This window comes from Hyperoodon ampullatus (assembly GCF_949752795.1).
Source record: "Hyperoodon ampullatus genome assembly, chromosome: 5".
Classification (NCBI taxonomy): Eukaryota; Metazoa; Chordata; class Mammalia; order Artiodactyla; family Ziphiidae; genus Hyperoodon; species Hyperoodon ampullatus.
In genome coordinates this window covers 88,330,767-88,619,124 of record NC_136918.1, presented here as the reverse complement: position 1 = coordinate 88,619,124, position 288,358 = coordinate 88,330,767, and the positions used below count along the sequence as shown (strand labels likewise).

Genomic DNA, 288,358 nt, shown 5'->3' with positions numbered 1-288,358 from the left:
TCCATTGTATATATGTGCCACATCTTCTTTATCCATTCATCTGATGATGGACACTTAGGTTGTTTCCATCTCCAGGCTATTGTAAATAGAGCTGCAGTGAACACTTTGGTACATGACTCTTTTTGAATTATGGTTTTCTCAGGGTATATGCCCAGTGGTGGGATTGCTGGGTCATATGGTAGTTCTATTTGTAGTTTTTTAAGGAACCTCCATACTGTTCTCCATACTGGCTGTACCAATTCACATTCCCACCAGCAGTGCAAGAGTGTTCCCTTTTCTCCACACCCTCTCCAGCATTTATAGTTTCTAGATTTTTTGATGATGGCCATTCTGACTGCTGTGAGATGATATCTCATTGTAGATTTGATTTGCATTTCTCTAATGATTAATGACGTTGAGCATTCTTTCATGTGTTTGTTGGCAGTCTGTATATCTTCTTTGGAGAAATGTCTGTTTAGGTCTTCTGCCCATTTTTGGATTGGGTTGTTTGTTTTTTTGTTATTGAGCTGCATGAGCTGCTTATAAATTTTGGAGATTAATCCTTTGTCAGTTGCTTCATTTGCAAATATTTTCTCCCATTCTGAGGGTTGTCTTTTGGTCTTGTTTATGGTTTCCTTTACTGTGCAAAAGCTTTGAAGTTTCATTAGGTCCCATTTGTTTATTTTTGTTTTTATTTCCATTTCTCTAGGAGGTGGGTCAAAAAGGATCTTGCTGTGATTTATGTCATAGAGTGTTCTGCCTATGTTTTCCTCTAAGAGTTTGATAGTGTCTCACCTTACATTTAGGTCTTTAATCCATTTTGAGCTTATTTTTGTTTATGGTGTTAGGGAGTGATCTAATCTCATACTTTTACATGTCCCTATCCAGTTTTCCCAGCACCACTTATTGAAGAGGCTGTCCTTTCTCCACTGTACATTCCTGCCTCCTATATCAAAGATAAGTTGACCATGTGTGTGTGGGTTTATCTCTGGGCTTTCTATCCTGTTCCATTGATCTTTCTGTTTTTGTGCCAGTACCACACTGCCTTGATTACTGTAGCTTTGTAGTATAGTCTGAAGTCAGGGAGCCTGATTCCTCCAGCTCCGTTTTTCGTTCTCAAGATTGCTTTGGCTATTCGGGGTCTTTAGTGTTTCCATGCAAATTGTGAAGTTTTTTGTTCTAGTTCTGTGAAAAATGCCAGTGGTAGTTTGATAGGGATTGCATTGAATCTGTAGATTGCTTTGGGTAGTAGAGTCATTTTCACAATGTTGATTCTTCCAATCCAAGAACATGGTATATCTCTCCATCTATTTGTATCATCTTTAATTTCTTTCATCAGTGTCTCATCATTTTCTGCATACAGGTCTTTTGTCTCCTTAGGTAGGTTTATTCCTAGGTATTTTATTCTTTTTGTTGCAGTGGTAAATGGGAATGTTTTCTTGATTTCACTTTCAGACTTTTCATCATTAGTGTATAGGAATGCCAGAGATTTCTGTGCATTAATTTTGTATCCTGCTTCTTTACCAAATTCATTGATTAGCTCCAGTAGTTTTCTGGTAGCATCTTTAGGATTCTCTATGTATAGTGTCATGTCATCTGCAAACAGTGACAGCTTTACTTCTTCTTTTCTGATTTTGATTCCTTTTATTTCCTTTTCTTCTCTGATTGCTGTGGCTAAAACTTCCAAAACTATGTTGAAAAATAGTGGTGAGAGTGGGCAACCTTGTCTTGTTCCTGATCTAGGTGGAAATTCTTTCAGTTTTTCACCATTGAGGACAATGTTGGCTGTGGGTTTGTCATATATGGCCTTTATTATGTTGAGGAGAGTTCCCTCTATGCCTACTTTCTGCAGGGTTTTTATCATAAATGGGTGTTGAATTTTGTCGAAAGCTTTCTCTGCATCTATTGAGATGATCATATGGTTTTTCTCCTTCAATTTGTTAATATGGTGTATCACGTTGATTGATTTGCATATATTGAAGAATCCTTGCATCCCTGGAATAAACCCCACTTGATCATGGTGTATGATCCTTTTAATGTGCTGTTGGATTCTGTTTGCTAGTATTTTGTTGAGGATTTTTGCATCTATGTTCATCAGTGATATTGGCCTGTAGTTTTCTTTCTTTGTGACATCCTTGCCTGGTTTTGGTATCTGGGTGATGGTGGCCTCGTAGAATGAGTTTGGGAGTGTTCCTCCCTCTGCTATATTTTAGAAGAGTTTGAGAAGGAGAGGTGTCAAGTCTTTTTTAAATGTTTGATAGAATTCGCCTGTGAAGCCATCTGGTCCCGGGCTTTTGTTTGTTGGAAGGTTTTTAATCACAGTTTCAATTTCAGTGCTTGTGATTGGTCTGTTCATATTTTCTATTTCTTCCTGATTCAGTCTTGGCAGGTTGTGCATTTCTAAGAATTTGTCCATTTCTTCCAGGTTGTCCATTTTATTGGTATAGAGTTGCTTGTAGTAATCTCTTATGATCTTTTGTATTTCTGCAGTGTCAGCTGTTACTTCTCCTTTTTCATTTCTCCTTCTATTGATTTGAGTCTTCTCCCTTTTTTTCTTGATGAGTCTGGCTAATGGTTTATCAATTTTGTTTATCTTCTCAAAGAACCAGCTTTTAGTTTTATTGATCTTTGCTAACATTTCCTTCATTTCTTTTTCATTTATTTCTGATCTGATTTTATGATTTCTTTCCTTCTGCTAACTTTGGGGTTTCTTTGTTTTTCTTTCTCTAATTGTTTTAGGTGCAAGGTTAGGTTGTTTATTCGAGATGTTTCCTGTTTCTTAGAGTAGGGTTGTATTGCTATAAAATTCCCTCTTAGAACTGCTTTTGCTGCATCTCATAGGTTTGGGGTCGTCGTGTCTCCATTGTCATTTTTTCTTGGTATTTTTTGATTTCCCCTTTGATTTCTTCAGTGATCACTTCGTTATTAAGTACTGTATTGTTTAGCCTCCATGTGTTTGTATTTTTTACAGATCTTTTCCTGTAATTGATATCTAGTCTCATAGCGTTGTGTTCGGAAAAGATACTTGATACAATTTCAGTTTTCTAAATTTACCAAGGCTTGATTTGTGACCCAAGATATGCTCTATCCTGGAGAGTGTTCCATGAGCACCTGAGAAAAATGTGTATTCTGTTGTTTTTGGATGGAATGTCCTATAGATATCAATTAAGTCCATCTTGTTTAATGTATCATTTAAAGCTTGTGTTTCCTTATTCATTTTCATTTTGGATGATCTGTCCATTGGTGAAACTGGGGTGTTAAAATCCCCTACTATGAGAGTGTTACTGTCGATTTCCCCTTTTATGGCTGTTAGTATTTGCCTTATGTATTGAGGTGCTCCTATGTTGGGTGCATAATTATTTACAACTGTTATATCTTCTTGCATCGATCCTTTTATCATGATGTAGTGTCCTTCTTTGTCTCTTCTAATACTCTTTATTTTAAAGTCTATTTTGTCTGATATGAGAATTGCTACTCCAGCTTTCTTTTGGTTTCCATTTGCATGGAATATCTTTTTCCATCCCCTCACTTTCAGTCTGTATGTGTCTCTAGGTCTGAAGTGGGTCTCTTGTAGACAGCATATATATGGGTCTTGTTTTTGTATCCATTCAGCCAATCTGTGTCTTTTGGTGGGAGTGTTTAGTCTATTTACATTTAAGGTAATTTTCGACTTGTATGTTCCTATTCCCATTTTCTTAATTGCTTTGGGATCGTTATTGTAGGTCTTTTCCTTCTGTTGTGTTTCTTGCCTAGAGAAGTTCCTTTAGCATTTGTTGTAAAGCTGGTTTGGTGGTGCTGAACTCTCTCAGCTTTTGCTTGTCTGTAAAGGTTTTAATTTCTCCATCAAATCTGAATGAGATCCTTGCTGGCTAGAGTAATCTTGGTTGCAGGTTTTTCTCCTTCATCACTTTAAATATGTCCTGCCAGTCCCTTCTGGCTTGCAGAGTTTCTGCTGAAAGATCAGCTGTTAACCTGATGGGGATTCCCTTGTGTGTTATTTGTTGTTTTTCCCTTGTTGCTATTAATGTTTTCTTTGTATTTAATTTTTGACAGTTTGATTAATATGTGTCTTGGCTTATTTCTCCTTGGATTTATCCTGTATGGGACTCTCTGTGCTTCCTGGACTTGATTAACTATTTCCTTTCCCATATTAGGGAAGTTTTCAACTATAATCTCTTCAAATATTTTCTCAGTCCCTTTCTTTTTTTCTTCTTCTTCTGGAACCCCTATAATTCGAATGTTGGTGCATTTAATGTTGTCCCAGCGGTCTCTGAGACTGTCCTCAGTTCTTTTCATTCTTTTTTCTTTATTCTGCTCTGCAGTAGTTATTTCCACTATTTTATCTTCTACGTCACTTATCTGTTCTTCTGCCTCAGTTATTCTGCTATTGATCCCTTCTAGAGTATTTTTAGTTTCATTTATTGTGTTGTTCATCATTGCTTGTTTCATCTTTAGTTCTTCTAGGTCCTTGTTAAATATTTCTTGCATTTTCTCTATTCTATTTCCAAGATTTTGGATCATCTTTACTATCATTATTCTGAATTCTTTTTCAGGTAGACTGCCTATTTCCTCTTCATTTGTTAGGTCTGTTGGGTTTTTACCTTGCCTCTTCTTCTGCTGTGTGTTTTTCTGTCTTCTCATTTTGCTTATGTTACTGTGTTTGGGGTCTCCTTTTTGCAGGCTGCAGGTTCATAGTTCCCGTTGTTTTTGGTGTCTGTCCCCAGTGGCTAAGGTTGGTTCAGTGGGTTGCATAGGCTTCCTGGTGGAGGGGACTAGTGCTTTTGCTCTGGTGGATGAGGCTGGATCTTGTCTTTCTGGTGGGCAGGTCCACGTCTGGTGTTGTGTTTTGGGGTGTCTGTGGCCTTATTATGATTTTAGGCAGCCTCTCTGCTAATGGATGGGGTTGTGTTCCTGTCTTGCTAGTTGTTTAGCATAGGGTGTCCAGCACTGTAGCTTGCTCGTCATTGAGTGAAGCTCTGTGCTGGTGTTGAGATGGACATCTCTGGGAGATTTTTGCCATTTGATATTATGTGGAGCTGAGAGGTCTCTTGTGGACCAGTGTCCTGAAGTTGGCTCTCCCACCTCAGAGGCACAGCACTGACTCCTGGCTGCAGCACCAAGGGCCTTTCATCCACACAGCTCAGAATAAAAGGGAGAAAAAGTAGAAAGACAAAAAAAGAAAGAAAGAAAGAGAGAGAGAGAGAGAGAGAGAAAGTAAAGAAAGAAAGAAAGGAGGGAGGGAGGAAGGCGGGAAGGAAAGAAAGGAAGAATGAAAGAAAGAAGATAAAATAAAATAAATAAGATAAAGTTATTAAAAGAAAAAATAATTATTAAGAAAAAAAATTTTTAAGAAAAAAAAACGTACGGATAGAACCCTAGGACAAATGGTGGAAGCAAAGCTATACAGACAAAATCTCACACAGAATCATACACATACACACTCACAAAAAGAGGAAAAGGGGAAAAAATCATAAATCTTGCTCTCAAAGTCCACCTCCTCAATTTGGGATGATTCGTTGTCTATTCATGTATTCCACAGATGCAGAGTACATCAAGTTGATTGTGGAGCTGAATCCGCTGCTTCTGAGGCTGCTGGGAGATATTTCCCTTTCTCTTCTTTGTTCTCACAGCTCCCGGGGCTCAGCTTTGGATTTGGCCCCGCCTCTGCGTGTAGGTCTCCGGAGGGCGTCTGTTCTTTGCTCAGACAGGACGGGGTTAAAGGAGCAGCTGCTCCGGGGACTCTGGCTCACTCAGGCCGGTGGGAGGGAGATGCACGGAGTGCGGGGCGAGCCTGCTGCGGCGTGACGTTGCACCAGCTGAGGTGCGTCTCCCGGGGAAGTTGTCCCTGGATCCCGGGGCCCCGGAAGTGGCAGGCTGCACAGGCTACCTGGAAGAGGGGTGTGGATAGTGACCTGTGCTCGCACACAGGCTTCTTGGTGGCAGCAGCAGTAGCCGTAGCGTCTCATGTCTGTCTCTGGGGTCCGCGCTTTTAGCTGCGGCTCACGCCCGTCTCTGGAGCTCGTTTAAGCAGCGCTCTTAGTCCCCTCTCCTCGCGCACCAGGAAACAAAGAGGGAAGAAAAAGTCTCTTGCCTCTTCGGCAGGTCCAGACTTTTTCCCGGACTCCCTCCCGACCAGCCGTGGCGCACTAACCCCCTGCAGGCTGTGTTCACGCCGCCAACCCCAGTCCTCTCCCTGCGCTCCGCTCCGAGGGAAGCCCGAGCCTCAGCTCCCAGCCCCGCCCACCCCGGCGGCCGAGCACACAAGCCTCTCGGGCTGGTGAGTGCCGGTCGGCACCAATCCTCTGTGCGGGAATCTCTCCGCTTTGCCCTCCACACCCCTGTTGCTGTGCTCTCCTCCGCGGCTCCGAAGCTTTCCCCCTCCGCCACCCACCGTCTCCGTCCACGAAGGGGCTTCTAGTGTGTGGAAACCTTTCCTCCTTCACAGCTCTCTCCCACTGGTGCAGGTCCCGTCCCTATGCTTTTGTCTCTGTTTATTCTTTTTTCTTTTGCCCTACGCAGGTACGTGGCGAGTTTTTTGCCTTTTGGGAGGTCTGAGGTCTTCTGCCAGCGTTCAGTAGGTGTTCTGTAGGAGTTTTTCCACGTGTAGATGTATTTCTGGTGTATCTGTGGGGAGGAAGGTGGTCTCCACGTCTTACTCTTCCGCCATCTTTGGTCACCTTCAGATACGATGTTTTAATTGCATACAGTTTGGCTGCTGCCATGACACTCACCTTCCCATTGATTTGATAAGCTATCTTTAAACTTTCTGTAGGATTAGTGCTTAGAATGTCAGCAAATCTAACCCATTACCTGTCTGGATACATTCAACTTCCTACCGGCATAAGTGCAGTGTTCTTTTAAAACCAAGTAGGGGCTTTCCATGGTTATACATAGTTTCTGACCAGAAACTGGAATACCCATTGGCTCCATTCTTTCCCAGTAATTGCATTCTAAAGCAACTGCAAACTTCTTCTAATTATGTGTTCTCCTGATTCCCAGACCTTGACATGTTTTACTTATACTTTCTGACTCCTTTTAGTTCTGAGTTGTAGTTTCTGTGTTTCCTCTGTATTTCTTCCTATATCACCATCCATAGCATTAAAAGGATCATTCGTTTTTGACATTTGTCAACACCTTGACCAACTAATTATAACCTCATACCAAGAGTTACAACTAAAGGCTACCATTTATTGAGGGCTTATTATATGCCAAGCTGTATACCAGGGAATTACAAATTTAAATTAGTAGAAATATAATAGTAATTTAAATTATTATTTGATATTTTTTAATAAGTATTAAATATTATTTACTATAAATTATTATTGTTATTATTAATTATAAATTATTCATGTAATCTACATAGTAACCTGGTGATGTACATACTCTTATGATTCCCATTTTACAGATGAGAAAGCAGAAACTAAAAAGATTGAGGTGACAAGTTACATCACAATCACTGTGATCTCGAGAATCTGTCTAAATTTAAGGAGCTATGTGACTAGGAGTCAGTTGACTGTTATCCACAACAAAAACAGCAGGCGTTCAGGTAAGAGAGAATTTTTTTGTTTGTTTGTTTTGCGATACGCAGGCCTCTTACTGTTGTGGCCTCTCCCGTTGCAGAACACAGGGTCCAGAAGCGCAGGCTCATCGGCCATGGCTCACGGGCCTAGCTGCTCCGTGGCATGTGGGATCTTCCCAGACTGGGGCACGAACCCGTGTCCCCTGCATCGGCAGGTGGACTCTCAACCACTGTGCCACCAGGGAAGCCCAAGAGAGAATATTTTGACCTTGGTTTTGGAAAGCTTTTTGGAGGTGGCAGAATTAATCTGAGTTCACAGTTCAAATTGAGTGGTGGATAAGACATAGTCCTCATTAAATTTTTGCAGATTTATTCATATAAATCCTGCACATTTCTTTTAAATCTTATTTTTATTATTATATACTTTTGAGTTATTGTGAATGATACCATTTTTTCATTATATTTTCTTCTAACTGGTAATTTCTAGTATATAGAAAATATATTGATTTGGGGATATTTATTTTATAATCTGCAACCTTGGCGAGCTCTCTTATTCTACTTTTGCATCTGATTTTCTTAGGTTGTCTGAGTAGGCAACAATCATATTCTCCTCAAATTAAGATATATTTGGTTCCTCTTTGCCAAAGTAGATATCTCTTAAATTCCACTACAGCATTAAATAATTTTTTTAAATTCATTTATTTATTAATTTATTTATTTTTGGCTGCATTGGGTCTTCTTTGCTGCCTGTGGGCTTCCTCTGGTTGTGGCAAGCAGGGACTACTCTTCATTGTGGTGCATGGGCTTCTCATTGTGGTGGCTTCTCTTGTTGCGGAGCATGGGCTCTAGGAGCACAGGCTTCAGTAGTTGTGGCATGCAGGCTCAGTAGCTGTGGCTTGTGGGCTCTAGAGTGCAGGCTCAGTAGTTGTGGTGCATGGGTTTAGTTGCTCCACGGCATGTGGGATCTTCCCGGACCAAGGACTGAACCTGTGTCCCCTGCATTGGCAGGCGTATTCTTAACTGCTGTGCCACCAGGGAAGCCCCTAAATAATATTGGTAATAGCTAGCATCCTCATCTTACTCTGGATTTTAATAGAAATATTTTATAACTCTACTATTAAATATAATATTGACTATTGTTTTAAGGGGAAAGTCCTTCATCAAGTGAGGGAAGCATCCACCTGGTCGTAGGTAACTGAAGGTTTTAACCAGTAACAGATGTTGATTTAATCCTGTTTTTTTTTTTTTTTTTGGCATTGGTTGGGTAAGATGTAGATAAGAAAGAGTTGTTTGACTTAAAAGTAGAAGAATGGCATACACAAAGTAGTGCTGCAGTATAAATGCACATGCATACCTAAGTGGACAAATTTGGTTGAAGAGGTGAATTTATGTTGATGAAAGATACGAAGAGATCAGAGATGCAGACCTGAGTAGAAACTTTGAATTCTAGGCTGAGGAACTTGGGCTTTACTCTGTAGAATACATTGTGAGAAGACGGTGAAGAATTTTGAAGAGAGAGATGATGTGAACAGCAATGTTTTTTGTTTTTTCTTTTGGGAAGTTCGAGCTCCCATCTTTGTTCAGAATCCACTGGCTAGGAACTTGTGTGAAGGCCATTATAAACATTAAGATATAAGATAATGGGGGCCTGACCAGGCAGCTACCCCATTCCCGGCTGCTGGGGAAGTCTGACCAGGAAACAAGTCAGTTAATTCTATGGGCATGGGGGGTTATCTACCTGGTCTACAGTACCATGCAGAAATAGAAGGATGGTATCTGCTATACGGAAATGCCAATTTGAGCCATAATAATATGTAAAAAGAGGATTATAGGAGTAGTTTTAAATCTAAAAAGAGGTCAGAGAACCAAAGAAAATAAAATCAAGGTGTAACAAGTCAGAAATAGAAAAATGAAAGGTGGTAACAAGTGTGAAATCAAATTTTCTTAAACTGATTGAACAAAACTGGGATGATCTTGAACAGAATTAAATACAATTTAACTGTGGCTTAGGAGAAAGGTACAGGCTGGAGATACAGGTCTGCAAAGAGTCCAAATAACAGCAATAACTCACATATTGAGAGTTAATGCACTTTCCAAGGGCCAGGGCCAGCTAAATGAACAATAAGCTTGAGGATGTTTTTCTCAAGAAGGTGGAGATCTGAACATTTTTGAAGATAGAGAGCCAAGAAAGAAAAATTTTGAGCAAACCAGACTTAAGGAATTATTGATAGAGAAAAATCTAGGGTTTGGAAATGGAGAGAGGAATATAGGACCAGGAGGCAGATGCAGAAGTTAATCTAGGAAAGAGGATGAGTCTGTAGAGTACATAGGAATGTACCCAAAGTATGTACATAGATATTTTCTGGGAGAGAAAAAGGAAAGTGGCCTCAAGCTTCTCAGTGAAATAAGAGATGGGGTTATCTGCTAAGAAGATGGAACTAGACATAAGGATAGAAGAAAAGCATGGCAACAACTACAGTGTGGAATTTTTCAGAGAATTAATTAGGGGAAAACAGAATTTCTGAACATTAATTAGGAGCAACTGTCTGAATCTATCAAGGGCTGTTGGGCTAGCAGATGAAGTTCACTCATCTGTGTGACCCTCTCTAGCTGTTTTGTGGGGCATGGGGTGATCAAGGGTTGAGGACTAGCATGGAGAATGAATGGGAAAGAAGTCCAGGGAGGCAGAGAGATCAGGGGTTCATAGTGACTCCACCATCAAAGGGCTGACCAAAGCATCAAGCCTGGGAAGAAATTCAACAACAGTGTAATAGATTATTAGAGATTACATTTATTCAGCATTTTTTATGGCAAAGTAATAGGAGAGAAACCAACATAATGGCTAGAATCTTTAACTGGGTAGTCCCAATTTAGACACACATCAAAAAGGCTGGCCCTTGAGGTACCTAATCTCAGCAGTAGGAGTTTAGTTAACCATGGTTTGTCTTTGAGTTGGCTCTCTCATGGCATTGCTATGTATATCTTTTTATCCCTGCCCAGTAAAGTGAAAGTGAAATTGAGCTAGAAATCAGTAAGTCTAGATTTTTATCCTTACTTCTACCACAGAGCTGTGTGATTTGGACAGATTGTATCACCTTTGTGGATCTCAATTCCCTCATCTGTTATAAAAAAAGGGGATGGGGAGAGAGGGAAAGGGAGAGAGACAGAGAGACAGACAAGACATTAAAGTCGATGTGTTTAAAAGGTGTCTTCCCAGTTCTAACAATCTAACCATAAACCCATGAGCATTTTCTATGGTTTAAGATCCTTTTTGAACAAGATCCTTTTCTTCCTCTTTAATTCTTCTCCATGAAAATTGTCCAGCTTGTCTCCAATCATTTTCTTCTTTATTTAAAAAACTCTTCCTCTTCCTTCTTCCCTCCTCCTCCTTCTTCTTGAGCTTCTGTTTCAACAGCACTAAAAAAGATTAAGACTGTGGTTTCTCTAATTGAAATTATTTATACAACCTATTTCCATTTTTACTTCCATGGTTCCCTCTTCTTACTGGGGTATCACTTCACTATTTTAAAAAGATAGAGGAATAATTTTTATTACCATTATCATTATTACAACATTGATGCTGCTACAATACCTTGTATATGAAAATTATTCTTACCTCTAATATCTCATTTAGTTGGTTTCCTACTAGGGAGATTAGCAGAACTCTGCAGGGACCCCCAAGTTAAGCTTTTACTTCAACAGTCACCCAGTGAATGTTGCCATTCTTCAATTAAGAGGAAAAGAAAGTGAACTGATTCCAAGTTCCAATTAAGAGCAAAAGGAATACAATGCTTATGCTGCAGATGTTTATTAATTAAGGAACCAGGGATTGATTGGTCACCTTATTGTAATGCCTCAGGCAAAATATGTTATCTTCAGTGTTATTTCAAGTTAATGGGTGACTATAGGTATATTCCTAAATGTACCTAAATGTAGAGTCTCAACGCATGTACGAAGACATAGGCACAGAATTAAGTTCACTTACGAAGTTGTAAGACCTAACCCAGTCAAAGCAAGATCAAGGACTTAAGTGTGTCTCTTTAATTTTGTTTCAACTTATTTATTTATATCTTATATCTTCCTTCCACCACACCCCCCCCAAAAAAAACCTCAAAGCAACCTAACAAAGGTAATAAAATATAACATGATAAGGTAGGTCTAGATGTTCATATGCTCATACTGCAATTATGTTACCAATGATTATCTGAGTGATGGGATAACCTTTAATTTTCTTTAAAAAATGTTGTCTTTCTGTATTCTCTAAATTTCTCAACAATGAACACGAAGCAACACTATAATATAAATAATACATATAAAGGTTAAAATCAAAGAGCAATAACTTAAAATGTAGTCAAAAGTGAAATTATTTGGGATGCGTACTTTGACGTTGTGTATACTTGTTAGATGCCAGCCACAAATTTAACTGTGTTTTCTGGTATCCAGTGCAAAAAGGGAAACAACCAATTCCATAATCCAGAAGGTACATTAGGTTAAAAACCCATCCCTTTCTCAAGAGAGGCACACGTAATCCTGTTGTTGATACATAAGAAACATCCTATGCCTGAATTATACTGTGTAATGTGAGAAACAATAATTCCAACAGCATTCTTCTGGAAAACACAGTGATGAGTTTCATGGAGTGGTCTGTATATCCCTCAATTCAGACTAGTGACAGTTTACCAAAGAATAATTTGGTATAAAGCAGTTGTTTAGGAGGTTGGCGTGATGTCCATAATGTGTTAGATCAGATGACCTGATTCATTTCAGACTACTAGATTTTAGAGCACTAGAGGAATGGATATACTGCATATCCTTCAAGCAATCCTACCTAAATATAGTTTCTTTCATTCGAACTTTGAATAAATAAGCAATAATGAATTTGTTATTGTCCTTCCTGGCAAGCCTTAAGAAAATGATAATCTGATGAGATTAGTTAATACAGAGACATGTTTTCTTTAATAAAATAAGGTAGTGGAAGGATGAATACCTTTCTGTAAAAATTTAAGGATCTTAACAAGAACAGGTGCATGAATAGATGGCCACCCCATCTCTCTCAGATGTTGTCAGAAAGAATACCTGTGGAGAGAACCAATGGTCTGCTTACAAAAGGATCTCCCTGAAATGGGAATGTAGCTTTTTTTGAATGTGCAAAGTTAAAAACTAAGTTTAAATATGTTATTTTTTTTAAGTTCAAACTTGATACTACCTTCATCCAGCTTCCCATAATGGTAACGTATTAGATAAATATTGTACATTTGTCAAAACTAAGAAATTAATCTTGTTAAAATACTGTTACCTAAACGACAGACTTTATTTGTATTTCACCAGTTTTTTTCTGCTAACGTCCTTTTTCTATAGAAAGATTTGCTCCAGGATAACACATGCATTTAATCAGCATGTCACCTTAGTCACCTCTAGTCTGTGATAGTTTCTCAGTCTTTCTTCATTTTTTACGTATAGAGAATTTTGAAGAGCGCTGGTCAGATATGTTGTAGAATGTCCCTCAGGTTGGGTATGTCTGGTGTTTTCTCACGATTAGACTGGGGTTATGTGTTTGGGGGAAACATACAAGGAGGTGAAATGAACTTTTCATTGCCTCATATCATATTGGGTACATTATTATCAACATGATTTATCAGCAGTAAAGTTAACCTTGATTCCTTGGTTAACGTGGTATCTGGCTTGTCTTTCCACTTTAAAGTTACTCCTTTTTCCTTTTTATATTCTATTCTTTGGGAGTGAGTCTCTCCTGGAGGGGGCAGTATCTAGAATTCTTTTTTTTTTTTTTTTTTTTTTTGCGGTACGCGGGCCTTTCACTGTTGTGGCCTCTCCCGTTGCGGAGCACAGGCTCCGGACACACAGGTTCAGCGGCCATGGCTCACGGGCCTAGCCGCTCCGCGGCATGTGGGATCTTCCCGGACCAGGGCACGAACCCGTGTCCCCTGCATCGGCAGGTGGACTCTCAACCACTGCGCCACCAGGGAAACCCTAGAATTCTTATGTAAGGAAGATTTGTCCCTTTTCTCCCATTTGTTTCTTACCCAGTTATTTACTTACATTAACATGGACACATGGATATATATGCAATACGTTGGTTTTTAATACAGGGCTATAGTTCATTATTTTGTTGCTCATATAGTTCTAGTTTTGGCCATTAGGAGCTCTGTCAGTTTGTTCCTGTGTCCTTTTGACAGGAATCCTTTTTTCCTGTTTCTTTTTCTTTCATTTTTAAAGCAGTTTCTTTCTCGCACTGCAAGATGCTCCAGGCTCATCTTTTTCTCTGCCCAGCCTAGGAATTAGCCACATCTCCAAGGAACCCTGTTAACTAACTAATTTTTTATTCATGCACTCAGAATTTTAAAATGCAGTTTACTTTTACTTAAGTGTCTGAGGTTGATGCAAATTTGCAGATGGTCAATCTTATGCATATGGAACTTCCCTTGCTCTTTTAACTTTATAGTGTCAGAAATTGTACATGCAATTGAAAAACTTACCAGTTATCCGAAAGCTTATTGTTGTGGTTTAAGCCAGATGAATGCCATCTATACAAGAACTGAAATGGTGAATGTTATACTTGTTCAGTCAGATCTTGGGTGACCAGGAATGATTTAGTTAAATTCTTCTCTAAGAAATAGTGCAATGGCAGTTTAAAATTTTCTTTCTTTATTTTATTTATTTATGGCTGTGTTGGGTCTTCGTTTCTGTACGAGGGCTTTCTCTAGTTGCGGCAAGTGGGGGGGCCACTCCTCATCGTGGTGCGCAGGCCTCTCACTATCGTGACCTCTCTTGTTGTGGAGCACAGGCTCCAGACGCGCAGGCTCAGTAATTGTGGCTCACGGGGCTAGTTGCTCCGCGGCATGTGGGATCTTCCCAGATCAGGGCTCGAACCCGTGTCCCCTGCATTGGCAGGCAGACTCCCAACCACTGTGCTACCAGGGAAGCCCAGCAATGGCAGTTTATACTTTTGAACCTAGTGGAGGAGATTAGTGTAAATTTCTTAGCTTGCACTTTCTAAATATTTCCTAGTTTATCCGTCCTGAAATATGTTACCAATGTTGTTGAGCTCTGGACAGCTGGTCAGAGTTAAATGCAAGTGATTTCCCTCCATGAACCATATGTTCTGGGAATCACTCTGCTGATAGATTTATAACCCTTTGCAGTGATCAGGAGGAAAGTAGGTGTGTCCCTAAAATATACTACACACAATCTAGGCACAACCAGGGCAAGCAACGATTTATTGCCTCTTCTCTGGTCTTACAAATATAAAAAGGACAGAAGGTAGATTGTCAATGTGGAAAAAGAGAGATTATAGTGTTTTTTTCCAGGAGACCACATTTTTCCTAAAATATTCTTTTGTTTAATCCATATCTTCCCTCAAAATATTATTGCAACCTTCCTAGATAAGTTGAATTTGCTTCTCTAACTCCCACATCAAAATATCTCACAGGGCAACATCCTAATATTGAAAACTTAAGAATAAAAATCTTTTTCTTAATAACCTTGTAGTCTCCATGATGAAGTGGTTATTTGATATATTTAGTGCTCCAATATGTTATCTTTAATGATAAGTTTCTTTGGTAATGGTCAAAAATCAGTAGTTTCATTGTCATGTTATCTTAATTTTAATGGCCTGTATACTACTAGGAGACATAAACTAGACGTTTACAACAGTAAAATTATGTTGGGGAAGGAACTAATTCATGCTTATATTTGAACATGGGGAACTAGTCTGGGCTTAAGAAAACTAATTCATCGAAATATTTGTTTCAGCAATTCTGCTTTTGCATTATTAAAAGAAATTTCTGATAATTTCATTTCCTGTGTAGTCTAAATGGGCCACACTGGTCAAGTTTGCATTCTGTCTCATCATTAACGATGTCTATAGCTCCATGGAAACAAGCAAAACACAGAAAACAAGGAAACGTAGGATGCAATAATAATGATAACTATATCACCAGGTTTTATACTATCACAGAATACCTTCTTATGCTCCATCTCTCTTTTTTCTTTTTAACATCTTTCTTGGAGTATAATTGCTTTACAAGTTGTGTTAGTTTCTGCTGTATAACAAAGTGAATCAGCTATACGTATACATATATCCCCATATCCCTCCCTCTTGCGTCTCCCTCCCACCCTCCCTATCCCACCCCTCTAGGTGGTCACAAAGCACCAAGCTGATTCCCTGTGCTATGCGGTTATTTCCCACTAGCTATCTGTTTTACATTTGGTAGTGTATATATGTCCATGCCACTCCCTCACTTTGTCCCAGCTTACCCTTCCCCCTCCCTGTGTCCTCAAGTCCATTCCTATCTCTATGTCTTTATTGCTGTCCTGCCCCTAGGTTCTTCAGAACCTTTTTTTTTTTTTTTTACCTTCCATATATATTTTTTAGCATACGGTATTTGTTTTTCTCTTTCTGACTTAACTTCACTCTGTATGACAGACTCTAGGTCCATCCACCTCACTACAAATAACTCAATTTTGTTTCTTTTTATGGTTGAGAGATATTCCATTGTATATATAAGCCACATCTTCTTTATCCTATCATCTGTCGATGGACACTTAGGTTGCTTCCATGTCCTGTCTATTGTAAGTAGAGCTGCAATGAACATTGTGGTACATGACTGTTTTTGAATTATGGTTTTCTCAGGGTATATGCCCAGAAGTGGAATTGCTGGGTCATATGGTAGTTCTTTTTTTAGTTTTTTAAGGAACCTGCATACTGTTCCCCATAGTGGCTGTATCAATTTACATTCCCACCAACAGTACAAGAGGGTTCCCTTTTCTCAACACCCTCTCCAGCATTTATTGTTTCTAGATTTTTTGATGATGGCCATTCTGACTGGTGTGAGGTGATACCTCATTGCAGTTTTGATTTGCATTTCTCTAATGATTAGTGATGTTGGGCATTCTTCCATGTGTTTGTTGGCAATCTGTATATCTTCTTTGGAGAAATGTTTGTTTAGGTCTTCTGCCCATTTTTGGATTGGGTTGTTTGGTTTTTGATATTGAGCTGCGTGTGCTGCTTGTAAATATTGGAGGTTAATCCTTTGTCAGCTGCTTCATTTGCAAATATTTTCTCCCATTCTGAGGGTTGTCTTTTCATCTTGTTTATGGTTTCCTTTGCAGTGCAAAAGCTTTGAAGTTTCATTAGGTCCCATTTGTTTATTTTTATTTTTTTTCCATTACTCTAGGAGGTGGGTCAAAAAGGATCTTGCTGTGATTTATGTCATACAGTGTTCTTCCTATGTTTTCCTCTAAGAGTTTTATACTGTCTGGCCTTACATTTAGGTCTTTAATCCACTTTGAGTTTATTTTTGTGTATGGTGTTAGGGAGTGTTCTAATTTCATTCTTTTACATGTAGCTGCCCAGTTTTCCCAGTACCACTTACTGAAGAGGCTGTCTTTTCTCCACTGTATATTCTTGCCTCATTTATCAAAGATACGGTGATCATATGTGCGTGGGTTTATCTCTGGGCTTTGTATCCTATTCCATTGATCTATATTTCTGTTTTTGTGCCAGTACCATGTTGTCTTGATTACTGTAGCTTTGCAGTATAGTGTGAAGTCCAGGAGCCTGATTTTCCCAGCTGCGTTTTTCTTTCTCAAAATTGCTTTGGCCATTTGGGGGTCTTTCACATTTCCATACATATTGTGAAATTTTTTGTTCTAGTTCTGTGAAAAATGCCATTGGTAGTTTGATAGGGATTGCATTGAATCTGTAGATTGCTTTGGATAGTAGAGTCATTTTCACAATGTTGATTCTTCCAATGCAAGAACATGGTATATCTCTCCATCTATTTGTATCATCTTTAATTTCTTACATCAGTGTCTTATAGTTTTCTGCATACAGGTCTTTTGTCTCCTTAGGCAGGTTTATTCCTAGGTATTTTATTCTTTTTGTTGCCATAGTAAATGGGACTGTTTCCTTAATTTCTCTTTCAGATTTTTCATCATAAGTGTATAGGAATGCAAGAGATTTCTGTGTATTAATTTTGTATCCTGCTACTTTACCAAATTCATTGATTAGCTCTAGTAGTTTTCTGGTGGCATCTTTAGGATTCTCTACATATAGTATCATGTCATCTGCAAACAGTGACAGCATTACTTCTTCTTTTCCAATTTGGATTCCTTTTATTTCCTTTTCTTCTCTGATTGCTATGGCTCAAACTTCCAAAACTATGTTGAATAATAGTGGTGAGAGTGGGCAACCTTGTCTTGTTCCTGATCTTAGTGGAAATGGTTTCAGCTTTTCACCATTGAGAACGATGCTGGCTCTGGGTTCGTCATATATGGCCTTTATTATGTCGAGGTAATTTCCCTCTATGCCTAATTTCTGGAGGGATTTTATCATAAATAGGTGTTGAATTTTTTCTGCATCTATTGAGATGATCATATGGTTTTTGTTCAATTTGTTAATATGGTGTATCACATTGATTGATTTGCATATATTGAAGATTCCTTGCATACCTGGGATAAACCTCACTTTGTCATGGTGTATGATCCTTTTAATGTGCTGTTGGATTCTGTTTGCTAGTATTTTGTTCAGAATTTTTGCATCTATGTTCATTAGTGATATTGGCCTGTAGTTTTCTTTCTTTGTAACATCTTTGTCTGGTTTTGGTATCAGGGCGATGGTGCCCTTGTAGCATGAGTTTGGAAGTGTTTCTCCCTCTGCTATATTTTGGAAGAGTTTGAGAAGGATAGGTGTTAGCTCTTCTCTAAATGTTTGATAGAATTCACCTGTGAAGCTAAGCTATCTGGTCCTGGAGTGTTGTTTGTTGGAAGATTTTTTTTTTTTTTTTTTTTTGTGATACGCAGGCCTCTCACCACTGTGGCCTCTCCCGCTGCGGAGCTCAGGCTCTGGACGCGCAGGCCCAGCGACCATGGCTCATGGGCCCAGCCATTCTGCGGCATGTGAGATCTTCCCGGACCGAGGCATGAACCCATGTCCCCTGCATCGGCAGGCGGACTCTCAACCACTGCACCACCAGGGAAGCCCCTGTTGGGAGATTTTTAATCACAGTTTCAATTTCAGTGCTTATGACTGGTCTGTTTATATTTTGTATTTCTTCCTGGTTCAGTCTCGGAAGGTTGTGCATTTCTAAGAATTTGTCCATTTCTTCCAGGTTGTCCATTTTATTGGCATATAGTTGCTTGTAGTAATCTCTCATGATCCTCTGTATTTCTGCAGTGTCAGCTGTTACTTCTCCTAATTTCTAATTTCTAATTCTGTTGATTTGAATCTTTTCCCTTTTTTTCTTGGTGAGTCTGGCTAATGATTTATCAATTTTATCTTCTCAAAGAACCGGCTTTTAGTTTTATTGATCTTTGCTATAGTTTCTTTCATTTCTTTTTCATTTATTTCTGATCTGATCTGTATGATTTCTTTCCTTCTGCTAACATTGGGTTTTTTTTCTTCTTTCTCTAATTGCTTTAGGTGTAAGTTTAGGTTGTTTATTTGGGATTTTTCTTGTTTCTTGAAGTAGGATTGTATTGTTCTAAACTTCCCTCATAGAGCTGCTTTTGCTGCATCCCATAGGTTTTGGACATTGTGTTTTCATTGTCATTTGTTTCTATGTATTTTTTGATTTCCTCTTTAATTTCTTCAGTGAACTCTTGGTTATTTAGTAGTGTATTGTTTAGCCTCCATGTGCTTGTATTTTTTACAGTTTTTTTCCTGTAACTGATACCTAGTCTCATAGCGTTGTGGTTGGAAAGGATACTTGATATAATTTCAGTTTTCTTAAATTTACCAAGGCTTGATTTGTGACACAAGATATGATCTATCCTGGAGAATGTTCCATGAGCACTTGTGAAGAGAGTGTATTCTGTTGTTTTGGATGGAATACCCTATAAATATCAATTAACTCCGTCTTGTTTAATGTGTCATTTAAAGCTTCTGTTTCCTTATTTATTTTCATTTTGGATGATCTGTCCATTGGTGAAAGTGGGGTGTTGAAGTCCCCTACTATGATTATGTTACTGTTCATTTCCCCTTTTATGGCTGTTAGCCTTTGCCTTATGTATTGAGGTGCTCCTAGTTGCATTCATAAATATTTACAATTGTTATATCTTCTTCCTGGTTAGATCCCTTGATCATTATTTAGTGTCCTTCTTTGTCTCTTCTAATAGTCTTTATTTAAAGTCTATTTTCTGTGATATGAGAATTGTTACTCAGCTTTCTTTTGATTTCCATTTGCATGGAATATTTTCTTCCATCCCCTCACATTCAGTCTGTATGTGTTCCTAGGTCTGAAATGGGTTTCTTGTAGACAGCATATATACGTGTATTGTTTCTGTATCCATTCAGCTAGTCTTTGTCATTTGGTTTGAGCATGTAATCCATTTACATTTAAGGTAATTATTGATATGTATGTTCCTATTACCATTTTCTAAATTGTTTTGGGTTCGTTATTGTAGGTCTTTTCCTTCTCTTGTGTTTCCTGCCTAGAGAAGTTCCTTTAGCATTGTTGTAAAGCTGGTTTGGTCGTGCTGAATTCTCTTAGCTTTTGTTTGTCTGTAAAGGTTTTAATTTCTCTGTTGAATCTGAATGAGATCCTTGTTGGGTAGAGTAATCTTGGTTGTAGGTTTTTCCCTTTCATCACTTTAAATATATCCTGGCTCCATCTCTTTTGATAACTCCTAATCACTTTTGCCTGGACAATGACTTGGGCAGAGCTTCTTGGGTGTCATTTCAAACATCTAACTGCTTTCATTGAGAGCAGGACCAGAGCACCATGTAAGGATGAATCTCCAGGTCTTCTTTACACATCCAAGCAGCCTGAGGATTTCCAGGGAATACAGCACTCCCTTGATCCAGATCTCTATAAAGTGTGTTTAGTCAGAGAAACCAGCAAATAAAGTGTGCATGAATACAGTGGGGGATTACTAGGATGGCAGCACCTGCACTGAAGAACTGAAAAATAAGATGACCCAAACATAAGGATACAAAAAGTCATAGTTGCTGTTATTGTTTCCAGTTTTATCAGTTAGGAGAATAGCCCAAGGAGAGAGACTTTAGCTAGAACAAGAAAAGTGCTGTGGTGACAGAGATCTCAGGAAGTAGCCTAAGCTCCCCCATCCCAACAGTATCAACTTCCCAAAGTTACACCTAGTATGACGGAAGTATCAGTTTTCAAAGTGAGAAGGAGCCTTAGATATTTCCCCCATTTAAAAATTTTTAAACAAGTTTGAGAGTTACGTAAGCTTGTCCAACCTCATTCAGGCAGATGGTCTCGCCTACATTTAAAGACTCCCCAGAAAGATACAGAACCCTTTCCTCTGTAACCCCTTCCAGAGTTTGTCTTTGTAATTATCACAATATTTCCCCTAGTGTGTAGCTGGAATCACTCAGGCTGCCATTTATGCCCTTTCCCTTCAGACATAGGATAAAACAAAATACATACATTCTTGTTTGTGCATTGTTCTATTTTACTGGGAAATTCTTCAATTTAAGGAGATGTGATTTGGGAGAATTTATTTTTAGAACTGACCAAAAATATATCTTCTGATTTATACCCCATTAACTCTACTTTTTCATGAAAGTTCTTTTTCTACTACTTCGCTGAAGCTGAAGCATTGCTTTTCACAAACAGACTGTTCTCCTAAAATAATATCTTTGTCGTTAAATACTAAATGTTAGTAACTATTTTCACAGACTTTTGATTGTCAAAACTATATGAAAAGTATCAAAAAATACCTAATTTTTAGGCACTTCCCTGGTGGCGCAGTGGTTAAGAATCCGCCTGCCAACGCAGGGGACATGGGTTTGATCCCTGGCCCAGGAAGATTCCGTATGCCGCGGAGCAACTAAGCCCGTGCACCACAACTACTGAGCCTGTGCTCTAGAGCCCGTGAACCACAACTACTGAAGCCCACCCGCCTAGAGCCTGTGCTCCACAGCAAGAGAAGCCACCACAATGAGAAGCACATACACCACAATGAAGAGTAGTTCCCACTCACCACAACTAGAGAAAGTCCACACACAGCATGAAGACCCAACTCAGCCAAAAATAAATAAATAAAAAATAAAATAAATTTATTAAAAAAAAAATCTAATTTCTAAAATATCTCATAAGTTTGCTGATTATCCTTCTGCAGCTTGACAACATTAACTTTATAGAACAATGGAAATTAAGACCCTACAGGGGGAAGTCACCATTGGAAAGTTCTCCTTGAAACCACATCAGCACAGGGAATGCTTGGCAAAAGTTTATCTGTGGATAACAGTAGAACACAATTGTTATGCAAAGCTGTGGTTACCTAAGTTAAATTCCCCTTTTCAGGAACGTGTAAGCTAATGGATGCAGGTATTGGTTTATACTTAGACCATATGTTTTCTGAATGGAAATAAAGAGATTTTTTTTTCGCTGTGGAGATAATCTGCCAAGTTATAAAATATGTTTTTTAAAAATATGTATTTGTTAAGCATTAACACATGCAGTACAGAGGACCTGCCGATTGACCCTACACACAGTAGGCATCCAATGAAGGTGTGCTGCTCAAGTTGACTTGTAGTAAGGGGAATCAAACAGCTTCCAGTTACCAAATTATCGAGGTATCCAAAAGTGGCCACTTAACCCCTTGGGTGCCTTTTTTATCCAAATTCACAGCTCTTGAGAACAAAATCTTGTTGGCTAAAAGAATGATTTTGGAGCCTTGTGGGTATTCTGTCTTTGTCATTTTCCTTCTATAGTAAAAGCTCATTATCTGGCATTATGCAGCTCATGCTAATCTGGTGCTCAAGATTATGTGCTGAGCCTTTTTGACAACTTGGATAATGAGTGGAGCTTCCCTAGGTGTGGCCATGGTTTATACTGCTGGAGGCGAAGTCCTTGCGTGACATCCAGTTCAATCTTCCTTTTTCTCAGATAGGAAATTCAGGCAGATTGAGGTACTTGCTCAGGACACCTAGCTTGTTAATGGCAGAGCTTCAAAGAAAGCCCAGGTATCCTGATTATCACCTTAGTGCTATCTGACCACAGTTCACAAAACTACCCCTTGAGCCCCTAAATGGGAGGTGGGGGAACTACTACTTCAAAGTCATGATGGCACCATGTAACACTCAATGTGTTGTAACCCCAAACACTGAAGGGGGTGTGGAGTAGGACCTGGGTCTCACAATGAATGCGTGCAAAACACTAGGGAGGGCTGCCCAGGAGATCCCATGGACGTGGGGGTGAGAGAAAAATAGGAAAACCCCTGGGGTTGTAGGGAACATTTGACCTAATTTTTTTGTTTGTTTGTTTGTTTTGGTCTCATCCTTTTGTATTAAAAGTCAACCAATCCTCAAGTAAGGCCTTCAAGGTTTAAATTTCAGTGCGTTAAATAACAACAGCAACAAAAACCTATCACTTATGCGTCAGAAACTATGTTAAATACTTTAATTGCCTTATTCAATTTAATCACCACAAAATTTCTGTGCAGAAGGTATGATCTATGCTGTCATCCTCAGACTGCACCTCCATCCTTCCATCCTGGAATTTGCCTTTCCAGAACTTCATCTCTAGATTCTGCCTGTTTTTCCAGCAACTGGACTGGGTTTGGCTCTTCAGTCTGGCTACATTCACTATGGATAGTCAGACTGAGGACCAATCTCTCCAATTCTGTATCCCACTCAAGCTCCAGAAACCCTTCACAGTCTGGCCTCTAGACCGGATGGAAGGTTGCAGGTACATCTTGGAGATCATAGCTGCCAGCCCTTGGAACTAGAGCATCCATTGTGAAGCTCCTTCTCCCTGAAAACTGAGAAAACCCATTTACTCCCTGGCCCCTTCTTATCTTTCATATGAGTGTGATTTAATGTTGAGTTTTTTTTTTTTTAAACCAAGAAATTCCATGTCAATTCAGGGTTAGTGATGTGATGTTATAGTACACGTTCATTAGCCTAACACTGTCATCCTGGATTTGAGTTCCCTTTGAGTCCCAAACTAGCTCTTCAACCACAGTTCAAATGCTCCATGCTAATTTACTCCTCTGTGGCTTTGCACCTGCTGTTTTCTCCATTTAGGACACTTTTCTTTGGTCATCTACCTGGAAATGATGCACTCATCTTTCAAGGTGCAGCTCAAACACCCACTCTGTTAAGACTTCCCTGATCCTTTCCTTCCTTTCCCACTACCGGGAGGTTGTATTTATTGAGGAAGAAAAGAAATTGTGAAGACATAGAGGTCTAAAGTTGTCAGGAATCTTAGAGATCAATTAAAGTTCTAATTTTACAGGGTAAATGATCCAAGAAATACAGGAGGGCTAAAATGACCTATGAATGAAGACTTTTTGGTGCAGAACAGAAATTATGATTCAGATTTCCTTACTTCTAATCTGAAGCTGTCTTCATCACACTAGGTTGGGGCTATATTAAATTGTGAATTTAACATTCTATTCAAAGCAGATACATTTGGTTGGCTGCCTCAACACCCTTCTGTGATTGCAGTGCACAGAGCAGTATCAACTCTTAAAAATGAGGTTGAGGTGAACATTTCACTTTGCGTTTCTGAACTGAGGTACATTAATGGAGCAGCCTGAATGTTAGATTAATGTCATCAGAAAGGGGCAGCTCAGGAATATGTGCAACTTTGAAGAATCAGGGAAAAGAAACAAGGACCAATGAGGACAGGAATCACTGAATAAGAAAGACAATGACAAATTGATCTTTTGAATGCACACCTAAATAAAGGATTTCCTGCATACCAGTTCTTCCAAGGTTGCCAGGTTAAATGTCTACCTGTTGGTAGAAAAATATCCACTAGACAGTAAAGTGACCAGTAATGCTTGAGAAAATGAAAAGCTATTAAAAAGGAATAATAGTATCAAACAGGCAGTGAGAGGTTCAGAGAACCTCATCAACAGAAGGAAAGCAAGCCACTTGCTAAAAATAACACATTCTTGTATCCAGAGGGGGGGAAAAATTGAGAACAAATTCTTTAATAATTGAATTTATGGTAATGGAATGTAAGTGCATCAGCCCACCAGGACAAAGCACTCAACAAATAGAAGAGTAGGACAAAACTAGCTTTGCCCTTCAGAAATACAGTTTTAAACTTTAGGTAGCAGGAATTGAGAGATTTCTTGATGAAAATGCCTCAAGTCCTGCTATTCCATTAGCCTTTATGGTTGGGAATTGGAGGATTCACAAAAAGCACCCCGAGATCAAAGCAGAAGGTGAATGCCCTGAGTCTGATAGAGTGTCAGACACATGAGGAGAAGCAAAGGCAAGGTTTCTGTAAATGCCAAGTGCCTGTTCCCCTGGGTAAATGGGAGGACAGCTGTTGCATTGCTCCCTGACGGGGTTAATCTTGCCACGTTTTTTTTTGCAGTTGTTTCATTTTATGATACCACAGGATAAAAATAGTAATGTCTGTTAGGGCTTCATAGTTTTTTGAATGCTTCAAATTACATGATTTTTAATAGCCTATGCTCACAATCATCCTGTGAGTTAATGCATTTTTATTGTCTGAGCTGTTTGGTGGCAACTCACAGTCCCTTCCACTTTGTCCCCAGCAGTTACCCACTTCCAAGTGATCCAAGTTATCCTGAGCCTATTCTCTCCCACAACCCCTGTTAAGGCCTGACTTGGTCTCCAACCCTTGTCTCTGCCTCCCCATTTTCTCGCCTGTCTCTGTCTTTGAACTTTTTAAAATGCTCATGGGTGCACAGCCAGACTCTAGTCCCTCCAAACGTTGAAATCACTCATTCAGTAGCTTTTCACCACCAGCCCCTCCCCCAACCACCAGCCCCCACCCAGGTAATTCTCTCCTTAACTTATCAAGTTGGTGGGAAATAAACCCTAGTACATCCCTAATTGCCCAGTATTCTAGCTGTGCCCATTTTTAGGCAATGGAATTGAAGTTGAGAGAAGTTACATTAGCCAAGACCATATACCTCACAAATGCCTGAGTTACAACCCAAATTCAAGCTACCTCGAATCATCAATAGATTATACATTAACCGTCCATATTTTACTCCCCCATCACATATCACTCAATAGCAAATGCTATTTAAATGTAAATTAACAGTTCTCTAAGGATTTTAAGACTGGAGCTGCCTCCTACTTGTTAACTGTGCAGGTTTAGAGGCAGTGCCATGGGCTCGGTTGCTTTGGCTTGGTGTAAGTAATATAAAGATCCACATAGAATTATACAGTAAAACTATAACTACAGTTAGGGATGTGTGTGTGCTCATATGTGTGCATATACATGTAACTTGGAGGGGAAGTTGGGAAGGAATAATCAGTGATGAAGTTAAGAAATTGATCAAAGATCTTGTCATGGAGGGTCTGTATTCCATGTTAAATTTTGCCTTCAAGGAATTTAGATTTTGCCTTGAAGATTTGAATGAGCCTCACAATGATTTTAGGCAAGAGAGTAATAGAATCACATTTATATTGTTCATATTACATTTTATGGCTTCACCCTTCTGTGTACCACATATATACTCCCAGCAGACTTAACAGACATGGACAAAAAGAGGTCAAAGTCCTAAGGGACTTCTCAAACCATAAGCAAAGCCAAAGGATCATCTTTCATCAAGCAAATTAATTCCAGCATCTATGTTTATATCTTCTTGATAATTTGTAAATTTCATACAAGACAAAGATTAAATTAAATTATATGCAGAAAAGGTATTTTAAATCAGATATCAGCTCCAGGATTATTGAACCATTTTCCAACTCATTTTAGAATATAATTCAAGAAAACATATTCTGTGTTGTACACCATTTAATTTCCATTAATAACAGTACCCTTTTGGAGATGTCCTTGGCTGACCTAGTATTGTCTCCCAAAAGCAGAAGATAAATAACAAGTTGATTGTTCATCAAGTGGCATTGCTTTTGTCTAGAAACATATCCCATTGCTGTCAGAGGCTTAAATAGAATGTTAAAAGTCCTGAGTTGCAGTTTTCTCACAAGAATATATAATAAATCATCCTCAAAGCCTGACTGTATAAACAAATAGTTTCTGTTCTAGAAAGGGCTTGCTCTGAGGCCCAGAGAATCAAAGCAACTTTCAGAGAAAATAAAATAATATTGTCAGCCTTTATAAATTATCCCTTAGATTGTAATAATAAAATAGCAATGCTTAGACCCAGATAGTGGCATTCGCTGTGGTCTATACTTCTACCTACAAGTACCAGGGGTGTTCCGTAAGGCAAATAATCAGCATCGCAGGCAACCAATCCCTGAGAAGTACAAGATGAGTAATTCCTAGTAGCTATCCAGGCTTACAAGCATAGACAATTGGCCCTAGCACAGAGGGACTGCAAAAGACCTCGTTAATAATGAATAAAGCAGGAAGCCACCATCGGATATATTTCAAGAGCTGTAACTTCATAAGAAACTTAAAACAGAGTTTGATCATTGTGCTAGAAACTGAACCAGAGATCTAAGTCAGAACAACTAATGCCAGGAGATGGAGGATTTAGAGGACTTAACACTGAAAACACTTGTCTCTCATTTACTGCAGCTCCCATGTTACTGTGCAGTTTGAATAGTATCGTGATGAAGATCTGCGCACATCTTGTGCGTGTCCCAGACAAGCTGTTAATGGGGTAACCCTTAAAACTGATATATTTTTTTAAAAAATTCATGGTTCACACAACACTGTAAAGCAACTATACTCCAATAAAAATTAATTTAAAAAAATCATGGTTCAACATTTATTTGTAGGAATGACTCAGGTGTATAAAGGAAAAGAGGGCTCCATTGGCAGCCCCAATTCTATACTCCACTTGGCAAGACAGAAGGCTAGTATTAACTTGCTTGATCCTCCTTAGAACGCAGTTTAGGTACCATCTGTTGATACATATCCCTTGAGGGTTTACTCCTTCACTCTAAGTGGCTTATCAACATATTCATTCCAAACCCATACAAACCCGATCACCATCTCTTCCCACCCAGTAGTTCTGGTAAATAAACTTTTCTCCCTCCTTTCACATTTTATGTGACATTTTAACACTCCAATCAACTGCCTAGTTGACCTGGATTTGGTCACATTTGGATGCCGTCCATCTGAAGAGCAACCACACACAGTCAATGCAGTTTATTGCTTTGTAACATATGTATAAGTTTATCAAGCTTATTCAAATACATTTCTTCATGTACATACCCTTCTGAGCAAAAGAGAGAGAGTAAATGGCACGCCCAAAGTCATACAGATCGTAAACGGCAGTGCAAGAAACTCAAATTCATGTCCTCTGACTCTAAATTTCATACTCTCTCCATTAAATCATGCTTCTAGATTGGGCCTTAGAGCAATTCTCTGTGCCTAGTAGTCATTGCAAAAGAAAAAATATAATAGCCCTTGACTTAGGTAGTTATGGTATAAGTGAAGAAGGACTTACAATCTAGGTCAATATATATGGCATCTTTGACGATATTACAGAATGTGTATGATGGTATAAAACAGACTTTTTGATATTGTCATCATGTCTCTGAGAAGCAAAGATACTGAGAGGTAAAGTAAATAATCCCTGAAGTAAACTGTATAGTTTATGGTCTCTGTTAACCCCTGTGTGTCTATTGACAATAGTGGAAATTTTATAATTAACTTACTATTTACTGATATGAGCAAGCTGAAAGTTTTACCATATATGTTGTGAACAATTTGGTAGAATGAACTAAAGGAAACTTTTTTGTTTTTAACATCTTTATTGGAGTATAATTCCTTTACAATGCTGTGTTAGTTTCTGCTTTATAACAAAGTGAATCAGTTATACATATGCATAAGTTCCCATATCTCTTCCCACTTGCGTCTCCCTCCCTCCCACCCTCCCTATCCCACCCCTCTAGGTGGTCACAAAGCACCGAGTTGATCTCCCTGTGCTATGTGGCTGCTTCCCACTAGATATCTATTTTACGTTTGGTAGTGTATATATGTCCATGCCACTCTCTCACTTTGTCACAGCTTACCCTTCACACTCCCCATATCCTCAAGCCCATTCTCTAGTAGGTCTGTGTCTTTATTCCCGACATACCCCTAGGTTCTTCATGGCCTTTTTTTTTTTTCTTAGATTCCATATATATGTGTTAGCATTCGGTATTTGTTTTTCTCTTCTGACTTACTTCACTCTATATGACAGACTCTAGGTCCATCCACCTCACTACACATGTCTCAATTTCGTTTTTTTTATGGCTCAGTAATATTCCATTGTATATATGTGCCACATCTTCCTTATTTTATTTTATTTTTTTACATCTTTATTGGAGTATAATTGCTTTACAATGGTGTGTTAGTTTCTGCTTTATAACAAAGTGAATCAGTTATACATATACATATGTTCCCATATCTCTTCCCTCTTGCATCTCCCTCACTCCCTCCCACCCTCCCTATCCCACCCCTCTAGGTGGTCACAAACCACCGAGCTGATCTCCCTGTGCTATGTGGCTGCTTCCCACTAGCTATCTATTTTATGTTTGGTACTGTATATATGTCCATGCCACTCTCTCGCTTTGTCACAGCTTACCCTTCCCCCTCCCCATATCTTCAAGTCCATTCTCTAGTAGGTCTGTGTCTTTATTCCTGTCTTACACCTAGGTTCTTCATGACATTTTTTTCCCTTAAATTCCATATATATGTGTTAGCATATGGTACTTGTATTTCTCTTTCTGATTTACTTCACTCTGTATGACAGACTCTGGGTCCATCCACCTCATTAAAAATAGCTCAATTTCATTTCTTTTTATGGCTGAGTAATATTCCATTGTATATATGTGCCACATCTTCTTTATCCATTCATCCGATGATGGACACTTAGGTTGTTTCCATCTCTGGGCTATTGTAAATAGAGCTGCAGTGAACACTTTGGTACATGACTCTTTTTGAATTATGGTTTTCTCAGGGTATATGCCCAGTAGTGGGATTGCTGGGTCATATGGTAGTTCTATTTGTAGTTTTTTAAGGAACCTCCATACTGTTCTCCATAGTGGCTGTACCAATTCACATTCCCACCAGCAGTGCAAGAGTGTTCCCTTTTCTCCACACCCTCTCCAGCATTTATTGTTTCTAGATTTTTTGATGATGGCCATTCTAACTGATGTAAGATGATATCTCATTGCAGTTTTGATTTGCATTTCTCTAATGATTAATGATGTTGAGCATTCTTTCATGTGTTTGTTGGCAATCTGTATATCTTCTTTGGAGAAATGTCTATTTAGGTCTTCTGCCCATTTTTGGATTGGGTTGTTTGTTTCTTTAATATTGAGCTACATGATCTGCTTGTAAATCTTGGAGATTAATCTTTTGTCAGTTGCTTCATTTGCAAATATCTTCTCCCATTCTGAGGGTTGTCTTTTCGTCTTGTTTATAGTTTCCTTTGCAGTGCAAAAGCTTTTAAGTTTCATTAGGTCCCATTTGTGTATATTTGTTTTTATTTCCATTACTCTAGGAGGTGGGTCAAAAAGGATCTTGCTGTGATTATGTCATAGAGTGTTCTGCCTATGTTTTCCTCTAAGAGTTTGATAGTGTCTCACCTTACATTTAGGTCTTTAATCCATTCTGAGTTTATTTTTGTGTATGGTGTTAGGGAGTGTTCTAATTTCATACTTTTACATGTACCTGTCCAATTTTCCCAGCACCACTTATTGAAGAGGCTGTCTTTTCTCCACTGTATATTCTTGCCTCCTTTATCAAAGATAAGGTGACTATATGTGCGTGGGTTTATCTCTGGGCTTTCTATCCTGTTCCATTGATCTATATTTCTGTTTTTGTGACAGTACCATACTGTCTTAATTACTGTAGCTCTGTAGTATAGTCTGAAGTCAGGGAGCCTGATTCCTACAGCTCCATTTTTCTTTCTCAAGATTGCTTAGGCTGTTTGGGGTCTTTTGTGTTTCCATACAAATTGTGAAGTTTTTTGCTCTAGTTCTGTGAAAAATGCCGGCAGTAATTTGATAGGGATTGCATTGAATCTGTAGATTGCTTTGGGTAGTAGAGTCATTTTCACAATGTTGATTCTTCCTATCGAAGAACATGGTATATCTCTCCATTTATTTGTATCATCTTTAATTTCTTTCATCAGTGTCTTATAATTTTCTGCATACAGGTCTTTTGTCTCCTTAGGTAGGTTTATTCCTAGATATTTTATTCTTTTTGTTGCGATGGTAAATGGGAGTGTTTTCTTAATTTCACTTTCAGATTTTTCATCATTAGTATATAGGAATGCCAGAGATTTCTGTGCATTAATTTTGTATCCTGCTACTTTACCAAATTCATTGATTAGCTCTAGTAGTTTTCTGGTAGCATCTTTAGGATTCTCTATGTAGAGTATCATGTCATCTGCAAAGAGTGACAGCTTTACTTCTTCTTTTCCAATTTGGATTCCTTTTATTTCCTTTTCTTCTCTGATTGCTGTGGCTAAAACTTCCAAAACTATGTTGAAAAATAGTGGTGAGTGTGCGCAACGTTGTCTTGTTCCTGATCTTAGTGGAAATGGTTTCAGTTTTTCACCATTGCGGATGCTGTAGGCTGTGGGTTTGTCATATATGGCCTTTATTATGTTGAGGAAAGTTCCCTCTATGCCTCCCTTCTGCAGGGTTTTTATCATAAATTGGTGTTGAATTTTGTCAAAAGTTTTCTCTGCATCTATTGAGATGATCATATGGTTTTTCTCCTTCAATTTGTTAACATGGTGTATCATGTTGATTGATTTGCATATATTGAAGAATGCTTGCATTCCTGGAATAAACCCCACTTGATCATGGTGTATGATCCTTTTAATGTGCTATTGGACTCTGTTTGCTAGTATTTTGTTGAGGATTTTTGCATCTATGTTCATCAGTGATATTGGCCTGTAGTTTTCTTTCTTTGTGACATCGTTGTCTGGTTTTGGTATCAGGGTGATGGTGGCTTCGTAGAATGAGTTTGGCAGTGTTCCTCCATCTCCTATATTTTGGAAGAGTTTGAGAAGGATAGGTGTTAGCTCTTCTCTAAATGTTTGATAGAATTTGCCTGTGAAGCCATCTGGTCCTGGGCTTTTGTTTGTTCGAAGATTGTTAATCATAGTTTCAATTTCAGTGCTTGTGATTGGCCTGTTCATATTTTCTATTTCTTCCTGATTCAGTCCTGTGCATTTCTAAGAATTTGTCCATTTCTTCCAGGTTGTCCATTTTATTGGCATAGAGTTGCTTGTAGTAATGTCTCATGATCCTTTGTATTTCTGCAGTGTCAGTTGTTACTTCTCCTTTTTCATTTCTAATTCTATTGATTTGAGTCTTCTCCCTTTTTTTCTTGATGAGTCTGGCTAATGGTTTATCAATTTTGTTTATCTTCTCAAAGCACCAGCTTTTAGTTTTATTGATCTTTGCTATCGTTTCCTTCATTTCTTTTTGATTTATTTCTGATATGATTTCTTTCCTTCAGCTAACTTTGGGGTTTTTTTGTTCTTGTTTCTCTAATTGCTTTAGGTGCAAGGCTAGGTTGTTTATTTGAGATGTTTCCTGTTTCTCAAGGTAGGATTGTATTGCTATAAACTTCCCTCTTAGAACTGCTTTTGCTGCATCTCATAGGTTTTGGGTCATTGTGTTTCCATTGTCATTTGTTTCTAGGTATTTTTTGATTTCCCCTTTGATTTCTTCAGTGATCACTTCGTTACTAAGTAGTGTATTGTTTAGCCTCCATGTGTTTGTATTTTTTACAGACCTTTTCCTGTAATTGATACATAGTCTCATAGCATTGTGGTCAGAAAAGATACTTGACACGATTTCAATTTTCTTAAATTTACCAAGGCTTGCTTTGTGACCCAAGATATGATCTATCCTGGAGAATGTTCCATGAACACTTAAGAAAACTGTGTATTCTGTTGTTTTTGGATGGAATGTCCTATAAATATCAATTAGGTGCATCTTATTTAATGTATCATTTAAAGCTTGTGTTTCCTTATTTATTTTCATTTTGGATGATCTGTCCACTGGTGAAAGTGGGGTGTTAAAGTCCCCTACTATGATTGTGTTACTGTCAATTTCTCCTTTTATGGCTGTTAGTATTTGCCTTATGTATTGAGGTGCTCCTATGTTGGGTGCATAATTTACAATTCTTATATCTTCTTGATCCCTTGATCATTATGTAATGTCCTTCTTTGTCTCTTGTAATAGTCTATATTTTAAAGTCTATTTTGTCTGATATGAGAATTGTTACTCCAGCTTTCTTTTGATTTCCATTTGCCTGGAATATCTTTTTCCATCCCCACACTTTCAGATTGTATGTGTCTCTAGGTCTGAAGTGGGTCTCTTATAGACAGCATATATATGGGTGTTGTGTTTGTATCCATTCAACCAGTCTGTGTCTTTTGATGGGAGCATTTAATCCATTTACATTTAAAGTAATTATCGATATGTATGTTCCTATTCCCATTTTCTTAATTGTTTTTGGTTTGTTATTGTAGGTCTTTTCCTTCTCTTGTGTTTCTTCCCTAGAGAAGTTCGTATAGCATTTGTTGTAAAGCTGGTTTGGTGATGCTGAACTCTCTTAGCTTTTGCTTCTCTGTAAAGGTTTTAATTTCTCCATCAAATCTGAATGAGATCCTTGCTGGGTTAGAGTAATCTTGTTTGTAGGTTTTTCTCCTTCATCACTTTAAATATGTCCTGCCACTCCTTTCTGGCTTGCAGGGTTTCTGCTGAAAGGTCAGTTGTTAACCTTATGGGGATTCCCTTGTGTGTTATTTGTTGTTTTTCCCTTGCTGCTTTTAATATGTTTTCTTTGTATTTAATTTTTGACAGTTTGATTAATATGTGTCTTGGCGTGTTTCTCCTTGGATTTATCCTGTATGGGACTCTCTGTGCTTCCTGGACTTGATTAACTATTTCCTTTCCCATATTAGGGAAGTTTTCAACTATAATCTCTTCAAATATTTTCTCAGTCCCTTTCTTTTTCTCTTCTTCTTCTGGGACCCCTATAATTCGAATGTTGGTGCATTTAATGTCGTCCCAGAGGTCTCTGTGACTGTTCTCAGTTCTTTTCATTCTTTTTTCTTTATACTGCTCTGCAGTATTTATTTCCACTATTTTATCTTCCAGGTCACTTATCCGTTCTTCTGCCTCAGTTATTCTGCTATTGATCCCATCTAGAGTATTTTTAGTTTCATTTATTGTGTTTTCATCATTGCTTGTTTCCTCTTTAGTTCTTCTAGGTCCTTGTTAAATGTTTCTTGCATTTTGTCTATTCTATTTCCAAGATTTTGGATCATCTTTACTATCATTATTCTGAATTCTTTTTCAGGTAAACTGCCTATTTCCTCTTCATTTGTTAGGTCTGGTGGGTTTTTACCTTGCCTCTTCTTCTGCTGTGTGTTTTTCTGTCTTCTCATTTTGCTTATCTTACTGTATTTGGGGTCTTCTTTTTCAGGCTGCAGGTTCGTAGTTCCCGTTGTTTTTGGTGTGTCTCCCCAGTGGCTAAGGTTGGTACAGGGGGTTGTGTAGGCTTCCTGGTGGAGGGGACTAGTGCCTGTGTTCTGGTGGATGAGGCTGGATCTTGTCTTTCTGGTGGGCAGGTCCACGTCTGGTGTTGTGTTTTGGGGTGTCTGTGGCCTTATTATGATTTTAGGCAGCCTCTCTCCTAATGGATGGGGCTGTGTTCCTGTCTTGCTAGTTGTTTAGCATAGGGTGTCCAGCACTGTAGCTTGCTGGTCGTTGAGTGAAGCTGGGTCTTGGTGTTGAGATGGAGATCTGTGGGAGATTTTCGCCATTTGATATTATTTGGAGATTGGAGGTCTCTTGTGGACCAGTGTCCTGAAGTTGGCTCTCCCATCTCAGAGGCACAGCACTGACTCCTGGCTGCAGCACCAAGAGCCTTTCATCCACACAGCTCAGAATAAAAGGGAGAAGAAGACAGAAAGAAAGAGCGAGAGAGAGGGAGGGAGGGAGAGAAGAAAGAAAGAAAGAAAGAAAGAAAGAGAGGATAAAAGAAAAGAAAATAAAGTATGGTGAAATAAAATAAAGTTATTAAAATAAAAAAATAATTATTAAAAAAAAAAAGGACGGATAGAACCCTAGGAAAAATGGTGAAAGCAAAGCTATACAGACAAAATCTCACCCAGAAGCATACACATGCACACTCACAAAAAGAGGAAAAGGGTAAAAAATAATATATCTTCCTCCTAAAATCCACCTCCTCAATTTGGGATGATTCGTTGTCTATTCATGTATTCCACAGATGCAGGGTACATCAAGTTGATTGTGGAGATTTAATCCGCTGCACCTGAGGCTTCTGGGAGAGATTTCCCTTTGTCTTCTTTGTTCGCACAGCTCCCGGGGCTCACCTTTGGATTTGGCCCCGCCTCTGCATGTAGGTCGCCGGAGGGCATCTGTTCTTCCCTCAGACAGTACGGGGTTAAAGAAGCCGCTGATTCAGGGGCTCTGGCTCACTCAGGCCGGAGGGAGGGATGGGCATGGAGTGCAGGGCGAGTCTGTGGCAGCAGAGGCCGGCGTGACGTTGCAGCAGACTGAAGCATGCTGTGTGTTCTCCCAGGGAAGTTGTCCCTGGATCATGGGACCCTGGCAGTGGCGGGCTGCACAGGCTCCCGGCAGGGGAGGTGTGGATAGTGACCTGTGCTTGCACACAGGCTTCTTGGTGGTGGCCGCAGCAGCCTTAGCGTCTCATGCTCGTCTCTAGGTTCCACGCAGTTAGCCGCGGCTTGCGCCCGTCTCTGGAGCTCCTTTAAGCAGCGCTCTTAATCCCCTCTCCTCGCGCATCAGGAAACAAAGAGGGAAGAAAAAGTCTCTTGCCTCTTTGGCAGGTCTAGACTTTTTCCCGGACTCCCTCCCAACTAGCCGTGTTGCACTAACCCCCTGCAGGCTGTGTTCACGCCGCCAACCCCAGTCCTCTCCCTGCGCTCCGACCGAAGCCCAAGCCTCAGCTCCCGGACCCCGCCCGCCCTGGTGGGTGAGCAGACAAACCTCTCGGGCTGGTGAGTGCTGGTCGGCACCGATCCTCTGTACGGGAATCTCTCCGCTTTGCCCTCCGCACCCCTGTTGCTGCGCTCTCCTCCATGGCTCTGAAGCTTCCAGCATGTGCCACCCACAGTCTCCGCCCGCGAAGGGGCTTCCTAGTGTGTGGAAACCTTTCCTCCTTCACGGCTCCCTCCCCCTGGTGCAGGTCCCGTCCCTATTCTTTTGTCTCTGTTTTTTCTTTTGCCCTACCCAGGTACATGGGGATTTTCTTGCCTTTTGGGAGGTCTGAGATCTTCTGCCAGTGTTCAGTGGGTGTTCTATAGAAGCAGTTCCACTTATAGATGTATTTCTGATGTATCTGTGAAAGTCCCACGTATAAGAGTAACAAATTGAATATGGCCAGGAAACTTTATTTGCAGTTAACAAGAGCACAATTTCCACGTCTTTTAAAATTCCCATTTATTTACAAGTCACATTTTCAACTAGAGTAAGATTTGTAGAAGTTAACAAAAATCTGAAGTATAGATATATTTTTTACATGTGAGTTTTATCACTTTTATGTAATCATTGTATCCAGAACTAGGATAATGTAAAGTTCATAATTAGCATATTAAAGTAAAAACCAAGGACAGCTTCACTTTGATTTTACTCAGTTCTAAATCAAAACATGTTTATTGGGCACTTATTCAATAAAGAGCCCTGAATATGATATATGAGTCCCTGCTCTCAAGGCACTTAAGGTGTGGCTTCATTGTGCAAATATGGAAGTTATATATTATAGTAACAGGCTTGAAATGTTTATGACAGCTCTCCCAACTTCTCATTAAAATATCCATGAAAATACAAAAAAAAAGTTTAAAAAAAAGTTTAAAAAAATCTGGCAACATCACTGTAAACCTAAGATAAGACCATATGCCAAATCCAGGTGGAATTTCAACTAATTGCATCAGCTACGGGGATAAATTCAAGAAGTACATTCTTGAACTGCACAACACATGCTCTAATCTTTGAACCAGAACAGACCAGATGGACCTAGTAAGGTTAGAAAAGGCTGATTCACCTTCTCTGTAAGTGCTTCATTCTGAAACAGTGAAGATGAACTGACTAGAAAAATAAGTGGCCATTCTCCAATTCTAGAGAAATTAATTCTGTAGCCAGATAGAGCCAAGGTCTTAACCCCTTCCCATTTATTATTTATTATTTCAAAATGGTAATTCCCACAACAAAGCAGAGAAGAAAGTACATAGGGATAAGAGACTTGATAACCATAGGATGTTTTAAACGTCTGGACAGAGATAAGAAGAATGTTAGAAGTGCAGGCTGAAGGCTCTGGTCTTTTATGGATTCTACTGTTTGATATTAAAAATTGCATTACACCTTCTTGTTTACTGAAAGAATATAACAGAGCAAAAAAATTCCAGAAAACTTGCACTAAATCCCTACCTTCTAAAATGATAAATTGAGTAAGAACAAAACTTGAGATTTGACTTAAGAGAAACAAATTCCCAGACCTTCAGAAGATGGTGATGGAGTCCTAGAACTTACCATCTATCCTTTCTGATAGCAATCCTAAAACTTACTTTATATATTCCTTGACAGCAAAGGATTAAAAATGACCATCATTAGGTCCATTAAAATGCAGCAACAAAGGGCATTGTTGCAAAGGTTCACAAGGAAAAAAATCTTAATATGATTTTCTGTAATACACCTATGAAAATTTTAGAAGCCTCTACTTTGAATCCTGAAAATATGGTGAAAGGAGAGTACTTCCAGTTTTTAAATGACAATAAAAGATAGGTTTCTCCTTTCCATCCTTAGATATCACACAAAACTCAGAGAAAATGGGTAACAGAGCACTATCTCCATTATCAACAGCTATAACTTACTAAATGGGAGACTGTCAAAACTTACTAAAATTTCTGAGAAACGATGACTAATTATAGTAAAGATCTAATGGCTTTATGGAAGGAATCTAGAACATATGCTCATATCTGTAAATGTCCGACAAAGTTTTCAGAGCATAGATATTCAAAGTAGTTGACACCCCTAACCAATGAGCTCTGGTTTGGGATGATGAGAATGGGAATATTGTCTGGTAGCAAACACTTTTCTTGACTTTTTTTGTCACAGTATTTCAAGCAACAAGGAAATCAAGGTTAAGTAAGAAATCACACAGAGAAGCCATATTTGTTGGAAGATATCTGTTGGTAAGGCAGGGGATGAAAGCCTTTGCATATGGTAAGCCATCCTGGTAGGTTGATCCCAGCGGGTTCAACCTATCAAGAAAGTAGAGGCAACCCCTCCCACCCATGCATGTGTGTGTGCACACACACGCACACACTTCTGTGTCATAAGGTGAATTTCTACAAGCTTGAAACATGGTCTTTAAACCATAGGAAGCTTCAAAGTGAGTAGCAGGTCCAAGAATTCCTAATATGAATTACATGAATAGTAGTCAAAAGAACTAACACAGCATCATTATAAAGATATTACAAATAAACAGAGGAAAGGAATACAGAAGAACTTATAGATAAAATTTACTTATTTAAAAAAATTTGATGAAGCAAACAACAATTGTGTGCAAATGTACTCCCATAAAATAAAAATTAAAAGTCATAACCTTCATTGTCTCTTAATTATCTTTAAAGAATTTCTCTAAATTCTGTGGGAAAACGTCACAAGGCAACAGAAGGAGATAAAATTTGAGCTTTCACCAGGCAAAAAGTAAACAAAAAATATTTAAAACGTTAACAGAAGTAAAGGACACATTAGAAGCAGAATATTAGAAATTGCTGAAAACACAGTAAAAGGGGTAAATGATAGGCTTCAGGAAAAGAAACACAATGAAATAAAAATAAGTAAAATGAAACTTACTAGGTTATCTTTATGGAAAACAGACAAGGGAAATCCAACATAAGTACAATTTGTATCTCTTTCTGTGCCACCCCAACCTCATAAAAGAGATCTGAAATAATAAGACAGAAAGTATTTAAAGATATTTAGAATATTGCCCCTTCCAAACCCAACCTTTAATCTATAGACTGTAAGGGCACATCATACCATGGGAAAAATGTCTACACAACCATCCAAACTAAGAAATATGGGTACAGGTATATGGGAACTCGCCATACCATCGTCTCAGTTTTTCTGTAAATCTAAAACTATTCTAAAAAATGAAGTTCATTAAAAAATTTAAAAGGCAAAAAAAAGAAAAACCTAAGAAATATGTTCTGGTAAAATTATCAACTTTAAGGATAAGAAAGTAGGACTTTGACCATTGAAAACTAGTCATCTGTTACGGGAAAATATAAGATTTGTTTTAGATGTTTCTGCAGCAACTTTAAAATCTAAATGCTATAAAATCCTCAAGGGAAGAAACTGCGATCCAAGGATTTTATACTTAGCTAATCTGTCATTAAGCTATAAGGGTAACAGACAAATAGTTTTAAACATGCCAAGTTTAAGATCCTTTGAGCCTGTCTTGAAGACACTTGAAGCCACAAGGAAAATTTAAGCCAATCAAGGTATAAATGCATAATCTTACAGAAAAAGATCTACCTGTGAGCATTTGATTCATTTAGCTATAAACCTGAAACTAATGCAAATATGGAGATAATGATTACAGCACAATATATAGAGCTTTAAGCCCAGACAGTGTAGAAATGAAGAATCTAATCAATAAATTAGAAAAAGAATTACAAAAAAATAATAATAGCCCTAAGTAAATGAGTAGGAATTAATGTGTTAGAAATCAGTAATTGGCTGAATAAATCTAAGAGCTGATTACTTGATAGTAGTGAAAACAACAATAATAAAGTAGATAAATTGGTAGACAGTTTTTTAAATGGAGATAGCACAAATTTACAAAATAATTATAATAACTGTAAGGAAGATTTTATCAACTTTAAGGGACTATATTTTAAGACCTGGGTGAAATGGGTAATTTTCTAGGAAATCATAAATACCAACATTGACCTAAAAAAGAAAAAACTTGGACAGATCAATTACCAAAGGGAAAACAGAGAAAAATGTCAAAGAGGTAACCTTAAAAAAATGAACCAGTCCCTAGATGGTTTCACAAGGGAGTACTACTAAAGCTCTAAGAAAAGGATAACTTCAGTGCTGTTTAATATGTTCACTAAGATAGAATAAAAAGGAAATCTACTAAATTCTTTTTACAAAGTGAGTATGATATTGATACCTAAACCCCAGGCAGCAAAATGAAAACAAAAACGTTATTTACAAAGGAAAAGAACCAGATGAACCTTAAACTGCTTTGACACTGAACACCAGACAACCACAGAACAGTAGAAAACCTGTGACCCAAGAATTTGAGTCAGAAAATGTGGTCATTTAGGTGTGAAGGCAAGAGAAAAACAATCTTTTAGATATGCAGTGGCTCAGAAAATATACTACTTATCTACTGTGCCTGTGAAATCTATTTCAAGATATTTTAACTAACACAGGTAAATGAAATAAAGAATTAAGGAATGGAGGAAATAATGGTATAAGAAGATTATCATTAACACTGAAACCGGTTATAAGATTTAACTTCTTTATATGAGATATATGTGTTCACTTAAATGTATATCTATATATGTATATAGATGATAGATACTGTGTTTAGAAAGTCCGATGCCAAATGGAAGTATGTGTGTGTATACATAAAGTTTAATGCCAAATGTTCATCTGTGGATCTATTTAATAAGTATGGTAATAAATAAAAATTTAAATAAAGAAATGCTTTCTACCCACTGAAAATGAAAAAAAATTCTGTAAAACCTCTGGATTGAACTAAACCAAGGATACATTTATAAGCTTTAGGGTTTCTGTAGGTCAGTTGCAATTTTCTAATCCAAATCTCTCCACACAATGGCAAAAAAATACAGATCTACATGGACAGTAAATAAAACCACCCACCACTCATTCTTACAGCAAAACTAGAAGATAGCGTGTAGTGCATCAAATTACATGTATATATGGGGAGTTAATAACCCCAAATATTCTAAAGCCAGCTCTAGAGTCATGCCATATTAGAGAGTACATAGAAAAACAAAATATAAATGAGAAACCAGCATAAGCAGAACACAAATAAAATCACCCTCATGAAAGAAGTCCCCATCCTGAGTTGTGAAAACCGTTAGAACTGTTTCACTGCCATCTAGGTCTAAGGCTAGATGGATCAGAGTGCAAGCTACTGGAAGATCAAAAGGAAATGATTTTGGCAGTCTTGCTAAGATACAATTTCTAGGGGAGAGGAAGCAACTTGCAAAGGAGAGGCCTTTGTTGGAGGCTTGGAGATAAATGGAAAGAAGGAAGCTGCAATACAAATTAAGATTAGAAACAAGAGAATTCCCAAATTTTCTAATGTGTTTTCTAACACATCTAACATCAGCCCATCCTCTACCCCAAAAATGTGCTACTAATTTAAAATATTTTGAATCACTATACCAAAAGAAGAAAGCCCTCTTGAAGCAAGAAACTTAGTAAACACCCCCAACCACTTTACCCCTTCACATTATGACTGATTAGAAAAAATTAGACATTTCAATGAACAAAAATGTCTGGTAGTATCCATACAAAACTGCTACAGGGAAATATAATGAGAAGAAAAACTGATGAAAAATTTACCCAAAGAACTAACTACAAAGTGGAGGAGACTGTGAAACAGTTCCTCACCCTGAATTAAATATCTTTAAACACTTTACAAACAGGACTTTTTTTTTTTTTTTTTTAATGCTGCACCGTGCAGCTTATGGGATCTTAGTTCCCTGACCAGGGATTGAACCCCAGGCCCCAGAAGTGAGAGCATGGGGTCCTAACCACTGGACGGCCAGGGAATTCCTTTTTTTTTTGGTCAGAAAAAAATTTTAATCAGAAAAGCAGAATTAAATGAACAAATAAAGTAAGATATGATGAACAATAAATAAAACGTAGGAGAGAAATTGAAGAAAAAGGCAATATCATCTTATATAGGAAGAATAATTTCCAAGTCCTCAATAAAAAAAAAATGGATTTCCCTGAAAACATAAGGAGAATTGAGAAAATAAGTAGAAAATTTCAAGAAAACAAAAAGATAAAAAATATCATAGAGAAAATAATATAGAAGGTATGTAAGAAGATTAGACATATATAATTCAGACTTCTGAAAAAGAAAAACAGAACAATGGACAACAGAACTAACATTTAAATTATAATCCAAGAAAGTTTTCTATAAATGAAAGGAAATTTGGATCTATGATTAAGGAGGGCCCTTGTGTACACGGGGAAAATGACCCAGAATGGTCAACTCTAAGATATAGTCTTATAAACCTATTAGACATTAAATATATAGAAGCAACCTTCTGGGTATCTATGCAAAAAGGCCAAGTCACTTTTTACAAAGGAAGTAAGATCATAAAGCAAGAAAACAGTGGAAGAATAATTTTAAAAACTCAAAAAAATGAAAATGTGAGCCAACGATTTTTATATATAGGCAAGCTGTCTTTTATCTATCAATCCTATGGAAAACAGTTTGATATAGACAAAAACTCAGTAAATACTCTATTCATAAACTCTTCCTTAGAAAGTTTTGAGATATAATTAAAGGAGTGATTAGAGGAAAATGCATACCTCTACACACTTGCGATGCTTAGGTAAATAAAAATTAAAAACTGAAAATAAATGAATGAAATCCCCAACTTAGAAAGGCAGGGGGAAAAAACTGAAGAAAAAGAAAATAAAGATATAGAAGTAGAAATCAATAAAATAGGAAGCTGAAAAATGGTAAAATTAATTAAAAATCAAAATGCTAGTTCTTTGGGAAAAATTAACAACAACAACAAAAAATATACAAACCAACTAGCTAATCTAACCCAGTAAAAAGAAGAGAAAGCACAGTTACATAAAATAAAAAATTATTTGGGGGAAATAACTTTTGAAACAGTAAATTTTAAGTCATGACAGACTGTTTGTACATCTCTATGCAAACATATTTGAAAAATGAAATGAAATAGCTTCCTACAAAAATACAGTTTGACAAAATTGACCTCAATACAGATAAAAGGATTAATAAGATAACTTTTCAACAGAAAAACCAGTGACCTATGAAAAAACTACCCCACAAGAAGCACCAGGTCCACATATTTTCTCAAGGATGTTTTAGCATCCTTGCTCCTGAGCATGGAAAAATCAAGGAAAATTCCAATTTTCTTAAAAGGAGCAAGTATGAAATTGATGTCTAAATCACATAAAATATAAAAAGGAAACTTTAAAAACAGTCTCATTTTTTAATATGGATGCCAAAATTCTATGTAAAACATCAGTAAACAGATTCCAATGATATATTAGTAAAATATAGTATTTTAATAGCCAAAGAGAAATATTAAATGATTATTTCTCTAGACACTAAAAAGGCCTTGACAAAATTCAACCCCCATCCTGATTTTAAAATATACACTCAATAAAATAAGAATTGATTCTTCTTTAACACTAAATATATATAACTCACCTCTAAAGCCTTATTTTTATTTAATAGGGAAACTTTAGATGTAGTCCCAATAGGGTCAGGAATAAGCTAAAGATGCCCACTGTCTCTTCCATTGTTTAACAACATACTATATGATTTAGCCAATACAATTAGGCAAAAGAAAATGATTCAACACATGAAAACTGGAAAAAGAAGTAAAACTACATCTTTCTTGAGAGACTATGATAAAATACTTATAAAACTCAAAGGAATCAATGATAAAACTAACACAAATAATAAGAACATAGGAAGATACAAAATTAATATCTGCAAAATAGCCTTCAGTTGTATAAGTAATAACAAAAGATATAATCATATAATGCAAGAGCAAACCCATTTTATATTGACAAAAAGTAAAATTCTTAAGAATAAGCTTTAAAAGAAGTAAGCATATTGGTTTCAGTCCTGACATGATAGCGTAAGTCTGCTATGGTCTCCCTTTACAGCTGATTACAACTGAAAATCCTGGAAAAAATAGAAAAATTAATTACCTATGGCCTCTAAAATTAAACAAAAGCAAGCAGATTGTGGAGGAAAATCAAAACTTAAAGAAGGTACCACACAAGTGAGTTTGCCAACTTGCTTTTTGATGGGCTTTGCACTGAGTACAGAGCCCCCATTCAAAGTGCAAGGTGATAAAGCACTGAAATACCAGTAGTAACCCTATCTTTCTGGCTAGAGGAATCAGGAAAAGGAGATCCAGGGGCAGGAGCACAAGAAGGGAAAAGTCTCATATCAGAAAGGGATCTCTAATTATTCATATAAATCTGCAGACCTTAAGCTCAACCCTGAGTTAATGGATGTGTGAGACAGACCCAAAGCAGCATAACAAAGTCTTAGAGAACTCAACTGAGATGTGTACCACAACCAGGGAAAAGTGATAGTACTTGGGGTCTGAACTTACATGGGTTGCTGCATTCTTAAACAAATCATTAACATTCACCAGAGGATTACAGCAGGTCTCATGGTCCAAACAACATAACATTCCACAATTTACCAAATACAATCAGAAATTGTCCAGAAAATGTGAACAATTCTCAAGAGAAAAGACAATCAGCAAATGCCAACCACAAAATAACTTGGAGTTTAAAATATGAGAAAAAGATTTTAAAGCAGCTCTTATAACTGTATTCCATGAAGTAATGGAAAACACCCTTGAAAGCATAGAAAGAAGCTCATTGAACCCCAAATGGGGTAAAACAACAACAAAAGGAAAATTATCATTCCTAGACATAGCATAATCAAACTGCTGAAAAAAAACAAATATAGACAAAGACATGTAGGAAATTATGAAAGCAGCTACAAAATGATGCATTACATTGACTTTTACTTCTTACATATGCAAAAATAACTAAAAATGAATTATAGGACTAAACATTAAAATTAAAATTATAAAACTTTAAAGAAAACAAAGGAGAAATTCTTTGCAATTTTGGTGTAGGAAAGACACTTCTTAAATAAAACGCAAAACCATAAAAAGTAATTTGGACATCTTCAAAATTAAAATCCTCTGCTCTTTGAAAATCATAATTAAGGGGGAAATAAAGGCAGGCCATAATATGGGAGGGTATATTCAGAATTCGTAAGTCAGACAAAGGACTTGTATCCAAAATACATTTAAAAAAACCTCTTACAACTTAATAACAGAAAGACAAACAATCCCTATCTTCTTAGCTCTCCAAAAAACTGGGCAAAAAGTATGAATGAACACCACAAATATACCAAAAGCAGATAAGCACATGAAAAGATAATCACTAATCATTATTAAAATACAAATTAAAACTACAAGATTTCACCACACGCTCATTAGAATGACTAAAATTAAAAAAAACTAACCACACCAAGAATTGACAAGAACGTGAAAAAAGTAGGACTCTCATACACTGCTGGTGACACTTTAAAACAGTAAAACCACTTTGGGAAACTTTGGCAATTTAGGAAAAAGTTAAATACACACCTACCAAAAAACCTAGCCATTCCACTCCTAAGTATTGACTTAAGAAAAAAAAAATGTATTCACACAAAATCTTCTATCCTTATGTTTATAGCAACTTTATTTGTAATAGTCAATAACTGAAAACAACCCAAATGTTGATCAACAGATGAGTGGGTAAATCGTGGTTTATCTAAACAATGGAATGCTACCCAGTAATAAAAATGAACAAACTATAGATACATGCAACATCATGGATGAATATCAAAATTATGTGAAAGAAAGGCAATATTGCTAAAATGTACATACTCCCCAAAGCCACCTATGGATTAATTGCAATCCTTATGAAAATTCCAATGCCATTTTTACAGAAATAGAAAAAAAATCCCAAAATTCATTCAGAACCATGAATAGCCAAATCAGCCTTGAGAAAAAAACAACAAAATTGGAGACATCACACTTCCTGATTTCAAAATATATTTCAAAGCTACAGTAATCAAAATGGTATGGTACTGGCATGAAGATAGATATATAAACCAACAGAATAGAATAGAGAGCCAGAAATCAACCCACACATACACGGCAAATTGATCTTCAGCAAGCGTGTCAAAAATACACAATGGGCCTAGATAGCCTCATCCACCAGAGGGCAGAGAGCAGAAGCAAGAAGAACTACAATCCTGCAGCCTGTGGGAAAAAAAAAAACACATTCACAAAAAGATAGACAAAATGAAAAGGCAAACGGGTATGTATTAGAGGAAGGAACAAGATATAACCCCAAAAAAGCAACTAAATGAAGTGGAGATAGGCAACCTTCCCAAAAAAGAATTCAGAATAATGACAGTGAAGATGATCCAGGACCTCAGAAAAAGAATGGAGGCAAATATCGAGAAAATGCAAGAAATGTTTAACAAAGACTTAGAAGAATTAAAGAACAAACAAACAGAGATGAACAATACAATAACTGAAATGAAAACTACACTAGAAGGAATCAATAGCAGAATAACTGAGGCAGAAGAACGGATAAGTGACCTGGGAGACAGAATGGTGGAATTCACTGCTGCAGAACAGAATAACGAAAAAAGAATGAAAAAAAATAAAGGCAGCCTAAGAGACCTCTGGGACAACATTAAACGCAACAACATTTGCATTATAGGGGTCCCAGAAGGAGAAGAGAGAGAGAAAAGAGAGAGATTATAATCGAAAACTTCCCTAACATGGGAAAGAAAATAGCCATCCAAGTCCAGGAAGTGCAGAGACTCCCATACAGGATAAACACAAGGAGAAACACACTGAGACACAGTAATCAAATTGGCAAAAGTTAAAGACAAGGAAAAATTATTGAAAGCAGCAAGGGAAAAATGACAAATAACATACAAGGGAACTCCCATAAGGTTAACAGCTGATTTCTCAGCAGAAACTCTACAAGCCAGAAGGGAGTGGCATGATATACTTAAAGTGATGAAAGGGAAGAAGCTACAACCAAGATTACTCTACCCAGCAAGGATCTCATTCAGATTCGATGGAGAAATCAAAAGCTTTACAGACAAGCAAAAGCTAAGAGAATTCAGCACCACAAAACCAGCTCTACAACAAATGCTAAAGGAACTTCTCTGAGTGGGAAACACAAGAGAAGAAAAGGACCTACAAAAACAAACCCAAAACAATTAAGAAAATGGTCATAGGAACATACATATTGATAATTACCTTAAACATGACTGGATTAAATGTTCCAACCAAAAGACACAGGCTCGCTGAATGGACACAAAAACAAGACCCATATATATGCTGTCTACAAGAGACCCACTTCAGACCTAGGGACACAAACAGACTGAAAGTGAGGGGATGGAAAAAGATATTCCATGCAAATGGAAAACAGAAGAAAGCTGGAGTAGCAATACTCATATCAGATAAAATAGACTTTAAAATAAAAAATGTTACAAGAGTCAAGGAAGGACACTACATAATGATGAAGGGATCAATCCAAGAAGAAGATATAACAATTATAAATATATATGCACACAACATAGGAGCACCTCAATACATAAGGCAACTGCTAACAGCTATAAAAGAGGAAAACGACAGTAACACAATAATAGTGGGGGACTTTAACATCTCACTTACACCAATGGTCAGATCATCCAAAATGAAAATAAATAAGGAAACAGAAGCGTTAAATGACACAATAGACCAGATAGATATACTTGATATTTATAGGACATTCCATCCAAAAACAACAGATTACACTCTCTTCTCAAGTGCACACGGAACATTCTCCAGGATAGAACACATCTTGCGTCACAAATCAAGCCTCAGTAAATTTAAGAAAATTGAAATCATATCAAGCATCTTTTCTGACCACAATGCTATGAGATTAGAAATGAATTACAAGGGAAAAAATGTAAGAAACAAAAACACATGGAAGCTAAATAATATGGTACTAAATAACCAAGAGATCACTGAAGAAATCAATAAGGAAATCAAAAAATACATAAAGAGGGGCTTCCCTGGTGGCGCAGTGGTTGAGAGTCCGCCTGCCGATGCAGGGGACACGGGTTCGTGCCCCGGTCCGGGAGGATCCCGCATGCCGTGGAGCGGCTGGGCCTGTGAGCCATGGCCGCTGAGCCTCCGCGTCCAGAGCCTGTGCTCCGCAACGGGAGAGGCCACAGCAGTGAGAGGCCCACGTACTGCGAAAAAAAAAATACATAGACAAATGACAATGAAAACACGACGACCCAAAACCTATGGGATGCTGCAAAAGCAGTTCTGAGAGAGAAGTTTATAGCTATACAAGCCTACCTCGAGAAGCAAGAAAAATCTCAAATAAACAATCTAACCTTACACCTAAAGGAACTAGAGAAAGAAGAACAAACAAAACCCAAAGTTAGCAGAAGGAAAGAAATCATAAAGATCAGAGCAGAAATAAATGAAATAGAAACAAAGAAAACAAGAGCAAAGATCAATAAAACTAAAAGCTGGTTCTTTGAGAAGATCAACAAAATTGATAAACCATTAGCCAGACTCATCAAGAAAAAGAGGGAGAGGACTCAAATCAATAAAATTAGAAATGGAAAAGGAGACATTACAACAGACACCACAGAAATACAAAGCATCCTAAGAGACTACTGCAAGGAACTCTATGCCAATAAAATGGACAACCTGGAAGAAATGGACAAATTCTTAGAAAGGTATAACTTTCCAAGACTGAACCTGGAAGAAATAGAAAATATAAACAGACCAATCAAAAGGAATGAAATTGAAACTGTGATTAAAAATTTTCCAACAAACAAAAGCCCAGGACCAGATGGCTTCACAGGTGAATTCTATCAAACATTTAGAGAAGAGCTAACACCCATCCTTCTCAAACTCTTCCAAAAAATTGTGGAGGAAGGAACACTCCCAAACTCATTCTACGAGGCCACCATCACCCTGATACCAAAACCAGACAAAGTTACTACAAAAAAAGAAAATTACAGACGAATATCACTGATGAATATAAATGCAAAAATCTTCAACAAAATACTAGCAAACAGAATCCAACAACACATTAAAAGGATCACACACCATGATCAAGTGGGATTTATCCCAGGGATGCAAGAATTCTTCAATATACGCAAATCAATCAATGTGATACACCATATTAACAAATTGAAGAATAAAAACCATATGATAATCTCAATAGATGCAGAAAAATCTTTTGACAGAATTCAACACCGATTTACAATAAAAACTCTCCAGAAAGTGGGCATAAAGGGAACCTACCTCAACAAAATAAAGGCCATATATGACAAGCCCACACAAACATCATTTCAATGGTGAAAAACTGAGAGCATTTCCTCTAAGATCAGGAAGAAGACAAGGATGTCCACTCTCACCACTCTTATTCAACATAGTTTTGGAAGTCCTAGCCACTGCAATCAGAGAAGAAAAAGAAATAAAAGGAATACAAATTGGAAAAGAAGAAGTGAAACTATCAGTGTTTGCAGATGACATGATACTATACATAGAGAATCCTAAAGATGCCACCAGAAAACTACTAGAGCTAATCAATGAATTTGGTAAAGTTGCAGGATACAAAATTAATTCACAGAAATCTCTTGCATTCCTATACACTAATGATGAAAAATCTGAAAGAGAAATTTACCATTGCAACAAAAAGAATAAAATATCTAGGAATAAACCTACCTAGGGAGACAAAAGACCTGTATGCAGAAAACTATAAGTCACTGATGAAAGAAATTAAAGATGATACAAACAGGTGGAGAGATATACCATGTTCTTGGACGGGAAGAATCAATATTGTGAAAATGACTATACTACCCAAAGCAATCTAAAGATTCAATGCAATCCCTATCAGATTATCAATGGCATCTTTTACGGAACTAGAACAAAAAATCTTAAAATTTGTATGGAGACACGAAAGTCCCCGAATAGCCAAAGCAGTTGTGAGGGAAAAAAACGGAGCTGGAGGAATCAGACTCCCTAACTTCAGACTATACTTGAAAGCTACAGTAATCAAGACAATATGGTACTGGCACAAAAACAGAAACATAGGTCAATGGAACAAGATAGAAAGCACAGAGATAAACCCACACACCTATTGTCAACTAATCTATGACAAAGGAGGCAAGGATATACAATGGAGAAAAGACAGTGTCTTCAGTAAGTGGTGCTGGGAAAACTGGACAGCTACATGTAAAAGAATAAAATTACAACACTCCCTAACACCATACGCAAAAATAAACTCAAAATGGATTAGAGACCTCAATGTAAGGCCAGACACTATAAAACTCTTAGAGGGGGCTTCCCTTGTGGCACAGTGGTTGAGAGTCCACCTGCTGATGCAGGGGACACAGGTTCGTGCCCCAGTATGGGAAGATCCCACATGCTGCAGAGCAGTAGGGCCCATGAGCCATGGCCACTGAGCCTGCTCATCCAGAGCCTGTGCTCCGCAATGGGAGAGGCCACAACAGTGAGAGGCCCGCATACCGCAAAAAAAAACAAAAAAAAAAACCAAAAAAACTCTTAGAGGAAAACATAGGAAGAACACTCTTTGACATAAATCATGGCAAGATCTTTTTTGATCCACCTCCTAGTGTAATGGAAATAAAAACAAAAATAAACAAATGGGACCTAATGAAACTTAAAAGCTTTTGCACCACAAAGGAAACCATAAACAAGACAAAAAGACAACCCTCAGAATGGGAGAAAATATTTGCAAATGAAGCAATGGCAAAGGATTAATCTCCAAAATTTATAAATAGGTCATGCAGCTCAATATTAAAGAAACAAACAACCCAATCCAAAAATGGGCAGAATATCTAAATAGACATTTCTCCATAGAAGACATACAAATGACCAAGAAGCACATGAAAAGCTGCTCAAGATCACTAATTATTAGAGAAATGCAAATCAAAACTACAGTGAGGTTTCACCTCACCCCAGTTAGAATGGGCATCATCAGAAGATCTACAAACAACAATTGCTGGAGAGGGTGTGGAGAAAAGGGAACCCTCTTGCACTGTTGGTGGGAATGTAAATGGATACAGCCACTATGGAGAGCAGTATGGAGGTTCCTTAAAAAACTAAAAATAGCATTACCATATGATCCAGCAATCCCACTACTGGGCATATACCCAGAGAAAACCATAATTCAAAAAGACATGTGAAAAAAAAAAAAGACACATGCACCCCAATGTTCATTGCAGCACTGTTTACAATAGCCAGGTCATGGAAGCAACCTAAATGCCCATCAACAGACGAATGGATAAAGAAGATGTGGTACATTTATACAATGGAATATTACTTAGCCATAAAAGGAATGGTCTTGGGTCATTTGTTGAGACATGGGTGGGTCTAGAGACTGTCATACCGAGTGAAATAAGTCAGAAAGAGAAAAACAAATATCATATATTAATGCATATATGTTGAACCTAGAAAAATGGTACAGATGAACCAGTTTGCAGGGCACAAATTGAGACACAGAAGTAGAGAACAAACGTATGGGCAGGAAGGGGGGAAAACGGTGGGGGGTGGGGGTGGTGGTGTGATGAATTGGAAGATTGGGATTGACATGTATACACTGATGTGTATAAAACTGATGACTAATAAGAATCTGCTGTATAAAAAAAAAAGAATACACAATGGGGAAAGGATCAGCTCTTCAACAAATGATGGTGGCAAAACTGCATATCCACATGTAAAAGAAAGAAATTGAGCTCTTGTCTTATATCACACAAAAAAATCAACTCAATGTGGATTAAGAACCTAAAGGATAGACCTGAATCTGCACCTAGAAGAAAACATAGGGGAAAATCTTCTTGATGGTGGTCTTGGCAATGATTTCATGGATATGACACCAAAAGCATAGGCAACAAAAGCAAAAGAAGTAAGTGGGAATACATCAAATTTAAAACCTTCTGCACAGCCAAAAAAACAATCAAGAGAGTGAAAAGGAAATGAACATAATGGGAAAAAATATTTGCAAACCATGTGTAATAAGGAGTTATTCTCCAATATATATAAGGAACTTCTACATCTTGAGAGCAAAAAACCTCATAACCTGATTTAAAAATGGGCTAAAGACTTGAATAGACATTTTCCCAAGGAGACATACAAATGGCCAATTGACATATGAAAAAAAAATCAGTGTCACTAATCATCAGGAAAATGCAAATCAAAACCAGAATGAGATGTCACCTCTTACTTATTAGAATAGCTATCATGAAAAAGACAAGAGGTACTGAGCGTTGTCAAGGATGTGAAGAGAATCCTTGTGCACCATTTGTGGACATATAAAATGGTGCAGCTGTTATGGAAAATAGCATGGAGCTTCCTCAAAAAATTAAAATTAGAAGTAGCATATGATCCAGAATCCCACTTTGCATATTTATCCACAATATAAAATCAGGATCTCAAAGAGATATTAGTAGTCCCATGTTCATTGCAGCACTATTCATAATAGCCAGTATGTGGAAATAACCTAAATGCCCATGGACAGATGAATGGATAAAGTGAAGATTTTTATATACAATGATATATTATTCAGCCTTTAAAAAGAAGGAAAATGTGACAACATGCAATAATCTTGAGAACATTATGCTACATGAAATAAGCCAGTCACAGAAAAGACAACTACTGCATGTTTCTACTTATTTAAAGTATCTAAAATGGTGAAATTCACAGAATTAAAGAATAGAATAGTGGTTGCTAAGGGCTGGGGGGAGAGGGTAAGAGGGAAGCTACTAATCTACAAGCATAACACTTCAAATAAGCAAGATGAACACGTTCTAGAGATCTGCCATAAATCATTGTACCTATAGTTAACTATCTGTTCAGTTAATAATCTCTTAAGGACTTCCCTGGTGGCACAGTGGTTAAGAATCCGCCTGCCAATGCAGGGGACATGGGTTCGATCCCTGGTCCGGGAAGATCCCACATGCCACAGAGCAACTAAGCCCGTGCACCACAACTACTGGGCCTGCACTCTAGAGCCCGCGTGCCACAACTACTGAAGCCTGCACTCCTAGAGCCCATGCTCCGCAACAAGAGAAGCCACCACAGTAAGCCCGCGCACCGCAACGAAGAGTAACCCCTGCTCACTGCAACTAGAGAAAGCCCACATGCAGCAATGAAGATCCAGTGCAGCCAAAAATAAAATAAATACATAAATAAATTTATTTTTCCAGAGTTAAAAAATACTTTTAAAAATTCCCTAATTGTTTGACTATCAATATTAGTAATGCCCATCTCTCCCAGTGACATTGGCAGGATTAAATTAGATAGATGTAAAAATGATTCCCACTACATCAACTTACGTAAAGGTGGGATAGAGAAAAGATTTGCAAGAGACTTCAAAGTATTCTTTGTTTTTCAGATTTTTTTTTTCCTTTCAGATTCAGATCTTACACATCTTTAGGTTAAGAGAGGAAGGACCAGTGAGCTGCTTCTACTAAAATTGCTGCTCATGTCTGTCATTAGGGTCAGAAAGGAGGCTATGGCCTGGTATGATAGCATAGGACCTCCAACTTAGATCAGAAAGGAGAGAATGAGAGAATATAATGATATGTAACCAAGCTATAATAGAAAACTAAAATGAGCTCATCTTTCTCTCCCTGTGTTCCTACTAGTAGTCACAGTTTATTTGGGGTTTACTTTGAGCTTCCTGTTAAGGACATTACATTCTGTTTAGAGACTTCTCTATCTTTACCCAGGCTTTGATTTCAATGCAGAAAAATCAAACTTTGAGTTTCTTGAAGGGAATCATGTTTCATTCATTTTTTTCTCTCCAGCACTTAAGAGTGATTAGCATATAGGAGACCCCATAAATGCTTAATATTTGGATAAATAAACAAGAAAAAATATTGTGAAAAATTATGCAGAGAAATCTTTGATTTTTATTTTTCACTAAGGAAAAATTTACACCTAAAATCTAAGTCTTTATTTAAACACACCTGAAGATGAGATGGAATAAATTAAGGATAGATGAGAAATAAAGGATGGTAACTTTCATTTGCAGGAAATGACATCACTCTGGAGAAGTTTTATTTTTCCTGTTCTTTATTCTTTACTTTAAATGATTGTTTCAACAAGTTATGCTGCAGAGTCCCTGATGATATAGTCAGTTACAGACTTGAGCTGTGCTAAATAAAGGAACAATTATAAATTTCATAGTGAAGGTCTCTCTGACATACCATTCTTTTTGTGGGGAGGTAGATGAGAGAGGAAGGTGGGGGAAATATCATGGTTATTTTTTCCTCATTGGCTCCTTTTTCCTCTTGCCCAGTGTGTTTTACTACCATCCATCAGAGTTATGTCAACAACAGGCTTTACCTAAAATAGCTGAAAAGTACCATAGTCTATCACTTACCCCCATCAGCAAGTCAATGTGAAACTTACTGTCTTCTACTAGGTCAAAAGGAATTGCTAATATTTTTAGAGAACATGATGGATTACAGTTAGGATTCTTACAAAATACAAAAATAAAATATCAACATTATTTTCATTTTTTAATTCAATGGAAGAAGAAAGGGAAAAGCATAGATGAAATTTCTCTCTCAACCTTATTTGCCATTTATTTTGAAAGGGAGGGAAGAGAGCAATGGGGATAAAGTCCAAGCCATCATTTAAAAATGTGGCCACAGGCAATTGTTATTGATGTGTCATTGCATCATGCTACTTGATAAAATTTAAATTCATTTTCCTTTTCCTGCATCTGATTTAAGGTTGTCTGCCCAAAACTCCTCCAGGGATGCTCTCCTCTTTGTGTCTTCATTTTTCAAGGAGTGTGAAGTTGACACAAAACTCTCATGAAATTTGGCCTTGAAATCATAGAGGAAAGAAAATTAGTGCTTTGTGGACTCAGTGCCCTCTCATATAGGGCACCACTGTGAAACCGTTGTTCTTCCTAGCTGACTCCTTAACTAACCAGAACCACTGGTACCCCAATCTTGTGCTACATTCAAGATTTGGCTTTTAGTTCATCACTTCAAGTGCACCTAGTTAGTTTCTAGGGCTTTAGTGCCCACTTCCCTAGTACAAAAGTTCATAAACTGGTGTCTATGGAACACTAAAAGGGCCAGCAGGAGGACAGAGGAGAGTACCAAGGAATTGTAAAATCTGCCTTCCACCCAAAATTCATCCATGAAACTTCTGCCTTTATTTGTTTTATATGTTAAGGTTAATCCATATACTATATGGATTAGTATAAGGAAACCACTTGTTTAAAAAGTTGGAAAACCATTGCTCAACCCAATTTAGAATAGCAGAATCATAGAAATTTAGAGCTAAAAGGGATTTAAGTGACAGTATAATCCAATTCTGTGATTACATGAATGAGAAAATTAAGTTGGGGAGAAGTGAAGAGACATATCCGAGGGCTCATGGTTATTTGCAGACACAGATCTATTGATTTGTCATCCAATATTCTTTTTGTTCTATCATGTCAGTGATAGTTGAAGAATGAAAAGTGAGGAAACATCCTTCCAATGGCTAACTAAACTCCATGATGTTGTTAGCTACTTTGAAGATACTATGGAGTATTAAAACTAATTAGTCCCCATTCATTTATCCTTCCATCCTTCCTCCCATCCATCCATTAATCTTTAGCCAAGCAAATGTAGGTTAACACTAGAAGCCTGATTCTGATTCCTGATTTTATATATATATATATATATATATATATATATATATATATATATATATTTTTTTTTTTTTTTTTTTTTTTTTTTTTTTTGTGGTACGCAGGCCTCTCACTTTTGTGGCCTCTCCCATTGCAGAGCACAGGCTCCGGATGCGCAGGCTCACAGGCCCAGCCGCTCCGCAGCATGTGGGATCTTCCCGGACCGGGGCACGAACCTGTGTCCCCTGCATCGGCAGGAGGACTCTCAACCACTGCGCCACCAGGGAAGCCCTGATGCCACTTTTTGTCATGAGTAATCTGTGTGTCTTCAAGCCACTCGTTCTCTCTCTTGATGTGTGTTACTGTCTAGAAGACCATAAGACAAGGGAATTACAGTGATGTTAAAAACCTGCTTTTCACTGGCTCTTATTGCTATCTGCTATTGTTGTATCTCCAACTCTCACACCAATCCCTCAGCTCTTAAGTGGTATCTCACATGTGCTTCAAATAATTCTTTTAGTCACAAAAAGGCACCTGCCCTTTTCTTGGTCTTCTGTTCCAGACTCATTCAGGGACAAGTGAGTGAGTCTGCCAAGGCATCCAGTGGGTGTGGACCCATATGAAGGTGCCCTGTATCAGCTGGCAGAGCCCACAGCGATTCTCTCTCTCACAGGGCACTCTCTATCATGGGTATTACCATCATCTCCACAGGGCCTGGTGCTGCCACTGGGCATGACCTCTGCCTCTCCCAGGTACTGCTGCTTTCCAAGAGTGCTGTCAGGTGCTGCTGCCACAGTGTGCTACTAGTCTCAACATACTCCAGCCACTTGGGCTCCCATCACCTGCACTGGGGTGCTCTTGCATATAAATTCTGTCCAAAGGTATATGGGGCTCTATGGAAAACCATAAATATTTCTTGTTTCCACCTGTGTTCCTCTCGTTAGTGTGAGATCAAAAAGGGGTTGTTTGGCTTTCAAACTCTGTGAGTTTTTCTGAAATGGCTCTGATGAAGTGAAATTAACATATAGACATTCACAGCTTTTTTCCTTCCTTTCTTCCCCCCCTACTTAGCTTTTTTGCCTCCCTCCTCTCTGAAGAGGTAAAGGACAAAATCTAAGTGGATTGTTTGAGAAAAGCAAAGAACCACATCCCCAGGTTGAGGAGGAGGAGCATATGGTGGAGGGATATGCCATGTCTGATGCATATTAGAATGCTCTGTACAGAGGAGAGAGGAGGCTGATGGACCAGGATGGACAAGACTGTGTGGATGGGAGAATTCTGTTAGGATGCAAGAATGAGAGACTTCCAGGTATCTGAGGATGCTCAAGAATGTGGAAAAGACAGGAGGTTTTCACTAGAATAGCTATGAACTAAGTTTCTTTGTTCACCTAATGCTTGAAAGACAAAGAAGTAAAGCCTTAACTTTCAACCTAGACTAGGTGCAGTTTTATATACACTGTGTAGTTACACCCGTATTTATATACCACACACCACTGTATCCCCACTCTATTTGTCTCCCCTCTATAGATTGGGACATGGGTTCATAAGGACTAGGTCAGGAGACAAATGTGAAGGAAAGACACCAAGATGTATACAGAATTCCGGCTGCCCCTTGAGGTTGAATCTTCACTGCAAAGCCAAGCTTGACTATCTCTCTTCTCCCCTAAGATGAATTCTCACCAAGGCTACTCTTAGTCTCATAAACTTCTGGTAGATCCACTGCTGAGTTGGCCAGAGTTGTCTTTCTAGCCTTTCCTGAGCCACAGCCAAAAAGGAATAGAGTTTAGGCTCAGTTGGGACCCCCACTATCCTTATTTTCAGTAAAAAGCAGAATTGTGTCTCGGACCCTGGCAAGTAACTCTTGCTCATGCACTTGAGTTCTTTGGGTGCCAGTGTAAGATGACACTTTCATTGTTTCCTCATTCCTACATTCCAGTTTTATAAATCCCAAAATTAATTTGGAGCAGCTGAAGACGAATCTGCTTCAGAAGACTACGTACTTCCCGAAGTATACCAGTTGATTTAAGGGCTGATTTATTGGAGACTTGTGGGTTCACCAGCCTTTGACTTCATTTTGCTTCCCAGATCAGCATCTGTGTTTGTTTAACAGCCACTGGTTGACTCACTCTGAGAATCATGGATGCCATGTGGAAGGCCCAGGGGCCACATAGCTCATCTCCTGAAGTGACACTGCGGGTGTTTCTATCACTCGTCAAGTTAGGATTTGTCACGTGGAAATTGCGCTCAAGCATTGAGTCTACCAGTTCTCAGGAAAAATAAATCTCAGAATTCACAATGCCATGAAGTTTTCTCCAAGCATGTCAATATCCTTTTTTCCTAAAGCCAAAGCAGAGATGATTTCATTTCCTGATAGCAAGGAAGTTATATTTAATTCATGTTCTCACTGCATTCCTATCCTGTACCAGGCCCAGCACTAAGTACAGAGATCATGGAAGGATACACACAGTCTCCGTTCTCAACTCAAGGATGACACTGCCTACTAAGGGAGCAGATGGGTACCCCCCACAGGACAGAGTGTAATGCTAAGTAGAGGTTCACTCAAGATGAGTGGGCTATTAAGTTTGACTGTGGAGGGAAGAGCAGCTTACGGTAGAGCAGGGCAAGTTGAGGACACTTAGCTGTCATCTTTCATGTCACCTCATCTGTGCCAGGAGAGGCACTTGGCTTAGAAGCCCTCACACCTATCCTTTGTGCAAGTCCCTCCCATCTCCTGCCAATGCCCCTCCCCTGAGTTAGTGTGGTGGTTGCATATCAAAGTATTTGAGACACTTTTGAAAGGCAGAGATGCCCAAACCTCACCACGGACTGTCTGAAAGAAGATCTCCAAGGGAGGAGCCTGGGGATCTCTATTTCTTAAAGCTTTCTGTCCAGAGGATTCCCTAGTGGTGCAGCCAGCCAACCTAGCACAAGTCTTCAGACTGCTCTCTGAATACCATTGCTCTGAAAGTTTTCTCCAAAATCCCCTCAGTGGTGCTGGATGAGTATTCTCTGAAGTGTACCACATGACAAAATCTACCTTTAAAGATTTGACTGTGGGCCCAAGTTGAAGATGAGATGCCCAGGGGAAAGAAGGTATATGCTAAACTTGGAAGTCCCCCGTCTATTTTGATCCCATCCATCATGCCTAGACTCTCATATGCTACTGTGGGGTAGAGCTATTTAGGACATAGCCAATCAGACCACTGTGGGCCATGGGGATAAGTGTATGAGGCCAGCTCTATGTTAGATTCAAGGTTAGCTCTCATCTTTCCATAAATTCCAGAAGTATTTATTCGTTGGCCAGATCAAGTGCTCCTTTTTCTGTTGTGATTTAAGTACATGACAGGTTAGGCCACTTGCTCAGAGCAAAGACTGAAAACTTGCAAGCATCCCTGTACCTTCAGGTTCCATGGGCATCCTGACCAAATGCACTTCTTATGTCCATCGGATGCGGTAGTATCAACATGGTAACAGGGAAGACTCTGGACTTGGGACAAAAGACCTGGCTTCAAGTCTTGACTGGGCTACCATGTACTTGTGTGTCTCACTTAACCCTTCTGTGTCAATTTCCTTGTCTACAAGAAGAGGGAATTGATGATCATCTCAATAGATGCAGAAAAAGCTTTCGACAAAATTCAACATGAATTTATGATAAAAACCCTCCAGAAAGTAGGCATAGAGGGAACTTACCTCAACATAATAAGGGCCATATATGACAAACCCACAGCCAACGTCATTCTCAATGTTGAAAAACTGAAACCATTTCCACTAAGATCAGGAAAAAGACAAGGTTGTCCACTCTCAACACTATTATTCAACATAGTTTTGGAAGTTTTAGCCACAGCAATCAGAGAAGAAAAAGAAAAGGAATTCAAATCAGAAAAAAAGTAAAGCTGTCACTGTTCGCAGATGACGTGACACTATATATAGAGAATCCTAAAGATGCTACCAGAAAACTACTAGAGCTACTCAACTAATTTGGTAAAGTAGCAGGATACAAAATTAATGCACAGAAATCTCTTGCATTCCTATACACTAATGATGAAAAAATCTGAAAGAGAAATTAAGGGAACACTCCCATTTACCACTGCAACAAAAAGAATAAAATACCTAGGAATAAACCTACCTAAGGAGACAAAAGACCTGTATGTAGAAAACTATAAGACACTGATGAAAGAAATTAAAGATGATACAAAGAGATGGAGAGATATACCATGTTCTTGGATTGGAAGCATCAACATTGTGAAAATGACCATAATACCCAAAGCAAACTACAGATTCAGTGCAATCCCTATCAAACTACCAATGGCATTTTTCACAGAACTAGAACAAAAAATTTCACAATTTGTATGGAAACACAAAAGACCCTGAATGGCCAAAGCAATCTTGAGAAAGAAAAGCGGAGCTGGGGGAATCAGGCTCCCAGACTTCAGACCATACTACAAAGCTACAGTAATCAAGAGAGTATGGTACTGGCACAAAAACAGAAATATAGATTAATGGAATAGGATACAAAGGCCAGAGATAAACCCACGCACATATGGTCACTGTATCTTTGATAAAGGAGGCAAGGATATACAATGGAGAAAAGACAGCCTCTTCAATAAGTGGTGCTGGGAAAACTGGACAGCTACATGTAAAAGAATGAAATTAGAACACTCCCTAACACCATACACAAAAATAAGCTCAAAATGGATTAAAGACCTTAAGTAAGGCCAGACACTATCAAACTCCTAGAGGAAAACGTAGGAAGAACACTCCATGACATAAATCACAGCAAGATCCTTTTTGACCCACCTCCTAGAGAAATGGAAATAAAAACAAAAATAAACAAATGGGACCTAATGAAACTTCAAAGCTTTTGCACTGCAAAGGAAACCATAAACAAGAGGAAAAGACAACCGTCAGAATGGGAGAAAATATTTGCAAATGAAGCAACTGACAAAGGATTAACCTCCAAAATTTACAAGCAGCTCATGCAACTCAATATCAAAAACACAAACAACCCAATCCAAAAATGGGCAGAAGACTTAAACAGACATTTCTCCAAAGAAGATATACAGACTGCCAACAAACACATGAAAGAATGCTCAACATCACTAATCATTAGAGAAATGCAAATCAAAACTACAATGAGGTATCACCTCATACTGGTGAGAATGGCCATCATCCAAAAATATAGAAACAATAAATGCTGGAGAGGGTGTTGAGAAAAGGGAACCCTCTTGCACTGTTGGTGGGAATGTAAGTTGATACAGCCAGTATGGAGAACAGTATGGAGGTTCCTTAAAAAACTAAAAATAGAGCTACCATATGACCCAGCAATCCCTCTACTGGGCATATACCCTGGGCAAACCATAATTCAAAATGAATCATGTACCACAATGTTCATTGAAGCACTATGTACAATAGCCAGGACATGGAAGCAACCTAAGTGTCCATCATCGGATGAATGGATAAAGAAGATGTGGCACATATATACAATGGAATATTACTCAGCCATAAAAAGAAACGAAATTGAGTTATTTGCTGTGAGGTGGATGGACCTAGAGTCTGTCATACAAGTAAGTCGGAAAGAGAAAAACAAATACCGTATTCTAACACATATATATGGAATCTAAAAAAATGGTTCTGAAGAACCTAGGGGCAGGACAGGAATAAAGATGCAGATGTAGAGAATGGACTTGAGGACACGGGGAGGGGGAAGGGTAAGCTGGGACGAAGTGAGAGAGTGGCATGGACATATATACACTACCAAATGGACAATAGCTAGCTAGTGACAAGCAACCACATAGCAGAGGGAGATCAGCTCGGTGCTTTGTAACCACCCAGAGGGGTGGGATAGGGAGAGTGGGAGGGAGACTCAAGAGGGAGGCGATGTGGGGATATATGTATACGTATAGCTGATTCACTTTGTTATTAAGCAGAAACTAACACACCATTGTAAAGCAATTATACTCCAATAAAGATGTTAAAATAAAAGGGGGGCGATTGGCTTAGAAAATTGCCAAGATCCGACCCCTTTTCACTGGGATAGTGTATGATTGATAGGGCATTGAAAATTGTTATAAAGTAATTTACATAAATTTTTGTCTGTGCCAGTGCTCTTAGTAATTAGAAGTGCGACTTACAGAAACAATTTTTCAAAAGCTATATTTTATTAATTAAAATGGGAAGGAAGAAAATAGCCTAACACTTATTCAAGGTCTGACATGCATCAGGTATTGTCTGGAGTGTTTCTTCTTTTGTGATTTCAATCTAATCCCTGTAAAAGCCCAGGAAAATTCCTATTCCAGTCAGAAGACCCTGGAACATTCTCATTCCAGATAAGAAAGCAGACTTAGAGGTGAAATAGCTTGCCTAAGTTTAAAGCGCTAGTAAATGACACAAGTAGGGTTCAAGTTCAGGTTTTGTGATTCTAAACACAGTGCTGTTGATAGCTGAAATTCTGTTATAATCCTGCAAATGCAAGAGCCCCTTCCCTGTAAATTAACCGGCCGGTCCACTTTAGTGGATAATGATTGAGAATAACAGCATGTGTGAGCAGGGCTGCTATGTGCCCTTCATTTCATGCTTTTCTTCAGGGTCCTCCATACGGCTTAAGTTAGCCACTCAGTCTGACTGAACTACCAAATGAATGTCTCTCTCCTTTCTGCTCTCAGTAACTCTTCTTTCTTTGAGAGGAAAGATAAAAATAAAGCACAGTTAAGTATTAAAGCAAAATCAATGCTGTATTGTTGTTGTTTTTTTCTTTGCGGTACGCGGGCCTCTCACTGCTGTGGCCTCTCCCGTTGCGGAGCACAGGCTCCGGACACGCAGGCCCAGCGGCCATGGCTCATGGGCCCAGCCACTCCACAATGCTGTGTTTTTAATCAAGTAAATGCCAGCAAAAAATCCCAAGTTTAAAACCCCAAGGCAAACATATCTGAGCCCATTGTAGTGGCAGAGGAAGAAATTAATACTATATAAGCTAATGAAAAATTTCAGGTATTTGCCAGGACATTGGATTGTAGGAGTACAGCGAGTCACCACTTTACATTTTCTGCCTTTCTGTGTGCTTAAAATACCGATCTTGAGGCTGTATGAATTTTAACCACGATTCTCTCCCAGTTTATGAAATGTTCTTTTAAAAATGCAGCATCATTATAAAGCATCATTATCAATTAATATTTATAAAAGATGAGCAGGCAGCTTGAAATGACTCTGAGGTCACACAGTAGGGCGTGTAGGTGGTCAAATCCCCATTCACACTTGGCACCTGGAAAACATTAAACCCTTAAGCAATGAGGCCTGTGAACCACTTAGCCATTCTTTTGAGTCACAGAAATGCCTCATAGGGAATCTACTCAGGCAGAGCAGGCAGCTGGGCAGGCGTGCCAGATGTGCCATTCGCCGCATCGCGGCCGAGTGTTCTCCTGTGGTGTGGAAGACGCACCAGAAGTGCTTTCCAGGCTTAGCTGTCTCCTTCGCCCCCAACATTCTGTCCTTTACTTAGTGTTCAATTTTCCCTCATCTCCTACCACTATCACCATCATCGTTTCCATTTCTTCTAGCTCAAAAAGAGTTGTTTTAATATTAATATCTAGATTGGTCTATTCCAGAAGCTAATAGTCCTTGCCAATTTTGATCTCAGATAAACATATCTATCTATCCGTCTGTCTATCTATCCATCCATCTAGATTGTAAGCAGAGTTCTTTCAGTCTGGGGCTGTGAGATTTTCCAGGTATTTTACTTCCTATTTTGTTCTCTAGATTTCTCTGGTTTGGTTTCAATATAGGCTCAGGTATGGCCACTAGATAAAGTAGATACAGTTATCACAGGCTTGTGAGAGTAATTGCTTTAATGAGGGGTCTGATGAGCTTCTGTTGGTCCCCCAGGAAGCATGTCAGAAGGGACTGTGTTTATAATTGACTCTAATCCGCTCTAATCTTCCACCTTAACCTCCCCAAGAATTAAGTGATTGATTTTTGGTCTCTTGAAAAGGAAATAAAGACCTCCTGGGATGAAACTTGGCAGCTGCCCAAAGACAAAGAGACAGTCCAGGGCTGGCACCATTTGTATTTGGATGTGAAGAGCTAACTGGACCTAATCAGGCAGTTTCCTCCCCCGTCCCCATAGAATCCCAGTTTTTGGTTCCTAATTGAGCACTAGCATGATCCTGGGTCAGAGCTTAAACAGAATTTCATAACCATTTCTTTACCTCAATGCCAGATATCCATAAGGCAAACATGGCAGAAATGGTGTCGGCAAAGGTTATTCTTTAGCGCTCTGCTTACTCTAAGAATCACCCCTCCCTCCCTGGCCCCCAAGTGCAAGGCCCGTGGTTCCCAGTTTGCTGCTCTTAGGCTGCAGGCACTACCCTTTTTTTCCTCACCCCATCAGGAAGGCCACAACATGGGTAGTTTCCCTCTAACAGAGTCCTTTTCCCCATATATTCTGGCGTCAGCTGCTACAACAATGAGCTGTTGGGATAAGGAGAAGCTAAATTTTAGATTGGATATTATTCACACAAGTTCTTGTTTTTTTAAAAAAATCTACTAGTGAACATGGGGCCACAGTTATAAACCAATGTGAGTGGAGAACGATATATAAGCTTTGAGGGAAAGCGGACCTTCTTCTCTCTTACCTTGCGTCTTCCCTCCAGCCCTGTTCTCCCCACTCTGCAGCCATTTTTTGAGTTTCCATTTCTCCCTGTATAGACCACAGTCTGTCAGAGTCTCTTCCCTTTGTACCTCCACTCTCAACCTCCTGACATCACCACCTTGCTGGACTGCAACTTGCTGTCATGCTGACACCAAGGATTATTGATTCTAGTCCAAAGTCAACCTGTCATCTTCTGCCACGTCCTCACGTCTGCTCAGGCATCCTTTTCCTCATTTCTTTGCCTTCCTGTCACCATCCTCCCAGTCCACAGTCCAAAACCCCATGTTCCCCTTTCCTCAGGGCTCCTCCCTCACTAATTTTCAGCAAATAACGCAACTTCTCTTCCGTTTATATGTAAAGTTGAGGGCTCAGATCTGAATTTCTTCAACGTCCTTACTCTCCACATCCCAATTTTGCTATAATATTTCTTATCCTCCCTGTCAAAGCAGAAGCATTTCCCCCCGCCCCTTTATTCTTTGCTGTCTGATCACTCCATCTGTGCTCTGGATCTCGGCCCTCTTAATCTTCTTCCAGACATTTTCCTGTAAATTTTCTACTCTTTCTTGAATTATTAGTCTCTTCTTCTTCATCTGCTTCCTCTCAGCCTAAAACAAATGCTATATTACCAAAAATCCTGTCGTACACATACTTAATTGCTTCCCCTCCTGCTACCAAACTTTTTTTTTCTTTTTCCCTCAAAAAAATCCTCTATTCAGTCAGCTTCCCAAATTCAAATTTGGCCTCTGTGCGCACTATTCTTCTGCCACTGCCTATCTGAGCTTTCTAGTGAGAAACAGAGCAGGGAGGAAGGATAGACAGAGAAGCAAAGAAGAAAGAAAACAGAATTTCAGGAAGACTAATATTATGGAGTGGAAGGTTGAGTGGCCTTCAAAGAAGAAGGAGAAAGGCCTGCCACAGAAGTGTGTGGCAGCGGGGGATGGGAGCAGAAGGGCACTGCCTCGGACTTGCCCACAGAAGCCAGAACACATTTCACGGGGGGCCCCACCCTCTGAGCAAGGAGAGTCAAGAGAGGAGAGAACCAGTGTTCCATTCCAGCCAGGTGAACCCTCAACACAGTCAGTTCGTGGGTGAGTTGCTGGGACAGAGCAGTGGAGTTCCCCGTGCAGCAGGTCTGGGGCCGACCTTGGCCTCTTGCCACACACTGCTGAGCGGAGGGATGAGTCAGCTGCTGATGCTCAGTCCTAGATGGAGCTGCTAGAGGATGAGGGCATCTCCTGCTTAGGTGACCTGGTGCTCCCTCACCTCCCACCCACTAATCCACCCATGCCGCTAGCCCCAGGTACTTCAGGTTAAACAAAGCATTTACTATTTTCCAGGTTGTGTTCTGTCTTAAGCGTGTTCACTCTTTTCTCCATGCCTGTGTCAGATGATGTCTTTTTTATTTAAATTAATGAAAAATGTTCTTCGTCTTTAACCTAACCAGCAAACTTCAGGACCTGTCATCAAACTTACGTGTACAAGAAGGAAAGCCGACCAAGGTTTGAGTATAATTCAAAGAGAAGAGAGTGTTTTCTTGTTTTGTCCCACTGAGACCTTGAGCCAGACAGATCCAGTTTATGTCAGAAAATATTAAAGAACCAACTCTACAGCATGTGGATTTGGGGGCATATGCCATATTTGATATGGGAAAGAGAGGAATATCCCATGACTGGGTATAAGAGAAATGTCAAAGGCAAGTGTACTCAGCAGCAACCTAAAAGGAAATGAGAGAGAAAACCAGTGCTGAAAGAACCGTGAGTCTTTCTCAGCCAAAAGAAAAAAAAAATCTCCTTGCTTAGATAGGCAATACTGAACCTGAGTAAGAATATTCATCTTTGTGTTCCTGCTTTCTTTTACGGTGTCATTATTCTAGGCAAGGATTATTCCTGTCTGGTTTCCACTGAGCCCCCAGAGTCACTGACACATAAACACTAACTTGCTTAGGGAACTCCACCAGCAGCAGAGCCCAGGGAAATTGTGTCATCCATTTGAGATGTCTCACATTCCAGACACACTGTTATCCCAGGCCATTGCTGGCTCCCTTGAAAGCAATAAGCAGACAATATAGGAAGCTGTTAGGAAATCCAATATCTAAACCCAATATGAGATTGTGGCCCCAATCTAATAAGAATAGATTCATTTTGCTTTATTCCTGTTTTGTCACCTGCTTTGTGGGGAAAGTGAAACATGATAAATCAGAACATTATGGTCAACTCGGAGTACATATTGACTCATCATTCCCTAACATTTTTTGCCAGACATTTTGAACCATGTAAATTCATGGCTGAGTTTCTTAGCGATCTCCTCCTTTCTATCACAGTATGATAACCTTCCTCTGCTAAGGAAGCTAAAAGACTTCCTCAGGGTTAGCTTAAAAGACTTGATTGCTGGATGATCTGGGACTAATTTAAATTCACAGACGAATTTAATAGAAATGTGCACATTCATCTGATATAGACTAAGTTGCCTCTGACCAACAACACTCCAGAAAGCAGCTGGGGCAGGTGCGTTGGCTAACTTGCCTATGATTTCCATGGAATACACAGTGTTATTAAAACTTAAATTTGGTTTAGAAAAATCACTAAGGAGGCAAAAGGATAGAGCAACTGAGATCTCAGACTCTTCCAATTTAGTAGTTTTTTTTAAAGTAGATTGATTTATTAATTCAATTTTAAGTATCTTTCATAGTGGCTCTATCCCCTAATCAGTACAATCTGTGTATTGGGTGGCTGTTTACTTTGGGCTTTGATGTAAGCCCTAGCAAAGTCTTCCCGTTAATCCAATCACTACAACAGACTATGATTAGTTTACTGTAGCATTGATTTTTAAGGATCACAGAAAAAGCCTCCTTAGGTCATGGTGGGGGGGGGAGGGCAGGGAAGGAGTATTAAGGGATTATAGGCTGCATCTGCCAGAACACAGATATTCATCCATATAATTTATTGTAATTATTTATGATTTACATGGTCTATCATCTTCTGTATGTTTCATGTTTCATGAAAATCTTATATTTTATAACTTAATGGCAGGCCATGCAGACTACTGTGTTGGATCTCTAAAAGTCATTTAGTGATGACCATTAAACTTGTCTTGACTCAATAAACTTCTTAGAAGGCAGCTTTCATTTTTAGCAGTTTACTAATGAGGAAACGCCAGCCTGGAAAAGTTAAATGACCCATCTGTCCAACCTCACTGAGTTGGAGAAGAGCTATGTCTAGAAACCATCTTCCTTCTCTTGACTCCCGTCCTTTGTGTCTTATTTTTATTAGTATTACCGTGTAGCTACCCTATGGGCCAGGCTCTGTACCAAGTGCTTTCACATATGCGATCTCACTGAATTCTCACAGCAACCCTGGAGGATGGGTATTGTCATTAGCCTCATTTTATATGTAAGAAACCCAAGGCTCAAAGAACTTAAGTGACTTGGCCAAGGGCATTTAACGAATAGCTAGTGAATCCCAGACGTCAAACTAAAGTTTGTTTCAATCCAAACCCTCAGTTCCTAACCATACCCCATACGTAACATTGCTTAGAAGATGGCATTTCAGGGCTCTCTCATGCTTTTCTCATTTCCCCAGGGTCTGTCTCATGATTTGCTAAATTGCCCATGCTTGGAGCTCAAACCCTTGTCTGAAAATCATTCCCTTTGACCACCTTTTGCTCCATACATCACTGTCTGTTAGGGACTCAAAACATAGCTGGGAGCTTTAGTAATGATGGATGACACTAAACTAAGCACCAATCACTTTCCTCCAGGTCTTTTGAATCTTGCAGTTGATACAAGTAGAGAAAAATAAGTTAAAATTGTTTTCATCAAGGAAAGAATAAGTGCAAACTAACATTTTGACAAAAGGTTATTGTTGTCATTAGAAAAACAAAATTTAAAAAGTACTGTGCATTTTGTGTTGATAATAACTAATTTTGCAGGGGGTTTACTTTGGTGCTAGGTGCTTTACATGTCATCACTTCGCACCCACCCTATTTTACAGACACAGCAGCTCAGAGAGGTTAAACATCTTGTTTAAGGTCACAGCGGGGAAATGGCAGAGCCAAGAACTGAAGCAGATCTAACTGTAGAGCCCACATTCTACACTCAACTACTCCAAATTGATAAAGGTATTTCTCCTTATATCTATGTACAGGTTTAGGTGTGATAATCCTTGTGATTAGAAGCATGAGGTAAGATGCTGGATACACAAAGATGAAAAGCATGAAAAAAAGTTTTTAAATAGAAATAATATTTTTCAGAAATCAAACTGAAGGCCAAATGGATGATTAGCAGTATTATGAGCAAGAGAAATTATCTTTAAAGATTAGAGAATATAGAGAAGATTTTGATTTATGATGTATTTAGTGGTATGAATGATGCCCCCCAATCCTGAAAAATACGTGCAAGTCTTAATCCCCAGTATCTGTAAATGTGACCTAATTTGAAAAAAGGTCTTTGCAGATGTAATTAAGTTAAAGATCTTGAAATGAGATCATCCTGGATTAACAGAGTGGGCCCTAAATTCAATGACTAATGTCCTTATTAGAAACAGACGAGGAGAGGACATGTTGGAGTGATGCTGACAGACCCCAGGAGCTCAAGAGCCAAGGAACAGATTGTTCCCTAGAGCCTTTGGAGGGAGAGCGGCCCCGCTGACACCTTGCTTTTGGACTTCTTGTTTCCGGAATTGTTACATTGGGTTGGCCAAAAAGTCCGTTTGGATCTTTCCGTGAGACGATACAGAAAAACCCAAACAAACTTTTTGGCCAACCCAATAGAATAAATTTCTATTATTTTAAGCTACCAGGTTTCTGGTAATTTGTTACAGCAACCCCAGAAAACCAATACAACATGTTATAGCATTTAATCTCTACATAAAAAACTATATTTTTTAAAACCCATAGTCTCCAGTATACAATGGATTTAGTGCAAACCATGACAACACGTCAGGATCCAGGACTGCATGGACACTCACCATTTACCTTCAGATGGTGGTACAGAATGTCTCGATAGATATTCATGGAAAAGGAGTCAGTTCACAGTTTGTGGCTGGGTCCTGCTGCCCACTTTAAAACCAATCAATTTCTGGTTTGCTTATTTCTCAGGTATTCATTTCCGCTCCTAATAGGTCATGGGAGTATTTTCCTGGCCCCTGAGATTTCATGCCCCATATTATAAAGGTAAAGAATTTGTTGGATAATCCAAGGATTTTCCTAAATAAGGGTTTCAGGTTGATGTCTGTGCTCACTCTTAACTTGTCAGGGGAACTTGGTCCTACCTAGAATGTTGAGACCTAATGAAAAAAAGAAGTCTTTTAAATGGTAACTTGTTCTCCCCAGGGAATGCTCTAGACATACAAGGAGGTGACAGAAATGGTGGAACTGAAGGGTACTGATCCTTCACCAGTCTTTGAAAGCAAGAACTAAATGCTATTCTACCATGGTTAGAGTCTCAAAAGAATGCCTTAGTCGCGCTATACACAGAACATGACGACACACTCTCCTGATTTCAACTGTTTTCTTCCATGAAGTCTGGAATCCTCTTGCAGGCATTGCCAATAGGGGGAGCTCCTTCCCATGACAGAACATACCTCATTGCACAAGACTAAAGTAAGTGGCATCTTTTTTTTTTTTTTTTACATCTTTATTGGAGTATAATTGCTTTACAATGGTGTGTTAGTTTCTGCTTTATAACAAAGTGAATCAGTTATACATATACATATGTTCCCATATCTCTTCCCTTTTGTGTCTCCCTCCCTCGCACCCTCCCTATCCCACCCCTCCAGGGGGTCACAAAGCACCGAGCTGATCTCCCTGTGCTATGCGGCTGCTTCCCACTAGCTATCTATTTTACGTTTGGTAGTGTATATATGTCCATGCCACTCTCTCACTTTGTCACAGCCTACCCTTCCCCCTCCCCATATCCTCAAGTCCATTCTCTAGTAGGTCTTTATTCCTGTCTTACCCCTAGGTTCTTCATGACATTTTTTTCTTAAATTCCATATATATGTGTTAGCATGCGGTATTTGTCTTTCTCTTTCTGACTTACTTCACTCTGTATGACAGACTCTAGGTCTATCCACCTCATTACAAATAGCTCAATTTCGTTTCTTTTTATGGCTGAGTAATATTCCATTGTATATATGTGCCACATCTTCTTTATCCATGCATCTGTCGATGGACACTTAGGTTGTTTCCATCTGGCATCTTCTTAAACCCTTCTCAAAGGAGGAAAAGCTCCTCACCTGGCTTTCATACATCATGCTGCTGAACATTCTCTAACTGGTAGTTTCTGAGGTGCCTCCTCGCCAGTAGGCTGGGCACTCAACAGCAAGTCCTGTTCTGGTCCAGGTGGACCAGCAAAGGAAGCCTGCAGCCTTTCCTGTTACAATAACTGAGGACCATACAGCTGCTGTGCTGGATGTTGTCAGTTTGTCCCTCTGCATCCATCATGTTCATCGTCCTGGTAAGCTAAGCTGTGTGGACTGTATAAATGAGCTCCCTTGACCTCTGGGTCAGCCAGTGGGCTCACGTAAGTACCTTGATCTCATGCTCCTTCTCTCTATTTGACAAAATAAAAATGATATATTTGTCAAAACTACTTGAAAAAATAGAGGGAGGAAAAAGAGTGAGGTCAAGTTATTTACATCCCCAGGCCCCTTACCTGAGAGGTTGCCATGGCTTGGCTGAACTTCCACACTGAAGGACACAATTCCTGTTGGGAGGGCCTCCCCCTACAGCCATTCTCTCTGGTGATCCTCTTCCGTTTCCCCTCAGTCCTAAGAAAGGAAATGGCTTCTTGGTGTTGCTAGTTCTGAGAACTGTGCCATCCCTTGTTGTTTCCCCCATACCCTACCACACCTTTATAAATAAACTGTATATTAAGCTCTACTCAGTTATCACTTTTGAGGGTGCTTTCTGTTTTCTGCTGGGAAAATGTTGGCTAACCAACTCTGGAGTAATTCAGCTCCCAGGGAGCAATTACTTCAGTAAATACTAAGCCACCAGTGACAGCAAAAGTCACATGGTGGCTTTTCTGATATCTGAAAAATATTATGTGCCTGTATGTAAGAGACCTAGATTTTACCAAGTTCATTTCCCCGTAGTTACAGCATTATACCACTTAACTCTGACTATCAGAGAAAATCATTTTGTCATTGGTAGATATAAGTTGCTCACACTTATTTCTATCTTAAGTACTGCTATTGAATTCCATGGCTCATGTAACTCGGATTTATGTATTTTCTACAGTTGATTTGAGCATTTGGCAAGTCAGCCGTGAAATGTCTTTAAATTTGTATTCACTTTGTCAAGGTATATATTGTCTGCTCTTTTACGAACTGCTAATTTCCTTAGTCTAATATACTTCATAGGGGACCTAAAGGTTGTGATTTGTGGTATATCCAGTGGGGATCCTTGAACTGCTGATTCTTACAGTGGTCACTCCTCTCTGTGATAATCTGAAAAGACATCAGGGGAGATAAAGAGTTCTCTATCTCTGCTCTGTAGATCAACCCTAGTGCCTGACATACATAGAGTTGGAGCCCAATATTTGTTGAGAAGTCCATCAGGGTGAAGGATATCTTATTTTTAGGATGACTTGACTAGTTTTTTTCAATTCTGTGTATGTTGTGAGATGAATATGGGAAGTGGTATTTCTTAGTCAAGAGAGTTTCACCCAAAAACAGTATTTTTATATATAGTATCCATGGGGGCTGGAGATAGAACAGTGAGCAAGGAGACAGCCTTTGTACGCGTTCCTCCAAAAGCACAGCTGAGATCAGGGCCTTCTTACAGTTACTTGAGGATACTATTCTCTGGAACAGGAATTGGGGACTGAAAATAATAAAGTAAAGAAGGAGGGAAAGCCAATCCAAGGGTGCATTATCAAGCAGCTAACACTGCGGACGAATGTGGCAGGGGTCCTCTGGGTGCCCTCTGAGGAGTTGGGTAGAACACCTGAGAATCATCCACCTGAACGCCAGAAGAAGAGGGGTTTATGCACCAGCCACTGCTCCCCATTGGTCAAGTGTCACCCCGTGGGGCATTAATTCCCTTGTACTTCCAACGTTGTGCATGTGTCATAGTGGATGACATACTGTGTCCCAGCCCCGGAGATGCCCAACTCAGAAAGTAAGAGGTGTTCAGGGCAGCTGGGGAGAGGTGCCTTCAGGCTGTAGATGTGAGCTGCCGGTTGCCGCCACAGCAGCTGGAGGGCAAAGGTGGATAGAGAGGACGTTTGCCAAGGTACAGAGTCCCTGTCCTCACAGAGCTTGCATTCTAACGGAAAGTGACAGTATACCTACGAGAAAATAAGAAACTTAACCTACAGTGATAAGCATGACGAAGGAAATGCAGCTATTGATGTGACAGAGACCCATGGTGGGAGGAAGGCGCTTGGCGGGGGAAGATTTAGTCACGGAGGTCGGGAAAGGCCTCACAGAGGAAAGGGCATTTGAACAACCCCAGAATGAAAGAATCGTCATGTAACAAGCCTGTGGAAGAGCGTTCCAAGCAGAGAAAACGGTAAATGCAAACATTCTGGAGTTTAATGACCATGAAGAGCCTGAGAGACAGAAAGGGAAGAGGGGGCAGGACTGTGGTGAGAGAGGGAGTGTTGAGCGGGGTGGGGGGGGATAGGCGAGCTGCGGTGAGGTGCTGGGTTCCTCTCAAGCATGCGTATGACCTAGACGCATATGAATAAAGGAGCTTGGACATTTACAGAACTGGCATTTGAGGTTTGCACCTCTCACAAGTAACTCTCAGGGGTCTCTTGAGCAGTTTTCTGTCATAGAGGCACGCGTCTGAGTTACGTGTGCTGTGAGGTTGGCATGGGTGGGGATGAATTGCTTTGCTGGGGAGTGAATCTGGTTGACAACCCAGCATCCACATTTCAGCCTGGTTTTGTTGTCTTTTACTCATGGCCACGTACATAGCAACATCTGTGATACGATTAATCTTTGTTTCTGTGGGGGAAAAAAAGGTAGCCCAAGGTAAAGCCAAACCCTGGAGTTCAATATTTATGGTATAAATAACTGTGACTTCAAGTTCATCATTTCCCTTTCCTGGCCACCGGATTCCTCATATGTAAAATAAGGCGGTTGGTTCTTCTGAGGTTTCTTTGTTCTGTGACTGTGGTTAGAGTGTGAAATTGATACAAATACTCCTAATTTCAAGTAGATTCCAACTTTCTCAAAAGCAATGAAGCATGATTCTGTTTTAGGGGAAAGAAAGCTTTTCTAACATTCTCAAAAGTGACAAAACATGATTTTGTTTTAGGAAAAAAAAAGGTTTGAGGATCTTCAGCTTCCTTCAGAGGACTCTCCACACACAGTGTTTTCCACATACATTTGTTTGCATCAGCGTTCCTACCTAGAGATGTGCCTTCCTAGCCAGGTGCTGGGTCATTAGAGCAGCTTCCCCATTCAGCACTGGTTGAGTGTATTGGGGATAAAGGAGAAACTGAAAAGAGAAAGAGAATTGCTTGGAGATGTAAATAGGAGACCTGTAGTTGTTCCCTGAGCAAAACCAGAGGGGAAAATAAATGATAAATGGCTAAAGAACAGTGAAAGTAGGTTAAAACTGATGCTGAATTATATAACACCAGAGTGAGGTTAATTCAATAACTTCCATTTAAAAATACATGCCTGGTCTCACCTAAAGAAGTAGTCAGAATTCCTCCAGGAAATTAACTTGAAAAGCAAGCAAGCAAACAAATACACAAACAGAAACTTTTAAAACAAATATATATGTATGTGTTTATATATATGTGTGTGACTATATATATATATATATACACACACACACACACACGTATACAAATATATACATATAAATCACTCACTATTGTTTCCTCTGTGACATACAGATGCAGGTTAGTAGAGAAAAATGTCATGGGAATTAAAAAAAAAACTATGTTTTCTAGATTGTTGCTTCCTTGTCAAGATGTTGAAGTTTAATCATGTTGAAATAAGACAGTATAACAAGTAGTACAAGATTCTTTATAACAAAACGTTTGCCCTTGGTCAAGGCAATTTCACCTCTTGAGCCTCAGTTTTTTTCATCTGTAAGATGAAGGGTTCTGTCTATACTGGATGATCCTACAGTTACTTCTAGCTCCAACATTTTATAGATCTTGGCAGAAAATATACAAGCTTTGCACGCGTTCATGCCTCTGTTTTTGACTCTTCCACAAAAGAGGCAAATCTTTCGAAAGTTAGACTTCTTCTCTAGAAGAGGGAGTAGATTTTTTATTTAGAACTATCCTCTATATTCTTATGTTCCATGCTGGGGTCTGAGGTTCAGAACAATGTCCCTGGTCTCTAAGAATCTCAATCACCAAATAAAATGAAATAATGTACATTACAAAGTTTTTATTGAGCCAGAAATGAGAAGGAATACCTTTTAAAAAGATGTTCAGGGGCTTCCCTGGTGGCGCAGTGCTTGAGAGTCCGCCTGCCGATGCAGGGAACACGGTTTCGTGCCCCGGTGCGGGAGGATCCCACATGTGGACCCGTGACCCATGGCCGCTGAGCCTGCGCGTCCGGAGCCTGTGCTCCGCAACAGGAGAGGCCACAACAGTGAGAGGCCCGCGTACCGCAAAAAAAGAAAAATGTTCAGCAATGAGGACTATCTTTCTATCCCACCATTTCCTCTCCCCATTACAATTGTTCCTCCTCCAAGAAAATAATTTGGTTTAGCTCTCGGTTACCCTGGAAATGCTGTTAATCATAATCTCCTATTTCCCGTTAGCATTACTTAATTAAGGTTGTATTAAGCAGCATCACTACAAGAAAGAGAGAAAGGAAGAGAAGGAAGGAGGGAGGGAGGAAAAACACCAGCATGGTCCCTCTCTCTCTTTCCCTTCCTCGCTTACTCTCAAATTTAGAACTCCATTTAAAGACAAATTATTGGGGAAAAGGAAGAGGGGGATTACTGACAAAGGTCAGATCCAGCCTTTGGCTGACTTTCCCTAGCCTATTGTTTTCACCAAGTGTAGCAACACAGTATCTCTACGTGAATCTATAGTTGTAAAAATATAATGTGGTTAAGAATATGTTTGTAGCAGTCTACAGAAAAACCAGGGTGTGTGATTTTTGCTCCACACTATCTTTTTTTTAAGCTCTAAAATCAGTTGAACACTTCTCGGTTTTTCAAGGTGTTTTTAAATTTCTCCATTGAATGTGAAGGCACATTTGAAGTAAATTTCATTGCTTTGAAACCAGGTAGAATGTAGAATTTAAAATATTTCTTCTAATGCTCACTATGCTAACTTAACCCTAGAGATGTTAATGGTTTTTCAAGTGTTTTTCTGCAAAAGTCACCATTATTGAGTTATTATTGAGTCATTAGCTTCCTAGGGCTTTGGCAAAACAGGATTGATCTCTCTCTCTCTCTTTCTCTTTCTCTCTCTCTCTCTCCCTCCCTCTCCTTATTTCAACTTGCCACTGAAAAGAAAAATTCAAAGATTACTTACTATAATTATTCAATTGGATTTTGTAATTCTATTTCTCAAAGTAAAAAATATTCTAAAATTTCTCTTACTTAAAAAATATTTTTCTGGACATCTGTAGAATAATATATTATGCAACTATTTTAAAGGAAGAAGTTTATCTTTGTTTTATAACTTGTATATGGGTCTACCATATATTATGAAGTGAAAAAAAGCACAGGTTAGAGTACATGCATTAAAAATAGTAAAAATCCAGTTTCTTCATATAACATTTATGTAAATGTCTAGAAAGATATAAGACAAAATATAAGTACTTTGGTTGTCTTTAGGTGGTTACGATTCCAACTGATTTTTATTTTCTTTGTTATCCTTTTAAAGTATTTTCTTGTAATGAGCAGATATTGATGCTGTCATTACAAAAATGTATTACATTAAAATCAGTCCTTACTGGATGGATTGAGCATGGTGGAAATGATGGTGATAAAACAAATTGCTGTGTGGAAAGTCTCATGAAGTTCTTTCTCTTCCATTAGATGATAATTCCTAAAATTCATAAAATTTGAGTGAAAACCAAAAGGAGGACCTTCATTCTCATGGAGGCAGGGCCTCTACCTGTACCTAATAGGTCATCCCTCACTTCTAGTTCAAAGTCCAGTGATCCCTGACGATTGCTCCTGGGGTAGGGAAGAGAGCAGGAATCCATTCTTCCATCAGGAATCCAGCTCTATGATGGTTTTTCTTTCCTCCTAATTCTGATGCATGAAAATTCAGAGGAGATTTTGATTCCATGTCCAACTGGACACCAAGCCTTACCTCCTCTTTCTTTGTAATGTCCATGCCCCCATCATACTTTACCATGGCAATTGCCAGTAGGAAAGCTCCCATCCTCAGGTGCCTAAACAAATACAGAATTCCTAACAGGCCTCCTGACTCTTTTTTTCTCCCTTTTTTTTCAGTACGCGGGCCTCTCACTGTTGTGGCCTCTCTTGTTGCGGAGCACAGGCTCCAGACGCGCAGGCTCAGCGGCCATGGCTCACGCACGGGCCCAGCCGCTCCGCAGCATGTGGGATCTTCCCGGACGGGGGCACGAACTCGTGTCCCCTGCATCGGCAGGCGGACCCTCAACCACTGCGCCACCAGGGAAGCCCTTTTTCTCCTTTCTTTTATTCAATCTTCACATGTCCACCTACTAATTCACCTAATTCATCCTACTAAAATGTTACTTTTAAATATGTTACTCTTTTGTTGAAAATCCTATAACTCTCTCTGACATGAAGAAAAAAAATCTATAGCCTAGAATTCGAAGCCCTCCAGAATCTAAGCTCATCCCTAGCATGACTTTGCCCCAAGCCCCCCAATAAAGCCTCTGCTTCATGATAACAGCTGACTCACTGAATTGGCCTTGAACTTCAGTACTCCCAAGGGGTGGCTCTGCCTGGAATGACTTACCTCATGGTTTCCACCAGACTCACTTCTACAATATAAAGCCAAGTTAAAATTCCACGCTTGAGATGTTCCTAGCCCACCTGATCCCTAGGAGATCATCCCCTTTTCTAAAGACCTGTGCTACCTACTCATTTACTTCTGTGCTTTATGTTACCTGACTCTTTGGTGCACATGGATATTTTCTCCCCAGCAAAATGATAAGTACCTTAAGGGCTTATTTCCTCATTTGTATTTAAAATCACTTAGAACTATGCCTCTTCAGTAATCCCTTAAGAGTTGGCACTAAATACATATTTTTTGATTAACTGAAACATCAAGCAGCATGTTTTCTAAACATTTTGGGAAAGAAACATGTACAACAGTATAACACTCCACGTTCTTATTTTTTTATATAAGCAGTTAAACAGTAAAATCCAAGACAAATCAATAATATTTGAGTTAACCTCTCTGAAAACCACAAAAATAAGATTACCTTTTGCCCAACTTCCTATTTCTGAAAATGTCCTTACTCTCATTGAGGGTAAGTGTTTAGATGGAGCATTAAAAAGTTTGTCCAAAACACACAATTATGTCTTGCCTGTAGCAGAAATATTGTGTGTCCCTGCTTCACTTTGTCAATAATTGAATTTGCCTCTGAAGTTCAAGATTTCTTTCTGTGTGTGAAACTGACTGCTTCTGTTTTCTCTTTATATGCAGTAGACTCTAAGGCAGAAGAAACACTATGCAGTTGGGATTTGGTGAGCAGTGAGGATAATAGAAGAGATTGACATGACTTCCATAGAAGAGTTATTTTTAAGTATAGAGAATGCCTATCCTCATGCTGAAAGGGCCTTTAGAAAATATTCCCAGGATTGAAAAGCAGTGAGGGCAATTCCCATCACTGGGCTAGCAGTACCAGTCTGTGGGGTGTTGCTGCCACCTGCTGCATGCAAACAGCCATGGAGGGGCTGGCGCTGGGCTCTTAGCTGCAGGATGCCAGGTGAGCACAATTAATATTCTGTGGGCATCTGAATTTTTTCTTCTGTTAGAGCCTGGGTGAATCTCAAAGGAAAATCAGTCCAATCTGATGACTCCAGGCCACAGAAGTGTAAAAACAACACCCAGGACGGGCAACTTTGCCCAGTAGCCACTAAATGGGGCCCTGGGCATCCCAACCCCAGGCATGGATTCCATTAAAAGTTACTCTGTAGCTCTGGAAAACAAGTGAGGATTTCCCTTTTTCTGAATCTGAGGGATTTATTTGAAGAGTTGCTTCACCTTCAGGCAATAAGAGATAAGAGACCTCTAGATGATTCAAGGGAGAGGATATTTTCTTAGAGAATTCAATAAATTTAGATTCTTATTGGTTTCTACTTAGGTAGATTCCTCTTAATATGACAAGTGGAGTAAAGTAACTGAAATCCCCCCAGGCTTGTAATGTCTCCCAGTTTAATAGGGCACCAACCTACAGATCAGGGTCTTCTTACTGTATCTTCTGGCCTGTTTTTGCCTCTATACTCCATCACCGTGATTTACTAGAATTTCTAGGAGGAAAGGGGCAGAGATGAAGGCATCGAGAGCAGTGATGTTTCTTCCTGCCTTTCAATCAAAGACTTTGAACTCCCCAGCCCTCCCTGAAAATATCCCTGTCAGCCCCAACTGACCCAACACCTCCAGGGACCTGAGACCTACTGGGGAGGTGGTAGTGGGGGATAGGAATAAAAGTTTGGGAGCCCTGGAGTAGGAAATCAGTAACTCCATTTTCTGACCTTTGCAGAAAACATCATTAGCTGAGTAGTAATGAGAATGACAATTGTCATGGCAAATATTTGTAGTGGTGGTGTAGAGGGTAGCCTGGACGTCCAGGAAGACAGTAGCCCTATTTCACCATATGCAAATGTCTTCTCCCAGGTAATTCTAATCCCCTGAATGTCAAGAGTGATGCTTTATATTTTAGCATCATCCATATTCCCCCCCAAGTCCTTGCATAGGACAGATCAGTACACACATGATGTCATGATACATGATGACATGATACATGATGATGACCTGGTTAGAATTATCTCTCCCTGACCTCAAAAGAGTAACCATCTCAGGAATACAACTCAGTCTTCTCATTTGTCTTTAGCCTTGCTGGTAGCAATGAGATTAGGGTCACAGAATATTTCATCAATTGTTCATAAGATGGTATATATTAATTCATTTTTATTCTTTGTTCATTAAACTTATGCTGTAGTTCCAGCCTAATGTTTCTTTTCTTAGTGTTGGCCGGTAAAGACGGCCTATTTTACCCCAAGGTAGAAAACCAATACAGTCGTATCTGACAGGGAACAGTCATCATGTCCTTCTGCGAATAACCAGGGATTTTTACCAAGGAGTCACTTCCCTGAAATCCAGTCCTCAGTAAATGGAAGTAAGTGGGTGGATGTAACAGGGCCTAGTAACCAGCTGAGGTGGGAGATTCTCTCTGCCTTTGGATTCTGATTGTTTCTGTCTTATTCTACATGATTTTTTCTGAGGCAAAGACATGATTTTCTGTCATCATCAAAACAGACCTCCCGCCAGCAGGGTGGGAGAATTCCCTACTTGACTACCTGCCTATCCCGGACACACGGTGGAAAAGGAGCCCTCGCTTCCTCACCTCCAGAGAATGTGGGTTTCCTTGAAAGAAGGGAGATGTTAAAATTTCATTTCATCGCTGGAGCTACCCTCTGTTACTTCTCAGATTTTATTAAAATTAAACGTGTTAATTCTTTGTTCTTTGACCCTGAAGCAATTCTGGAAAGAAAACATATTTTAGAATTGAACAGAAAAACTGTTATGAGAGACACTGAGCTCACATTTGTTAAATGACTTTGTGCTCTTGAAAAGAAATGTATAAAAAGTAGATTATGAACTGCTCTGCATGATTTCCTTTGTTTGGATTTTAGAAGCAGCTTGACTGACACAGAGATCCTGAAGGAGAGAATCTTTGGATACTAAAAATGCTTTTAACGAAGGTGATACACAAGATTTCAGAGAACAATTTCCACATTGTTCTGTTGAAGGTTATACTTAGCTCTGAACCACATTACTTTCGTGTCTACGTTTCATTTCCTGGGGTCTTCCAAGTGATAAACAGACACAGGCATGTGGTAGATGTGGTGTTTTTTCAGCACGAACAGGGTGGCTGGAGTTTGCTTAGTTAAAGGCATCTATTGACTTCTGTGATCATTATGGAAATGCTGGTGTGAGGCCTTCAGGAGACTATGGGGAAAAAATGGACATACTGTGCTGTCTATTCCATCATCCAGATACATTTTGTCAGGGGTAAGGCTTCTGGTTGTCCTTTCTTGTCAGATTGGCTGCTTTGGGGGGAATGGGGGCTCTGTTTATTTAAAATGCCTTGTGACTACTGCCGAAATTGATCACCAAAGGCAGACTGTTAAGGTTTTCAGTTATGTATTTAAGTGGCAGCTCTCAGAGAAATGTTAAGAGTCTAGAAAGGATTACAAATGAGCACTAAAAATAAGAAGGGAATGGGTGGTTTGTGCCACTGCTCTGAGACATTTTCAGCCATTTTCTTTCTAAGAGGGTCTCTTGGGGAAACTGGGAAACTGTGCTTCTTGCAAATGAAATGCTCTCCAAATGGTAGTCAGAATAACTCCGGAATACTAGAAAAATCACAAGCCATCAAGACTCAGAGCTCCTGGCTCAACTTTTTCTCTTTCTCAAATACTTTCTCTTTTGGATATAGCAAGAGTTTCTCCTCCAGATACTAAGATCTTTGGGAGTTAAACATATGTTGAATTTTTTTTTTTTTTTGCTGTACGCGGGCCTCTCACTGTTGTGGCCTCTCCCGTTGCGGAGCACAGGCTCCGGACGCGCAGGCTCAGTGGCCATGGCTCACGGGCCCAGCCACTCCACGGCATGCGGGATCTTCCCGGACCGGGGCATGAACCCATGTCCCCTGCATCGGCAGGCGGAGTCTCAACCACTGCCCCCCCAGGGAATCCCCATATGTTGAATTTTAATGAGGCATGTGTAGGTAGGACCTGGGAGACAAAGTAGGGTCCTTATGACAGCGGAGACTAGTGCCTAAAGGGCATATTTAAAAGTAGCAGGAGGAGAGATTTGTTCTGCATTCCGTAGCACGGGGGTATTAGAGTGAGCCTGAGTGTCTTAAGAATTAACTCTGCTTTTCAGATATAGTTATGAAGATTTTAAAGGAGAATTTCTAAATCAAGGGAGACTTTGGAATATAATGCTGTAGATAGGATCAGATATATATTACCAGGCAAAGGTGAACTCACAGGGAACTACATTAAACTGTACTAACCTCTGCCTACCCAAACTTTTGCATTCATAAAAGTGTAGTAACTCCCATTTGTCCAGTACCTTTGGAGCCTGGTTTTTTCTCAGTTGCTTGTCATCTTTCTATCTTTTTCCTTTGTGAGCTTCAGTGGTACTTGTCACAATAATATATCATTCCTGTAACAGTATTCCATGTTAATTCTAAAACTGAGACCTACACTATTGAAGGCATGTCAAAGGCTCAGTGCTTAACATATTGTAAGTGTCCTGTACCATTTGGTCAGAGAGCTGATGGGAGGGAATCTTCTTTTATGTCTTTCAGTGTTGATTATAGATGATGCTGACCAGTGGGTTATCTTTAGTGGAAACCTCTACCGCTGTTTTTTCCCCATCCTTTCCTCAGGCACCCTAACTACCTGGAAATGATGGCCCTTTTGATCCTCTGATATTGAATGTCAAATTTCTTACTCTTCTCAACCAATTTGGAAGGCAGTTTGGAGGTCATGAAGGTTATAGAAGGAGCACAGACTCTAGACAACCAAATTAATGTTATTTTACTGAGGTGTGACTTTAAGCAAATCACTTAATCTCTGTGTGCCTCAGTTTCCTCTTTGATAAACAGTGTTAACAAACATCACCCTTTGGACTTCCCTGGTGGCACAGTGGTTAAGAATCCGCCTGCCAACGCAGGGGACACAGGTTCGATCCCTTTTCTGGGAAGATCCCACATATTGCAGAGCAGCTAAGCCATGCGCCACAACTACTGAACCTGCGCTCTAGAGCCCGTGAGCCACAACTACTGAGCCCGTGTGCCACAACTACTGAAGCCCACGTGCCTATAGAGCCCATACTCCACAACAAGAGAAGCCACCACAATGAGAATCCCGCACACCTCAACGAAGAGTAGCCCATGCTCACTGCAACTAGAGAAAGCCCGCACGCAGCAACAAAGACCCGACACAGCCAAAAATAAATAAATCAATTAATTAATTTAAAAAACAAACAAAAAAATCACCCTTTGGTGTGTGCAGAGGATTAAACAAGATGACCTATGTAAAATCCTCTTGTAAACATGTATTTTTAAAAACATACGCATATTAGTTATTTTTCAGTTTCAGAAAATAATATTTGTGTGTTATTATATGTTATGTGCTTTTGATTCATAAACATAAAAAAGCCAATTATATTCATTGTAAGAGTAGTTGTCATAATAAACTTGCTAGTGGGCTCCAGTCTTTAAATAGGCTTAATTTTATTCACAGGTAGTCAGAGAACTTACATTATTTTTTGGACAGACCAATAGACAAAGTGATAGACATTCAAAAGTCAATAATTTCCTCTATTGTCTTTAAGCAAATGCCTCCTTATTTGTATTGAGTCTTATGTTTCTCTATCTAGATCAGGAACAAGCTCTCTCCAACCCCTAAGTCAGCCAGGGAGGAAAGTTCCAGCTGCTCCCTCACTTCACCAGAGTAACCAAGGTTTCTCATTGAGTCACTCTGTGTGAATCATACAAACTGATGGCTCATGTCCTTCCATTTCAGGAGTATTGGAAGAAACATTCAATGCAGAAGAAGACATTTATGCATTACCTGGTTCTGATGTCAACCTGACCTGCCAAACACAGAAGAAAGGCTTCTTGGTGCAGATGCAGTGGTCCAAGGTCACTGATAAGTTGGACCTGATTCCCCTTTATCATCCCCAACATGGCTTTTACTGTGCCAGTGGGAGCCCCTGTGAGTCGCTGGTGGCTTTCAGAGAAACTCCCAGGAATGTGTCAAAGTGGACTCTGCAATTAAGGAACATGTCCTCCTTGCTCACTGGGAAGTGGAAGTATGAGTGTAGCTTCACTCTGTACCCAGAGGGCATTCAGACGAAAATCTACAACCTACAGATTCAGATAAATGGTAAGCATGACTGGGAGGGGGAAGGAAGCACATGCACTCATTCACCTCTCATTTGTTCAATAAGTATGTGTTCTGAGTCAGCCATGTGCCAGAATACATGTAAAATTGCACCAGTGATAAGTGGTAAAGACTACAGCGGTTTTGTGAGAGCATATAATAGAAGTCAGAAAAATTGACTCTGAGAAAGCAACACCTGAGCTGAGGTCTGAAGATTAGTAGATATTAACACCATTTGGGAGGTGGAAGGTTTGTGAGTGATCCAGAGACAGGGAACAGCTGATATGAAGGGCTGTGTCGTGTTTGAGGACATAGGAAAATGCCAGTGGGACTTTGGTACAGAATTAAGGGATGAGGTGGGAGATACGGTAAGGACCAGATCATGCTGAACTTTGTCAGCCATCTTTGAGGCTTGGATTTTTATCTGAGTGCCTTGGGAAGACATCAAAGTATTTTCAACCAAAGGATGGCATGACATTTAGAGCCTGATTGAATTTGTGTTATAAAAAGCTGGTGCTGGCTTCAGTATGAGACTGAAGTGAAGGGGGATGAGAAGGAGAAGGTGGAGACAAGTTAAGGGACCAGTAGCCCAGAGGAGACAGAGTGATAGTTTGGGTAGATGTAGAAAGAAGATGACGAATTTGAGCTTTGAGCGTTAAACAGGTAGGACTTGGTAATAGAGTGGATCTAGAACAATGGCAGTATGAGTGAGGGAGAGAGTTTTTTCATACATGTGTCTGGCAAGCACACCTGAATGGTGGTGCCATTCACTGAGATGGGAGGCAAAGGAATCAGAGCAGTTTGGGTGGGGGGCACTTATCAAAGTGGCTTTGGATATATTTAGTATAAGGCAGGGAAAGGTACCAAGGAGGCTGCTGAACGTGTAGCATTCACTCATTCTTGCTTTAGAAGGCTGTGTTTGGAGGCAGGGATCCTAGGTTAAAGTTCTAGTACCTTTCTGGCTAGAAAAGAATTTCACCTGGCATGTACATTCTCTGAGCCCATCTGGAAAATGATGACAGTCATGCCTACCCTAAATTAGTCGGTCCTAAAATAAATGATCTCCGTTTAAACTAATGGAAAAGATGAAAACGAAAGCCAAATGGAAAGTGCACTGGAAATGGAATGTTTTTAACTCAGGGGCAAAGTGACCTGGTGGTATATGAAAAAAGCACAGCAAAAACTAACTCATGAACGCTATGCTAAAGAAGGCATAGAGCTGCCCAGGACAAACAACAGGCATGGATTTATTACTTCCTCTCCACTTCTCAAGAGATAAGACCATGCATGGTGTTGGGCAGTCCAGCTATAGAGCAGGACCTCTTCTACCTCTACCTTAACAATGCCCCATTCCCATTGCTGTTTTCCAGGAAAAAATACTTCATTTGGGGATAGGTTGGGATGGTGGGGTTGAGTGAAGAGAACTGAGAAGACCTGTATAGAACAGTGTTTACCTACATATATTTTGGCGTCAGGTGGCCTGGATTTGAATGTTGGCTCTGTCATTCACTATATATTTCATCTTCACCGGGTTATTCTAAGTCCCTAAGTTTTTGTTTCCTGATATAACAAATATGGATAATTATAGGAACTCCTTCACAGGTACCATTATTTTGATGATTAGATGAGATAATCTGTGTAAAGCACTTAGCACAGTTCCTGCCCAAGAGTAAGAGTCTGGAAAATGGTACTTTTCATTATGAATAGTAAAAATAATAATGAGTGAACTCTCTATCTCAGGTCTCATTAAAAATGAATCTTCCTCCCTCTCTTTTTGTGTCTGTCTGATATGGAGCCCAACAAAACATGTGCCACATGTTAGCACAAGTACACACTGACCTTGGCTTTAGACAAAGATTTTGGGTCTTCTTCCTAAAACTGTAAACTATGCGACTGCATGTGTGAGGACCTAGTGTTTATTCCATGGAGAATTGACAACATGGATTAATGTGCCGTATAGGAAATAGGAGGTGGGAATGGCTCAACATAAAGACAGCAGTGGAGAAGAGGTACAGTGTCATTCAGAAAGGAGAGGGGTGTTGCCTTTGAGGGAAAGTGTATTTCTTAAAATAAAGGGCCAAGCTTGTAGCTACTAAAAACTGCAAATCACTGGGAAGGCAGAAGCCAAGTATACATGCTTTGTGGTTGTCAATTTCCCAGTCTTCTGACTGTAACTTTGCTCTTGATCTGCCGGACCAGAAGGAAAAAACAATGGCCTCGATGTTAGAGAAATGGTTCTGGTATTGTGTATTTGGGTACAAAGGGAGCAAAAGAGAAAAGAGAAAAAGAGAAAGGGAAAGAACTCTTTCACCACAGAGTGATCGAAAATGTAAGCCTGGTATAAAGCTAAGGCGCAGATACTTAGATGGGGAGTTGTCACTCAAAAGCCCTGTCAAATTCCCCCTCATGACATCTTTTTCCCCCTTATTCTTTTGATCTTCACTCCTCCTCTCTCTCTTGCCATTTCCCTCTCACAACCCTGGGAGATCTTCAGGTTTACAGGCTGGTTGGGTAAGCAAAGCACACGAGTGCAAATATGTGCAATACACGAACAAATGCAAATTGAAGTGGTGTATGAGAATCTAAATATGAAAATGCTGAGGGACCAGAGGTGGTTGGGACCTCTTTCTGTTTCCTTTCTGTTGTCTGCAGAGTCATTCTCCTCCCTGCCTGCTCACAAAACAGTGTGTCTAAATCCTGTCCCCATGTTCCTGGAGTGCCTAGCTGAGAAGGGACTCTTGTCTTCACTATACCTTGTTCCTTTGTGTGAGCTAGTGCTCTGAGGCTGTGGATGAGGGTAGAAATGTAACACACTGTTTGGCATTTGCTTCTTTTTTCATTTTCACTTGACAGGGTTTCCTTTTAGGTTAGTTTTAGGGTTATTCCAAGAAACGCAGTTCTCTGAGTCAAGCCTTGGTTTATTGTCATCCAGGTTTCCATCATTTGACGCTACTGGATCCCACAGTTCTTCAGACTGTAAGACTTTAATGTGTCTGAAATGTGTAGTTGTTAGGATTAGTTATAAAAAGTACAATGTGGCTTTGATTTCCCAGATTACAACAAAAGCCTTGGGGGCGGTTAATGTCGTTGTTAGAAGCAGTAGTAGGAAAAGAAGGAGGAAAGGTAGTAGAAGGAGGAGAAGGTGTGGTAATAGAAGTAGTATAGACTATAATAACAGAGTAATAGGGCTTCCCTGGTGCTGCAGTGGTTGGGAGTCTGCCTGTCGATGCAGGGGACACGGGTTCGTGCCCCGGTCTGGGAAGATCCCCCATGCCGCGGAGCGGCTGGGCCCGTGAGCCATGGTGGCTGAGCCTGCGCATCCGGAGCCTGTGCTCTGTAACGGGAGAGGCCACAACAGTGAGAGGCCCATGTACCGCAAAAAAAACAAAAAAAACAAAAAACAGAGTAATAGTACTGGTAATAGAATGGAATAATCTGGATAATATAATCTTGATAATCTCAGTCTAACTACATGCTACTTCCCTGTCTAAAGGCATAGTGTGTTCTTTGACCTTTTTTCCCAGTTTTATTGAGATATAATTGACATATAACATGGTATTCATTTTAGGTATACAACATGATGATTTGATATATGTATATATTGTAAAATGATCACCACAGTAAGTTCCATTAACATCCATCACTTCACACAGTTAAAATTTTTTCTTATGATGAGAACCCTTAGTATGTGCTCTCTTAGCAACTTTTAAACACATTTTTAACTTTAGTTACCATGCTGTACATTACATCCCCAGAATTTATTTATTTTATAACTGGAAGCTTGTACCTTTTGGCCACTTTTCACTCATTTTGCCTACTCCCCACCACCTGCCTCTGACCAGTCTGTTCCCTTTTAATCTGAAGGCTGTCTTACATTTCTTATTTTTCTTTTCCAATGCATTTGTTGAGCAAATTTAATTATTTGTCCTGTAGAATTACCCACAGCCTGGGTTTTGCTTTTCCCATCTCATGGTATCTCCATGTTCCTCTTTCACCTTTTAGTTAGGTATACAGATTTGATCACATTTATTTTTATTTTCTGGCAAGAGCATTTCATAGATGATATTGTGTAGTTACATCAGAGCTACATAATGTCTGATTGTGTGATGTTAACAGCCACTGATAGGTATATTGCCTAGATCCATTCATTCATTATGGGCTGCCAAAGAGTGATGTTCTAATTCTATCATTCCTTCATTTATCAGCTGAAGTGTTCTTATAAAGAGAAATTCCTCCAAAGAACCAATTATTTACTACATGTACAATTTGTATAAGAAAAGCAGAATAGACACTTGGTTCTTTAACTTTATTTACCAGATTTAAAAATGAGTTGGTTCACTAGCATTCTTAGGTCACAAATAAGTATTTGTGTTAAGTATCAAGAATTTATATGAATTTAAACATATTAATGAGTTTTAATTCATTATAGTTATTATCCTTATTAGGCTGAAAATGTCCCACATATAAAATCTATTAACCATTTATAGTATAAATTGCAAATATTTTCTCAGTTTGTCCTCTGTCCATACTTTCTTATGCTACTGTTTCCAATGCAGCATAATTCTTACTTTTATGACAAAAATCTATCACTTTTTTCCTTATTGGTTCTAATTTTGAGTCATAGTTAAGAAAAGTTTTCCCCATTCCGAGATTATACAGAAATTCACTCATGTTATTTCTCACACTTGCATGTTTTTTTTAAATTAGCATTTAAATTTGTGATGTTAGGTTTCTAGTGTTAAAAATTGTAACTAAATATATTTTTTTATGATGTCTAATACTTTTTTTCTGTATTTCCTACTTTTTTTCCTTCCTGTGGTTCAGTTTAGAAATTTTCTATTGACCTATTTTCCAATTCACGAATCTTATTTTTCTTGGTATCCAGTAAGTTTTCAATCTCATCAAATTCATTCTTAATTTCTGATGTTACATTTTTAAGTTATTGGTTTTTTTAGATTTTTAATTCTTTGATGAAATTGTTCATCTTTTCATGTAGTTCCTTCATCTTTTTCTCTATCCTTGAATATGTTAAGAAGAGTTAATGTCCTTGTTGGTTAACTCCAATGTTTCTATTTTTTCTATATATGCAGTTTATTATACATATTACATATATAAAGAATATATATTGTGTTATTACTGTCAATAATAACAAAAGGAAGGGATGTGCTGGAGTAAGTTGTGAAAAAAAAAAGAAAAAGTAGACAAAAAACAGACACATGGGGCTCCCCTGGTGGCGCAGTGGTTGAGAGTCCGCCTGCTGATGCAGGGGACACGGGTTCATGCCCCGGTCCGGGAAGATCCCACATGCCGCAGAGCGGCTGGGCCCGTGAGCCATGGCCGCTGAGCCTGTGCGTCCGGAGCCTGTGCTCCGCAACGGGAGAGGCCACAACAGTGAGAGGCCCGCGTACCACAAAAAAAAAGAAAAAAACCAAAAAAACAGACACATGAATGATCTCCTATAATGTACCCAACAGAACAGTGCCACAATTAATGGTTTAAAGAATTTCATGTTCTTAAAGAAACTGAGACGAAAAAAGAAAAAAATGTATGTATTTTATATTGACCCATATATTTACCATTTCCTATATGCTCTTCTTTCCATTCCATGGAATGAAGTTACTATTTGGTGTCATTTCCTTTCAGCCTGAAGGACTTATTTTAGAATTTCATATAAGACGAATCTACTTGCCATGAATTCTGGTTTTTCTTTTTTTCATTTTTATTTTTGAATGATATTTTCAATGACTGTAGAATTTTTAGTGGACTGTTTTTTCTTTCAGTATTTTGAATATGTCTTCTGATCTCCATTGTTTCTAGTGAGATGAGAGCCATTAATTCTACTATTGGTCCCTGCATGTGATAAGTTTGGGGCTTTTTCCTTACTGATTTCAATCACTGCTTTCCTAATTTTCTCTTTGTTTTGGCTTTCAGCAGTTTGATTATGACATGCCTAGTTGGGTGTTTCTTTGTATTTATCTTATTAAGGTTTTAAAGTTCTTGAATGTGTAAATTTGGGGAAATTTTTAAAAAATCAAATATGAAGTTTTTGGTCTTTGTTTCTTCAAATATTTGTTCTGTCCCCCTCTGTTTCATCTCTCCTTCTATGACTCTAATTACATATATGTTAGGACACTTGATATTGTCCTATATGGCTCTGAAACTCTTCGTTTTCCTTCAATCCTTTCTCTCTGCTATTCAGATTAGATAATTTATATTAATCATCATTCAGATATACTGATTTTTTTCTTCTGCCATCTCAAATTGGCTGTTGAGAATTCCCAGTGAATTTTTTATTTTTATTATTGACTTTTCAACTCTAGAATAACCAACTGGTTCATTTTATCCTCACTAAAATTCCCTATGTATTGAGTCATTGCCATCATATTTTGCTTAATCCTTTGAACATACTTTTAATAGCTGCTTTGAAGTCTGTTAAATCCAATGTAGGATATGCTCAGAGTCAGTTTCAATGAACTGCTTTTTTCTTGAGTATGGATCACACTTTCCTGTTTCCTTCATATGTCCTCATTTTTTATTGAAAGCTAAACATAAAAAACAAACAAACAAACAAAAACCATAATGCAACAACTCTAGATTCTGTGGGTTTTTCAAAATTTTAGTAACTTACCCATATTTAAATTGCAAAATCTGTCTCCTTTGCAGTGTGTGGCCATTGAAATGCTTAGCTTTTTATTATAATTCTTATGTCTTTAGTTTGACTTCCAAGGAGTTACCCCTACATTGGCAAAGCCCCTTTGTTGGTCCACAAATGAATTTGGCAAAAATTGTGCTCAAATACCTCAAGCCCAATAGGCTTCCACCCTCTACACATAGATGTCTGCGGAGGCGAGGTTAGGGAGTGCATTCAAAGTTGCGACAGTAGTACCTCCCTTGGCTTTCACTTTTCACTGGGCTCTCTCAGGTCCCCCCCACTCATGTGTATATTTTCCCAGTCAGCCTGAGACATGTAGAGAATTTATGTCAGCTATTATATGACTCTCTGACTTCTAGAATCTCCATGTTAACTGTCTATCTGGTCTGCCCCTCATCCCAAATGAGACTGCAAACCCAGGCTAACCAAGCGTCAGTTTTTCTCTGTTTCCTACCAAGTTTGTCCCTGTTAACTGACAAAGTGAAGGATTTTCATGCTCAGACCTAATTTAAGTCTTCCCCTTTTGGAAGAAAAGCTGCTGGGTTTCGTAGCCAGCTCTAAGACGGTGAAACTACCTTTCTCACCGACCTAGTCGGGAAAGGGGATAGAAGAATCCCTAAGCAAGAAGGCTAAAGATTCCTACTGTTCTTATTGAAACTCTAGTGGTTTTTCAGGAAGAATTGCTTCCCAATTAAATGTTTGTCTTTGGTCAGTTTCCAGGGCCCTGAAAATTGTGATTTTTTTTTAACACATTTGCTCAGTTTTATATATATCTTTTTTTCACTGACGTCTTCATGCCCGCAAAACCAGGAGTCAGCCCCTCAATCCCCTCCTCATCCCCGTTTTTGATACTTATACTGTATCTTTATTTAAAAATACATATTCATTACTACTCTCTTATAACAATTATTTATTCTTAGTGCTAAAGGTAAATATATATTCAACACTTACCCCTAGCCTTTATGTGAATGTCTCTCCAGTTTGAAGTATATTCTATTGGAGAATCCTCAGGAAATGTTCATGGGGCAATATTCCCTGAGTTCTTGCATGACTCTAACATGTTTTTTATAGTCTTCATATTAAAGACTGAATGTAATATCCTTAACTCATATTTTCTTTCCTTGAGTATATTCGATATGTACTATATTATTTCCTGACATAAAGAATTGCTGTCCAAAAGTTAATAACAATTTGATTTTCTTTCCCCAGAACTGACTTTGTTTAATACTTTTATAAGAAAATGCTTTATGTCCACTCTGAGACTATTTTCCTACTTTTGCAGTATAATCTTTTAATATGTATTTTCTAGTCATTTTATTTTAAGAAATTGTACTTGAATTATAATTTTCAGTATTTTTTCTATTGTTTATTTCCTTGAGTATCTTCTATTAAACATACTTTTTATCTTCTTTGCCTGTCTCTTTCTTTGAATCCCTTTTACCTCTTTTTTCTTTTAAAATTCATTATTTATTAACTTATTTCATTTTAAAATTTCCCTCATTCTATTTTTTAAATTTCTTTTAATGCATTAGCTTTTGTGTTAATATGTTCTCGGTTTTGTTCTAGTTTACTCTTAATTTCTGAAATGATTTTCAAGACTTATTATTTCCAACCCTTTCCTGAATTCTCTCACTTATCTTTTATAAACTTTCTTCTCTCCAATTGACTCATTTACGTCTTTCTAAAATTTTTCATAGCTTATATCATTTTCTTTATTTCTTTTAGCTCAGTTTGAATAAGTAGGCTATAGTTTTTATTTATTTTGAAGTCATATCTTTCTAATATGCTGTTATTGTTGTAGGAATGTTACTTTGTTCTCTCTTTTTTTTTCTTATGGTATCTTTACATGTGATTCTACCCCATTTCTTTTCTATTGCTCGATCTAAGTTTGTTTAAGTTAAATGGATTTTGATTTTTATCATGGAAGAGTGGGCCAGGCTATCTTTTCTAGAGTCTTCAGTTTCTCTAGCGCTCTTTCTTCTGTTATGTTCAAGGTAAATTATATGCCACTGTACTTTGTGAGATGTACTTCCTTTCCTCCTATCCCTCACTTTATCTAAATTGCCTCTTTGCTTTCTCCTGTTGGGCCTGTCCTGTTTAATTTGGATTCTACTCCCAGGGGTTTCTTCTCAGTATGGGATATGTCTGAAAAGTCCCCTCTGCTCTAACACTGACAAGCCTTTTCTTCTTTCCCTAGAAGGCTCTGGTAATTTGGTGCCTACATACTTCTTTCTGCATTTCTGCTGCTATTCTCAGATTAGTCTGCCTTTTTCCCCAGTGATTGCCTGTTGGTTTTTTTCTGGGGCAGGGGGAGAGTTCTCTAGTTCTAAGGGCCATCAGGAGCCCAGTTGATTTTCCTGTTTCTTTTTGCACAGTTGCTGATATCACAGTGGTCTAGTGGTTTGTCTCCACCTATTAATGGTGATATATTGTTATTTAGTGTTCCCGTAGAAGATATTGCTGTAGATATTGTGTTCAGTTTTGCTACTGTAGTTAGTCTGTTTTTATTAGGAATTTCAGGAATATTCAAAGAGTTATGCCACTTGTATTTCCAACTTCCCAGAATCTGGACAAACTTTACAAAAATTTAATACTTTTGTATTTGGGTAATGCACATTAAAATAGAGTTAATGTACCAAATGGATTTCATAAACTACACAAATATGTGCCTAGGTCAGTCTCTGTTTAAAATAAACTGATAGGGACTTCCCTCGTGGTGCATTGGTTAAGGATCCCCCTGCCAATGGAGGGGACATGGGTTCGAGCCCTGGTCCTGGAAGATCCCACATGCCGCAGAGCAGCTAAGCCCGTGCACCACAACTACTGAGCCTGCGCTCTAGAGCCCGTGAGCCACAACTACTAAGCCCGCATGCCACAGCTGTGCACCTCAACGAAGGGTAGCCCCCACTCGCCACAACTAGAGAAAAGCCCGCATGCAGCAATGAAGACCCAAAGCAGCCAAAAAAGTAAATAAAATAAAATAAAATTTCTCTCATTAAAAAAAATTTAAAAATAAAATAAACTATATAAGTCGAACAATTACAATAATCTCAAAAATAAAATTAATAATATTAATGGTGGTATGCAAACATGGCAAAAAAAGTTTCGTGGTGATATACAAGTAACTCCATTTGGAAGTACTGTTATAGTTAAATGCCTTTAACCATAAAAGACAAGGGTTTTGTTGTTTTGTTTTGTCTTCTAAATTATGGGGTTGGAGTAATATTTTGAAGCAGCAATAGAAAGCAAAGAAGGCACTGATCCCTTGAGGAAATAAGGGTATAAGAAAACAAACAACCACTGTCTAAGAATGATGCAGGGAAGATGGGCCCCAATGGGGAGGCCTGGCTTCAATTAAGGAAGGGGGGGAGGAGAGAGTTATCAGTGAAGAGGACAGCTGATACTGATGAGAGCTTGAAATACAACGAAGTTCTAAAGGCTAGGTATAACTTTCAAAATATCCAATTTAAAAAAAAATGTGCTGTTGATAATAATGAGGATGTTCATACCCCATGATCCATTAGTTATACTTCAGAGAATTTATCTTAAGTAGCTGAATGATCAAAAGAAACTGCTAGTTTAAGGATGATCCTTACTATAAAGATTGTAATAGTTTAAATAAGGTAAAAACCCAAACTGAAAAAGCATATGCTTCAATAATTGAAAATTACTGAACAAATGATGATGTGTATATATGACATAAAGCATCTAAAAATTTCAACCACAAATAACTTAAGAATCATGCAAAACATTTTAAGTAAAAATATAGGTGACACTTTTTGGTTAATAAAATTGCAAAGTATAAAAAAAATACATGCATACAAATAAGATTTGTATAGATATAGAAAAAAAGAAATAAGATTTTCAGGATATTAGGATGATAGAATTGTTTTCATTTATACATTTTTTTAATTTTTTAAAATTTATTTTTGACTGCATTGGGTCTTCATTGCAGTGGCGTGGGCTTTCTCTAGTTGGGGCGAGCGGGGGCTAGTCTTTGCTGTGGTGCGCAGGCTTCTCATTACGGTGGCTTCCCTTGTTGCTGAGCATGGGCTCTAGAGTGCAGGCTCAGTACTTGTGGCTCACAGGCTCTAGAGCTCAGGCTGAGTAGTTGTGGCGCATGGGCTTAGTTGCTCTGCAGCATGTGGGATCTTCCCGGCTCAGGGCTGGAACCCGTGTTCCCTGCATTGGCAGGCAGATTCTTAACCACTGCACCACCAGGGAAGTCCTATAAGTTATTTTTGACATTATTATAGTTTACTTACATATGTGTGTATATATGTATATATATATATGTATATATGTATATCACCTTCCTGAAAAGAGAGACTACAAAACTATTCATGTAATACCACTTTAAAAATGAAAATAATTTATTATTGGTGCTTCCTTGGAGTTCCTTATGTGTTTTTCTGTGTCATTTCTTCTTCGGAGAAATATTTATAAGCTCTAAAATGACAGTTAGGTATGAAAACAGTAAAACAATCAACATATGTCAGGAGTTTGGTAGGAGGAAGGTATGAACAGGCAGAGCACAGAGGATTTTTAGGTCAGTGAAACTATTCTATATGATACTACAATAGTGGATACATGCCAGACATTTGTCAAAATTCATGGAATGTACAGCACCAAGAATGGACCCTAATGTAAATAAACTATGGCCTTTGGGTGATGATGTGTTTGATGTCGGTTCATTGATTGTAACGAAGGCAACACTGTGGTTAGGGGTGTTAGTGATGGGGGAGGCTGTGCATGGGTGGGGCAGGGGATATATGGAAACTCTCTACTCCCCACTCAATTTTGCTATGAACCTAAAAGTTCTCTACAAGTAATTGTCTATTAAAATTTTTAAAAAGACAATTAGAGGCTAGATTATAACGTTTTATGTTCTACCTGATCCAGGAAATGTGATCTGAAGCCTAAAGCACCAATTTGGGGTTAAAGCAGAGGAACATAACAAACTGTGAGCTGGATTCTGTTAGGGTAGTTTCCCTGTAGTTTTTCAGTGAGAAACAACTCTGTGCTTCTCAGTGACTCTTTTGCCATTTATACGAGGACTGTAGGTGGGGTCCCCTTCATAGGTGTATCCTGAGGATAGATGAATCTCTATACTAAAACTGTTCTCATTTCTTGGATTAAAAGCACTTTACAAACCAATCACAGATCCATATCTTTTCTACCTTATGTTTTGTTACAGTTACACAGGATGAATGGAGATGCAACCATACAATAGAAATAGAGATAAATCAGACTCTGGAAATACCGTGCTTTCAAAATATCTCCTTAGAAATTTCATCTGAGCTCACCTTCGCGTGGTTGGTGGTAAGTGTTGCCCTTTTCAGTGAATAACTGCAATGATCTTTAAATATTAATGAAGTAAAAATGAATAACAAGTAACAATAGGGAAGGACACATGCTGGATGAGAGGCAGGCATTATGTGGAAGGTTGGGGAGTACCCAGGGGAGGGAAGGAAGGACACTAGGATTCCTTCCAACTCAGCAAGCCTCTGGGTCTGTGAATGCAGGAGCTTAGAAATTAGTTCCTCAAGGTTAGTTTATATTTCAAGCTATATACTAAACTGTGATTACAGAGAGAAAAAAGTGTGATGGTGCCCCCAAGAGGAGCCACATCCCCCAGAAGCTCCTACTCACACATACTTGTTTACACACATGTGCAGAGGTGTGGACTCCCTTTTCCCAGAACCCCTACTACTCCATTCTGGAAAATACACAACATTGCTTAGATTGGGAAGCACAAACTCTAATGCTTATCAAATATAGGGAGAAAATGTGCATGAGAGAAGCAGGAGCTGAATAAGAAACAGTCACTGCCCAGCTCTGTTATTGCCACAGGCCCGTAGTTGCCATGTTTTCTGACTTAAAAGAATAAAACAAAACAAAACAGAAATCTGGATTTTTATGAGAAATTTTCCAAGGCAAGCCAGCCAAATGACAGCCAGCTCTTAACCAATATATACAGTAGACCTCTAGTACTACTGTTAAATCAGTTGATAACACAAGTCTTACACAATTATAAAGATAACCATAAACACACTTTCGAGAATCACGTAATAGGGTGTTTATTGAGGTGATCCAGAATATGACTATATTAATTTTTCATATCATCATCAAAATGAAAACACAAGAGTTAAAAATTCTTGCAGAACTAATAGAAGTCCGTGAATATAGCAGCTGATACCACCTGCAAAATACTGTACTCGCATGGTTGATCATTCATGTTACAAGTGAATAGATTTTTGTGGGCTGTCTTGGAAACTAGAACCTTCATATAAAAAGATTTCTCTGAGGATGTGCCAAATCCAAAATAATTGACTTGCAAGTAGGCCTTAAAATACAACCTACTGATAATTTTTTACTGTCTAGATATTTTTGGATAGTCAGTAGGATCAAAAGATATTATAAAATAACTTTCTCAAATTGTCCTAAAATCCACAATGTCTCCTTGTCATCTGTCAAAAACCACATTTTTTCCCCCTTTTAGGGTTTGGTTTCCAAAATGTAAGACTTCCTGCCTGACATTATACCCATCATTTGTATAAGTCAATTGTTCTTAACAAATGTGATACAGTGTGGCTCTTAGAAAAAAAATTTTAAAGTGGAGATTATGTCAGGAAGTCAGAAACCTGCTGAACTAAACATTACTGTAATGAAAATGCAGTATCTATACCTTGTTTACATTATTAATATATACCACCAATGGGCGAAACGTTTCTACCCTAATTATCACAAATTCACTATCAATGGGAATAGTAAAATCTAATAGTAATAAATAAGACTAAAGTTTACAGAATATTGAGCAGAGTTCCCTGTGCTCAATATTCTGTAATAACCTAAGTGGGAAAAGAATTTGAAAAAGAACAGATACATGTATATATATAACTGAATCACTTTGCTGTACACCTGAAACCAACAAAACACTGTTAATCAACAATACTCCAGCATAAAATAAAATTTTTTTAAAGAATAATAATAAAAAAATAAAATAAAATAAAAGTTTAAAAAGACTAAAGTTTAATAAGCTTTACTCTACAGATTTTTGCTGGCTAGTCAGTTGATCTGTAGTGGACTTATCTTATCTGAAGGGTGTCTAATCTGTTTTTCCAAGCAATTGTTAAAGCTTTCAGTCAGCTTATGTCTTTTCTGTGACGCTGAGCTTCTCCAGGGCAAAAAGCTGCACCACTCATTTCAAAAACCCCTAGCATCTAATATACTGCCTAGAACATAGGCACTCAGTAAATATCTAATACATAATTGAATTGTTTCATTTCTCTTTGTCCCCTTCCCTCACAGTCCTATTCGTTGGCCTCATATTAAATGGATGATCACTAAACCTCATGCTGGCTGTCTGATTGGTTAATGAGCAGCTCATTAAGTATCAATGACTAGATAACTGATAAGACATCCTCTATCTAACAGTTTTCTTCAAAGAAACTAACATCTGTGAATCCTGCCAACACATTTAGGATAAATAAGGGATGGAGAGATTGCACCTAAGGTCACACAGTGAGAGAATGAGTCCTTAACTTCTACTGGAACTTCAAGCCATGCTCTCAGTTTAAAGAATGCATCATAACTGAGACAAATTGAGGAATCTTTTTGAAAGAAACTTCTTTTCACAGGGAACATCATATTGGCAAATGTGCTGATCAAATTCCAACTGTGCATTCCCTTTTAAAATGTCAAAATCTATTTGCTCCTCTAATTTACATCCGTACTCCATACTGCTGGCACTGTGGGATTCAGCAAGCCTGAGATGAAATCATCTAATCTCTCATTATTAAGGAATAAACTACAGTTCTTTATGTCATGACTGTTGTAGGTCTGCCGAGAACATAAATATCCCCTCAATCCATTTTTTAGTGCTTTAGTTTCCTATTAAACTGGCAGTAGTAATCATAATGATAACTAATTGTTCTTAAGAGACATGATATAATGTGGCTTTTAGAAAAAAGTTAAAAAGTAGAGATGGTGAAGATGAGCACAGGAGGGTAGAAACCTGCTTTATTGAACTCAGTAACTCCGGGGAGCTGCAAAGTACTCCCACTTCAAGTGCTGCATTAAACCCTGGAAACAATTTGACAAACTAAAATTAGTTTAATCTAAGTCACTGGAAAGCAAAAGCCATGTCTTGTATGTGGAATTTTATAAAATCTAATTAATTCAGTTATGACCTTCATGAGAAAGGTTATTATTGGGATTCTCAGTTATCATAAAAATATTATTTGCTGTGTGTCTCTGATCCCATGCTAAGGCTGTGTTAATTGTGTTCATGGAGCAGATCCTTTGCATTTTGGAATGTTACATTCCAGGATCATGACTACACTGAAGTAGAAAGGCATCTGGTGCAAATTGTGTATCCAACATTTATCTAGAAAGAGAGGTAACTAAGTAAACACAAAGGGCTAACCCTCGGTGTCAGCTGAGGCTCCGTGTGCATGGTTGGATGATATAGAAAAAGTCATAGAATGTGTGTATTTAGATGGAATGCAGTTGGTAGAGAAAGGACAAATGATATTTTTCCTAGTTTATGTCCTGGGGCACAAGCATGCAGTCAACAGGGAAATTCTGCGGGCTTACTCTGGGAGCTTCTAAATACAGTCTAATCTGTGTTCATTCCATACTATCATCCTGATTTCCCCAGTATAAATTTCAGTTCAATCTAACAAACATATGTGAATCTGTTTTAAGTGCTAGGTCCTGCAGGGATACAAAACTATATTGAACATGTTTCCAACCATGAAATACAACTTTAATAAAAATGTAAAAACTAGCAACATAGAGGGAAAATAATTTGATTCTGACTAAATGTACCTGGAAAAGCCTCTTAGGTTATGTCTGAGCTGGATAATTAAAGCCAGCAAACAACAGACATGTACTACACCAAGACCCTGGGACCTGTGAGCACATAGTGGTAGTGGGAGTGGGGGAGGTGATGAGGGAATGTTTGTTCCCAAACTTGGTGGATAAAGAGAAATCCATGACTTTTTTCTTTAAAATCATGAAAAGAAAATGAGAAGCATACCAGATTCACACAATTCAATATTAGTGATAAAGGTATATAACTAAAACCTAGATGCTTATGCTTCTTTAAATTTTTATCTATAAATGTCTCTTTTCAATATTCTCTTCTTTATTATTTGTAATGTTTTATATGTAAACAAAAATCGAAATGGTACCATCAACAATATTGGTTTTCCATGCCTATGGGAAGCCTAGCTATTCAGAAAAGAAAGCTGTCACCTTCTACCTGATGGCAACTGACCCTAACTGTCTTCACCATAATCAAAAATGAAGTGTTAACAAATACCGTATGCTAACACATATATATGGAATCTAAAAAAAAAAAATGGTTATGAAGAACCTAGGGGCAAGGACGGGAATAAAGATGCAGACGTAGAGAATGGACTTGAGGATACGGGGAGGGGGAAGGATAAGCTGGGATGAAGTGAGAGAGTGGCATGGACATATATACACTACCAAATGTAAAACAGATAGCTAGTGGGAAGCAGCTGCATAGCACAAGGAGATCAGCTCGGTGCTTTGTGACCACCTAGAGGGGTGGGATAGGGAGGGTGGGAGGGAGACGCAAGAGGGAGGGGATATGGGGATATATGTATATGTATAGCTGATTCACTTTGTTATAAAGCAGAAACTAACACAGCATTGTAAAGCAATTATACTCCAATAAAGATGTTAAAAAAAATAATGAAGTGTTAGCCAACCTACAAAGTGTCGACCACCAATTGTGATGATTGGAAAAATATTGTTGTGGACTTCTATAAAATGGACATGGGGAGCTTTGCAAGGAGCCTACTTGACAGCACTGAGTGGATGGAGAATAAATGGAGCAAAGTGAAGATAGGAAGCAGTTAGGAGATAAAGAAGTAGCAATCGACGCAGTTAACAGAGTTTATTGAATGGGCTCTGTACACTCAGCACCTACTTGTCCTGTGGCCACCACTGCCAGCTCTGACATGGAGCTCAGGGCAACCCAGAGATGAGGTCACCTCACTAAATCAAATGTGCCATGGTCTCTTTTCTGCATTGAAAATTCTGATTCTAGTACTAAAATAGGAACCCCTCTGCAAATTATTTTAGGGTTTGTCAGGTCATTAAGAGACATTCAGGAGGAGTTTTCCATGATTCAACATGAACTCTCCCAGCCCTCATCATGCTAATTATTCTATCCAACTTCTGATGTTATTATGCGTTTATTTTTCTTCTGTGGGTCCTGATTTTCTATTTGTTTTTCTTGTGAATTTTTCTTCTCCTCAAACAGACTCTCAGCAGAAAAGTCAAGGACTGTCCATTCTACTACTTTTGTGAAGCAGTATGTAGCAAAGGCATTAAATAGCATGGCTTTTCAAGGGAAATTGTTTTCAAATCCTGGCTCTACATATTTTTATTTCCCTGGCTCTACATTTAATAGCTGTGTGACCTAGGAGCTAGGATTAGGGTGAAGTGAGTAGGGTCCTCACCTTGGGTGCAAAATTTAAGGAAGTGCCCCAAGAAATCAGTAATCAAGATATATATCTTAATAAAATATTTTTAAAAATAAAAATTTAGGGAAAATCCATGATGGACAAAATGTCGAATTTTAAAATAAAGGCACAATGTTTTTTGTTTGTTTTGAGATCCTGTTGTGCTGTTCAAAGAACAGGATTTTCCAATCAGCCTGTGGTTCCTTGGTCTTCATGGCATCATGCCCCCCACGGGTGCGGGTTTGGAGGTTAACAAGGGCAGGAGAAAAGATTGAGCAATGCATGGCTTCATGGAGTCATTTTTCAAAATGTTAAATTGTAGAGAGTTTATTAATTTTTTCCACTGAGGCAAAATATGGGGGAATATTCTGATAAGTGCATTTAGGGATACACATTTTTCCTTTTGTCTCAGAATCCTATACAACCTTGGATACGTTGCCCAGCCTGAGTTTTAGCTCTATCATCCACAAAAGGGGATAATTGTAGTTATATAATATAATTATAATTATATTATAATTATATAATTATAGCTTTATCATTATAATTATAGCTTTATAATTATATTGTTATAGTGCCGGCTCCATGGTGTTGTTGTGAGGTGCTAAATAACTTAGCACAGTACCTATGCTCAATGCATATTAAAAACTAATCTTTAAAGAGTTCATTTTAGGACTCTCCATAATTCTTCAGTTTAGTGGAGCAGAGAGTAAATACTCATGAATTCACAGCAGGCTGACTCAGTTGAGGCTGGAGGACAGTGATTTAGTATTAATTGAACATCTATTGAGTGTTAGGACTCGTGTAGGTGTATCATATACATTAGCTAGTTCAGTCTACATTCCTCATTCAGTTTTGTAAGGGTCTACCAAGTTGGAAATCCCATGAAGTTTTAGAAATATTTATTAATATTTTTTAAATTATCAAAAGAAGAAAAGAAAAACAGGCAAGAATAAAGGTTCTGTGCAAGATCCCCTACCAGTCTGTTTCCGGAAGAACAGGTGCCCTAAGGTCATTCCTAACAGGTAGGAGTTGAGGTGTATTCTCTGACCCCTATCACCAAAGGTAGATCAATATATCATAAAAGGCTCCTTTCAATCAGCAAATTGTCCACACCTCTAAAATCTCCAATTTATACAAAGACCTCTGGCTTCCTGGAATTTCTTACACATTTTTCAGTCGAGATAGTCCACAAAAAAATTTTTATTTGTTTTGTGATGGCTTGGTTTTATTAAGATGTGCTGTCTCAGAGGCTTCTTTGTCCCTTTTTTGATGCTGTGACTTAAGTACCTTCTTTGTTTGACCTATGAGCAAGTTAGCTAACCTTGGTTTATTCCAGATTGTTGTAAGGAGTAAATAAGGTAAGACTTGAAAGAACTTGGCACAGTGCCCCAAACACAGTAGGTGCTAAATAAATTTAAGCTATGACTAATAAGAATATAAAAATGTAGTCGTGGTCATCGTATAATGTTAGTATTGTCTCTCCCTCTCCCAGCCCTAGACATTTCATTGTTTCCCTGCATTTTGTCACCTCTCTTCCCATTTGCTCCACGAAGGCAGGTGCTCACATGCAGATTCTCGCCCCTTTATATCTGGAGACTCTGGAATCTCTCAGGCTGTCCTGATGTTGTAGATTACAGGGCACACTTTGCAACCGAATCCATCTTTCCCAACGAAGGAACAAATCCCTCCTCTACAACAGTCAAGCACCCAGAAAATCGAAAAACACTCTACATAATTTTTTTTTTTTTTTTTTTTGCTGTACGCGGGCCTCTCACTGTTGTGGCCTCTCCCGCCGCGGAGCACAGGCTCCAGATGCGCAGGCCCAGCGGCCATGGCTCACAGGCCCAGCCGCTCCGCGGCATGTGGGATCTTCCCGGACCGGGGCACGAACCCACGTCCCCTGCATCGGCAGGCGGACTCTCAACCACTGCGCCACCAGGGCAGCCCCTGCATAATTTTTTAAATATCTTTTCTCCATCAGTTAAACTACCTTGGCCAGTTACCCCCAGCTATGCAGTAAAGGAGAAAGCAGTTTTCTCACCGATCTCCAACTTCAGCCTCTGACTGCCCTTCCACGACAGAGTGACAGATGGAAGTGTTCCAAATGGCGAGTCATTTACTAAAAGATCAAGCATTCTGAAGCCCTAGATTCTCACCAAAACAGTCCCTGTGCATAAAACAAAAGCTGTAAAACGTAGCTTGTGCTGAAGAACCTGCAGGGGGAGCCTGCCTCCTTAATTACTGGCCTCCAGATCAGCAGACGCTGAGGGAAATGCCTTCCTGTTTCTTCTGCTGTCAGGGCTCCTTTTTGGGCCCCTGTCTCCAGAACATAAGTTCTCTCCCTTTAATTTTCTGTATCCTTCCTCGTTAGGAAGGCAGTGGCACAGACTCCTAAGTCCTACTTTATGTGGGTATGAAGTTATGTTCTTTGCTTCAGGAGTAAGTCTGTGATTCTCTGCAGGCAGTACTACCTGTCTATCTGTAGGTAAAGCTGATCCCAATCCTCACCATGTTCACCTAAACAATTGTCTTGCGTAAGAGTTTCTACTAAGTATATTCTGGAAATACCTATATAAACTCTCTAAGAAGTCTGCCTTCCTGTTTTCCACTTCTTCCTCTGCTCCCAGCTCATACTTGAATTTTCTCCCTCACCTGGCTTCCCTTTCTTCTACCCTGAATCTGTCTCGTTTTTTAAACTAGAGATTCCAAGTCACAGACCTTTGTTTTCATTCTTTCATGACTTCTTCCCCATCCGATGCATTCGTGTTCACCCTCCTCCTTTTCAGTTCCTTCCATTTTCCCCGACCCCTACGCATAATGATTCATCCGTTGTTTGGAGTTAGACCAGTGGTTCTCAGCCCCCGGTCCTCTGAGGACCTTTTAAAAAATGTGCCTTGGGATGAGACTGATCCCAGAACAACTCCATTAGAACCTCCAGAGAAGAAGCTTGTGCATCAGAACGTGTTCAGAGCAACTCAGTTGAAAATATTGAGCTATACTGAAGTAGCATAAGGACATAGCCCTTCCTCTCTGCTTATGCCCCTTAAGAGTCCCCTCCTCACTAGGCTCTTAGTCAGCACATTTACTGACCCTGCCCAACACTGTGACATCTCCGGGACCTTGTCCATGAGATTCAGGCTAAGGCAAGAATAATGAAGGCTTTTTTTCATAGACCCACAATAAGGATATGGACTAGAGGAATCAAGTACTCCAGTTAAACTCTTATCTCCAAATTCAGATGAACATTTACAGCCTATTCCTTATGTGTCCTTTTTGAAGGTCACAATCACAGAAATAAGAGCAGAAGGACAGCAACTAGGCTGAGGTAAGGAGGTAAGGAGATACCAAGGACACAAAATTTAAGGAGGCACTCTCAGGTGCCCACCCTGCACTTAAAAGATCCTGGGAGTGACTGCTTCCTTAAATTTTGCATCCTAGGAGACTTTCTTTACCTCATTCTAGTCCTGGCTCCAAAGGGAGCTAAAATGAGACCTTTTCTAAAGGAATGCTGGAATGCTGGGAAGCGAGGATGACTTTAATCATCCAGTTCAGTGAAGATTTAATACGTAAAACTGATAGAGCCTCCTGAGCACATCTTAGCAGTAAGATTTCAGAGCTTGAAATGAGAATTATGATCTGACATTAGCTCCCAGGGCTGTACCCCACCCCCAATATGCAACTTATGGAAGGTTATGAAAGGCAAGTTTTAGTCAGAAGAGCAGCAAGTTTCTATCTGTGTTAAGAGAGACTGACACTAATTTATAACTGAAAGTCAAGTGTAACGATACTTTCTCTAGTAACCTACTCAGTATCTCTTAATTTCAATTCTTCATTCATCATCTCTATTGTTACAAGATACAAATGAATTACTGCCTGTGGAACACCTAGTCCAGAGCTGGCACAACTGAGTGCTCAAAGCTGGTAACCATTTTGTCTCATCAGGAGGATAATGGAACTCAGGAAACACTTCTCACCCAATATCACCCAATTTCACCCCATCAGCAATTCCACGTTATTTAAAGACAGAGTCAAGCCAGGTACAGACTACAGCCTCTACCTCTCTCCAGTCCAAATCCAGGATGATGGCCGGAAGTTCTCTTGCCAGGTTGTAGTCAGGTCTGGCAAAATCTTCAGGTGCTCCACCACGGTCAGGGTTTTTGGTAAGAGTTTCTGTTCTCTGGACTCCCTGCCGTCCTCCTGTCACTGTCTCCTGCTTTCTCTCCACTAAAGAGGAAGCACCCTGTTAGCGGGAGAGCAGCCACACAAGGGTCACTATTCTGGAGTTCTGCTTGCCTTGATACTTGTCATTCGTGTTAGGGCTGGGGACGAGGGTAGGAAGCTAAAGAGTGATGGTTCAGGTGCCATAGATCGGTCAGTTTCCTGGGGACCACTACCTTATGTGCAATTTTAATGTTTCCTGAGAACACTGGAAGTCTCTTTAATTATAACTGGGTCTAATTGCTTAGTTGTCTAATTGCCTTAGTTGCTTTCTGGAGCAGAGTGGAATAAGGCCAGTGTGAGAAAAGGAAGATGATAAACACAGCTCCAAAGAAACTCTGCAGGAGTCCTCTCACCCCTACCAAGGCCAGCTGGGGTGAGGGACTGTCCAGCTTCTCCAGCAAAAGAACCTGCTGGGATGGCCCTCTGACCCTGCATTCGCAGGAGAGTGGAGCTTAGGTGAAATATCCACTGTGGCCTCAAACGAATTGCAGAGACTCTGCAGGGTGTGAATTTAAGGGAAATGTGAAAATTCTATTTTGCTCAGTGATGCAAGGAAACATCAATAAACAGAAACCCTTGGCTTTGGATATTTTTCATTTTTGTGACCAAGAACTGTGTTTTTTCATTTTTCATTTTAAATGAAAGGCAAAAAGGAAAACAGTGATGTGGATGAGCAATTAATTGTTTTTGAAATGCAGTAAACAAAGAGAAAATAATTCACAAAACCGAAGAGCATGGGCTGGTAGATTTTTTCTCAGTTGTCTGAATGATAGGACAAGTGAAAAATCTTTGTTTTTACTTAGAATCTTATTGATAATTATTAGAGGTCACACAATTCAGTATTTTGAAGGAAATGCAAACCCTTTAGTTCATAAAGGTGGGAAGAGCTACAGCCAAAATGTATTTAGTTTGAAGTCGCTTGCTTATAGCTTCTCCTGTATCTCTTTCTCCAGCTCTCACTCTCTTCCTCCTGCCCTCCCTCCCTTTCTCCTTCCTTCCCTCCCTCTTTCTCCATCTCTCCTCGGGGATGGGCTAGGAAATAATCAATTGCCCTTGATGATCAGGTTCCTTATGGAGCCTAGACAATGCCCTGTGATGAGTTGGAAAGGCTGTTCATCTCTTTTATTGACATCACCATTCACTCACTTACGGGGTATGACTGTCTTAGCACAAACATGAAGCTGACTCATCTGGCCTGACTATTGGCAAATCGATGGAGGCAGCCATCCGGGGTGTGAAAAAAAATAATTCTGCATTAGGCAAACTGTATCCCATTTGACCAAGAGTTTTTGTACCATAACTCCATCTAATTGCCTTGTCAACATTTAAACCATGTCATGTATCTCTTTGCTGCATTAAAATACCTTCATCTTGGTCTGGAATGCTTTTTACTCTTTTACATCTCATCTTTATCACCCTGTCTCTACATCTCTCTGTCTCTATATTTCTGTTTTCTTCTTCTTTGAACTCCTTTCAGTGGATGCTTAAAAATATGAAACTCTGCCTATTTGTTCATAGACTTAGATTTTTCTGCTTCTTGGTTTTCTCCTTTAGCAAATGGGCCAGCTGTGTTGTGTTTGGACAGTCTTTAATCTATTTGGGAGTGTCACCCGAGTGTATATCATAGTGATCCTGGCAGAGGTATACACATATCATATTCAGGACCCACTCTGCGTGCCTGGCTGATTCCCCAAATAGAATAAACCAAAAACAAAAACATGAAAACCTTGAAATAAATACTCAAATGTATCACTGAACCATTCTATAAGCCCTAAGTCCAGTTTATTTCTTCTTCCAGAACACCTTCATTCTCTGGCAGACCAGGGATCAGAAGCTTCCCCTCTGCTGCTTCCTGCATCCCTCTCACTAGCCTCCTTTGACTTTCCTTTCCTCAGTGGGGAGTCACCTGCCATCACAAGTTTGTTCTCCTGCACTCTTAAGCTCTATACGTGATTGTCCTGAGCCCCCCAAAGAATCTGTCTCTCTCAATCACCTCTGCAACTTTTAGTAATTGTTCTTTCTTTCAGGTCCTTCACTCTACTGGCATTTGTTGCTAATAGGAAATCAGAAATAGGCCCCCTCCCATAACTATTTTAGGTTGTATCTTGGTTTGGGTTCCCCTGAAAGAAAACTTTGAGACAAGAATTCGAATAAAATTAATTTATTTGACAGGTAGTCCTAGGAAACATAGGAGTGGGAAAAATGTCAAGGAAGGGAGGATGATAATAAAATGTACGTGATCAAGCCAGTTAGCACTATGGGCTTAGAGCTCATTCCCACTGGGAAACCCTGGGAGAATACACATCAGAATTACACCAAACAAAGGCGAGGAAGCTGGGGTATTATCCACCAACTCCCCACCTGTTGTCACCATTAACCCTCTGGGACTTCCAGTCTGCTCTACTTGTGGACTGAGTGTGTTTCCATAACCTCAGTAAATCTTCAGGAGAGGGTCGTATATATGCCCAGCAAGAGGCCTTCAGTAAGCAGAGGCTGAGTGGATGTAGCAGACACTGATGGCATCTGTGACAAGGGTCTTAATATTTTTTCCACTGGTTCATAGCGGGCTTTGTCTGCTATACTCAAGAACTTACTTGAGGGATTTCCCTGATGGCTCAGTGTTTAAGAATCCACCTGCCAATGCAGGGGACACGGGTTCGATCCCCGGTCTGGGAAGATCCCACATGCCGCGGAGCAACTAAGCCCGTGCGCCACAACTACTGAGCCTGTGCCCTAGAGCCCGCGAGCCACAGCGACTGAGCCCATGTGCCACAACTACTGAGCCCACGTGCCACAACTACTGAAGCCCACGTGCCACAACTACTGAAGCCTGCGTGCCTAGAGCCTGTGCTCTGCAACAAGAGAAGTCACTGCAATGAGAAGCCCGTGCACCGCAACGAAGAGTAGCTCCCACTCGCGGCAACTGGAGAAAGCCAGCACACAGCAATGAAGACCCAACGCAGCCAAAAAAATGAATAAATAAAATAAAAAAAAAAAAAAAAAAAAAAAGAACTTACTTGAAGTCACTTCAGTTCAACATGATGTCCTCAATGTCTGTTTTATGCTGGGCACTGTTAAGTGCTAGAGATGGAGAGATGAATAAAGCATTCTGGCTCCAAGGCACTTACAATTTAGCGGGACAACAAAATCACTGAAATAGCCCCTGATCTCTTCTAGTACCGAACAACTAAATAAGAGCCAGGTGTTCTTCCTGCCCCTTCAGGGACCTATAACTTGTGCTTTATTTCTAGGCCTTTGGACACATAGAACATTCCTCTTCCGTCTGCCTGCCTCTCCTCTCCCCCACATTCCTCCCTTAACCTGACTCACCCTGAAGCAGCTTTCAGATATCAGATGCAGCCTCTTCCAAAAGCCTCCTCTTATTCCCCAAGGTTGAGTTAGAAGCTTCTCTTAAAAGCTTTCTTCAAATCCCACATGTCCTTAATAGCAATACTTATATCCGTTCTATCAATTCTAATTTCTAGTTTATGTATCTGTATTTTCCATGAAAATGTAAATTTCTCGAAGATGATGAATATGATTTCTTCACCTTTGTTTCCTAGGCATCTAGTATACTGCTGGCACACAGTGGGAGTTTAATAAATATCTGATGAGTTATGAATTTTTTACACACACACACACACACACACACACACACTAGTGACCAGGTAGGGTATCATTCAGGGCCACTAACTAACTGTGTTTTATTTGCCTTTAAGCTAAGCCAGAAATCCCCACGATTGTGGAAAATAATTCCATGGGTGTCTTCGGAGAGGTGAGTCACGTTAAAGCTTTTGAAAATCTACAGCATAATATGCCAGGGTGTGTCAGTTTGCATCATTGCTCAGAATGTTTCTCAGAGGACCTTATTCCAATTAATTTCTGGTGGGAATGAAGGAAAGCTGAGTTGACTCTAGAACCCAAATGGGAATCCTTATTTTCTGACTTAGGGCTCTCAGAACATGTGATCTTGTGATCCTTAGCCCTTAAATTTCCTGGAAAAATTGTCTCAATTGTTTAAATTTCTGTTTAATAAATATTGAAGTAGATAGTGAAGGAGAAGTAGGGGTGTGAATCCTGTTGTAAGAACGAGGTTTTTGCTCATCCTTTGACGTTTAATTTGTTCTAATTCATTTCCTATACCAGCTTTCCTAGTGTTTTTATTTTTAAGTGACAAGAGGAAATGCACCCTTCTGAACTCATTCAGAACCCTGGCTATTTCTTAGGCAGTACAAGGAAGGGCAGGAGAAAAAGGAAATTAGAATGGGGCCCTCTGACTTCAAATTCTTGTAGGTAGTTCCCAGCCTCTAGTCTCTGGGATCTGGGCTTATTTCCCAGCTCTTCCTCTTGCTGGCTGTGACCTTGAACTAATTACTTCACACCTTTGTAGTCAGTTTTCCCATCTATATGAAGGGGGTAAGGAGAGTATCAGCATGTTGTTGTTTTTAGGAATTAAATGAAATAATGCATGAAAAATTCTTGGTATATTGTTTGGTGTATATTAAGTGCTCAATAAGCATTTCGTTGTTATTACTACTAATGTGTGTTGATCAGCTGTCTTGTGGCATTATGACTGCATTGAAACTTTTCAAAATCCCAAGTTAAATAAATATGCTCCTAATTCTCAAACATTTCCTGTTACATGGGATGAGAGAAAATTATATTCCAGTTTCTTCTAGCCCCAAGAACATTAAATAACTTATGATTTCTTGTCATGTTTTCACTGAATATCAGTCATGTAATTTGACAGCTGCATACAAATCATAGCTCAGACTCTGTGGTATGGTTTTAGATGAGTATATTATCCAAGTCTTTTGATTTTATGAATTAGTCTCTTAGATTAATTGTTATTATAGTCCCAAGTACATAGGAAAGGTTTCCATTTTTTTGTTCTGCCACAATTAATTTTCAAGTTTATTAGTGGACTGCATTTCAATAGTTTAAGTAAAATAAATAATCTAATGATATAATGTTTGGTAGGTGTTTTGTTTCTTATCAGGATTTTTTTGGAGGTTCTTGGGCCAATGTTTATAGGTAACATGGACTCAATCCAGATATAGAACCACAAGGTTGGATCCAAGAATTCCAGTTTAAAAAGAAAAGGACTTTGTCTTATGTGTCATCAGATTTTCTCTTCTGTACCCATGCTTCCCTGGGCACTGACTAGAAAAACCAGAGAACTTTCCTTCCTGGGGAATTAGTTGGAATTAGTTGGTGTGGAATCACCAACTCCACATAAGCAGCTACAGGACACAGCTTGTCTGTGGGTCTTTTAAGACATTGACAAACATTGGTAATTCCTCACTCTGATATTCTTATAATCCCAATTATATTTTTCATAACTTATTAACTCTTCAAAGCCCTTTCACATGCTTTTATCATGTGATGCTCCCAATAAGCCTCTGAAATAGGTAGAACATCTTGTTATTTCACAGATGAGAAATTGGGGCCTGGAGAGTCTAAACCATTGGCTGAGCCACTAATGAAGGGCAAAGGTGGGATGAGAATTTAGCATGCCTGTACCCAGGCAGGATGGCATAACGGAAGGAGATCATGCTTTAGGGGCAGATAGAACTCAGGTCAAATCCTAATTCAACCACCTACTAGCAACATAGCCTCATCTAGTAGTTAAGCTCTATGAGTCCCAACTAACTCATCTCCAAAACTGGGATCATAATCAATATTACACAGGGTTCTTAGGTGCATTAGATTTATGCACAGTAATGGAGTACATAGCACAGAGTGGATGTCTCAGAAATGTTTCTTCCCTTCCCACTATTTATCACTCACTCACTCTCTTTTCACTTATTCCTTCCTCTGCATGAATATTCATAAATCAGCTATGTGATTGATTCTCAGAGACAGTGGGAGTTAATGAAAAAACACAACAAGATAGGTTGTGGAATCTGATAAACCTGGGTCTGAATTCTCCTCCTTCACTATTAACTCTGGGCCTTGGACCAGATTAGATTAGATTAGATTAGATTAGATTCCTCATCAATGAACAGGGACAATGATCCCAACCTCACAATGGTGACATAAGGACCAAATGAGAGACCTGTATGCAAATTACCTACTATCTGGCAACCATTAGTGCTCAGTAATGGTAATTTCCTACCCTCTTCCCTTCATCTCTTAAAAATTAACCAAGTCAACATGCATGTATTGATGCTTACTAGGTGCTACATGTTCACTGCACCAGCAGCCCTAAGTGTTAGAACAATAGGGGTTTGGTCAGCTGTGAACTGTGTCTTCCAGTGTTACTAGTTAAAATTACAAAGCTTATGGTTAATTTAGCTTTCCTGTAGAATAGAAAAAAACCCAGATTATTCTATCAATGATGTCTTTCAGGCTTAGACATACTAGGGGTGTCCACGGAGAGTGTCACCCCTATGGATGTCGTGTTCTTGCGTGTTTCCAAGGGCTTGGCTTTGCCAGGGCTCCAGCATGGCACACAGCCTCACCTCCACAGCTCCATGGAAAGAAAGAGTCTTTAACGTAAACTTCAGGGCCCCCCATGTAGCAGCTTTTTGCTCTAGAGCAAGAGATGCTGGGCCGAAGAATCCCTTGGCCACAGCCCCTGGCCCTCTATACCCCTTACTCTGATGATGCAGCAAAAGAAAGCACAGGAGAGATACACGGAAACTCTAGTTTACTCAACAGGGCAGTCTTTCCACGAGCCACATGTGTCTCTTTTTCCTGCCTGTGCTTTTACTAGATCATCTCCATGGGTCCTATCCTTGTCACTCTCTATTATGTTTTACAAAATTTAGGAAAGAAACTAAAAAAACAAAACAAACAAACAAAAAACAAAACTACCTCACATGAAATGTAGGAAACAAAAGCAGTTGGGATTAAAATGCCTAAAAAGGAAGAGAGGTTAAAATAATAAGACCCATGGAAAAAAGACGCTGTAATCTAAAAGCAAAACATCAGAGTTTAGCAGGACATTTCCAGTAGCTATTTACAGAATTTGATTGTTTCTGTTTATTTAATTTTGGTTTTGCAAAGCCTGAGTTTTTGTACATTCCTTGACCTTCTTAAGCTCCATTTCCTGTGTGTGTGTGCGTGTGTGTGTTGTGTGTGTGTGTTTAAGATTAGATATTGCAAGCTTTTTTTTCCCCTCATAGCATCTTTTGTAGCACATTAAGACTCTGAGTCCAAATCTCCAGCCGTGTGACTCCCAGCCGCCATCATCATTTGCAGCGGTGAGCCCCTGAGCCCCTGAGCTTTCACCACAGATGGAAAGGGTCCTAAAAGGGGCACCATGCCCCTGGGGGGAAACCATAAGGGAAGTGAAAGCTTTAATATCAGGCAGGTTTCTAGAAAAAAGGGGATTACAGGACTGCAATGCAGCCTGGGTTTTTCACAAGCCTGGTGTTTGGACTTGTGTCTTTTCACAAACAGCTCACAGGGAAGACAGATCTGACTGTTAGAGCTGCTGACATGTCTAAGAACAGCAGTAAAAAGGAGCCACATAGGTGGGGACCAAATAAGACAAGACACGATTATTATACCAGGATCTTGTGTGCTTTGTCTCCTCTTGTCTTCCCCCGCTCTCACCATGCCCTCTTCCCCACTCCCAATGCAGTTTTTTTTTTTTTTTTTTTTTTTTTTTTTTGCGGTACACGGGCCTCTCACTGTTTTGGCCTCTCCCGCTGTGGAGCACAGGCTCTGGACGCACAGGCTCAGCGGCCATGGCTCACGGTCCTAGCCGCTCTGCGGCATGTGGGATCTTCCCAGACCGGGGCACGAACCTGTGTCCCCTGCATCGGCAGGCGGACTCTCAACCACTGTGCCACAAGGGAAGCCCCCAGTGCAGTTTTAAAAATAAATAAACAATAGGTTCTACAGGAATCATCCGAAACAAGTCAGCTCCAGCACAAAGGCCAGAGTAGTTTCTAGTTTGATTTTATTCTACTCCTGAGTTAATATTTTAAGCATATCCTCAGCAGCCCAGGGCATTTTCCTCTCCATATGGACTGCTGGATCCCTTTTCTCAAAGCATCTCTAAATATTTAAAGAAGAACAGCCCTTAGAAAATCGGAGAACAAGGCATTGGCATGCAGTTAGTATCTAAAAGAGGAATATAATCTGAAACCTACTGCTCAAATGAATGAGTGGTCTGTGTGGTATGCGGGGACAAAACAAAATCTACGTATTAAAATTGACCTCAGAAGCTAAGAACATGTTCTCTGTCCTTCACTCTCTCAGACAGTCAAGGTCTCCTACCTTTCCATGGTGAATCTTCTCTAGGGAACTGTCTCTCTTATCTTCACATTTCTTCTCTATCCCTGTTTCTTTTTCGGTTTTCTGCCTCTGTTTTTTATTTCTCCTAATATACCCCAATCTCTCCACCTTTTTCTTCTTCTTTTTCTTTTTGAGGTTCTTTCATCTCTTCCTCACATACTCCTCCTTTAACAGAGCTTAAAATGAAATCAAATTATGCTTTAATATATATCCTCTATTCTTAATGTTTAATTCAAGTGAGTGGAAAAGTCTTTACTTATCTCTGTGCTAATTATACATTAATTACTTATGTGTTAGATTGTGAGAGAGACTTACAGGATTCAGACAGGCTGTATTGATGAAACAGCTTTAATATAAGTGCGGCAATAATGGGAGAAAGATATGTATCAGAAGGCTCTGGAGATCTCAGGCTCAGGTTTCTTTGTCCTTCCACTGCTGGGTTGCACAGAACAAGCTTTGTATCCAGTTCTCAAATCAACACCAGCATGTGTGCAAACACCTCTCTCCCAGGAAGCCTAATCTCTGTTCATGGTGGGCTCTCAAGAGTGAGCTGGTCACATAGACATATTCCAGCCACCCAACCAGCCTCAACCATCAAAACCTTCAGTTCCACCAAAACCAAGTGCTAGGCATAAATCCCATTATTTTCACTCATCAGTGCTGACACGCTGGTACATTCTGCCCCCAAATAACCCACAGACCCATGGTGGCAAGCTGACATTTCTCTTTAGTTAGTATATTTTAAACGAATCTTAATTTTTTTTTTTTCCAGTACGCGGGCCTCTCACTGTTGTGGCCTCTCCCGTTGCGGAGCACAGGCTCCGGACGCGCAGGCCCAGCGACCATGGCCCACGGGCCCAGCCACCCCGCGGCACGTGGGACTCACCCGGACCGCGGCACGAACCCGCGACCCCCGCGTCGGGAGGTGGACTGTCAACCACTGCGCCACCAGGGAAGCCCCAATCCAATGCGTTCTGGAAGCAGGAGGAGAAGTCTCAGGGTTCAGGCTGTTCAGGAGCCCCAGGGCTGGGGCCTCACTGGGTCTCCCTCAGCGTGGGTAGAAGCGAGCATAGACAGATGCTGATGTCGGAGACTCACGTTTCCTCAGAACGGATGCAACGGGCTGTCCGGAGGCTACAAAGTCTGCCAGGGTCTGTGAAATAAAGTTCTCAATGTGAGGTTAGCTTGTCCCTAGGGAGGTCCCTCTGGGGCTGGGATTCTAGTCCACACAGCAGGCTTAGCTGTTTTCAGCAGGAGGAACTGGCATGCCCGAAGGAGAGAGAGGTGGAGCGAATCTCCACAGACCTGGTTGTTCCTGGTTGTCCTCGGCAAGCAGCTCACCATCCTCCACCTACGCAGGCACCATTGCCTGCAAAGCCAACAGCTGATGAGAACTTCGTGACAGCAACTTACTCCAGATGTTTGGCTTATTTTAAGAGGTACCTCATTTTAAGAATAAATAAACAAAGGGAAAATTATAGTACATGTTAAAAACAGCCTGACTTCTCTGTCCTTTCTTGGGTCATTTCTTAAGTGATTGAGAGCCTATTCATTAAGCTTTGCAACCCTGAACAGTTAGGAAGCACCTCCCAGCCACAAGTGGGTACTTACAGGCAAGCAAGGCTCTGAACTGGTCTCTGATGGCTCTGGTGCAGGGTGAGCACTCCTGCTGCCTTAGAAGGCTGTTAGCTGACTCCTATCCCTGGGAGGAGGGCACCTCCAGTTCCTGTTCCCTCCCACTTCCAGGGAAGCCTGCTTTCCAAGTGGGTGTGTCCCTGCCTGTAGGGTTTTTCTGTAACAAATGCAAAACTTTTCTCCGCCCCCCTCCACCACTGAAGAAAGTTGTCCCTGGAAAATATCATGTAGTAAAACAGTAAGTCGAGCACCTACAAGTCTTAGTTCTGTTTCCAGAAGACTAGATCATCTGGCCTGTCAAGCAAAGAAGGAGATTTAAGAGGGGGAATGGGCATATGGGCAGAGAAACCACATGCCTCAAGAATATCTGTGGTTTCAAATATTTTGTCCAATTTTCAGACCATGAGTCTCCATTTTTGGTTGGAAACTATTGATGTTGTAAATACAGTCAGTAGAAAAGCCAGAGAACTTGCAGAAAGGGGAAGATTAAGTGAAAGGACTTCCCCCCCAATTTAGAGAAATATAGCAAATTTGGGGTTGCTTTTTATTATATTATGTAACTAGAATTGGAAAAGCTGAGATATGTTGGCTTCTACTCTCAATTGGAATGAAATAAAGGGATAATCAACCTAAGCAAAAAATATGTATTTCAGATAGATAGATAGAGAGATAGAGAGATAGAGAGATAGATAGATAGATAGATAGATAGATAGATTTAGGAAGGAAAACCTACCAAGAGGAGACAGGCACATTTTAAAGAAGGTGTCCATGGAATAAAAAAATTTTGAGTTATAGAAGAAAATATAGAAATGGTAGAGTAGAAAACATGTAGAGACTGAAAGTCAAATTTCAAGTGAAAAACAAATGTGTGGGGCATGGAGAGAGACCCCAAATAGAAATGAAGAGTTGGTAAACAAATAGGGAAACTTTTTTTTTCCTTTTTTTAGGTTTTCTCTTTCTAGACTAAACAGCTATTTTCAAACTGATTCTGTGAAAAGTCCTTTGGAAAAGGTTCTGTCCAAACTTCAGCAAACTGAATATGGGATAATTTACAAATGGTCACCATCTCAGTATTTCATCTGTGGAAATAAGGGAATGATCAGTCTTACAGCCAGATTTGGATTCATTTTTCCTGACTCATCAGTTTTATCCTGTTCCAACCTCTCCTTCCAGGACAACATCCCCAGCTCACTCCCAAGCCCATGAACCATTCCATCTGCCCATCTTTGTGAATCCCCCACTACTTTTCACCTGTAGGATCCAGGCCCAACTCTTGCCGGTCCACAAAATATAACTGCCCTCTAAGTTATTCCCAGATTTCATCCCTCTCTGTACTCCCACAGAACCCTCCAAATACTTTTTGACACTTACTGCAGAATTCTTTGTGCTACTGCTTACTTATCCCATATGTACTTAGAATAATGTGCTGGAGAAACCAATAATTTACTTGTTTGATGAATGCAACAGACACACCGAGTGAGTGAATGATTTTGACTTCTCAGCAGAGTAAGGTGTGTGTGTGTGCGCGCGCATGCGTGCGTGTGCACACGCATGTGTGCTTATATGTATGTGTACGTAAACTCTTGTTCATATTTACTTCATTTTTTTTCCCAAATTTAGCATGTTTTTCTTCTTAATTGTTTGGAAATACAGCTCTTCTTTCTCAGCAAAAACATATGTGCTTGACATTTCATAATATGTTCGACTTCAATTTGAACTAGTTTAGTATGAAGCTTTTCAATTTTGGAGACTAAAGGAGTTTCGGGACAAGAACCAAATCCCTAAACAAAATCTTGGAACACTGTCTGGAGCTGGTATAGAATATATGAAATCTGAATCATTCCATGAAATCTGAATTCAGAGAATCTACAAGAGTTAAATCTTTTTGATATTTTTATTAAGTTGACAGGAAATTTCTTCAGTGAGCCAGTTGCCTTTATGAAATAATGGAACCCCTACTTGTTCCTGATATGACCGTATCCTCATCTTTTGGTGGGTTGAATGAGCATGGAGAAAATGAATCATGAGAGGGGTTAAAGGTATGGGCATTAATACAAACCTTTACAACTTTTAAAAAACATTTTTTTCCTGTAACTCTTACATGGACGACCTGGAGATAAATATCAATCTTTGGCACTTTATTGGATTAAATAAACTGAATTCTCTTTCCTTTACTTATTAAGAATACATTTCAGGGGACCTGGTTTTACTTTTAGGACAGAAAAAGACATAATTTCATGGGGCTGCATTCCTGTCACGTGCCTGCATCCCATTGGCAAGTGCTGAATGGGTAGGAAAGCTGGGGCTGCAGTGTTTGCTACTACCATTTTGGATACAACAGATGACCTCCTCTGAAAGTCTCATGATTTCCTTAGGGTTTTTGCCATGATGTGATGTTCTGAGGCAACTGCTCCTCAGTGGGATCTCACCAGAAAGATGGGACTTAGTATCCTTAGGTTTGGTTTCTCAGTTCTGCTCAAGACCAGACTCTTTGGGCATCACCATCCTGTGGGGAAATGGGCACACCAAGCATTAAATATAGTTAATTGTTCTTTACTAGTTAACTAGCATATTCATCAATATTCATGTTCATCAATGAAAAATATTTGAGAACTAAGAACTAGGGCTGGTCATATGTAAAACACACATATCTCTGGATGAGAAAACAACTAAAAATGGGATTATAATTTTGCAGCGTCTCAGATAAAATAATGAAGATCCAATAAGTCTTATCAGATATTTTCACCAGGCTCTTGAAAAAACCACCATCTTACAAAGAACAAACACAGTGTTGAAAATAAAACATAACTAACCCTCTTCTAAGCTCCCGGGTTTTGTAACGTAAGCTACCTCTTCTTCTACTTCTTTCCTATTTCAATACAACGTGTTTTACCAGGAAATGTCTTGGACTGGGATTAAGGTAACTCTTCCAATTGTACCATCAACTACATTCTACTCCTTTTGACCATTCTGTGATTCTGTGCCTTGATTTCCCCATCTGTCAAATGGCAATAATAAGGTGGGTCCTATCTAGCCTATAGGATTGTTTGGATGATAAAAACTTAATTAGGAAAACTCTTTACAAGTCAAAAGTGAGATGTTTATATTAAATGGTTCCTGTAATTGTTGCTACAAATAGTACTTTACATTATTTGGGGAACAAAAGCCACAAAAGTCTGGCTTTCTTTTAGCTTTCAGTCTAACAGAATATTCTTCTCTGGCTGCTGCCTGTTATAGCTTCTTCTTTCTATTCTTTGGTTTCCATTTATACAGTTTTATTCTGTCTATGTAGGGATGTAATTTTCCTTTTCCAGAACCCAGAATCCAGACTTGCAACATTAGTATAGTCCTAGATTCTTCTTAACTTGACCTGAAATTCTAACCATTAATTTATAACATCTCTATAGGAGATTGCCTGTTTATAGTTCACTCTTTAAACCTCTTAAAGGTAAACACTGCCTTGTTAAAAGTGGAGAAAATGGGCTTCCCTGGTGGCGCAGTTGTTGAGAGTCTGCTTGCCGATGCAGGGGACGTGGGTTTGTGCCCCGGTCCAGGAAGGTCCCACATGCCGGGAGCAGCTGGGTCCGTGAGCCATGGCTGCTGGGCCTGCGCGTCCAGAGCCTGTGCTCCACAACGGGAGAGGCCACAGCAGTGAGAGGCCCACGTACCGCAAAAAAAAAAAAAAAAAAAAGTGGAGAAAATAACTTTGTGCCAATTCACCTTGTTTGAGGCTTGATGGAGATATAAGGGGTACCAATTCAGTTTCTTCTGAATTGGCAAATAATTCTTTCTGTATTCTGCCTTTAACCCCTTCCAGAGAATATTTACCTGCTCACTGCGGAATGTATTTCCCACAGCAAATCTTACATGGTTTATAGAGAGAAGCTTCCCTCAGGTGAAAGAGAAGGTAAGGAAATCAGTCAATGGAAGTGGGTTTGGCAAAGAAAGAAAACAAAGAACAACAGAAGTTGCCGCTGCCCAAGCTGATCTTGGCGTTTAAGAGCAATTCTCATTCCAAGAAAAACATCGCCTTGCCTACCAGATGCCATTTTCTGATACCTCATCTAGTTCCTCCAAGGGGTTGGGAGGTAACATTTCCCAGAATATAAGAAATATATTTGACTTGGTCCATTCGTATATAAACACTAATGTTGTATTTAACTGTCAGTAAATGCAAATCTTTTATATGAGTGCAAACAAGTTTAATTCAACATACATGAATTAATCATTTCAGTTAGTTCAGTGAACTTAGCATCACTACTTTAAACCAATAAACAAATAATTTCTACTTTTTCTTGCAAGGATCTGGGTGGGTTGGGGGTGAGGAAGTTTGGAGGAAGTGTACATAAAGGACTTGGCTCCATGGCAAGGAACATGTTTACCAAAAGGATTAAAAGTTCCTGGAGCAGGACACACGTCAAGACAAGCTCAGGTGAGAACATACAAAGCGATATTCTCATAGGTGGTAAACATGGCAGCCTCTGCCAGAACAATCCCAGCTGTCTCCTACCTGGGACAGCAGCCCTTCTCCTTTCTCCTGAGTCATTTTTCCTCAGAGCTCAGTAAATTTTCAACAGTCACTGAGTCACATAGCTCTTGCTGCATTATGATCTTTAATTGATAAAATTTTAAGTCTACGTTGATGAATGATTGTATTGATCCACTTGATTCATTTTGAGACTATTACTGGTTTTGTTATTAGATCACTTTAAAAACAATTCACCCACAATCAGGACAGGATGCAATCCTGCAAATATCTTTTAAGGGTCATTATAGATATGTTCTGTTAAATAAGCTGTGATTTGATGTGCCCATTACCCTTCCAACCTTGAGGCCAGGAGGCATGGCCAGAATTTTACCAGCACACAACTGCATTTAGTTATTATTTTGGCAAGTGATAACTTCAGAACTGGCATTTAGAACCCTCAGTGTCAAGAAGCTATGAGACAAAGTTCTGGCCTACAGGGATGGAGAGTTTTTCATTCATTTCCTGCTACCATGTATGCTATTTGGAGGTGGTACTAACAGTGGCAGTTAATATTTCTAAAGAAGACTTGCAGGACCCAGAATGACAGTGTTATAAGTCTACAGCTTAATTCAGGAAAAGGATATAATCTAACAACAATATTCTTAAAGTAAGGATATGCTTCCCATGTACACATTTACAGCACTCAAAGTGGGGAGCCCAAAATGGACTCTCAGCTGAGGTTGTTTTACATTTTCCTGGTCACTTAGGCATATTCCTGCTACTACTCACACTCCACAGAAGAGTCCTCCCAGGTTCTCACCTAGGCCAGGGGCAAATCATCAATCTCACTGTTATCAATAAGCAATGCTGCTGAGCTGGGAAAACTTGTCCCTAGACCCACTAGACCCATGGTTACAAATAAAGCAGCACTTTTAATCAATATATTTCATACCTTGACCATGGATCGATGCCATGCAGGAGCTTGAACAAAAGAGTTCAGGTTAATTCCAGGCCTTCCAGACAAATGCTCACTGCAAAGAAGCTGTGGTTTGACCACTTTAGATTCTATATCACCATAAACCACACTGCCTCTAGCCATACCTTGGCATCATTGTATGGCTCATATGGAAAACATTGGCGACTAACCTTGTTCTTATCTGCCTTGTAGAAATACACATACTAATGAAAAGAGAAAAGACAAAGGAGGATTTTGGGAACTGAAGTCTGTTTTGACAAGTGTGTATGATAATAAACCAGCCCAATCAAACAACCTAACCATCTGGTGTATGGCTCTGTCTCCGGTCCCTGGAAACAAAGTGTGGAATAGCTCATCCAAAAAGATCACGTTTTCCTTGGGTGAGTTGTCTATTTAATGAGATCAGCAAGGGGTGGCCAAGACTGCCGTAAGTTCAGAACATTTCTAACTGAAATGAATAGAATACTGATTATTTCCATGACATTTTAATCTCTGAAAACTCTCTCTACACAATTCAAAATTATTAGATTTCAAAGTAATGGACATTTTTTGGCTAAAGGAACTCTACTGAAAAGAATTTCTTCAAATAAAAAATAGCTGATTCCTATTTCTAAGAATTTCTGGTGAATACAGCAATTTTTTAATTCAAATTCCATTAATAATAACTCTAAACTAGCATTTTTGTTAATCTACAATATAATGAACATTAACACTAATATACTGATGATCAAGAGAGTTTTTAAATCCCTGAAATTACTTCAGAGTCTATAAAAAACATTCATTTATGTATAGGATATATAATTCTAATACTTAGGAATGGATAAACCATGTATGAGATATAATGATTTTATTTTCTTTTTATTGAAGTATAGTTGATTTACAGTGTTATGCCAACCTCTGCTGTTATAACAATTTTAGTCTCCCTAGATTTGAAGCACAAAATCTGACACGGAGGATTTTTATGACTTGAAAATTTATATGTGGGATCATTCTACTATTACAACATTAGATTAACCAGAATATTCATTACTCTGAACCAGATCAAAAAATAAAGATTTACTACGTAAAAGATGTGAACAAATATCTCAACAAATACAGCAACAACAGATTGTCTATAAAATATAGAAGTGCATAATGACAACTGTCAAATATGCATATGTAACAGTAAAGTAATACCTATAAAACTTAAACAGATTTGCAAGTCATGATCATGACTCTGCAGAACCATTAACATCTTTTACCACCTTCCTATTTTCAGAGATATTGTAGTCTATAACATACTTATAAAAACCAGAATAATTTATGAGGGAAAGAGTTTCCCTTTGTTTCAAGGCTACAGTCTGCATATTGGGTCCTTCCCAGCCCTGTTACCAATGCTGTTAGTTGGTTCCCGCGAGCTTTGGATGGAGTATGTTGTTGTGTAAACCCATCCCTGTTATGCAGAAACAGGTGCCATTCAGACATGAGGACAGTAGCATCATCCCTGCAAGCCTGCAACCACGCCCGTTCACATCATTCTGTGAATTTTGAGTTCATCATTCAGAAATGGTCATGAAACATCCATACTCAACTTAGCCTAATTCCCTCAGAAATAAGTGCACCTCCTTTCCAGAAGACTGTCCAAGGTTAGGGCTGCAGTCTTGGAACAGTGTAAAGGTAACTGGTTCTCACATAGATTTACCAGTAGCTGTGGCAGAATCTAAGGACATGAGCTAAAAAGTTAACCTCAAATTCCTAAGGAGAATCCTATTCCCATCATAGAGCCACGTTTGAAAAAACAATATTTTACGGTGTTAAGACTGGTTCTTGGTTTTTTTGTTGTTATTTTTTAAAGACTTTATTTTTTAGAGCAGTTTTAGATTCACGGCAAAATTAAGAGGAAGGTACAGAGATTTCTCATATACCGTCTCCCCACACATGCATCCTCTCCCTCATTATCAACATAACTCACCAGAATGGTGCATTTGTCACCACTGATGAAGCTATATTGGCACATAGCAATCACCCAAAGTCCTTAGTTTACTTTAGGGTTTCCTCTTGGTGTTGTACATTCTACAGATTTAGGCAAATGATGTACTCATCATTATGGTTAGGTTAGGTCATTCAGCCCTAAAATTTCACTGTCCTAAAACTGACTTCTTTCACTTAGTAATATGCATTTAAAGGTTCCTCCATGTCTTTCCATGGCTTGATAGATTTATTTTTTAGCACTGAATAATATTCCACTGAATGCATATACCACAGTTTATGTATCCATTCATCTACAGAAGGACATCTTGTTTGCTTCCAAGTTTTGACAATTAAAAATAAAGCTTCTGGGCTTCCCTGGTGGTGCAGTGGTTGCGAGTCCGCCTGCCAATGCAGGGGACAAGGGTTCGTGCCCCGGTCTGGGAAGATCCCACATGCCGCGGAGCGGCTGGGCCCATGAGCCATGGCCGCTGAGCCTGCGCATCTGGAGCCTGTGCTCCGCAACGGGAGAGGCCACAGCAGTGAGAAGCCCGCGTACCGCAAAAAATAAATAAATAAATAAATAAAGCTTCTATAAACATTCATATGCAGGTTTTTGTGGAGCATGCATTTTCAACTCCTTTGAGTAAATACGAAGGAGCACAATTGCTAGATTGTAGGGTAAGAGTATGTTTAGATTTATAAGAAACCAAGAAACTGTTTTCCAAAGTGGCTGTACCATTTTGAATTCCCACCAGCAATGAATAAGACTTCCTGTTCCTCCACATCCTTGCCAGCATTTTGTACTGTCAATATTCTGGATTTCAGCCATTCTAATAGGTGTAGCAGTATTTCATTGTTGTTTCAATTTGTGTTCTCTGATGGCATATGATGTGGAGCATGTTTTTATATGCTTATTTGCCAACTGTATATTTTCTTTGGTGAGATATCTGTCTCTGGCCCATTTTTATTTTTTTTAAACTTTTTAAAAATTTTATTTATTTTTGGCTGTGCTGGGTCTTTGTTGCTGTGCGCAGGCTTTCTCTAAGTTGTGGTGTGCGGGGGCTACTCTTCGTTGCAGCGTGCGGGCTTCTCATTGCGGTGGCTTCTCTTGTTGCAGAGCACGGGCTCTAGGTGTGCGGGCTTCAGTAATTGTGGCACACGGGCTCAGTAACTGTGGCTCCTCGGGGCTCTAGAGCGCAGGCTCAGTAGTTGTGGTGCATGGGCTCAGTTGCTCTGCGGCGTGTGGGATCTTCCCAGACCAGGGCTCAAACCCGTGTCCCCTGCATTGGCAGGTGGATTCTTAACCACTGCGCCACGAGGTAAGTCCATCTGGCCCATTTTTAAATTAGGTTGTTTGTTTCCTTATTGTTAAGTTTTAAGAGTTCTGGGTATATTTTGATAACAGTTCTTTATCAGATATATCTTTTGCAAACATTTTCTTCCAGGCTTTCCTTCTCATTCTCTTGAACTGTGTTTGGTTTTAAGATCAGAAAGTAGTGAATATTTTTTTTTTTTTTTTTTGCGGTACACGGGCCTCTCACTGTTGTGGCCTCTCCCGTTGCGGAGCACAAGCTCCAGACGCGCAGGCTCAGCGGCCATCGCTCACGGGCCTAGCTGCTCTGCGGCATGTGGGATCTTCCCAGACCGGGGCACGAACCCGTGTCCCCTGCATCGGCAGGCAGACTCTCAACCACTGCACCACCAGGGAAGCCCAGTAGTGAATATTTTTTAAGGTAAGAAGGAAGAGCACTGATTCTGATACTCAAAGCACACCATAATTTCAATTTTACAGGACAGCCCTGATCTAGTATAATTTTAGGCAATTTTAAATTGTCAAATGAGTCTTTATCCTTTACAATCAAATATTAAAGACAGTAAATCTCAAACAGTTCAGTTTCCCAAAATTATAGCTTATATTCTGACATTTATCTTTTGAATGATTTAGAAGATACAGTTGAGGCTCTGCAAAGCGATATCACTGCCATGTCCTATTTTCCTATTTGTTGTAAGTTCTTAAACATTTACTTCCAAACATGCTTTCTGCCTGCAGTAGTACTGCTGGATGCTTTATAAACTCTGGAGTAAAGTTCTGATGCCTTGTGTAAGAGTCATTGCCTTGTGGGACAGATATTGACATGAAAATGCAGGAGAAAAATCTGTCTCGTAGTGCTAAAGTAGAGAAATTCTAAGACTATTACAGAACAAAAAGGAGATTTAGGGAGAGAAGGGGAGGACTTTTTGCTCTCTTTTTTTCCCAGAAAAGAGTAACAATGTTGGAAGGCTGCAAGGTAACAGCCCTCTGAGGTGCTTCTTTCCCTACCTTACCCCCCTGTCTCTCAGGACATTCAAGTGCTCAGTGATTCTTATTCTAGAAAACTCAGAAAGGGGAAGGGGTCAAGGTGAAGGTGGCTCGTCAGGCAGCTATTCGAGTACCAGGGCCTGAAGAATTGTCATGATTCAATAGTAACTTTAAAAAAAGCCCTTTCTAAAAATATTCTATCATGCCGACCTAGTCTGTCAGAATGTCTTATATTGTACCATGGAGGAGTCAATGTTTTGGCATATACACAGAGTTGTTTTGTTTTTTAGGGAGTAGAGGGAATAGTTTTTTTTTTCAGTTCAAGAGTTGAGTGCAGGGGCTTTCTGGTAGCGCAGTGGTTAAGAATCCACCTGCTAATGCAGGGGACATGGGTTCGAGCCCTGGTCCGGGAAGATCCCACATGCCACGGAGCAACTAAGCCCATGCGCCACAACTACTGAGCCTGCGCTCTGGAGCCCACGCACCTAGAGCCCGTGCTCCACAACAAGAGAAGCCACCGCAATGAGAAGCCTGCACACCACAAAGAAGAGTAGCCCCCGCTCGCCACAACTAGAGAAAGCCCGTGCGCAGCAACAAAGACCCAACGCAGCCAAAAATAAAATAAATTTATAAAAAGAAAAAAAAGAGTTGAGTGCAGATACCTCCTGGGGTGGGTAATATTCTGCCTGTCTTATTGATTAAATAGATTTTCAACTGGTTTTATGATTTCCCTCATACCATGACTGATCCCGGGAATAGTTGTGGCTCAGTAGCTCAGTAGTTGTGGCTCATGGGCTCCAGAGCACAGGCTCAGTAGTTGTGGCGCATGGGCTTAGCTGCTCCACGACATGTGGGATCTTCCCGGCTCAGGGCTCTAACCCACGTCCCCTGCATTGGCAGGCGGATTCATAACCACTGCGCCACCAGGGAAGTCCTGAGGGTGTGATTTTAAAGAGATGTAAAAGATAATAGTCAGCATCAGGAAATGAAGATAGGAGTGTAATGCGGGATTAAATTGTGATCAGATTTGTGTGTCATGCTGAAGAGTTCAAACTTGTCCCAGATGGCATAAGGGGAAGAGAATAGTCATTCTGCTGACCTATTCACATACTCTCCATATAACTACCCCCCAACCTCCTCAGAGATTAATAGCAAGGGATCATTTATGATAGCAAGTCACAGCCAGCTGTGAGTACTACCTATAGCCAACAGCAATAACAAACTACCAATGAGAATAAAACATAGATGCATTTAGATCACAAAAACAAATTCCTTCCAATGTGCTATGTGCTATCAAGTGACATAACTTAAATTGTATATACTTATTCCTTAAAGTAAATTAAAGAATAGGAACAATAGTATAATTTCTAATTAAATGTCCAAATAATTGATACAGCTCATCAGATGTGTTATACTGTACCCAGTGCCATGATATCTAGAAAAATCACAAAATCCCCTAGCCTGGAAATCATTTAACTATATTTAATCCACATATTCCTAAAGTCAATAGGTCCTTCTTACATTTGTAAATTGTTTTAAAATACTAATAGGATTATTTTACAGTACAATAACGGAGACTTATTAAGGAAATGACATGAATGTATAATGTGATAAGTAAAACAACGTATTCCAGCCTCTCTTTCATCCGAGACACCCCCCACACACACAGAGAGAAAAGCTATAGCCAAATAAAAGTTTTATGAAAAAAATGGAAATTTTAGAAAGAGCACAATAATACCATCAGTCTTAGGTTTATTGATGTTGTGTCCCATTAGAGAGCTGTATCATTGTTTCTACTCTTAGTAATAAAAAAAATTTGTGGGTTTATGGATATGTAAACTGTATGGTTACTTTTCAAATACCTCAAAACATTAGCTGCAGTAATTACTTTACCAGGTTTTGGTTAAATGTCTCTTTCTCCAGGAAGCTTTCCCTGACCTCTCAATGCTGGTTGGTGCCCCTCTTTTGCATTCTCGTGGCACCCTGCACTTCTGCTGTCATAGCACTAAACACAGTGCCTGGCTACCTATCTATTTTCTAGGCTGTATGCTCTTTAAAGAAAGCTCCATGTCTTTGTCATCCACCATTAAATTCCACTGCCTTGCCCATAGCAGGGCAATAATGATGGTTTTTAATCAATAATAATTTGTTAGATGAATAAGTAAAGGTTTGGGGGGAACTAAGTTAATACTTTATCTTCCTATCACAATATTTTGTTCATTACCCATGTCTATTTAATCCTTCCAGGCTCAGTGAACCCTCCAGCAGATTCTCTGCTTGATGCTACAGAGTCTACCCGTGGCACCCAGCCTTCTCCAGCCAACAGCATATCTCCTACAGGTAAGGATGTTTTCATACTGTTTTACTTCCCATGAGCAATTAATCCTTTAACTAAGTAGGTTGATAAAGAAAAGCTTTTCAGAAAATTTGTATGATTCATGCCCTGTTCTTGCCTATGGCGTTTCAGGTAAATATGTTAAGTACTATTCTCATGGATTAAATAAATTAGCACAGTTTCCAAAGTCCTTCACTTGAAGACCTGGCAAAATCAGGGTCAATAAATCTTCAATGAGAAATTTAAGTTCTGTATTTATTACTAAATAAGTTAATAAATTGACAGTCCTCCTCCACATCTATGTTCTCAGTAGGGTGTTTAAGAAATTGGTTGTAAATGGGGATCCTGTGGGCCAGAGGTGGGTAGATAGTTTTAAATTTAAATTTGTTCTGGTTCATATTAATTTTGACAAAGTTGACTGGTGTGGACTTGAATTCAGCCTCCTAGTGGCATTATTAATAATGGAGTTCAGGCTGGGTCAGTGTTACTGTGGCAAAGGGATAGCAGTGACTTTCAGAAGTTGGTATTGATGCAAACAAATCATAAATTTCCATATCTATGGCCTTTTTGTTTAACAAAGAACCAAGGTGACTTTCTCTAACACAGAAAAGGATGTTCTACATAGAGTAGAAGTATGCTTTTTATTTCTTATTTAATTAAACTATCAATTTTAGCTCAAAGTGAGAACTGAAAATGGAATAAGACAAAGCAGTCAGTAGGAATGAACAATTCCTTTAGCCTGTAACCTTTAGCATATAGCCTGAAGTCACTGTCACAGGTTGATATTTCTCAGAAAATGAAGCATGTGGCAGGATGAGAAATGCCTGCAAATCACCCAATAGAAGTTTTACATCCATCTGATTGTTTCCTAGTTCTTAAAGCTTTGTAATTTTCTTTTTTTATGCTTCTTTTTCTTCCACTTTTAACTCATCATTCAGCAATAAACCATAGTAAATTATGATAGTCTTCATTCAACAAATATTAGCATATTCAACATTAATACCTTAAGTCTCTTTAGTACTCTATGTATTAGCTATCCATTGCTGTATAACAAATTACCCAAACAAAAGTTAACTACTTATAGCACATATATTGTCTCACGTGGTTTCACATGAGACAGGAGCAGCTTAGCTGAGTGGTTGGCTCAGGTTCTTTCATGAGGTGGTAGTCAAGCTGTTGGTTGGAGCTCCTAACATCTGAAGGCTTGACTGGAGCTGAGGGCTCTGCTTCCAAGCTTGAACACGTTGGCAGGAAGTCTCAGCTCCTCACCACATGGGCCTCTCTACAGGGCTGCTCACAATATGGCAGCTGTCTTCCCCCAGACCAAATAATTCAAGGAATAGAGTCACCAAGACAAAACCACCTTCCCTCTTTATGACCCAGTCTGCAAAATTGCACACCATTACTTTTGCTATATTCTATCTGTTAAAAGCAAGTCACTAAGTCCAGCTTATACTCAAGAGGCAGAGAATTGGGCTCCACTTCTTGAAGGAAAAAGTGTCAAAGAATTTGTGGGCAAATTAAAACAACCACATCCTATCACTTAGAAGACGTTTGCACCTAAAATTCAATGTGGTTTGATATTCTTTATTATGAGAGGTAGACAGAGTAAGCATTACCATTTCCATTTTCCAGATGGGGACACTGAGATGCTGAGAGCTTAAATAACCACATGACTAATAAGTGGCAAAGTAGTATTCACACCAAAGTCTTCTGACTATAAATCTAGTTCTCAATACATTAGATGCCATGTTTTCTCCAAATGGTCTAAACACTTCATGAGGACAGGGACCATATTTATTTCGCTTCCTCACGCATGCCTAGCACAGAGTAGGCATGCAAACATATTAGTTGAATAAATGAATGAAAAATAATAACTGAGAATAATGTTCCTTCACTATGTAGATATCATTTAATAGACTCCATGGTGTCAAAAAAAGATGATAATTTGTTTCTGCCTTGAAAAAGTTTGCCTTATACTTGGAGAAAGATGACATGCACATATGAAAATAAATCCAAATAGTAAGGTGAAAGGTGCAGTGTTTTATAGAATTAAAATGCTCAGGGAGAGATATGGACCAAGAATTCTTAAGCTTTGAGTATGGAAAGGTGCCTATGAGTTCATGGAGTCAGGAAGTGTTACAAGGAGAGATGAAATAAGCTGACCCTTGAAGGATGTATTGTATTTATTTGACTATTAAGAGCTTGAAAAAACATTTTAAACAAAGAGAACAAAATGAGCAGTTATGCATTGGTGAAGATATTCATGGGGATTTGAGAAAATTTTAGTAAGTAAATTTGGGTCAGAGGAGTGGGATTGTGTAGCAGAGAAGCAGGGATGAAGATTGGAAACTGCAGAATAAAGAGAGCCTTCAGACCCAGTCTAAGGATTCTAAATGTTATACCTTAAGAGATGGGAGGAACCTCATTAAACATTTTTTTAGAAGGGAAGTGACATAATTCATTCACCACATGTTTATTGAGCACTTTCTATGTACCAGGTGCTCTTCTAGGTGCTAGAAATACAACAGTGAACAAAAGAGAAAAAAGAATCATGCTGTCATGGCATATCCATTCTGCTAATTGAAAGCACAAATGAATTTCTTCTAGCTCAGTTTTCTGTGGGGTTAGTTGACATATACTAAATTGTTCCATCATTTCAAACATGATTTTTATTTCTGTGAAGAAATTCAAGAAAAAGGAAAGGATATTTGTTATCCTCAAAAGAGTCTACAATCTAATATAGCACTAGTATTAGAGAGGTTGAAAGAGCACAGTCAAATAAATATATTTGTTTAAAAGCAGAAAAAATGCTACCTGATCTGCTATCATACTAAGGTGATACAGTTTGGAAATTTCTGGAGAATCAAAAGACCTCCTTAAAAATAAGGCCCCATTACACTGGACCTCAGGACTGTTTTAGATCAATGGTTCTCACCAGGGTGATTTTGCCTCCGCCCCCTTCCCAGGGACATGTGCAGTGTCTGGGGACATTTTTGGTTGCCAAAATGGGGGAAGGGATAGTGCTCCTAGCATCTGTTATGCGGAGACTGAGGATGCTACAACATAAGACAGGACAAAGAATTATCAGGTCCAAAATGTCAATAGTGCTGAGGTTGAGAAACCCTGTTTTAGTTCCAGGCTCAGGTATAATAAGACTAGCTATTTCTCACTTTACAAAATCTGGACCTCTGTCAAGATAGTAACAAGATAATGTTTGGAATAATTTTCAGTCTGATTTTTATATGTCAAAAAACATGTTAAATCAATGGCTGCTTATATCTAAGTGAAACTTATTTGCTTAGAATAATACTGAATTACAACTGAAAAATCTAAATCTCATCTTGGCAATCTGGAGGGTAATTGTGAAATCACATGATGACTGGCTGCCTCAGAAGCTGGTAGGGTTCGCCCTTGTGTTCTTTTAAGAAAGGAAATGGGGGGCTTCCCTGGTGGCGCAGTGGTTGAGAGTCCTCCTGCTGATGCAGGGGACACGGGTTCATGCCCTGGTCCAGGAGGATCCCACATGCCGCGCAGAGGCTGGGCCCGTGGCCATGGCCGCTGAGCCTGTGCGTCCGGAGCCTGTGCTCCGCAACGGGAGAGGCCACAACAGTGAGAGGCCCGCGTAACAAAAAAAAAAAGAAAAAGAAAAGAAAAAAAAAGAAATGAAATGGGGTGGAACATGTCATGGAAACCAACTTCAAAAGGCTATGGTTTTGTTCTAAATTCTAAGATGTAGTGAACTATATAATTCAGTCATAATTATTAAGCTACAGATCTTGCTGCAAACATCCAATTTGTATTCTTTTTTTTTTCCTCAATGAAAGGATATTCTTGAAACAAACGTAGAAAGTAATGGAAACAATGGAACCTTATAACTCACAGCCAACTTCAAGAGTTACCCAGGGAAGCCCAGCTGAATTCAACCTGAACTAACTGATGTTTTCTGAGTGCCAGCTGCATTCGCAGCACTGTCCTAGGAAAAGACAGGAGGCTGACAAGCTAAGTGGTGAGATGAGACAAGCCTGCATGGAGCCATAGAGACCCCAGGCAAATCTAGGATGAGACAGTACTGGCGTAACTCCAACCTTCCATTGCCCTGAGCAGAGCCCTATGCCTTCTAACGCACTGGCCATGAATTGCCTCTAGACTATGTAGCCTCAGAGAGCAGAACCTCAGAAACCTCAGAGAGCATAGCCTCAGAAACGCCAGCCCCGACTGTAGCAGTCATCCAAGACCTTTCATTCAACAAACACTGAGTGCTGACAACGAGCCAGGAATTTTTGAGGCGCTGGGATACAGTAATGAATGAGACTGGCAGGCCCCCTGCTGCACAGAGTTTACAATCTAGCCAGACCCGCTTGCCTAGCCTCCCATTTCACTGGCTACCATGCCACAGACCTTTTGGCTTTGCCTCCTATTTTTGTGTACAACTCTTGGACCTGATGGCATTTACTTTTGCTATTAAGCCCTCTCTAAAAACTTAGATAATCCTTACAGTCTGGATCTTTCTACTCCTGGAAGCTTTGAGTGAAATACCATATCCAGTCTGATTCTAACCATTGGCCAGCTCTCCAGGTGAGCACACCTGATCCTTGGTGAGTGGGGGGAATCAGAGAGGAAGGGTACAGACTGAAGGAAGTAGTTCCACAGGGGATGCAATGAAACTACTAATTTATGAGAAAGCCTGTCAGAAATGGGTGGGAGATCAACCTGGAATTAGATGAGATTAGTCCAGCACAAATACAGGGGAAGCAGATTAGATCAGTTGTAGATCTGGATATTCTAAAGTGAAGAGGGGGGGTCCCAGAGAGACTCTGCAAGGCAACGAGAAGCCTATGTGATTTGTTTGTGATAGCAACTTCTGACACCTTCTCTGGTCATGCCATACCTGTCTTCAAGGGTCAGGACACCTCTGTTGCTGTCTGATCATTTCTGTCTTTATCATATGTATCCAAGCACCAAAAATTAAGAAAAGTAAATGAGTTCTGGGGACATGGAGAGTAGAATCAGGAAAGTTGTGCAGGGAGTCTGGAAAGAAATATAGACTCAAATAGAAGAAAGATGAGAGACAGATCTTCACATAATGGTCTTGAGCAAAGACATAAAATAAAATGCATGCAGGACCTAGGAAGACAAGCAGGATGAGTGCTGACAGTGCTTGTTGGGAAGGTGGCTGCAAGTTGCTTAGGTGAGGTGGAACCAGGTGGAGGTGAGCTTAGGTTAATAGGCTATGGATTCGATCTGCGATCTGAACATCAACAAACACCCACTATGGCTTTTTGAGTATATAAAAAATGTAAGTAAAACAGAAGACCAAATGATGACGACCAGATGATATAGATTTAAAGTGATAATGGTCTGAACTAGAATGGGCATATGTAGAAATTGAGAGTTCTGTGTGTGACAGAAGCCTCAGCAGGGTTGTCTGCCTAAATGTGGGGGAATAAATAAAATATTTTTATAAAACTATCACACAAGGGCTTTCCAGGTTTTTTTTCTAGTTATTACCTGAAAATTTTTCCCAACTGCCATGATTGTATTATAGTACTAAGCAATAATGTTAACAATGTTTGTTAATATTTGAGTGCCTCTGATGTGCCTGGCACTATTCTAAACTAGTAAATGTATTATCTCATTTAACCCTCCCCAAGACACAATGGTATAAGTACTGTCATTATCCCCATTTTACAGATGAAGATACTGAAGCACAAAGAGGTTAATTAACTTGCCCAAAGTTGTGCAGAAAGTGAAACAACCTAAACAGTCAGCTGCATAGCCCAAGTCTTACTGCCTCTGAGAGTACATGATGGGTGCTCAATAAATGTCATTAGACATTGAATAAATCCCTTCTAGTGTGAAGCTGGTATTGCTGCTATGCAAAGGTCAGTATGACAGCTATGCCTATATTAATCTTTCCTTCTCTGGACCAGTGCTTTCTGAGAAATGCTGCCTCCAGAAGTGGGGCTGACATTTCCTCAGTTGGAAACTAATTGGAGAAGAAGACCCTCCTCCATTCGTTACCCCTTTTCCTCTCAAAATCATTATACTGTAATTCTTATTGCTCAGAGATATGTACAGAATCCATACAAAACTCCAGTGCTCTCCCTGGAATCCTAGGGAATTCTGGACATTACATCTTTCTCACCACCATTCACCTGGGACACACTTTACAGGTTGTTAAAGAATTTCTCAATTTTTTCCACTCCTGTCACCCATAAGTCAAGGGTAGCCTCCTTGATGACTGATTTACCTTGGGTATGTGTTTATTCAGTTTTCCCCCTTTTGGGTGAGGTACGTCTGGGGAAAAGCTATGAGACGTCCTATTCAGTTCATTTCCTAATTATTGAGTGTCTGTGAACACACCACATGATGTGTGATGAGCTCTGTCCTGCCTACTGTCATCTTCCCCCAAAGGAGTCTTGCAAATCCTTTCTGGACCAGTAATCCGGCAATACACATTGCCTTTAGTCCTTCAGTGAGCACATGTTCCCCAAACTATCTGCCTCCCATGGGAAAACAGTTGTATGTAGAAATTAAGATTTCACACCACACATCTCCTTTATGTTGACCTGAGGATCAATATCCACCTTATCCTGACATTGGGGGTTGATGAGGCTGACTTGGATGTGTTTAGATGTATTTGCTGACCTATATTCTTTTAAGTGCAATTTTCCAGTCTATGCCATTGTGGGTTTAAAGCCTGTTTGTGCTGCAGGTGAATTACTGGAGTACAATTACACATTTGTCAAGGAGACTGGGTAGTTATATCGATAAATGCTATGTCAGTAGAATGGAGGGCCCAGTGAAAATATTACTATTTGAGAAAATAAGTTAAATTTTCAAGTTTAATTTTACATAAGAATAGGCAAAGTCTTAGACAATTGAGCTTGATGAACTTGATCATTATGACAGCAGCAGCCTGAACTTACAAATAAATTTTACCTCTGTTTTTAGTTGAATAAATAAACTGAACTGGGTAGATTAGAAAAAAATAATTTTCTTTTGCCCCATCATTCTCTGTCCAAATGAGCTCTGTTGAATTTCTGCCTAGCCTCTGAAAGAAATTTTAGGTAATTTTTTTCCTTGGCTTTTTTGGTGATTTTTATATAATAAACATTATGTGGTCCCTTTCAGCCACAAGAACAGATTTGTGTCAATAATTTAAAAAGCTTGTCAATGTAATGTCAAAATTTCAAAAGTTAATTCAGTTCAGAACTTCTCTCCCTCCTTCCCACCAAGTATGGGTCTACCTCAGCTGTGGAAGCCTGGGATGTGAGGTTGTGTCTTTTATGTCTTGGTTGCGGGGGCAGGGTGGGGTGGTAAGAGACAGACATGGGAGATGTCTTTGAGATTTCCTGGCTCCATCCTGTTCTCCACTCCTCTTTGTTGGCTTGACTCTCTCTTTGGAGATCATGAAATGGGGAAAAAAGAGGAGGGATAGGTAAGGAAAGACCTTCCTTGTCAGGCTGACTGTAATCTGACTTAGGTGCCCTAAGGCTGGGGAAAATAAAAATTGCCATCTTGACCTCATGGGGCACTTCAGCAGATTTCAGAAATCTGTGACTGACCTGTCCCCTTGATGGGCCATGCTTCTCTTTCTGTCTCCTGCGTTCCTCCCCTCCCTGCCTGTTAGCTTCTGGGGGTTTGTCAGCTTGGGAGCTTTTTTGTTCCTCTTAGTATTTTTTCCTGGGGGAGATTTCTTTTTGTGTCATTCTGTTTTGTCTGGGAAAACATGTACCTTGGCCTCCTGTTTAGGGAAGTACTCTTTTTCCCCAGTATGGCCATATCTCTCTTCTCTATGCCCATTTAGCACTGCGACTTAAGCATAGGCTCCCAATGTAGCCTCTTTAGCCTGAGTAGGGCACTAGCCCCCTTTGTCCCAAACTCCAGTACACACAGGTCAAGAGCTCTGAGTGATCTCTTGAACCCACACTTCACTTGGACTAAGCTAAGGGAACATATTCTTCTTTTCCTCGTCCATGAAAAGGGACTTGACTCATAGCACCCCAACTCTCTCCAAAGAAATCCTCACCAGGGCTGCTTTCATCCCCTTACATAGCCTTGAGGTGGATGATGGACCAGAACTGATGAACCCATTCTACTCTATCTTCACATGTCCTTCCATGTCCTAGGAAAAGACAGGAGGCCAAGGTACATGTTTAGGTGTACCTAAGAGTTTAGGTGGTCTAAAACTCTACTTTAGAAGTGAGGATGACTTGCCCTGTAATATCATTCTTAGCCTTTGGGACCTCACCTAAAATGGAGGTACAAAGAGTCCCATTTGAAAATTCTGCTCTGCATTATCCATTAAAATTAAAAGAAATTCAGTGACACCAGCAACAACAAAAAAGAAATTAAGAAAACAACCTCATTCACAATAGCATCAAAAAAGAGTAAAATACTGAGGGATAAATCTGAGCAAGAAAGTGAAATATCTGTACACTGAAAAATATAAAACATTGATGAAAGAAATTATAAGACATGCAAACATGTGAAAAGACATCTGATGTTCATGGATTGGAATAATTAATATTATTAAATTGTCCACACTACTCAAAGCAATATACAGATTCAATTCAGTCAGTCCCTATCAAAATTCCAATGGCATTTTTCACAGAAATAGAAAAAAAACAACCCTAAAATTCATATTCACAAAAGACACCAGATAGCCAAAGCAATGTTGAGAAAGAAGAACAGAGTTGGAGGTATCACACTTCCTGATTTCTCACTATACTACAAAGATGTAGTAATCAAAATAGTATGGTACATGCATAAACAGACATGTAGGCCAACGGAACAGAATAGAGAACCCAGAAATAAACCCAAGCAAATATGGTCAACTAATTTTTAACAAAGGCACCAAGAATACACACTGAGAAAGGGTAGTCTCTTCAATAAATGGTGCTTAGGAAACTCGATATCCACATGCAAAAGAATGAAATTGAACCCTTTTCTTATACCATACACAAAAATCACCTCAAAATAGATTAAAATTTTAAATATAAGACCTGAAACTGTAAAACTCCTAGAAGAAAACATAGAGAGAAAGCTCCTTGACATCAGTTGGCCTCAGCAATGACTTTTTTGATATGACACCAAAAGTTCAGGCAACAAAAGCAAAAATAAACAAGTGTACTACATCAAACTAAAAAAAATTTCTGCACAGCGAAGGAAACAATCAACAAAACAATCTATGGATTGGGAGAAAATATTTGCAAATCATATATCTGATAAGGGGTTAATATCCAAAATATATAAGGAATTTATTCAATTCAATAGCAAAACAAGAAACCACCTGCTAAAAAATGGACAAAAGACCTGAACAGACATTTTTCCAAAGAAGACATACAAATGGCCAAAAGGTATATGTAAAGGTGCTCAACATCACTAATCATTAGGGAAATGCAAATCAAAACCACAATGAAATATCACCTCACACCTGTTAGAATGGCTGTCATCCAAAAAATTAAAGATAAGTGTTGGCAAGGATATGGTGAAAAGAGAACCCTTGTACACTGTTGATGGGAGTGTAAATTGATGTAGCCTTTAATAGAAAACAGTATGAAAAACATGGAAAATGGTTTTCAAAGTTCCTCAAAAATTTAAATGTAGAACTATGATTTGATCCAGCAACCTCTCTTTTTGGTATATACAGAAAGGAAATGAAAGCCACCTCTAAGGGATATCTGTGCTCCCATATTCACTGCACTATTCACAGTAGCCAAGATATGGAAACAGCCTAAGTCCCCATTGATAAAAAATATATATTTATGTATGTGTGTGTGTGTATATATATATATATGTATGTATGTATATATATACATATATGTATATACATATATATATATGTTATTTGACCTTAAAAAAGGAGATCCTATGATATACAACAGCATGGATGAACGTGGCGGACATTATGCTAAGTGAAATAAGGCAGACACAGGAAAAGAACTACATGATCTCACTTATACATGAAATCTAAAAAGAGTCAAATACATGGAAGCAAAGAGTAGAATGGTAGTTACCAGGGCTGGGGTAACTACCCCAGTGTACAAAGTGTACACTACCCCAGTGTACAAAGTGTACAAAGTGTAACTACCCCAGTGCACAAAGTGTACAAAGTTGGAGTTAAGTAGGATTAGTAAGTCTAGAGATCAAATGTAGAGCATGATGACTATAGTTAGTAATACTGTATTGAATATTGGGAATTTGCTAAGAGTAGATTTCACATGCTTTCATCACACACACACACAAAAGTAACCATGTGAAAAGAGACAACATGTTAACGGGCTGAGTATAGTAATCACTTCACTATGTATATGTATATCAAATCATCATGTGTACACATATACAATTTTATTTAAAAAGTTTGTAAGTAAAATAAAATAAATTCATTGAAAATGAAGCAAACATGATGAGGTGATGGTTTACCCACTGAAATGGTCCACAGAAAGCTGTAGTTCTTGGCAATGGTGTGATGGATTGACAAGTAATAAACAGAGTTCTAAAAACATGGCCAAGGTGAGGATGCTTGAAGAAAATGGGGAAAGACAAGAGAAGGAAGAAAAGGAAGAGTGTTAGCATGGGTACTGCCTTCCTTAATGGGTTATTAAAAGCAACAGAGGACACTCGGCATGTAAAATACCAGGTAGTAATAGTACCTGGTTCATAGTGTCAAAATGTTACGTTTTATTATTAGTTCCGTTAAATCCCTTTGGGAACATGGTAGGAACCCAAGGTAGGAAATGAAGTGGTTGAGAAATTAACCAGTCTGTCTTTATAAATTGTTTGGTGTGTGTGTGTGTGTGTGTGTGTGTGTGTGTGTGTGTGTGTTTTAATAAAAACAAAAAAATACTAGAATTATGTGTCTACTTCTACTTGAGATGGATTCAGATGTAAATGAAACCCCCCATGATCGTGGTCTTATGAGTGGAGGAGGAAAGTGGGCAGTGAGAAAAAGCAGATATCTATAAAGTTGGCCTGAAAGGTCACATGTTACATCCAATTTATTATATTCCCACTACTCTACTCTCCCCCTCGCTCACTGGGCTCCACTCAAATCGGCCTCTTCGCTGTTCCTCCAACATGACCTGGGTGCTCCCACTTCAGGGCCTTTTCACTCATTCCCTCTTCCTGGAAATTCTTCCCCCCAAAATCCACATGGCTCACACCTCATTTTCTCCCAGTCTTTGTTCAAATGTCACCTTCTCAATGTGGGGCTTTCCATGACCAACTCATTTTAAACTGTAACACCCTCTATCTCACTTCCTGTCCTCTTTCCCTGTTTTATTTTTCTCCTTAGTGTCTTTTAACATCTTGTATAATTTACTCGTCTGGCTTTTCCCCACAAGAAAGTAAATCCCATGAGGGCAGGATTTTTTGGTCTGATTGGTCTACTGATGTCTCTCCATTGCCTAGAACAGTGATAACACATGGTTCTCAGTAAGTATTGATAACTCCATAAACATTTGGGAGTGGGGTAAGGATATTTTCTAAAGTACAGAGAAGAAAGTGATTAACAAGGGAAGGGTTTTAGAAAGAGCAGAAGAAGGCTCCCTAAAGAAAAAGGCACAAGACTGGGTAGTCTCATGACAGGAAACTAAGAGGTGATGATGGGAGAGAGGAGAGAGGAGAAAAGCAGAGGATATAAAGGCCTTCTGTTTTGAGTGGTTGTGTGTTAGGGACCATGACTAAGCTCTTCCATGGCTAAACCTTGGTTCTCAAAGATTTCCCCCAATTAATCTGCCTTGGGCTCTCTAACATTTCCTTCCATGCTATTAACAAGGCTAACTATACTTTTTTTTTAATTAAAAAAAATTTTTATTTTATTGAAGTATAGTTGTTTTACAATGTTGTGTTAATTTCTACTATACAGCAAAGTGATTCAGTTATACATAAATATACATTCTTTTTCGTATTCTTTTTCCATTATGGTGTATCACAGGATATTGAATGCAAATAAACTTATCTACAAAACAGAAACAGACTCACAGGCATAGAGAATAGACTTGTGGGTGCCAATGGGGAGAGGGACTGGGGGAGGGGTGGATTGGGAGTTTGGGACTAGCAGATGCAAACTATTGGGTATAATGGATAGACAACAAGGTCCTACTATATAGCACAATGAACTATATTCAATAGCCTGTGATAAACCATAAAGCCTAATTACACTTTAAGGCTACCAGAGTGGATTGAATGTAATCTTTGGTGTCAGACAGGCTTGGGTTCAATTCTTATCTCTGCCACCTACTAGCTCTGTTATCCAGGGCAAGTTATTTCACTTCTCTAATACTGTTTTCTTATATTAAAAAAAACAGAAGTAATATTTTCCAGTTCACATGGTTATTAAGAGTATGAAATGTAAAAATGCATAAAGAGCAACTCTAAAACTAAGGCTCACACAGTCCAGTCCAAGAAGTAGGCCGGGATCAAAAGAAGGGTCCAGTGATCAAAATTAATCTTGAAATAAATCAATACTTTTACTTGTATTTTTTAATTCCTTGAAGGAGGAAGCAATGACCAAATCAATATTTCTTTTTTGTTGTTGTCATTACCATTTTATCCTTTATTCTCCACTTACATCACAACTGCTCACCTGTCTTTTTTATTTAGCACATAGTAGTCGATGTTAAATAATTAAATTGTTTGGAAAATATTTCAATATTTTCCCCAAATTAATCCATATGGGGCCTCTAGCATTTCCCTGCCTTTCCTTCTTTGGCAGTGAGAGGGATGGTCACTGGGAAGATGGCAAGAGTCCAGGTTAAGGGATTGGGTTTTGCTTCCTAATGTCATAAGGAGCCAACCAGAATTAGCTCTTATAGAACACGTCTCTGTTGCCTCCATCCAACTCAGAACTGTCTTCTGAGTTGATTGGAGCTGTCTTCTGACTTCATTGAATTTCTAGTGATAACATAAAGGAGTAATTTTTAACGTTAGTGAAAAAGCATTTTAAGTTTTGGGGTTTTTTTTGTTTTTTGGGTTTTTTTAATGTTGAGCCTTCTTTTAATTTATTTATTTTTATTTTTGGCTGTGTTGGGTCTTCATTTCTGTGCAAGGGCTTTCTCTAGTTGTGGCAAGCAGGGGCCACTCTTCATCGTGGTGTGCGGGCCTCTCACTGTCGCGGCCTCTCTTGTTGCGGAGCACAGGCTCCAGACGTGCAGGCTCAGTAGTTGTGGCTCACAGGGCCAGCTGCTCCGCGGCACGTGGGATCTTCCCAGACCAGGGCTCGAACCCGTGTCCCCTGCATTAGCAGGCAGATTCTCAACCACTGCGCCACCAGGGAAGCCCCATTTTAAGTTTTAATAGAAATGGGCTTCAAAAGGTTTCAAATCTCATCTAACCTCATGGCAGTTTATGAATTAACATAGCAAGCCATTTTGTACTAAGCAGTGTTTTCCTCTAAACCCCTTCTTCTTTCCTGGAAACCAAGGATCATTATTTTGTACCTCTGGACATGTACAAGGTTAAATAACAATAAACATTCAAACTGAAGAAGAAATAAACAACCAGCAAACAAAGCAAACAACTGTCTATCACTGGGTTTGGCGTATTACTTGCCTACGTGGTATTTCATAATATAAAACCAACTATTGAAGTCTGAAGAGGTTTTGCCATATTGTGAGTGTAAACATAACCTTAAAACAGAAAAGACAAAAAGCAAGTATGGCTTATTCGCATACTGAAATATGTAATACAAATCTTTTAAAGACTTGACTGAAAGGAATATGAAGGCAAGTCTTTTAAAATGCTGTACTTGATGTCAAGAGATTGACAGATACATATGTCCTCTTATAGTTACAGAATCTCTAGGTCAGGCTTTAGGAAGGGATTGCTTTCAGAAACAGAAGTAAAACAAAAGAAAACAGCTCAGAGAAACAAGCAGCGTTGGCTGCCACCAGCGTGCCACAGTTTTCTCTACCATAGTACTTATCTTCTACTGCAATTCTCTTTATACTATTTGTGAGGGAAAGAAAACAAACTACAGTAACAACAAATTCCAACATTTCATTTTGTTCATTTATACTTGATATAATACAAATTTATTTATCCTAAAAGAAAGAACCAATAAAAGGACAAGCAAGTAGCTGAGTACTCTGTTCTGTAACCCATGCTGTGGCAGCTCTATCACATTTAAGTTGTGACTTCCAAGTCACTCTATGTCATAATACCTGGATAGCACATGAGGAAAGATCATGGAGGATCGTATGTGGGATATTTTATAGGACAAGCCTTGAAGTGACAACCATCACTCCCACTCACAGTCCATTGCCTGGGACTTGGTACACGGCCACCACACCTAACTGCACAGGAGGCTAGGAAGTGTAGTTTCTCTGTGCCGGAAAGAAGAGGACTGGGTTTGGTGGCCAACCAGTAATACTGGTACATAGCGGGAATTCGATAAGTATTTGTTGAATAAATGAAGCTGTGCATATCTTGTCTTTAAAACACTTTTTTCTGCCCATCCTGCTGCTGGCTGCCCATCTTCGTTCCTCATACAGCATCACGTGAGGCAGCCTATAACACATCTCCCCGTATCTAACTGTATTCATGGAGCTGGTATGTAGTATGTCTTTGGTGTTCATTGCTAGGCTATATTCTAAAATGATTGTTGTTGGTCATCTCTTATGTGAGCTTCTTATGAACCACAATGCCATTTATTTATTTATCTTATATATACTTCTTTCAGAGATTTGATTACCCATGTTTTCTATTTAAGGCATGCGCTTTCCCAGAATTGAGGTACCTGGGAAGTTGCCAGGCTATTCACTACTAACTAAAGCTTGAGGGTGAATGAGCATATTGGCTGCCATACTGTAAGGATATTGTTGAGAATATTGTACACATTTTACAGTATCTTTTTTATAAAGACTGGGGAGAAAAATTTTTTAATCATAATAAAAAGAATAGCTGTGTTTCTCTTAAAAATTGACTGTATTTATCTTATAATACTCATCAATGGCATAACATACACTTTTATATATATATATTTATAGATATTTGATTTTTTAAAAATTTTATTTATTTTTGGCTGTGTTGAGTCTGTTGCTGTGTGCAGGTTTTTTCTAGTTGTGGCAAGCAAGGGCTACTCTTCGTTGCAGTGCACAGGCTTCTCATTGCGGAGGCTTCTCTTTTTGCAGAGCACGGGTTCTAGGCATGCAGGCTTCAGTAGTTGCAGCACGTGGGCTCAGTAGTTGTGGCTCATGGGCTCTAGAGCACAGGCTCAGTAGTTGTGGCGCACAGGCTTAGTTGCTCTGCGGCATGTGGGATCTTCCCAAACCAGGGATCAAACCCGTGTCCCCTGCATTGGCAGGCAGATTCTAAACCACTGCTCCACCAGGGAAGTCCAATGGCATAACATATACTTTTTATTTCTTTTTTTTTTTTTTTTTTTTTTTTTTTTTTTTTTTTGTGGTACGCGGGCCTCTCACTGTTGTGGCCTCTCCCGTTGCGGAGCACAGGCTCCGGATGCGCAGGCTCAGCGGCCATGGCTCACGGGCCCAGCCGCTCCGCGGCATATGGGATCCTCCCAGACCGGGGCACGAACCCGTATCCCCTGCATCGGCAGGCGGACTCTCAACCACTGCGCCACCAGGGAGGCCCTTACTTTTTATTTCTTAACATTGTTACTAAACAGTTCTGACCAAATGTGCAGTCCATATCTACTAAGAGAACACTACATCAAGGAATGCATTTTATGTAATATCCCCAGTCAGGTTTCAACAAAACTCAACATTCTTTTTCTAACTTTATTTTTCCTTGCCCTTGGTTTCTCTTTCTATCCACTTCTTTTATCTTCTTGCACTTGCATATTTATGTAAGCCACCATGAACATGTTTTGGAACAAAGGAGAAATACATATAAATAAAAAATCTATTAAAGATTTGTCTTCCCTAGAGACATAAACATGTTTCAGTGTGCTGTGGTAGGGTATTTTTCTTCTTCAATCTACCTTGCTTTATATCCAGAGATATTTTCATATGAATATGAATTAGTCTTTCATTTTGGGGGAAGAGAGGGAGGAGAATGGGAAATATGATGGCTTATAAAGATGGAGATGATTTTGAAAGCTAAGAATTGAAGTAAATATGAAACCATATTTAGTATGTGAAAATATTATATGTGAAGATTCACTACAAGATAAGTTCCATGAGGGTGAGGACCTTGTCTTCATTGTTCATTGCATGTCGAATAGTCTTGCACACAGGAGACGCTAAAACAATATATTTTGAAAGTGTGAATATTGGGTGTGTAACCACAAGCATAGAACTTTTGAACTCAGTTTCCTAATTTATAAAATGAAGCCATTAGAGTATGTATTCACTAAGATTCTTTCCAACCCTTAACACTCCATGCTCTACGTACCACCCTTGTTAAGCATAGTGGCATATTTAAACATGTGAAAGTAAATATTTATGACAATTTGGGAATTTTTTTTCAAAGTAGGTTATCCAGCTCCATCTTCAACAGCCCTTGTAGATGTGACTACGTCGACTCCAAATGTCACCCCTCCAAGTGCTCAAAGTGAGTATAGCAAGGCTTTCCTCATGTGACTCAAAAGAGACAACACAACACTACAGCTATGATAATATTGAGGTTTGGGCAAAATGCTATCTTTTTTTCATTTGATGTTGATATTTTGGTTTTGAGTTACTCTGTGGCAAGTTATAATCTGGTGACTATACTAAAATGCCAATCACTGTAATCTTAAAAATATGGGTTGGTGATTTGTTATTATATTGTAATTTTCATTTGTCATGGGATTTTTAAGGTAATACTAATCTTGACAATACTCCCAGTGATCTGAGTTGGTGACAAGAACAGAAAAAGAAAGAAAATCAATGACAAGTTGGCATTAAACATAAACTACAGACTTTTGCTTATTATGCCAGCTAGTGTTCCCGTGTAGCAAAGCATATTTTCAATTTCAGATTTCCCCAAAGTCATATAGTTTAAAAATTCAGCACATCAAAGTAAAATTAAATTACAGCCTTATAAGAAAGTGGAATTCTGAAAATTTTGTCTTTCAGCCAGCAATTACGACCTGACTACCCGAAGCTTCAACTACTCCTGGACCTCCAGTGGGAAAGACGCCAAATACTGTAAGTGTAACTGTGAGTGCCTTGGAGTACTCTGGGCCTCATTCATTTACCCAATACATATATTGAACAGCTACTGTGTGCTTTGTTTATAATCATATTAACAAATATTTACAAGGCATTGACAATGTTTAAAGCATTGTTGTAGTTGCTAGGGATATATCTGTAAACAAAACAGACCTAAGTTCCAAAATCTGGTGGAAGAGAGACAGAAAAATAGTGATAAGTGATACAGAAAAAATAAAGCAGAGAAGGGAGACAGTGAGAATCAAGGGTGAAGGGGCACTGCCCTTCTAAATAGAGTGGTCTTGAAAGGCCGTACTGAGGAAGGCAACATCTGAGTAACGTAGAGATAAAAAAGCAAACTATCAGTAGATCTGGGGAAAGAGGGAACTAGCTAGAATATGAGTATCACTAAAAAAAAAAAAAAAAAAAAAGGAAAAGAGAGAGCCAAGTGTGAGACACAGAAATGGTTTGTTACTTGTCATCTGACCAAGTAGCAGCAGGGTCTGCTGATGCTGCTTTAGCAGGTATTGACAGGATTTGAAAAGGAAGTATACTGCCTCTTAGTGGTACAAGACAAAGATCAGCATTGTGGGAAGCATCAAAGGATGTGGCTAAAGTGAAGAGAAACCTGGATGCCACAGGTGCAGGACTTCTGAATTTAACTCCCGGGCCCTTTGCCACAGAGTAAATGTGTATGTCCCTTTTAAAAAACATTTAAGTTGTACATTGAAAACGTCTAAAAGTCTTTTATACCCACTGGCTCAGTCAGTCATCTCACTGCTGGGAACTTGTCCTTAGGAAATAAATCAAAGAGAGAAAAGGAACCTGTGTAATATCGCTCTTTGAGCATAATTTATTTATTTTATCTCTTTTATGGACCTCAGGTTCACAGATTTAGATTAATCACAATCTTTAATTCATGACACAGTTTCATTCTTAGTCTGGGCATGACGCTCTATAATTTAATGTAACGCATTTCTCTCAACAAATACGTTGGTAATATAATAGACACCCATGAACTCAGTACCCAAATACAGGAATGAAAAGGCAGTATCAGAAGAGAGAGCACACAAAGAAATCCATAAGGCAGTGTAACCTAGATGTATGTCAAAGATGGCATGCAGAGTACTGTAAAAAGAAGAGACTGTTCAGCAAGTGGACCCAGGAACATTGATTTTTTTTAAGAAAAACATGCTAAAATGCACTCCCACCATGCACAGTACACAAAAATAAACTCCATGTAGTTTAAGATATTTGTGTCAAAAAGCTAAATATTAGAACATGTAATAAAATTAGGGTGAACTTCTTCCTGGCTTTGGGGTAAGAAAGGGCTTAAAGAAGAGACATAAGACACTAACCATAAAAACAATTGAAAAATTAGAATACAATAATATTAAGAAAATTTTTTTCATCAAAAGAGTCCTTAAAGACAGTTTTTAAAAAGGCAGACTATAATCTGGGAGAAGATATTTGCCACACATATTTGAAAAAAGATCAAGAATATATAGTTAGCAAAGGTTCAAAACTTTATACCAAGAATATATAAAGAATGCCTACAAACCAAGTTTTAAAAAGACAAAAAGCAGTAGGAAATGAACAAATAGGCACATCACAAAAGATGAAACACAAGTAGCTAGAAAACATCTAGAGATTCTCAGCCTCTCTAACAATCAGGACATGCCAGTGAAGACTAAATTCAGGAAGTCATTTTACACATAATCAACTTGCAAAAATTAACAAGTCTGGAATTGCCAAGTGTTATATAGGATGTAGATCAGTACAATTTGTTATATGTTGCTGGTGAGGGTATTCATTGGTACCATCTCTTTCCACCACTTAGGCGTTATGTTTTATAGCTGAAGAGTTTCATAGCAGACAATTCAACACTTCTACTCCTAGATAAATACCCCCCACAAAAACAAATTATTACGTGTGTCCAGGAGATATGTACACAAATGTTGGGGGAAAAACACTACTCATAATAACAAAAAAACTGTAAATTATCTAAGTGGTCATAGTTAGGAGGGTGGATAAATAAACTGTAATATAGTCATATCATAAAATACTATGGAGCAATGAAAAATGAGTGAATGGCAGCCACGTATGACAGCATGAATGAATCTTAATAACACTGTATTGAGTCAAAAAAGTAAATGCCAAGTGACAATATATGGAATGATATTTTAAAGTAAATTTTATTTTTTAAAATTTTAAAAATTTTTTAAATTTTTATTGAAATACAGTTGATTTATAATGTGTTAGCTTCAGGTGTACAGCAAAGTGATTCAGTTATACGTATATATAAATATATATTCTATTTTTACATTCATGTTTTTATGAGATATTGAGTATAGTTCCCTGTGCTATTCAGTAGGTTCTTGTTGGTTATCTATTTTATATATGGTAGTGTGTATATTTTAATCCCAAACACTTAATTTATCCCTCCCCTCTCCTCCCCTTTGGTAACCATAAGGTTGTTTTCTACATCTGTAAGTCTATTTCTGTTTTGTAAATAAGTTCACTAATAAGTATCATTTTTTTAATTTCACATATAAGCTATATCATATGATGTTTGTCTTTCTCTGATGTTTGGCTGGCTTACTTCACTTAGTATGATAATCTCTAGGATTAAAAGCAAGTACAACCAAATACTATATGGCTTAGACATAATAAGTGATAAAAATTTAAAATACACGTAAGTGAATAATAGACAACATTCAGAACAGCGTTTGCTTTTGAATGGGCATACAAGGGATGGGATGGGGAGTAAATATTTATAGTGTTATTTATAATAATTCCAAAATCTGTGTGTATGAGTTGGGGGTAGGATGAGATAATAACTCAATGGATATTATGAAGCCAAAAAATCAATAGCCAAAATGTACTAAGCTACATAGAAAAGGGTAGAAGCTGGAAAATTTTTAACAATCAGATATTAATTGATAATAAAAAGCATTAGACTGGGGATGAAAGCTCATACTTAATAGATTAACATTTATCCGATGTTAAACATAAATTGCTGTTAACATAAAATTGAGTTGTTTATAATAAACTATGCTGAAACTCTACGTACACTAGTTGTCACCCTTTACTCTTGATACTATAATACAAGAAAGTTCCATGAGAGTGTTTTTTTGTTTGTTTACCTGTATCCACAGTGCCTTAGATAGTGCATGGTATTGAGTTGGTGCTCAACAAATATTGTTTAATCAATAAATGAATTAATACTTCTTGGTTACAGGGAAAGTAGATCATGTAACAATGGGGATAAAAATTTATTGGACAATGTTATAGGAAAAAGCTGGACTCCAACTTAAATTTATGCTATGATTGCATATAAATTATCCCATATTTTAATTAGCATCAGATGTTTTCCTTTGTTTATTTGAATTATTTGGTTGTCTATTGAAATTATACTAGAATGTAAGATACACAAGAACAGGGACCTAAACCCTTTTCTGTTGTTCACTGTAGTATTCTAACATCTGTAATAGTGGCAGGCAACAGTAGGTGCTCAGCAAATATTTGTCGAATGATTGAAAAGGTATGTGTACATTTGGGCAAGGAAGAAAACACACACACACACAGTGAAAAGAAATGATCTGTTTAATTGAAAGTTTTGAGCTTTTTATTTATTTGTTTTACTTAAATTGTTATTACAATAGCATGTGTGCCCAGAATAAAATCCTTTTTATCCCGTGCATCACATCAATATGAAGCATAGAGGCCACCCAAGGTACTTTTTGCCCCAGAAACTAGAAAATTGAAAGGGTCTTACTTGAAAGTGCTTCCTAATTTACACAAGTATATTCTTGGTCTTTTCAGTAGATTTCCTAATGAAATGAACTCTTGTAATCCTTCACATTTTCTGTCCTTCCCCACTTGAAAACTTCATCTATCCTCAGACATCTCTTTATCATTCTTACCATAAAAATAGCCTTAGAAATTGTGAAATCTAGGAAGGGACTCTAAAACCCAACAAACAATTTTTTTTTCCTGGCAGTGAAAACCCACATTTTTATTTATGCAAGAAGATCTTGTTAACCATTTGCCATTTTTCATCCATAAGCTTAGAGAAAAAATTCCCCACAGTGAGTTGCTCTATTTACGATCATTCACAAAAACACATTAGGATCCAACAAGTTAATATTGATTGCTCAGTCCCAAACTGTTTTTGAAACATGTTTCTACTCATTGGATTGGACTGCAATATGACATCCAATATTAGATGATGCATTTGGCAAGATTCGTATCAGGCATTGGTAATGGGATTTTTTCTTCCAATATGTTTATTTCAATAGATTTATGAAATGTTCAGAGGGAAAAAAAGAATGATAATGGATGGATTTCTAGTGAAATAAACCCACTAGCAGTGTTTCTAGGGCCCTTGCTATTTATGAACACGTTCTATGGAATATTTGCTTATACATGCATTTTGTATAGCTCATATATATTTGGATGTCACAAGAAAGTTCTGAGTACATTGCATTTACCATAAATTTATTAGTGTATGTTTTAATATATTCTTTTGTTGTTATTTTGTTATTTATTAACTTGAAGAGGTCTTGGCTGCGATTCAAGAGTGTTGGAATCTAATCCTAGTTCAGCTTCCATATTTCCTACAGTGTAGAACAGTAATGCATATTTTACTGTAACCATCTATGAAATGGGGATACCAAATCTGAACTTCTAAATACCCAAAATGTATGAGCTTAATAACATCCTGGGACACATTTTCATCCTGACACAGGTGATCAGGCCATGGAGCAGAAAATTGAAGCTTAATTACTTTTTTCTCTCTGGTTTTTCCTGCCATCCATCTGGCCCAGTGGAGCCTAAAGCCACATTGAAATCAGTTTGTCTGTCTAAGTTAGGCAAGCAGAAAAATGATATGAGTCAATTTATCCCATTACCAAAATCATCAAGTTCACTGTCACCACATGTGCGTGCACACACACACACACACACACACAGGCCTCAGAGTACCTCTTATCAATCTCACATGAGGTCTTTATTCTGTTCTTTGATCTTGCATCCCATATTCTTCAAAATTTACATATTCTTCTTAAATCGTACAAGTGCATTTCTTATCCTGTCCCTGGTCCTGGCTGTTTCTCCTCAAGTTCCTGGTAGTTTTGCCTAATAATTTCATAACAACCCCTTCTACTTTCCATAGGCAGAGGGTGATGGAGAAGACAGAGTTGAGGAGTTGAGGGTCAATGGCAGGGACACAGCAATGCCAGGACCTATAATGATGCTGGGCCCTGTGTCAGGCTGCACCATAATCTCTTCAGTCCCTCCGTTCCCTGTTGGCCAGGATGCTGATTCTCTAAACTCACCATTCTTATTTTCAAATTCTAAAATCTTATATGTCTCAGATCACATCTATTTCCATTTTCCTTTTATCTAAAACACTGTTCTGCTCCCATTCTGTCACCTAATTCCTCATTAGGTCAGCCTCAAATTAAAGATTTATTCCTCTGAGTTAAAATTCTATCCTCTGTTAAAATACCAATTTCTGGGGGCTCCATGTTCTTCACAGTTAGTACACAAGCCCCACAGTTCCAAAGCTCATAAATGTCATCTTTGTTAGGAAGAGCATAAGGGGGTCCAATTTATGGACTAAGTGATCATGGCAAGAGTGGACACAGTAGCTGGTGCCAGTATTTGCATCCTGATGGAAGAGGTGATGCTGACCCAGTATATATTCCCCTTGAAGAAAAAGTTGAGGCAGAAGACCAAGATCAGTGAGATCTCTGTGTCCAAGCCCTGCATCTATGATTATTGCTTGCCACCCTATGCCTTTGTTCTAGGACAAAATTAAGGGCAGAAATCAGAGTGTCTTAAGGAAGATTGATTACTCAATATAAAGTCTGTACATGTAAAAATCATGCCAGAATTTTAGAAAAGTTCAGTTTGCCTCAAGAACCCTATAAGAGTACCAGAAATTCTCTGTGATGTTGTCAAAAGAGGAGCTGCCAAACCAGATAATCATGGACTTTTATATGACAGTAAGGATTTTCCTACAAAGGGAAAGATGCCTAACATGTCATAATATTATTGAGAACTGTAAGCTGGTTACAAATGAATGTCAAAAAATGTTATTGAAATTCAAGGAAAAAGACAATGCTATCAAAGTTGATCTTGTTTTTACCATAGAAGTACCCTTTTAGGGTAGAATGGTATGCTAAGTTCACAGAGTCTCCTTGTCGAATAACCTTTATCAAAAGCTAAATTTAAAGGAATTGTGATGTTATGCTAAAGGAGGGATATAAGAATTTATTTGAGAAACTCTAACCACACCATATCCCTATGTTCATATTTTCAACCAATAATGGTGATGTACTTAAGGACGTTATCCATCAATCTGGTGTTTATCATCCAAATGTCAAAGTAGTGTTCATTCATGGAGTTTGATGAAAATGTGTTCTCAAAGGAGAATTAACCTATATATTTAACAAACATGATGATACCTTGAAGAACACAGAATATTTCAATCAATTAAAGGACAATAATAATTTAACTCTGCTGAGAGATTCCCAAGGAGACTTAAGAATGGCAGATGGAGTAGCCAGTGTTTCACACATCCTAAAAATTGGATATCTAAATGATGCAGTGGGTGAGCTTTTAGAAAAAGTATTGTTTTAGTGAAAGATAAATCACTGGAGATAGCCAGCTCTATCTTACTGAGGATTCTATAAACTGGTATTCTTCAGAAAGACCTCTCTCCTATGGGAGCAGTTAATACAAGCACTGCCCATCTCTTAATCTTGCTGAAACGCTCTTAATTGTAATATATTATTGCTCTTGAAGTTTTTCCTTTACATTACTAATATATTTTCAGATATGTTAAGTCTATCAGCTGGAAGCTTCTTTTTCTTCACCTCTCTCAACACATTTTCCTCTTTATTTTTTTTAATTTTAAGATTTTGAAAAATCTTAACACCAAAATCAGAAAAATAACTCCCTAGTTTTCCAAAGTGGATTTTGTAATTCAGTTTTATCACACATATTTTGAGATCTTTTTATACTTGAAAAGTTTACAGAAGGCCAACAAGAAATTTTATGAAATGGTCAAATCATTTACATGATTTTAAGTTAAGTATTGCCATTTTTGCAATTTGGATGGATCACGCTGATGGTATTACCATCTCCTGAAATTGTATTATGTTTGGTTTTCTTGTTTGGAGAAAATCAAAATTGACCAGAAAAGACTGGCACTCTGTATTTAATGAAAAAACAGTTGGTATCCACATGTAACTGATCATTACAAGTGTTCTATATTGACTCGCTGATAATAAACATAAAATAGAAAATCTTTTTTTAAATACCCTTTTCTCTCAAGGTGATAGCACTTGTTAAACCATTCATATCTTAGCATAAATTAATTTATCTAATTTATCATATCCTTTCTTGCAAACAGACTTTGAAGAGATAAGAAATAAAGGCATCAGGCCCTAAAAGTAGGAAGTAAAGGAGACACCATATTGGGCAAAAAATCCGTAAGGTTATCCAGCACGAACTGCCTTCTTCATAATTTTACCTAAATCCAGGCCTGGCTCCAATTTCTTTTTAGTTGCTTTTGCTCTTTGTCAATCAAACTCCTGGCTTAATGGCTTAAACATTAAAAATTGGCATTAAAAAAGTACCCAGTCCATTGTCATCTATAGACCTTGGCATTCTGTCTAGAACAAAAAGGATCAAGATCACATGTACAGGTTCATAGAACTATATTGAAGATAAGAACATCTCCCTGACCTAGACAAACTCAAAATAGCTATATACAAAATCACCCTAACCTGGGGGGGTGACCCCAAGTGGAGCAGCTATTGCAGACTGTCCTGTGAGCAATCCCCAGAAAGCAGTGACTTTCAGTTCTTCCAAAAGGCCTGGTAACATACCTTTGTCTGCAGCTGTAACTGCCACTGGCATCTAGAGAGAAAACAAGAAAGGGTCAGGCTAAGGAGGGTTTTAATGTTTGTTTTATTTTATTTTGATTTTGCTTATTGTTTTGGTCTTGACACAAAAGAAAGCATTCAGCTGGGAAAATCATGTATACTAATGTTTTAAATAAATGAGCATAATGTTTTTCTACTGACTATAACCATATACTATTGTAGTTATTTTACTTTACATTACATTATAGGCATGTTATCAGGTACAGATATGTGGAGTCTGCCAAGAAGTGGAACTTTCTTGCCAGAGTTGGAGAGCTAAACAAAATGAGTTGATATATCTATTTCAAAGGCCATATGTGCTGCTGGAATTTGCTGCCATCCACTCAAGGGGAAGGTTTGCCTCTGAATGTGTCAAAAGGACTCACCTAGCAGCTAACCAGTCCTGTAACCACAGGGGTCTGTTTATTCGCTGTTGACACTTCAGTTTTCATGGTCAAACAATAATGTCAGCTTACACTTCAGACTATACTACAAAGCTACAGTAATCAAGACAGTATGGTACTGGCACAAAAACAGAAATATAGATCAATGGAACAGGAGAGAAAGCCCAGAGATAAACCCACGCACATATGGTCACCTTACCTTTGATAAAGGAGGCAAGAATATACAGTGGAGAAAAGACAGCCTCTTCAATAAGTGGTGCTGGGAAAACTGGACAGCTACATGTAAAAGAATGAAATTAGAACACTCCCTAACACCATACACAAAAATAAACTCAAAATGGATTAAGGACCTAAATGTAAGGCCAGACACTATTAAACTCTTAGAGGAAAACATAGGCAGAACACTCTATGACATAAATCACAGCAAGATCCTTTTTGACCCACCTCCTAGAGTAATGGAAATAAAACCAAAAATAAACAAATGGGACCTAATGAAACTTAAAAGCTTTTGTACAGCAAAGGAAACCATAAACAAGACAAAAAGACAGCCCTCAGAATGGGAGAAAATATTTGCAAATAAAGCAACTGACAAAGGATTAATCTCCAAAATATATAAGCAGCTCATGCAGCTCAATAACAAAAAAACAACCCAATCCAAAAATGGGCAGAAGACCTAAATAGACATTTCCCCAAAGAAGATATACAGATTGCCAACAAACACATGAAAGAATGCTCAACATCATTAATCATTAGAGAAATGCAAATCAAAACTACAATGTGATATCATCTCACACCAGTCAGAATGGCCATCATCAAAAAATCTACAAACAGTAAATGCTGGAGAGGGTGTGAACCCTCATGCACTGTTGGTGGGAATGTAAATTGATACAGCCACTATGGAGAACAGTATGGAGGTTCCTTAGAAAACTAAAAATAGAACTACCATATGACCCAGCAATCCCACTACTGGGCATATACCCTGAGAAAACCATAATTCAAAGAGTCATGTACCACAATATTCATTGCAGCTCTATTTACAATAGCCAGGACATGGAAGCAACCTAAGGGTCCATCAACAGATGAATGGATAAAGAAGATGTAGCACATATATACAATGGAATATTACTCTGCCATAAAAAGAAACAAAATTGAGTTATTTGTAGTGAGGTGGATGGACCCAGAGTCTGTCATACAGAGTGAAGTAAGTCAGAAACAGAAAAACAAATACCGTATGCTAACACATATATATGGAATCTAAAAAAAAAGTGATTCTGAAGAACCTAGGGGCAAGACAGGAATAAAGATGCAGACGTAGAGAATGGACCTGAGGACATGGAGAGGGGGAAGGGTAAGCTGGGACAAAGTGAGAGAGTGGCATGGACATATATACACTACCAAATGTACAATAGATAGCTAGTGGGAAGCAGCCGCATAGCACAGGGAGAACACCTCGGTGCTTTGTGACCACCTAGAGGGGTGGGATAGGGAGGGTGGGAGGGAGGGAGATGCAAGAGAGAAGAGATATGGGAACATGTGTATATGTATAACTGATTCACTTTGTTATAAAGCAGAAACTAACACACCATTGTAAAACAATTATACTCCAATAAAGATGTTAAAAAAAAAAGTCCTACTGGTATCTTTTCTTTACTGAAGGCCACTGTAACACACCTGGGCTTTCATTCTTTTAGCTCATCTGTGGGATAGACATGACAACAGTCACAACACACTCTGTGGGGCTGGAAAAAACCTCTCCTAGTGTTTTCTTCCATTTCTTCTTCCTGCTTTAAATGGCTGTGATCAAAACCTTCCCTATTAGAAACATCTGGACCACAAGGATTCCCTCAACTCCCACTTTATTTTGGGACATTCTAATGTGTGCTGAAATTTTAGGTTCAATTAAAGGTCAAGAAGAGACAATAAAATAGTCTTATACAGATTAACTTTTCCATTATCTTCTTCCTTTAGCAGCTTCATGGATGCCCAGTGAAACGTACATTTCATCCCCCTCAAGGGCAGGTTCGACACTTCATGGTGAGCACTTAGGGAAAATTTAGTGTCAGGGAAGGTTGTGGTGTGCTTTATTTGATCAGAGGTGGAAAAATGAGAACGAAGCCAATCTCAGGCATTTAAAAGTGCATCTTGATGAAAACGACAGTGATGATAAAAATGACAATGGATGGGGGCTTCCCTGGTGGCGCAGTGGTTGAGAGTCCGCCTGCCGATGCAGGGGACACGGGTTCATGCCCCGGTCCGGGAAGATCCCACGTGCCGTGGAGCGGCTGGGCCCGTGAGCCATGGCTACTGAGCCTGCGCGTCTGGAGCCTGTGCTTCGCAACGGGAGAGGCCACAACAGTGAGAGGCCCGCGTACCGCAAAAAAAATAAATAAATAAATAAAAAATTGACAATGGATGGAACCAAAATTCTTCCCAGTCACTCAAAAAAGATAGTCAGAGACCAAGTCTTAGATTTGTCTCTATTTTATTTCAAAATGAAATCTACATAATAGCATTTGGGGGCCAAATAAATCCATTAAAGTGCATTTTAAGTTTTAATTTTCCATTGGAAAATGGAATGATTTGTTGACATGGATTTGTCTACTCAGATGTTGCAAAGGAATTTTTATTGATCTTATCAAACATATTAGAGTGGGAAGAATCAGTATTTTGATTCATTGGACCTCTGATAACCTGGGCTACTATGGATAAGCCTCATCTTTCCATGACACCAACTTCAGACATTTTCCCATAACCACTTCTCATGGAGATTCTTTAGCAGATATTATTTTGTTTTATGTGCTGTATTGTTTCTCTCTTTTTTTTTAAAACCAATAGGAAGTTTCACTCTTTGGTAACTGTTAGACAGATCCTAGGATACCAGTCCTGCGTAAATTGGTCCTTAGTAAAATTTGCAGATAATATTTTAGGAGCATTTAGGCCATTCAAATTGAGCCCTTGCTAATAGCAAGTGAAGTCCAATCACAATTTTACACTTCTTGACCAGGTGGAGATGGTCATTAGGATCAGTTCCGATATCCCCTTTATATCGCTAGGTGACACCTTCACCAGCATAGCCAGAGCATTTTCAGAAGTTCCCATAACTGCCAATGGATCTACTAAAAATAATCATATCCATATCATTGGTGAGTCATTTACCATTTTTTTTAATTTTATGTTTTATTCACTCAATAAGTATTTACTGTGTACCTACCATTTGTCAGGTACTGTGCCAGTTGTTGGGAAAACACTTGCCTCCTGAAGATTATAATCTATTATAGAGGATATTTAGTAAATAAATAATCATACAATTAAGTTTATTTGTGACACATCTTATGGTATAGTACAAGGTGTTGCCAGAGTCTAACAGAAAGCTCTGATTTTATTATTTATTTATTTATTTATTTATTTATTTATTGCAGTATGTGGGCCTCTCACTGCTGTGGCCTCTCCCGTTGCGGAGCACAGGCTCCGGACGCGCAGGCTCAGTGGCCATGGCTCATGGGCCCAGCCATTCCGCGGCATGTGGGATCTTCCCAGACCGGGGCATGAACCCGTGTCCCCTGCATCGGCAGGCGGACTCTCAACCACTGTGCCACCAGGGAAGCCCGAGAGCTGTGATTTTAATTGGGGAACAAGAAAGGATTCTCTGAGGATATATTTAAAATTAAAATCTGAAAAATGAATGAGAATTAGCCAGGTAAAAAGTAGTGAGAAACATTTCAGTTCTGTGAAAGTATAGTCTGATTGTTGGAACAAAGAGTATTCCTATAATTCAACTAATAAAATTTTGTCAATGCTAAATGTAATCCCTTGTTTCATATCATAAGAGGTCATGGTATTCAATAAAGTTAGGACCCTCCCAACTCAGATCTTGTTGTAAATTCAGAGCCATAATCAACTCTTTCCCTTCAGAAGGTATTCACTTAACTGGTGAACGTTCCACCTGGGGACTCAGTTTATTTCATATTGAGGGTCATACAGTCCTCAGTCACTGGAGCATCATCCATCCTGCACACCACATAGCAGTAGAGCTGCAAACTGACATCCTACTAACATCTTTAACTATTGGTGCCTTAAAGAACTGCCTAATTGAGAGACAGGGCAAGATTGGAGCTCTGCTTCTCCACTAAGACATTCCTGAAGTCAATGGTCTCATTTTCTATATTTGGCTGGGAGAAAATTAGTAAGCATTGATGGAAGACCTATTAGAAGACCTATTTAAAATCTTTTGTTCTTTCATTTCTCTAAAACTTTGGAGGTAAAATGTTATATTCCACCATATTACCAGTGTAGAGCTTAGAAAGTCTTGACTTTACAAAAACAGAAATTTATGTAGTCCTAAATTGACCTCTTGTGAGATTATTTCTTTTGTGATCATGATATTCCAGTGGTTTGAACTACTGTGAACTCTCTAGCCACCTGTGCATACAATGAGCCACATGGTTACGTATTTTAGGACTGTGTGAGCTTGCAGGGTACCCTCAGTGTCTGCTTTGACAGGGCTAGAGTAGCGTGAGCATCAGGAAGACCTTGAATCCCTGGATACGTGTTGTAAGAGGAAAAATCTTCAGCACTGATACCCAGTGTTAACATGACATCATGTGGCTGCCATCCAAACTACGTAAAACATAGAAGAGATTTGGTAACTAATATTTTAAATCCAGTTTTTTGGCCTGTAGTTTTTGAAACTTTGCTTTATGAAAAGCAGTGTAATAAATCTGAGGCAATCAAAAAAATTAAAAAACTAGTCTCCATCTACAATCAGTTTATAATCTAGTTAAAATGATGAAAAAAAAAAACAATCCAGATAATTCTGATACAAAAATGCACTTCTTGCCCAAATAATTTATGTAATCTGAAGAGCTAATGATCTACCTATAATGTATTAGGAATTTCACTGGAGTGTTGTTAGGAATAAGAAAAGCCTGGAAACAATTTAACCATCTAACATTAAGGGGCCAATTAAATAAACTATGGTAGATCCATACATTGGGGAACTAGCCAGTAATTTAATACTGTAGAATGAGGAAAACCTCTATGCACTTCTGTGAAAAGTATTCCAAGAATGTTTTTTAAGAGAAAGAAACCAGGAACAGAACAGTATGTACAGTATGCCCCCATTTGTAATAAGAAGGGATATATATTCATGGTACATATATTTGCTTATATATGCATAAAAAATTTCTGATAGGATACATAATTAACTATTAAAAGTTATTGCCTCTAGTGTGGGTAGCTGGCATCTGAAGAAGTAAGGATACTTCCTTTTCATTGTAGTTTTGTATTTCTGTATTATTTGAATCTTTAACATGATCATAAAACACTTTTTAAAAAGGAAAAAATTAAGCAACTATACAATTATAAACATTCCCTTTTATTCTCTGCCAGGCAGAACCAGACAATCTTATTTCCTAAGAGAGTTTGTTTTCTTAATTTTTCCTTCATGTTAGAGAAAAAGTAAAACAGTCCAGAATATTATATTTATATTGCCTCTGGCCTTTTTGGCTTTGGACTTTCAGGCCTTTGATTTGTTATAATGCTTTTTACTCTTTCCTCCTCCTCCTAACACACGAATATTCCACAAAGCATTTAATGACTCCTTAAAGAATAAGAAAATCCAAAGCTAGACCAATATTTCTACATATAAAGTTTTCTTTACTGAAGTGAATTTGGGAAACAACTTTACAGATGATCAGTTTTATTTATTCATTCTTACAAATACCATTTCACTGGGCACTATGTGCCAGGAATTGTCCAGGGTCTTGAGGAAATGAAAAAAAAGAAAAGATCACTTCTGGAACATTCTAACAAGAAAGACATTCATGTAAAAAAAAGCAATTGTATAAATGCAAAAACAGATATGAGAACAAGGCATAGATATAGTCCCAGAGCATGACTGTGATCAATGAACACCCCATGGCCTTTGGAGAAAACGTGTTTCAAGTAAGCAAACTAATTCAATTCATCCTGCTTTCCAGTTGCCAAACTTTGGCACTAAAGTTCATCTCTCTTTATGCCCTTTTCAGGTATTGTGGTTAATCAGTCCAAAGATGGAATGTCCTGGCCAGTGACTGTGGCAGCTTTGCTCTTTTCCTGCCTTGTATTGTTTGGTCTTGGAGTGAGAAAATAGGGTCAATACCAAAAAGAAATGTGAGTCCAGTACTAAGATATGCAGGAACAGATACTTTTTTCAGTACAAAATATTCACTCAGCACTTTAAATATCATTCCTAGCATTTATCTCATATTTAACTGAGGAAATAAGGCTCAGAGAAGCTCAGAGAGGCTACCTAGCTTCCCCAGCACCACACAGTTGGGATTAGATGCACAACTTCTGACTTCGTCCCACCTCTCCCTGTTCAGGCTGGAGCACTCACTGGATGGAACAAGGCAGTGGGCATGAAATGAGAACTGAAACGGATTTTTCTTTTAATCTTCATTATTTTTTTCATTTTCATGCATCTCTGAACTGCGTGGGCCCAGCTGGGCCTAGATGCTCAAGTGTGAAATTGAGTGAGAAAGATAATTTTAAGAAATTTCCAGCTGCTTTTCAGCAGAATGGGCTTTTACTGCCCTTTTCCTTTTTCCCCATGGGGAAAAGCAAGCAAGCAATGAGTTACCCCTTTTCTGTCTTGTTGAAATATTTTCTAAAACTCTCCTCCCTCCACTCTTCTTTCTGAAATGACATGGAAGGTTAAGCCTCACTTTTCTGACTCGGCTATTTTGGATCAGTCTGGATTAGGCCATGCCTAGAGGAGACCCTCAGAATACATAGAGCTGATCTTCCACGTATCTTACTACTACTGTCTCAGATCACATTGACCATGTACTCTACCTTCTACTTAGAGTACCCTCAAAGACTCTATAGCCATGTGCAAGGAGTGTTTTGTGGTGAATAAAACACCAAACAGAGTCAGAAATTCTGGATTCTTGTCCAAGTACTACACTTTGGCCACCACGCGACCTTGAGAAATTCTTCATTTCCCATAAAAGATAGAAGTGCAAATTTCTTAGAATTTTGTCCACCTTTTGATATACATTGTCTCCATTAAAACATCAGAGAACCAGGTAATAAGTGTTGGGATTTTTATATTAAAATGAGAAAATGGGAATCTGAAAATATGAATTGATTTTTTTTATTGTTCTGTATTCAAATGTCTGTGTTATATAGAGATGAAAAACAATCTCTCCCTCTCTCTGGAGAAACTAAGGTACTATGGATTGGTAGACAAAGGGTAGAAGTATTTGAGTCACGGACGTAAATCTGCTCACAGATATACCTCTATTTCCTGATATCAAGAGAGCTGGAGCATTTGTACAGCTAAATGCCACACTCACCTTTATGCTTGAGGCACTTCAGAGAGAGAGATGAATTGCGCTAACATAGAACAGTACTTTATACAAAGACAACCTTAAGAATATTCACTAAAACAAACAGAAGGGATGTGGGCATCATCCATCCAGTACCAATCAACTCAGAGACTCAGGGGAGTTTACTTCCCGCTTCCATCCTTCCCCACAGTATACACGCAGTGAGTGGGTGAAGGCTGGGGATAAGGTTGGCAAAGGGACTATTAGAAAAGCTGCCATCTTTGGTCCCAGAATTTTAAAATTTTGTCCCTGAAGGAATGTTTTAACCCACATAAGAGAAACACTTCTATTAGGAGGCAGTTGCCATGGAGAGTGTAGGTTCTGGTTAAAAAAAGTCTTGAATTGCTGGTCTGGTTCCTTTGAACAAGTTGCTTAAAACCTCTGAGCTTAAAACCTCTGAGCCTCAGTTTTATCTATGGAATGGTGACAATAATATTCAATTCCTAAATACAAATTATATAATGCTGTGATTAAAATGATTTACAAATTATAAAGTATCACATAAATACTAATTAATGCTACTATCATAACAGGACTAAAGAGCAGGTTATGCCAGGAAAAAAATCTGAGAGAACCAGGGAAGCATGTCTCTTTCACTTTCTCTGTTTCCTACTTAAAAAAATATATTATACATACATACATCACCCCCTGACATTCTCAGCGTTGAAGGAGCGATATTTTGTTCCTAGCGTGGAAAGACCTCCGCCTTTCAAGCCGCCTCACCTCCCATCAAGTACACCTACATTCAAGAGTCCATTGGAGGTGATCTGCCTTGTCATGAGCTGGAGACACTCTAGTCCTCTGAGACTTTGCCACACAAGCAAAACTCTGCTAGAATCCTATCAAAAAGATAGATATTTATATTTATATTTATTAATATAGTCACCCTCTAGCCAAGTCTCTACTGCAGTTGAAATGGATGTCAGAATTGAATTACCTGTTTTCCCAGCAACTCACCCTCTTTCATCTGCACATGCTGGAAATTTAAACAAGAGTGAGAGGCTATGTGAAGCTCACACCTAATGCTATCTGCAGGGATTTTCTTGCTTATGTAAGAAATGCAAATTAGGCTGCTGTCATTAAAAAATACTTGCAGTGTTTTTATTTTTCACTTTAATTCTTTGAGGGGATGACAAGAGTTTCAAGCTTATGTCCATACCAGATCCTCTTCTCTTTGGGGCATCTGCTAACATTCTAAGCTATTTGCCAAAATTATGATAATCTCTGAGGTTTGTTGCATTCCCTAGGAAAATTACAAGAAGAAGAAAATGCGAAAGTTCTAACGAGAGTTCCAAATAATGGGAAAGTGCAATTTGTCTTTGTACTGAAATTCAGTTGTTTATTTTCACTGGAGGAAAACGGAATACCTTGCATAAGAACCCCAGTTCCAGTCTTTCCTCACTCTTTCTCCCTTCATGCTCAGCCCGGGCTTCTGCACATGGGATGAACAAAAGGATAATCATTTGGTTTTGTTTTACTGTTTCGTTAGAAGACATAAATATGTGTAGAAGTATTGGGTAAAAAGTGGCCGAGTTGGAGGATGTTTAGATTGTTTCAATAAAGGGATAGACAGTTGCACAGTACAACATAAGTCATGTAATTGTTCAATCTATCATATGGCAAGTGTCTCATGGTGTTTTAGTCTTAGCCATCTCTTTGAAGTGGCCTCTTCTGGTTTTACACTTAAGTTCTGGTCAACATTTGCAAATTCATCTCCAACTTGAATAGAGTGAACACTTGCTCATTCATGGATGGATACTCATTCCATGATTCAGAGGAATTTTCTGCAAAATAGAAGGACTCTAGATGATTTTCAGGCAGTGCTACGATCTTGACCTCTCTCATTTGACTAAAATGACACTTTCACCTACACCTTAAAATTGTGTGCAAGTAAGTTCATAGAACCTGTCTCAAACCAGCAACTCTGGACTCTAATCCCTAAGGTTTCTGTATGTCTTCATCATAGGCTTCATTTTCACTGAGAAGAAGCCATATATAAGCATTTTCATCACTCATTTCCAAAGCACAGTGTGTTATATAACATTGTTGTTCAGAAATATTCACTTCTTTACCCACCTGCATCATGAGCATCCCTTGACTTTGGGCTTGGCCATATGATTTGCTTTGGACAATGGAATGTCATGGACCTGACTCATCCAAGACTTGAAAGTATTTGTATGATTGGACTCACTCTCTTGTTCTCTGCCATTACCATAAGAAGAACATTTTAGGCTAGACTGCTGGCTCCAAGAAGAGGATGAGAGACTCGTGGATTAGAGCAGAACCACCCAAGCCAGGCCCAGTTTAGACCAACCAACCTCCAGCCTAACCAAATGTGCATTATTAAATGGTGTGACGGTTACACAGCATTGTTGTAGCAAAAGTTAACCTATACGCATAAGTCAAGAAGTAGGCATATTTAGGTCTTATGCAAGTGCCTAGGGTGAGAGAGAAAATCAAACTTAATTCAATCAAAATAGTCTTTCCCTTGATTAAGCTTAAGTTTTGTTTTAACTGATGAACATATGGTCGGCTTGACCAAATTAATTTTGCAGTGTATGTCTTTAAAATCATAAAATATTTGATTACAATGGGCATTAGAGGTCATATTACAAATAAAGAGCTAGAGACTCTGTGAGATGGACTTTCCAAGGTTACATAATTAGAAGTGATGATAGGGTCAAAATGATGACCCAGCTCTCTGATTTCCAGTCCAGAGTGTGATCAGTCTCCATTATATCATGATATTTAACTGCTTTGGTATCTCCTTTTACTATATACAAGAGCTGTTTTGTGTGCACTTAAGTAAATATTGATTTTTTTAAATGCCCAGGTAGTATATTCCAAAAATTGTTGACAGAAGACAAAGAAAAGCAGAAATAATTGGCCCCTGGGGTGGGATGGCCAGGAAAGTATGCAACAAAAAAAAAAAGAAAGAAAGAGAAAAAAAAAGACTAGGAAATGAAAAGAGAAAAGAAACTAATCAAGATCAGAAGCTGGAAAGAAAGTTTAAAGACACTAACCAAGGCCAGAGATAGTGAAAAGGACATTGTCTCAGAGGCTCTGAGCAAGGGGAGAGGTTTTTGAAGGCAGCCCCCTTGGCACCCTGGTTTAGGAGAATGGCTTTGGCTTGAACTTGAAGGTTGAATCTGCAGAAACACAGAAACTTTGTTCTTTGAGGGATGACGGACATAGCCTGAGTTCTTGACAACAGCAGTCATGGCTGTGTCAACCAGCTGAAGCTTGAGTGTCCAAAAGAGACAGCTGAAATGGTGAGTGAAAGTTACCCTCTTGAGAGAAAAAGACATTAACTGGCAGAAATGAGCTGAAGTTCCAGCCAGAAACACATGGTGAAATGGTGGGAACCGAGCATTTTATTTCTCAGCTCCGGCAAAGGGTCTTTTTTTCCCTGGATTCTGTGACTACTAGCAAGGCTGCATGCTCCAGCCAGGAAGATGTAACCAGAGAGCAAGCAAATATGAACTTAGGCAAGGTCAGGACCAAGGAACACTTTTGAAATTACTCTTAAACCCTGTCTAGTGCTTCTGTGATGGGTCTAGACATTAGCTGGGTGCAAATTAACAAAGGAATGAGAACAATAGAATCTAAATTTTTCTCCCCAACCGACATCTTTGTACCCTCCTAACCTCGGTTACATTCTTTATCTGGTTTGCTCACTCAGATCCCTCATGTTAGCTCAAAGGCTCTGTGAGATTGTGATTATAAGGAAGGATACTGAGGAAAACAAGGGGGAAGAGTAACAAAGTCAAGATCACAACATAAAGAAGAGAACATGGAGGGGGTCGCATCCAGCTACGCTTGGTAAATGACAGGAATGTGCCTGCATTTGCCCTGAGTTCTGTCAGATGACTCCCCATTTACTGTCCAAAAAAGTCATACCACCAAACTAAACTGATCACAGCATTAAAGCCATTCAGCTATTGCTAGAAGATACTCAGAGGTGCTGGGAAGGCAGGGTGGAGTGGACGGAAAAACAGTTACGTAAATTGTGGAGAGAAATTTGATGGTGGACCTGAGAACCACGTAGAGAGTTAACATTTCTTAGACATGTGAAACTGTACTGATTATACCATAATGGCAGATATGTGCCATTATACATTTGTCAAAACCCATGAAAGGTACATCAAGGGTGAAACTTAATGTAAAGTTTGGACTTCGGGTAAAAATAATATGTCTGTGTAGGTTCCTTTATTGTAACAAACATACTGCTCTGGCACAGGATGTTGATAGTGAGGGAGACTGTGGGGTGGGGCAGGGGGAATATGGGAATTCTGTATTTTCCACTCAATTTTGCTGTGAACCTAAAAGTTATCTTAAAAAATAAAATCTATTTAAAAAAAATGTTAACCTCTCTATTCTGCACTTTCTCTTGTGAAGACAAATACACGATAATGCTGAATGGGAAGAGAAGTGGGGATTTGAGAATTTTATCTGTGGTAGAACCGTTTTTGTACCACTGGTTTGGGATCAGCATAATTCCACTCTCATAAGTAATTGGGTTGCATTGGATTTTTCTTGTACATAAAGCTGTTGCCCTGATTCAAATGGACATGCTTTAATGCCTAATAGATCTGAACCTGACATAATTATAAATGGGAATTTATTTTAATTTCTGCTGCTAGTTAATGGAAAAGTGTGACAAACACTGCTGAATACCTCTTTTTTTTTTGGGGGGGGCTGCATTTGGTCTTCGTTGCGGCATGTGGGCTTTCTCCAGTTGCGGCAAGCAGGGGCTACTCTTCGTTGCTGTGCATGGGCTTCTGATTGCCGTGGCTTCTCTTGTTGCGGAGCACCGGCTCTAGGCACGCAGGCTTCAGTAGTTGTGGTGCACGGGCTTAGTTGCTCTGCGGCATGTGGGATCTTCCCAGACCAGGGATCGAACCCGTGTCCCCTGTACTGGCAGGCAGATTCTTAACCACTGCACCACCAGGGAAGTCCCCTGAGTACCTCTTTTGAATGGCCAGTTTAGGGTCTGTAGAGTTCACATTCAAGAAACTGATATAGGGCTTCCCTGGTGGCGCAGTGGTTGGGAGTCCGCCTGCCAATGCAGGGGACACGGGTTCAAGCCCTCGTCCGGGAAGATCCCACATGCCGCAGAGCAGGTAAGCCCGTGCGCCACAACTACTGAGCCTGTGCTCTGGAGCCTGCGAGCCATAACTACTGAGCCTGTGTGCCACAACTACTGAGGCTTGCACATCTAGAGCCTGTGCTCTGCAACGGGAGAGGCCACTGCAATGGGAAGCCCGCGCGCCACGGCAAGGAGTAGCCCCCACTCGCTGCAACTAGACAGAAAGCCCACGCACAGCAAAGAAGACCCAATGCAGCTAAAAATAAATAAATTATTAAAAAAAAAAAAAAAAAAAAAAGAAACTGATATAAAAAAGTTCTTAGAACCACTCCATGCCTTCAGTGAGTGTAGAGTTTAATGGGAGAAACGGATTCTAAACAAACAAATACAGTACAGAGTGATACGTCTGAAAATAAAAGTATGTACAAAGAAGTGAAAAGAATAAAGAAGAGGGTATCATTTCGAGGACAGAGTGTGAGAAATATTTTTAAAAGGCTTCAGAGAGAGGGCGTCAGTAGAGCAAAGGCACTTCAGTAGAGACCTTGACATCTAAGACATAGTGATGGAACTTGAAACCTTACCTAAGGATTATACCAGGAGTGCAAGGAGGGCTTACTAATAGAAAAATCTCTTAAATTAATTTACCATATAAATAGAGTTTAGGAGGAAAGGTATAGGATTAATCTCCATAAATGCTTTAAAAGCCATTGGCAAAATTCAACACCCATTTCTAATAAAAACTCTTGAGAAAATGGGATATTTCTTTAGCTCCATATATACATGTGTGTGCCTATCTATATCTATCTATTTATATATAGCTATATCTATATTTATGTACATATATACACTGTTATAGTGTATAGATATTATAACTATATAGTTATATATATACACACATATACTATAGAATATATACATAAAGACATGTGCCATAATATATACTATACTATAATTATATACATACAATGGCAATTACTACAACTATAACTATACAAATATATATATATATATATGTATATATATATATATATATATATATATATGTATATATATATATATATATATATATATATATATCTCCAGATGTAATGAAAGGGAAGATAGATAAATCTGACTACTTAAAAATAAAAATAATTTGCACGGGAAAAAAAAGGCAAAGTGAAAAGGCAAATGATAAACTAGGTGAAAGTATTCACAACATATATGATGAATAAAGGGTGATAAAGAATTTACAAATTGATAAAGAACTTACAAATATTGAGGATAAAAAAGCTGAAAAATTCTGTGGAAAAATGGGCCAAAGATATGATACCAATGATTCACAAAAAAGATCTGAAAATAACACTTAAACACTTGAAAAAATTTCAAATTCATTCATATTAAAAGAAATGCAAATTTAAAATTCATTGAGACATTATTTCTTCCCCAGTCACTTGTCAAGAATTTGAAGTTTGACAGCATGCTCTGTTGTCAAGGCTATGGGGAAACAGGCACTTTCCTATGTTGCTGAAGGGAATGCAAAATGGTACAACCACTGTGGAAAGGAACTGACAATATGAAACAGAACTACATATTAATTTATCCTTTGACTTAGCAATTCCTCTTCAGGAATTTGCCCTGAAGCTCCCTTCCAACAATATCAAACTATATATGCACAAGATTCTTCTTGGCAGCATTATTTGTAATTCCCAAGTACTAAAAACTAAAGTCCAAACATAGGAAACTGATTGAATAAACTACACTAAATATACAAAATGGAAACTGTACAGCAGTAAAAACAAGAAAGAAGAAAATCTCTATTGACTTATATGGAGTGATTTCCAGGAGATAGTGTTAAGGGAAAAAAGCAAAGTGCAAAGAGTATATAATATGCTACCTTTGTGTAAGAAAGAAGGAAAGATAAGGAAAAAATTATATTTATATAAATAGAATTTATATAATATGATATCCATCTGTCCCTATTGGTGGTGGTAATTTCAATCGTGTGTGTGTGTGTGTGCGTGTGTGTATGTTGTACGTATATATACATACCTGTTTTTCCCAGATCTGTCTTTTGGATGGACCAAGAAGCAAAGATGTTCCAGTAGCAATAAGCACAACTGGCACTAGTATCTTGTTCACTAATACAATTTCATGCTGAAAGGAATCAGAACTTTCCAGAGAAATGTCTGATGTTGGACTATCTTGTTATGTCAGAAAATAAGAACATATTCCAAAAAAATGCTGGGGGTATGTCAGAAGGATGCAGGAATCAGCTTGAAGTCTCCTACTGGCTAAATCTAGGGCAGTTTAAGCACTAATATAATGAAGTATGCTAATGAATTAGAAGCCACTGAAAAAAAGTGAGAATTCATAAATCTGTACCGGTAATAGATGACAGATACATAGGGAGAGAGAGAGAGATTGAGAGAGAGAAAGAGAGAGAGAGAGAGGGGAGGAAGGAAAAAGAGAGAGCTCTTGCGTACAGTAGAATGTTGGGAGCTGACTGGTAAATACAGAAGTGCTGGAGTTGGAAGTCATCATTCTGTAATCATTATAGTAAAGATTGAATCAGGCTAGATTCATCAACAAATACTAAATAAGGGGGAAACTTTGATGACAATCAGGATATTTGCATGGTCTCTAATGGTCTCCCTGAAGTATGCTTATTAGTTACAAGGGGGTTAAAAGCAGCAGTAATTATATAGTGGAGAAATTAGACAACTCGACCAAGTGGTCAAAATTAACATCTGTGAGGGACAAATGGACATCCTGCTCCTTCGGAAGGACACAATATTCCCTTTGCAGTATTAAGGCAGAGAATGAATAAACTGAATCCAGTCACAAAGCAACATCAAATAGACAAAATAAGGAATGTCTAAAGGCAAAAAAAAAAAATCTTCCAGATTAAAGAAAGTTAAAAAGACATGGCAGTTAATTGCACTATCTTGCTCTAGACTGGATCCTTTACTGGAGGGGGATTAAAGCTACAAAGGAAATCTGGCAAATCAGATCTGACAAATCTGGCAAATCAGATCTGACATTTGTCAGATGAGCTGACAAAACTAGAATAGGGGCAGAAGACTAGATAAAGAAGTATCGATAACTCTGCTGTGGTTAAGTAAGAGAATATTCCTATTCTTAGGAAATGCACACTGAAGTATTTAAGGTAAATGGCCATGATGTATACATAACTTACTCCTAGTGGGTATGTGCACATGTATATGTAAGACACATACACACATACATGCATGCATATGTACGTATATGCAGAGAGTGAGAAAAGCAGAGGATAAAAATGTTAACAATAGATGAATCTAGGTAAAGGCAATATGTGGAGGTTGTTTTTACTCTTTTTCTTTTGCAAACTTTTTCGAAGTTTGAAATTATTTCCAAATAGAAAGTTTAAGGGAAAAAAAGTACTTAAGTAAGACCCTAGTAAATATTATTTAATTGACTCAAAACCAGCCTATTTTCTTAAACATTGCAGCCCTTAATATGACAAGATGCAAAGATCTATTTATTTGGAAGAGTTTTCTTTCTCTGTCCCTGAGTGTTATTTAATCTCAAAGTTCAGGCGAAAATAAATGAGGATTAATCTTGCAAGTTCACTGTTTTTGTTTCATTTCTGGGTCTCACTTATTCTGCCTTATGTACCGGTTGGGACCCACCAAAACTTCAATCAATTTTTCTTTCTTAAGGAAATGAAGAGAACCCTTAGATTTCCCCAAAACTCCAGGGCAAACTTTTCCTCTCACCATTAAACTATTTTATATCAAAGGAGAGTAAGCTGTCTCTCCAGAATTCACCCAAGAAAGAAACTGCAGCTCCTACTCAAACCCTTCGGCAGTGTTTTCTGTTGACACCTTAGTAGAAATTGTGGAAACAGTTCACAGTTAAAGCAGTCCCTTCGGCAAGGTCCCACACACAGGGCAGTGGTGGATGCAAGCTCCGGGTCAGCCTTCCTACTGGGGACTCCCCAGGCAGAGTGGGGGGCAGAAGACTCAGCAATCACTTCCCCTTCTTCTCCTAGAGAACTTTATTCATCTCTCCAAATTTTTAGTAAACAGCTTGAGCAATGTGTGTTTATTCAATAAATACTTAATCTGAAGATATTCTATATTACTGAGACCAAACTTTTTAGTCTGTTGTGTTGCTTTGGTGTAATGGTCAAATCAAAACTTGCCGTTAAGGAAATGCAGGCTGTGAACTCCTCTGTTGACTGGAATGCCCTCAACCACAAGTCTGTTCTCTATGTCTGAGTCTGTTTCTGTTTCATAAATAAGTTCATCTGTATCATATTTTATATTCCATATATAAGTGATATCAAGTGGTATTTGTCATTCTCTTTCTGACTTACTTCTCTTAGTATAATAATCTCTAGGTCCATCCATGTTGCTGCAAATGACATTATTTCACTCATTTTTATGGCTGAGTAGTATTCCACTGTATATGTGTACCACATCTTCTTTATCCATTCATCTGTCAGTGGCATTTATATGTACCACATCTTCTTTATCCATTCATCTGTCAGTGGCATTTAGTTTGCTTCCATGTCTTGGCTATTGTAAATAGTGCTGCAGTGAACACTGGGGTGCATGTACCTTTTCAAATTGTGGTTTTTTCCAGATATATGCCCAGGAGTGGGATTGCTGGATCATATGGCAACTCTAGTTTTTTGAGGAATCTCCATACTGTTTTCCATAGTGGCTGCACCAACTTACATTCCCCCCAACAGTGTAGGAGGGTTCCCTTTCCTCCACACCCTCTCTAGCATTAGTTATTTGTAGACTTTTTTTTTTTTGATGACCATTTTGACCAGTGTGTGGTGGTACCTCACTGTGGTTTTGATTTGCATTTCTCTAGTAATTAACAATGTTGAGCATCTTTTCGTGTGCCTATTGGCCATCTGTATGTCTTTTTTTGGATGAATGTCTTCTTAGGTCTTCTGCCCACCTTTTGATTGGTTTTTTGTTTTTTTGGTTATTGAGTTGTATGAGCTGTCTGTATATACAACAAAATTTAAATGAATTTGTAAAAAAATTTTTAAAATGCAATTGGAAAGAAATGCCAGGATAAGTGCTTGCCATATGGGGCTCCGGGCAGTGTGAATTTACGCTTCTCCAGGGTTAGGGCATCTCAGGTGGAGATTTGGGGAGTTCTGCCCTAGGACCACACACACACCAGTCCTACCACCGTGGAGGTGTTGGAGGCACCAAAGTGACTCCCATCTTGGCCATTCACGCTCCCCATGCTGAGAACTCCACTAAGAGTTTTCTGAGACTAGCTTCCTGAGGTCGGAGCATCTCATCCTGGGTGCTGAACGTGGGGAAGGGGGTAGAGAAAATTTTGAGCTGTCCCAGAGGCTACAGTGTATAACCAATATAAAGGCTTTATTAGAAAACTACTTCCAAAACCAAAACTCAAGTTTTTGCTGGTAGCAGCATGATTTTAGAATATCAGTTCCGTATTTATAGAAAAGATGTTCCCGTAATCCCAGGCCCAGCAAAAGAAGTCAAAGATTTGAGTAAATCAGTGTAATAAAGAGGAGAGGAAGGAATGGCTTCAGTGTGTAAAGATACAGTTTTACAGCTGGTGGAGGGAAAAAACAGAATATGGCTGGAAAGACCGTAAAGCTACGTAGTTCAGTCTTCCATCGAAGCTTCTACCACCTTACTGTCTTATTGTTACCAAACTCAGCTTGGATGCTTCCAGTCAGAGGGACTCATTTCCTCCCTACTTCATTATTATGACTAACTCTGACTTCTAGAACATTCTTTCTTATACTTGGCTGAAACAGAAGGACGTGTGGGATAAACTTTACTTTCTCTACTTTTGCTACTAAAAGGAAGCAGGAGCTGTGGGCAGAGTTTAGGAAGGGTGCAGCAAGATGTGGCTGAGGTGGGGACTTAGCTGCAGAGACTTAAGCAGATCAGAACTCTTTGAAACCAAATCCTCGAAAGTCCAAGAAACATACTAAGGGTTTTGACTGTAACCTAACACTGAGAGAGTGGATAAGGGAAAAACACTAACGATTCATTATTTTTATTTACTTTGAAATTTATTTCCTTTGTTTTTTAAAAAAGAATTATTTGTGTTGTTGGAAGTTGTTTCTGCAAACTTGTAATTTTAATAATAAAGTTGGGAAAGAATGATAATATCCGCTCTCAATTTATGTGCTATTTACTGCTTGGGTGGTGTGGCAACATGGTATTTGCAACTGGTTTCAGCAGCCCGAAATTCAGAATCAGGTCATTATTTGCTAAATGAATAACAAATGTACAGAGGTCATTCTAATTGTGATGGAAGGTCAAGTAATTATGAAGATATATGCTAGTACATACACATTCTCCTAACAGCTGACATCACTCTCATAATTCCAAGAACCTTGGGGTGGGGTAAGTAAAGAGAGCGGTTCGTGTTCCTGCCAGTTAAATGGAAATATTTTTCTCTGATTGCTTAAACTTATACACAACATGGATAAGAACTGCCATTTTACCTATTCTTTTTTTTTTTTTTTTTAAGAGAAAGTGATTGACATTTCAAGGTCTTGATTTAAAGCATCTGGGACATAAAAATTCCTCGGGGAGCTTTTTTCAAAAGACAGAAAAAAGATGCCACCCCCAGGGGATCTGATTCAGTAGGGTTGGAGTGTGACCCAGGAGTCTGTATTTACATAAGCTCCCAGCTGTTCTATTGGTGCTGGTGATGTGGAAACTTTTTTTTTTTAGGGTAACAGAAGGGAAACTTACTGTGTGTGTGAAGTGTGCCTTTACTACCAGAAGGTGGCTCCATAACATATTAAATCAGGCACTTTGCAGCTGACTAGCTGGAAAAATAAAGGCCTGGAGCTTCTCTCAGTTACCTTTTTTGGTGAAAGGGGTGGGTGGGAAGGGGGAATAGAAAAGGGTGCAGGAATATGGTGTGCTAGAAGGAATAGATGTACATTAAACTAATTTTACAATCATCACTTGTTATTAGCTTCTCTCAAAAATATTATAACAACACTGTGTTGTTAAAGGAAATCTTTAAATATACCAGAAACACTTGATGTCTAATAGCTATAAAAGGCAGAGAAGCTCCGAGGATCTTCCTCATCACCAAGCTTTCACATCTGGAGGAACAATCTTAGGGCTGTTACTGCTACATTCACTCTTGTTTCATGACAGGATCCCGGTTGTGGGCCACAAATACTGGGTGGGCATGAGGTGATGCCACATATGACGACTTCCTGTTTAACCTGCTGCTGCTTTCTTTTTTTCTTTTTCTTTCTTTTTTTTTTTTTTTTTTTTTTTTGCGGTACGCGGGCCTCTCACTGTTGTAGCCTCTCCCGTTGCGGAGCACAGGGTCCGGACGCGCAGGCTCAGAGGCCATGGCTCACGGGCCCAGCCGCTCCGCGGTATGTGGGATCTTCCCGGGGCACGAACCCGCGCCCCCTGCATCGGCAGGCGGACCCCCAACCACTGCGCCACCAGGGAAGCCCTGCTGCTGCTTTCTTACTCAGGTTCTTAAAGACACTTGGGTGTAATCAAGGTCTGGGTCACAACCACGTGGTCTCTGGCTCTAGCCCTAATCCACAAAATAACTGACCCCCAGCTCCTGACTCATTCCTGATGTCAGGAATGTCTGAGGTGTATCATATGTGTTCACAAGGCATTATGCTTGGTGACCTCCCTTTCCATGGAGGCTCCTGAATAGCCCGAGCTGCTACAATGATGTCACTCTTCCTCAGGGTAGTTGTTGCTGCTGTCATCATGTTTCCCAGCACCACCCATATTGGTGACATTTCCTCATTCTACTCTGATCCTTATCACATGGTTTGGGGGGCTTGAATTGGGGAAAGGAGGTTGGGAATGAGTAGAGATAAACTCTGCTGTTATGACGCACAAAACAAAGCAGGCTTACACTCCCATCTCATCTTTCATTGATCTGGCTCCTCATTTCAGTTCCTCACCCTCCCCACACCCTCCAGCCAGGAAAAAAATTGTGAATGGGACATCGCTATGGAACTCAAAACATGGTACAAACTCTCTCATCTCCAGGCAATGTCCCTGGAACAAACACGTGTCTGGTTCTAATGCTATTCAAGGTCTGTTCCTTTCCCATTTAGCACACAGACTGGGAGGGAAGTCAGCACAGGGTCCTAGGTGTGGAGCCAGAGACAGCCCAGCCACAGTCTCATTAAGTCAGTGCGTTTCCTCTGAAGCTTTGAGGGTGCCTTCACTCAAGCGAAATCCAGGCCATCTTGCCCTGCCAACCAGACATGTCCAGATGGAAAGCTGTTTAGGGACTTGCTCTGGGACCATCAGTACTCATTTATGAAATGATTCCGAAGAAAATGAATGATCTTAAAAATTTCCAGAATATAAAGTAGATGCCAAGAAAGGGTAAAGCCTGCAGTCACCTCTTCAGGAATTCAGTAGGGTCCTTGATCAAGTAATGGAGAAAAACATTTCCAGAAAGGAAGACAAAATTTGTAGATGTACTCATAGAAACAGGTTTGGTTGCTTATAATAAAAATGGATGAACAATTTGGTGAGACTTTCAAGTGATGAAAATAATTCCAGAGACAGTCAGGCTGTCCACTTGGGCCCTAGAGTCATAGATCCTTGGAGATAAGAACTGGGAACGAAGAGGCAAGCACCATAGTTTAGAAGGCCATGCATTTAGTCTCTGTGTGCCAGACCTTCTGCATGCTTTCTCACTTTTTTCCTGCTTAGATAACCGATTTCAATGATCTACCTGAAAGACTGTATTTCTCCAACAATTCTTCATTATGCCGGAGTTGTCTTCCTAAAATACAATGTCAACATTGTACTCCCCTTCTCAAAAATCTGCAATGGCCCCTTTTATCCATAGGAAAAAAAAAGGTCCCAACTCTTTAATGTACTTTGGTCATAAACATCCTTTACCAGGTTTACAAAAATAATGGGTAACATATAATGAGAAGCCACTGGCGCAATGATCAAGAGACTGGAGTCACAGCTCTGCCACTAACTAGCTATGAGCTCTTGGGCAGAGTTATGTAGCCTCTAAGCTTCAGTGTCCTTTGTAAAATGGGGATAGGAATAGTAGCTAACTCATTGGGCTCTTGTGATGGTTCAGTGAGAGTAAATGAGTTGTATTTCCCACACATCCCACGTGCTGCCACTCTTGTGTGTTTTCTGTTTCTCACATCTCCCATTCATTGTCATAGCTTTGCTTACGTCTTCTCAGCTACGCAATCTCTTTCCCACGCCAAAACCCTCCACCCATTTTCCACTTGCAGAAACTTTTCTTAGAATTCTGGACCTGGCTTCAATGTCACCTCCTCTAATAATGCATCCTGTGGCCCCTCCCCCATCAAATATATACTTCCTTATTGTCCTCCACATGTACCTCTATTATCCCTTCATTCAGCTTCATGTTACACTTTGTAATTCACATATTTGATTCTCTTTTCTCCTGGATTATATATCATCTGAGGTTCATCAGTTACCAACTTTTATTTAACTTTTCTTCCATTCCTAGCACCTATCAAAATGATTTGTACATGATAAACACTCCCTTGGTGGTAAGTGCTAATTAAAATGGACTTGCTTTAAAATTTCAGTCCTTCTATTAATTTAGTTTCCTCTCTGTTTGATAAATTTCATAAGACAGTATGTAAGAAAATAGTAACTATCCAAATTGTAAATATTAATTTTTATTTAAAAATTATATGGTTTTCCCTAAGCAATTGTGGCATAGTATAAACAGCCCACTCATAATTTGGTTTCCATTACATTATGTGACAGAAAAATTATTCTCTAATACTTAGAAATTCTTAGCTGGGATTTTAATGCACATTTATTTTTTCATTATAAAAGTGATATAAAAATATTATAAAACCTTGGAAAGGAGAGTGAAAACACAATACCCATTCCCACCTAGCAAACGTGAGCTGTTTCCTGAGGCCTTGCTACTCAAGGTGTGGTCTGAACCAGGAGCATCAGCATCAGCTAGAATCTTGTTAGAAATGCAGAATCTCAGGCCCATCTCAGACCAACTCAATCAGAATATGGTTGCTTTGCACATTAAAGGTTAGAAAGCACTGCTCTAAGGTACTACCTAGAACCCAGCAGAGCATGTTTTACCAAGCATCTCCCTCCTTCTAACAAATATTTATAGAACACCTGCTATATGCCAAGTACTGCACTAGAGGCTGTGTTTTCACCTGGACTGTGTTTCTTCCAGGACTCACTCAAGAATATATGGAGAGCGTGCTGCCTTCTTTTGAAATGTTTTCTTAGACAAACCAAGTAGTTTTGACTGAAAGCTGTCAGGTGTGCAAAACGTCTCATTGTGAACTCGTTCCACTTCTCTTGTTTTCAAGTTCTCACACAATGATGTCTCTAAGTCTAATGTTTAATGCTTTCTTATTCTGTGCCTTCCTTCCATTAAGAGCTGAAAAATAAGAAAAAAAAAGTCACTGAAATTAACATTCCACAGTAAATCTTAAAGAACACTTTTTGTTTGCCTTAGGCAGCTTTCATAAAATTTTATGTTGAGATTTAAAAAAAATTTTTTTTAAGTTCAAGGGAAGCCCAGAAAGGTGACATTTCAAAAGTAAATCTTGGGATATTCCTTCATAGTGTGACTGGCGGGGGGAGGGGGTGGTGGTGCATTTCATTGATAAAACAGCTAGGTGACATATTCCCAATATGTACAGCACTACACTGTAGTGCTCTTTAAGAATCAGAAGCTATATGATAAATAGTGTAGACGTTCTTTTTATTAACCAAGGCATACTCCTCCACGAAACAAACAAACACAACTTTTGGTAATATTACACAGCTCAAAAGGCTGAAAAAACAGGCTTAAATGAATGTTAATAATAGCCCAGAAGAGGAAATTTAATAAGATGTCAAAAGAGGGCACTATGCAACAGGAGTTATGTGTATAGAAAAGTAGCTGCATTGCCGCTGTGTACTTACCTTGGAGATGAGGCGGGGCCATTCTGTGACAGTATCAGCGGACCTGCGGGTCTGTCTGTACATGAGCCGTCAGTCTTCTCTTGGCACACAGGCTGCTCCTTCCTTTTCCCGTTAAGCCCTCTTAAGTCACTGAGGCGCTGCCTGGCCTGAAGCCCTCCAGGGCCCCACCGTCAAGGTCAGGGTGATTTTCTTGATTTGCCTGTTTGCCAAGGTGTTCTTATGATTACCCGTGTGCAAAGTTCTCTTATCATTAAAGACCCTATAGCTTACACCGTGGAAAGGGACCATTTGAAAGCGCAGGGAGCACTGCAGAAAGCAGAGAAATGGGTTTCTATGCCTACAAGCCTCAGGGCTCGAGGATCTCATTCCAAAATGGGATTTCCAAATAGTGCCACCACATGAACTGCTCCCACAAGACCGCCAAACTTTGATTTCGTCTATGAAAAGGGGGTCATACCACCAACCCCCCCTGCCTTATAGGGATACTCTGAAGAGCAAATGGGACAAAGAACTTGGAAGAAGGTTCCAAACAACAGACAATAAAAATGCAAGGTATCATTATTTCCTTCTCTGTAAAATGGCAATAAGTGGTGTGTACGAGAATCTTACTTAGGTAAGGGTTGAAACACAAACTGTCCTTGATGTTGTCGTCCAAATATGATATACTGCACCTTTCTCAGCCTCTCAGCCTCTTTACATCTCATATTTCTGCTGCCTACGTGGTTTATTGAAAATGTAATACTCTCTGTGTAATTGTCATTGTGTGTGCGTGTGTGTGTGTGTAGGGGAAAGAAGGAAACGTATGGTTGCATTTAACCTCTGAGTGCTGACAGCGTGAAAGGCCAGTGGAAAGACCTGTCCGATCCGAGACCTGACTGGCCCAAGCGTGCAGGCTGCAGCGGCGGCCGTCTACACATTTGAAGGCGGGAGTAACAGAGCGAAGGAGACCGGGCAGCGGAGGGGTGGGCGCCGCTCAGAGGGCGCGGGCCTATCGGAGCGCTCTCCGCCAGCGGCCAATCACGAGCCGCGTCTCCCGGCAAATCTGCCCGGCAGTGTGGGGCGGGGCCGCCGGGAGACCGGGTGCCGCAGGTTACACTTCTAAGCGCCTTCTGGGTTACACTTCTGAGCGCCTTCTGGAAGCCACAGGGCAGCGGAACCTGTGCGAGGAGCCGGTGGAGGGAGAGCAGGCAGGCCCAGCTTATGTGCCAGCCCAGTGACAGACATAAAAGCGTAAATCAGGCTGAGGATGGTGCGTCCGGGCGCTCACGTGTATATAGACCCACCGGCGTGTCTATCTGCCGTGTGGGTACCTGTAGTGTGAGTGGCTCTGGGCGTGGCTGCTCGTAGGACGTTCAATTTCTGTAAGATTTATCTCGAGGGGCCTACCTTTCCCTGGCTCCAGAGGGGGAACGTAAGAAGTTTAACGGAGCCGAGTCTAAGCAGATTAAGGGAACAGCGGCTGGGCCGGAGAGGGTGCGGACTGCAGGTGCTGGGGGCTAGGGAACCACGTCTTTGCCCCGTCTCCCCCGGCAGAAAGTCCTTTTGGCAAGACTGGTGTGACAAAGGTGGCCCTGAAGTGCGAGAGAGCCCGGGCAATTATGATCGCTGAGTGAGTGGCCCTGGGCTGAGCCTGAGCCGTTGACTGATAGAAAGGGATGCTAGCAGTTAGGAAGGTAAGGAGGCAACTCAGGATGGGGACCATCTGCTCCCCCAGTCCCGGCGGGACAAAGACATTGGAGGTCTGCAACGCTGACTGGATGGCCTCGCTACCTCCTCTCCTCCACAACGTCCCCCTTTCCAATCTGGCAATCCCAGGTATTCTTCTATTCTTACTTGTTCCCACTGTGTTTGCTTCTGCCATTTTAGCGTTGTTAATGGGTTGGGCTGCTTTTCTATTGTGCTGAGAAAATAATTGTCAGTGACCTTAACTAAACCTCTTTCTTATTTCTAACTAAAAACTTAACACTGAAGCAGCTGCTGTAAAGAGATTTAAGTACGCTGCATCATTGGAAAAAGGGACTCGAGAATGGGAGCGCCATTTTTTGTTTGTTTGGGTCTTTTTGTTTTGTTTTGTTTTGTTTTTACCTGATAGACTGATTCTAAGAACATTACCTTCTTAATGTTGGGGCCAGGGTATGTGAGGGGTGCGTTTCTTGAATCATTCAAAATAAAAAGGAGAGATCAAGGGTAATGAGTAAAAAGTCATTAACAATTGTAGATCTGGATCAACATTAACACTGTAAAGTATTTCCTTTCTCATTTATTTGACCCTTCATAGCAGAGAAACAAGAAACAGATTAGCATTTAAGAAGAGATTCAGAACTAGGACTTAGTATAAAGACACATATTATTATTGTTGGAAAAGACAGAAATTGAGAATGCAGGTGCTCATCACAAGCAGGCATTAGGTGTGATGAGGTGGTGGTGTTTGAAGCTTTGTCTGTATATATACATGTGTCTGCCTGGCTGATCTAGAACCGAAGCCTTGAAAAGCACTTCTGCACCAGCCACTCGCTCTCTCCTGGGGCTTTTGTACTGTGACATCACTCTCATTAGATTTGTTAAGTGTGTCCTCTTCCTTCCATTCAAAAGCTGGTTAAAGCTTGGTTTCTAGGGAAGCAGGTTTGGACTACAGTGATCTTGGTCTCATGTGCTGCGCAAAGTCCTAGATTCTGATGCTTGGCAAGTACTCCCAGGAGCAGGGGAATGGACCACTGCCAGTCCTTTCTCTCACCTGTAGACATAACAATTGACTTCACCCCTAGACTACCAGAAAAACTCCCAGCCATCCCTGGGAGCAGTCTGCTTTTTGGTGGCAGACAAGACGACCTCATGCAACCCCAGGTCTTTGCTTTCTATGCATGAGGAAGAGCCATGCTGGTTTCAGATGCAGCCTTTCCTTAGTCGCCTCTTCTTTTGGAGGTCTTCCAGGTTCATTGTCCTCATGGGCTCTTGTTGCTTTTGAGCAAGGAGAGGGTTGCTAAGTCTGCTTATAGGTATGATCACTTGTGTTTTATCAGCCATTGACTACAACTCCTTGGGAAATGCCATATGGTCATGCTTCAAAACAGGTCTTTTCCATGTTTAATCGACACCTGTGGAGTCATCGCTGAAATGATGCACAGGCATCTTTTAACATGAGTCATATGTCTTTCTGATGGAATTGTTTTGTCAGGTGCTACAGCAAATAGTATGTGTTTGCAAACAGAATGGCATCTTAGGCAGGCGCTAAATGGCTCTATCACTGGGGCATGTCTGGGTAGGCTGGGGCTTCCTCCTTCCTGTTGTACTTTGGACAGTTCAAACCACAGCAGCAGCTCTGCCCATGGTGTGGCTGTGCACTCTGACCCCATGACTCCAGAAAGGAGCTGGGCATTTGTTCTGCAATCTATAGGGTATCTCCCGATTACTAGAATTGCCAGAGTTTGTAGCTAGTGGGGCCTGCTGGAAATTCTGTGGTTAGCCACCGTGGGAACACAGGAATTTGTTCACCCTGCTTTGTGAAGTCCAGTCCTTCTAAGCAAAAAAAAAAAAAAAAAAAAGTCCTTGACTCCTCAAAAGATATGGCGCTCATTGCTATGAATGCCTTTTTCCCAGCAGTGGAAGGAACATGAGTGTATGTGTGTATATATAAATATATATATATATATATATATATATATATATATATATATATATAGCTCAAGACAGGAAAATCACATATTAAGTGCCAGCCATTCCCCCTCCTCCCCCACCCCTGCACCCCTGCCTCACCACTGGCTCTCTCTTCCCTACTTCAAGCTGAATATTCCCCGGCTAAGGACTAGCAGTCGAGTTCTGCCAAGACTTACTGAGAGGTTCTGAAATACAGACAGCATTCAGGAAGTGGAGGCCACCATTTTGCTCCCTCCTCCTCTTCCCCGGCATCATCACCTTCATCATAATAGCTATTATTTCCTGAGCAGTCCCATGCAGCACCCACTGGCGTACCTTACCTCAAATCCTTACACCTCCAAGATGGGTAGGAACACCCTCATTTTAGAAATAAGAAAATTATTGTCCAGAGAGGTTAAGTAATTTTCTCAAGATCACACAAGTAGTAAACAGCAGAGCTAATATTTAAGCCCCTATGTAGCTGGCTCCAAAACCCACGCACTGTCCCTGGGCCCCTAAGGAGGCCTTGGGAAGTGCAGAGCAGCTGGGGGGAAGGGGGCGAATTCTCTAACTGAAAACCAGTTTTCACAGACTATCCTTTGCAGCAAATGAAAGAATTTTTAAAACTAGATGTGTTTTGCCTGAGCAATTATAAATCACTATCTAGCTAGATATGCACACAGATGTGTGTACATATTATATATCTGTAATATAAATATATAATTTTCATATTTGTGTGTGTGTATATATATATATATATATATATATATATATATATATATCCCTATATATATATATACTGGAACCCAGTAAGTTATTCCTATTTGGAATTGGAATCCAGTAAGTTTTCAATTCAAATTTAGAGCTTAGACCTATTCTGTATGTGCATGTGTGCTTGCGTGTGCCACCCCAGGGTGCCTGTAAAATTGGGTCAGCCCTGTCAGGGTGGGAGTACGGTAGGAGTGATGCGGGAAAGGGCAGGGAAAAGGCAGGGGTTCTGACATTAATAGCAGAACCGGGATGGAGTAAACTATGTCAGATCTGAGTGCATCTGCTGCATTTGCCTAAGTCATGATGGGAGAGAGCAAGTGTGAACTTGCACCTCTCAACAAAGCCTTGATGTATTATTTCACTTCCACAACTGTTAAGAACACCTGTTAAAAACCACTGTCACCCAAACTTATTGGCATATCTTGGAGAAGAACCTCAGAACAATTCTCCCTGCCAACTGTGTAGAATAATTGGAGACCTTAAGGGTAAAAACATCTGGAAACTGCAAAAGTCAGATTTTTAAATTAAAGCTTTGAACTCTACAAACAATTTTGCTGATGTTAGTGAAAGCATGGTTTTCTTTATGGACCAAGGGACTGATAGGAAAAATTTTTTCAATAATGTATACAGCTTTTCAATGAATTCTTCTCTGTATATTTTAGTGCTATTTCTCTCTTTTTTTAAAATCATGTTTTTCCCTTCTTTTTAACAAAGGTAAACTATTTGGTTTATTGGAAAGAACCTTGAACGTAAGGGTCTGGAAATTTGATATTGTTGATTCTGGCTGTGTGTCACTGTAGAAGTATCCGAATTTCTCAGGACTTAGTTTCCTCATTTGTAATTAAGATGTTGGATTAAATGAAGTGTAGAGTCCTTTCCAAATTAAAAATTCTTTGATTAGTTTGAAGGGTTTTTTTTTGGTTTTTGGTTTTTGCCTATTCACTTCTAAACATAGAAGAGTGACTGGGTGATTTTTGTCTGAAGGTCATTTCTTTTATACCTCTTCAGAACAAGAAATTATTTTTGGGGCTTCCCTGGTGGTGCAGTGGTTGAGAGTCCGCCTGCCGATGCAGGGGACGCGGGTTCGTGCCCCGGTCTGGGAAGATCCCACGTGCCACGGAGCGGCTAGGCCCGTGAGCCATGGCCGCTGGGCCTGCGCATCCGGAGCCTGTGCTCCGCAACGGGAGAGGCCACAGCAGTGAGAGGCCCGCGTACCGCAAAAAAAAAAAAAAAAAAAAAAAGAAATTATTTTTGGCATGTGCAATCAAGGAATCACAATTGCCAGAAGGAAGCGAGGTCTTCTCACTTCAGCATCCTAATATCGACTGTAGAGTAGTTCAAATCGAACAGACCCTGAGTACGTTTTAAGAAACCTCCATGCTCAGGCCTGTGGGAGACCCAAAGGTGGATCAAGCTGTCAAATGAGCTTACATCCTAGTGATAGGTTTACACACACACACATATAGGTGTATACATATCTTCACCATACACGATTTAAAAAAACTAATTGGGATGAATATTATAACAGATGTAAATAAAGTGTTACAGATACACACAGAATGGAAAGATTAATTTCAGCTTTTAAGAATAGGAACAACTTTGTTGAAAAAATGGCATTTGACGTGGGATTTGAAAAATGGTCCAAAATTTCAAGGAATGTGGCCTGGGGGTCAGGGTTGGGAAGGGGGCTTTCCACTTGAAATAAGCCAATTAAGCTAAGGGATGGAGATATATTGGGGAAATGGCTGAAGGACTCCCTCTGCTGCCCCTTAGTAATGCTTTGTTAATATCTTTATCATTGCCCTTCTCCACACATTGTTATTTCTAGGTATCTGTCTTCTACATCGTCTGTGAGCAACTTGTACACAGAGAACATGGCTTATTTCCCTTTACAATCCTAAGTCCTAGTACAGGGCAGCAGCTCTGTCATTGGTAACTGCTGAGTGGATCCTTAAGTAAGGATGCTGGCGAAGTGGCTTGCAGCCACCATCATTTTCAACTGTGATCAGGGCTAAACTGAATAGATAGGTTAGGTTCTCCTTCTGGGAATGCCGTATGAAACACTCGGCATATTTTCCAATCCATTCCTTGTTATCTTTTGCATAATTTTCCCGTAGCTCTAGATAAGACGCATCCCTGAGCCCCATTAGAAATGGAAATTCTCAGGCAGAGTAAGATGGTCAGAAGGGTCAGAAGCAGATCTCTGTGTCACTTCTGCCCTAGGAACAGTTCTCTCACCCCGCATCCCTTCTGCCTGCCTTCTTCCCTTGTCAAATGTAAGCGTCTCATGTTTCCCGTCTGGCTGCAGCCTCAGCCTGCTCTCATTTCTTGTTCCGCTTCCTTCCACTGACCTGGCCTGTATCCCGACCTCTCCCGTTCCAGTGCCAGCCCTTGCTCAGACCTCCTCACGGCTCTCCAATTCCCGGAGCGTTCTCTGCTCTCATCTTGCTGATGACATTCCCTTCTTTCCTTTTTCACCTTTCTGGAATCCTATCCTTTTCCTATGCAGTCCTGCCTTTGACCACTTGGCAATTTCTATAGCTCTTCTCCTGTGGTCCCTCACTCACTCCCCACATGAGTGACAGGGAGACAAAATCATTACGGGGGCAGGACATAGGGAATCGTTACTCAAATCCTGCTTCTGGAAGTTGGATCAGGTGCATCTCACAGAGATGGGGACCCAAAAGGGTGCAAGATACATTCTGGAACAAGAAGTTTAGGTGGGCTCCACTTTGGGGATATCACGAGCCATGAGTTGGCCCTAGAAGAGACTCATTGTCCTACAGAATCTGAGGCTGTGGAAAACCAAGGACCAAGCTAAATCTACCAGGGCTGACCCAATCAAGAAAAAAACCACACAGAACCAAAATGGCCTTTTAAGTGGGAATAGGTTTTTGTTGTTGTTTTTCATTTTTTTTTCCTCTGGGTGGTCATGGTGAGGAATAAAAAGAGGCTATGATTTAGTGTTTGCATTAGTAGGTTTCTCTTCTAAGAAGGTTCGTCACTTCCTGAGATCCTTTCCCTGCCGCAATCACACAAAAGCCACAAGGAACTCAGGAATCACCCATGTCTGTAAGAAGCAGAATCATGGATTGGTTTAGAGTATTAATGCTAAAGCCACACTGTCTGTTTTTGAATCCCAACTCTGCCCCTTACGACTCTGTGACCTTGGGCAAATTACTTAACCTCTCTGTGCCTCAGTGTTCTCTGTAAAACAGAGCTAATGCACTACCTCATTTGGTAAGTGTGAAAATTAAATTAATTCATGTTGCACACTAAGAACAGTGTCTGTCACAAAACAATGTGTCTTTTAAAAAATTAATCATGATAGTCATTTATTGAAAGCCTGTGTCTGGAATGGACAACAAAAACAGAGGTGTAAAATGCAGTCTATACCCTCAGGTAATTTGCAATCTAGTTAAGGAGCTGACCTTCCAATTAAGCCATGTGGCTCAGTGTTCTCTGTCTGATCAGATCAGGATAACTTGAATGGTCATCCCCTCAAGGGGGCTTCGAGTTAAGGGAAGGCTACATGGAGAGTTGCCCAGGATGTGAGTACCAAATGAGTCTTAAATGCAATCTGAGGGCAGCTGATCAAGAGAGCCAGAAAATCCTCTTTAGCTACTTTGTCCTCCCATCCCTAGTTCAGCTGTCAAACTTTGTCATCTCCAGCCATCCAAAGCCTTTGGGAGAAATTTAAGTCTCTGTGACAGGACCATATTGCTAACTTTGCTTCTGCTCTCCTCCTGGCCCCATCACTTACCCTCTTAACCTAGTCATTTTGTTCCCAGATGAAGAGAAGGAATATTACAAAATGCTTTCCTTTAAACAAATCTTTTTACATGTATAACTCCTTCCCCAGCCGTGGAATAGCTTCATAGCCCCTCCAGATATATGCATCACCCACACATACACACAAACACACACACACACACACACACAATGCGCACACACTGAGCCATGACCTTAGCCTCACCCTCAAGAGATCCCAAATTCTACTGCCTGCTATTGTTTCGCCTTTATAAAGATCCTGCAAGACATGCCCACTGACGTTTCAGATCCTAGGAGCCTGCCGCTGTCACCTGCATTGCTGCTGTTTCAGACGAGCTTCTGAGGCTGAGGATTTGGTTTCTGACCCGTGCTCTGACCTGACCTCTACCCTGTGTGACAGGCTGGCTCCACATCTCTTCCCAGCCTCTAAGAGCTTATAACTGCAGGCACACTAGAGGGAATGGTGGTGAAATGCTTTAGCTCCTGTAACTTTGCCTTTGGGAAAAGCACAAACCACTTTGTAAATGCTGACTAACCCCAATTAGAGTTTCAAACCAGGCCTGTAGAGAAGGGATTATTTATGGACATTGTAATAGGTGGGTGTGTTTGTGTGTTTGAAAAGAATTTGAACACATGTCAAGGACCAAATTTAGGTGGAGGAGAACTGTGACTACATCTGAGTATTTACACGCACGTGGGTAAGTAGGAGTCCTTCCACTTTCTCACATCTATAGGAATGTGGGTTACATTGCTGAATGCCCATGAGACTCAAACAGTACCTGGGAGGATGGCATTAGGAGATCTCTAGGTGGCTTCCAGGTCACATGGGTTTGGCTACAGAGGCCTGCACTGCTCTCAGGGGGGTGTCTAGCTTGTATTATCTACGAAAGATCGGCAGTCTTTTTTGGATTCATTGTCTACTAAGCAGTTGACATTTTCTAAGAGAATAACAGGGTTTTAAAAATTAATTTCCAATTATTCTAGAACTGTTGGCTGGAAGGTATTATGTATTCTCTGGGGATAGTCTGTCACTATTTTTTTTTCTCTGTACAGACCTAATAAAATCTAAATAAAGAAAAAATAGGAAGCAGTTGTACCTCGTAATGCAAATGTCTTGGAGTGTGAAGGCATCTGCATTAAGGATGGGACTGAGAAACCTTAGACTCTGGCAGACTGAGAGGAATATTTTATGAACATGTACGCTTTGAAGGCTTATATACTGAAAACAACATTCTTAAAATACAGTTGAAGCCAGATGAAAGAAACATGCCGAACAGATAAAGGTGAAGACAGTGTCCCTCTCCCCCTCCCTGGGTTTGAGTTTAAGTGATCGTCCTGGCAGGAGGTGTCCATATAGATCCTCCTAAGAATTATATGTGCACGTCGTGTCAGATGGGCTAAAAAAAATTACTGGTGCTTGTTTGCTCCTTTTGCTTCTTTTGGTTCTCATTGCCTGTACTTTAAAAACGTATTCATTTAAAGGGAAAGTATTTATTCAAAGGATATTTATCAAGTGCCCTTTTGTGTAAGGTGCTGTGTGAAATTAGGTGAATATGGAGATAAATAGGATTCTTCTCCCTGCTCTTCATGAAGTTCTGATCTTAGAGGAAAAGCCAAAATTCAAACACCATGGAGAAAAATGCATAGGGTACAGTAACACTTAGAAAACCAGTACCTATTCCATTACTGGTAGGAGGAGGAAAGCTTGGTAGATTGGGCTTCCAAGAGGAGATGACCCTTGGGCTGAATCATAAAAAGCAATTAGTGGGCTTCCCTGGTGGCGCAGTGCTTGGGAGTCCGCCTGCCGATGCAGGGGACATGGGTTCGTGCCCCGGTCCGGGAGGATCCCACATGCCACGGAGCGGCTGGGCCCGTGAGCCATGGCCGCTGAGCCTGCGCGTCCGGAGCCTGTGCTCCGCAATGGGAGAGGCCACAACAGTGAGAGGCCCGCGTACCGCAAAAAAATAAATAAATAAATAAAATTAAAAAAATAAAATAAAATAAAAAGCAATTAGTAAATATCCAAGTGCTACAGGTAGAGAGAAGAGTGACACAATGCAGAGGTACCAAGGACTGAGAGATAGGGTTTACTTGAGGAAACCCAAGCATCGATTTCATTTAAAGAAAGTAATGGAGATAAAGCTGGGAAAGTAGGCTAATGAGCCTTATGTATCATGCCAAGATTAAACATTGAATGTTATCCCAAAGGCAAAAAGCAGCCACTGAAAGACTTGGTCAGGAATGGATTAAAAGCCCTAAAACAATAGCATAAGGGTGAGGAGAAACAAAATGGCCCATCAGTTATTAGAGATGCTGAGGGATAATATAAGAAATTCATTATTTCTTTCATTCTGTTGAATATATATATGTTGATTACCTTCCATATGCCAGGCTGTCTCCTGGGCACTGGTGATTCAGTGATGATCAATACAGACATGTTTCCTGCCTTCAAAAACTTACAGTCTAGGGCTTCCCTGGTGGCGCCGTGGTTGAGAGTCCGCTTGCCGATGCAGGGGACACGGGTTCGTGCCCCGGTCCGGGAAGATCCCACATGCCGGGGAGCGGCGGGTCCCATGACCCATGGCCGCTGAGCCTGTGCGTCCGGAGCCTGTGCTCCGCAACGGGAGAGGCCACAACAGTGAGAGGCCCGCGTACCGCACAAAAAAGAAAAAAAAAAAAAGCTTACAGTCTAGTTGGAGAAATGGACATTTAATCAAACAGTCATAATACAATATGCTATGTAAGATGAGAGGTAGAGATTACTGGTGGAAGAAGCCTATAGCCAGGATATCTTAAGAAGACTTGGGAGTCCAGGGAGGCCCCCAGGAGGAAGTGATGAGTATACTGCAGTCTGAAGTATACATAGGAACTAGCCCCCAGGATAAGATCAGCAAGGCTAGGAGTGTCCTAGGAGAGGAAACAATCTGGGTGAAGACCTTGAAGAGAGAAAATGGCCCATTTAACAAACCCAAATGGTTCATTGTAGTTTATTTACCGTAAGCAAGGAGGAGGGGGCAAGGAGTAAAGTGGCAGATATTGAGAAGAGGTCTCATAAGCCATGTTAAAGTGATTTAGCTTTACCTTAACAGGTGAGGGCAGGGTGTTAAACAGAAGAATGACAGAGCAGCTTTGTGTTTTGGAAAGATCACTCTGGCTGCAGTCCACAAAAGGTATTTGAGTTGGGAAGTACTGTAACCAAGGAGACCACTTAGGTTGCTGATGAGGTCATCCAGGTGGGAGGTGATACTGACCTGAGGAAGATAGTGACAGTGGAGATGAAGGAAAAGGGACAGACACAGGAGATATATAGGAGGAAGTATCAGCAGGACGTGGCGACTCATTGGAGGGTAAAAGAGAAGGTATAACTGTCTTGGGTAGCTGGGAGGCAGGGGATGGCATTCCCAGAAATAGGAATACAGGAGAGGGAGCAGTTTTAGGGGTGATGGAAGGAAACAGATATGCTTAATTTGGAACATGCTGAGTTCGAGGTACCCTTGGGACATTACAGAATTGGGAGAAAGCATAGTAGCATCCAGTGGAAATGATTTCAGAGCTAAATCTTACAATTTGCCCAACCCCCTACCCTCCCTCACAGCTACTGTCATATTCAATATAAGATGATTTGAGTTTGAATTTAGTGTCTTCATTTTTTTATATATATATTTTTTGGATTTCAACTAAAATTTTACTTCTTTCAGGAAATCTGTCTTCAACTTCTGATCCCAGATAAATGACCCTCCCAAGCTCATTTAGTGTTCTGCTTAATCGGCATGAATTCTGTCATGTTTCACTCTCTCCCCTACCGTATTGGCAGCTTGGGGTTGGGGCGGGGGAGGGGTTAGCTATGTGCAATACACCACAAACCAGCTGTGAAATGGAAGCTTTTAGTTACATTACCACATTATCAAATACGATTTATTTTACACATTGACATTCAGGGTTACACCAAGAGGCTTAGTAAAAGCAGGAGAATTTTGTAATAGAATGTTTAGTGTTAACTTTTTCTTCTACCCTAAACATTTTCCTGTTTTCCCTAAACCTTCGTATTGTTCTTTCTTTTGTGTTAAAAGGAAAGGTTGTTAAACTACGATTATCCCAGAACTTAGAAGGCTCATCAGGGGATGACCAAGTGCCCTTTGTGAGGTCTTATTTTACCAACGATGATGCCATCTGTGCAGAGACAGAGCAGGGTGATAATTAGCAAACTAGAGGAGGAATTTCTTATTAATGAATTACCTGTACAGTGTCTTATTTGGGTATTAGCATCTATTGGACATTTAAGGAAGAGAAAGTCTTTCAAAGAAAAATAGATACCCAACTATATAAAATGCCTCCCATACATGGGATTGAAAACCCTTTGACTCACATAAATCATAGGCTGTTGGGGCTGATTTCGAGACTGTCTAGGGCAATGAATTACCTTGATGCCCTGCAGAGTTCTTGGGAGGCTTGACTCCCCCTTGAGCCCCGCAAGGACACCTCTAGGTCAGAAGTGGGACTGTCTGGACAGGGCTTTAACCAGAGAAGCTCTACTTGCACTTGTTTTTATATATAAATACTTCATTTGACAACATTTCAGGTCTGAAAGCGCCCTGAGAACCTCTGATTTACTTCACTTTTCTCTAGCTCATCTAGCCAGTTGGGCTAGACCAGGACCAGCTCTCCAGATTCCCAGGCTGATGTCTGTCCTCAGACAGTGGGGTGCCCCGTGGCTTCTCAGAACATGAAAAATACGTTGATCAACATCCTCTGCTTCCAAATGTTCTGCCTTGCTTCAAACCACAGTTGCTTTGTTGCACTGTGAATAATTATGAATTAAATAGGCAACTGATTAAAAATTATATTGGCCACATGGCCCTCTCAGATTTTGCTGACAGTATAATGGCTATAATTCATACTCTCCCACATGCCCCGTGGAAAATAATCAAGTATGATGGGTCAAGTTTATCCCGTTGCCTTGGCAAGCTTTAAAGATATTATTCTTTGGTTTGGAAAACTGCAAAGCAGTCCCCTGATCTTGAACCTTGGATCCATGTTGGCCATATTTTGTATATCCTAAAGATGCCTCAGCCTTTCTGCACTTGTCCATATGGGGTCAAGTTCTCTACAAATGCTGATTTTTCCCAAGGACCTAATTTAAGTGCGTGAGATGGGAAGCCCCAAGGAGATGTTATTAAAAGATAATTTACATGGGCTTAAGTTGAAGGAAATCTACTCTCTAGGACTTTTCCTTTTAAATTGTTCAATGCAGTATTTTATTCTAGCTGCTCCTTTAGTCATTCTTTCTTTCTTTTTATTTTTGTCCTCTGTGTTTTCCAACACATTCCTCTTCATCGACCCAGATAACTCAAGCTAGAGGGACAAATAGAGATAAATGGAACTGGGGATGTACAGGTGCTGGGGGAGAGAAGGTGCAGGGAGTGAACTCTGACTATTTAAAGAAGACGAATGGACCAAAGAGAAGTTTGGGAAAGGATCAGGAGACCTAGGCTCATCTGCCCTAAGCAACTCTCTAAACAGCTGTACGTTTAAGTAAGCAGGCTTGCACTTATTCTATATACATGTATTCAGTGCATACTGTATGCCAGAAACTTACTAAATATGGAGATATGGGCATGAATTAGACATGATCCCACCCTCAAAATCTCACAGTCAGCTGTCAGGGACAGACAGGGAGATAATTACCACCAGTGTTCCAAGCAGCACGGGGCAAAGAGCAGTTAAATCTGCTTGAGTCACAGCTCACAGACAAATGATTATGACCTGAGTCACATACAAGTAATTAAAATGGAAAGGCAAGGGACAATGAGATTGTTCCCAAGGACTCTAAGGGTTTTTTGTGGGTTTTTTTTTAAACAAATCTTTTGCTGTATTCAATAACCATAAGGCCCAATTCTCATACATATTTTTACAAATAAGTGTGTTCTTAGCTCAGGCCATAGAGATATTTTAATATGCACAATTGCAATCTGTTGAGATCAAATTTATTGCAATATTCATAGAGATTAAATACCTGAGTCATAATATGATATGCTTTTCTACAAAAGCTGCCCTAAACATCTTCAGCCTTTAAGGACATGTTTGTTTTTATGTCTATTCTTAATATTTTTTAATCTTATATCTATCTTTAATTTTTATTCACACTGGAGGCAGTATAAAGAAGTAGTTCCGGGCTTCCCCGGTGGCGCAGTGGTTGAGAGTCCACCTGCCGATGCACGGTACACGTGTTCATGCCCCGGACTGGGAAGATCCCACATGCCGTGGAGCGGCTGGGCCCGTGAGCCATAGCCGCTGAGCCTGCGCGTCCGGAGCCTGTGCTCCGCAACGGGAGAGGCCACAAACAGTGAGAGGCCCGCGTACCACAAAAAAAAAAAAAAAAAAAAGAAGTAATTCCGAATATGGGTTCTGTTTTAGTGGCCCTAGAATCAAATCCTAGCTACTAGTTATGTAACCTCAAATAAAAAGTTTAACCCTCTGTCACACAGTTTTCTCATCTGTAAAATGGATATAATTATAGTACTTATTTCACAAGTGCAAAGTAAGAGGAAGCACAGTCCACGAGACCACCCTCACTCTGACACCAGTTGCAAGTTTGGGGGTCCTCAAGGTCACTCTTAAGTTTGATAATTTGCTAGAAGGACTAACAGAACTCACTGAAAGCTGCTATACTCAATTGCTATTTATTACAGCTACAACCAGCCACATGAAGAGTCCAGGGAAATCCCAAATGTGGAGCTTCCAGTTGCCCTCTACCCTGGAGTTGTGGACAGTGCTGCTGTCCTGGTGTTGATGTGTGATGATATGCACAAAGTATTGCTAACCCAGGAAGCTAGCCCGACCCTTGGTGTCCAGAATCTTTATTGAGGGTCCACATGGCTGATCTCAGCATCCAGCCCCCCAGAGGTCAAGCCTGTTCCCACATGACTCAAAACCCTCACCATAAATCTCATCCTTAGATTTTTTGATGTGGTCCCAAAGCTCTCAGGTAAACAAAGATACTCTCTTCAGGTAGGATATTCCAAGGGTTTAAGAGATTACCTCCCAGAGGCCAAGGACAAAGACAAGACCCCTCTTTGGGCAAGGTTAAATTTTTTACTACGCAACCGCTGTATTTAAGAATTAAGTAAGATGATGGTTACAATGGGCTTAGGATATTGCCTAGTACAAAACAAGCATAAATTTTTGATATATATCTATTATTATTAACAATCCTTTTTGATCCTACAGCATCACACTAGATACTATAGGAAATCTTAAAAAAAAAATTAACAAGGTGTAATTTATAATCTTGGAGGAGAGATATTAAGTTTCAAGTAAAACCAACAAAAGCAGAATGAGGTTGAGTACCACAGTAAAGGAACAAGCAAACTGCTAGGGACCAGTAGAAGGGAGAGGTTACTTCCAGGCAGGGGTTAGGGGGCAGCTGCTCTGGGAGGGCACCTGAGCGGCACTGAGGGATGGGGGTTCCGAAAAGGGGGGAGGGCATTCCAGACAGAGGGAACCACATGAATAAAATCAGAGATGGGAAAGCAAGGGCACCTTCGGGGAACAGAGAAGGGCTGCTATGGCCTACTGTAGAAGCAACAGGATGAAGAAATGGGAAAGCACTGGACAGACAGACTGGGAGAGCTTTTCAATGTGCTGTTGAGCACTTTATGCCTTATCTCATAGACTCTGGGGAACCAGTGGCCATCAATACAAGGCCTAAAGAACACCCTGAAGGAGAATATGCTGTCTCTTTTCATATCTCCAGTCTTTGAAACATGCTCCTTCCTCAACCGTATCACTCTCCCTCGCAATACCGCCCACTTCACTTGGCCAATTACAATTCATCCTGCAAGAAGCAGCTCAAGAACTACTTCTGTGCACACCTCCATAATGAAACACGTTATATGCCGTCAGGACCTGTTTTCCGCTATACACAACTGTATTTTGTCATCTCTGTATACTCAGTGTCTGTATACTTGTAGAGTGGTTCAAAGGAAAAAAGGGAGAGAGCGAAAGAGGAGGGAGACATGAAATCTTGAAATATCTACAAAGAATTTGAAGAACAGATATTTCTAGTTAATTTAAAGAGAAACTAGGACATACAGAGAGAGTAATAGTGCCTAAAGTACGACAAAGTCTTATAACTGCATGGCAGAGTCTTCTCAAGGTATCCCAAGGCTTTAGTAGTAATAGTAATAATAATGATAATAATACAACACTTATAAAGCACTTGCTAGGCGCCGGATATGCTCTACTTGATTTATGTGAACCCAGTTAATCTCTGCAACTCAGTGATGTAAGTACTATCATTATCTCCATTTTACAAATGAAGAAATTGAGGGACACAGTAGATAAGCGAATTGCAACAGAAATCCTGATAACAATCCTAGGATTGTAAAAACTTGGTCTTGCCAAATTCATTTAATTGCATCTGAATAAGAGACATTCATAGAGTTGGAGATTGACCTAGCGTTGGGCTGTAACTTCAGTTCCTTGTGTTGGTTGGAATAAAGAGCAGTGTTCTTTTCATCCGAGGCATACGTTTCCACGCCAGGCCCCCAATGCCTGAGCGCCCATGAGGATGGTTGTGTTTGAAGGACTGCCTGCTAACCTGTTCTGGCTGAACAAGGCACTTTTTTTTTTTCCAAGACCAAACGTCTAGGAGGCTTTTTATTGACTGAGAACAAAAGCTGCCCAGTGGTTTAAGTGGACTGTGTAGTAATCGCCCAGCAAGGCTCCAGCAGGGAAGACGTCTTTCTGCCTCTGGGCGGCAGAAAGATCAGCAGAGGCTTTTAGCAGGCGTGTGCTTGTCAGAACACTCCACTTCCGGGGTGGGTGTGTTTTCCTTCTCCTTCCCCTGCTGTGTGTAATGTACAAATTTCCTTTAAACCCATCATGTGGTGTGATTTACTCTGCTCCTTGTTGGATTTTCCCCTCTTCCTTTTCCCTTTCCCCTGTCAGAGCTCCTGGCCTAGTCCTCCATGACCAAGAAAGAGAAAAACCCTTCTTGTTTTGAGGGGATCTAGCTGAGGAGCTTCCCTGGATCTCAGCCATTCAGCAGTTTGTCAAATGAATCTTAACGTAACCCTCCTCTGTGAAAACTTTCAACCCAAGCTAGGTGATTAGGAAGGTGTTTTTTTTCCAAAGTCCCCACAATAAATTCCATAGAAATGTCCCACAAAGCAATGAAATGCCAGTCATTTTGGAGTGAAGGGTACTGTCACCTAAATGCTAGACAAGAAATGAGCTACTGGCCAACGTGTTCAGTCAGCATAGTGCAGATTCATCACTGGCCAACCTGAGTCAGTGTGAAGGGAGAGAATTTCTCCAGCAATTGGACAAAATTCTCAGATGAGCCAAAAGTAAATAAATACCACTGTCAGGCTTGGGAATGATTTGCTTTTTGCAAATATGGTAAGTTAAATCTATAAGCACATATTCATCTTAAGTGTAGCAGGTATGAAAGGAACGTATCTTCTTTGCAGTGATTAATAACCCTTGTTAAAATAGGGTCATACATTCTTTTAATTCGCTGTTAATGAGTTAGAATCCTTCGATTCTTTAGATAGAAGAGACCCTAAAGCTCACTTCACCCCCTTCCTAAATTTGCAAAGGGAGAAGTTGAGCTACAGTCTGAACCTAAAAGCTGAAGTTCATACAAGTGATCAGAGCAGAACCAGCACTGGGATTCAAGGCTCAGAGCTGTGTTAACCACAAAAAAAGAAGAAAAAAAAAAATTGTGTCCTCAACTGAAAGAAGGTTAGAGTGCCCTCTTGTGTCCCTACATGGAAATTCTTCATGTCTTTACAAAATTTAAAATCACTTTAGTCTCTCCATCAATTTTACTGCATTGGGGTGAAGGTCAGACATGTAGCTCTAAAAACAAATCCTGTGATCATTATGTTATCGGAAGTAAATGCACAATGCATTTGACCTTCTTCATCAGTAAAGACAATAACATCATCCCTAGAGTAGTTTTGTGTGGATTTGGGTCTGGCTGACCTAGGTTTCTGTCCCCGGGCAGCCACTGGCAATCTTGGTAACCCTTAAACAGTTGCAAAACCAGTCTGAACCTCTGTCTCCTCATCTGTAAAATACAGATAATCACTGCCCTGCAGGACTGGCAGAGATCAAATGCTATCATGTAAGTCAGCCCAGCGTGACATTTGGTAAACAATAAACAATAAATTGAAATTATTAGTTATTTTCGGATGTGAGCCGCCACGAGGGATCACCAGCAAGTTCACAATGAAGGAACTGAAGTGAGAATACTGTGGAGTGAACAGATTGTCCTTGGGATGCTTTTAGCTCTTGGATGAAGAGGTTTCCATGAGCTCTGGGGGCAGAGGAAGTACATTTTTAAAGAAATAACATGCTAAATATGTGATTCTTCCTTTAGATGGGGAAGTTTAAACAGAGCTAGGCCTAATGGCTTTCCCACAAATGGAATCTCTTTCAGAGGTAACACCTGGTCTTTGCCACTAAGGGCCCAGCAGTCAAAAAAAAAAAAAACCTCTGCTCTGAAAGAAAAAGTTTGAAAACTGGATCTTGTTTAGGGCATTGGTCCAGTTCTTTAAGAAGTCTTTATTTATTGAGAGGGTAACCATATTAAAATAAGTAAAGAACAGAGGTGAAAAACAATAGCTGCATGAGTTCATTCTTTGATTTTCATTTTCCTTAAACTCCTTATTTTATGAAACAAGCTACCTCAGCTTAAGTGTTCTGGCAAAATGACACTAAATCGAGTCCTTTTGCCCCAGTGAACTTTCAAAGGTTCCCTCCTCCCTCCAGCAATTCTCACAGTCGTCCTTTTCACACATGTGGGAGGGAGATATTATGTACAATACAAGGAGACTTGACCTTTAAATGTCAGTGGAAGTGTGGAGTCTGGTGATTGTCTGTATCTTTCTTCCACTAGCTCATTGGAGAGTTGAGGAAGACAGTCCAATAGTGTGTAAGCACTTGGAACGTTAATTTAAGCCCACTAGGCTTAATACTTTTCAAAGGTCTTTAGTGCTGATTACCAAGGGAAACACAAAACTGGCCTGGGCTTTCCTTTTCAGATGTGGTCCTTAGTATTCCAAGTCTCTGATACAGCTCGTAAGACTCCTGCAGCCTGTCACAGAAGCACTTCTATTGTCATCATCCAGTGCATTTGCCATGCTTTGTTTTTCACACCAAATATTGTCAGTGATACTGTGACTCCAGATTCATCATCTCCTGGGCTGGGGAAGAGATACTGACAGAGTTCTCCCCTCCCAAGAGTTGTCCTGGTTTGTCATCTCACACCATGAACTAAGTCGTTTTCCCTGAATTTGTGATGAGGTTAAATGAATTAATAAGACAAACAGAACATGCATTCAAGTAGCTTTTAAGATGCACTCAATGCAATTTTTATTAAATTAAAATGTAATAGCCCTTAAAATTCAAGATTATGGGTAGACTTAAATCAATGTATTCCCAGTAAATACTACTGTGAATATTTTGAAACAAGTTTCTGTACTTTGGTGATTACTATTTCAAGAAAAGAGGCATGTTTAAATATGGAGAGTAAGGTGGAGGGTGGGCTGGTATAAAATAGTCCGGGAGTTCCGGCCCATGCGGACCTTGAGTTTGTAAGATTTTTCATATGACTGTTTATTGGGAAGCGGGTAGGGGCGAAAGGAACCCTTCACCTGTGCCCCTCTCTTTGTTTTCACCCAACCAGGGAAAAGGAAAGGAACGCTTGGATTGGACTCTGTCATCCACATACTTATCCTAGATACCACAATCGCTGGAAGGTTTATGTGGATTATCGCACCGCAAGAGCAGATAAAAAAAGGCTGCGCCGTTTGCTCGCCTCGCTCATCCTTTTGGGGAATCTGTTACTTCACATAAGACAAATACAGCTCGTGAGGCCGGGGAATTTATTACTGATGGAACGTTCATCCTCGGGCCCTCGCGTGGTTGCGTAGGAGCAGAGCTGGAGCCTGTTGGCGGATGCAGCGTGCCCCCCTGCTCGGCGGCGCATGCGCACGCGGCAGTGCCGCAGCCGTAGACCCCCGCTGGCCGCGCTGTGCTCCCTTTGTGGACATCAGTCATCAGTCAAAGAGTGAAAAGATATCCCCTGACTCATACATGAAAGTCTCCTATTTGTGTGGATTAACTGAAAATACATTTTGTAGCTGCTGTAGTTACCTCGATAGCATTTGTGAAACAGTTTCTGATGTTCAACTCATTTTCTACTTTACGCTTTTGTCTTTTTACGCAGGGTTTTTCTCCTTAGAATGCCCCTAAATATTTCTGTGTCTTGTTTATCGATGCTTATATACTAGCCCTTGTGTTCCAGTTTTGTTTTTTTTTAACATCTGTATTGGAGTATAATTGCTTTACAATGGTGTGTTAGTCTCTGCTTTATAACAAAGTGAATCAGTTATACATATACATATACATATGTTCCCATATCTCTTCCCTCTTGCGTCTCCCTCCCACCCTCCCTATCCCACCCCTCTAGGTGGTCACAAAGCACCAAGCTGATCTCCCTGTGCTATGCGGCTGCTTCCCACTAGCTATCTATTTTACGTTTGGTAGTGTATATATGGCAATGCTACTCTTTCACTTCGTCCCAGCTTACCCTTCCTGTGTTCCACTTTTAACCCCAGCATACCATGGAAAAGATTTTTCGTGAAAGAAGTCCATCTCAACCAGAGGGAAGCCTCCTCTTGTACGTTTCCACCTTCCCCTCATCTTTATGTGACACCACTCCACTCCCCATCAAGGTCTGCCCCTCTGGGCCAGGCACTGGGCAAGTTGAGGCAAGGAGAGATGGTCTGGCAGAGGAGAACCCCCTGGTGTGAGGGGTCCTGAAAACTAGGATGGGCAGGACGTGTGTTTGCTCTAGACAGGTTAATATCATGGCACCCCTCACACTGTCACTTTAAAAATATGTATTCGTGATTTATAGAGAAATGTTGAGGTGAAATTTTACATCTTTGAAAACTCCACATTAGGTTATCTCCTCTCCCAGTTCTCTCTCCTCAGCCCTGCTGCCCTAGGATTCCCTCCTTCTCTCCCCTTCCCCTCCTGGCCTCTCAAACTCCCTCCCCTTTCTCGGCAGATCAGTTTAGGTCCTTCCAAGCTTCTGTCTGCAGACTTGCACACCCACACCCACTGCTTAATACTGCTGCAAGTATGTCAAAAGCCATTAATGCCAGAGATGAATATTTCATTTGTGCCGAGCAAACAAAAGATACCACACTTACCAGGATTCTCTCTGCATGAACTGAAAATGACTTTCTTATCCTTATCACATGTTCATATTTAACATAAAGAGTTTACTATGTGCCTTACAGAGAGATATCTCTCTCTCTCTCTCTCTCTCTCTTTCTCTCTCTCTTTTTTTTAAACATCCTGCCCATTTTGTAAGGAGTCACTGGTGAAAACCTACATCAACTGGCACCAAGTTTGTAGATTATCCCACTGATACTTTTACATCCCTTGTTGACGGGTCCCTTCAGCCACCACTCTGATACTGTGCCCCTCAACATAGCTCTCCCTGGAAGCCCACAGTGCTGCCAGAGCTGCTGTCACGAGGCAGGAAGATGCCAGGGAGGGAGAGGAGCTGGTGACAGCCTCCTCGGGAAGTGAGAGCCAAGCAGCAGGGCATTTGGAGTCCAGCTGGACCCATGCTCTCTGAAGGGCCAGAGAGGGGTCCCTGTATATTCCCTGTCACCATTTGAGTCTGAGAGTGGACCCTGGTGCTGAGGGAGTGAGCAGTTCCTAAGTGGCTCTTCTTCGGAAACTCAACGTTGCTGATAAGCTCCACGTGGAACTTGAGATGTACGTTCTTAGTCATTGGTAAAATTAAGTAGTGGTCTCTCCAAACCTTAGAAGAATATCCAGACTTCTTGTTCAAATGATCTTGAGTGGGAATGTTTTGATTGCCTTAGTTTTAGAACTTTTGAAAAAAAATTTTTTAATTTCTTAAAAATCACAGGTTCATTAAAATGCAAACACTTTTAGTGAGACAGTGGGTTTGAGGGCCCAAACCTCATTTTTAAGCTCATTTTCTAAGAAATACTTTTGAAAGATTTCTTAGGAATTATATGAAGAATCTTCTGGGCTCTGTGTAAATCAAGGCATAAAATCCTCTTATTTTTTCAGAAAAATGCAGCCCTTTAAAATGGATTAATACATCACCAGGCTATCTCCCAGAACTGTCCAAGGTGGGTGGACACTGCGAGGAAGAGCTGTTGTTCAGCTAGACCTCTCAGTTTCTGATCCCAACTCCACCTGAGGGCTGTTCTCTCTTCTCTTCCTCCTTTGGAGATGGGAGAACATTACTGTCTTTCTTTGGCTTGAACACTTATCTTTTCTCTCTCTTTATAAAGCCTGATACTGCTCTCTCTTCTGCTGTTTGCACTGACCATCATTTGATCTAGTTGACCCTTTATTCCAGCCCAGACACCTTCTGGTTATCTGAATGACCCAGCTTCATTAACATAGAGTGTAAGCAAGATTTTTGGTCTTTTGTGTTTGGGCATCTTTAATATCCTCTTGTTGTAGTTTTTGCAGCTAAGATCTTATTCATTTTCCCAGAATAATTTTTTGGTATGTATACTTTACATGAATTTAGAAAAATAAATTGGACATTCAGTACCATTTTATGCAGCATCAGCTCCACTGGGTAACTGGCAAAACGGCTGCACCTGTTTTCTTGCAAGCTGCCTGCATTATTCTGGCCTCACCTGATATGGTATAGGCTAATAATCAGAGAAAGAATATGAAATTACAAATCATATGACCTAAAGTTCAAACTGAGATAAAATAAACAAGCCCTAACTGAACACTCTGACTATTCCTAACAGAAGATGCATGCACATTCAGTATATGTTTTAAGACCTAGCCTGCAATGGGCCAGACCATCTTAATTTTGACAGAAGTAGTATGATGAAGTCCTGACAAAAATCTGGAGTTTAGATGGCTCTTTTAAAAATAAGCTCAAAATAATAATTGTCTTTAAAAGAAATTTTGCAGAATGATGATTATGTCTATTAGAAACTCTTTATTTTTATTAGTAAAAATACTTCTGTGAAATAGTGCATTTTTTTCAATTCTTTTAAATATACTTTTCCAAGTAAATGGAGCATGGTTTTTTTTCCTCCTGAATATAAGTTTTATCTGGATTTCATTTCAGACGGACCACTCTAGTGTCAACATATACACATCGACGTGCACATAAATGCAACTGAGAGACATTAGTTCCAAACACCTCTGTAGGTATCCCTACTATGAAGTTTTGCTATTTAAACATTTGCTATAACAACTTATAATAAGATTTGTTTTACCTGGAATTCACTACCTGAATGAAAAAATCTCATAGCAAATTCACATGTGTGGGCTAGCAAAAACATTCAAGTTGCAGGTACATCCAGGCCAAGAGATGGAGAAATGTGTCACATCCATGGCCCAGCTGCTCTCTCCATAGACTCAATGGTACATTAGTGCTCTCAACTTGCCACATTACTGAGTAGAAATGTCTTCTAAGAAAGCGAAAAGGCTTTGAATAAAATCGGTGAACCCAAGAGGCCTGAAAAGCCCATACTTGCAAAGAAAAAACAAAGTGATAAAGAATGTTGAGGGAGATGATCTGACATAAAGCGGTCATGCTCACGTCCTTAAGAACTGTGCACTAGTGTTTTAAATGTGCAAGAAATACAGAAAAAAACTTCTGAAAGTATGACTTCAGAATACTGAAGAAAGCTTCAGGAAGACTCTGGTGTTTGGTGTTTTAATGCTTTCTATTATAGAAAGATTCGTTGTGGATGGTTATATAAGTGTTTGAGTGTTTTACTGGTATTTATTAAAACTGATAGGGTTTTTTGAAGAGTTGGGGAAGTATTACTGTTTCTTTCCATTTCAGATAATGGATTATAGGTTTTCCTTCTCCAAAAATCAGCTATCCAACATGCCTTTAACAATAGATTGGATTTGGTTTTTTTGTGTTTGTTTTTCTATAGAAATCACTTGTGGATGTCTAATTCTATGACGTTAAAAGTAAAAAGTTCAAGAATATCCTTGGAACTTTCTCTCCCATATTTTCAAATTGCTTAGTCACTGAATTTATTCATTCCTGTTATTGACACAGGAGCAGACTAGAGATTGTTTATAATTATACTTTTAGTGCCAATTTATACTTAGCCTACATAATACTGTGATTTTAATTTATTCCTTTTGATGTTAATTCTGGATGAAACCTAAAATAAATCCCTTAAACTACAAACTTCCTTTTTCTCAGTTAACTGCCACAGCAGATCCCTGAATATGAATGTTTAATGAGGTTTCACAACATTATTTAAAAACTAGAATTATTTGTTTCTCAGGTTGTGTCATTCAAGTAGAAGATAACACAAATTCCTTAATAATGAAATAATACTAATAATATGTTTGAGTTCATTCTGTTGGCCAAGGACTCTTCTGAATGCTTACCTGAGTTAATCACTTAACCTTCACCACAAACCATTGATGTTGGTACTCTTGTTGTCCCCTGTTCACAGGTGAGAAACTGAGGCACAGCATTTCAGTCACTTAGCTAGTAAGCAGTGCAGCCAAGAGTATGTATCTAGGTAGCCTGGCACCAGACACCACGCTCTTAACCATTGTGGGAACTCTCCATGTAACTTATCCGGAGCTACAGTGTTTCATCAAGCTAGGGCTCAGGACTTACCATTGGTAAATCTCTTCTTGCTAAACTGGCATCTTGTACACTGCAACTCTGGGTCCTTCAGGGCTATGTAGGTGGAGAAATGACTTGCTGGGCCTGGAGAGGCCTGGTAGGAATATTTAAAAAATAACTGGCTCTCAACCCATTAGTGTTCTAGGGGCAGGGGATGAGAACAGAACCCTCCAATATCGAACTCACCTTATGGATGGTGTCCAGTGGGAAACAGTCACTGGTGGCATTGACAGACATGCCAGTTAAGGATAAAAGAGGTGCAGGGTCAGATTTCCAACCCAGACATGTCAGTTGTCCATTAGGCTACCAGGGAGCTCAGTCTGGAGTGATATTTCTCAGCCTTTTTTTCCTTTATGGCCAAACTAAGGAGTCTTTTTAGCTATTTCTATCCTACTCCTGCTCACCATCCCCACCCCACCAGGGATGAAATTTTAATACCACAGATACACTGTACGGTATATCTGTTTAGGTACTTTGAACATAAAAAAGTAAGATTTTTTCATTCCCCCGAGAACCAATTTTTTGTTCCCTTGGGGCGGAGTCACCCAGTTGAGAATACGTGGCCTAGAGACACCAATACATTGAATGGTGTGAGTAAACACAGGGTGGGAGGGTGGCCTTCAGTGAACAGACTTGGAGGGGTTAATGGGCTTCAAGGTTAAAGGGCCCACCAAGGGCAGGGTGGTACCTGAGGAGAGTGAGAAGAAGAGATTTTCTTAAATATATGAGGTCAGGCGTTCTTTTTTTTAAAAAAAAAAATAATTTTACTTAATATTGGAGCAGAGTTGATTTACAATGTTGTGTTAGTTTCAGGTGTACAGCAAAGTGATTCAGTCATACATATACATGTTTCTATTCTTTATCAAATCCTTTTCCCATTTAGGTTATCACAGAATATTGAGCGACTTCGTTTCTTTATGTTCTCTCTTATCCCTGAAACAGAGATACAAATTGACCTTTAAATGAAAGTTTTGAAACTCCTGGATGGAATTAATTGCCCCTACTTTCTGGCATGTATTTCTGTTAAACCACTGGTTGCAGGATGGGGTTTGGGTCTCCTCTGCTAGGCAGCGAGTCCCAAGGAGGATTCCAGCCTCCTCCTGTCTGTAGCATCGGGCCTAGCACTGTGCCTGTCACACCGTGCTGTCAGTGGACATTTCCAGGGATACAGGGTTTTCCTTGGGAGCCTGTTTCCCTCACGTCCTGGTTTGACAAGTGGAGGTCAGGCGTTCTCTGACCTGGGTCACCATCCCCACCTCCCTGGATGCCACCCAGAGGTGTGATAAAGAAGATTGTCTCTCTTTCTCATGTTCTTCGCTTAACTCTTGTCTCATTCTTCCCTCCGTGGCTCTAAGTATAGTTACCTCATAATCTGAAATGCCATTGTGTTGTGATGACGTGTATCCTTTCAGGGTGTGTGATTTGAATTCTCTTCGTTTTATTTAGAGACCAGCTTCCCAAGAAGCTTGCTTTAAACTCTTTTTAATTGAGTTCAGAAAAATGGCTACTATTCCAAATTGCAAGAAATGCAAGGGTAGTGAAAGTGCTTTAACTAAAAACTGTTGTGTGCTCACTTGAGGTCTCCTAACTCCCAAATAGCAAACCTAAGAAAGAGTCAAGCAGCAATTGGTATTCCAGATAAGGAGCCAACTGGCTGTCCCCAGTCCTCACAAAGCAGCTCATTTTCTCCTACTTGGTCCCTTAGATTATCTTGTAACCTAATGCTGTCTAGAAGGAAATAACCCTCACACTGGATAGACATCCTGCTAACCTTTTCTCATTCAAATATCTCTTTCCTTGTGATTTTGCTGCCTCAGTGACTTTATTCTGAACTCTGTGACCCAGTGCACGTCTGAAATGCTCTAATTAAACTTAAATATCCTCATCTATTTACTTACTAGAAGGCATGATAAAGAAGCAAGGCGCCCCAATATTTTTCTTCTCTACAAAGAAGTGGTGATTATTCAGCAGGTCAAAGAGCAGGAGGCATCCCTAGAACACAAAGGATGGTAAAGAGAGCTTCTACCCAGATATGGGAAAGGCGATCCACCAGATTATTATTTGAAGATTTGAAAGTAGTAGAAGACCCACCAGAGAAATTGATCCCCGGAAGTCAGAGAGCTTGTTAGCAAAGGATAATCTTACATTCATGGCAGTGAATGTCAAGCCTGGGTGCCTGATAGAATCACCAGGCGAGCTTTTCAAGTTTTTTATTCTCAACTCCCACTCCAGAGAGATTCTGACTCAGTGGGCCTTGGGTGGGATCTTGGGCACTGGTGTTTTTTAAAAGCTCCCCCAGGGAATTCTGATGTGCATTCAAGGTTGAGAATTACTGCTTTAGATTACAAAATGCTTTCACATACATTATCCAGGGTTTTGTATACATAAAGAGAGGAAATTGAGACATTTTAATGCCTTTTGATTGTATAAAGAAACAGGAAGAGACAAGAGTGGTAATTGTGAAAATGAAAGGATTGCAGAAAAAACAGTTTTCAAAAATTGGAGGAGGGCTTCCCTGGTGGCGCAGTGGTTGAGAGTCCGCCTGCCGATGCAGGGGACATGGGTTCGTGGCCCGGTCCGGGAGGATCCCACCTGCCACGGAGCGGCTGGGCCCGTGAGCCATGGCTGCTGAGCCTGCACGTCCGGAGCCTGTGCTCCGCAACGGGAGAGGCCACAACAGTGAGAGGCCCGCGTACCACAAAAAAAAAAAAAATGGAGGAAAAAAACCTTACCTTTGTAGGGCTAAAATTAGGGATGATATCAATCCATGGAGTGTAGAACATTAAGGAGAGGCCTGTATGTCCATATTTCCTGCTCTGTATGGAATATTCTTGAGATGACAACAAAAGTTGCCAGAAAAGTCTGAAAATAGTCATCCAATACTTGATGACTATTATTTTCTAAAACCTTATGTAGTCCACTCTATAAAAGAGAAATATTAGAGAAGTAAAACATTTGTTATTAGGCAAAACGTTTGTTAGAAAATATCACGTTAATATTTCCATGTGCATTCTGGGGTTGTGCACGCGATCTGCATGTAGAGACAGACACTGAGTGCCTCAACAGTGATCCTTACAGCTTTTGGTTGGTTATAATGAATAATTCTGCAGGTAAAAGTGTCAAGTAACAACCTTGGTTGTAGCTAAAGGATGAGGTAGAGCCAACTCTGGGCTCTCAGATGAGGGGGAATAGACGTCACATCACAATGAGGCAGAAGAAAGTAAGCTGTGATCAGAAAGTAGGATATTGCGTTTTGCGATTTTAGAAGTGGGCGATGACAAAGCTGAGGCTGTGGCCAAGAGAGTGAGTGACAGCTACTGTCAACAAAGTGGAGGCTAAGCTATCATCTCCATGTCAACTAATAAGATGGAGATGGAGAGGAACAGCGCTTCAGGTGCAGGAAAGAAAATCTTCCAGACCCTAAGTATTTAAGATAAGGAATTTCAGTTAATCACCCCTTCTTCCCTCTAGTTTCCAACTAACAGAGAGTGACTTATAATAAGAGTAACAATAGTTCAGCACTTAGTATGTATCAGCATTGTTCCAGGCGCTTTGCATGCATTCCAATGTTCACAACAATTTTTGTGACAATCGATACTATCATGCCCATTTTACAGATTAAAAAACTGAGACATAGGGTAGGCACTTGCCCAATATGGGTTATAAGTGTTGGTAGACAGAGTTGGGGTAAGAGAATATTTTATGGAAGCTGTCAGCAAAAGTAAGTGCATAGAGTCCAGGAAGGGGCCTGGTGAGAGATGAGACTGAAATAATACATCGGAGCCGTATTGAGGAGAGTCCTAAACCCCAGTGTCCAGAGTTTGAACCTGATCTGTGTCTTGAGATGACTGATTTTCGAATATGGACAAATTGGAGAGAGGCTGGACTGAAGGGACAAGTTAGGGTTCTTTTGGTCCTGATTAAAGGACTGGTAATGAGGAGGGTGGCAGGTGAAGGTTAAAGGAAGAGACATGTTTGATGTCTGTTGTAAAAGTCAAATGCAAAGATTTAGTACCTGGTTGGATGAGGGGGGTGAGGGAGAAGGAAGAATTTAATTAGAATCCGAGGTTTCAAGTCTGAGTAACTGAGCAGAACTTCACGAGAGGCACTTTTTAGGGGTGAGAGGGACAGCATGAGTAGCTGGACTTTGAAAATCTGTAATTTGTTGTGTCAGCAGGCAGGCGTGGATGGAAGACCACAGGAGAAGTCGGAAACATAAATTTGGAACTTAGAAGAGTCTGAGCTAGAAATGAAACTTTTGGTGTCGTCTGCATAATGGTGCTGTGGTAAAAACTTGGGAAGTGGATGAAATCTCTGAGGGTGGGAGAAGGAAGGAATAAAGACCCTTGGAAAACATTTAAACTGGGGAACAAGAAGGAGGGAGAGGAGCCAGCAAAGGAGAGTGGTAACAGGATAGGAACACCCAAAAGTGTGCATCGTGGATCACAAGGGAATGGAAGCTTCCAGAAAAGAGCTGACTTAGCAGACCCTCAGAGAAGCTAAGAAGAATAAAGCCACTTGGAGTTGTTGATTCCAAGGTTATAAGGATCAAAAGTAGCAATAGAAGGATAGGAGGTGGCCTGCGACTGGAAGGAGGGAGTAGATCAGGGGAGACAAAGGCCACACGACGCCTCTTTTTCAAGAATTCAACAGCTGGGAAGAAAGAGAAGATAGTCACTTGAAGGGGTAAGGCGTGTAATGGAAAGTGCTTTATTTTGTTCTTAAGATAAAGAGGACCACTTAAATCTATTTTAGACAGTGATAAAAGAGCCATGGAGAGGATGAGTGAAGATGCACAGGCGCTGCCAGGTAGTAGCAGCAAAAACACTTCCCGTGGCAGAAATCACAGCAGGGTGAGGTTCTAAACTATTTTCTAACCTTATCATGAAACAAGCCAGAACTCATGGAGCAGAGATCCCTACCAACTCCACACAGCAGTTCTCTTCGAGAACAAGGCAAGGACCAATGGAGCAGGGGGTTTTCCACCTCTTCTGGGGGAAATGTGTGAATTTAACCCATACATCCCAGGGCAGAGGGGGAGAAGTAGCCCTAAAGACAATCTTTAAAGAGTGAAATAACTTCTTTCAGGTGTAGGGAGAAGAGGAAACTTTGATAATAAATCTGGAGTGCAAAATATTAGGATTTTCTTTTTATAAGTATTATTTGCACATTGTATAACTTGTAAATATTCTGGTGAGGGTTGGGGCATTTTTAATCCAGTTTTTCGAAAAAGAAATAGTTAAATGCACTTAAGTACCTGAATGTTATTCTCTCACTCTATGTGAGTGAGGCCAAAAAAGTAAGTAGAAAGGCAAAAATATTGATAGTGGTTAATGAGTGAGTGCTGGCTTTGACTGCTGGAGGCCTCGGTAGGACAACTGCTGTAAACCAGTCAGCAAACAGCCTGTTCCCTTGTCCTGTCTCTTCCTATCAAGGGGACGGAAGTGGGCAGTGCTGGGCATCCAGAATGGAAAAGGGAGCAAAGAGAGAGAGACTCCCGGTTCCCAGGGAACGTGCACACCCTCCCTCTTCTGTGCGATGGGCTGGGTACCCTCTGTATTCAGAAATGGTCCCTGGGGCCCCACTGCTGTCACAGTGCCACAGAATCCTCAGACACAGAGAAAAGCCTCAGAGGTTGTTAGCACATCTCCCTCTGGACATGAAACTGGACTCAGCACCAATAAGAGAATACCGGAGAGGATTTGCTCTCCTCCATGCTTGGATAATGCCTATTCCCTGATACCCAAGGAAGAATTAAGTACAATGCGAAACTCACACTATATTACACACTCAATCCCGAACAGCTGGGCTGCTGATTAAATCTAAAAAGAAGAGAGAACTGGCTGTTCTCCGTCTATACATAATGTACTCGTAATAAATCTCTTGATGAGGAGGTATGAAGATCTCCTATTTCTGTGCAGCCCAAGGAAGCAGAACATTCGGCAAGTATTCAGTGAGTCTCATTAGCAGAGACAACCAGTATGGAAGCTCCAGGGGGACTTGCCCCACATTTCTATTAGTAACGGCATTTTTTTTTTTTACCTTAAATATGCTAGTAATTCTCTTGCTTGCAAAATTCATTTTGCCTAAGGATTGATAAATATGCTTTTTTCTTAATAGTTACTGAATACCCTCCATGTTCTAGAGACTACATAAAAATAAAGCATCATCTCTTGCCACCTTTTTTTTTTTTGCTTTATTTCTGAGAAGATAGAACAGTAAAGCCATTCCCAGAATGATTTATTTTCAAGAAAATGGAAGTAATAAAACATGAAACAGTAGAGTTGTGTAAAATCCTATATTATGTATGAAATGCCTACTCTACAATTTAGTGAAAAGGATAACTGGTGACAGTCCAGAGTATTCTATATGAATATAAGAATTTTGATTCTGGTGCGGGTGGTAGTGATTAAGAACAAGGTTGGTAGTGTCAGAACATGACACTTTCCTCCTAGGTTTTGCCTGCAAAGTGCAGCCACCTGTGTGGAGCCCCCCAGGGTCAGGGCCAGTCACCAAGCCAACCAAATAATAATGGTTGACACCAGATAGAAACCAATGACAAAACAAAAGATATTTGTTAAAGATAATTTTTACTTAAGTTACTACTGAAATATTTTCTCACTATAGTTAGAAATGTGTCTCTCGTGGTCACTTAGACTTTATAACAATAAGATCATCTCAGTGTCTAGGAGGATCCCTACCCTCTTTAAGGAAGAGAAATACAACATGCATTTGATCATTTAATAGCAGATTTGGCTTATTTTATCATTTAATAGCAGATTTGACTTATTCAAAAAGAGGGACGTGGGCTTCCCTGGTGGCGCAGTGGTTGAGAGTCTGCCTACTAATGCAGGGGACACGGGTTCGTGCCCCGGTCCGGGAAGATCCCACATGCCGCAGAGCGGCTGGGCCCGTGAGCCATAGCCGCTGAGCCTGTGCGTCCGGAGCCTGTGCTCCACAACGGGAGAGGCCACAACAGTGAGAGGCCCGCGTACCGCAAAAAAAAAAAAAAAGGGTATTTATTAATTAATCAATACCTTATACCAGCAATGTATGAAATTATAGTTTTACCCCAGGCTTAACAAGCTGCTAATAAGACTATGTTACTCTTATTTGTGTTTATTTCATCCCTAGCAAGCTTGAAAATTTTTGCAAGTATCTGTTCACAATATTCTGCATGTGTGCTTGGTTCTAAATTTTTGTTGTTGTTTTCTTATCAATTGGATTATCTGTCCCAGCTCCAGTCTCAACCGCTCTCCTCACATTTATTGCTTCGTATAGGCTCCCATGATTCATTCAGTTACTGGGTAGACGAAAAGTCCCCAGTGGGGCCTGACCAAACCCCAGCTATCAAACGCCTCGCCAGGATCTCCTTGGTAAAGAAGCTCATGAAGAAATGGTCTGTGACTCAGAACCTGACATTCCGAGAACAGCTGGACGCTGGGATCCGCTACTTCGACCTGCGTGTGTCTTCCAAGCCAGGGGATGTCGACCAGGAAATCTACTTCATTCACGGGCTTTTTGGCATCAGGGTCTGGGATGGGCTGATGGAGATTGACTCGTTCCTCACACAGCACCCCCAAGAGATTGTCTTCCTGGATTTCAACCACTTCTATGCCATGGACGAGGCCCATCACAAACGCCTGATTCTCCGGATCCAGGAGGCCTTTGGGAACAAGCTATGCTCAGCCTGCAGTGTGGAGAGGATGACGCTCCAGACGCTGTGGGAGAAGAAGTGCCAGGTAGGAGGGAACAGAGATTAGCTTCCAAGGGCAACAACAGAACTCTTTCTGTTTTTTCTGTGTCACCAGCTCTAAGGCAGCTCACTCCAGGGCTCTTGGGCCAGAAGGCTTAGATTGTTTGGGATAATAAAGATCTGCACACCAGTTCCTGGGCTCTAGGACTGCTCCAAGGGCTCCCCTGGGCACAGTTGAACTGGGATTAACTTGTTTGGCAATGGCCTGGCCAGAACCAGCCCAAGGCAGAGTTGTGAAATAGGACCAGTTGGCCATTACCATTTTTCTGTCTCCCGTTGTATCTGTTTTCACACTCCTAGTTCCCCTTAGGGATCATCTGTCCCATCCTGTCTTCAACTCAGTATCAGATAATCCCTGCCAGATATTGTTTGATAGCATTAGCTGACAAAGGCACGTGAGGTGATTCATCTCAGAGGTGTTAGTTAACATCTTGAAAGGCCACCTCCACAGAGTTTGGGTCAGCGGGGAAGACAGTTAAGGAAGGAAGAAGCCGTGGGGAAGACAGTTTAGGAAGGAAGAACCCGCGAAGGGATCAAGGCTGGAGGAGCATCCCTAAGTTGAGAAGAGCCCCAAACCCAGACCCATGAAGGACAGACTCAGGAAAAGGAGCGCAGGCCTCAGATGTATTCTGTTCTGCTCCCAGAGGATGGTGGATAGTGAGAGAGGAGAGCTTCAGGAATGGTCAGGCTCCAATTTAGACTCTCTTTAAAAAAGCAAAAGAAAAAAAGTACCTTTCATTCACAGTTGCTCCCTTACTCATAGATGCATTAACCAAAGCATCTTAAAGAGGCAGTGATTTTTGAACTGAGGGAAGAGCTTTTAATTAGAAAGCAATGAAAGATTATTCATTTGCAAATGTATGATGAACACTAAGTATGCGCCGAGCTCCATTCTAAGCACTTGGGATAAATCAGTAAATAAAATAAAGATCCTTGCCCTAATGGAGATTTCATTCAGGTGGACGGAGATAGATCATAGATAAGAAACATGATAAATACATTATAGAGAATGTTAGAAAGTAATAAGCAATGGAAAAAGAAAGCCAAGCATAGTAAGGGGGAACCAGGGATCTATGAATTGGAGGGTTGGTCACAGTTTTAAATGTGTTGATCAGGGTAGCCCTCATTGAAAAGATGACATTTGAGGGAGTGAATCTATTAGGGGAAGAGCTTTCCCAACAGAGGAACCAGTCAGAGCAGAGCCCCAAAGCAGGAGGGTCCCTGACATGGTTGAGGAAAAGCAGGGGCCACGGGACTGGAGAGCAGAGCAGCGGAGGAGGTCAGAGAGATAATGGTTGATCGGGGGCCCTTGAAGGCACTGAAAGGACTTGGCTTTTACTCTGAGTGAGGAAGGTTCTGGGAGGGTTCTGAGCACAGGGTGTTGTGGCCTGACTTAAGTTTTGATGGTATCCCTCTGGTTACTAGGAAGAGCCCTGGAAAGACAGAAGGGAAGTACAGAAACCAGTAAGGAGACTAGTGGGAAGGGGTCAGATTTGGAATCCACCAGAAGTTAGACCTAATAGCATTTCCTAACTGTTGAGATGTGAGGATTCCAGGATGACTCCCAGGCTCGGCCTGAGTAATGGCAAACACCAGGTTGTTTTGCACACCCTTGAAAGTGCTAAAGGTCTTTGAATCTACAAAGACTAATGAGTTAACTCTTATTATCTGTTAAGTTTTATCTAAGCTATTTTTCTTCACTAAAACTTTTGTAAGTGATATTTTGCCAAATATTTATCACACCTCTCCCCTAAACCTAAGTTCATATCTATTCAGACTCGCAGGTCAAATTTGGAGAGATTTGGGCTTCCCTGGTGGCACAGTGGTTGAGAGTCCTCCTGCCGCTGCAGGGGACACGGGTTCGTGCCCCAGTCCGGGAAGTTCCCACATGCCGCAGAGTGGCTAGGCCCATGAGCCATGGCCGCTGAGCCTGCACGTCTGGAGCCTGTGCTCCACAACGGAAGAGGCCACAACAGTGAGAGGCCTGTGTACCGCAAAAAAAAAAAAAATTTGGAGAGATTTTTCCCCAGTGGAATCTCTCAGCTACAATGCTAAATAGTACTAGTAACAAGAGCAATAACAGAACATTTATTGAGCCTTTGCAATGTACTAAGTACAAGGATTAACTCATTTAATCCTCTCAACAACACTATGACATAGGTTGTCATTATTATCCTCATTTTACAGATGAGAAAACTGAGGCAGGGAGCAATTAAGCACCTTGCCCAAGAGAACATTGTCAGTGAGCCACAAGGGCCAGGACTCAGTCACAGGCTGTTGGGCTCTACCGAGTTCCCACAGCCTTCAATGCTCTCCCAGGGCTGTTCACACATCTTGGTGATCTTCACAACTAGTGTCATAGACGATGCTAATAAAAACACTTTCTCCTTATTCAAGAGCCCTTATTATCAGAAGGTCTCAGAGGGTTAGCAGAATGGGAGACAGGGAAGATCCGTGAGAGGGCTTTTGAATACGAAGATTCAGGTAAGGTTAAATTTGAGTCCAGCTAAATTTATAAACAGGTATCTGTTATAGTTTTATAATTTTGTGCACAGATAGTATTCTGGATGGGCTGCCACATTGCATACTAAATCATTTAGAAATTTTCAAGAGAAACAGGTAATTTCAGGAATAATGAATCATGTGGACAGTGAATTTCTAGCAGAACAGTAAAGATCTGTTATAGTTTTTAAGTATGGGCTAATCTGTGTCATTCAACAACCAATACCCCTAAAATTATGAAGGAAAGAGACTGTGATGATGCGTCAGAAAAAGGGAGCATGTCATCAATTTGAATTCCAGGATTTCCCATTCCCCTTCCTTTTCCAGAGGTTTCCCTGCTATACCTCTTCTTAAAAGCTAAAGAGATCTCCAACAGAGCCCTCAATCCTCTGGCCCCCTGCTGGGGCAGTGCCATACTGGTGGTTAAACTTTAAATATTCATTATGTAATGAGCTGCCTTGCATGTAACCCCCAGAGTATTTTATTACTACAGTTTAATAGAAAGAAGTGTACTACCGTTCAGTCACATTTCATTTACTCAATATGCAGTTGTATCACAGCTCACAGGTATATACTGTTATATTAGTGGTTATGAGTTTTGAGGGTACAGTGAATTCTAAGATTTCATCTACAACTTGGCAGTATTTAGAATGAGAAGGTAAGAATATGTGCCACTAGTAAAATATAAGACAACTGATATATACAATTACCAGGCAAAACTGCCTCAAATGTACTGTATGAAAAAAAGGGTTTTGTAATCCATCAATTGAAAAATAGTACATAGTATAAATCTGCATCCCAGGGGCCCCTGTAAAAGAATGATGAAAATAAGAAGAGGTCAATTAAAGAATTATTCTTAAAGGAAATGAGATTTTAAATCTGAGTCTCGAGAGAAAACCTGCATATGAATTGCTGAGCTGGAGGGAAGAATATCTCAGACAGAAAATACAGCAGAGCCAGAGCGAGGTCGGGAGTCAGATGCAAAACACAGGCCCTGGGCAAGACTTACTGCTCCCCAGAATTCTGTAGAATGAGGGCTGGTTTGCTAGGCCAAGCTCCTACTGTAAACAGAAATTCCCCCTATAGCCTTTAGGATCAGATTACTTGAGAAGGCTCTTGAGGAAAGCCATAAAGCCCCTTTTGTAGAATGTGTCCTTTTTGCTTGTTCTCCAAGACTGAGTGAAGAACAGCGCTTTCCTTTCATCCCCTGACCCTCTGCTCAGGGGCCAGGCAGCATGGGAAATGGTCTGACAGGCCCTGTCGAAGGATCACACAGCCTCCCGCCTCTCCCACAGTCCATCTCACAGCCCAGCTTTGCACACGTACAGATGCTGGAGACCCCAGCCTTCCAAGCTAGCCAGTTACAACGCCAGCAGGAAATCTTCCCCAATCTCCCAGGCAACCTGCTTACGATGAGCCTGTGATTAACCTCATTAACCCATGTGTTTACTGCCAACATCATTAGCAGACAGTCAGACATTACTCAAAGCCATTAAAAGCAACAAGAACAACTAGCCTGTTCAGTGCTTTGAGCCTGGTGCTCCCTAGCTCTAGGCCTTTAGGAGCAGTTAGGCTAAATAAACCCCGGAAACAAGACACACATTCAGAGCTCTTGCCCTTGGGTGCCAGGAGAATTATGCTGTCAGGCCAGCTAGTCGAGGATTGCGGTCCAGGGAGTGTAAATACACACAATGGACATTCCTCCAGGGAAGAATCGCTGGTACCCGGGAGGAGAAAAAACATAGTACTTTTGGAAACCTAAGCATCAGAGCTCTGAATTGGGACAATCGAAATAGCAATTCCCTGTCTCTCTGCTGCCTTCAGAAACTAATTAATGCCGTGGATGTGGCTTGCTAATTATTTGCAAAATCACCACCATCCTGAGAGGTCCCACTGGAGACCCATCCGGTACCCGAAGTCTTCCCTGCCTCACGTAGCTCACTCCCTCCCTCTCCCGGAAAGGGCAGTTTCATTCAGAGTCAGCACGCACAACTGAAAACCTACATCCTCCCAAATTCAGTTCAGTGTATTGATCTCAACCAAGAGCTAAGGGTCAATTTCGTGAGCATTGGAGTCATAACTTACAGACAGGACTAGCCCCTGAGGTTCTCCACCTGGGGTCCAGAGATTCCCAAGGGGAGTGTGTTAGGGTAGAATTTAATAAAGTCTGTGAATTTGGACGGGAAAAGCACTACATACTGACTTTTAACCTCTAACTGAATATCAGTATAACCACTGATTATGTGTGAGCAGTCCCCCACGGCAGTGTTGGCAGTGTTGGCACTCCCTATGACTTTGTCCCCATAGACACCACAGATATTCATTTAGTGCAGATATCTTGAAATATTGTGTATACTCATCATTTACTCAAAATTATGGAACTTATTAGACTTAAAACAAAATATTTTTATTTAATGTGTTTATTATGAAGCGCATACATTAATTTATTTATTACAAATTTAATTATTATGTTGATAGCTATATTTCCATCTCATTGATTTTCTTTGTAATCCTATCTATTTTATTTTAGACATTCATTTAAAACAATCTGAGAAGGGGTTCAGGAGTTTACCATACTTCCAAAGGTGTTCATGACCCCCAAAACGTTAAAAACCTTCAAGTCAGGCATATAGCAAGTGCTTAAATCTTTGCTTATTAATTTTTCTAAAAAATATGTATATAAAATTTTTTGAATGTCCACGTATGTTTGTATTTGTGCGCCTTTCCTCCTAGCAATCAATCAGTGTAAAGCCGAGGAGTTAACACTCAGCTTGTTCATGAACTACCCTCATTTATTTGTTCTGAACGTTTCAGGTTCTCATCTTCTATCACTGTCCCTTCTACAAGCAATACCCCTTCCTATGGCCTGGAAAGAAGATCCCAGCACCCTGGGCAAATACCACAAGTGTGCGCAAGCTCATCCTCTTCTTGGAGACCACGCTGAGTGAGCGCTCTCCCCATGGATCCTTCCATGTGTCTCAAGCGATCCTCACGCCCAGAGTGAAGACCATCGCCCGGGGCCTGGTTGGTGGCCTCAAGAACACACTGGTCCACAGGTAAGAATTTGCTTCCTTTTCACAAGTGAGGGTTAAAAAAAATGTTTTTATCTTGATTCTCTTCTGAATAAACAGCAAACAGCAGTAAAACCATATATTTTGAAGATTTAAAATAACAAAACAGGGCTTCCCTGGTGGCACAGTGGTTGAGTCCGCCTGCCGATGCAGGGGACGCGGGTTCGTGCCCTGGTTCGGGAAGATCCCACATGCCGCGGAGCGGCTGGGCCTATGAGCCATGGCCGCAGAGCCTGTGCATCCAGAGCCTGTGCTCCACAACGGGAGAGGCCGCAACAGTGAGAGGCCCGCATACCGTGAAAAATAAATAAATAAATAAATAAAATAAAATAACAAAACAAACCCCAAAAACCTTATATTTGAAAAAGTTGTGTACTTGAGGTGTCTTGCATTAACCGTGGCCAAAGGATCTTTAAACACTCTGTTCAAATGCACATATTATAACATAAATACCCTCTAAATTTCAATATGGAGGCAAAGCACCTTTAGCCACCACCGGTCCATTCACGTCTGGCTGGAGATGCCATCATGTTCCTGCCCCTGCCCTCGAAGCTGGCCCAGGCACTCACTCTCTTCAGCATTAAATGAGACTGCTGTGCCAGGCAGTAGGGATTCAGAGATGACCCTCCCAGGATTTAGGGTGTCCTTTCTCCCTTCCTTAGTGACAGTGAGTCCTAAGAAGCAGCTCAGGATGCCACCTACCATGCCATAGCTTCAGATACTTCCTCGGAGCAGAACTGATCCTGACTGTACAATTAGACAGGAGAAGCTCCAGAAACGTTGTGTTAGATGATGTTCTTTATCCTGGACACCAATAAATGATAGGTGTTGTCAAGAAAAAGGATGGCTTGTGTATAGGTACATGTATGTGCGTATGCCTATGCCTATGTATAAAGGGAATGTTATAAACACATTTGGCTAATAGGGCATCCCTCGCAACCCAAGCTGAGGAAACCAGTATGTTTGGATAACAAGGGATATTTACAAGAATCACTTTGGTTCCTGAGTTCCAGGTGCTGAGCACCAGAGTTCAGATAATGAAAGATTCATCAAAAAACGTGTCCCTGTCTATTTAGATAGTTTGGATAGCGTGACTTCTGATAACAGGAGTTCACCTGGCAGGAGTTTGGATAACGAACTGAGAGCTTCTGATTTTGCTGGCCATGAACAGAACCAGAAACCTCTTTCTGTGTGGCTCTACTAAGTTTTCACTGAATTACCTGTGCTTAACTTGGGAAAGAGAGTTTCATAAACCAAGACCAGAATCATGAACTTTCTTTTTATAGTATATGCTCATATATCCATACCATTTCCTCATGCCTTTGGTAAATTTGTAGATTAACATTATTTATCTATTTATTTATTTATTAATTCAGCGATGAATAGGAGCTAGGTCCAAAGACACAAGATGAATAATCTAGTCATTGCCCCCATAGACGTACCTTCTATCGGGAAAAATAAACATGTAAATTTCTATGTATCATTGTGAAAATCACTATAATAAAGTCTGTGCAGAGAGCTGTACTTGTAAGGGAGAGGAAGTCTTTAAAAATAAGGATGTGTTATATCTGTATAGTGTATTCTGAATATAGAACACCCTCTTGCAGATGATTTCATTAGGTTCTTAAAGTAAGCCAGCCTCCAGGAGGGCACGTTGTCTAAAGCATGTTATTGTCCCCACTTCAGATGGGCCCAATGAGGTTAAGTGACCCAGACCCCCAATGCTGGTAAGAGTCAGTATTACATCCCATCCGTGGACTTCTGATTGTTGGACCATTGCCTCTTTCAGCGTCCAAGCACTGACTTGTATGTAGCACATTTCAGTGCCCTGTTCCTTTCTGTTCCACTGGTCTGTAATTGTCTCACTAGTACCTGAATCTGGTCAGCTCTTACTGGCTACAATTCTGAACCCACAAAGTCACAATGCTTTTCATACTCGTGAGTTCCTGCATCTTTAATCTGGCTTCAGATGAAGCACAAGGCTCTTCCACTGAGAGGTAATGATGGCGCACGCGCCCAAAGCCCCAGCATCCTAGCACCCCAGAGCCTTAACCTGCTGGCTGCAAGCACACATCTGGGAGATTGGGAGGATACTGGGGCATCTCGCCGCCTGCTGGTCACAAGAATATTACAGAGATGCATTAGGATTCCTAGGCCTCCACATTAGCTGCTTGGGTCAAGTTTGTTCCCAAACACCTGCACGACATGTGGCTATCATTTCCCGTGGGCTATTGAACAAGCGTGTTGACTTAAAAAAATATATATGCACAACGTGAGAGCAGCGAGTTAAGTTTTATTGGGGGCAGAAGGAGGACTGAAGCCCAGGAGACAGCGTTTCAGGTAACTCTGAGAAGCTGCTCCAAGGAGGCGAGGAGGGAAGCCAGGATACATAGGAGTTTTGCAACAAAGGGCAGGTAGTCGGGAACGTCAGAAGATTATTGCTAATTGAAGAAAACCAGATATCTCAGGTTAAGGAATTTAGTGCTTTTCTATGTACGGAAGATGCAAGAGTCTGGGCTCACGGAAATCATTCCTTTGATATGCACCTCAGCCATCTGGGGCCAGTATCCTGACACATCCTGAGTTTCCTCAGGGCTCACCGCAGGGAGTGGCTGCAGTCTGAAGGCTGCTAGATGGCAGGTATTCTTTTCAGCCCTGAGTTTCCTCGGCTCACGTTTGAGGGGTATAGTCATTGATGACTGTGACATCCTTTGTTTATTGATATGGCAGGAAATATTTCATTTCTCAAGCATAAGGAAGAAGCAGTGGTCACGGGCCTTCCCTGAGAGCCAGCACCCAGAAGGTCTGTCGTAAGGCACACGGGGTGCTGTCAAACTGGTCCTGGGCACCAGTTATCAGCTTAACCGAGAGGAAAAGACAAGGTATATTTTCCTATAAATGGAGTGGTGGTCTTCTCAGCAGGCAGTTAACCCCCCCTTCCCGCTAACTCTTAGGTCAACTTTGGACTTGAGATTTTGTTTGCTTGAAGCCATGAAAAATATATCCATTCTTATCTCCATTTCATTAAGATCTTCTTGTGAGGTTTTGTCGTGGACTTTCGTCTGGAACATATTTCTCTGTCTCCTCTTTTGCCTGACTCTCTGTGCCAACCACCTCCCCAGTCTTGAAGGAGTGACCTCGTGTAGGTGATGTCCCGAGGGCCCAGAGCTCGGGGCACAGCGGGTGTCCCCTGTGTGGGCTTCATGCGCCTACCTGCTGTGGTGCAGGGGTAAAACATAGCCATTCTGACTGAATTTCTAAGGTAGTTTTCCCTAGATTCTTAGAAACCTTGCACTCCCACTGAAATCAAATGAAAGCACATTTTGCCTAAGCCTGAGGGCCCAGCAGCATGGGACCGCAGAAGGGGACACAGACTGAAACCAGAGGCCCAAGGTTGAAGCCTGACTTGATTCCTGTTATGGACTGATTTGTGTTCCCTGGAATTTCACATGTTGAAGCCCTAATCTCCAGTACCTCAGAACATGGCTATATCTGGAGACAGGGCCTTTAAAGACCTGGTAAAGTTAAAATGAGGCCATTCAGGTGGGCCCTAATACAGTCTGACTGGTGTCCTTATAAGAGGAGGAAATTAGGACACACAGAGACACTGGGGATGGGTGTTCACAGAGAGCAGACCCTGTGAGGACACAGGGAGAAGGTGGCCATGTGCAGGCCAAGGAGAGAGGCCTCAGGAGAAACCAAACCTGCTGACACCTTGATCTTGGACTTCCAGCCTCTAGAGCTGTGAGGAAATAAACTTATGTTGTTTAAGCCACCCAGTCTGTGGCGTTTTCTTACAGCAGCCCTAGAAAATTAACACAGTGCCTTAAAAACAGACTGCCTGGGCTTCCCTGGTGGTGCAGTGGTTGAGAATCTGCCTGCTGATGCAGGAGACACAAGTTTGAGCCCTGGTCTGGGAGGATCCCACATGCCGCGAAGCAACTAGGCCCATGAGCCACAACTACTGAGCCTGCGCATCTGGAGCCTGTGCTCCGCAACAAGAGAGGCCGCGATAGTGAGAGGCCCGTGCACCGTGATGAAGAGTGGCCCCCGCTCGCCACAACTAGAGAAAGCCCTCGCACAGAAACGAAGACCCAACACAGCCAAAAATAAATTAATTAATTAATAAACTCTTACCCTCAACATCTTCTTTAAAAAAAAAAAAAAAAAAAAACAGACTGCCTTTGACAAATTTCCTGAGGTCTCTGAGCTGTGGTTTTTCTTACCAGATAAGTGGGGTTAATAGAACCGCACAAGATTGTGGAGTCTTAACAGGAAAGCGTCTCCCACAGTGCCTGGCACAAGACAGGCATGCCACGCCCGTCCCTGCACTGGACCAGCCCTGCTCTCAGTGGGCCTCTAAGCCAGGGGGAAGTTTCTGAGCTGCTACTCTGCAGCCCTTGGGATTCAGTGCCTCACATCCCCACAGCAGTATCTGACTCAGCCGTCTGCACTGATCTCTTGGTAAAGAAATCTTGGTAAAGAGGTCTTGGTAAAGAGGTCTTGGTAAAGAAATCTTGGTAAAGAGGTCTTGGTAAAGAGGTCTTGGTGAAGACGTCTTGGTAAAGGCCAAGAGTTAAGAGAATAGAGCGGCCCATGCTCACAGTGGGTTCTGCATTTCCTGGTTATTCGATCCTTGTGTGCAGTCCTGGTTATTTGATCCTTGCCCTGGGGAAGGCTGACACGACAACCCGAAGCTGACACAGAGCTCTTTGTCACGAGAGGAGACCAGAGGCGCTCGCCTTTCCCTCTGCTCGGCCTCCAGGCCTCCAGGGATCCTCCACGGGCTGGCTCTGGCTGGAGTCGGCTGGAGGTGCCTTGACCAAACCTTTAATTCTCATTTCCCCGTGATGACCAGAAGGTGGTGCCAGAATTTCATACTTAAACATGGACAAGCGGATTTTTTAAAAGAAGGCTGAAATGCATCAGGCTCAGGGCTGCTGTGGCCTTCGTGTGGGCCACTCTGTGTTCCACGTCTCTGTCTCCAAGGGATGACTGCATTTGTGACCCTTCCCTCTCAGGACACATTTTGTCACCTAAGCAGCAGGATGTGACCACTTTAGGAAGTTTTCTTACCCCCACCCCCAAATCTCTACCATTTATAATTCCTTCTCTGGTCCCCAACACTTACAGAGTACTTATTATATCCCAGGCCCTCTTCTAAGCACTGTACACATATTACTTTATTTAATTCCCCCAAATCTATATGAAGTTTTATTATTATCCCCATTTTACAGGGGGAGAGACTGAGGCACAGAGAAACTGAATAACTTATGGTCAAATCAAGTGTACTATTAAGTTGTCAGGAGTCCCAGTTAAAAATGGAAGTACCCCTGTGATATTGGCTTGTTAAGTCATAATCAGCTATGAATATAAAAATGCAAATCAATTTGTGAGATGTGTTTTAGCCCATGGCTGATCATAGAGTCTGCTGAGCGAAGGAAGAGACCCAGGACTGATTACAGTTGTCACGATAAAAGGAAAAGAAAATGGAGGACAAAATGCTTCAAGGCCTTGACAGGGTTGCCTAGAGGGAGACTGAGAAGTTGAATGTACACTCAGAGGAGGGAAGGCAGCTTCAGAGGAACAAGGCAGGGAGAGGATGACAACCAAGGACAGTGTTACGAAAAGAAGAGAAAGGGGCCATTAAGAAATAAACTTAGCTTATTTTCAGTTTTTACCCAGAGAAAATCCTTCCTAAAAAAAACCTCCAGTCTCTTAACCAAAACATAAGCCCTGGTTTGTGTCTTCCTTATAGCATCCTCAATGTTGCAAGTATTTAGTGAGCTATTGTTACCATGATGCAAAACTGAGTACTTCATTACTCCCTCCTCTATACCACCCATGGTATTTTACACTTACCACTAATATAGGAACTATCACATTAAACTGTCATCGTTTGTTTACATCTATGAATTGTGAGCTTCTTTGGATAACATTCTGGCTTTCACATAGAAAGCCCTCAAATTATAACATGAGACTGACAGACTGCATTTGTAAGACAACTGAGCAAGCATTGGTCCAATAAGAAGCCACACGTGATGCTGGAATAACTGTATATCCATATGGCAAAAGTGAACCTTGGCCCCTGCTTCACACCATATATAAAAATTAACTTGAGATGGATCTTAGATCTAAACATAAAAGCTAAAATTATAAAGCAGGAAAGTATCTTGTGACTTGGGATTAGGCAAAAGTTTCTTAGGTCACAGAAACCATAAAAGAAAAAAAAGATAAATTAGACTCCATCAAAATTAAGGAATTCAGCTCACCAAAATATGCCATTGAGAAAATTAATAGGCAAGCTACAGGCGGGGATAAAATATTCAAAAAGCATATCTGACAAAAGGCTAGTATCCAGAATACATAAATAACATCTACAACTCAACAATTAAAAGAAAAAGAGCAAAAGAGAGAATGGATAAAAGAACTGAGCAGATGCTTCCCAAAGAAGATACACAAATGGCCAATAAGTACATGACCAACTGCCCAACATCATTAGTGATCAGAAAAAAGCAAACTAAAACACTGTGAGATAACTTTACACATCCACTAGAACAGCTAAAATTCAAAAGATTTATAGCACCAAATTTAAGAGAGGATGTGAAGCAAACAGAACTCGCATACTTTGTTCATGGAATGTACAATGGAATGACCTCTTTGGGTAAAGATCTGGAACTTTCTTATAAAACCAAATGTAAACCTAACATATAATAAAACAACTTCACTCTTTGGTATTTACCCAAAAGAAATGAAAATAAATGTCCACAAAAAAGACTTGTATAAGGATGACCATAACAGCTCTATTCATAATATCCAAAAACTGGAAACAGTCCATTTATCCATCAATAAGAAAATGGATTAAATTACAATATATTCATAAAATGGAAGACTATCCAGTGACTAAAAAAGAGAATAAATTGCTGATGCATGCAACAACATGGATGAATTTCAAAACCATAATGCTGAGTGAAAGCCTCACACACAAGAATGCATATTGCATGGCTTATGTGTAATTCTAGACCAGGCAAATTTAATCTGTGTTTTTTTAAAAACAACAACAACAACAACAGTATAATTATTGCCTCTGGAAGAATGGGGGCAGGGATCGATGGGGAAGGTGAATGCAGAACCTTCTGGGGTGCTGGTAATGTTCTGTACCTTGAGATGGGTATGGGTTATATATATACATTTGTCAAAACTCAACCAGTGTTCACTTAAGATTTGTGCATTTTACTGGGTATAAACATTACGTCAAAAGGGAAACAGGTTGAAAACAAATACTGAACCCTAGATCTGCATGCTGAGATATTGAGGGGAATGTGTATAGATGTCTGAAGTTGGAATTTGTCAAAAATATAAGCTGGATTGATGGACAGATACATGGTAAGCAAATATAGTAAAATGTTAGTGGTAGAATCTAGATGGTGGATAGGCTTACTGTAAATTTCTTTCAGTGTTGCGATATGTTTGAAAATTTTCATGATAAAAAAATTTCGTGGTACAAAAAAATTAAAGAACTCACCAATAATTAGGCTCTTGATCTTAGTTTTTCAAGGTCCTGTTGACATGGTATGTCTTTGGTGATTGAGGCGAAGAATTTCTTCTTCCAGCACAGAAACCCTAAAAGTACCGTTCTCTAATGGACTAGACATCACTGTGTCCCTGAAAGAGATTTAAGCTTAAAGGGACAAATTTGGTGGGGGTGGAGCTTATGCCTCTCTTGACGCGCTTTTGTTACATTAACAGAAATGTTTTCTTTCCCGTTTCTAAACGCTACTCTCTGTTCTCTCTTGCCCCATCACTCTCCTGTGTAGGAATCTTCCTGCCATACTGGACTGGGTGAAGACTCAGAAGCCTGGAGCCCTGGGTGTCAACATCATCACGTCTGACTTCGTGGACCTGGTGGACTTTGCCACAGCTGTCATTGAATTGAATGACCTCCTACAGGAGGATAGAGCTTTGGCTAAATGCTGATTTAACTTGTTATTTAACTTAATATTGAAGTTGTTGATCCAGGCTAGAGTTCTGAAGGGTTTCTTGTTAAGTTGGCCCCTGGGCAGTGATGGTGAAGGGAGTCAGAGGAGGGGACATTTTTTTTTCCCCTCCTCACAGGGCCATTTGGATAAAATTACAGGGCTTTTAATTGCATTTTTCCCAAATGAGACTTTGTAAAAACTTAAGTCTGAGGGAAGAAAGCATGTTTCATGTGATCAAGGTCAGCATCTCCCCAATGGCATATGATGTTGAATGTAATATGGAAATGGGGTTTCCAGGTTCCATTGGGGTATTGAGTGTCCCCTAATTGGCCCAGTTCCCTGTTGTCTTCTGGGATGTTGTGTTTGAGCCAGAGAGAAGGCTGAAGCAGAAGGGCATTCCTGATCCAAAGGATGGCTCATGGCAGGTGTGGACTGCCCTGTGCGGTGGCTCTATCACCAGCCTGGGGCTCTGAGCGGAGAAAGGTCAAGCACCAGTTTTCTCTAAGCATGTTAAACGTCACCACTTCTTCCCCAAGAGTAAGGCGTATTTATCACCAAGCTATTTCAGCCACAAGCTGTCTTGCAGTGCTTGTGCTGGTAATTGGTCATCTTCATTCTTTAGATAAACCGTGCATACTGTCCTCGGTATCAGAAACAAGTGGGTTTGGAGCTGTTCTGTAACTCCTTGAAAACAAGACTACCTCGGGGACATTTAGGATGATGGTGTGTCATCCAGTGAGAAATACCCAGTGTTGGAACACTTCCAGTTTGTGTCTTGATTGTTCTATTTTCTGCAGGTTGTTTTGAGCCTACTAATCACCACTGAAGGAGGGCTTTGAAACTCAAGAGGGGATTTTTTTATTATTATTGATAAGAGGTGCTTATCTATAAAGAGCCCTCTTGTGTTTTATTTATTTATTTATTCTTTTATTTATTTATAGGTTAAGTATCTTCAGTGCTTCTTACCTCAAGAGCACTCACAAAGGAGCTTCCTGAACTTTTCTCACCCAGGCCAGATGCTGCCACGGTCCTCCTCCCCTCCACAGGACCACGCATCTCAGGACCATGAGCGACCTCTGACTCTATTATAGATGCTGTAGACGTCCTGCCCCCCACCCCACCCCATCATGCTGGGGACGGTGTTCGTGTGTGGGTGTGGTCCAGACCCGAGAAGCCACTACCAAGCCGTGCACTGGAACAGAAGATGGAATGGGTCATGAAGAGTTCTCGGTTTTTGAGGAAAACCCTCTAGAAGAGGGATGAAAAGGAAGGTGCTAGAAAGAATACTGGCCCCAGGAGTGTGTATACTTCAGTGCTCCTCAGAACTCTCTGAGAATCCTTAAGGAAGTGTCATCTTCTGGATCCTTAAGGCTGAAAGATAACACGGAATCCCGGACGGCTGTGTGCATTTATACAGGTGGTTGGACCACCTCCCAGCAGCTTCCCACTCCTGTTCTCCGATGCTCATGGCTGGATTTTGCATGTTGCCTGCCGTGGGGGTGTCCTAGCTGAGCTGCTAAGAGCACACACACACCCCTGACACTTGGTCTTCCAGCCTTTACATTGCTTAAAGTAATTTAAGCCCCAGCTGAGGACGTCACAACGCAAAGGCCTCTGGTTTAACTGTTCCTTCTCTTGCATTTGAATCCCTCTCCAGAGATGGTTCTGGGATTTTATTGTCAGTTTTTTTAGGGCCTTCTCTGGAAAGGAGTGAGAAAGTGAGTACCCTCACTTTCTTAATTTTCCTTCAATTCTGATATTAAACTGCAGTGACAAGCTCTGAAATTCCCTAGCCTACCCTCAGGGTTTTATTTGTGTTATTATTTCATTTTGGTCTTGATTTTAATACTTGGTCAATTGCTAGGGACTAGATCATTTCCCTTCTTTAAGCCCTTTGTTACTTGGCAAAGAGATATGGAGGCAAGAGGAGAATTATTCTGCTCTGTTTTATTTGAGCCTTAGCTTTGCCCAGGTGCTATGAGGCCAGGTGTGTTGACAGGTATCTACACAGGATGCCAGTGACACCCAAGGGCTGCTGACTGTTCAGTGAAATGTTTACGTGATTTTCTCCTTTAGTGTTAAAATATATAGTTGCACTTCACTTGGGTTGTAACATTTAAGTGCACCTCGGTGTTCATGACAAAAAAGCACAGAAAACCATACCAAGGTCGCATGCATGGAGTCTTGCTCTTTGTGGAGGGGGCAGGCTCTCACTCCTTCCTGCTGCTTTGGGTCGCCAGCCTGGCCTGCACTCTGAAATTCTGCACAGGAGTTCTGGAAGACAGGAGGAGGATTATTTACAGTTCACCCTTGGTAAACACCCCTGAACTGGCAGAATTTCTGCCCCAAGACCAAGTTGCTTAATATATTGTAAAGGATGTGCGTGTTCTGCTCCTTGACCTCAGGCCAAGCAGGAGACTCAGTGATGGGACCGAGGGAAAAGACACTTTAGGTCTATGACTCATTCTGCAACTGCCAACAATAAAAAAATTGTGACCTGATCACATCACTTATTCTCACAAGGTCTTGGGATTTTTCGGATCAAACAAGGCGATCGTATTTGCTCAGAATGAACTTCAAAATCAGCAAAAAAGCTACCTGATTGAGCAAAAGAGGACTTTCGTTTCACAGGATTTGGGGCCACGTTCATTCTGAAATGTAGACTGTTTTTCTTGGGCTCCCAGGACCACTTCCCACATGGCCACACCTCCATGGCTTCGTGGCAAAGGGGACAGTCACAGGTTGCAGTTAGTGTAGAGCAGTGTTTAAAGGCTTGAACTTTGAGCCTTTTAGAGGTACCACCGCGGTTTCATGGGTACAGAAGATATTCTTAGGATTGGAGAAAGAGGTCAAGGTGGAATTGATGGAAGGGAATGATAAATTATTGAAGATTAAACTTTAAATTAACGGCAGATCTAAAAGGGTTATGCCAAAAAGACTACGTATTTGCTGTATTAGACTCTATAGTAATTAAGTGTAATTATTTTCCTTAGTGCTGAGTCCAGACCCCTGCATTCTATTTTTTTTTTTTTTTTTTTTTTTTTTGCAGTACGCGGGCCTCTCACTGCTGTGGCCTCTCCCGTTGCGGAGCACAGGCTCCGGACGCGCAGGCTCAGCGGCCATGGCGCACGGACCCAGCCGCTCCGCGGCATGTGGGATCTTCCCAGACCGGAGAACAAACCCGTGTCCCCTGCATCGGTAGGCGGACTCTCAACCACTGCGCCACCAGGGAAGCCCTCAGACCCCTCCATTCTTGAGAACAGTTAAGCCACAGCCCAAACCCAGGATTTTATATAAACGCAAACAAAAGCACAAGATCTGAGCCCAGGTAATGATCACCCTTAAGAATCCTACTTCTTCTAACATGACCTTGTATTCGCATCAAAAAGTTTATCTTTCTGGGCTTCCCTGGTGACGCAGTGGTTGAGAGTCCGCCTGCCGATGCAGGGGACACGGGTTCATGCCCTGGTCCGGGAGGATCCCACATGCCGCGGAGCGGCTGGGCCCGTGAGCCATGGCCGCTGAGCCTGCGCGTCCGGAGCCTGTGCTCCGCAACGGGAGAGGCCACAACAGTGAGAGGCCCGTGTACCGCAAAAAAAAAAAAAAAAAAAAAAAAGTTTATCTTTCTGTTCAAGAAAACAATGTAGTGGAGCATTCTGGAATTAAATGCATTTCGTGGTGGGTCAGAATTTTCTACTTTCATTTTTTCTGAAGTGCTGCCCACAGAGACATTATTATTACATACAATCCAGCTAGGGGGCTTAGTGCTAAACTAAAGGTGGAGAAACAGAAGAGATTAAGCCTGAGACGAAACTTTTGCTTCCTAGGAAGCAAAAGCACGATACAAATTTAGGCCATCTTACAGAATTAGTTCATGCCACAGATGAAGTTTTTGTAATGGCCTTCATTGGCTAATTGCAGACTTTTGCTGTTGGGTTCTGGGAAGTGGAACGGGCTAATGATGGGGGCACAGCCATGAGAGCCCCCTCCCCTTGCAGAGCAGAGAAGTGACCCTGGGCTAAATCTGCCTTGGTTCTTTCATCTGGAATAAAAATGCTGTCTGCTGTTTCGCAAACCACAGTCAACTAGCTCCCACGAAACATCAGGTCCCTAATAATTTAGGTGAAATGCCTGTGCGCAGCACGTGTACAGGGGCAGTAGTCTTCCTCGTGTGAGATGTGTAGAGAAATGCTACTTGGCTCATTTATCAAGAGAGTGGCTTAGGACGACAGACTTGTCCACCAGTGGCACCTTTAGTGACCCGTCAAATGAGATGAATAGGGCTGAAAGCAATATCTGAGCTAGGAAGGTGAGCTTTCCCAAATACATGCTAAATAGTCACGTTATGCCAAAAGGAAATAAATAGAAACTGAAAACATAAAACGTCCAAACTGACAGGAAGTTTATTTTGTACAGCACAGAACGTGGCTGTCCCCCTAAATTCCGCCAGCTTCCCTGTACATCTTGCCCCTCTGCCTCAGACTGCTTCCTAGTATCTGCTACCAGAGATGTGTCAACTCAGATGTTGCCTTGGGACACACAGGAGTGAACTGATTGGGTGATAAGTGAATTAGCTGGAAACTTTACCCTTAATTCCAAATGATAGTGAACAGCTCTTTACTGCTCCGAGAGCTCCACTGTCCCCTTATCCTCTGGCTTCCCCAGAGTCCTACTAGAAATAACGACACTAATGGCACTGTCATCACTGAATTGGCCCTAAACCAGGGGAATAGTGTACAAAATGCTATTGATGTTGTTGGCACAGTCTTAGACACTAAAAGTATTCTACGATAACTCTCTCTATCCTGCAGTGGATGTAGTGTTCTAGTCTTTTCTCCAACAAAACTTGTTCTTAGGACTTTTCAAACTTGTTTCTAAGCCTCATAGTTTGGATAAAATATTTTCCTTCCCTTCACTGGGAATCCAATCCCACAGTCTACTGGAGTACCCCCCATCAATAGTCTACAGACATTTTCCATCTCTTTCCCTCTCATCTCCGTCATAGAATATACCACTGCCTCCTTTTGTCTCCTGGTCATACTTGATCAGCTGCTAATTACTGTTAATCACAGGATGCTGGCAAAACTTACAATAAAAAGCACATACATTCACTGATGTGCAAATGCACTCTTACCACAGTGGTTTTTGCACCTTACTCTCCTCAAAGGCATTATTCTGCACCCCTACTCGCACCCCATCAATAGAACTTTACCTGATTGGAGCCCAGACCTGGGGCCAGTACTTCATTCAAATAGTTGGGGCTTGCTCACAAACTCTGAGCCCAGCGAGAAGCACAGCATTTTGAAAAGTCAAATAAGCCTTCCGTAGCTTTGTACATTTGCAGTTTTACATTTGTTATTCGGTTAGAGCACTAATAACACTTCAGTCATAAATCTATCGTATCAATATGATAAATCTTAGAATATATTCTAGAAACAGTGGTACCTTACTGCTATTATACTTACTAATTTCCACCCTCATGGTAATAAGTATTACATGCAGGTCATGTATGCATTATTTGTATTGTGTATATGCCAACTGTAATACTTAACCTCACTGATTAGAAGATACAGAGATTGTCAAAGTGATAATAAATCTTGGTCAATTCAGATGATAATGTGAATCTGATAAATGCTCTGTTAGATATCATATTTTGTTCTTTATGCTTGTTTTATATGACAATGCATGCTGTTTGCTAAGTAAAAAAATACATTATACCAATTTTTAAGGTTAGAATGAAAATTTTACACATATGCTGCTTGATACTCTGAAATGTATTTTGTGGCATAATTATCTTATTCACATGCATTTCACATGGCTTTTTTCCCCCCTAGGAAATATTTGTTCAAATATATCTCTCTCCACCTTTCTGGTAACCTGGATTAAACTGCTTAATGCAACCTAAAACATTGTAAAGCCAGATTACCTCATTTTAACTGTGAAAAAAGTTTAGTAGATATGATGACATGATATCTTTTCTTGTATTTGATTTGAACTACCTAAATAGGCTTAAACCTAATAATAAATATAAAACTTTGGCAGGCACTTTTCCTTTGTTGGTATGCAAATTTTATTATTGGCCCACTTCTAAGTTTGTTTTAAAAAGTTACAGACTCAACATCAATAAAATACCTGATTATATTATATTGGATGAAGACCCTCTCAGCTTTGTCTCACACATACTGGAATTAGTTGCACAGGCCTGCGATTCCCAAAATGAGCTGTGCATGAAATGTACACAGTCTTGTCACCCATGCTTTTCCAAGCTTCACCCTCAGCACTTCAGCTATTTGTACTAGACCTAGGCTCGGTCCTACTTACATTCATGTTCTCATTTGACCAGCACCTCTGGCCCATGTTACTCTGAGTGGTCACCAAATGCCCAGAAATAGAACAACGTGGAGATTATGTGTCGAGCATACAAGGAATAAATAAAAGTGGGCCTACAGTTTCTGTTGGCAATGAAGATTTCAATATTGTCCTCATTCCTAATTCTTTTTAAGAGAGTATCTGAGGCCACTTAGTTTTGGTGAATTTCTCTTTTCGCCCTATCCCCTACAAAAATAATGAGCTGAGGTGAAAGTCCTGTTTATGAATTTAGCAGAAATCAAATTAATTCTAAGTAATTATTCATTTCATATAGTTGAATGTTAGAACAGGTAATTAGGGATAATTATATTTCTATTCAAGTTACCATAGCAAGTGAATAACATGGTCATAGAATTTTCCGCCTGTGTTTTTAGTTATTGTGTAGTAAATCTACCATACTGTACTTTGGTTGGCTTTGATAAGCACCATTTCCAGTCATTTCCATTTGGTTTTAGTAAAAAACAACATAATGTAGACAGGGCTGTGTCCAAACATAAGCGAAGCAGGTATAACCTGCGTGGTGAAAGTGCAATGATTCTACTAGTCTGACTCAATTTCTGAATATACACTTGGGCTGAAACATTGCCCCTATGACAATGGAACTGTTGCATTATATATGAACCCTTTAATATCTAATCACAATTTGTCATATTACAGCTGGGTTATAAACATTCTATTTAGCACAGAAACTAAGAACAGGCATTTCAGAGATGCATAGACCTGGGTTTCTATCCCAACTAGAGCATGCCCTGGCCATGTGATCTTAGGCAAACTAATATCTCTAAGTATATAGGATACAGGACTAATAATACCTACTATGAAGGGTTATTGAGAAGTCCAAACAAGAAAATATATGGAAAGCAACTAGCACAGAGCCTGGCACATACTAAATACTCGAGTAACTATTAGTCTTAATACTAGGGTGGGGACTTTGCACCCGCCCCCTCCAAAGAGCACCCAGCACAGCCTCTTCTACATGGTTGACTGCTAACCATTGTGTCTACTGGTAAATGATTTAACAGAAACCAATTAATGAGAGAGAAAGCAGATACATTCAGACAGTGAAAGAGAAAGTTGCACAATCCCTGGACCAAATATATTGATACATTGCTCAGAGAGTGGAATTCATACCACTGGTGGTCTGCAAAATGATGTAAGGTGGAAAGTGGCCACATCCTAATAGCATTAATATCGTTAATCACTTAACCATTCTGATTAGTTGAGGGGAAAGTCTCAGCTTAGTGACAAAAATCTCTTTGACTCTTGTTTGTTCAGCAAAAACAAAAAAGATAATAGTATCTAACGAACATTAAATATCATTTTGTATTGTATTTATCTTTTGGTTACCTTCTCTCTGTAGCAAAGTGATCCAGGGTTTTTCAAGAGTGATATAAAATTTCCTTTCAAAATAAATTTAAGTTTTAAAAAAATACTAGAAATACCCTTAAGGAGCTTACAGAAGAGCAGGGATAGGAGAAATAAGTAAGCATGCAATTACAATACAGTGTGATAAGTGATACGAAAAGGTAGAAGAGATGACATACTGGCTTCAAAAAAGTTTTCCAATGTAAGTAACCTTGACTAATAAGTAGCAGTTAACCTCGTAGGGTGGAGGTGTGGGTGCAAAGGTGGGCATTTCTGTGATAAGGCACAGACACAAAAAAGAGCAAACATAGATATGCAGATAGTTCAGTATGGCTGGAGCACAGATATACAGGGAATAAAGAATCAGTTAACAGACTGGAGAGGTAAGCAGGGCCTGATCTCAAGAGGTCTTATAACCTATTTTAGGAGATTTGGACTTCATCCTGAGGACAATGGTGAGCCAATGAACATTTTCAGCACCTTTACATTTTAGAAATATAATACTTGCTGTAATGTTGACATCGATTTTGAGAGAAGATGAATTAAGCAGAGCTAACCTGATTCCTTTATAGCAGACTCCTCAGAGCCTCTGTTAATACATACTGTGAATTTGTGAGAGAATTGTATAGCATAAAGCCCTTTCCAAACCTAAAAAAATTAAAAATAATAAATTTAAGTTTTTTTAAAGAGTCCACTGTGAAGAAGCTATGGGAATGACCTATGTTTACGATCCTTTCCAGGCTGAAAAGGATTGCAATTGATTCTACCACACTTTTGCCAAGAATTGGCTTTGGCTGGACTCTATTTGAACATCTTTACTAAATAAATAAATACATAAATAAACTACTATTTGAGATAGGGAATCACTTCTTTTTTTCATAAGGGAACTTTTTTCGTGTTTCCTGCAGAGGGTCCGTACTCAGACCATCTTCTCTCCATGTTGGGGGAAAGAGGTCCTGGAGTCACTCAGTCCCACAGATGGCTGTACCCGGTTAGCACACAATGCAGAGAGCAAACCGCATTCCTCCAGCTTCGAAAGTGACTCCTTTTCTGTGACTCCCTGAGGCTGGGATGCTTGGATGTCCTGGATTTTTCTTGTGTGTGTGTGTGTGTGTGTGTGTGTTTTTTCCCCAAAGGAATTCTTCGTGCTCAGCAGCCTGTTCTTTGTTTACCCCTCTGCTAATCTGCTCAGTATGACTAAAAGAGTGTTATTATCTTTAAGGCTTGAAACCTTTCATTCTCAAAGAGAGTGGAGGGTTGCAAGGGAGGGACAGTGGCCAAAGCCCATGTGCCTCAAACCTCACCCAGGATGGCCTGGACAAGTGCCAGTAAAACAAAGTGCTGGTAGGCCAGGGTGTTTGCACAGCTGGGCAGTGTTTGGGGACAGCAGGGGTGGGGAAGGGGGACACAGAAGTGTCAGCCTCTGTCCAGTAGCATCATGCCATTGAGAGACGCCTTAGGCAAGCAGATGGATTTAATCTAAGGGGACTGCTGTCTAAAGACCTTCCTGCCTCCATCCCCAGCGGGTGTGTTCTCAGTCAGGGTGCAGAGAGATTCATTTCTAGATCTCTGTGAAATATAGGACATTAGATTGCCTTTTACAAAAGCGTCCCCCACCAGCAACCTTGTGAGTGTAGAACTAACTTGCCAGGCATGGTGGGGAAGCTGCGGCGGGGGTGGTGGAATGCTTTAGTAGAGCCAGAATGTGCATGCGCTGAAACAACACACAAAATTTTCGATGTATATGCACTTTTTCCCGGTAGAGGATCCATAGCTTTCATCAAGGAATCTATGATGCTAAAAAATTATATACCATTGCCTTTCAAGTGCCCATGAGAACGAATTATCCTTTAAATGTTGTTAAGCAGCAAAGATGGCTAATTTAGGCTAGCACTAGAAAGCCTTGGTCCTTCCTATGACAAAAAAACTAAATTAAGACTCACGCATTTGTTCACTAAAAGTGCTCTCTTTCAAGACGTAAGATTGGATAGAACAAGATAAAAAGGAACAGACTAAGCCAAGTCCAAAGGATCCTAAGAGACAGTTAGATGAGCTCTAGCAAGAGAGGAGGGTGGGAAAGCCAGAGCAGCCAGGCCCACTGGCAGATACGGAGAGATGACTGGGCACGAGGCACAGATCTGAGCCCAAGTTCAGAGGCAGATGGGTACATCGGAGCCTCCCCAGAGAAGGGCAACCAGGAGAGTGAAGAAGCCGGACGTCACGCCTCATGAGAAAGCAGGAATGTTGGGTAGAAAAGATTGAGAGAAAGGTGACAGGGATATTTATGACTGAGATTTTAGAATCTTATGACTTTAGATGTGGAAGGGACCAAAGAACATGTGTGCCATTGCTCATGTTACAGGAGAGGAAACAAAACCAGAGAGGACTGCCTGGCCTAAGGCAGAGCTGACACTAGAATTTGGTCTCTGAGTCCCTTTCCATCATTTCCAGCTGCCTCCCTGAGTGCCTGATGTGCAGGAAAGAGCTAGAACTCATGAGCTGCCATTTCAGGAAGGTCGATCACGGCTTCATAAAAAGCATTCGTATGTGGAATGGGGCACTGAGTGAGCTAGTGAGCTCACCATCATAAAGAGTATTTCTGAGAGAGTGTATATTAGTTTCCTATTGCTGTTATAACAAAGTAACCACAAACAATGGTTTACAACAGCACAAATTTATTATCTTTCTAGTCTGGAGCCAGAAGTCTAAAATGGGCCAGCAGGGCTGTGTTCCTTCAAGAGCCCCTAGAGGAGAATCCATTTCCTTGCCTTTGATTTCTAGAAGCCAACTCCCTGCATCTTCAAAGCCAGCAGTGTAGCATCTTCAATCTGCCTCTGACTCTGGTTCTGTCTTCTCATCTTCTTTGATTCTAACCTCTTATGAGGACCCTTGTGATCCATTAGTCCCACCTGGATGATCCAGGATAATTTTCCATCTCAAAATCCTTAACTTGATCACATATGCAAAGTCTTATTTACCATATAAGGTGGCTTATTCACAGGCTCTGGGGATGAGGACATGGACTTCTCTGGGGGCTCTTACTCAACCTGCCATAGAGTGGATCCTGAAAGGCGCGTTCACACTGATACTGAGTTTAAAGCAGGCCTGACTTCAAATCCTGGCTCCAGCTCCTCTTCATTGCCCAACAATTACCCCTTTGAGCCTCTGTCCCCTCATCCACAAAAAAGAATAAAATCTCAAGGTTATCATTATGAGGATTTGTGGCAATATATATAAAATGCCTAACATAGAGTGCACCCTCAGTAAGTGGCAGCCATATTTGTTCAAGGAACTTCCAGATGATTCCCACCAGACAGGAATTCCATAGAAGACATTCCATTATTAAGTTCTACAAGATTTGATAAAGTGACCTCCAAATTCTCTTCTGAGATTGCTAAAATAAAAGGGAATGAAGTAAAGGGGATTTTTCTTCCAGATATAATTGTGCTGTCTACTTCACAGACCCAGAGGCCAGGTAATTGCTTTTCTGGGTTGTCTATAGCTAACAGACCCTGCTTTTTGCCCCCCGTGGTACTGCTATCTGATTGTGTCACCTGGATCTCTGGTTGGGTTTGAGCAGGATTGAGAGCCTGACCTGGTGTGTAATGATTGGCCAGACCAGGCAGCTGAGACCAGCACGGGCTCCCGCCTTCACATCTGTCAACATACCTGGCTGCAAGCAAATTGCTGCCCGTGACCGCTGTGTGCAGAAGCCAGAGAGACCGGGAAAGGAAACGGGAACATCTCAATTTCGTGCTTGGGGGAAAAGTAGAAGCCTGTGTCAATGCTTCTTCCAAACATCCCAAAATCTTCAGCAAGGATCGAAACAGTCTCAGGCCACCCCTGCTAAACCAGGAAGGAAGCTGAGGGAAGAATCCAGATCGAGAAGCAGCAATCAAGGTAGGTGATCTGTCTGGTCACAAGCCCTTCTCTGGAGCTCACAAAGCAAGCACTTGACCCAACCTTGCAGCCAGCACGTCTCGGATGATGTTCTGCTGAAGGAGGTATGGTCGATGTGGGCGTATATCGGGCAAATCAAATCCTTTGTCCTCCAACGTGTTCTGAAAATGGGTTGTATTTTTCTTCCAGCTTCTCTCTCCTTTGAAAATTGCTGCTGTTCTTCTACATATTTCAAAAGTTTTTAAAAAATCTTTCATTATAAAAATCCTATTTGTGACTTGTTGAAATTCTTCCATCAGTTGTGGCTCTGCAAACATGGCCTTGTTCCAGAATTTCGTTTGCATGAATTCTTTTCACTTTCAAAATACACCAAAGAGGACAGTTTGCAATTACTCTGAGGAACACACAGTCCATGCAGAGGCTGTAAACCTCGAAAGACAGGATATCCCAGGAAGCCATGTGCATTTTTCTGCTTTGGAACCTAGGGAGTTAAAAGTCTTGAAATTGCTGGAGCAGAATCAAGCCTATTTACCTAAGCTTATCACCCCAGGCAGCAGGTCAATCATTTACTGATGCCAGGCTCTTTCCTACCTTTGGTGGAGGACCGCTAAAACCCTTGCCCGATTCTCTCTAAAGATTGGACACAAGGCAACTTAGAAGATACATTTCTCTGAAGCTATAGCCTGTATTCTCTCCAGACCAGAGTACATTTTTACCCTGCCCAGAGTGGTAAATGCCACAGGGTCCTTCCCAGCTCAATAATAAATGTGAGCAAGACTCACACACAAGCTGGATATCTGATACCACCTCAGTCATAAGAGCTCATGACTTTGGAGAAACTTCTCCTTCTGCTGGAAGTCTATAGGGAAGAAAGAGACTAGCTCTAGAATAAGTTATTATTCTAGGGGGGGATTGAGGTTGTTACATAAGCCTCAAAAAACGTGGAATTTTCCCCTCCAAGTCTACACATTCCGGAAATATGTCATTCTTAGTGAACATGAGCCACTCTTCTTTAGGCCTGAATGTAACTCCTCTAGAAATATTGTCATATTGTCACAGCATATGTCTGTCAGGTCTGTGCAGTCATTCCTGTTTTTTATAATTATTAGGAGCCTGGTGGTAGGAAGGCCCTATTTTTCTGAACTCCCTTTAGCGAAGGGGCTGGGCCATGTATTTGACCTGGTAATGTTTGACACTATTTTTTTTTTTTTTTTTTTTTTTGGTGGTAAGCGGGCCTCTCATTGTTGTGGCCTCTCCCATTACGGAGCACAGGCTCCGGATGCGCAGGCTCAGCAGCCATGTCTCACGGGCCCAGCTGCTCCGCGGCATGTGGGATCTTCCCAGACTGGGGCACGAACCCGCGTCCCCTGCATCAGCAGGCAGACTCTCAACCACTGAGTCACCAGGGAAGCCCTTGACACTATTTTTTGAGGCTGTGTTGGGTCTTCGTTTCTGCGCGTGGGCTTTCTCTAGTCGCAAAGAGAGGGGGCTACTCTTCGTTGCGGTGCATGGGATTCTCATTGTGGTGGCTTCTCTTGTTGCGGAGCACAGGCTCTAGGCGCATGGGCTTCAGTAGTTGTGACGCGTGGGCTCAGTAGTTGTGGTATGTGGGCTCTAGAGCACAGGCTCAGTAGTGGCACACGGGCTTAGTTGCTCCGTGGCATGTGTGATCTTCCCGGACCAGGGCTCGAACCCATGTCCCCTGCATTGGCAGGCAGATTCTTAACCACTGTGCCACCAGGGAAGTCCCAATGTTTGACACTATTTTTGTCAATCATTTATGGAACTGAAGTGACTCCCCTCTGGTGAGGTTTGTGGCTGGAAGTTTTAAGTGGCTCCGGCAGTTAACTAGAGGCAGGAGTTGAGGCCACTGAGAGTGCAGCCCAGACACAAACCCCATGTGTGATTTTTGATGAATCTGGGGCTAATTCCCAGGAATGTGGTGAAGAATTATGAGAAACTGATAGATTTCTGTGACAATATTAAGCTCAGTAAAATGGTAAGTGTGTATCTGGCCGGTTTCCAGAGAATTCTTGGAGATAACGATGGAGGTGGTTTTGAAGAGGGGGAAGGGTGTCAGTGCATTCAAATGCATTGGCCAGATTTACCCACAGTCCTGTAGGCTGTCTGTCCCACACTAGGTCTTACCTATCCTTTCTGTGCGGCATCTGGCCAAAACTCTGGTGGCCCCTTGAACGTATACCCAGCTTTTCTTCCCTCTTCACGCATATTGGATGTTAGGTGGAGGGAGATTATTCTTGAGACTGACTAGACTAGATAGACAGTATTATTCCTTTTACATGTCAGGAAGTTAGAACTCAGAAGGTAACTAATTTGCCCAAGTTCGCTCAGTCAGAGCCTGAGCCGGGATTCTACTCATTTCTGCCTCATTCCCAACCCATTGGTTTTCCCAAGTGGCCATGGAATTAAGCATGTGCAGGAGCTTAAATTGGGTGGTGGGTGGGAATGTCACTGAGGAAAGCAAGGCTGACTAACAAAATCAGTGGTTCTCCACTGGCCCTTGGATGTGCCATGCCCTGGGCCAGTTGGGTACCACTGTAACCAAAAGGCCAGCATTGACTAGATTGGACCTTCTTTGAGGGGAGGTAAGGGGAGGAGTAGGTGAAGAGCAAAGGGAAGTGTTCCCAGTTCTAGTGGTGGCAGTCCTTGGGGTCTTCCCAGTCCCGAATATTTCCTAAGAAAACCCAGGCAATTCTCAGGCTAGATCTCTGCCCCATTCCCTTCCAGAGATTCATGAGCCCCAACTAAAATACAACATCTGCACTATTTCCAGGGAAAAATGACACCATCTTAATCTTTCTCTGAAAACTGAAGAATTTAATTACTGTTTCACTTCACCTCAGCTAATATCCACTCATCTAAACCCAATGGATTTGGACAGAAAGACGCCTGCACTATTTTTCAGATTCATCCTAAAAATTCCATTAGCTGTCTGGCAGACATTCCAAAGCAGCCACAATTCCTGAGCATTTACAAGATCAAGATAAAGGAATGCCATCATGAAATGTGGTTGGCTAAACAACTTTGAACAAAGAGTTTCTTCTTTTTTACTGACCCACCTCATACATACCTAAGAGTGTGATAGCAAAGGCATTACAAACAAGGATTGCATCACCAAGTCCACTGAGTGCCCTTTTTTATACAGCTGGCCCTGCATGAACTCTACTCAAATGCTATCATTTTTGTTAACTTGGGATAAACAGGATAAAAAAATGTTTTGTTAACATTAGTATAAAGAGAAAAGTTGAAGCTGAAATATAAGGACGAATAACAACATTTCACTTTTACCCAGTACTTCTTAGGACCAGGAATTGAACTATTGCTTTTTTGTCTTCATTTCTTTTTCATTTAATCCCTATAAGAAATGTACAATACTTGCTCAAGTCACAGAGCTAGTGAGATGAGGTGAAATTTGAGTTGGAGCCTGACTCTAAAGCCCATGTTCTCTACACTCCGGGAAAAATACTCACCCAACAATATCTATGCTATTTGTATTTTAAGTGTAAAAGACTAAGGAGTCCTTTATAAATTATTTGCTTGGATCCTCAGAGTGTATATTTATGACACCACCACTCCATGGTATCCTTGATCCTATACAGGTATAAAAATCAATATCACAGTGGTTTTCCTCTCCTCCAGGAAAGTAACCACAAAACACACACACACACACACACACACACACATGCACAAACAATTGCCCACAGGTTAGCACATTTATCCCTTTCTGAAACTGCAAGAGAAAATTGTTTTTCTCTCCTGGTTCACAAACATTGTTTAGTTTGTTTGATTTTAATGTGACATACAAACAAACTTTTTATGCATTATACCAGGATTTTTTTTAATGTTTATTTCTGCAAATTTCTGTCTTTGAGAAAGCTACGTATGTCAAAACTTTCCAGTATGGTTTTATTTAATCTTCATAAGAGCCCTGTAAGAGAAGTGTCATTTTCTGATGATAGCCTTTGAAATAAGGAACCTGAGACTCATTCAAGATGAGTGTCCTTCTCAATATCACTCAGCTGGCACGTCCCAGAGGGTTTGGGACTCCAAATTCTTTGCTCATTTTTTCTAATACACAAACAGTTCTCTGGATTCCTAAGGCCTACAAATGATAAGAATGGGACACACAACTATTTTCAGAAATTAAAAGTGCCGAATGACTACACAGTCTGTTCTCAGGCTACAGAGACCCACTCAGATAGTGACTGCTTTGGGCTAGTATTCGATCGGGTCAGTATGGTAATGTTGTTACTCTAATTAGATTTTCATTGAGTACTGGAAATGAAGACACTAATTGTTACTTAATAAAATCTGCCTCAAAGGCAAAAACTTTTAAACCCACGTGCCCACGAGCAAAATAAGATCTCAAAGAAATTCTTGCTTGGAGAAATCAGTGGTAACAAATCACTGTCCCCTAATCTAGTCCATGCCTGGGGGACAGTGTATGTGAGTTGGGCTTACAGAGCCCCCGTAGTGTCTCTTGATATACACAAGTCCTCTCTTGGTTAACTCTGTAACCAGATGAATGTCTCATGAGTCAAGCAGCTGCCAAATAGTAGGAAACGTAAGGAGGTTGAGAATCCATCCTAGATGTAGTCCCAATACCTGTAGTAGCCAACTAAAGTTACAGGAGGAATACTTGTGCCCTATGAATTCCATTTGTCTTAAAATGCTATGAGGAGTCAGAAAGCCCTGCATCAGCTGTGAATCTGGGTGAGGACTAACCATTTTTTTTACTCCTAATGCTTTACTGGGAACTGCACCTGGTCAGTCACCTGAGTCTCCATCCCATGTGGCAGTTTTGTTGTCCGCGTCCTTGCCTTGGGGTTAATACACATCTTCATCACAACTTTTGTCCTCATTTCTGTGACCTCAGAGGCTCTAAGGATATTGGTGCCGGAGGACCTATAAGTTTTGGGCAATGAGAAAACAGAACGAAACTCCTGCCCCTGCCCTGCACCAGCTTGAAAATTATTTCCCTCCTTTCTACAGTTCCAAGGTCAAGTTTCCCTTGGGAGCAGCTAAGAAACTAAAGGTCACAAAAACTGGCAATTCACCATGCCTTGGAGGGCTTCCCAGAAATCAAAAGGAAAATGAGATTGTTTTCACATAAGACCTCTGTATTTGGAGGACAGGATTCAAACAGTTTGAATTTGCAGTTTCACTGTGCACTTAGGTAACCCCCATAAAGTCCAGCGTTGTGTATTTTTTTTTCCTAAATCCAAAGCAATATCAAAAACCCTTCCTGCAGAGAACTCTAACTAGGCAGAATTCTTTTTTATCCTCACTGGGCTGATGTTTTCAAGGATTCATTTCTTAAAATAAGCCTTATATGGTGCATTTAGCTGGACCTCTTGTTTATTTCTGGATAATGATGGCTGTCATCCATGGGACCTGCTTTGTGGTGCTCTCATTAGATTTCACAAGGTAAGCAGCTGGAAACTTGTGGTTAGTATGTGAGCAGGTAGCAAGAAGAGAGAAAACCCAAAAGCCGACCAGAGATGTGGCAGAAAGCAGGCTTCTCTCTGACCAAAGGAAAACCCGTATCTCAATTCAAAGGAGATGCAACCTCAGGTTCAAACATACGTATTCCACAAAATTGAGCTCTGCTTCCTAGACAGGAATCCCGAATATAGGCAAGAACCAATGGCTAGACTTCCCCAAACCTGACTGTTCTCTTCCAAAATTCATCTCTTTTTGTTTCTCTTTGGAGAATGGAAGTGCCCCTGAGAAGAGGTATTATTATAGAATGTAGTTGTGTTGGTAACTTGCAATCCAACAAATAGAACATAAAACATAGCCCAATGTAGGCATCCCGATCCTGACTCCACCAGTGTCTTCCTCTGCACCTTGGTGCCGGTTTCTAAAGTTCTTGCTGGTGACTCAGTTTCAACTCTTTACCATCTGCATCCTTCCTGTGAAGAACCACAAACGTTTGTTAACAGGTCATCTTCACTTCTGCAATAGTCACGCACTCTTTCCCAGAAACATGTTAGGTGCTATTTTTGAAACAGGATTAAATAATCTTAGAGGTCTTGAACTTATCAAGTGAGCCAAACCACAGCCTCCATAGAGTCCCCTGTTTGGGTCTCTTTGTGTGTATAAATACACTTCTAATTATTTGTAGAGTACTCTGATGATTACGAGTTCTCAATAAATATTCCTTGGTGATAAATTGTAAATTGAGTAGAAAAAGTGATTTATTAAAAAAAAAAAAGACTTTGGAATTTCCAGGGATGACTAGCAAACTAGAGGTATTCACTGTGGTGCGGAGGGAAGGGAATGATGCATCTCTGACCTGCTCCTCCCTAACCCACCTCAGCTGCCTGACCAGGGTTGCTCACCCATTGCTAACTGGGTGCCTGTGTTCATGTCCCTTCTTGTAAGCTTCATGAAAGGCTATTTGTAATGAAGAGAAGGCATAACGGGGAAGAAGAATGCATCAAAGATCCTCCCTGAGGCCCCAAACTGAAAGGGCAGTTTTCTTTAGAGAGGCTCTAACTTCGCTCTTATATTCTGCAGAGATGAATGATCATCAGGATGACGGACAGAATTATGACGTTCCATTCCAAGCACTGATATTTTTTATTTTTAACCTCAGGTTATTTTACTCTGCTCTCCTTTTCCTATAAAAAGGAAAGAATAATGTTGCTCACTGTGACATTGTATGAGAGAAAGCTGCCCAGGGCAGTACTGTTCAAAGGAAACTGCTAATTGCACCAAGCACCAAGGCATGACGGGAAGTTCTCATAAAGAAAATGGTAACATCCTGGCACACCAGTTCACTTCATCACCACAGACCATGCCCAGGGAGCTCTAAGGCCCTGAAGAACCACTCTCATAAGTAATGGCAAAGAACCTCTGGTCCAACAAGAAAAGCACTCAAAGAAATTGGGCATCAGTGGTCTGATGTTTCAGTAGCAGCCAGAGACTGCATCATCTTGCTGCCCATTTTTGTTCCCTTTTAAAGATGAGAGGGGCTTCCCTGGTGGTGCAGTGGTTGAGAGTCCACCTGCCAATGCAGGGGACATGGGTTCATGCCCCGGTCCAGGAAGATCCCACATGCCGCGGAGCAGCTGGGCCCGTGAGCCATGGCCGCTGAGCCTGCGCGTCCGGAGCCTGTGCTCCACAATGGAAGAGGCCACATCAGTGAGAGGCCCGCGTACCGCAAAAAAGAAAAAAGAAAAAAAAAAAGATGAGAGAGGGAAAGACAACATTAATTATAATCACTAAGGGTTATCTGGCAATTTTCCAGGTGATGAGGGAATGACTTGAATTCAGTCAGAATAGACCAATTTCCTGGCAGCATCTTCAAGTGACTTTCTATTGTACTCAGCAAAAATCTTACTGAGTTTTCACATTTCTCAGTTTTGATTCTATTCCTAATATCTAATTGACTTCTTAGGTAGTCTTTTGGGGAGAGGGGTGTGTAACACAATAAATAATGCTTACCTGGGCTTCCCTGGTGGCGCAGTGGTTGAGAGTCCGCCTGCCGATGCAGGGGACATGGGTTCGTGCCCTGGTCCGGGAAGATCCCACATGCCGAGGAGCGGCTGGGCCCGTGAGCTATGGCCGCTGAGCCTGCGCATCCGGAGCCTGTGCTCCGCAACGGGAGAGGCCGCAACAGTGAGAGGCCTGCGTACCGCAAAAAAAAAAGTAAAAATAAAATAATAATAATAATAATAATAATGCTTAGCTGATAGTCTACATACTGGCTACACTTACTTTCTAGAAGCCACAAAACAAACCACGGAAAGTGACCCTTGGGTTGCCCACCATATATATTCAGCTAAGGAAGGTTAGGAAAAGAATAGACTTATGATTCAACCATGAACTACCTTTTAGTGAGGCCAGAGAACCAAAATGGCCTATGGTTCCAACAATCATTATCAGTGTCTAATTTTAGCTCAGTGTAGACCTCAGTGTACTCCCATCAAGTTAAAAAAAAAAAAAACAGACAAAGTGCTGAAATATGGGACAATTTCATATATTCTCTAATGTTAATGAACAAGTGGCCAAACACCAGTTGGCACCTTCATAGCTTTTTTTACAGGGTCAGTGAGCACACCTTGTTTCTTGAATTGAACTGAATTCCTAATATTGAACTAGATTCTCTAGCCCTGCCTGTTTTCTAGCAGGAGGAAAAGTGTTTCAGAGCCTGAGGCAATATGGAACTCTGTTTTCCCACTTCCAAAAAGCCATGTGGCCACATATACACTTACCTCTAGTCCTCATTCTGCCCCATGAGTATCCCATCTGTGCCTGAGAGTCTGCTAGACAGTGAAGGTAAGGAGGGGCATAGCCAGCAGAGACTTTCCAGGAGATGCAGAACTGTTCCTGATAATCCTGTTTTTCACTGTGCATTACCTGAAAGGGAAAAGGCATCATTTTGAACAGAGGAGACTTTCATGCCATAAATCATCAGGCATTCGTAGGCGCCAAGTGTTTTACTGTAATTGCAGTGGAACAAAAATAATTTACAAGTTGTGTGTGTGTGTGTGTGTACAATCTATGGAAAGAATTTTAATATTGGAAAGGCATTAGATCAATTTTCCGAAAAGACAAATCTTTTGTCTGGTCTATTTCTGGGTGTGGGTTCCACAAAATCTAGATACTGGCTTAATTTCTGGAATTAATTAGCAAATGTCTGTCCAAATCATGGGCCTTAAAGACTTCTATTGATAGCACACCCCTTTCTTTAAAATTGCTACAACACATTTTGATCATTTTTAGAAAAGGCAAACTACAAGAATCTTTGACATGTAAAAACTTCTTTTGAGATATCTAAATGAATGTCAGGGTCAGTTAATAATACTGGACTTCGTATGTCTTCAAGTAACTCTTGGCATGCTAAAGTTTATATCCCATTACCATCTTATTTTACATGATCTTATAAGTAAGATTAACTAATGAAATTCAAGTAAATTGATAGATTGATACAGTGGCCTGAGCATTATTTAGCTACATGTATGCTTAGCCCACTCTCCAGACATATTTTTTTCTTCTACAGACAGGCAATCTGATTATGTCTAAATCTTTGGCTGTTCTCCAGAGAGGAGGGCCACAATATTTCTCCTTTAAACCACTATCTGATATACCTCCAACTGGGATACTACTATTTTCACATGCATTTATCTCAGAAGCTATGAGTTCTCACTTGACCTAAACCAAGGTCATAATGACATGTTGGAATCAAACATTTTCCATTGTTCTATCATAGGTCCAATAAAAAGACATTTATGGAGTGCCTAATGTACACTTGACACTGTGCTAAGCACTACAGATACAGAGATGAGTAGCTCACAGTTCTGCCCAGAGAAGACCAGCATCTCATAGAGCAGATGAACTAGTGAAGGAGCCAAGGCAGCATGGGCTGAAGCTGTAAGGACAGTGACAACTGAACACAACACAGAAAAGTTCTAGATAGCGGCTCAGGAAGACTTGCAGAGGAGTTGAGGTCCAAGTGGTGTTTTAAAGAAAAGGAATTAGAATTTGCATCCTTCTTTTTTAAGAATTCAGACTTTGAAAAGAAAGCTGCCTCCTTTCTGGAATTTGTCTGAATATCTTAAAGAAGAGAAAGTACAGGAGTGGAGACAGTTGTGGTAGGCATGGCTGAGCAAGATTTGATTGCACAGAGAAGGAAGGTAAGAGGGTCCAGAGAGAGCCTTCTAATTAAAAGATAAGGACTAGAAGTTTACCCTGAATCAGAGCCTGTACCTAATTCTCAGCTCTTGAACCTGGAGCCTTAACTTAGAATCATTCTGTGCGGTCCAGGCCCCATGTGCTCTCGCAAACCTTGGGGACTTTTGCCTGGTGAACAGTAGTGATATAAATCTGAGCTCTACTCAGTTATGATTTGAACTTCATTTATCCTGGGAGCAACTTTTAGGAAGAACAAAGAGCCAAGCACTGTAGAAATGGCAGTGGGGATTCTGACATCAGCAAGCAGGCACCATTTAGGAAGCTCAGGGTTAAAGAATAGGGATGACCCACCTGGCACCCAGCCCAAGAGCCTCCATTAACATCCAAATCCAACTCCAACTTGAATACCACACATTTTAAGCAGGATACAAGTGGGAAGGGCAAGCTTAGTAGCTTTCACCTTAGCCTGGTTGGAAATCCTTCTTAAGTTGGCTTAGGTGAATATTTAGTATGTAAGTGAAAACTTTTACCATCTTAAACAATTGGCCTGTTTCCTGAAGTTGGGCCAAGAGATTGTTGAGTTGTCAGATTCTTTTAGAAACTCAGATTATAAATCAAACTTCTGATGGACCAACTTTCATGTTGGTTTCATTCTTTCATCCACTGAAATAAAGAATGTAAGTAAAAGCTAATTAGAGTAGATTTGATTACATAAATACTTATGTATACTTACTCCAGTTGAAAGTTGGGCAGAAAATGAATTGGCAATTTAAAAAAGAAGAAAGACAAATGACTGATAATCATATGAAGAGCTGTTTAGCCACACCAAAAAAGAAATAAAAGTAAATTTAAACAGTGAGATAAAATTTCCATTTTATAGACTGGCAAAAATTGGGTAACACCGGGTGTCAGAGAGCATGGGAAACAGGCACATTCACACACTGCAATGGTGGAAGTGTAAATTGTTGCAACCACTTTTTTTTTTAAATAAAATTTATTTATTTTTGGCTGCATTGGGTGTTCATTGCTATGCGCGGGCTTTCTGTAGTTGCAGCGAGTGGGGGCTACTCTTTGTTGTAATGTGCGGGCTTCTCACTGCAGTGGCTTCTCTTGTTGTGGAGCACAGGCTCTAGGCACGCGGGCTTCAGTAGTTGTAGCACGTGAGCTCAGTAGTTGCGGCTAGGGGGCTCCAGAGCGCAGGCTCAGCAGCTGTGGTGCACGGGGCCCAGCTGCTCCGCAGCATATGGGATCTTCCCAGACCAGGGCTCGAACCCACATCCCTTGCATTGGCAGGCAGACCCTCAACCACTGCGCCACCAGGGAAGCCCTGCAACTTCTTTCTTAAGTGCAGCTTGTCAAACTATATAAAGATTTTTTTTTTTGATACGCAGGCCTCTCACTGTTGTGGCCTCTCCCATTGCAGAGCACAGGCTCAGGACGTGCAGGTTCAGCGGCCATGGCTCACGGGCCCAGCCGCTCCGCGGCATGTGGGATCTTCCCAGACCAGGGCACGAACCCGTGTCCCCTGCATTGGCAGGCAGACTCTCAACCACTGCGCCACCAGAGAAGCCCTAGAACTTATTTTTAGACAATAATAGAATAGTGCATTGAAATTTTCCCATAGTGCACAGATATTTCTGTAAGATTATTTTATAGCAGCAAATTTTACAAATCAGCCTAAGTGTTTATCAGACAGGGGTTGGATAATCACACGCACATACACACTCACATGCGAGGATACTGTGCAGCTATTTAAAATGATGAGATCCGTTCACAAACGAGGATACTGTGCAGCTCTTTAAAATGATGAGATCCGTCCAGCAGCAGCGGTAGAGCTTGAACTCTGTCACCAATAGATCTATGCTTATATTTTAACTCTACCAGTTACTGGCCTACCAGGGACTTAAGGCAAGTCATTTGACCTCTGTAAGTCTTGGTTGTCATCTTTAAAAATGGGGATAATATTAGTTCCTATGTTCCTATGTCTTAAGATTGAGGTGAATTAGATGAGAGTATGAAAGTAAAGCTTCTAGCACATCACCTAACACACAATAAACACAGAACTCTTAGTGACTAAGCCTCTTGGTTCAATACTGTCACTTCTGTACAAAATGGCAAACTAGACCCAAAATTCTGCCTCTTGATCTTCCCAATACTTTATTGAAATAAATGTATTTTTTAAAAAAGTATAAACTAATAACAGAGAAGACACTATTTAAAAAAAGTCTGAATAAGGAAGTTCCCTTAATGATTAAAATTATTGTTGTTATTCAAAACCAATAGGCATACTAGAAAATAATGTTAAAGAAGCTTTTCAAAATTTAGAGCAAAGTGACATGAGTGGAGATGTAATAAAAAGGATAATTAAATATAATAATAAAAATTACAATAGCCAACATATACTAAGAGCACTTGAATGTGTGCCAGGTGCTGATTTACATCCATTATTTCAATCAGTCTTCCCAACGAACTTATGAAGTAGCTAGGGATATTATTCCCTCTTGATACTTGGAGAGATTAAAGCATCAAGAAATTAAGGAATTAGCCCACAGCCACATGGCTAGTATATGGCAGATTTAGGGTATGCACTCAGCCAGTGTGACTCTGTGCTGGATTGTCTCTGTCACCTCGGCATCTCTGCCACACCTGCTAAAGACTTCTCTGCATCACAAATAAGCGGAAACTACATTTCCCAGAGCTTCAGATTAGAGCCTGGAAAGGATAACTGTGATTTGGAAGGTAGAAGAGAAGAGGCCATTATTCCCCAGAACAATGGAGACAGTTGCAGGCAGATGTAGGGGCAGAAAGTGCCCATGAGGTTTGAAGCAGCTTCAAGGTGAGCATCTGGAGAATCACACATGTTGGGATGACAGACTGAGCTAGTCAGTGACAGTTCAAGAAACTTTCATCCTCTGGCCCTTCCAATGATTATTCCTTGTATTGAAACACTTCCTACTGGGAACACACAGAAAGGCTTTTGTTTTGCTGACCAAATGCTGACTGATAAAGGTTCCAAATACTGAGATCCACTCCAGGAAGTCCCATATCTAATTCATAGGTGTCTCAGAAACAACACAGAAAATTGAAAGGAAGGAATTACCAAAAACAATCTTAGTACTCAAAACTCACAATGCTTAGGTTAAAAGGGCTCATGTCCAGCTAAATGAATTAAAAAGAAAAGCAAACAACTAAGTAGTCTTATGATATTTTAGACTTCTGAAGATTAAAAAACATAAGAACTTTCAGAGAGGAAAAAGAGTAACTTACAAGGAATGTAACTAAAACTGACTTCTGACTTCTCATCAATATCACTGTATGACATAAGGCAACTGCTAACAGCTATAAAAGAGGAAATCAACAGTAACACAAAAATAGTGGGGGACTTTAACACCTCACTTACACCAATGGACAGATCATCCAAAATGAAAATAAATAAGGAAACAGAAGCTTTAAATGACACAATAGACCAGATAGATTTAATTGATATTTATAGGACATTCCATCCAAAAATAGCAGATTAAACTTTCTTCTCAAGTGCACACGGAACATTCTCCAGGATAGATCACATCTTGGATCACAAATCAAGCCTCAGTAAATTTAAGAAAATTGAAAGCATATCAAGCATCTTTTCTGACCACAACGCTATGAGATGAGAAATGAATTACAGGGGAAAAAACGTAAAAAACACAAACACATGGAGGCTAAACAATATGTTACTAAATAACCAAGAGATCACTGAATAAATCAAAGAGGAAATCAAAAAATACCTAGAGACAAATGACAATGAAAACACGAAGATCCAAAACCTATGGGATACAGCAAAAGCAGTTCTAAGAGGGAAGTTTATAGCTATACAAGCCTACCTCAAGAAACAAGAAAAATCTCAAATAAACAATCTAACCTTACACATGAAGGAACTAGAGAAAGAAGAACAAACAAAACCCAAAGTTAGCAGAAGGAAAGAAATCATAAAGATCAGAGCAGAAATAAATGAAATAGAAACAAAGAAAACAATAGCAAAGATCAATAAAACTAAAAGCTGGTTCTTTGAGAACATAAACAAAATTGACAAACCATTAGCCAGACTCATCAAGAAAAAGAGGGAGAATACGCAAATCAATAAAATTAGAAATGAAAAAGGAGAAGTTAGAACAGACGCCACAGAAATACAAAGTATCCTAAGAGACAACTACAAGCAACTCTATGCCAATAAAATGGAAAACCTGGAAGAAATGGACAAATTCTTAGAAAGGTATAACCTTCCAAGACTGAACCAGGAAGAAATAGAAAATATGAACAGACCAATCACAAGTAATGAAATTGAAACTGTGAATAAAAATCTTCCAACAAACAAAAGTCCAGGACCAGATGGCTTCACAGGTGAATTCTATCAAAAATTTAGACAAGAGCTAATACCCATCCTTCTCAAACTCTTCCAAAAAATTGTGGAAGAAGGAACACTCCCAAACTCATTTTATGAGGCCACCATCACCCTGATACCAAAACCAGACAAAGATACTACAAAAAAAAAAAAAAAATTACAGACCAATATCACTGATGAACATAGATGCAAAAATACTCACCAAAATACTAGCAAACAGAATCCAACAACACATTAAAAGGATCATACACCATGATCAAGTGGGATTTATCCCAGGGATGCAAGGATTCTTCAATATATGCAAATCAATCAACGTGATACACCATATTAACAAACTGAAGAATAAAACCCATATGATCATCTAAATAGATGCAGAAAAAGCTTTTGACAAAATTCAACACCGATTTATGATAAAAACTCTCCAGAAAGTGGGCATAGAGGGAACATACCTCAGCATAATAAAGGCCATATGCAACAAACCCACAGCAAACATCATTCTCAATGGTGAAAAACTGAAAGCATTTCCTCAAGATCAGGAACAAGACAAGGATGTCCACTCTCATCACTATTATTCAACATAGTTTTGGAAGTCCTAGCCTCAGCAATCAGAGAAGAAAAAGAAATAAAAGGAATCCAAATTGGAAAAAAGAAGTAAAACAGTCACTGTTTGCAGATGACATGATACTATACATAGAGAATCCTAAAGATGCCACCAGAAAACTACGAGAGCTAATCAATGAATTTGGTAAAGTTGCAGGATACAAAATTAATGCACAGAAATCTCTTGCATTCCTATACACTAATGATGAAAAATCTGAAAGAGAAATTAAGGAAACACTCCCATTTACCATTGCAACAAAAAGAATAAAATACCTAGGAATAAACCTACCTAGGGAGACAGAAGGCCTGTATGCAGAAAACTATGACACTGATGAAAGAAATTAAAGATGATACCAACAGATGGAAAGATATACCATGTTCTTGGATTGGAAGAATCAATATTGTGAAAATGACAATACTACCCAAAGCAATCTACAGATTCAGTGAAATCCGTATCAAATTACCAATGGCATTTTTTACAGAACTAGAGCAAAAATCTTAAAATTTGTATGGAGACACAAAAGACCCCGAATAGCCAAAGCAGTCTTGAGGGACAAAAACAGAGCTGGAGGAATCAGAGTCCCTGACTTCAGACTATAGTACAAAGCTACAGTAATCAAGACAGTATGGTACTGGCATGAAAACAGAAACATAGATCAATGGAACAAGATAGAAAGCCCAGAGATAAACCCATGCACCTAAGGTCAACTAATCTTTGGCAAAGGAGGCGAGGATATACAGTGGAGAAAAGACAGTCTCTTCAATAAGTGGTGCTGGGAAAACTGGACAGCTACATGTAAAAGAATGAAATGAGAATACTCCCTAACACCATACACAAAAATAAACTCAAAATGGATTAGAGACCTAAATGTAAGACCAGGCCCTATAAAACTCTTAGAGGAAAACATAGGAAGAACACTCTTTGACATAAATCACAGTAAGATCTTTTTGTTGTTCTTGTTGTTGTTGTTGTTGTTGCGGTACACGGGCCTCTCACTGTTGTGGCCTCTCCCATTGCAGAACACAGGCTCCGGACACGCAGGCTCAGCGGCCATGGCTCACGAGCCCAGCCGCTCCGCGGCATGTGGGATCTTCCCGTACCAGGGCACGAATGTGTGTCCCCTGCATCAGCAGGCAGACTCTCAACCACTGCGCCACCAGGGAAGCCCACAGTAAGATCTTTTTTGATCCACCTCCTAGAGTAATGGAAATAAAAACAAAAATAAACAAATGGAACCTAATGAAACTTAAAAGCTTTTGCACAGAAAAGGAAACCATAAACAAGATGAAAGGACAACCGTCACAATGGGAGAAATATGTACAAGGGAATCAATGGACAAAGGATTAATCTCCAAAATATATAAACAGCTCATGCAGCTCAATATTATAAAAACAAACAACCCAATCCAAAAATGGGCAGAAGACCTAAATAGACATTTCTCCAAAGAAGACATACAGATGGCCAAGAAGCACATGCAAAGCTGCTCTACATCACTAATTATTAGAGAAATGCAAATCAAAACTACAATGAGGTATCACCTCACCCCAGTTAGAATGGGCAACATCAGAAAATCTACAAACTACTAATGCTGGAGAGGGTGTGGAGAAAACGGTACCCTCTCGCACTGTTGGTGGGAATGTAAATTGATACAGCCATTATGGAGAACAGTATGGAGGTTCCTTAAAAAACTAAAAATAGCATTACCATATGATCCAACAATCCCACTACTGGGCATATACCCAGAGAAAACCGTAATTCAAAAAGACACATGCACCCCAATGTTCATTGCAGCACTATTTACAATAGCCAGGTCATGGAAGCAACCTAAATGCCCATCGACAGCCAAATGGATAAAGAAGATGTGGTACATATATACAATGGAATATTACTCAGCCATAAAGAGGAACGAAATTGGGTCATTTGTGGAGATGTGCATGGATCTAGAGACTGTCATACGGAGTGTAGTAAGTCAGAAAGAGAACAACAAATATCGTATATTAACTCATATATGTGGAACATAGAAAAATGGTACAGATGAACTGGTTTGCAGGGCAGAAATTGAGACACAGATGTAGAGAAAAAATGTATGGACACCAAGGGTTGGGGGAAGCTGTGGGGGGGTGGTGGGGGTGATGCATTTGGCAATTGGGATTGACATATATACACCGATGTGTATAAAATTGATGACTAATAAGAACCTGCTGTATAAAAAATAAGTAAAACAGAATTCAATAAATAAATAAATAAATAAATAAAACTCCTTTGCAGTTTTACCAAAAAAAAAAAAAAAAAAAAAAATCACTGTATGATATTTGAAGATGTTGGAGAAACGCCTTCAAAATTCTGAGGAGACATGATTTCAACCCGGAATTCTATACCCAACCAAACTATAAATCAGGGTTAGAGCTGGAATTCTATACCCAACCAAACTATAAATCTGGACTCTTTCTGGTAGATAAGGACTCTGAAATGTTAACTTCTATGCACAATTTTTTAAACAAGGGCAAAACCTTAGTTCACCTGATAAACTTTCTGCATCATGCAAGACGATGATGTTTAATCATTTTACTACTATGAGTTTATTTCCATGAATATTAAAAAGCTGGAGCATAGCAAGCTCTTACATTCATGTATGTTATTTAGAACAAAGGTATTGTAGGAATTTACATGTAAAAAGTTTTTAAAAAAATATAATATATGAATATGGCAGGATTGTGATTATAGTGCATGAATGACTGACATTTTGCTAAAGTAAATGACTTAATGTCTTATCTCTTCCAAATATACTTAGATTTTAAAAGGAAAGACTTAAAGAACACTGCAGACCCAAAGCAAGAACTCATCAGCCACAGCAATGCCAGGACAGAGGAGCCCAGGGACCATTATTTGGTGACCCACCCCTGAAGGTGGCTGAGTTTCCATTGCTTAGATTCCATATCCATTGCCCTCCCCATGGAAGCTTCTGACTCTTTTGGGTCCCCAGGTAACCCCTCCTGCAGGGAAGAGAATGTGAGGACCAGTTAAACTTAGTGTTCTCATTTGCCCACAAGTTCCATTTCTCCTTATAAAGTAATACATTTAGCAATATGACTTACATGTCAATATCTTTATTTTTACTTCCTCCTATTTCCCTCTACTTTTTTAATCTTCTTAGATTGCATGTTTCTGTGTAATCTCAAATCTCATTTGGAGTGAGGAAAAGTTTATCTAAATAATACTAGTCACACTAATCTCAGTTTCTTGTGAGATTCACAGCCTCCAGAGCCTGATCACCTATGGGCACATGGACACACTGGAGCTTCTGGTCCTATAGTCAGGGTTCTTGGTGCCACAAACAGACAGTAATTGTGAAGCTCTAAGCAGAAAAGGAATTTATTGGAAGTATGTCAGATAGTTCACAGAATGGCTAGGAAGGCTGGAGAGAAGCACAGGGAGGAAACAGAGGAGGCAAAACAGAGCCAAGATGGCACCCCAGGACAGTCTGTTCAAGATGCTGACACTGGTATTGTCACCACACAAGCCCACTACAGTTCCACCAGCTGCACCTGGACTCTACCTTCCATCAGAGGCACCAACCATAATCTCTAAAGGCCCTGGATATTTGCATTCCTCAGTGAAGACTCAAAGTCTTGGGCAGATGTAGCTGACAGCCTGAGCTGCCTGTGATCCAGAGAAGGAAACCTCTGGCCCTTTGGGCCTGGGTCTCCTTACAGAAATTCCCTGACATAGGAAGCAGGGCAGGCAAACATCAGGCAAGTCCAGTTCACTTGGTGACCTTCTGTGGTTCTACCAGAGCAGCCTTCCATGCACCTCTTTATTGTTACCTCATTGCTCTCATTAAACTGAGCAGTTTGCAAATCAGGATATTTATGTTGGATTAATTATATTTACATAATATGTACTTTCTATTTCTTTTAAAGTCAGACTTTAAACATAAGTTTCTCATTTAAAATTTTAGTGTCTTTTTATTTGTACTTCTAAATAAACCTGGAAAAGGCTGAGGAGTCTTCCCTGTTAAATTCTATTGGGACTTAAGTTGCAGATTACCTGTGAGTTTCTTTCATCTAAAAAAATCCATTCTGAGGATAAATTCAGAGAGGCTGAATGGTCTAATGCAATCAACCACAAACAGTGTAAGATGCTTATTTTATGAATTATTGAAGATTTTAAACTGTGATAGTACAAATACACTGAACTGCTTAACTTAAGGACCCAATAGATGTCGCTGGTAAATTCTGGTAAAAAACAATCTGTCGGGAAACAAACACATCTGACTTAGTGATGTATGAAATATGATGTCAGTAAGTATAAAAAATAATTAATGTCAACTGTTGATATTCTTTGTACTAAATTATATTCCTAAGCAAGATTTTTATGTTTTATTGGGTCTGACTTCACACTGCCCTATTACAATAACATTCCCAATGTCTAGTTTAGTCTCCTTTACATTTACAACATCCTGGAGGGTGGTGGTGTTAAATTTAATTTGTCAACCTATGTTAATTTTACAAGGATCCAGATCAAACTTCTGTATAAACAAGAACTGCCTTGCAGAGGCTTTTTGGCAACGTGGCTGGAGAAGTCACAGCTGAACTAAAAAATATGCTGCTGGGGTATTTTTCATTTTTTCCCCTATGATTTTAATGGCTCAAATGAAAGAGCTGTTTTGCTTTAACAATAGAGTCCTTGTTGAAAGTCCTTTAAAGAGCTGTTCTACCACCCTGAAACAGTCTAATTAAGCCATTAATATAACAAAGATACCAATAGTTACTAAACCAAAGAATACACTTCCATCTCACAGTAGAAATTAAAGGTGATGTTTTTTCAGCTTGTAGCTTGATTCCCAATTTAGAGAAATCCTGTCCATTAGACACTTTTTTTTTTTTTTTTTTTTTTGCAGAGAAACATCATTAATCTGTGAGACTTACTACAGTGGGATATTATATTCCTCAACAGAGGCTGTTATTGAAACTGCATATTATCAAGACAGCTGTCCGATTAAGTTTTTATAAAGGATTAGGGGGTTATATGAGTACCTAACAGCTGCATCAGATAGACTAAAACTAGGGTTCCTGAATTGTATGCTTCTTGGTATATGGAGTGAAAAGATGTATTCTTTACCAATGCAGTGAGATATTAATATTTAAAGGGAAAATTAAATTAGAAAAAAACCCTCATTCCTCTGAGTGCAAAGTATTTTGTGAATAAAAATGAAGAATCAACAGAAGTATATAAAATGCAGTCCCTCCTCTTAAGGAGTCCACCATAGTCTCAGTAGGCATGAAAATTTTTGAAATATTAAAATATAATTAAAGGGACTTCCTTGGTGGCACAGTGGTTAAGAATCTGCCTGCCAATGCAGGGAGCATGGGTTTGATCCCTGGTCTGGGAAGATTCCATATGCCGTGGAGCAACTAAGCCTGTGCGTCACAACTACTGAGCCTGCGCTCTAGAGCCCGCAAGGCATAACTACTGAGCCTGCGTGCCACAACTACTGAAGCCTGTGCGCCTAGAGCCCGTGCTCTTCAACAAGAGAAGCCACTGCAATGAGAAGCCCGCATATCACAACGAAGAGTAGCCCCTGCTTGCTGCAACTAGAGAAAGCCCGCACACAGAAACAAAGACCCAATGCAGCTAAAAATAAATATATAAAAAATGTATATAATTAAAGATTTAAGTGAAAGTTTGAGGCATTTGAAGAAGTTAGTGCATGAGGAACTGCTGAACAGGTTAAAGAAGGGCCAGAGGTTAAAGAAGAGAGTTGTTGGAATTTATCAACCAAGACTTCTGAGAAAAGCCATCAGGATTGTCTGAAGAGTAATCTGTTAAAGTTCGAGGAGACCTGGGAGATCACCTCCTATTCCAGTGCTTCCTGGACTTATCTGTTGAAAAGAATCATATGAGAAACCCGCTAAAAATGAAATTCCTGGTCTTTCCCTGAAGCCTATTGAATCAGATATGCAAGGGAATATATGAGCCCTCTTTTACATATATTTAAATAATTTTAAACTGGCTCAGAGGGCCCAAGAACCGTTTGTTTGTATTTTTGTTTGTTTATTTGTTTTTTTTAAATGCCTCAGGTGATTATTTTCAACTGGGAAGTTTGGGAAAAACTGTTCTAAGTCAACCTTGTGACCTCAGAAAGTGAAACATTAAACAACTACCAAACGTAAGAAAAAAAAAAAGCAGATGGAGACACAGATGTATATGTGAGTGTGTGTGTGTATATGTGTGTGTGTGTGTGCTTGTGTGTGTAAGACAAATAGTAATCCCCTTGGGATTACACAAGAAGAGAAAACTTGCGCAAGGTCCAGGGCCAAAGAGCTCTGGCCCAGTGTCTTTCACATAATAGACCCTCAAGAAATACTTTGTACTGGCCGAATTGAAAATGAAGCAAGGAACAAAGCAAGCTGTAACCCTCAAGCATTTCATGACCTATTTATTACCACCCTATGTTCAATTCATTTTGTAAAACCTCTGGTTGGAGACACAGACCGTGAATCTTAAAGAGTCTCTTATGGATTGTTTAGCAAGACTGAGTCGAAACATTCAGTGCCCAGGAAACATTTAAACACCAAGGAGGTAAAGAGATTTTGCTGCAACGAGGTAGAAAGTTGAAATTTAAGGAAAGGAGCCTCTGAGCTGCATCTCAGAGAACATATCCAGATGCTTATTAGATTGTGGTAGATTTTGCTAAAGCATGTGATAGAATGAATTGTTCACAAAATAATTTTAAACTGGCTTAGAGGACCTTGAAGAAAATTACTTAAAACTAGCTCAAGCCCTCAGCCAACCACAGAAACATAAACCACCGTATGGGGGATAATCTCACTGTGGCAGGGAGGAATGGATGACCTAATGCTTCTCCACCAGCTCCCACCCTCACCGCCTTCACGCCCTGGTTCTCTCTGCATTCCTCTAGTCGGTGGGAGTTTCTAAAGTTTAGTGTGTAGATATGTATATGCAATTTTTTACCAAAGAAATGCCTGTACTCATATCCTAACACATTCTAAAATTCTACCATCCTCTTTTCCCATAGAATCCCCACTTTTTTAATATTGAATTTGGGAGGCACGTTAATAAGAAGTTGATTTACAAAACAAATAGATAATGTTATGACATTAATAGTTTATTTCTTGACTTTATGAGTATATATATTTTAAATACCAGAATCAGAGTTTACTAGAAACATCAAATTATCATTAAATTCTTTTCTAACAATATATTCCAAATGCATTTTTTACTGTGGGTATAGCTTGAATAATCCATGGCTTGACATTTTTCAAAGGATTGAATCCATAGGATGGGTGAGTAAACAATCATGATGAAACCATGAGAATGGTTTTGTAATCTACTAGACACCAGTGAGACAGATGCAACAACCTGCACTTTTCCAATGGGTCTTATCAATGTGGGGCCTGCCCGGGCCATCTTTAGGTTGTAAGCATCACTCATGACGCCAGGAGTAAGTCTGCAGAGTTCACAGTGAAGTTAAAGGAAGAAAGAAAAAGGAAAACTTACTGCTTTTTAGAGCTGATTGGAGTTAAAATGTAATTTTACTTATCTATTTATTATATATTTGTCTCATATATGAGTATATATATATATATGTATATATATATATATATATATATAGGCAGCAGGGAATATTTGTTTTAACATGTAAGTTTACTGTTTGAACCGAGTTTAAGATGGCAAAAAATAATAATAATAATAATAATAATAGCTACTAAATGCCAACATTAAACATTATCCAAACCAGTCTTCATAGCAACTCTATGTGGTGATTATTTTATCCCTAATTTATAGAGAAGGAAAGTAGTGTCAAAGAGGTTAACTGACTTGTCCAAGGCACACTGATAGTAAGAAATAAAGTCAGATACTCGACTTGGATTTATCTCTCTCCAAAATTGTTAATCAAAATTTTATGTTGAGATAAAATATTTGTTGTTGGTTCACAAGAGCAACAACATGCAATTTGTAACACAAGGATCTTTAGGGGCAGAGAACTTGGTGTATCTGTCAAACAGGAAAGGGCAGAGGAAGTCCCAGTTTTGTCATTCTCCCTTATTGAATTTATTCTGCAGCCATGACATTTCTGTAAACGCATCTCAGGAAAGGCATTGCTAGGCAGAGTCTCCACTTCTACTAGGTCAGGGTTTAATACCCATAACACATCTTGCCTTCATTTGTGTGTTGCTAACTCATGCTCATGACTTAAATTCTTCAGTATGTCTGCAGTGAATTAAAATAAGGCCAGATAGCAACACAAAGTGCTGAGCAAAACTCTCTTGAAACTCAAAAACAGATTCTGGAAACAGAAACCATGTTCACATTTTAAAAAGTCTTATTTTACCTTATTTGGAGATGTAAGATGGACTCCAGAGACCCCTCCAACCAGAACATAATGTTAGTAAATTTTTGTTGAGATAAAAGAAAATGTCCTTCTACCCCAAAGATGCTAAATACAGATCACATCAACAACCACTGTTTCCATTTTCTGGCAAAGCTGAATAAAATTTCCCACTATTTTTCAATTAGGAAAAGTAGCATCTCAGATAACAAGAAGGGCTTTTGTAACAAACTAGCAAACTCAGAGTAATCTTTATTGAAAGTTATGTTTAAAAGGGGGATTTGTGTTGGACTGGAGGCCCATTTTACACAAGTCTCTGGAGAAAGAACTAGAGGGAAGAAAACCTTTCCCATTTTCTTGCTTCTGAGATCTGCGTTCAGTTTTCATTTTCCCACTGAGAGCCACGTGGGACACGTGAGCCTGGGAGGCAAAGTCTGAGTCAGAGCTTACACTAACAACTGAAGCAGTGATTTTCCCCATTTTCAGCTTTAGTGGCTTCACCCTCTGTCACGAATTTTAGGTGGGGTGGGGAGGAGAGAGGGGGACAGGGCGACACTTGCTGGTACATAGCAGCACTATTCGGAACCCTCAAAACTAAGCACATTTGGAGACCCAGCCCCAATTCTGCAATTGTTCAATTCAACCTGGAACCACGGTTTTATTAAACCTTATTTTGGTCCTCTGGCATAACGGTAACTTGAAGCTAATCATCCAGACTGGAAAATGAGCAAGTGGTGCCAAAAACGGAAGGGGCTATGCGTACACATGGGAGGGGATAAAGCTCAAAGTCTCATGCACATCGATTCAGAAAGGAATGGACACTGTTGATGAAATTTATCATACACGATGGGATGCGAGCAAATCCTTCATCCTAAAAAGGACAGAAACCCAGAAGGGAATGACTGGGGAGAGTGAGTCACTAGCAGCTGTTAAGAATCATAGACCTCTATTCCTGATTTAACTCTCTCCTTTATCTACCCCAGAGACCAGTGGCTCTCAAACTTTAGCTGCATCAGAATCAGCTTGTCGGCTTGTTAAAATATGGAGCGCTGAGCCCCACCCTCATAGTTTCTGATTTCAGCAGCTCTGGGCAGGGGCAGAGAATGTACATTTCTTGCAAGTTTCCTGGTGATGCTGATGCCGCTAGTTGAGGATACTGAACTATAAGAACCACTGCCGCAGGCAATACCCACTTCAGAGTTGAGCCCAAGGGACCAAGACCAGTTTACTTACCTGGAAAACCATCCCAACATTTCTTAAAACTAGGTGCTTCCATGTTAACCTGAAAGGGGCACTGCTAAAAAATAGAATGAGGGGGTCAACAGAACACACTGTCAATCAAGTGATGTCCCCTATCCCGCTCACCAGATTCAGCTCAGGACCAGAGCAGTGTGGGCCAAAGTTGGCCTGTCCTTGGGGAGGCAGGATAAGGTATCAGTTCACTGGAGCCAGACTAGACTTAAATTTGAGACCTACCTTCATCACTTAAGGTTATGAGCTTGTTCAAGTCAGTCCTTTAGCTCTTCTAAACTGTAGTTTCCTTGGATACAAAACTGGAAAAATAATACCACTGATCTCATTGAGAATTAAATGAGCTAATGCTTAGAAAAGCTTTAACACAGTGGCTCATGCATAATAAGGCTTCAGTAAATGCTAGTGATAAGTATTGTTTAATAATATTATAGCTAGCATTATCATATCATCATTCATACCATTTTTACTACTCTCAACAAATTCTGAGGTGTTTATCTCATGTTCCAATGTTGGAAACTGAGTCACTGAGAAATTACCTCTCTTGCCCAAGGGCATTTTAGGGAGCTCTCTGAAGTTATGCCCCGTGATGCTGCTGCCATAATCATCATTCTAATCCCAGACGTCTAAGTGTGATCTGATCCAGACCCTCTGGACAGCCTTCCCTGAGAACCTGGCCACACTCCTCTCAGGATTAAAGGAGGAGGTATTATTTCTTCAGGCCCTCCTGGGGTTTCTCTCTGCCTTTTTTGGCCCACATACCGCTGTATGTAGTTTGTGTCTGAAATGGAAAATTTCTGTAACACAATACCCAGCTCTGATCCCCACAGACTCTCAAGTCTTTTTTTTTTTTTTTTCTTTGGTTTGGGTTAAAATATGACTTCATGTGCAAAAAGAAGCCTCACTTCCCAGTGCTCTCAGCAGATACAGGAGCATCACAGATTCAAAACCTTCTGGTTCCTAAGAATTCTAAAGAATTAACTTCACTTTTCTGAAAAAGGAGAGCAATAACTAAGTGACAAGAGAAATGGGAAAATTAAAACTACCTTCTCTTTGGATGCAGGATATATCACTCTGCAAGCCCAACTCCTCCTCCTGTGCCCATCAGCCAGCACCCCACAGGCACCCCCCAAGGAAAGACAGGAGAGCATAGCTGCCCTGGGATTTATGACCTTGCCTGAAACTGGGTATGTTGGCCAAGCAGGCAAAGGAAACCAAGGACTCAGAGGTTTCTCTCGTTGACTCACTAGCACTCTTCTCTCCTAGAGTGTCAACTCTTCACAAACTCTGTCTAATGCAAGCCCGGACCAGTCTGAACAGGGCAGTGGGTTTTCTGATAAGTCACTGAGTGGCTTATCTCTTTGACAACGTACTCTAGTCTCCAGTGGCCTGCACAGGCTCTGGAGCCCAATCTTCTGGCTTTGACTCCCAGCTCTGCCCCTTACCAGCGCGCTGGGTGACTTTGGGCCAGTTTCTCAACCTCTCCATGTCTTCCTCATCCATAAATGGGGCTTGACTCTACATTGTAAAGTTTTACAAGGGATTTGTTATTTAATTAATTATAAAGGCCTAAATTATTAGGACAGTTCCTGGCACATACTAAGCTCCACATGTGTTGCTATTATTACTGTTAATACTGCTACTGCAAGTAAAGGAACAGTTATAGCTATATTTGCTCTAGAAAACATAATGTCTAAATAGGAAGCAGTTTGGTGTTCTGGTAACTGGCACAACTTTGGAATCAGACAGATCTGATTTGGCCACCAACATTGCTATTTAAGTTGTGTGACCTTGGGCAAGTTATGAACGTAGTGGAAATCCAAGTTTCTTTTTATAAAATAGAAATAATAACACCTACCTCAGAGGGTTACTGGGAGGATTTAGTGAAGCAATGTTTGGGAAGCACTTGGCCATTGGTTGGCAGCCAGGAAACAGTACTTATTATATTGTAAACTGGTCACAGGAACAAAGAAACCCATTAACTTCAGAACCACTTACAACCTCCCTACTTGATACAACTGACTAAAATAATTCCAACATCTAAGATTCTTACCAATATATATATATATATATATATATATATATATATATATATATATATATGTATGTCAAAGAATGTAGGGTAAAATGGTCTTTTGTACATTTTTCTGTCTCTGGTGGTAAACTTGGTTAGCTGTCCGGATTTAGAAGTTACTCATCGCCTCCAACCCCAACCTAGCCTCTTTCTCATCAATCCCATTTTTGTCCCTGCCTATGCATGCTGATAGGGGATTTTGCCGGGTTTCATAAGAGCACTATGATGAAAGTACTCCCCGAACCTTCAGACTCCAACCTCCAGATGATGTGAACTTTTTGTGCATTGAAATGAAGGCACTTGAGGCATCACAGGAAGGGTAGTAGCATCGCTCAACTCTAGGGGGCAGTACTCCTACCACACTGTATTAAAACTGTGCTCCCAGGATGCCTTTAACAGAAAACAGAACAGAATGGGCACCGCCCGCAGTTGTGCAACAGGATAGCTCTGACCCCAAAGCGCAGGAAATACGGCCCACTTGCTCAGACTTGGACTCTACCCGAGTCCCCCCTTACTTTTCATGAGTCAGACTCAGTCTTCCAAACCTTAATTTATCCTTGCTGAGTGATAACGTGTTAATCCCCCGGTGAGATAATCAAGAGGAGTTGCAGAATCACCGATTCTGAGAGTTGAAAGGCCTACACAAGTCATCAGGCCAACCCCCTCCGGTGCCCCAGAGGAACGAGCCAGCGCAGTTCTGGTTTGCCTTGTGTCAATAGGAAAAAGTAGTCTCTGGCAATGGCTTCCAGGGAGCGTTAGTGTTTAATAACCTCTGGCTCTCCCTGAAGGGTGGTGGGGGAAATGCACAGGCGCAAAGCCTCTTCGCCCTTGGCTCCCTCCACCGGCACCTGTGCTTGAAGCACCTGAAGGTGACTAAAGGGTTTTCTGAAGAGATGGAAGAATGCAGTGATGTTGGCACTCAAGGTGCAGTGAGCAAAAAATGGATGAACCCAAACACCAGTGGAAAGTCATGACTCCAGGAACGCCAACAAAGCAGCTGTTTTTGTGCTTTTATACTTTCTCTTCCCCCATCTTACTTCTTCCACAACAGTATTATAGACAGAGCTCTTTAGAGCTAAAAGCCACCCACGAAATAACCTGGTCCTAAAGCTCTCTGTTTTCAGATGAGGAAATGTGTCCCAGATGTCAGGCAGTACAAAGCATCCAGGAAAGATGATCGATCTAGAAATCTCTTATGCTTTCAGCTGCCTTTAGAAGGAGAGAGAAATGTATTCAGGTCAGAGTAAGTGGTTTTGTAAACACTATTATATAGATAAAGAAGCTAAGGCTCAAAAGTGAATGGCGATGTATCTTCTTTCCTGCTTCTTAAACGTCTCTGCTGGGTTGGACAATCTATGGAGGCATGAGGACTTGCACTGACCAGAGCCAGCTCCCACAGAATTGAAGCTGATAGGTGGGTGGGAAGACATGAACCCACTGGTTGAATCTTGAGGGGGAAGGGATCCCATCTCTAATCAGTCATGTAGAATCCACTTAACACTTCCCTGTTGTTTCTTTTTCTGCAAACACACACACACACATACACACACACACTGCACATGGGAAGAACACAAGTCTGGAGCCAGAACACCAGGTTTTTAAATTTAATACCTGTAACATCTTTCTCAATTTCACGTTTTCTTCTGTAAATTAAGGATCATTGTAATGTCTTTCTCATGGCATTGTTGTACAGATCAAACAAAATAATGAAGCATAACTGCTTTACAAACCATGAAGCAGTGATTCTTAAATAATTTGGTTCAAGAACCTTCTTAAAAATTTAATGAATGCTAAAGACCCTCGCCAAAATTCCCACATGTAGATACAAAATTTTGCATATAATTTCAGGGGGTTCACAGAATGTCTGAAGACCCCCACTTACCACCCACTCTAAAAGTGCTCACCAAATATGGAATATTCCAGCCTGGACAAGTACAGCATTTTCCTTGGCATAAACTAGGAAGAGGCGTTTGTTTATTTGATAAACACATACTGGGCTCTTAGTAGGTACTAGGGGCTTCAGGGGCACAGATATCCTGTATTAAAGCAAAGAAGCCCCTTCACATGTATTGTATCAACTAAGAAGTTCACCTCTGGACTTCCCTGGTGGTCCAGTGGTTAGGACGCAGAGTTTTCACTGTTGTGGGCCTGGATTCGATCCTTGGTTGGGCAACTAAATATAATCTCCTGCAAGGCACATGACAAAAAAAAAAAAAAACTGAAGAAGGTCACCTCACTAAGGTATCTGACCTCAAAGCTCCCATTTGGTTATTCTAGTTAGATTGAGGGTAGTGGTCACCTCTGTTTTGAGACAGGGAAATCATATACAAAAAAGTCAAGGGACTCTTTTTTCTAAACCATTAAAAAAATTGAAGCATAGTTTATTTATAATATAATAATAATTATATTATTATATACTAATAATAAAATTAGTTTTGGGTATACAGCATGGCAATTCATATATATATATATTCTTTTTCAGATTCTTTTCTCTTGTAGGTTATTACAAAATACTGAGTATAGCTCCCTGTGCTATACACAAGGGACCTTTCCCAGGTCTATGAAGGTGTTCTTTTACCCAGGACTTGATGCACCAAAAGATTTGGGTGCAGATAAGCAGAGGAAAGCTGTGTTCAGTTTTGGGTAAAGCACAACTCCTCATGGTTTTGGGGTCTCCTTGTCTGATTCCCCTCATGCCAGTGAAAGGGTATCTGTAATCATTTGTCATTTCCCCACATTCTACAAAGTACACCTCTTATAAATTTTTGCTGCCAAACTAGCAAATCAAATATTTCTGGTGACATAACTCAAAATCAGAAACAGGCATTTTCACTATGAGCAGAGTGCTTTTTTGTTTTGATTTTTTTTTTTGGCTTCTAAATTCCTGCAGTCCGGGGTTTAAATCACTCTACCACTTTCTAGTTTGGTGAAGCATAAAAAACATATTTTCCCTATCTGAAAATGAGGATGATAATTGTGACTCCATTTAGTTGTTGTGAAATTAAATGACTTCTTTCGTATAAAGGGCTCAGAACTGTGGCTGGCACTTAGTGAAAGCTCAGCAAATGGTAACGATTATCATTTTCATTGGTCCCATCCTCAACAGCTATAGCCTTTGCTTTGTCACAGACCCATTGATTTTACCAGCAATGGGAAATATGTTTTGTTGTAACTGCTATTCTCCAAGAATCATTTTTTAATATGGTTACTAATTTGTCTGTATAGATGTTAATTTTTGTAATGACTTAGGTTTGATTTTTTTTAAGCTCCAGATTGAGAGGTATATGAATTGGGTTGTATAGGGGAAGCAGGTGGTATTTGGGAAGAGCTGCTGGGATGCACTAAAGGGTGAGGATCAGAAGGTAAATTAGAAAAGGAGAATCAGAAAGAGAGATGATTGACCTGATGGGGAGTGCCCGAGAGAAAATTGGGAAGAAGCAAGAGCAGAGAGCAGCAAGTGAGTACACTGTCCCCTATTAGAAAGGACTTAGGGAAATAATTTGTGCTAATAATCTGAGTAATGTCCAAGGCAAGTCATCTCATTTAGTTTTAGGGGATTATGACTGGAAACTGGGTTGCAGAAATACAATAGAATTTCTGTATGGAGCAGAATTAGGAAATGATGCTATATGTTGAGGAGAACTAAGAGATATTAACATAAAACCCTGTTGAGTCAACCTGGATTCAGTGGCTGAGTTACCTACGTGTAACAAATGTTTGTAACAAATGTTTTTCCACATTGAAGTCAGTTTATTATTTTCTGTAAACAGCAGACTCAGGTTATGATGCATTTGTAGAGGAAGACAGTGTAAGAGACAGTTGGTGAGAGCTCTGGTGCTAAAAAGATGACCTGAAAAGGACGCTTCCCTCTCTTAGACTAAGCCCTAAGCCATGAATGAAAACAATGGGACTCATCAGCCACAAGAATTCAGGGACAGTCGGAGAGATCTGGAGACCGCGTGTGCACCCATCAGCTAGCCAGTCAGTCCCCACCTCAACACCCTCTGATCTGGCCACAAATACATGAATCACCGTCACTGCAATGTTAAGGGACCCATGCTGAATGAAGGTCCATACAACTGCCAGGGATTTAAATGTCTTCCTGGGAGCCCTCATCACTCCAAACCACTTACATTCCTAGAGTTTGCTCTGTCTTGCCGGCTTATTTTGCATTGTCTAGCTGGGCCTACGTGCAGAGATCCTCAGAGACAATACTTAGATTCATGACTGGAATGCTTCAGCATACCATCCAACTAACTCCCACTCTCATTTTTGCTGGAGGAAGAGATTCACAAACTCCCAAGAAGCCCTCTGGCCGTCAATGAGCAATTTCTCGCGTCTTTAATTATGGACCAATGAAAACAATGCCTTCAGTGAACGGCTGTCTCCCTTTCACCTCTGACCCGTGGTCAGACATGCAGCCGTGAGTGTTGCCAGATGGAAATAGTTAGTCAAGATCCACATGTAACAGCACTTTTATTTATGACCCAAAGGCATCACTCATCAGTAACCCTGTGGGTTGGACTTTTGTTTAGTACATAAGAGACCTCAATGTTTTGTGTGAAACGCTATGTGTTTGGATGTGGCTTGGTCTGTGGAAGAGAGAAAAATGTGTTCCTCCTAAGTTCCTTTAAGCACCCAGGCCGAAAGGAGGATGGGGAAGCCAGTCCAAGTTATTAGGGCCTAGTGGTCTGGGAGGGAACCCAACACCCAAAGAAACATTTTCACCTCAGTCCAAAGCCTTCCTCGGCCAAGTTGTTAGACACCATCCTCTCCACATATTCCAACATCCCAGAGATTATAAAGACAAGCTCTTTTACCTCACAAGCCACTGAGACCAAATTTCATCATCTGCCTTTCCCCAATCTGAATATTTTGTAGCTCTAGATCAAGCTTTTGTTGGAATCTCTTCAATATATTCCCAAACAAAACAGCCAAAGTGCTGATGGCATGCTGAAGCATGTTCAAGCATGTTTAGGGGCCAGGGATGTTAGAGAATTGGCTTCCTCACCTTTAAGATGTCCCAGGTTGAAAATGCACTTGTGAAAACTGTAGAGAAACTCTTAGGATCCTGGATGTGCAACACTGTCTACAACATGCTGATTTATTTTTTTTCCACGTTGGTTATTTATTTTAAATATAGTAGTGTATACATATCAATCCCAAGCTCCCTAACTGCTTTAGAAAGTTTCCCATCCACCCCCTGTGTTTTGTTCCATCTTGAGGCTGTATGATTTTTAGCTGCTCTTTTCAGTAAGTGTTTGGGCAGATGGATGAGAATTGATGAAACACAGATGGTTTAGAGAGACAGAGATTAAGAACCCTGCTGGGTTGGGTATATTTGACTAGTGATTACCACAGTATTTCAGCAGTTTAGAAGATAAAGATAAATTCACCCATAAAATCTATTGTTGAATTTTAGCTACTTTATTTTTTAGGCTCTCATATAATTTCACAAAATTTATTTCACTTTCCAGCATTCCTATGTAGTATTTTAGAGAAAGGAGAAGAATCATCAATTCATAAGTGGAAAACTGAGGTAATGAGAAAGACAGACCAGAGCTGTACAGCTGAAAATCACTGGTTGTGTCCAGAGGCCCATGTTTCCCTCAGTAGAAGGCGCTTCCTCTGGGAAAGGTTCCATTACATCATCAATGTATTTTTCCAGATACCAGGCTCCTTTGGGATGTAGAAACTCTGTCTGGGGAAGCATTTATCATCCCTCAGCAAGTATTTAGATCTTTGTTTGCTCATCACTTTTTCTCCTATTTTCCCAGTGTGTGTGTATATGTGTAGGTACCCTTTTCCTCAGCGATTACCAATTAGTGAGAATTTGTAAATTTAGTCTGACAATTATTTGTTACTATTTTTAATGCAAATATTAAGTGGTTGCCCTCTGAGACTCTGACTTTCATGCTATATTTTCTTTCCAGAAATAACAATTCTTTTGGCTCAGGCACACCACACACACACACACACACCAGGTTATAAGACCAAAGGAACACACTTAGGAAAATGTTGTACAGTGTACAAGATACTTTAGCTTATGCTATTATAGGACTACTATGAGAGGACTCGTGTTAGTGTACCCGTTTCACAAATGGAAAAATTTATTCAAAGATATGAAGTGATTTGCCAATATTATGTGGTTCTTGTATCATAAAGATGGAATTGTAAACCAATAGTGAAAATCTGACATCTCAACCCAGGAATTTGCCAGTTTATGCTGTAAGCCTCCTTCTGGAAGATGAGCAAAGGGAGGCAATGATAAAAATCCTAGTCCCCGTGGGCTAGTCAAGGATCTGATCATCTACAGAGAGGAGAACAAAACAATAATTGGTACAAATCCAGTAAGCCGGAGCAAAGGCTAGTGAGGGGGCTTTGGTGGGAGTGAGCAAAGAATGGAGCCCAACAGCCTCAGGACACCAAGAACCTTCCCCCAAGGCCCCTCACACACCTGTGTACAGGGGTCCCTTTTTTTTTTTCTTGCGGTACGCGGGCCTCTCACTGTTGTGGCCACTCCCGTTGCGGAGCACAGGCTCCGGATGCGCAGGCTCAGCGACCATGGCTCACGGGCCCAGCTGCTCCGCGGCATGTGGGATCTTCCCAGACCGGGGCACGAACCCATGTCCTCTGCATCGGCAGGCGGACTCTCAACCACTGCGCCACCAGGGAAGCCCAGTGGTCCCTTTTTTGATGGCAGTTCTGGTACAGCTCAAACCACTCAAACCAGTATCTGGGCAATCCAGGGCCTTGAGAAAGAAGATGCTGTGTCTAGTTAAATGTATTAGTTTCCTAGGGCTGCTGTAGCAAAGGGTTACAGACTGGGTGGCTTAAACAACAGAAATTTGTCTCACAGCTCTGGAGGCTAAAATTTCAAGATCAAGGTTCAGGCAGGTTGGTTCCTTCTGAGGGCTGTGAGGGAGAATCCTTTCCATGCCTCTCTCCTTGGTTTCCAGTGGTTTGCTGGTAATCTTTGGTGCTCCTTGGCCTATAGTGCATCGCCCTGATCTCTGTCTTCATCTTCATATCTTCATCTTCATCTTCACACTTCCTGGGTGCAAGTCTGTCTCTTTGTCCAAATGCCCCCTTTTATAATGACACCAGTCACATTGGATTAGGGTTCACCCTAACAATCTCATTTTAACGTTATCATCTGCAAAAAGCCTGTTCCCAAATAATAACCCATTTCCACAGGTGCTGGGAATTAGGACTTCAACATCTTTTCAGGGGGTGTAATTCAATTCATAACAGAAAGAAAATGTTTCTTCTTGGAAAGCGTCTCCTAATCCAAAAAGTCATCCTTAAATTTGGTTTCACCTACCTCAAACATAATGATTATCTTAATGAATATCTTACATAATGAAAATATATCTTTTTTATAAAGAAAAATTTTTTTCTGTTAAGTCTTTTTTTTACTTTGTACATTTTAACAAATGACCCTTTGAATTTGGTATAGAATACCCTCACCACCCACCCCCACACCCACCCCCAAGAAAGATAAATGCTCTACTAAAATAGAAGGCTACCGTCATTATGAGAATTTATTCTTTCTTACTTGAACTATGAACTTCCATCTATTCATATTACCAAGAACAAGAAATATACTTAAAATGGCTCAAAATCTATGATATTATTATAATTGTTATTGTTATTATTTAAAAAGAGACTCTGGTCAGAAGAAAGTCTTTTCCTATGTGATACTGGAAAGTTCTACAAGTTGTATCTTCAAAAAGGATTTAATTTTATATTTCTGATGTATTTTTTAAAAAATAAATTATCTTTATACTTTTTAAGGTAAAAGAATTTTTTTAAAGGGAAAAGAGGAAAAGAAAAGGAGAAGAAGGAGGAAAAGAGGAAAAGTAAACCCATGAAAGTCTGTAGCATATAAATGACAAAGGCTACAGGTTTCTGTGACTGTGGGTTCACCCCAAAGCTAGTGGATTTTTAAAGCTCTACCAGCTGTCTGTTCTCTGGGCTGATAAGTGACAAGATTAGCCATGTCCTAGCCAGACACTGGGAGTAACATTCTTCTTATAAAGTTTGAGCCAGGGACCCAGCCAAGTCTAAACTCCCTTTTTTCATTTGTGTTAGCATTTTTCTTGGTTCAAATTCACAGGTAAAAATTCCCTCAAGAGAATATCCAAGGTCGTTTTCTTCATCAAAGGGCTTACCTCTACCCGAGAACTTACCTGTTTGCCTTGCATGTCCACATGCTTCAGGGAAAGACAGGATATCATAAATGAGACACCTCCCAGACCCCCCTCCCTCATGATCTCTTCAGATGCCCCACAGTTCTGCCCCCTGAAGGAGGGCTGGGGTGCATAAGGAAAGTAGTTTGGGTTTTCTCTACAGAGAGATGAGAACTCTAAGATGAGGCCAAAAACCCTTCCTTTATCCACTCCCACTCATGCAAATCAGACACTTCTGATTCCCAGCATGTTTTTCCTGGGCTTAAACATAGAAACAAACTATGCAGTAAACAGGTAAGAAGCTGCTTTTTAGCTGCAAGGATTGAATTTGTAAAGGTCTGAGAAGACTCCTTGGTGAAGGAGACCAGGAAATTCAATGTTCTTGACAGAGTTATTCAAAGTACAGTCTGAGAACTACTTTTAGCATAATCACCTGCAAAATTTGTTAGTAAAAATTAACAAGGTTTCCCAGGCTCTGCTGCAAACCAAAATAATAAAAAAATCTTGGAGTGGGAACTCAGGAATCTTATTTTTATCAAGTTTCCCAGGTGACTTCAATGCACATTAAAGTATGAGAACCACTTCATGACCCAAATGCACGTGAGGACAGCCAAGGGTTGTGTGCATGTGGATTCCAATATGTACTTGAGGGTCCCTTATAGACAGATAAAATCAGTCTTTCAAGAAAGTTGCATTTTAGACAGGATTTTCCTTGACTCCTGAGATCTCTGCAAAGTGTGTTTCTGCACCTTTGTGTTTTCTGCCACACTTCTAATATCATCTGTGCCAGTGAGTTACCATGATCAATTTACATGAATTTCTCTTGCAGAGACAGTGGCTTATTTTTTTTTTCACTTTTTTAAATTAGTTTCTGCTTTATAACAAAGTGAATCAGTCATACATATACATCTGTTCCCACATCCCTTCCCTCATGCATCTCCCTCCCTCCCACCCTCCCCATCCCACCCATCCAGGCAGTCACAAAGCACCCAGCTGATCTCCCTGTGCTCTGCGGCTGCTTCCCACTATCTATCTACCTTACGTTTGGTAGTGTATATATGTCCATGCCTCTCTTTCGCTTTGTCACAGCTTACCCTTCCCCCTCCCCATATCCTCAAGTCCATTCTCAAGTAGGTCTGTGTCTTTATTTCTGTCTTACCCCTATGTTCTTCATGACATTTTTTTTTCTTAAATTCCATATATATGTGTCAGCATACAGTATTTGTCTTTCTCTTTCTGACTTACTTCACTCTGTATGACAGACTCTAGGTCCATCCACCTCATTACAAATAGCTCAATTTCGTTTCTTTTTATGGCTGAGTAATATTCCATTGTATATATGTGCCACATCTTCTTTACCCATTCATCCGATGATGGACACTTAGCTTGTTTCCATCTCCAGGCTATTGTAAATAGGGCTGCTATGAACATTTTGGTACATGTCTCTTTTTGAATTATGGTTTTCTCAGGGTATATGCCCAGTAGTGGGATTGCTGGGTCATATGGTAGTTCTATTTGTAGTTTTTTAAGGAACCTCCATACCGTTCTCCATAGTGGCTGTACCAATTCACATTCCCACCAGCAGTGCAAGAGGGTTCCCTTTTTCCCACACCCTCTCCAGCATTTATTGTTTCTAGATTTTTTGATGATGGCCATTCTGACTGGTGTGAGATGATATCTCATTGTAGTTTTGATTTGCATTTCTCTAATGAGTAAAGATGTTGAGCATCCTTTCATGTGTTTGTTGGCAGTCTGTATATCTTCTGTGGAGAAATGTCTATTTAGATCTTCTGCCCATTTTTGGATTGGGTTGTTTGTTTTTTTGTTATTGAGCTGCATGAGCTGCTTATAAATTTTGGAGATTAATCCTTTGTCAGTTGCTTCATTTGCAAATATTTTCTCCCATTCTGAGGGTTGTCTTTTGGCCTTGTTTATGGTTTCCTTTACTGTGCAAAAGCTTTTAAGTTTCATTAGGTCCCATGTGTTTATTTTTGTCTTTATTTCCATTTCTCTAGGAGGTGGGTCAAAAAGGATCTTGCTGTGATTTATGTCATAGAGTGTTCTGCCTATGTTTTCCTCTAAGAGTTTGATAGTGTCTGGCCTTACATTTAGGTCTTTAATCCATTTTGAGCTTATTTTTGTGTATGGTGTTAGGGAGTGATCTAATCTCATACTTTTACATGTCCCTGTCCAGTTTTCCCAGCACCACTTATTGAAGAGACTGTCCTTTCTCCACTGTACATTCCTGCCTCCTTTATCAAAGATAAGGTGACCATATGTCCGTGGGTTTATCTCTGGGCTTTCTATCCTGTTCCATTGATCTATCTTTCTGTTTTTGTGCCAGTACCATACTGTCTTGATTACTGTAGCTTTGTAGTATAGTCTGAAGTCAGGGAGCCTGATTCCTCCAGCTCCATTTTTCGTTCTCAAGATTGCTTTGGCTATTCGGGGTCTTTTGTGTTTCCATACAAATAGTGAAATTTTTTGTTCTAGTTCTGTGAAAAATGCCAGTGGTAGTTTGATAGGGATTGCATTGAATCTGTAGATTGCTTTGGGTAGTAGAGTCATTTTCACAATGTTGATTCTTCCAATCCAAGAACATGGTACATCTCTCCATCTGTTTGTATCATCTTTAATTTCTTTCATCAGTGTCTTATAATTTTCTGCAAACAGGTCTTTTGTCTCCTTAGGTAGATTTATTCCTAGATATTTTATTCTTTTTGTTGCAATGGTAAATGGGAGTGTTTCCTTGATTTCACTTTCAGATTTTTAATCATTAGTATATAGGAATGCCAGAGATTTCTGTGCATTAATTTTGTATCCTGCCACTTTACCAAATTCATTGATTAGCTCTAGTAGTTTTCTGGTAGCATCTTTAGGATTCTCTATGTATAGTATCATGTCATCTGCAAACAGTGACAGCTTTACTTCTTCTTTTCCGATTTGGATTCCTTTTATTTCCTTTTCTTCTCTGATTGCTGTGGCTAAAACTTCCAAAACTATGTTGAATAAGAGTGGTGAGAGTGGGCAACCTTGTCTTGTTCCTGATCTCAGTGGAAATGGTTTCAGTTTTTCACCATTGAGGACGATGCTGGCTGTGGGTTTGTCATATATGGCCTTTATTATGTTGAGGAAAGTTCCCTCTATGCCTACTTTCTGCAGGGTTTTTATCATAAATGGGTGTTGAATTTTGTCGAAAGCTTTCTCTGCATCTATTGAGATGATCATATGGTTTTTCTCCTTCAATTTGTTAATATGGTGTATCACGTTGATTGATTTGCGTATATTGAAGAATCCTTGCATTCCTGGAATAAACCCCACTTGATCATGGTGTATGATCCTTTTAATGTGCTGTTGGATTCTGTTTGCTAGTATTTTGTTGAGGATTTTTGCATCTATGTTCATCAGTGATATTGGCCTGTAGTTTTCTTTGTTTGTGACATCCTTGTCTGGTTTTGGTATCAGGGTGATGGTGGCCTCGTAGAATGAGTTTGGGAGTGCTCCTCCCTCTGCTATATTTTGGAAGAGTTTGAGAAGGATAGGTGTTAGCTCTTCTCTAAATGCTTGATAGAATTCGCCTGTGAAGCCATCTGGTCCTGGGCTTTTGTTTGTTGGAAGATTTTTTATCACAGTTTCAATTTCAGTGCTTGTGATTGGTCTGTTCATATTTTCTATTTCTTCCTGATTCAGTCTTGGCAGGTTGTGCATTTCTAAGAATTTGTCCATTTCTTCCAGGTTGTCCATTTTATTGGCATAGAGTTGCTTGTAATAATCTCTCATGATCTTTTGTATTTCTGCAGTGTCAGTTGTTACTTCTCCTTTTTCATTTCTAATTCTATTGATTTGAGTCTTCTCCCTTTTTTTCTTGAGTCTGGCTAATGGTTTATCAATTTTGTTTATCTTCTCAAAAAACCAGCTTTTAGTTTTATTGATCTTTGCTATCGTTTCCTTCATTTCTTTTTCATTTATTTCTGATCTGATTTTTATGATTTCTTTCCTTCTGCTAACTTTGGGATGTTTTTGTTCTTCTTTCTCTAATTGCTTTAGGTGCAAGGTTAGGTTGTTTATTCGAGATGTTTCCTGTTTCTTAAGGTGGGATTGTATTGTTATAAACTTCCCTCTTAGAACTGCTTTTGCTGCATCCCATAGGTTTTGGGTCGTTGTGTCTCCATTGTCATTTGTTTCTAGGTATTTTTAAATTTCCTCTTTGATTTCTTCAGTGATCACTTCGTTATTAAGTAGTGTATTGTTTAGCCTCCATGTGTTTGTTTTTTTTACAGCTCTTTTCCTGTAATTTATATCTAGTCTCATAGCATTGTGGTCAGAAAAGATACTTGACACAATTTCAATTTTCTTAAATTTACCAAGGCTTGATTTGTGACCCAAGATATGATCTATCCTGGAGAATGTTCCATGAGCACTTGAGAAAAAAGTGTATTCTGTTGTTTTGGGATGGAATGTCCTATAAATATCAATTAAGTCCATCTTGTTTAATGTATCATTTAAAGCTTGTGTTTCCTTATTTATTTTCATTTTGGATGATCTGTCCATTGGTGAAAGTGGGGTGTTGAAGTCCCCTACTATGATTGTGTTACTGTCGATTTCTCCTTTTATGGCTGTTAGTATTTGCCTTATGTATTGAGGTGCTCCTACGTTTGGTGCATAAATATTTACAATTGTTATATCTTCTTCTTGGATCGATCCCTTGATCATTATATAGTGTCCTTCTTTGTCTCTTCTAGTAGTCTTTATTTTAAAGTCTATTTTGTCTGATATGAGAATTGCTACTCCAGCTTTCTTTTGGTTTCCATTTGCATGGAATATCTTTTTCCATCCCCTTACTTTCAGTCTGTATGTGTCTCTAGGTCTGAATTGGGTCTCTTGTAGACAGCATATATATGGGTCTTGTTTTTGTATCCATTCAGCCAATCTGTGTCTTTTGGTGGGAGCATTTAGTCCATTTACATTTAAGGTAATTATCAATATGTATGTTCCTATTCCCATTTTCTTAATTGTTTTGGGTTCGTTATTGTAGGTCTTTTCCTTCTGTTGTGTTTCTTGCCTAGAGAAGTTCCTTTAGCATTTGTTGTAAAGCTGGTTTGGTGGTGCTGAACTCTCTCAGCTTTTGCTTGTCTGTAAAGGTTTTAATTTCTCCATCAAATCTGAATGAGATCCTTGCTGGGTAGAGTAATCTTGGTTGCAGGTTTTTCTCCTTCATCACTTTAATTATGTCCTGCCACTCCCTTCTGGCTTGTAGAGTTTCTGCTGAGAGATCAGCTGTTAACCTGATGGGGATTCCCTTGTGTGTTATTTGTTGTTTTTCCCTTGCTGCTTTTAATATGATTTCTTTGTGTTTAATTTTTGACAGTTTGATTAATATGTGTCTTGGCGTATTTCTTCTTGGATTTATTCTGTATGGGACTCTCTGTGCCTCCTGGACTTGATTAACTATTTCCTTTCCCATATTAGGGAACTTTTCAACTATAATCTCTTCAAATATTTTCTCAGTCCCTTTCTTTTTCTCTTCTTCTTCTGGAACCCCTATAATTCGAATGTTGGTGCATTTAATGTTGTCCCAGAGGTCTCTGAGACTGTCCTCTGTTCTTTTCATTCTTTTTTCTTTATTTTGCTCTGCAGCAGTTATTGCCACTATTTTATCTTCCACCTCACTTATCCGTTCTTCTGCCTCAGTTATTCTGCTATTGATCCCATCTAGAGTATTTTTTATTTCATTTATTGTGTTTTTAATCGATGCTTGATTCATCTTTAGTTCTTCTAGGTCCTTGTTAACTGTTTCTTGCATTTTGTCTATTCTATTTCCAAGATTTTGGATCTGGGAAATAGAATCTTGGATCATCTTTACCATCATTATTCTGAATTCTTTTTCAGGTAGACTGCCTATTACCTCTTCATTTGTTAGGTCTGGTGGGTTTTTATCTTGCTCCTTCTCCTGCCGTGTGTTTTTCTGTCTTCTCATTTTGCTTATGTTACTGTGTTTGGGGTCTCCTTTTTGCAGGCTGCAGGTTCGTAGTTCCCGTTGTTTTTGGTGTCTGTCCCCAGTGGCTAAGGTTGGTTTAGTGGGTTGTGTAGGCTTCCTGGTGGTGGGGACTAGTGCCTGTGTTCTGGTGGATGAGGCTGGATCTTGTCTTTCTGGTGGGCAGGTCCACGTCTGGTGGTGTGTTTTGGGGTGTCTGCGGACTTTTTATGATTTTAGGCCACCTCTCTGCTAATGGGTGGCGTTGTGTTCCTGTCTTGCTAGTTGTTTGGCATAGGGTGTCCAGCACTGTAGCTTGCTGGTCGTTGAGTGAAGCTGGGTGCTGGTGTTGAGATGGAGATCTCTGGAAGATTTTCGCCGTTCGATATTATGTGGAGCTGGGAGGTCTCTTGTGGACCAGTGTCCTGAAGTTGGCTCTCCCACCTCAGAGGCACAGCACTGACTCCTGGCTCCTCAATTTGGGATGATTTGTTGTCTATTCATGTATTCCACAGATGCAGAGTACATCAAGTTGATTGTGGAGCTTTAATCCGCTGCTTCTGAGGCTGCTGGGAGAGGTTTCCCTTTCTCTTCTTTGTTCTCACAGCTCCTGGGTCTCAGCTTTGGATTTGGCCCCGCCTCTGCATGTAGGTCGCCGGAGGGCGTCTGTTCTTCGCTCAGACAGGACAGGGTTAAAGGAGCAGCCTCTTCGGGGACTCTGGCTCACTCAGGCCGGGCGGGAGGGAGGGGCACGGAGTGCGGGGCGAGCCTGCAGTGGCAGAGGTCGGCGTGACGTTGCACTAGCCCGAGGCGCGCCGTGCGTTCTCCCAGGGAAGCCGCCCCTGGATCCCGGGACCCCGGCAGTGGCGGGCTGAACAGGCTCCTGGAAGGGCGGTGTGGACAGTGACTTGCGCTCGCACACAGGCTTCTTGGCGGCGGCAGCAGCAGCCCCAGCGTCCCACGCCCGTCTCTGGGCTCCGTGCTTTCAGCCGCGACTCGCGCCCGTCTGTGGAGACCCTTTAAGCAGCGCTCTTAATCCCCTCTCCTCGCGCACCAGGAAACCAAGAGGGAAGAAAAAGTCTCTTGCCTCTTCGGCAGCTCCAGAGTTTTCCCGGACTCCCTCCCGGCTAGCTGTGGCACATTAGCCCCCTTCAGGCCGAGTTCTCGCCGCCAGCCCCAGTCCTCTCCCTGCGCTGTGACCGAAGCCCGAGCCTCAGCTTCCAACGCCGCCCACCCCGGCGGGCGAGCAGACAAGCCTCTCGGGCTGGTGAGTGCCGCTTGGCACCGATCCTCTGTGCAGGAATCTCTCCGCTTTGCCCTACCCAGGTATGTGGGGAGTTTCTTGCCTTTTGGGAGGTCTGGGGTCTTCTGCCAGCGTTCAGTATGTGTTCTGTAGGAGTTGTTCCACGTGTAGCTGTATTTCTGGTGTATCCATGGGGAGGAAGGTGATCTCCGCGTCTTACTCTTCCGCCATCTTACCCGGAAGTCCGACAGTGGCTTATTATCTTTATGTCTTTATATATCCCTTGCTTGGCAGAGTGCCTGCTTAATAAACCTCTGTTGATTAAATATATAAACCTAGCTTCTTTACCCATCAGGAAACTAGCAGGCAAAAAGTTTATGCTTGTTCTCAATAAGCTATTGAGTTGGTTTTTTTTTACAGTATAGGTTTAATATCAGGCCAGGTCTGGTGGGACCTTTAGCTTTATTCCTAATATCCCATAACAGAATTTTATCACAAATACTGCGACCAACATCTCTTGAGTTGGAAACTTATTTACGTGCCCTCTTTTCTTCTCACTCCTCATTGGAAAAGCTATGCTGATATTGGGTAGCTCAAAGGAGCCAAACTGGCCTAATTAGAGAAAAAGGTCCCAATGGTGTTTAGTTTATGTATACAGTCATCCCTAGGTATCCTCTGAGGGAGAGGTTCCAGGTACCCCTCAGATAACCAAAATCCATGGATGCTCAAGTTCCTTTTATAAAATGGTGTAGTATTTGCACATAACCCACACACATCCTCCCGTATACCTTAAACCATCTCTAGATTACTTATAGTACCTAATACAATGTAAAATCTATATAAATAGTTGCTGGTGTGTGGCAAGTTCAAGTTTGCTTTTTGGAACTTTCTGGAATTTTTTTCAAATATTTTTGACCCAGAGTTGTGTGAATCCACGATGGGGAACCCACAGATATGGAGGGCCGACTGTATTCAGTACAAAAGTGACCCCTCCATTTAGCCAAGGTCTAGGAACACCAGTTCCATGGCACCCGGCACCATGATGGTGCAGTCCTTTGCAATCTGCTGCTCCAAGTGCACAGGGACTACAGACCCAGCAGAGAAGAGAAAGCCAGTGCCTGGGAGAGCAAACCCATTGTTGATTCTGCTCCCTCCCTGCTGAGTGCTCCTGAAGCTCTCAGGTAGGGTCTGGGAGAGGCTGAGGCATCTGGGTGATGTGCTGCAAGAATGCATTTCACACTAGGTGTTTCGCCAAACGTGCTGTTAGACTGCAGAGTTACCCTCTGACTAGTGATGCTTCAGGGATGGTTTAGTGGCTTAGAAAATTAATAAAGTCAGAAAGAAACAAATAAATTTGATCATAACTTCTGAGGCTAATCAACACTCTAGCTCCAGGAAACTGATGGAGATCAGACAGGAAAATGCTGGGGATGAAAACACTGAGTGGCTTGGCACATCTGGTTCGAGATGGGCTGACTGAAGAAGTGCCAGGACTAGAAATGTGAGAAGAAATACGGGGTCCTGGGAAAGGGCACTACCGCGAGGGCTTGGGGTAGTTTTCATGGTTTTTCTCCCTGTTTTCATCCCCCCAAAATAAAAAGCTGACTTGAAATAATTTTGGTCATGTGTATATCCTAACTCTGGCACATTCTTTATCATGTTAACTTCTTTTTATTTCAAAGAACATTCAATTTACTAGGCCCAAACTTCATAGTGTTTTTAATTTAAACAGAGGGTTTTGCCAAACCTAGCCCTAAGAGAAATATTTTCATTATCCAGCTCTTTTATCAACTCCACAGCTCGGGTGTGGTTTCATTCCCCTGCTGGCCTTCCCTCTGTGCTGCTAGGAAACCAAACACGATGGCCATGAAATAGGAAAATACTCTCGATGGATTGGCTTCCATCTGCATGTGATGTGAGAGACACACCGTAAGGAACGAGTTGCCGAAACAGGGAGACCAAATTAAAATTTATATTTAATAATGTTGTTGATCTCGGAGAGACAGCAGTGAGCGGTCCTGAAGAGAGATCTTAGTTCCCTACCCAGGAATTGGACCTGGGTAGCCTGGATGAAAACCAGGAATCCTAACCACTAGACTCCCAGGAGCTAGAGGCTAGAAGCAAAGTGGCCCTGGCTCTTTCCCCCTGTTTGAAAGCAAAAATGTTTCAAGGAGGCAAAAACTGTAAAAACAGGTACAAAGTTTATTATTAAAGGCACAACACAACATATGGGAAAGCACACAGAGAAGCAGTTCGCTTACTTAAGACAAAAGCAAGGCAGAAATACACACCCAGAGAAGAGTGCGGGCGTCCTGAATGAGGAGTGTAGTAAAGAGGTGATTTAAATCACTCATATAGGGCAGTCCTTTTGGGTCTTTGTCTACATTTGGCCAATTATCTTGTTTCTTTTTTTACACCTGACTGGTCCCAAGACCTTCCCAAGATGCGTGCGCAACTTTTTTGCTAGGATGGATCCCACCCCAGAGACCTGTGGGTGTGTGTCCACACTTCTTATGCATGGCACCCCCTCCCTTTTTGACCCTCAAGGAGACTTCCTGCACATGTGCGGACAAGGAAGTTTTCCTTGACCTCTTTACTTCAGCAGAGCTCAGCTTCTGCCACTAGCTTTGTCCTTGGAGTGTCTGGGTGAGAACAAAGGCTTCAATTTTACTCCACTTGACAAACACCAGCTGTCCAGCCCAGGGGCCCACCTATGTCCTACCTCATTATGTGTGATATAAAGAAAATATGAGGGCTTTATCATAAGAACTCCTAATAATGATGATAATTATAGCTATCAGTTATTGAGCACTGACTCCATTGCAGGGCGCTACTCTGGTGACTTTATAAGATATATGATCCTCCCAACCAGCCTTATCAATGGACATCATCATCTTCATCATTTATAAATGAAAACAAAGAGCAGACAGATCAAAGGGAGATGGCTTGGCCTATCATTTGCCAGATGCATTATTGGTTCACACACTTAAAAAACAAACATTAAGAACGCTGGTCTAATATATTTAGTCAAGACAGTTTCCCCCCATAGATTAAAAAGGTGAGTAACCAAGGAAGAAAATCATAGAAGGGCATGTAGATGATAATTTGGGAAGACTAGTGAGTCAGGAAGTAAGAGTGGGAAAATGCAGAGTATGGATGCTGAAGGTGTGATCGGAATTTGATACAGCTCAAAGCACTCTGATAGCAGAAAATGTGTTAGAAAAAAGTGTTTGGAAACCCTTACATGATAGCTAATCCAGATTTTTGGCAGCCTCACCCAGATTGTCTTCTAATGTAGAGTTTTTTAATGTTTTGCAATTCATGTGCATGGAATCTGGTTTATCTGGAAGTTTAAATAAAAAGGAGAGCAGAGCGATCAAGAAAGGTAATTGTAGAGTTGGATGCACTGAAACTTTGGCTTGACATTTAACCCAGAGAATCATCATTTTATTTTATTTTATTTTATTTTATTTATTTATTTATTTTTTGCGGTATGTGGGCCTCTCATTGTTGTGGCCTCTCCCGTTGCGAAGCACAGGCTCCAGACGCGCAGGCTCAGCAGCCATGGCTCACGGGCCCAGCCGCTCCGCGGCATGTGGGATCTTCCCGGACCGGGGCACGAACCCGTGTCCCCTGCATCGGCAGGCGGGCTCTCAACCACTGCGCCACCAGGGAAGCCCAATCATTATTTTAGATATGTTTTTCTCTACTGTATAAATTAACACAATTGGTAGATTTTTCTACAGTTGCCTTTACATTTATACTTTGTTGCTAAATTAATGAGAACCTAGAATTTGCATTGAGTTTATGGAAATGAGTACTCATTTCTCAATTAAAGTATTTAAGTATGCCTTATTGCTTTGCTGTAAAATTAGCCCTGAAGAGCCACTAATGCAAGCTTTGGGACAAATTTAGCTCTTTTTCAGAGATACTGAGCTCCTCCACAGCAATGCCGAAGGCAGGAGATCCTTAAGCATAGTGTACAGCACAGAACAAGCCCCTGGGCTGATGCTTATGAATAACTGGAATGAGAAATCCTGATAACTGCTATTTGAGAAGGTGCTCTTGAAGAATAGGCCTTCTTTAATTGTGGACTGGGGAATTACCTATATACTTGGAGTATACTGGATCTGTGCAAGAATCCCCTTTATTAGGTAAACATTTCTGAGTCCTCCTATTCTAAGTCTCTCTTTGTCATTTAAGAGGGACTAAAGGAGAGGAAAGGAAGCAGGAAAAGGAAGATAGAAAAGCAATTAGTATGGTGCAAAGGACAACATTTCCATTTATGGAAAGTCTCTTTCTACTCTTGTAATGTATTTCCAAAGTATTTATGATTTATGGGCTCTGATATCTATTTTATAAACCAAGTATTAATTTACTATCTGAGTGCACATTCCTACAATTATGCCTCACTCTCCAAGTTGATCCAGTGGGGATCTCCCACAGCATCCCCAAAAGTCCGGATTCCTGAGGGTAAATCTTTCTTTGCCAAAATACTAAATCAACGGCACCTTATCTTAGAAAACTGAAAAATGTGAAGGAAGGAATCTGTAATGATTCATACACCTGGATGTAGAGCTCAAAGAATCTAGGCCAGCATAAGAGTACAAAGTAGGCACAGTTAACCCTCGAAATTGCATATAACCTTCACCTTCCCATAGCCCTGGGGAAGTTTAACAATATGCATTTCCTTTGGATTTGGCAGTTGGCCCTGGAGCCAGTGGTAATTATTATGCTTGCTCCTTTCCAGTCTTTCTCAGGAAGAGAAGATAGAAATATATTCTGTCCAAAGATGCTTAGGCTGAAGACATTTAAGTACAGGAATACCTCCGAGATATTTTGGGTTTGACTCCAGACCAACGCCATAAAGTGAACATCTCAATAAAGTGAGTCACAAATTTTTTGGTTTCCCAATGCGTACAACAGTTATGTTTACACTCTACTGTAGTCTACTAAGTGTGCAATAGTGAAACTGTGCAACCCACATTGGGACTTGAACCCACAGTCTTTTAACTGAGATTACACACCTGGTCTCAGGACTTAATGAAGCTCAGGTTCTTGGTGTTGTGTCATAAAAAGAATTCAGTGAGAGACAAAGTGATGGGCAAGAAGTGCATTTATTTAGAGAGAAACACACTCCACAGACAGAGTGTGGGCTATCTCAGAAGGCAAAATGCCCCAAAACATGGGGTGGTTAGTTTTTATGGGCTGGATAATTTCATAGACTAATGAGTGGGAGGATTATCCCATTTATTTTAGGAAAGGGGCAGAGATTTCCAGGAATTGGGCCACAGCCCACTTTTTGGCCTTTTATGGTTAGGCTCAGAATTGTCATGGCATTGGTAGACGTGTTATTTAGCCTATGCTAATATATCATAATTAGCATATGATGAGGCTCAAGGTCCCCTGGAAGTCTAATATTCTGCCACCTTGGACCTAGTTGGTTCTAACCAGTTTTTGTCATGTCCTATGGCTTTCTCATTCTTTTAAAGGTTGTTCCCTGCCCCCTTCCCTCCTGTTTCAATAGTGTCTCAAAAAACGTACATACCTTAATTTAAAAACGCCTTATTGCTAAAAAATGCTACAGGGCTTCCCTGGTGGTGCAGTGGTTGAGAGTCTGCCTGCCAATGCAGGGGACATGGGTTCGTGCCCCGGTCTGGGAAGATCCCACATGCCGCGGAGCTGCTGGGCCCATGAGCCATGGCTGCTGAGCCTGCGTGTCCAGAGCCTGTGCTTCACAACGGGAGAGGCCACAACAGTGAGAGGCCTGCGTACCGCAAAAAAAAAAAAAAAAAAAAAAAATGCTAACCATCATCTGAATCTTCAGTGAATCATAATCTTTTTGCTGGTGGAGGGTTTGAAATTCTATGAGAATGACCAAAACATGACATAGAGACATGCAGTGAGCAAATACTGTTGGAAAAAATGCTGTATATAGACTTGCTCCATGCAGGGTTGTCATGAACCTTCAATTTGTAAAAAAAAAAAAAAAAATACTACAGTATCTGTGAAGCACAATAAAACGAGGTATGCCTGTACACTGCTAAGGAAATAGAAGATAGACTCTTAGCCTTAAAGAGCTTATGGTCAAGCTAAGAAAATTTGAAAAGAGTGTACAGTTTAGGAGCCAATAGAAGAAAAGCCACGAAGCAACATAAAAAAGAGAAGACAGAAAGGTAAGCCAAGAGGCAGTCACATGTGATGACACAGGAAGCTCAGACAGAAGGGCTTTATGAGAAACAGCAGTATTTGCCACAGGAAGTCCTAAGAAAATGAGTCCTCTATGAAGACAGTGGTTCTTGCTAGTGGAAGAGATCTCTGCTAGTGAAAGAGATCTCCACTGTACAATACTAACAAGGAATTAAAGATTAAAATTGAACCACTATGATTTCCTAAATAAGGATTTATGCTTATTTCTTTTCTTTCTTTCTTTTTACCTTATAAAACAATCCAAAACATGCAGAATATAATTTGAGTATTTCTTTCCTCTTGTTTTCTAACAAAGGGACATTTGGTACAGTATCATAAATCAGACCAGTCCTCTCTCAAATGTGAATATTTAGAAGAACAAAGAGGTCAGAGGCACTTTGGTGCCAGATTACTAAAACAGTTCTTTCATTCTCTGTTCATCTTTATGTGATTTCCTTCAATTATGTGCCACATTTCTTTTTTCTTCAAAAGGATGCTGGCTTGTGGCACACCCCCTCACCACACCGTATGCATCATATTCACAACGTGTTGTTTGATGCCATCTGTTCAACACAATAGAACAGAAATAGGAGTCCTATCACATCATCTGATCCCCGTCCAAAGAAATATATGGCACTATTCGACTGGGCAAAAGTCACGGGTGCTAAATCCTTCAACTAGTTTCAGATGTGAAACATGTGTTTTTACCCAAGTATAAATGTTACATGTTCTTCTACATCATTGCTCTCCCCTTTTCCTGGTAAATAGACTGGCTTTTGGCAAATCCAGACAACTTGACAAGCCTTAGAAAGTATATTTTATAAGCATAGGAGTCATCACAATCTTGTGGAGAGCTCTGGGTTTGCCTTCCATCACACAACCAACCCACTTCCTTGAAGCAGTCATATAACCTCTCATTTTGAAAATAGGTATACTGTTATGGATTGAATGACGTCCCCCCAAAAATTCGTATGTTGAAATCCTAACTCACAATATCTCCTAGTGTGACTTTATTTAGAGATAGGATCTTAACAAATGCAATCAAGTTAAAATGAGATTATTAGGGTGGGCCCAAGTTGATGTGACTGATGGCCTTATAGAATGGGGAAATTTAGACACAGACCCACATACCAAAAAAACACCATGTGAACATAAATATGGCTGTCTACAAGCCAAGGAGAGAAGGATGGGATAAATCCTTCCATCACAGCCCCTTAAGAAGGAACCAACTTTGCCAACTCCTTAATTTCAGACTTCTACCTCCACAGCAGTGAGCCAATAAATTTCTGTTGTTCAAACCACACAGTTTGTGGCACTTTGCCATGAGAGCTCTAGCCAACTAATACCGATGGTATTATAGATCCACCTCACTGGGCTGTATTAAGGATTCTAGAAAATATGTCAAATGTCCAATCCAGCTTCAGGGCTCTGAAGATGCCCTTCCTAGAACACTGTATTTGACCAGTTTCAGTGAAATTAGGAGACAATTCATGGTCTCATGTGAAATGTGCTTCAGCTCTCATTATGGTGTCCGTGGCCTTAGAGTACCTTGTACAGAGCATCTCTACTTACTACCCAGGGCTCAAGACAGGCCAATTTGGTCCTAAGAAACCCAAAGATCCATTCTGAACCCCTAAAGAAAACATAACAATTTTGTAGACAATACCTGGGCAAAAACTGGAACTGAGGAATCTATGGAGATCATGCTTTCTCTTCGGTTCTTTTCTGCCATCAGATCCATTCTCCTTTCCCTATAATTTTCTTTTGCTCATACAGAGTTCCTCAGTGACTCACTTTATCTTCCATGGTGTCCATTAGGTCACTCATGTAGCCTCTCTTTGGCTACTGTTCCAATAGTGGTTCTCATACTTTAGTGGCATCAGAATCACTTGATTGGGTCTATAAAATTCAGATTACCAAGCCTTATTCCCAGAGTTTCTGATTCAGTAGGTCTGGGGAAGCACTAACAAGTTTCTAGGTAATACTCATGCTGTTGGTCTACTGACCACACTTTGAGAATCACTGTTATATAATATGACATTTCTGCTTCAGTTTTCACTGATTATTATCTACAAGCTTTCAGGTTCCCAAAGTCTATAATCTTAAAAAAGATCTGACTCAGATCCTTCTTTGCTTATATATTGAAATATCCCTTCTGTAGATTTTATATGTGGAGCCAGGAGTCAAAGACTCTGACATGTGTCTAGTGTAAAATGTGGGCTAAATGTTTATTTATAAGTCAGATATTTGTCACAGTCAGTTCTCAAATGTTGGCATCATACTATACATTACTAGAAAATATAACATCTCAGAATCATGTTGAAGAGTGTCATGCTAAAGGAGAAGCAAATTTTTAGTTCTAACTTGGGTTGCCTCTCATCTCATAGAGATTCTTCAGGTAAAATCACGACTCGTAGATTTGACAGCAAGGGAATGGGCCTGATCGAAGCAATGGTAACAAGTAGAGACAAAAATCTATAAGGGATGTTGATAAATGTTTTTATATGTGGATATATTAATTGAGTGTTAATCAAGGATTATCTGTGTTCTCACAAATAGATTGTCTGTCTGTTTCCCTACACATACTGAATCTTCGTTTCCACCTTGGGTCAGGCATAGAGCTATAACACATAATAGATACTTATAAGAATTTGATCAATGAATGAGTGATTATCATCCTTTACATTTGTGTAGTTACTTAGAATCTTTCCACTGGTATTATCTCTGTCATCGTCATAATGTATGGAATTTGCTCTGAAGTCATTTTTCAGCTTTTATGATTCAAGCTGACATTCCTGTGGCACAGTGACAGTGATATCACAAGTAAATAAAAGCCTAATTCTTAAAAAAATTTCAAAATAGCTTCTTATTTCTGAAGAATTATAAAGGAAATCTACAGATCATGGTTATCACTTCTTTTAAATCTCCTTGTCTCTCTCCACCTGTTTTCCTCAGACCCAAACCTCTTTTGACACTCCCAGGAAAACTTCTTTGCAGCAGCTCCAGCCCACATGGAGCCCCATCCTTTTGTATCCTTCCCCTTTTCTTACAAATTTTGTAACAAATTCCTTATCAAGGGCCCTCCTAAGGCAGGGTTGCCAGAAGAGTTTGGAATACTCATGGTTTGCCCCAGTACTGAACTTAATTTGGGAGGTTTATCAGGCCTCCCCAATGACAACAGCTTCTTCCCAAGAGCCCATTCTTCTAGGAGCCTTTGCTTCTACTTTTGAAGTATTTTTGTCAAGTCACAACTGAATCTCTCCTTTGTGGATAGTCACAAAAAGATCAGCCTCATGCGGATGGTAGAAATGATCAGTCATCTTCCAAATATGTTTCAATTTAAAAGCAAGAATTTTCTTCAGCTTCTGTTATGCAGAGGCATTCCTTTCTCCCTACAATCTCAACTCTCAAATTCATAAGCACAGAAGTTTTGAGGGTTTTTTTTTTTAATTTAGAAAAGAATCAAGAGAACTTTGCAAGCTTTTCTTAAGTAGTTCAAATACTCTCTTTAGTGCAGAGGAAATACAGTCCTCTGTATTTGAAGTCTGAGGTGGCAGCTGTAGACCGAGACAGTATCTCCTCTAGCACCAAACTACTCTGGTCAAAGAGCTATGGTGCAACCTGCCTATTTTGAATTTATTAAACAAGGGAAGAATGACTTAGTTCTATCTCCCTCAGGCAAAAGCTCTGTTTACTCATTTAGTATCTCAGGAATGGGACAAGATCCGAGGACCAGGACCAAGATATGGTGAGAGGATTTGAAGGAGAGAGAAATTATAAAGATAAAACTCACTATTAGCATCCAAGTGACAATAGTAATAGAATTTGGAGATAGGCAATGACTGCCTTTGCACTTGATAACAAATGTCCAGATTTCTACTTAGGTAAATATGGAACCTCTTATTCTAAGTTAAATGGTCAGTCTTGGAAAGGAAGCCAAGTTCCCGGCAACTGTGTCAAACATTGAGCTAGTCCATAGCTCTTGTTCCCCCATGGGAAAAAGGAGAGATGCTCTGTGCCTGCATGAGCCCCTAGAAATGGCGACCACTCTTTGAGCTCAAGAGCTCAAGTTCAAGCTTTTATAGTCAATTGATTTTGTTAAGTTTTTGTTCTTATTATTCCTAAATCTAGAGTGCCCTCCACCCTCCTTTTCACCAAAGCAAATTCTTGCTTATCTTTTTGGCTTTAGTTCAAACATCATTTATGCCAGACAGCTCTGCCCTGGTGCTCCCTACTCTCCTTTAAACTAGGTGACTTCCTGTTGGAGCCTCTGTAGCACCAAGTATTGATCCTGGCAGACTATTATGACACGTCTGTTCCTGCTCAGGGATTGTCTGTCTTTCTGACCAATGGTAAATTCCATGAAGGCAATGACTCTACTTTCTGCACCATTTTATTTTATTTTATTTTTTTTATTGGAGTATATTTGCTTTACACAATGATTCTGCTGTACAGCAAAGTGAATCAGTATATATATATATATCCACTCTTTTTAGATTTCCTTCCCATTTAGGTCACCACAGATCATTGAGTAGAGTTCCCTGTGCTATGCAGTAGGTTCTCATTAGTTATCTATTTTATACATAGGAATGTATATATGTCAGTCCCAATCTCCCAATTTGTCCCACCCCTTCCTTCTTCCCTTGGTAACCATAAGTTTGTTCTCTACATCTGTGACTCTATTTCTGCTTTGTAAATAAGCTCATCTGTACCATTTTTCTAGATTCCACATATAAGTGATATTATAGAATATTTGTTTATCTCTTTCTGACCTACTTCGTCCTGTATGACAATCACTAAGTCCATCCACATCTCTGCAAACGGCACTGTTTCGTTCCTTTTTATTGGCTGAGATATGGTACATATGTACAATGGAATACTACTCTGCACCATTTTAAACAAGTGCTTAGCATATTTAAGACGATATCTAGAGATTTGCTCTTGTTCTCAGCCTATTCAGAGATAAGGGAAATTTTGAAATATTTCTATAGACAGTGTCCTTTTTTAAGGCTATCTATTTATCTATATATATTTGCATGTTATTACATAGTTTGAATTAATCTTTACAAACTAACCTTGTGTTACATATACTTTTGTCTTACTTCCAGTTTTGTTTTTCATTTTTCTTCTTAGTTCCTATCTGCTTTCCCCTCTTCTGTCCCCAGTGGCTATTCCAGGATAGCACTCTCTAAAATTCCAATGCACTCTGGCCTTCAGAATTTGAGAGTCTTGCTTTACATGTTTATTTCTAGAAAACTGTGTTTGCGGGAGTTCTGAGGTCTGTGGCTTCAGCATCAAGGTCATGGGAAAATCCTTACTGTTCGAGAGGAGATTCCTGGAGCCCTCCAATGAATATATGCAAATCCTCTACTGAGTAATAGTAGAAGAGCTAACTCTTGATCACCGTCGCTTAGAATACTTCTCCCTGAAATGGAACAACTCAACAGGCAGTTACATCCAAAATGTCCACTTTGTTTTGGAAATTTACTTCTACTTTTCTTAGTAGTGACAAATTCTTTAAAAGGAAAGAATAGAATGAGCATTGCTAGGAAGGAACTGAAGCAGGAGCAAGATTAGGAGAGAACACAAAGCATCTCCTTTTTTTCTTTTTTTTTTGCGGTACGCAGGCCTCTCACTGTTGTGGCCTCTCCCGTTGCAGAGCACAGGCTCCGGATGCGCAGGCTCAGTGGCCATGGCTTACGGGCCCAGCCGCTCCGCGGCATGTGGGATCCTCCCGGACCGGGGCACAATCCCGTGTCCCCTGCATCGGCAGGCAGACTCTCAACCACTGCCCCACCAGGGAAGCCCTAAAACATCTCCTTTAAGTGTGTTCAAGTCTTCGGGTACAGATTATTCTGAACAAAATTGCAGACCAATCAGGGAACTCCCAGGGAGAGAAAATGTTTGAGAGAAACATGTATAACTATGAATGTACCTGCATTCCAGAGACAGAAAAGTGTCCTGATTTAGAGATTAATAAGCTTGCTGTTGATCTTTAGCAAGATTCTAGAATTGAACATTAAATCACCAATTTGTGGGCATTCGGGTCAGAATATCTTGGCTTGGTCCCAAAGGACTTGGTTAAAATTAAGTTTTGTCAGACTGAAAACACTACATCAGGTGAATACCAAGAAGGAATTCAATTTTTATTTCAGTAAAGCTTTTGATAAAAGTTTGTTATCATATCAAAAAGAACCAGAAGGTAAACTGAGGCCTACATGAATGCACAGTGTGGTAGATTCAGAGTTGATTGAACAAATCTATTAAAGGGAATTATTTAATGGATACAAGTCCTTTGGAAGGAATAGTCTCTCTGGAATGTCATAGGGCTCACCCTGCCTGGTATCATGTTGATGATGATTTAGTTGACATTTTTTAAAACTGCCAAAAGCACCAAGCTGGGAGAGAAAATATGTTGATTAATAAAATCAAGATCAAGATTGAGAAATCTTTTAACTGGCAATAAATTTAACTGTCAACATTCCACAAACTTATGATTAAGGACACATGTCTGAACAGGAATTTTTACTAATCAAGTATTCTATAGGTTGATTTAGAAAAATCAGAAAATACAAACAAGCAAATGGAAGAAAAAACTGTCAGTGTGGTAGTCATCAGAAAATCTGCAAAAACTGCCGCTCTTTCCAAGCTCATTGGTAAGATTACACTTCTTTACTCCCTTTGAAGTGAGGCATGGCCTTGTGATTTTCTTTCAGTAAAATAGCAGAAGTGTCATGCAGTGTGTCCAAGTTGTCCTATCCTTTATTCCTGCCTCAGTGACAATGGAAGCTTCTGGAGCCTCCATCTGCCTGTGTCTTTCAGTGGGTATGATGAGCAGGCCCCCTCTCATAGCCTGCAGTGGTAGGTAGCATGAGCAAGAACTAATCTTTTGTTGTTGAGATTTGGGCATTGTATTAAGTCACTGAGATTTGGGATTATTTGTTACTGCAACAAAACCTAACCTATTTTGACTGATAAAACTAGTATTTCTGAACAAAAAGATGAGAAGAGATGTGTTTGCGGTGTGTTTATTTCCAGTACAATTTTAGTACGTATGTATCGTACACACATAAATTATAAAAATGTCACCACTCTAATTTGTAACCTACTGGTTCACTTCATTAAATTGTGAGGTAAATATATTTCTATAACATCAATTTTATAACTTTGGACATTGAACTCATTATTCAACCAATCCCCTACTGTTAGAACTTAATTTTTCCTATTATATAATAATTAATGCTATAATGACACTCTTTACCACATCTTTAATATTTTACTTAGGATAAATTTAAGAGAGTGGTATCATAGGAAGAAAGGTTGGGCTTCCTTGGTGGTGCAGTGGTTAAGAATCCTCCTGCCAATGCAAGGGACACAGGTTCGATCCTTGGTCCAGGAAAATCCCACATGGCATGGATCAACTAAGCCCGTGCGCCACAACTACTGAGCCTGTGCTCTAGAGCCTGCGAGCCACAACTACTGAGCCTGCATGCCGCAACTACTGAAGCCCATGTGCCTAAAACCCGTGCTCCGCAACAAGAGAAGCCACCACAATGAGAAGCACATGCACCGCAAGGAAGAGTAGCCCCTGCTCGCCACAACTAGAGAAAGCCCGGGCTCAGCAACGAAGACCCAATACAACCAAAAATAAATAAAAATAAAATAAATAAATTTATTAAAAAAAGAAGAAAGGTTATTGCTTTATTGGGTTTTTATTATCATTTTCAAATTATCCTAAAATAACTAATACAAACATATAGTCCCACCAATTGTGTGTGAGAAACCCAGTTTCACCAGATATTTTTCTACATAGGATTTTGGCTATTTTCATTTTTACCAGTCTAATT

General features: G+C 40.1%; 2 protein-coding genes and 1 pseudogene across 3 annotated transcripts; all 3 read left to right on the top strand.

Moving 5' to 3' along the window:
- Window positions 1-79,695: 79,695 nt before the first annotated feature.
- On the top strand, window positions 79,696-159,545 carry CD96 (CD96 molecule; the record flags this gene model as incomplete). The annotated part of the gene is given in 18 exon segments (XM_079705405.1): window positions 79,696-79,756; window positions 82,285-82,647; window positions 94,494-94,618; window positions 103,741-103,767; window positions 103,769-103,958; window positions 107,739-107,794; window positions 117,722-117,811; window positions 119,541-119,549; window positions 119,551-119,728; window positions 125,845-125,937; window positions 142,379-142,456; window positions 142,963-143,034; window positions 153,350-153,412; window positions 154,432-154,521; window positions 157,405-157,505; window positions 157,509-157,528; window positions 159,438-159,466; window positions 159,469-159,545. Coding segments are annotated over 18 exon segments (1,722 nt in total).
- Window positions 149,031-149,685, top strand: LOC307053170 (cytosolic 5'-nucleotidase 3A-like; annotated as a pseudogene). Its single transcript has one exon. The product of its transcript is annotated as a cytosolic 5'-nucleotidase 3A-like (transcript).
- Window positions 159,546-176,426: 16,881 nt separating the features above from the next.
- Window positions 176,427-220,954, top strand: PLCXD2 (phosphatidylinositol specific phospholipase C X domain containing 2; the record flags this gene model as incomplete). The annotated part of the gene is made up of 4 exons (XM_079705180.1): window positions 176,427-176,586; window positions 206,930-207,390; window positions 212,721-212,962; window positions 220,795-220,954. 4 exons carry the CDS (start codon window positions 176,427-176,429, stop codon window positions 220,952-220,954), a joined length of 1,023 nt encoding a protein of 340 aa, XP_079561306.1.
- Window positions 220,955-288,358: the final 67,404 nt, after the last annotated feature.